The following is a 288,358-nucleotide window of genomic DNA, read 5'->3' as shown; positions in this document are numbered from 1 at the left end:
TACCATAAAGAGTAGAGACGCAAAAGATTAGCAGATATTAGTTGAAAAAGTTGATTATTGGTATCAGCACATCTGACATTTCTGCTAATACTTTGGCTCTCAATGTCAGAAATGTAAGCCGTATGAACAAATTTGGAGGAGTTTTAGACCGACTGGCCTTTCAGCTGAAGTCTTCTCTTTGATCATCCTGATTCCTTACACTCTAAAGTCGACTGCTGCCACTACTACTGCTACGTACCTCACACAGCCCAACTTCAAAAATACTGAAATAGCAGAAATGGATACCAGAAAAAAGTCTAAAGGCCCTTTCTACATTAAAGGCATTAGGGGTGTTAGAAAATATCAATACTCTAAAATATCGCAATATTTTGTGACACTATACAGCAGGGGCCGGATTCTGGATTCAGAACTAACATAAGGGCCTAACAGCATCACCTTTTTAACCATAAACTGTCAACCTTGTTTCACCAGTAATAAAATATGAAAACAAAAACCTTAGCACTGATGATAAACAATTTTGACATTTTAAAAGATACGTTTTTAGGCTCACAATCTGAGAAAAGTACATTTATTAGTTCAAAATGGTCAAAACATGAAATTGAAATTACATGTTTTTTAATGGCAAATATATTAGAAAGAAAGTAAAAATCGTGAGTTTAAAAGGTAAAAATATGAAATAAAATTTCTAATCATGAAATTAAAAGTCAAAATATGATTCAAAATTTTAAGTTTTTAGTCTAAAAGGCCAAACTATGGGATTATTAAATAAAAGTTTGGAGTTGAAAATATGAGGTAAAATACAAAATAATTGGTTGAAAACGCCAAAATATCACTTAAAAATTTAAATTATGAATCTTAAAAGCTCAAAATATTCTATAAGAAGTCAAAATTATGAGTTCAAATGCTCAAAGTATGACATTAAAAGTCAAAATCTCAAGTTTGAGTCCTAATTGTGAGATGCTAAATTGAAAATGTGAGATTAAAACACAAATTAATCTCTTTTCCCACTTTCCTGACTTCTTATCTAAATATTTTTACTCCTAACTTTTTCAGATTTTGTAACTTAACAAGAATATCTCAAACCATCAAGGATAAGTTTACATTTTTAAAATTGAGAGAATCTGCAGACCTCAGACTGATGGGCCAGTTATAACAGAAATATGAGATCATCTTGCAGGCCGGATTTAACTGTTCCACGGGCCGGATTTGGACCCCGGGCCTTGAGTTTGACACCTGTGCTATACACTATCGATATTTCATGAATCAATCATTTACTTTGTTGGTGTGGTAGTTTGTGATGTAATTTACCTCCCTGACGTTGGCGGCAGGAATTTGACTCTTTCCTCCAGAGATGCACACAAGTCATTTTTTCCAAGTCCAAGTCAAGTCTCAAGACTTTGGTCATGAGTCCAAGTCAAGGCTCAAGTCTCTAGTCACGAATCCAAGTCAAGTCTCAAGTCTTTGGCCACGAGTCCAAGTCAAGTCTCTGACGGTTGTAATGAGCGTTCTATGATCTGCCTCTGATGTCCAGTCTGCTTAGACCACTGCATTTTTCTATCTGAGGAATTTAAATCCTGGACTGTATTATCACCATCAGTAGGGTGGGGTATTGTCTGTGGCCGGCTCGCCATGGTGTGCGCATGTGTACACTTACTATGAACAGGGCTTGACATTAACTTTTTTTTCCACACCAGCCAATGTGACTATTGGTTAATAGCCACTCAGTGTTTCACTAGCCACAGTTCTGTTGTTGGGAATGTATGTGCTATATATCACATGTACCTCTGCTATAAGATCCCTCATCAACATGATCAATATCAGCTTTCCTCTTAATAAAGCTCCTCTCTGTGTACATATGAATCACTACAGACACATGAGTCAGACTTCACTGATACAGACAGACACTGGAGATTAAATGTTCTTGTTATTTGTCAGATATATTTCTTTAATGGTAGTAATCTTACACAAAAACACTAACTGGTAATGAACTGTTTATTCTGAAATAAAATAAAAACTCAATAATCATTTCTAATTCTCACTCGGACAGATCTTCAACAGAGTATGCTGAGTATTTTTCCATTCTCCTTAAGAAACTTCTGTCCTCATTTATGGTGTAAATTTCTTTATATGGGTAAAATCAAGCTAAATTTTACTTTATTCAGCTGAAATCTCCTGGACTCCTTAGTTACTCATTTATCTGTTACAGCCTCGTATTTATCTGTCTCTGTTTCTGCCTCCATGAACCGTATTTAAAGTTTTAATGTTCCTATCATCTTTTATGTCTGTCCATTATCAATAAGTGACAATGCAGAGATTCCAACATTAATTTGTTGCCCATAAACATATGATATTAAGGGAAAATTATCCAAATCATTAGGGATGCACGATATTATCTGTAGTATGTCGGTATCGGCCGATAATAGCTTAAAAAGTTAATTATCATTATCGGCCGATAGTAAAATTTACGCCGATGTGCACGGCCGATAATGTGACGTCATAATTAAGCGCACGCGATGACGCCAGACATGCGCCAACAACAATAAACAACATGTCAGCTGTGGGAGAAGTCTGAGGAGTGGGAACAAGACAGCAAAGCAGCTGTTTGCATTGCTTGTTAAAGTACTTCAGATGCGTGGAGGAGCTTGGCAACATGCCTTTAACACCACCAGTTTAATTTCGCATCTAAAAAACCGCCAACCTGATGACTGCAAGGACTATAACGAATGACAAAACTTTGTGCCAGGGAAAACTCGGCAGCAGCCTCTATTTCAGTCATTCAACAAAGCTAAAAATACAGCAGAGACCACCCAAAGTTAAGGAGCTGAACAGGAAAATCATTGAATTTATAGTTCTTGATAATCAGCCTTTCAGCGTGGTGGAATATACCGCTTATGGTGCATTTAAAGCCCCGCTACGTTATACCTAGCAGGCGCTTATAGCCTTACCTGAACTGCAAAAGTAAGTTTCCAGTCATGTAGAGAAGCTCCTCGTTAAAGCTAAACATATTAGCTTCACCACAGATATATGGACATCAAGTGTCCGTCCTATTAGCACATTTAGCCTCGCTGCCTCCGTGGATAAATGAGGATTTCACTCTGAAAAAGGCTGTCACTCAAACACTCACAGGAGTGCTCACTCAGCAGCCGCAGTTGCAGCCGCTTTTGGTAACATGTTTGGGACATTGAAAACAGAGATAAAAAGAACGTGCACGTTTTCCTAAGTGACATGCGTGAAACATGGCAAAAGCAATGACAGACTTCTGTGTGCCGTCTCCCATGCACACTCGAAGGTGGACGAAGGTGTGTCCAGCATTGGAGATGTTTGTGTCACTGTGTTGTTACAGAGCTGTTTACAGTGAAATGCCCATTAAACTTGGTTGCTTAATTAGTTTGTGCTGTTCAGGCAGAATCAGGAGAACTACTTTAGTTGAAGTTTTATTTCTGTTCATCTTGAGTCTCAGAAGTTTGGAATCATAATTAAGCTCTGAACTATAGCTAGATTTTTTTTTGCATTTAAGAATCTTTTGTTGTTGTTATTTGAAGCCCTTTGTCAGGAGTATCTCAGGGAGCCATCCTGCAAACTGACTGAGTAATAGGGATAATCAGTCTAAATTTATAAGCTATTTCTTTTTTGCACTGTGGAGCTCAGAGTAAGCAGGTTATTTTGCTGCTGCTTATTGCCCTCAAAAATGCAGATGACTTGGGCTGTACTGTTAAAAATACATGTAAGCATGTAATACACATGTAACCCAAAGACATTACTGTAAGTTTGTCATTAGTGTATGGCTGTATTTGGAAAAAAAAAAAAATACATATATACATATATATATATATATATATATATATATATATATATATATATATATATATATATATATATATATGTATATCCTTCAGTTCTGATAAAAATCAAATGTTTTGTCAGTTTGTACAAAAAAAGGCTACCAATATTTAAAAAAAATTGTAGTCTATGAAAGAACTGTTTTCAACAGTGGAAAAAATGTAATTAAACATCAGTATCGGTATCAGCGAAAATTTGTTTCAAAATATCGGCATATCAGATATCGGCAACAATCCAACATCGTGCATCCCTACAAATCATATTTCAATATTGCACACACCCATGGCTCACGCGGGCGACACAGAAACATACATAGCTGGGGGGCACACACAAACAGCGCTGACACTGATCCTCCAGTAAAAGAGGAGGTTAAATGCAAGAGAAAAGAGATTCGGTATTCTGAAACTTTTGCCCTCAACAGACTGAAGCTTGAAGTCTGCAGTCTACCAACATTTTAGTGTGCGTTTCAGAGTAGGTGTGTGCGTTTGCGTCGCGGTTGCAGCATGAATGAAGATGAGGAAGAGAGGAGAGCAGCTGTTGGTGATGTGTAAAAGGTGCACGAACCGTCAAACGTAAGGGGAGGAAAGGGGCAAAAATTAACTGGGGGACAAGAGATCATGATGGAAAAATTAAAAACCAAAGATTGTGCACGAGTCCCAAATCACAAGTCTGAGTCAAGTCGCTTGCGCGCGTCTCCAAGTCAAGTCTCAAGTCACTGATGTGTGCGACTTAAGTGCGACTCGAGTCCAAGTCGTGGACTCGAGGGCCCATCTCTGCTTTCCTCTTCTCCTCTTTCTGAGCGAGCTAGTCGCTTGTATGTACTGCAAGATAGGTCATACCAGAGTGAAATACTCAGACAACACAGCGAACCTGTGAGTTGGACATCATAGTGACAGCATTATAGCTATCAGCTAAAGCTAACAAACAAGCCTGTTGGAGCTACCGCTGGTCTGTACTCGCGCAACCATAATCACAGTCAATACTTCATTCTATTTGTAAGGAACTGCATGACGGCTCCCATAATACAATTAAAAAAAAACTCTGGGCCTTCATGTCATGCCCTCCCCACAACACAGTTCACCAGTCCTTAAAGCTGGACATGAGGATCAGCTTTTCTCTCATGGTCTCCCTTCACTAACACCTGGTTGTATTGTGATGAAATAATACTGATATAACATGAAATAGAATAGATTGGAGTACATTCACTCTATATCGATTCAGTTTTTCCCTTTTCTTTTAAAAATTCCTGAAAGCATTTTAATTCATTACAAAAAAATGGAAAAATTCCTCATCTCCAGGCTGCACAAAGAGAGTTAAAATGCTCGATGATGCAGGACTTACACCTTGTTTTCATAGCTCAATTCTGTTTTCTTATATTCCATATCAACTTAAAATAACAGTAGCTATATATTTATATATGTGGATATATAACATTTACAAAAAATAGTGCAATATATCGATATCAGCACCCCTGGATTGCAATAGGGGGTCATATCATCAGATTCTGGCCAAAAAAGGCTTCATAACCTGATTAATTGAAATGTGACTTTTATCATTTTCATATAGTGTAATGCAGAAATTCTTACATCTGTTACATAAAGACCTTGAATAAAAATAGGTTCAAAATTACATTTGGGTTTCATTTTTTCCTTTCACTGCTTTGATGATGAAATATTGTTTGTTGTTTTATTTCAGTGAACTTTGGCAGATAGATGGTTCCTTGCCCTCTCTCTTAAAATCACTGGGGATCTTTGTTTGGTTACCACTAATCTACAAGATTAAGAAGTAAAAGAGCTCTAAATAAACCTCATCTATGAAGCTGATTTATAAGACAGGTAAGCTGCACACGTCTCTCATCTATTTAGGGCCCAAACACAAAAGTTAAGACACATTTCTGATTTCAGATTCACTCATCACCTTAGATTCTCTTTATCCCTATTGTGTTTATTTCCTTATTTGAAAGTAGCCTCATAATAATCATTGTTCCTCCTGCCATTCATTCTTAGTCTATTTTCATTCTGAAGCTTTTCCTTAAACCATCGTCTCTTTCTTTGAGTTACAGTTCACCTTCTTAAAGCTACCATCTGAATTTAACAAGAAAATCCACAAACAAATGAGTGATAAAATCTTATAAAGATATCAAAGAAATGTAAACAAGACTTGTTAAGATCATTTAGGACCAATGGTTTTAAAAATCAGAAGTTAGAGATTTAAAGGCAGGAGAAATGAATCCAACAAAAAATGCAGGCAAACTCATGCATGAGGCTGCAGGACGTGTGTGGAAACATATTTCCAGAGTTGCTCCTATAGGCTGCGGCCTGCCTGCACTCACACAAACACTCAGACAGAGAGACAGAGAGAGAGAGAGAGCGGGAGAGAGAGAGAGAGAGCGGGCGAGCGAGAGGGCGGAGGAAACATATATAGGGCAAAGAGCACATTCCGCCATACAATCCCAGAAACCTTCATCTAATACCTACTATTCCTGTCCCTTTAGCCAAAGTGGCAATCTGAAACCCTCCTCATATAGGAAACTGAGCGGGCGGGGGCTACACCAGGGGAGGGGTCTTTGTTTTTTCCAACAGAAGTTTACAATCAGCTCAAACTGCTCATTTTCCTGCCTGATAAAACACACATGCAGCGCCATGTCACTTCCCACAGCAGCACGGGACCAGCACACGGCTGCAGGACGGCTGGACTTCAAGCTTCAGAAATAACCCTCCTCTTTATTCTCTTAGCTTTAAGAACACCCTCTTGGGAGAATGTCTCCTTTCTGACAGAATAACCAGGTCATACGTTTGTCTGAGACGCCGTGTTTTCCTTTTTTTCTCTCCATATGTCCCTGTTATAAAACAGTGTTAAATATTAAAAAACACTGCAGCCACCCTGAGCACACGCTGCTACAATCACAAACTCCTCCACACACAAAATTAACTCCTATTCGGCTTAAACTCAGACATTTTACAGGGAAGTTCCCACGGATCCCCTCATCTTTAGCTGCTGCTTTTCCTGATTTATTCATGCAAAATAAAAAAACGTACAGCTCACTAAAGCAGCATACATTTAGTTTAAAATATGAATTATTAATATGTCTTAAACATAACCTTTATGTCACATATAGGGCTGGGAAGTATCTCAAGTTAAAAAGAATAAACAGGATAAAGAGTAAGGCATTGTCTCTACAGCCCTATACTGTAGTTTGTGTCAGATTAAATAACATGATCATTTCTTCAATGAGAGAATCCTTGTATTAACCCACTAAAAAGAAAAGGAGTGAGGTCAAATGCTCAGTTTACAGCTGTTCACAGTAAGAACTAACTATAGGCTTACTGATCAGAAGAGAATCTGAAATATTTAGGCGGACATGGGAGGGGCTAATTTTTGATTTTATAAATGTAGGAACATTTACGTTCCACGTTAAATCAGTGATATACAACAGAAACTAAATTTAAGTCCTGCTGGATAATTTGATGTTTTAAAGATGAGAATTGCTCTAGTACACTTTCTTAATTGCCTGCATATATTTGTTGGCAACAGAGCACAAGCCTGCCAGTTCCATCAACTCTTCCAAGTGTTGCAACCAATTTATACAAGTTGGGCATTTCTCTCCGCCTCTTTTGGTTAAAAATTATCTCAGAGGACCATCACATTTCTGCAGTCTTACACAATTTCTTTTTGTATTTAAGGAGCATTTATGTTTATTTAAGAATGATATTGGAACTGCAGAAACAAAAATAAAAACCCAAGACACTGATTGGGAAATGTATTATTTCTAATTTCAAAAAATTACAGAGCCGGCTTCAGCACACCACCTACATCTGTGTGATTTGTGTGATTTATACTATGCCCTCTATTTTGGTTAACAATATCATAGAGGATTGTCGCTTTTCTAAATCATCATTTTATGTATTTTCATTTGAGGAGCATTTACAGTAGATATTAGTTAAAATCAAATGGAATACCGGTTTGGTACCAAGACTACAAAAATAGACGTTCCAGTCACCAAATGTTGGTAAATCTACAATTTGAATCCACAAAAAATTCAAGAGAAGTCCTGCATACAGTCTGAAGTAGTACTGGTGAGGTTTTTCAAAATTTGCCAACAGATTTGTGCAACTTAGCCACTACTCTCTCTCATTTTGGTTTAAAATATGACTGCTTATCATTAAGTTTCAGCCATCTTAATGGGAATTCATTGCTTTATATCTTTTTTTTTTATTTGAGGAGCAGTTATATCATTAACATTTATATTATTGTTTAAAAAAAAAATAAAACTGATACCTTTTTGATGCACACCCAAAAACTGGATTATTTTTAACAGACGTTATTTTTAAATGGCATTCATACTCCCACACACTTTCTCAATTGAGCAAATATGTTGGAAAGATATTTTTAAATTGTTACTAACAGATTTGTGCAATGTCTCTCTATGCTGGTTAAAATGTGAATGAGGATTCTTACCTTCCTGTCCTCTCACTGGGGAATCATCAGTCTAGAAACATTTTTAAATTGAGGAGCATTATATCAGTGAAAATCTAATGATATTAAAACCAGCTTTAACGATACAACAGAGGGGCAAACTCCTGCACACTGTCTAAGTTCACAAACCTGTTAGAACCTGAGAGGTTTTCCAGAGATTACCCACTTCTTCATGAAGATTCTGTACGTTTGTTCCCACTGATTATTAAAATACCAGAGATTTAATCATTTCAAAGACATGGTATTTGAGAGTACATAAAACTGTGACAACCTGGATATAAGAGCAATGTTGCTGCTGTTTTACACGGTTTAGGCCATGGGTTTGAGTTTATTGAAAGTTTAAAAATAAAAAATGTAAATATGATAGAGGTCCTGTTGGTATCTAGGTTTGCGAGTGTGTCCCACTCTCATTGGTGGCACATTGCTTCTGTTGAGCTAGGACCCTCTTTCAGCCCCTGGCGGACCTCTGTCTGCCCCTGGACCCCAGTTTGAACCTCATATGATAGCAGGCTAAGTTTTGATATCTCAGTTTAATCACTAGCACGGGATCGTAGCTGTCAATCACTCCCTTTATCACGCGTGAACTCACGTGTACACGCGCACGCTTCGTCTCCCCACTTCTCTCTTTTTTCTCACACAATCAGAAAAAAACACACATTCACAGTGAAAACACGCACACAATAGCTGCTGCACAGCTCTTTAAGCTACGAGAGCTCGAGGAAGCTCCAATCAGACCCAGCAACACCCACGGACACCCACCCGCGCCGTCTCCTCGTCTTTGCGCGCAGCAGCGGTTCTGTACCTGGCAGAGGAAGGGCCGGTCCGTGCAGCTCCCAGCACAGAAGAAGAACAAGAAGAAGAAGGAGAAGAAGCACAACGGGAGTTAAGTTGCTCACTCCAGCGGGGAAAACCCTCCCTCCGTTACCGTTAATTCCCTACAGCCGCGTGCCGTTCCTCCGCGGTGACGCTTCGCAACGCGTAACGGCTCCTCCGTCAGAACAAATCATGTTTCGTCTGTTGGCAACCTCACGGCCTCCCAGCTCCGGACTCCATCTTTGACTAGTTGACATTCAGCTCTTGCCGAGACAAATTCCTTATTTGCATACCAGTCTGCTATTGGTCTGTTCCAGCGCTCGTCTGCGCGCTCATTGGTGGAAAATTTATCTCATCCCCTTCCAGATTGGTCACATTCCGAGGGGACGTCAGTGTCGAGTTTAATTTTAACAATGAACACAAGTTCTCTCTTCCATTCACAAATTTCTCATTACGCGCCTCTGAGGGGCTCCGCGCGATTTTGAGCTCCAAATAAAAAGGAAATAAAAACAACAGAAGGATCGTCAGGCTGCTGGTTATGGTGGCCCTGAAGATCCAAAACGCAAAAACATTTTAAGGTCGGCATAAAACATTTCAGTGAACACAGAAAAAAAGAAAATTATTCAGAGACGAATCATCAGCAAAACATTGTAAAAGATAGCAAAATAAAACATTTCATCAAAATTTGATGGGAACATGTAAAACCATAAAAACAGATCAATTAATTAATTAATTAAATTTTGTGGAACACACAAAATTGTGTCAAAACTCAAACATTTTTATCATCATATTAAAACATTAAAAAAAGTTTAAAAAACCTTGAATGAAACACATGAAATATTTAATGAAAGATAAACAAAAACTAAGGCTGCTAAATGGTTAATTTTTTTAATTGACACTTACCTACTTAATTACATTTAATCTCCTTATTTTGAAATCAGATTCTTTGCATTTTAAAATATTTTTATTTCATTTTGGATTTTTGCTCGTTCTTTAACTAAACGTTACTGACTTCCTGTTTAGATACGGCGCTGCTTTTATTTTGAAAGAAAATAAGGAACTATTGGTTGACATGAATTTAACCACAGATAAAGGAATTTGTGATCAGGGCTGGAAAGTAACTAATTATATTTACATTACTGTAACTGAGTAGCTGTTTTGTGTACTTCTACTTTGTCGAGTATTTTTTAAAACCACTACTTTTACTTTTACTTAAGTATATTTTGAGTGAAGTATTTAACTTGGTTATGTTGGGAAAAGCATCGAGCATCAAGTAAAAAATGAAACACTAAAAGCCACAACCAGGAGGTCCAAGCTTTCTGCCAACATGAACACAACCTGTCGTTTCTCTTTCACATCATGACGGCCAGTAAATGCACACAGCAGAGAATATTTCCTCCCTAAACAGCTGCTGTATTCTACTTTAGGTTCAAACAAACCTGATTATAAAGAACCAGGTTGAAGGTCCACATTATCTTGTTGTTATTGCACATTCAGGACAGGTCAGATTTCTCTGGCTATTACAGTACTCAGTACTTTGAGGACACTTTAAATGACTGACTTTTGACTTTTACTTGAGTAACTTTAGAGACCAGTACTTTAACTGGAGTACGACAGTCTGGTGCTTCTTCCACCTTTGCTTATTTGACATCACTGGCTGTCATGAATTAACCAAAGTGTACTGAAAGGGACAATAAAGCATGAGATTAAAAAAAATAAATGTATTACTTACGGAGCTAAATGAATCACAGTTGATGTATTAAGTCCGAGAGGCCTAAAAAAAATGATTGTTAAAATATTTTGTGTTTTGTCAAAACAAAAGAACTTTTTTTCAGATGTCAAGATATGTAACGTTTGGTAGCAGATCATTTCTTGAAACAAAAAAGTCACAAAATTATTCCATCAAATGCGAGGCATTTGGAATCAAATATAAATGATAAAATGGAAAAAAAAGTGAAATAAAAAGAATTTTGAAAACATAAAACATTTAATGAAACCAAGACACAGTTACAGAAATGTAGAAACATTTCACAGAGAACGAAAAACATTTCATAGAACAAAAACATTTGAGAAATGTAAAATTAAAGAAAATTAATGAAATGTTTTGCAAAATGTTTTGAGAAGAGTTTGTAAAATGTAAGAGTTACAAACATTTCATGACATGCTAAAATATTTTTTTTAACGAAAAACATTTACTATATGCATTTGGAAGCATAAAACATGCTGTAAAAAAGAAAACATTTATAGAGTACAAAATCAGTTATTATTATGTAAATACATTTTTGTCACAATTCCTCAAATTTTATAAGAAAATTTGAAACTTGAATTTATTTCTTCAAGTAAAAAAAAAATCATGAAGAGCTCAAACATTCAAACATTTAATTCAGTCATAAAAAGCATTTTATCAAACACTGAATATTTCATAGAACATCAAAACCTTTAGCAAAAGATTAAAACAAAAAATACAATCAAAATGAAACATTACTAAACTAAGTAACTAAGACAGTGAAGCATTTTTCAGTTTGATTTTGAAAGGTTTCAAAAAATGATGTTAAATATTTCTTTTATATTTATATTATTTTAATGAATATTTTTGAAGTGACATGTTATTGCCAAAAGTGACAACTTTTCTGCATTTAGTCAAATGTTTTTGCAGATGACCCTCGGGGGCCACCATAGCTGATGGACCACCTGAGCTGTAAACAGGAAATACAGTCATTATATGTGAATAAAATCATGAAATATCAACTGATGAGGAGCAGGGAGTGGTGCTTTGACAGGAGCCTCCAGCTTGTCTGTAGAGACGTTTGAATTACAGCCAGCAGAGGAAGTTCCTCCTCCTCCTCCTCCTCCTCCTCCTCCTCCTCCTGCTGCTGCTGCTGCTCAGAGGAGGTGCTCAGAGGTCGTGTTGGCGTGAGGAAAAGGCGGCCGGGGTGGGGAAAGGTTAAAGGCAACGGGGCTATGTGGAGGTGCTGTGGCCGCTTGGAGGAGGGCAGCAGCCTGTGAAATCTAACATTCCTGACCAATGGAGCTGAAATAACAGCATTGTCCGATGAAAAGGACCTGCCTTGCCATCCAGCAGCCACCACGCTCTCCTCCGCTGCTGCAGAGGGAATCCACAGAGGATCCCTCAGGATCCAAGAGGGGATCAGTGACACAACTCTGGGTTACTGATATATTAAAGGGGAGATGTAACACGTTTTCACATTTCCCATCATAACAGTACAGGAGCATCACATTTCACAGCATTGATGCCCACTGTCCACAGAACATGGCTGTAAGAGTCTCCTCTCTGCTCTCTAAATTGCAGTTTCTCTTTGAACAGTGTGATTTATTTTGAAGTGTGATGCTTTATTGACCAGCAATCGATCCACTGCAAGTCAATAAACTCCTGACAGTGAGATCCAATCGAGAGTTATGGAGACCATTCGTGCACCACTATTCCTGCGTGGTTAAACAAGCTAAAGCAGCCTTAAGTTAGAAAACAGAAAGAGATTTCAGAAAACCTTCCTGTAGGACCCCATGTTGATCTCCTTCTCCACATTCCTCATCTAGCTCCCTGAGTGCATACAGGTCTAATAAAGACATACAATGGACCATGAATTTTCAAGAAAAAAAAAACTTTTTAAGTCGTGAGTTCACAAGAAACTAAACTCAGTCTTTTTCATTTTATATAAAGCTGATGAGAAATTAAACTCCCAACTGTTAATAGCCCCAGTTTACAGAAATGTCTCTTCTAAGTCCAGATGATAATGATAGTGTGATGATTGTCAGTAAAATCACAAAGACTTCCTTATTGATCATTTCCAGTAAAAGGTATCATCTGGTTAGGATCCCAGCTGCAGGGCTTGTGAAAGTCAAACCATTTCTTCATTTTCACTGGTGAATCCATCTTGCAAAGCTCCCGCTGAATGGGCCCAGTTAGAAAGTGACAGGACCAATCAGCGTCAAGAGGCAGTACTTTCAGGTGCAGCAGTGTCGTGATGTAAACAAGCAGCAGCAAGAGCCGGTGCAATTGATGGAAGAGATTAGCGTGGATGCTGCTAAGCAGTTTTATCAGAACTTGACGGCATTTCTTTGTTAAATAGAAGAACAAAGAACAGCAGTGTTCTTCACAATAAGCCTTCTATAACTAACCCTGCAAAGCAGATGGATTTTTCTTGTTTTCTTGTTTTTCACTGGTGAATCCATCTTGCAAAGCTCCCGTCTGAACCGTTTGGGCCCAGTTAGAAAGTGACAGGACCAATCAGCGTCAAGAGGCAGTACTTTCAGGTGCAGCAGAGTCGTGATGTAAACAAGCAGCAGCAAGAGCCGGTGCAATTATGGCGGAAGAGATTAGCGTGGATGCTGCTAAAGCACCAGTTTTATCAGAACTTGACGGCATTTCTTTGTTAAAAGAAGAACAAAGAACAGCAGTGAGTTGTTTTCTTTTCAAAAATGACAAAAGTGGAGTACTGACATGTCTGTAGTCACCATGTTTCGCATTATTCCTGAGTAGCTGTGCATGCGCAGCTCAATAGCTGCTACGTCATGTGCTTTGTTGCTCTGATTGGCCCGTAGAGATGTGACAGACAGAACGTTCATCCAATCACACTCCGAGTTTTTTTTTCAAAGCCTCTGCCTTTTCTCAAACGTTTCCTATTGAAGCTTTCCCAGATGTGTCAGGTGGCGTGTCTGTAAGATGGGGAACAGTTCTGAGATCTAACCAACTTTGATATTAACAGGCCCATCCAAAATTATTATCCTGGTGCCACATGTGCACTACAGAGAAGCTGAAGGTCTGAGTTTTATTTATTTCAGTAAAAAAGATGTTTGGCTGGATGCGCTAACTGATGGGATCACAAACCTGCATACCTCAACAGAATGTCATCAAAGAGAGAAAAACCCAGAGAGGAGAGGGTTAATGCTGTTAGACGCTCCGCTGTCTCTGCAGGTTGCAGCAGTGGTGAACAGACTTCATCAATACAGGGATCAATACATGACTGACTTTGACATTACAGCTCCAGAACACTAACTCACAGCTGACAGTGAAGTTAACATCAACTAGCTAATGTTAGCTAATTAGCACTCACCAGTGCTTCAGTGATGAGGAGTTTCGCATCCCAAACAGCACCTTTATTGATCCAAACACGCTAAATACATCACAGTGTCCTTTGAAGAGGACTGACGCTCATGAGGGTGGTGTAAGGAGAACGATTCTCCTCTACTGTAGCTGTAGCCGCAAGCAAACACTAAAGCTAAGTTCTAGCTGGGACATCTCTGCAGTTTTCTGATTTAGATAGTGGTCCTGTGCTGGGGTAGTGTCCAACAGGACTAAAAGTTCCTGTTAACACATTATCTCTGTTTTTCTGCAGTTTTCAGGAGATTTGCATATTTCCTTTTGCTCCAGCTCAGCATAGTGGTCAGTGATAGCGGTTCTAAGCTTGTTTGACTGAAAACTATGAATAATGGGAGCAACTTTTCAATCAGGCTATGTGCACTGGGTGATATGAGTGGGTGCACTTGGGGTCACATATATTGGTTTATTGATCAACTTTTTAGATACATTTTATTGAAGATTTTTTTTTTTTCAGAATGGAAAAACAGAAACAAAAACAAGGTTATCAGGGTTAGTAAAATACAGTTTATTTTTTTAGTTAGGTTAAGTCAGGATTGCTTTCTCCAGTGTCCAGATATTGTCATTATTAGTCTATCTTCTAAATGAGTGTGTATCCAGAGTAGGACCTTTACAAAACATGTACATGAAAACCAATCATCATGCTTGAGTAAGTCACTAAAGAACAAGAGGCACAAACCAAAATTACAATTGTTGTTATACAGATGAAAATACACACCAACTACCTGCTATCATATATTTAAGTTCAGAAATGCTTTCCATTTGGACCAGTATCTACTGAAAAGGTCAGCCTCTCCATGTCATACGATTCCTTTATGATCGTAATCCATTTTACTTTTGGGGGTGGTTCCTTGTCAAGTCACTTCTTGGTTATTGCTGTTTGCTGGCAACTGATAATATTCTAAGAAATTATTTGTCCTGGGCATTAAGCGTGTGTGGTACAGTATATGAAAGTGATCAGCAAGCAGGTTACTACACTGTCTCCAGCAGCGGCCAGATTCTGGTCCACCATTTAGAAGATATTTCATTTTGGCAGTAATAAAATCTTATATTCTTTCCATAAATGTGCACGAGCACACGCTGCTCCGCTTCTCTCTCCGCTTAGACTGGGTTTTAAAAATATTTGACCACTCGTCATCAGTCAGGGTTGTATTTGCTCCTCTCCCCTTTAGTTTTCACATATTCAGTAGACTGATTCTTCAACAACTCTAGGCATACGTATATTTTTGAAACAAATCTCTAGTGAATGCTACCCATGTATGCATCAGTGAAAATACTGATGAGGCCCATATCAGTGACTACATAAGCTTTAATGTTTCTGTTGAAGTGACTGCTAAGCTGTAAAAGCCTTTTTCTCAAAATCATAGATATCGGCAAGATTCTGGAACTTTTTCAGACCAGCACTGCTTGAAATAAAGCAGTATGATGTAATCCCTTTCCAGAGCCACTGCTAGAATCTGTCAGGATTGTGGTGAAAAAAAAGAAAAAACAGGACTTAAATGCAGATAAAGTAAAATTTAATTAAAAATCCAAGAAGAACTTGAACAAAACTTACTTCTAGATAAAAAAATAAAACAGGTAACAAAATGTCTCTGAAAACACGAGGAGGACTTAAGGAGTAACACCAACAGCAAACATCAAACAGCAAACAATGAACTGACAACAGACAGGAAGAAACACAGAACCATGAGAAAACAAAGAACAAACAGGAAAACACTGAAAAAACTGAGGAACGTAATAAATCAAAACCTGGAACATGACAAGAATTTAGCTGGGCAGGTCTAAAATCCCTTCCATCTTTACAATCCTGCTCCTCTATCTTTCTGTAGCTGTTTACATTCTTTATACCAGATATTTAGAGGAATCATGGTCCAGTTACTTTATTTATCTGAGTGTAATTTATTCAGATTTTTATCTGGTACTTTGTCAGTTTTAAGTCTTGATATAGCGCTATCAGTCTCTTCCTTTGTAATTTCCTGTGTTATCATGTTATTCTGTTCAACGCTGATGGACGGTAAATCAAGGGAATCTAGAAACTGTTTTATTACTGAGGCCTGAGAGTATAACTCTGTAGAATACTTTTCAAAGGACTGTTGTATTTCCTCTGGTTTATGACATATAGTGTTTGTATGGGATCTCTGATTTTAAAAAATGATCTTTCAGTTTGTTGTTTCTGCAGTTTCCATGCAAGGCTCTGGGTCCATTCTCACAATAATTTATATTTATTTTTTTAGCTTAATTTCCACTGGTTCATCAAGTATATTATTTAAAATTTGTTTGTGTTTATTTGTTCAAGTATTTGGGATTGTTGAACTCTCTGTGTTGTTGTTCAAAGTGTTTTAATCTTAGTACTTAATTTCTTTAACTGTTTCTGTTTTTCGTTCTTCCTCATTATTAATTTTCCTCTCAAAACAGCCTTTGCTGCATGCCATGAAACACTTGGGGATGTTTCTTCATTCTTATTAAATGCCATATGATCATTAAGTTCATTGATAACACAACCATTGAGTCTTTGGTCATTTGGAACAGGGGTTCTCAACCTTGGGGTCGGGACCCTAAAAAAACTAAGAACATTCTTGAATTACACTGTTGCTACTTTACACCAATTTTGCTTAATTTTAACTCCTTTCATCACTTTTTCCCCACCAATTTCATCAATTTTAACACATTTTTGAAGATTAAAACCCTTTTTTTTGTCAATTTTAAACCCTTTCCACCACTTTCTTTGCCTGTTTTTGCCACTTCTTAACCAAATCTTACCAGTCTCTGCCTATTGTTGGCTCTGTTGACACATTGTTGCCACTATTAACCCCTTTTACCACATTTTAAGCCCAATTCACAATTTGATATGCCCATTTTTGCCAGTTTATATCAACTTTCATCCCATTTCACCTAATTTCCACCACTTTAACCCATTTTTGCCTTTTTTTTTTGGTTCTTTTACCACTTTGATCTAATTTTTGGCATTTCTAACCCATTTCTGCTACTTTTAAAATCTAATTTCACCACCTTTCCCACCATCTTTTGCCATTATTAACCCATTTTAGCTATTTTTAACATATTATAATTCTTTTTAAACAAAGTGATTTACATTTTTAAGAGGGCTACTTACTACACAAATGAATTAAAATGTGTTTCTATGATAAGAGTGGTTATTATTCTGGTTAAATATAAAATACCACAGCTTAACTTTACAATGGACCAGGATTCTGTTGGCCCTCAGTTTGGCTGGGCCCCAGAAAGCTCTCCCATCCCCCCCATGGACGTCCTAGTCTCCACATGACCATTCTTGAATTTGCATGGCTGTGTCCAACCACCTTCAGGTACAGTGGGGGTCCCCGGTCACTGGCACCTTTATTTTGGGGGTTGGGGGCTGAAAAGGTTGAGAACTCCTGCCAGGAGGTTTTCATCAGCTTCTTTGGTGCTGCATCAGTGGAGCCGTCACCTCCGGTGTCATCCGTGGTCAGTCCTCCCCTCTTTAAATCCTTCATCGCCTCCACTGTGCTGCCGGATGTGACTGGGCCGCTGTCAAAGTTTTGCGAGTGGTGGCGTCTGGAAGCGGAGACCCTTTTCTTTTAGTAGTTTTCTGATCGGAGTGTAAGCCTTCCTTTTCCTCTGAATCTCTTAGGGCTAGTCGTGATTAAAATACACAAGCTGTATTTCTCTCTTTTTCCAAGTCAAGCAGAGTACCGATTCCTTAACACTGTACTCCAAAAAGCAGATCACCATTGACCTGGGGTTTGCGCTTGGAGGTCAGTCTTGATAAAGTTTTCAACAAACTCCAGCACATTTCCTCCTTTGGTGCCTTAGCCAAGGAGCTCCACTCTTCAAGATCTGCAACACCCTGTTCCGCCTCCTCTACTCTATCTTTCAAATCCGTGCCAATTTCATTAAACTTGGAACCAATTTCTTCAAGAAAATCTGCCAAATTTTCCTCATGTCTTTGTAAAAGCTTTTGTGAAAGTCATTCAGCTCGGTCTTCATGCTCAAATTATGGCTTTTAGCTCAGCATGGATGGCTCCGATGCTAGCTTGCAGGGTGTACATAGCTTCATGTTTATCTTTTTCTGCTGTCTATCTCTCAGATTTTTCAGTTCTTTGGGATATTTTGCTCTTCAGCTGTCGTGTTTCCCCTTCCATCTTTGCTTTTAGACTGAAGTAAACTAGATTTAATTTTGGGGAAATATTCCTGACCACTTTACGCTGCTGCTTGTATCTGCACCATACTGGAAGTCCATCTACATTCAACTTTTCGATGAAAAATAGCTCTCATCTAATATCAGGTTTAATGGTAAATGCAGGTCTTTACAAACTATCAAAATACACGTGGTATTAGCAGGAGCAGAGACAAATAAATGTATGCATGTTTGTCCTTTCAGGGCTTGTGCAATGATGTGCTTTTTATGGTCCTGACTCTTAAATCCTGTTTTGTTCAATCTCAGGTCCAAACTGAAGCATTCCTCTGTGACTGCTGGTCATTTCTGGATTTTTGGGTGGTAATTTCTAATCAAGGGTATGGTGCTTTAGATTATAGGAGTTCAAACCATGATGAAACTACCAGAGTTAAAGTGCTCCCTAATAGTTTTCTCTTCATTTAAGCCTGTGCATTTGCATTTTCATACATTTATTTCCAGAAAGAGACTCAGAAAAAGTTTTGCTTTCCTTCTTCGATGTCACACAGACTGCAGCATATTTGAGAGAGAAAAGAGAGAGAAAGCCTCCACCCCACCCTGCCCTGCCCCCTCCCCCACTCAATTCAGAGCTGCATTATCAAGTAGCTTACGGCCCCCCCATCCCGCGTGGGCCAAAGAAATCCCAACAGTAAGAACCAGGATCTTTACTTTACTGATAAACAATAAACAGGTCTGAGTTACTGGCTCCTCTCTCTCATCTTTCCTTTCTCCTCGTTGAGGCCGGAGCTCAAACCTGTCTGCCATGACGTCTTTTGGATGCTATGTAAGGAATGCGCATTCACGCGCCCCCTCCACTCGTGTGTGTGGTGTTGTGCACACACTCGTGCATAAAAGTGGCGGTGCTGAGTGAAGTATGTGGGGCCGCAGGAAGTTTCATGCCCATATTTGGCAGTGACGGCTGACTGATCAGGTTGACATGCTGCCCACAGTAAAGAGCTGTGCTCCACAGTGCATGCAGTGTGTTTTTAAACAGGAATTTTCTCTGACTTTTACACAAAAAAAATTGAAGGCAGAGAGCAGCCAAAACCATGTTTACCAGCGGCATGTGTGTTCATTTTCACCGGGAAGTTTTTTAAAAAATTGCTTCTTTAAAACATTTTAAAGGTTTAAGTTTTTCTGTGTAGACCAAAACACTGGAAACAAGCAGCTCTAAAGACCCTGTACTATTTCTGACTTTCACTCCTACCCTACAAAATGGGACTACCCTCTCAATTCGCCATCATAAGCCATGGCAAGCATTTACATGAGCACACGTGAGGGCTTTAACATGTCTACCACTGATTTTCTAAAATGCTTGTTCAAAATAAAAAGACTAAGTCAAGTCTATAGCCTGGACGCTTTAGATCTGTGATACTCAACATATGGCTCTAGAGCCACATGTGGAGATTAATCAGTTTGTTTCCCACACTTACACATTAGGCTTTAATTTTATTCTCTGTCTGTGTATGTCCATTGCCATTATTTGCACTTTTTGCCCCTTTATTCATTTTTTTGCTACTTTTTTCCCCATCTTTCCCATGTATATCCTGTTGTTTGCAATTTGCAATTCTATTTCCCCCTTTTTCTGGCACTATTTGCCCATTTAAGTTGCTTTTTGCTCATTTTTGCCACCTTTTTGCCAAGTTTTGTCACTTTTCATTCATTTTTTTCTATATATTTGCTGCTTTTTCACCATTTTGCCACCTGTAACTTATGTTTTTGTCACATCTCACCCATTTTTGCCACTTCTGCCTTTTTTCAACTTTTTGCCAACTTTCACCCAGATTTCGTCAATTTATGTCTATTTTCCCCTTTCTGGCTGTTTTGCCACTTTTTTGCCCATTTTTGCCACTTTGTTGCACCTTTTTCCCCATTTCTGCCACTTTTTCCCCCTTTTGCCCATTTTTGACGCTTTTTTGCACATTTTGCAATTTTTTTTTTGCATCTTTTATTATTCCCCCAGAAAACCTTAAAAAGGGGGAAACTTTGATGTCAGAAATTATCCATTGGAAGTCACAGTAATCAGTTTGTTTCTCACACTTGGTTTTAATTGTCAACCTTATTTTTTTGTCTGTGTATTTCCATTGCCCTTATTTGCAATTTTTTTTGTCACTTTTAATCCATTTTCACTGCTTTAAGGCTACTATTGTTGCTTCTGTCTTGCCAATTTTTGCCCCACTTTCCCCAGTTTTGACTTGTTTATCCTGCTTTTTGATACTTTTGCCACTTTTCACCCATTTAAGCTGCCTTTTGCCATTAAATGCTGCTTTTCCCCCCAACTTGTTTCCACTTTTTGCCCATTCTCCCACTTTTTGCTGCCTTTTGCCCATTTTAGTCCATTTTCACTCATGTATTGTCATGTTTTTGCCACCAGCAACCCATTTTTGTGGCACTTTCCACCCAAATTTTGCCACTTTCTGCCCTTTTTTGCCACCTTTTATTCCCACTTTTGTCACTTTTCACCCAGTTTTTGGGCATTTTATGCCTACTTTCCCCTTTTTCACCATTTTTGCCAGTTTTTGACCATTTTGCCCCCTTTAACTTGTTTTTATTGCCACTTTGATCCATTCTTGCCACTTTTCATCATTTAGATTGTGGCTCTTGCAAAGGTATTTTTCAACAATTTGGCTCTTTGGTTGTCCAGGGTTAAGTAACGCTGGGCTATACTATATCTGCTTCTCTCATACTTGTGTGATTTCATTTATGTGAAAGGTTTTGGGAGCTACAGTCTTCAGTCTGTGACGGTCTTCGCTCTCTCCTTTTAGACCTTCTGTGGCTTGCCTACTCACAGAACAGTCACTGTTTTATTTTGAAAGTTATTAGTGTAAAGATCCTTTTCTGGGTGAAAACAAAGCTGTGCATGAAAAAGTAGAATGTTTTAATGAACTTTGCGGTGCTGTGTAGTTTGGTGTGCAAAAGGTGAGGAGATAGATTGCTGATACCTTGTTCTTCTGTGCAACCTGTTGCACAACATTCAGTAAAAATTAACCTTCTGCAGCGCTGACAAACAAGTTTGGACCCTGGCCATACGAGGCACAGCCTGCTCGCACATCAAAGGTAACGTCACTGCTCCAACTTCATGTCTATCAGCACGAGCACATGCTGCTCCGCTTCTCTCTCAGCTTTTAAACCTTCCATTCAGAATGATTAGAAACAGTTTGAATTTTACACAAAGCTGCAACAAATCCTTTTCTGAGCTAGAGTTTTCATAATCTGACCTTGTTTGTTTGTTTTTTAATTCAGAAGTACAATTATATTAGAACTTCTTCTGCCTTTACTTGTAGAGGAGGAAGGTGACAGGGCTGGAAACAGAAATGAGAAACCAGAGATTGAATTGCGTAAAAGGAGCCATAGGCCAGACAGGAACCTGGGCCTCCAGCCCACATGACCAAACCATCTGCAGGCCAAATTCAGTTATTTCAAATTTGGCAGCAGCACAAGATCAAAAGGGTATTTTGCGATGGAACTATGGAGCAGAGCTACGCAGCAGTTAGCATCGACATAAACTGTAAACCAGGGGTGTCAGACTCAATCACAGTAGGGGCCAGATTCTGGATTCAGGACTAACCTGAGGGCCTCACAGGGTCCCCTTTTTAACCATAAACTGTCAACCTCATTTCACCAGTAATAAAATAGAAAACACAAAAAACGAAGCACTGTTGATAAATGATTTTGACATTTAGAAAGTTAAAAGATAAGTTTAAAGGCTCAAAATCTGAGAAAAGTACATTTATTAGTTCAAAGAGGTCAAAACATGAAATTGAAATTGAAAAATAATGGTTTTTTAAAGGCAAGTACTTTAGAAAGAAAGTCAAAATCATTAATTTAAAAGGGTCAAAATATGAAATAAAATTTTAAATTGTGAGTCTATAAGTTCTACTATGGGATTATGAAGTCAAAGTTTGGAGTTGAAAATATGAGATAAAATACAAAATAATTGGTTAAAAAGGTCAAAATATCACTTAAAAATTAGAATTATGAATCTTAAAGCTCAGAATATTATATGATAAGTCAAAATTATGAGTTGAAATGCTCAAAGTATGAAATCAAAACGTCAGAATCCTAAGTTCGAGTCCTAATTGTGAGACGTAAAATTGAAAATATGAAATTAAAATATAATTTAATTTCTTTTCCCACATTCCTGACTTTTTATCTAAATATTTTTACTCCTTAGATTTTGTGACTTAAAGAGGGGGTATTATACTTCTCCATCCATCCATCCATCTTCTTCCGCTTATCCAAGATCAGGTCACGGGGGCAGCAGCCTAAGCAGGGAGACCCAGACTAGCCCCCCGAGAGACTTGAACTCCTCCACTTGGGGCAGGGTCTCATTCCCAACCCAGAGAGGGCATTCCACCCTTTTCCAACTGAGGACCATGGCCTCAGATTTGGAGGTGCTGATTCTCATCCCAGCCGCTTCACACTCGGTTGCGAACCGTTCGAGGGAGAGCTGAAGGTCACGGCCTGATGAAGCCAACAGAACCACATCATCCGCAAAAAGCAGAGACCCAATCCTGAGGCCACCAAACCGGACGCCCTCAACGCCCTGGCTGCGCCTAGAAATTCTGTCCATGAAAGTTATGAACAGAACTGGCGATAAAAGGCAGCCCTGGCGGAGTCCAACCCACACCGGAAACGAGTCCGACTTACTTCCTGCAATGCGGACCAAGCCCTGACACCGGTCGTACAGGGACCGAACCGCCCTTATCAGTGGGTCCAGTACCCCATATTCCTGGAGCACTCTCCACAGGATTCCCTGCGGGACACGGTCGAATGCCTTCTCCAGGTCTATAAAACACATGTAGACTGGTTGGGCAAACTCCCATGCACCCTCTAGGACCCTGCCAAGAGTGTAGAGCTGGTCCATTGTTCCACGACCAGGATGAAAACCACATTGCTCCTCCTGGATCTGAGGGTTGACTATCCGATGGACCCTCCTCTCCAGGACCCCTGAATAGACCTTACCAGGGAGGCTGAGAAGTGTGATCCCCCTATAATTGGAACACACCCTCCGGTCCCCCTTCTTAAAGAAGGGAACCACCACCCCAGTCTGCTGGTCCAGGGGCACTGTCCCTGATGTCCACGCGATGTTGCAAAGGCGTGTAAACCAAGACAGCCCTACAACATCCAGAGCCTTGAGGAACTCAGGGTGGATCTCATCCACCCCCTGGGCCCTGCCACCGAGGAGCTTTTTGACCACCTCGGCGACCTCAGTCCCAGAGATAGAAGAGCCCACACCCAAGTCCCCAGCCTCTGCTTCCCCATTGGAAGGCGTGTCAATGGGATTGAGGAGGTCTTCAAAGTATTCCTTCCACCGACCCACAATGTCCCGAGTAGAGGTCAACAGCACGCCATCTCCACCATACAAGGTGTTGACAACATACTGCTTCCCCCTCCTGAGATGCCAGATGGTGGTCCAGAATCTTCTTGAAGCTGTACAGAAGTTGTTCTCCATGGCCTCCCCGAACTCCTCCCACATCTGGGTTTTTGCCTTGGCAACCTCTGAAGCTGCAAACCGCTTGGCCTGCCGGTACCTGTCAGCTGCCTCTGGAGTCCCACAGGCCAAAAAGGCCCGATAAGACTCCTTCTTCAGCTTGACGGCATCCCTCACCGCCGGTGTCCACCAGCAGGCTCGGGGGTTACCGCCACCACAGGCACCGACCACCTTACGGCCGCAGCTCCTATCAGCTGCCTCGACAATAGAGGTACGGAACACAGTCCACTTGGACTCAATGTCCCCCGCCTCCCCTGAAACATTATACTTCTCCAATTTTTAAAACATAAATATAAAGTCAAAATGTTGGGTGTCCATACTCCATGTATGCAAATTTTCAAACCGCAAGATAAATGTATGTGGCAGTTACCTTGGAATTAGCGTGTAAACTGATGAAAACGGTTCGTTGAAAATCTCTCCGAGATTCGGAGGAAAGCAGGTCCGTGGAGCGGGGGGTGTTAAAAAGACAGCAGCGAAAATGAAGCATTTCAGACAGAGGTTTTCAGGACACCAGTGTGAGACACATGAGGAGTTTTTGAGCTGTAAACCATGGAAAGCTACTACGTGGGTATCAGAAAGATGGTGTAAAGCCTTGAAAAAAGGCATAATACCCCCACTTTAACAAGGATATCTTAAATTACCAAGAATAAGTTCACATTTTTATACTGGAGGAACTCTGCAGACCTCAGACTGATGGGCCAGTTAGAACAGAAATGTGAGATCATCTTGCAGGCCGGATTTGGCCCACTGGCCTTGAGTTTGAAGCCTGTGCTGTAAACCTTTGTGGCTTGGGGTCTCTGGCTCCCAGGGGCATGAGTTTTGTCTGCTTTAAAATTATTTCAATTTTATTTATTTATTTAGTCATCTTTATTCAAACAGGAGAAAAAAACTCATTGAGATTAAAAATTGCACAGTCAGAGTTACAGACTAACAATGAGTAGTCATGTTAAGACCAGTACATTGAAAGAGAAACAGCAAGTATTTGTTCAAATCAACTACAACCAAAACACATTATTAAAAACATCTGCAGACAGATGTGACTGGCTCCAAGTCAACCATCCTCCTCTTAAAAGCTTCCAGTGAGACCAGCTCACTAAGTTTTAGGTCTTTCTGTAAGTCATTCCAGGGAAAGGGAGCAGCAAATTTAAAGACCTTTTTCCCAGTTCAGTTCTGACCCTGGGGACAGACAGGAAGAAAAGATACTGAGATTGGAGATTATAAGTTCCACAGTTCTTCAGACTGATATAGGTCAGAGGGTAGGACAGTAGAAGACCAAGAATAGCTTTGTAGATAAGAAAATACCAGTGTTTAAGTCTACCTGAAGACAAAGCACACCAACCCACACGTTCATACAACAAACAGTGATGAGTGAGGGATTTAAAGTTTGTGATGAACCTCAAAGCTCCATGACACACGTGTCTTCAGCATGTAAGCCCTGAGATGAAGCATGCATGCACAAAACATCCCCATAGTCCAACACTGACATAAAAGTGGCAGCAATCAGTCTTTTCTTAGACTCCAAAGATAGGTAGGATTTGATTGTGAAATTTAAAAAAAAAACAGTTTCAGCTTTAACCTCTTAACCAACTGCTGAATGTGAGGAGTAAAAGACAGGAAATCATCAATCAAAACACCTAGTTTTTATCTTTAACATGAAGCAAACTCGATCTGTGAACCCTGAGAATCATGAAACATGGGACGGGATGTTAAATTGTCTGTTGTGCCAGTAGGTAGTATGCACTTGCCTGAGGGTTTCCTTGATGTTAAGAGTGATTGGGAGTCCTCCTGGTGCTTCCTCCTGGTGGTTCCTTGATGTTAAGAGCATCACTGGAGTGGAGGTGCATCTCAGATATGGACGGATGTAAGTTTGGGACACATCATCGTTCTCAAGTGGGCAAGGGAGTGGTGGTGTTAGTGAGTGGGTCTGTTGTTGGAGCCCAGCAAGCGTCCTTCCGCTTGAACCATATCCACTGGCTACTCCTTTCGGCTGCTTTGGACACAGATCTAATGATCTGCCGCAGAGCCTGTCCATGGCTTCCCAGGTCCTTCAGCAGCCTGATGGTGGAAGTAGTGACAAATCCCCTACATCCCACTTCGACTGGACAGACTTTTGTCTTCCATCCTCGTTGTTCTGCATTGGCTGTCAGTTCTGTGTACCGCAGTTTTTTCTGCTCATAGGCCTCTTCAACCAAGTCCTCCCATGGTCCTGTGAGTTCTATGATGTACACAGACTTGAGTGAAGGGGACCAGAGGACCATGTCTGGCCCAAGGGTGGTGGATGCAATCTCAGGTGGAAAGACTAACTGTTGGCCAAAGTCCACAAGCATCTTCCAGTCACAGGCCATGGCTAGTTGTCCAGTCTCTGGCTTGGTGGCAGGATGTTTGGGCTTTTCCTGTCCCTCCCTGATGAATGCTGGTGCCTTGATGGTATTGTTTGCTCTCAGGGGCAGGGAGTTGGCTGTACTCCCCCTGATCTCAAGTGCTGCTGCAAGGCTCTTGAGGACCTGGTTGTGCCTCCAGGTGTAGCGGCCTTGTGTGAGGCTGGTCTTGCCACCGGTCATGATGTGCTTGAGAGATGCTGGACTGGGGCAGAGGGCTCAGGTCGGATCTTCACCACTGGCAGAGGTTCTTTGGTGATGGGAGCACATTGTAGGTGGCTCTGATGATAAAGCTGATGTTGCTTGCCTCCATTTCCCAAAGCTTCCTCCAGCTGAGGTTCCTCTTCTGCAGGCCTTCCCACTGCATCCACTAACCCTGCTTAGCAAGCGAGACAGCCTTTGCACTTCTTGCAGTTTCCTCTTGTCTGCGTACCTCCTCCACCACCAGCTTCCTCCTCTCTGATGCTGAGGCCTTATGCCAGGTTGGTTTACTTGCCGCCAGGCCAAAGCCTCCTCTTCCCAGCTGTACATGCCCCATGATGTCTTTGTACCTCAGGGCTGCTGTAGCTTGCTGCACTGCGTCAGATGGTGTCCATTTCCACCCTGTTACCAGGGGTGGTGCAGCATTACTGATGGTCTGATCTCTGGAGTCCCTCAGCGTCACCTGGAGTCTGACTTTGGAGCACTTGTACTCTTCAGTTAGGCTTGCGAGAGGTAATTCAAGGACCCCTTTGCCGTAGAGGCTGATGTTGCAAAGACATCATGGGACTCCGAGCCATTTCTTCACGTATGAAGTCATGGTTTGCTCCATCTTCTCCACAGTTGTTATTGGGACCTCATAGATGGTGAGTGGCCACATTATCCGGGGGAGGAATCCGAATTGCAGGCACCAGATCTTGAGTTTGCCAGACAGTAGGGTCTTGTTGATGTTCTTGAGACTGTTGGGGATGTCCTGCCTTAATTGCTGCACTTGATATTTGTTGCTGAGATTTGCGTTGTACCATCTCCCCAGGCTTTTGACAGGCTGTTCTGCCACTGTTGGTATGGGGTCGTCACCAATGTAGAACTTCACGTATTTAAGCTCTCCATTGACTATTGAGATGCTTCGTGATTTGTTCGGCTTTATTTGCATCCAGGCCCACTTGATGTTCACCTACAACTTTCCAAGTAGCCGCCTGGTGCATGCTGCAGTAGTGGTCAGCGTGGTCATGTCATCCATGTATGCTCGGATAAGAGAAGTGGAGATCGATGGCAGGCTCAGTGGCTTAGATTAAGCATTTGACAAGCGCATGACCTTTGTTTTGTCCGCATTTAAAACAAGCTCATAGAAATTTTGTTGAACAGTATTAAAAGCAAGTTTTAGCTGGGAAAGAGCTTGGTTTGGAGTAGGGGCTGAGCAGTAGATTACAGTGTGATCAGCATAAAGGGGAAAATTAGCTTTAGACACATTTTGATTAATACCATTAATCATTCATTAGATTTGTAACCCTGTAAAGCAGATGGATTTGTCCATTCTGTGTTTCTCACTGGTGAATTCATCTTGCAAAGCTCCCGTCTGAACCATTTGGGTGCAGTTAGAAAGCAGCAGGACCAATCAGCAACGAGGGGCAGTATTTTCGGGCGTGGCGGAGTTGTGACCAGAGCCAGAGAAACAACAAGAGGCCAGTGCAATTATGGCGGAAGAGATTAGTGTGGATGCTGCTCAAGCACCAGTTTTATCACAGCTTGACAGCATTTCTTCATTAAAAGAAGAACAAAGAACAGCAGTGAGTTGTTTTCTTTTCAAAAACAACAAAAGTCATGTACTGACATGTCTACAGTCACCATGGTTCGCATTATGCAGTTCTCTGTGGAGTTTACTCCTTCAGTAAGGGCGCAGCTTACTGGTGGTTATGTCACATGTTTTGTTGCTCTGATTGGCCCATAAAGATGTGAAAGACAGAACATTCATCCAGTCACCCTCTGAGTTTTTTTTTTCAAAGCCTCTGCCCTTTCCCAAATGCTGTCTATGCGAGGTTTACCAGATGGGCGTGTCGTGCCAGGTTATTAAATTTGTGGATATTACTTAAAATCAGAATAAAGCACCAACAGGACTGTTTGTACCCTTGGTTTTCAACTGGTGGATTGGAACCTAAAAATGGGTCACAAAGCCATTTTCAGTGGGTCACTGATGTGTGCCAGAAAAATATATGGCCAAAAAGTCTACGATGTGCTTTAATTTTGAAGGATATATCTCCATTTCTTTGTCCCATTGTGTCTTTTGTTCCATTAAGTCCAAACTGCCTGATTCTCATTAAAAATCTCAGCTTTAAATTGATGATTAGTCATTAAGGAAGTGGTGTTGGGGTGAGAGCCACTGATTTATACTACAGTGTTTGGGTAGAAATGTGTGTGGGATGGATCTGTTTTAATTTTATCAATGAAGTTGTTGCCATAAACACTTAACTTTGGACTGCACTGAATCTCTTTTTTTTTGTACGGTCCTTTGGAGACTCAGCTTTTCTTTAGCCGAGTTCAGACCAAAGTGTCACATCGATATGATTTGAAATTGGCTTACGACAAATTGCTACTTTCTTAAACTGTAACAGTTCACACAACCAACACTGGAAGAGAACATCCATCCTTCTATAGCAATCACTCTCACTTAACTTAAAGTGATTTATTTTTCAAGTTAATGTGCAATTTATCTGTCTCTGCAAGGACAGTAATGCACATTAAAGTTTTGGGATTTTTTTTGCTCTTTTCTGCAACTTTATTATCTTGATCATGAGGAACATCAGGCTGTATGATCGCTGCTCATCAATAACTCATGGTCATTATTATTGTAGTGTGGCATTCAAAATTTACACTCATATTAACACAGAAATTATTTACTAGTTCAGTCTTGTCATACTCAAATCTCCTAAGAGGACTTTTACAAACATATTTAGCTCCAGTAGTCTTGAATTTTTTATGTATTAGCTCTTATAGCTCCGCAAATACAGGAGACATAAGTGTTTATGGGCTGACTTGTCTCTGGGAGAAGTGAAAAAAAAAGACTGACCCAAATGAACAAAAGTATTTGGCCACAATTGTTAATTATTGAATTCTAGAGTTTCAGTCGGACTCACTGTCACAGGTGTGTAAAATCAAGTAGCTAGCCATGCAGTCTTCAACTGTTAACTTCTGTTTAGAAAGTGGAAGTGTTTAGGAAAAATAACAATGAAGAAGAAGACCACATAAGGCCACAGAGCTAAGGCTCATGGGTAAAAGTCTCCAAGTTTCTGCTGATTCCATCGCTGAAGAGTTCTGAACTTCTACTGGCATTAATGTAAACACTAAAACTGCAGCAGGAGCTGCATGAATTGGTTTCCATGGCAACAGCTGTATGCAAGAGTAAAGAACACCGACACTGGATTGTGGAGCAGTGGAAACGTGTTCTGTGGAGTGACCAATCATCTTCTCTGTCTACAGTCAGATGGGTGAGTCTGGGTTTGGAGGATGCTGGGAGAACATTACCTGTCTGACTGGTGGAGGAGGGATAATGGTATGGGGCTGTTTTTCAGGGTCTGGGCTAGACCCCTTATCTCCAGTGAAGGCCGATCTTAATGCTTCAGCAGAGCAAAACATTCTGGACAGTGCTATGCTTCCATCTGTGTGGCAACAGTTTGGGGAAGGCCCTTTTCTGTTCCAACATGACTGTGGCCCAGAGACCAAAGGAGGACTAGAAAGACATGGTTTGGGAGCGCAGATGGTTGAGTGGTTTAAGGCACTACCCATGTACGTGGGCAGCCCGGGGTTTGAATCCGGCCTGTGGCCCTTTACCGCATGTCTCTCCCCACTCTCTTCCCTGTTTCCGAGTCTATCCACTGTCCTTCCTCTATCAAATAAAGGCATGAAAAGGCCCAAAAATAAATCTAAAAAAAAAAAAAAAAAAAAAAAAAAGAAAGAAAGACATGGTTTGGTGGTCCACAAAGAGTCCTGACCTCAACCCCATCCAGCACCTTTGGGATGAACTGGAACAGAGATTGTGGTCCAGGTCTTCTGGTCCAACATCAGAGCCTGACCACATAAATGCTCTGCAAAATGAATGGACACACATTCCCACAGAAACACTCCAGAATCTTGTAGAAAGCCTTCCAAGCAGAGTGGAGGCTGTTAGAGCTGCAGAAGGGGGACAACTCTATATTACAACATCATCACAGTCTCTGTTGGTGCAATGGTCAGGCGGCCAAATACTTTTGTCCATATAGTGTCGTCATTTCCAAAATGTACACTTTGATTATCTAAAAAGATTCTCCTTTAAATAAATATATAATTACATATAAATGTGTTGTGGTTTATAGCCTTTCAAAACAAGACATTATTTCCTAACCCACATTTATCTGCCACTGATTCCAGCCATCTGATGGTGAAAGAGATGTTTTAATGAAGGTTAATGAATTATTTTAGCTGCAGGTGGAGTTGTTGATAGTGTTCCTTAAAGTTGTAATTATGGAAAGTCAGATATGGTGAGATGAGCCCTGGCTCAATCATCCTAAACATTCAAAGTTCAACTACAACAGTTCTTCAACATTCAAGTTATTCATTTAACCTCCTGAGACCTGAGCTTTTGTTTGGAATGCATTTTTATTTTCTCCCACTTATTTGGGATAAATATGGACTGATAAGTAAAAGGGCTACGTCAACATTTTGGCAAATTCGCCCATTGCCATAATTCCTATAGTCTTAGTAACAGGTTCGTTACCTTCAGTTATCGGTGCAAGCTGTTTGTAGATCGGCGCTGCCGAGTTTGGACCTGCTGTGCCAACTCAGTGTAAGCAGATGGTATTCCAGCTTTCCCTCATCAAACTCATCAAATACACAATCCAACAACTCCAGAACGCTCTCGTGGACAAGTTGTGACCTGTACATTCACCACGCTATGAAATAATCATGGAACATTACGAGACAGAAATGTTTTAAAGCTAAATGCAAAGCCGGAACTACACTCCAGACATGGCTGCTGCACTGTGTCACTCTGCCCAGTGGTTTACTCAAGAAATAGTTCTGAGTATTTGCTTCATGTGTCTTAATGTTACATAATTATACATTATTATTTTATAGCGTGGTGAATGTACAGGTCACAACTTGTCCATGAAAGCGTTTTGGAGTTGTTGGATTGTGTATTTAATGAGTTTATTGAGGGAAAGTCGGAATACCATCTGCTTACGTTGAGTTGGCACAGCAGGTCCAAACTCGGCAGCGCTGATCTAAAAGTAGCTTTCACCGACGACTAAAGGTAACAAACCTATTACTAAGACTATAGGAATTATGGCAGTGGGCGAATTTGCCAAAATGTTGACGTATCCCTTTAAAATATCAGTCTTGTCACTGAACAGGAATTCCTTGGCTATTTTCCTTTCCAAAATCCCAGAAAATTCAATTGTTTAAAAAAAAGTCTTTGAAAATTATTAGAGTATCTAATGAAAAGTACCCAAATATTTCTTTAGATAGTCCTCAAATCTTTCAGTGAAAATCTTTCATAAAGCCAATAAACATTTCCCCAAAAAAGTGCAAGCAAATTCTCCAAATATTGAAATATTTCTATTTTTAAGCAGAGATAATTATGTCCTCTCTGAGCATCCCAGCCCCCTCTCTCTTATGTCAGGACGATGAAAGAAACAAACCCATCACCCCTTTAACAACTTCTTTTTGATCTGTTCCTCACCCAAACCAGCCTGATCTCTCTCCATCATTCAGTTTCTTTTTGTAGTTTGGGATGTTTAAAAAATAACCTAATGTTTTTAGGGCTCTCTAAAGGTTACATAAACCACATGTAGTGCTTTATGACATATAACTCCTGAGAACTTCCTGATATCAGTGTGAACACAAACAGTTGAATTTGTCTGTCTGCACCTTGTCCTTAATGCCAGACCTGCTCACAGACATCACAGGACCCCCACTGGCCCAAATAAAGGGCCCTCCTCAGATCTGATTTAATATTATCAACACATTTATTAAACACATTAGCCTCCAAGGCCAGACTCAGATCAGCTCTAAAGCTGACTGAGAAAGTTAACAATTTATTGTTGGGCAGCCTCCTGGTGAGTTTATAAACTCAATTTTACTCAAAATGCAGATATCTAGTGAGTTTTTTAGTTCAATATACATTTGAGACATACAAATATCTATCCAACAAGATGAACTTGTTTGATCATGCAGGGTTCCTCTTAACTCTTTTTCCAGATCTCATTGAGTGTCTTTAAGAATGGTGGTTACTGTGATGAAAGTCTGCATTGTCTAAAGCACCACGTTATAAAATCTCTAACCCAGGAAGCAAATTTATCACACTTTTACACTTACAGGGCACCAGGAAGGGCATTTGCCTTATTTTGACCACTTTGAGGACCCCTCTAAGGTCCGGTCCCATTTCTACCCATTAGCCCTTCTCCTTCGTCTGCCCTTCTCCTTCCTCACCAGTGCATCGTGGGAAACTGATCAAACCCATTGGTTTCAAGTGTGGTCCTGGAAAATCTTTGTTTCAAGGGCTATGTAGCCCTCAATTCAAAAGAGGACTATATATATATATATATACACACACACACACACACACACACACACACATATTTATTTATTCATGTTTGTTGGAGCCTCTAAAATCATCCCAAGGCTGCAGTCATGCAGCCTTCCTCCATGCCAGCCCCCCAGCTGCAGATCTCTGCTCTTGAATTGTCTTCCTGCTGGAAGGGGCGGGGCGTTGTCTTGTGGCATTCCAGAGGGCGGGCCCTAAAGTTGGAGCTCTGTGCTGCATTCATGTGGTGAAATATCAGAAATCCATGAGAGTGGAAGCTTTGAGCTCATTGCTCTGATCATGGGGACAATCTTCACACAAAAAAGGTGTTTTTTGTTTTGTTTTGCTTTGCTTTTTAATTCTTTGATATTTAAAGGCTCAAAATGGTCAAATACAGCTGAACTGCTGAAAAATACACCATTTAAACAACCTGTAAAATCTACTCAATAGATTTCAGGTACTCAGTTTAAATGTGTACATTTTGACCAATATGTTGCCGGAATAAACTGCAATATGCTCAAAGAATGAGTAATTTCAACTCAAAATTTCCCATTAGATTCTGCAACTTTTTACTTGATGAAAATGAGTGATATTTACTCTTTGTTATGACTCACAGATTTAGTATATTTAAAAGCCTGAGTGTGTGAATGAAAGGATGAGAGAGACAGCACACTTATCAGTAGATGTCACAGCCACGTCCAAAGGCAGAAGCTGAGTGGGTAACATCACTCATGGTGCAAAAGTATCTCGCATGGTCAAAATAATCCTAACTCTGATTCCAGCAAAACAGGCAACATCAGAACACAGACAGCTTCCCCTGGCTCTGAGCCTAAAAGCACAACGCGTCAAAGTCTGCTGGAAAAACTCTGGCCAAGCAGAGCCTTAGGCAATGAGCAAACAATGATGTATGTGCATCTGGCAGTACATAGCCTGTGTTTTAATAGCTCATCATTTTATTGGTCTTGTAACCATTACTGTTTAAAAAAAATAGAGAAAATGTACACGCTATAATAAAATGAGTTTTCTTGAGAAATTTCTTTTAGTATAATTTAAACAGTTTGACTGGATATGATATTCCACCTACAAAAGCATGTTTATAGTGTAATAATGAAAACCTCCTTGAATACCTGGGTTTAAAAGTTGAGTTCCTTTAAGAAGCATGATCTCTCATAGTTTGTCTACAATAAGAGCCAGAGTCAGGAAGCAAAGGCAGGAATCAGCAGGGGGCCCCGGGCTCCTGGGGGCCTCCTGCTGGAGTCATTACCAGCAGAAATGGGTCATTTCTATCTTCTTTACTGGGTATACTCTTTATATAGAAGTAGCTTTTCTCTTGGACATGCGTAGGGATCATCCATAGACTGTAGAAAGAATTGGACAAACCCCATGTGACATCAGTCGTCTGCTTACAATAGGCGGACTCGAACGGCTCTTGAAGCCAATCCATGGAGGCTTCCATATTGAAATCGCGGTCTCAACCGAACTTTGGATCAACCTAACAGCCCGCCCACTAAGCACGACTTCCTGTCAGCCTGCTAGCTAGCATTCCAGTTGACAGAAACAGAGCCTCTGCCTGCCGAGCTATCTGTCAATCAAATGAGACAGGCCAATCAGCTTTCATCCTAAATAATCCAAACGATTGTGGTACAAAAAATTCATCCCCGTACAGTGGGAGCACAATAAGACACTAGCTAAGGAGACATGGTGTTTTGAACCAGGCTGTAAACCAGTTTATTTCTAGTGTCAAAACCAGCTGTTTAATGTGTGCAGACGGGACTTCCAGTGTTCCTGCAGCCAGCCTCAAGTGGACAGTCACGGTATAGCAATTTTTTTGCACATCCACATTGGCTTCATTTTTTAAGACCGGAGGTTGCTGCTTGGTATCATCACACTCCTGATCACAGGTGAGTATTTATGACTTTGAATGTTGAGGATGTGATTCCAGACTCAGGCTGCTCTGTGTCCTTCTAAAAGCTCGTCATTCACAGTTTTTTCTTAAGTTACTGCACAATAAATGTCTTTACAGTTAGGACAATGCTGTATGATCAGTGTTGACTTCCTGTGTCTTTGTAGCGTGTAGCATCAGGCTGTTTGATTCCACACTTACTCCACACTATCGTTGTGTGGCAGCAAAATTTCACCGTACATAAAACATTTTGCTAGTTCAGTCTAGCTCTCCATGATATCTGCTTTGAAAAATATTATTCCATGGACAATTTTAGCTCCAACAGCTGTGGATTTCTGATGTTTAGGCTGATGGAGGACACAGGCTGGAGTTTAGATAGATGGAATCATTTCCAAAATGGTCATCATGGTCTTATCTAGAGAAATGTTCTACTTTGATCAAACATTTACAGACATTTATTGCCTTTCTACATGAGATTTCCATTCCCCATTTCCCCTTTTATCTGTTTGCAACATGAACTGAATCCCAGGCTTCATCAGACTCAGTTCAGACTGACGTGACTGGTGGAGTCATTGTGTCTGAAGTGGGATAAATACGTTGCAAATATTTCCACTTTCAGACTCTGTGCCTTTCACAATTCACAAAATACTTTTGCACATTTTACTGAACGTTTTCATATTTTTGTGTCTCATGAAGTGTTTCTAAGTTTTATGAAATGTCTTATCATTTCATGAACATTTTTTATTTGCAGATATTTTTGCATTTCGTTGAGGGTTTTTGTTTCATGAAATATTTTCATAGTACACTATTTTCTTTTTAGTGTCTGACAAAATGTTTCTGCAGTGATTGCATAGTTTGTCTTTTTTCTCAATGTGTTCATGTGTTCCATGCTTTTATGTTTTCATATATTTTGGCTTTTTGTGACTGTAGCGGCTAAGGCTTTAACAAAAATAACATGTCAGGATCCTTTATTAGAAACAAGACTTTACAAAAAATGAAAACTAATTTAAACTGTAATGGGAGACTAAATAAAAATCAAATCAGAGAGAAACTCTCCTGCGTGGCTGACATGAACACCGGCGCCTGGACGTGTAAAATGCTCTGATGTGACTGAAGAAGACTACTGAGTTCAATTCACACATCAAATCTGAATAAATCAAAGGAAACCTGTTTGAATGCATTTTCAAATCTGATGAAGTTTACTGTTTCCAGCCCTTTTGTGTCTTACTGCTGACAAGTGTCTAGTATTAGTGAAAAAAAACTAAAAATAACACTAACAAATATTAATAAAAATAAAAAAACTAAACTGAACCTCCTGAGACCTGAGCCTTTGATTAGAGTGCATTTTTATTTTTTTTCCCACTGATCTGGGATACATACGGTCTGATAAGTTAAAATATCAGTCTTGTAGTTGAACAGGAATTTCTTGGAAATTTTCCTTTCCAAACCCCCAAAAATTCCATACTTGAAAAAAAAGTCTTGAAAATTCTTAAACATATTTTTGAAGTATATAATTAAAAGTACCCTAATATTTCTTTAGATAGTCCTCAAATCTTTCAGTGAAAATTCCTCATAAAGCCTGAAAACTCCAATAAAAAAATCCCAAAAAATTTCATGCAAATTCCTGAAAAATTTCAAGCAAATTCCCCAAATATTAAAGTAAATTCCCCTGCAAATTTGAAAAACATTCTCCAAAATTCCATGAAAATTATGCAAACAACCCAAACCCCTAAACATTTTCTAAGAAAAATCCTGAAAAATTCAAAGGACAATCCTGAACCCCAAATTCCCAATCCAATTCCCCAAAATTTGGTAATAATTTCCCCATGTTCCCATGAAAATGCATTAAAAAGTTGAAATAAATTCAAAGCCATGAAACCCTCCAAAATATACAAACATATTCTCTTAATTTCAAGAAAAATAACTTCCAAGCGATTTCCCTCACACAGCAAATTATCCTGGCATTTCAATACCTGAAACTTGAAAGGACATTTTTTTTACATCAATTCTAATACAAAGAATGATTATGTGGATGCAGGGTCTTAGGATATTAAAGAAATAATTTTTGCAAAATAAAAACTAAACCAACAAAACCATCAGTAAAAATAATCAAAAAGTAAAATGAAATTTAACTGAAATAAAAATGTACAAAGAATCCAAAACTATAACAATCTAGTTTCTAGGGCTGGGTGATAGGGTTAAAAAATTGAACCTCCATTTTTTTCACACCAAACTTGATTTACAATCTTAATATTTTTTTATTTTGTTTTAAAATAAAAAAAGAAATGACTCAAACAGGTTTCTATTGTTTTTTATTATGTAACAACAGTTAAACTGAATATTTTATGTGTGAGCTCTTAATCTGTCTTTGGGTTATTTAGTGTTGATCTTCTTCAGAAACAGACTAAGAGTACTGCTGATGTCTCTCCGTGATCCATGCAAAGAAACAAGACTATCAGAGGATTGCTGAGTATTTCTCTATTTGGATTTATAGCTTTCCATCTCTGCTACAGAATCAATGTCAAATCAAAATGTTGGTGGACTGACATTATATTTAATGTCATTTTCTCCTGAAAGGATTCAGAGTGAATAATTACTAAAACTGAGCAGGATGTTTTCCTGAAGTGGGAGATTACTGCTTACACATGAGCAATACAGAAAAAAACATGTCACCTTTTTTACGGGGTTTCACAGAGCAACATGAAATTAAAGCTTCTGATAGTGCATTGTTCTTTTGGCATCATTGCAGTAAAGTTTAACAGAAAACATCGATTTTCCAAATCTAGATTTGCAAAAATCCAGATTTTGTTTAATCGATTTATTGGCCAGCCCTACATGGTAGCAATGATTTGTTTTTGTGAATGAACAAACAAACAAACTCTAAATCAGACTGCCTGTTAAATAGATGTCATCTGGTGCTCAGTCTACCAACTCTATCAAAATAAAAGCACCAATCACAGTTAAGATACTGGAAGCAAAAACAAATACCAATATCAAACTCAGTTACATCAAAAAAATCATCAACAAATAAATAAAGAGATGTGGAATAATCAAACACATTATACCCCCCTTCAAAGAGAGATTTTTCTTTGCATTTCATCAGGTGTTTTTATGTTTGGGGTTTTATAAAATGTTTCTTTGCATCAGGTTAAATTGCTTTTGCATTGTATAAAATATTTTGTTTTCATTAATTGACTTCAGGTTGTTTTTGCTTCATCTGGTGTTTTTTTTAATGTTTCTGTTTGTGTTTTTTTGTTTGCTTGTTTTGTTTTTATGTTTCATGAAAGTGTCTCCCTTGTTAGTAAGTTAATTTTATTTGATAGGCAGTTTGATCAAATGTACGGGATCCTGACATGATACTTTTCTAGTTTTGTGAGTCTATGCAGAGGAAGGAACAGTTTTAAGCCACTTGGCCTGTGTGGATCCACGACCTTCATTCCCAGTCCATCAGTTCTCTGTCAGTACTCCTGAGCTTCCATACACACACTGAAAAAAGTAAAACATTGGTTGAACTTAAAAAAATGAAGTAATCAATCACACGAAACATTTTGAATTGAATCAATTATTTTTCTAAATAGGTAAATGTACATTTTTAAGTTCATAGAAACTATGTTTAAAGGTTTAGCAAACCTAATTATTTTAGATTGTCTTAAACTAAAACTAAAATTTTCCCTTAATCAACCGATATAAATATTCCGCTCATTTGAACTTAAAATGTTAAGTTCATACAACCATTTTATAAAGGCTGTCGAAATCTATTTTTTAGGGGGTTGTTTCAATTAAGAAATGATAGTTGTTTTTGGGGGGTTGCAGGTGGTGGGGGGGCTTTAGCCTATCCCAGCCAATTTAGAGTCACCAATTAACCTAATGAGCATTTTTTTGGAGGTCGGGGGGGCCGGAGTACCCGGAGAGAACCCACTCATTTTTCCTGAAAACTCCTGCTGCTTTGGCCCGATGGGAGAGCAGACATGTATTAAAGGGGACATATTTTGCCCTTCAAGACACGTTTATATTGGTCTCAGAGGTCCCGAAAACATGGCTGTGAAGTTTATTGCTGAAAAAAAACAGTAGTATAGGATTCTTGCAGGACATGGATGTCGCTCTCCTGATGTTTCAGGCACTTCTATCCAAAGTTTAGGACCTGACTGGGATTTGAACCATCAACCTCCCAATCTAAAGTCAGCAGGGTAACCCACTGAGCTTTCCAGCACCTCTGCTGGTAACTGATAGGAGTATCAAGAGAGTTCACATATTTTTTTTTTTTGGAAAAACCTGAGAAAGTGATTTTTGCACAAGTCCCCTTTAAAATACTGCAGTGAAATTGCAACCATATAAAAACAAGAACATATCAGGAAACAAGAAGCTCTGAACTCTGAAGAGTCTCTGAACTTGGGCTGTCATATTTGCAACCTCTGGAGATAAACCTCAGCAATAAGTGCAGTCTCTTAGAGGGAGCCATGAAGGCTAAGGATACATGAGATTTGGATTAATTCAACTGCACACAAATCTAATGTTTTTCTTTTCAGTTACCAACTTGGCACTTTCTTCTCAGCCGAAGTCGGTTCACTGGATGCCTGTGCTGTGAGTGTAGAGGGAGAGCCGCTCAGAAAGTGACGGCTGCTGTTGCATCAAGTGTTTTTTGAATCCACTCGGGACCTACAGGATGTTGTTACGAATGTGCATGCACACAGCAGGCTTAATGCAATAAAAATACATTGATCCAATGACAGGATTTAATTTGGTGTCCAGCTGCCAGTTTAAATAAAAAATATAGGTTCAACCATTAAGATGATTTAGAAGATTTAGATTTAATGAACAAATCAATAATTTTAGGCTGTTATTAAACAAAAAATTACATCAATCCAACAACAGCATTGTTGTTTTTTTTTAGTGCACACCAGCACACGTAAAGGAGAAAATTAAAAGTTTTTTTTTATGTGTCCGTGAGATGTTTTTGCATTTGACTCTCAGGGCCACTGTACCTATGAAATAGGCTAGCTAAAGAGATACAGTACAATTTTATGCACATACACAGAGGTGGAGCTAAAAATAACCATCAGAGGTTTATCCCAAGCAAACGAGGCTCCAGGGGTGATTAAATGTAAGTTTTATCACCACAACTTTCTAGCCATTGATGCCAAGAATTATGAACATCATCTTGGGGAAAAAAATAGCTCCAATTTACTGAAATATTCTTTCTTGTTAAAAATAATAATATTAACAATGTTAATACTGTAAATGTATTTTAACTGTTGTTAATAGTCTAAAACCATTATATAACATGTTAAATATCAATCATTTTCACTGCTGACTCTCAAAAATGGGTAAAAACTACAACTTTATTTTCTTTGGTTTCTTTTAAATCAGGCTCTTTCACACATGTAGGCTAAGGGCTGAACATTAGGGGCTTTGGTCCTGGAGCCTCCCCCTAGCTCTGCCCACGCACACATTTATAATTCTCATTTAGTCTCAAATCAGGAAAAATAAAAATGAAAAAATAAAACCTTTGTTTTTTTGTTTTTATTTATAAAAGACTCACTTTGCATTTCCAGGCAATAATTTAACATTAAAAGGAAAATTGATGGGTAAAATGAACACTGATAAAAATATTCAACTTTTTGCATACATTTTTTTGTAAATTATTATTATTTTTTGTAGATTAATCTTTGTAAAAACAACGATTCTGTTTTACTTCGAGAACAAAAAATTAATGTGAAATTTATTTACATCACCAAGTAGATTCAACAAGACTTATCTTTGTTTAACTTTTTGTTTTAATAATAATAATAATATCTTGAATTTATATAGCGCCTTTCAAGAAACCCAAGGACCTTTTACAGGAACATTACATGTAATTTCAGTTAAACTCAGCTTGTAAAATGACTCATGCTTGCTCTGCAATTTAACACAATCATTTTGAATATAAATGTATGATTTCCTCCTATTGGGGATGTTTGTTTAAAGCACCTCTTACAAAGCTCTCTGAAGAATTCCCCACATATAATGCATTGATTTTGCTTCTTTACTAACATTGTCAGAGAATATTAACCTTTATAACATCAAGAACACACACAGGCAGTCAAAGTCATTTTCAGGAAGTCCTGTACATTCAACATCTAAACACACCTGAACACATTTAAACACATCAAAACACATAGAAACACTCTGCCCCAGGGCATCATGGGAAATTCTGTCTACATATCCCCAGAATTGAATCCCACCAATCTGATCTATCATCACTGCCATGTCTTCAGTCAGCAGTTCATCTACTCCTGATTGTTAGGAAAGATATTTATCACTCATCTGAAATACCCACAATGCATCATTTATTCATGGATAATGTAGTATTTTGTAGATTTGAAACACAGAATGAAGCTGAGTAAAGGTAACAGTCAGCCTTAGTTATGTGAATAAACTTGGAAGATTGGCTAACATTACCTAAATTATTCTTGTTTAGGAAAAAATCACAATGTCTTTTATTTTTAACAAAAGAAACTGACTACAAAACTAGATTTAGTTATTTCAAGCTAGAAATTTGGATTTTTACTGTTGATGTCACGGATTAAATTCAGTGTACTTTTCCCTGATTCTTTTTTCTCAGCCTATTATTTCTTATATAATGTCATCTTTCTGAGCTTTGTAGTTCGGTTTCAAACGCTTATTAATGTTTTTATGCTTTATTTTAAAATAATCGTGGTGCGTTCATGGTCATTTCAAAGTTTCCGCCATTTGTTTGATGTCAGGTGAACGCAACATGAACTCCCGAGAACCCAACCACAGACGTATCACTCCGCATTGTGTACATTCATACCCAATCCCTGACGTATAGAACTCGTAACCATAGCGACAAACTAAAGGGGCCTATGGCTGCTCCTAGAAGGGACTATTTCTCTCGGCGGAGATAGCCCTGCTATCAGCTCGTCGCGGTATACTCCGCGGGGTTCCGGTGTTTACGCTTCTCGTAGTTTATTAGCGCGTTTGAAACGTTTCTGCTCCGTTATGGGCTCTTATGGATAAACGGACTACCCGCCCCCCTCGCCCCGGAGCCGCCGTGCAGCCCCCCCAGCGGAGGGGTTCACCCCGGAGGACCACACATGCTGGAGCTGACCGAAGCGCTTTCCATCACACAGAGCTTCATTTAACGGCGGACAGGCCAAACTAATGGATGTGACAGGATTAACGCCGGGAATCAAACCATAAAAGGTCCAAAATAATTCCTATTGAGCCTCAGCAGCGGGAGAGTTTACTGTCAATATGTCCAAACGAATTATTTCTAACGAATTTCAAAACGCCCTCCGCCGAGATCTCTCCATTCAGCATTTAAAATGATTAAAAACAGGGCCTATTTTTCTGTGGGGAGAAAGAAAACTCCATCAGAAGAGCTCTTTTCAGGATTTTAATATAATCGTTCGGATTTATCTGAATATGTAACACCAAAATAAACCTGCTCTGACATGTTCTGACCATTAATGACATAAATAATTATTTTAATAAAATGTTAGAATTTACAGGCCTCTACAAAATCTACTACAGGCCTACAGATGGACCATAGCCTACCATTCAAATGATGCATGTAATGAAACAGTAAGGTTGAGAAGAGCCTCATTAGGAATCTTTAGATTAATTTGTAAATGTGAAGCTGATTGATTTGATCAGTTTAGTTAAGCTACAGGTTGATTTAAATATAATCATGAAAAAGTGCAGCTATAACCTTCTTTAAACATTGGCAGTAATGATTTAGTCCTAAAGATTTTATTTATTTCAACATTATCAGCCCGGAATAATTTAATCCACCTGATCTTGGTTTATTTGCTTGTTTTGGGGAGCATATGGTGGTATGAATGATTGAAATATGAAATTACACAATTTATTACATTAAATGACAGCATGGGCTTGAAAATGTAATATTGTGTTTATTTGTGAGCTTTCACCTTGATTTTAACAGACTTAAAATAACGTAACAGTCTTGTGTTTGGATCCGTGGAGGAGCCTTATAATCTGACTGTGGGTTCAACTGTTTAAAGCCATGCAGAATGATGTTTTTATAAATGCTCACCTGCCTCTTGAATATTTTCATGCTTTGAAAACAAAGTCATAAGATTGTTTTGAATGATCAGAGATCAGTTTGGCCAATAACAATGCTGCGAAAACCAGGGGTGGAGCTAGACGGGCCTTAGTCTAACCATGGAGGGTCTGGGGGCATGCTAGTCCACATTTATCCCTGTCAGGGGGCTACACATGCTGGTGACTGCACAACTTAATCCTCTTATGGTTTATCACAATTGCTAGGACACATTTCTCTTCCTCCCCTTTTTTGTAAACATTGAACACAAGTCTCATTCTTCAAACTATTTTCACAAAACCTTTAAATCTGTGGTCAGAAGACCATCAGATGTGGAGGAGCTTCCAGGGTTGGCCAAAGAAGAATGGGCTGCAGACTGTTGTCCAGAAAAAATGGGACACAACTGACTATTTCCATCATTCACCATTTAGAAATTTTGTTTAAAATAATGTTAGCATCCAGAATAAAACTAGGATGTTTGGTAAACTGTTTAAATCCCGTGTTCTGTTTAACAAAATAATCTCATCCTCATCTGTGTGGCGTTTAAGTTTGGCATACTGTGATTATTGCGTCTCTTTATTAGAAAACAACTGAATAGATACCTGTCAGAATTTTAAAATCTGGGTGGGTATTTCCCTTGTTACTTTTTAGTGACGCTAAGGCAAAACTTAGTGGGGCTCACCTTAGATAATAATAATAATAAACTTTATTTGTATAGCACCTTTAAAAACAGAGGTTTACAAAGTGCTTTGACAATGAGCAGAATCACAGTTACGACAAAGCATCAAACCCAAACAGCAGAACACAAGAGAGACCAAACCCCAACAACAGAAGAAGCAATGAAAACTCAGCCAGCACTGTAAGTCCAACATCATTAAAACACAGTAGAACATCATAAACACCAAATCATGTCGAGTTAGAAAGACACCATAACTGTAACATTCAAGAATAAAAGTGGAAACCAAGAATAAAAACCCAGAATAACTTAGACCAGTCTAGGCAACACAGGAACCAAGTACAAAAAAGACCTAAGGACCAGAAATGTGAGATCATCTGAAACAATAGGAAGAAACAGAAAGGAATATAAACTAAAACAGTAAGAAGGAGAATAAAAACAGTTAAAATGTGCAGAGCTTTATAAGTCAAAATGCAAAAATTAAAATTCTAGACAGTGAATTAATCATCATAATAATCATAGTCATATTAATTTTAATAATCTTTTAAATGAGTTTTAAGAAGTCATTTAAAAGATGTCACTTACTCTGCACGCCTTCTCTCCTCAGGCAGGTCAATCCAAAGTCATGGCACCCTGACAAAGAAGGCCCCGTCACCTTTGGTCTCAACTTTGGAGCGACCAGGAGGCCCCTGCCCGAGGATCTAAGGCTGCAGCCTAGCAAATTGGGGGTTAAAAGTTCCATGGACAACTTGGAGACCCTTCAGTGCTTTAGAAGTGATGAGTAAAATCTTAAAATCAATTCTCAAACTTAGAGGGAGCCAGTATAAGGATGCTAGAATAGGGGAGATGTGATGCCGTCTGTTAAAACCAGTTAGAAGCCTAGCTGCTGCGTTCTGGACTAACTGTAGGTGAGAGAGGCATTTTTGAGTGATACCAGGGAGCAGAGGGTTACAGTAATCGAGTCTGGAGAAGATGAAGGCATGGATGATTCTGTCAAGGTCTGACAGGGTGAGTATGGTTTTATTTTTGCGATGGTTCGAGTATAGAAAAAAACATGACTGGACAACTTTATTGATATGAGATGTGAAGGTGAGGTCTGAATCAAATATTACTCAGAGATTTCTGGCTTAAAGGATCTAAAATCACTAAAGCTATCAAACAAAAGGGTCAACAGCCCGTGATTTTGACTGCTCTTACAGTTTTAGTTTTCCTGAAAATCTGCCTCTTATTTTCAACTTCTGACTTTCAGTAGTAATGATCACTTTAAAGTCATGACGAGGGAATATTAATTAATATTAATCCTCAAATTTCTAACTTTGTAGAACAATGACTTTGATCTTGGATCTAAAGTTGTGCCGCCAGCTTCCTGTGCCGCCCACTGGTGGCAACACAAGACCAATCACAGCTTTGCAGAAGACACACTGACCATCTAGATACAGGCTGTAGTGAGGATGACCACCTAACTTTGGCCATTTGAGCCAATCACAATAGCTCATCATTCTACTGATTGAAGAGAGAATTAGATTTATAAATGTGCTAAATTCATAGAGGGTATTGAGGCCATTTTGTGGCTTTTTGGTCATTTTTGTGTTCTTTTTCCTTAATTGTTAGCACTGTGTTAATGCTAGCAACATACATGTATGTTTATTTTTTGATGGAATTTTCACATTTTTGTATTAGGACCTGTAAAAGACTTTTGTATCCACTCAGCTGTTGGTGAACAAAAATGTCCCATTAGAAGCATTAAAATCACATTTTTTGATCCTCCAGCCTTCTCAGTAATGAAAAAAAACCCCAGCCTTTTATGATCGTAGGCGTTCATTCTGGAGTCATTGCTGCTAATCAGCAGTTTTCCTCGTCATCATGAAATGTCAGCCATTTTACCATATTTGGAAATGGGGGACATTGCATGCGTTTTTCCTGGTTTCCCATAGGCGCGCTATTATAACAATTTATTAAAACCCTTTTTTTTTTAGTGCAGAAAAAGTTGTTGCTCATTATTATTTAAATTTGACATCATATGGGGATTAACTTTAAAATGATATGTTTTTACATTCAGAAACCGATAAAGAGACAAAACTGGAGGGAAAAGCCCCCAACATCCCCAGCTTCATCATCATTACATCCTCTGCCTCTGAAGATGATGTTGGCTTTGAAAATGAAATGATCATTGCAGAGGTAAGAAGGAATAGCTCTCATGTCAAGGAAATAGCTGCTTTACCTGAACTCTGAGGAATGGACCACTGCAGACATGGTGTAATGGTGCGTTTTTGTGTGCTCATTTGGACAAAGAGGTTCTTTTTAAATGTAGCATGTGATTCTCCTATCTGGATTTACTTGAGAACAACCTACAGCAGATCCAGGGTCTGAAAGTCTTGCAGCAAAAAGCTACATGCTGACTTAGATATATCAGCCACACCCCTAATCAGGCATCACTGGAATCCTTCCTCACACCAGAACAGTCCAGAAATAAATAAATAAATACATACATAAATAAATAATAAATAAATGTGTCTCCATGAGGACATGAACTACTCTGAAAAAAATGTTTTTTGAACCAGGCTTTAAACAGTGTTAATTTTGTCAGCTATTTTTAATTTTAGTCTGTAAATTAAATGTTTTAGTTTTAGTCTAGTTTTAGTCGACAAAAACTCAAAAACATTTTAGTCTAGTTTCATTCCATAAATGGTCCTCCCTCACATTTCAGTCCTTACTTTTAGTCCAAGCATTTCTTTTCTTTTCTAAATCTGGTACCAAATCATGGTAGTGCGTTCTCTGCCAAACCTGGGGTCTCTGCTTTCTACAGCTGAGAGGCAGAATAGATACAGATGTATTGTTTTTGTCAGATTTACCCACAGTGGAGAAATGTCATGGATTTTGAACGTCTGACAAAAACTACATTTATATTTTAGTCTAGTTTTAGTCATCTTGAAGAAAACTAAACTGACTTTTTGTCAGTTTTAGTCATCACAGATCTATTTTTGTTAGTCTTAGTCTAGTTTTTGTCTGTTGACAAACATTCATAGTCATATTTTTAGTCAACGAAACTAACTCTGGCTTTTAACAAGTTTATTTCTGCTGTAAAAATTGACCTTTTAACATGGGGTGAATGGGACAGCTGGTGCTTCAAGCTTAGCCTCTAATGGACATGGGGAGAACTGCAGCTTTTTTCACTTTGCTTCTTTTTCAGCCACTGAGGTTGCTGCTTGGTTAGGCCTTTTACATCACCAGCCTCTGGTGAAGTCAGTGGAAAAAGTCAGCAGAGGACGGTCCACATGCCTATTTCCAACAGTATGTAGAATTTAGATACTGTGTACTCAAATGTCTGGATTAAGAGCATTACAAATGTTTCCTCTGAAAGTGGTCTGGTCTGGGGTCTTTCTGCTCAGTTTGTAGTTGTGTTTTTGACAGTGTGAAGTGTTGACTTGCTCCCTCTGGGGAGATTTTACAGCTCTGAGGCGCACAAATTCCAGAGTTCAGCTGTGATGCCTGCATACCTCGCACACTGAGGGCCAAAAGGTCAGAGGTCCTTCTGTGGTGATATAAGGAGAGCTCTGCTCAAACAACCCACCAATAACAGGACGGGGGGATGAGGAGGAGTGTCAGGATGGAGAACTAAATCAAGCAGAGGTGAGATGAGAGATTGGGTACCACACAAATGTTTTATTACACTGCAGTCAGATTCAGAGGTAGATCTTGGATGTTTGAGGGGGAGGGGCCAAATTAATAAAAAGGCAATTTTCTGTATGCAGTGGGGCACCAGAACACAAAAAAGCAGTGATATATTTGAAGTGAACTCAATGTAGTGTAGTGTAGTATTATTACAAAGATACATAAAACAGGATGTCAGTGAAAATTAACTCCATACCGAGGAACTTATTTCATTTTCTCTATAACTGATCATGTGCCTTTTCCAAATGTGTCCCTTTTAAAGGTAAGTTATCTGTCAGTAAGAGCACCAAAGAAGAAAATGTGTCAAATGTTGTCCTCTTTGAAGGAACCAACATGGGCACTTTGTCTGATTTTGCCTATTTAGAGGCCACAAAAGGGGGCCATTTTGTCTAATTCATCCACTTTGAGGTCACAAAGAAGGATAGGTCAGGTAGGGGAGCATATGCTGGTTCGGCACTTTGCCACATCACCCTTGGTTCTGTAATACTCCGGCCTCCTGATGGCCATCAGGGCAAGCATTAGGCCCCTGCCCCATGTCTGCTGGATCAAACAGCTGACCCAGCATGTCTGCAATAGACACACAGTCCTGCCAACAATACCCAAAAAATGCTCCGAAAAAGAAGTTCTGTTGCACATATCCATCAGGGTTGCAAGAAACGTGTGGAGAAAAAAAAGACAGAAATTAACTGCTAAAGACCTGAGACAAAATAAACATGAGGCTATTAGAAACCTTTTACCATTCAGGGCTGCCGTACTTCAGCACTGAGAGCTCTTCAGTGCTCAGAGACTTGGCCAAGGTAAGGAAGGCTGAAATAAGACCAGCACTGAACAAAACTTACAAGTTGAAACGCCACGACTGGGCCAAGGAATACCTGAAGATAGATTTTCCAAAGGTTTTATGGAAAGATAAGATGAAAGTGACTCTTGATGGGCCAGCTGGATGGGCCCGTGGCTGGATCACTAAAGGGAGCAGAGCTCCACTTCAAGTCAGACAGCAGCGAGGTGGAGGTGTGGGGCTGGTGTGGGCTGCCATTATTAAGGATGAATTAGTTGGACATTTACGAGTTCAGGATGGACTTAAAATCAACTCCCAAAACCACGGCCAGTTCTTGGCAGATACTTTATTCAAGCAGTGGTACAAGAAAAAGTCTTCATCATTAAAGAAGGCCATGATTTCCATGCAGGACAATGCTCCATCACATGCTTTAAAGTACTCCACTGTGTGGCTAGCCAGCAAAAGCCTTAAAGATGGCAGATTAATGACATGGCCCCCTTCCTCACCCAACCTAAACCTGACTGAGAACTTGTGGGCTGTTATGAAACATGAAGTTTACTGTGGAGGAAGAAAATACAACACTTTGAACAGCATTTGGGAGGCTGTGATTGCTGCTGCACATACAGTTGATCGTCAGCAGATCAGTGAACGAACAGATTCATGGATGGAAGGCTCATGTAGGTTATCGAAAAGAGAGGTGGCTATATTTATCACTGAATATTTTTTTAAATGTCTGAAGTGTTTATTTGTTCATTTTCAGGCGTTTATCTGTTATTCTTGCGAGAATGAATACAAATTAAACAATGAGATGAGAAAAATTGAGTTTTTCATTAAGTTGCCTAAAAACATAGGGTGGTGATCACTTTAGGCCACTCCCTCCTTCATTACACCAATAAACATCACCTGATAATGCTTCATTCCTAAAAGCATTCCACTTTTTAAAGCTTTGAGTTGGAAAATATGCATAAAAATTGTGACAACGTCAAAATACTCACTTGCCTAATAATTCTGCACTCAGTGTAATCTAGGCATTTAGAGGGCAACTTTTCAATTCCTACTATTTAAGAGGTCAACCTAGAGCAGGGGTGTCAAACTCAAGGCCCAGGGGGCCAAATCCAGCCTGTGGAACAGTTAAATCTGGCCTGCAAGATGATCTCATATTTCTGTTAAACTGGCCCATCAGTCTGAGGTCTGCAGATATCCTCTAGTATAAGAATGTGAATGTGAAGTCAGGAATGTGGGAAAAGAAATTAATTTGTGTTTTAATTTCACATTTTCAATTTTGCATCTCACAATTGGGACTCAAACTTAGGATTCTAACTTTTTATTTTGCACTTTGAGCATTTCAACTCATAATTTTGACTTCTTATACAATATTTTGTGCTTTAAGATTTATAATATTACATTTTTTAAAGATTTATTTTTGGGCCTTTTCATGCCTTTATTTGATAGAGGAAGGACAGTGGATGGACTTGGAAATGGGGAATAGAATGGGTGGAGACATGTGGTGAAGGGCCACAGGCCGGCTTCGAGCCCGGGCCGCCCGCATACATGGGTGGCGCCTTAAACCACTCGACCATCTGCGCTTCCCATAATATTACATTTTAAGTCATATTTTGACCTCTTTATCTAATTGTTTTTTATTTTATCTCATATTTCCAGTATATTATCTCATATTTAATCTCATGGTTTGACTTTTAAGACTCACAATTTAAAAATTTAAATTATTTTTTTACTTTTGATTTCATGATTACAAATTTTATTTCATATTTTGACCTTTTAAACTCTTGATTTTGACTTTCTTTCTGATGTATTTGTCTTTAAAAAACATTATTTTTTCATTTCAATTTCATGTTTTGACCTTTTTGAACCAATAAATTTACTTTTCTCAGAATGTGAGCCTTTAAGTTGATCTTTTTAACTTTTTTAATTTCAAAATCATTTATCAGGTTTTTTTTATACTTTATTTCTGGTGAAATGGTTGACAGTTTCTGGTTAAAAAGGTGACCCTGTTAGGCCCTCAGCTTAGACCTGAATCCAGAATCCGGCCCCTACTGTGATTGAGTTTGACACTGAGAGGGGAAATTTGTCAAATTTTCCCCACATACACCTGAGGATACTTCATGATGTTCATCTAATCTACAGGCTAACAGGCTATGGGCTAACCTAGGCCCTGGAAAAGGGCTCCAAAGTGAAAGTTTTTCAAGACGCCCCCTTCTCTGTGTAAACAGGGAAAATGACACTTTCTGAAAACACACCTGTGTGCTACAGCTGCAGTCAGCTGTCAAGCACGAGTGTCACAGCTCTCTAAACCAAGCCGTTTGGTGTAGTTACCTCTGATTCAGGTTGTCTCAGACAGCTGGATTCAGTAAAGGGGACACATTATTCTCGTTTGGAGGGCTATCAGTGCCAGCTTCTTTAGATAAACTCGTGCTATCAATTGATTAAATCTATGTTTTTTATAGATCATAATGATAATCACCATCATGGTGTGGCAGAGAAATTTCACAGCTCATATTAACAAAAAAAAAAGATTTGCGAGATCAGTCTTCTTATAACGTAGATATAAGCTGAGAATCATTCATTTTACACAAACAAATTCAGCTCCAACAGCAGCGCTGCTCATGAGCGCAGCTGGAGCCTTTTCAGGATATTTTTATTTCCCCTTTTTTTCAAATATACACTATATTGCCAAAAGTATTTGCTCACCTGCCTTGACTGGCATATGAACTTAAGTGGCATCCCATTCTTAATCCATAGGGTTTAATATGACATGGGTCTACCCTTTGCAGCTTTAACAGCTTCAACTCTTCTGGGAAGGCTTTCCACAAGGTTTAGGAGTGTGTTTATGGGAATTTTTGACCATTCTTCCCAAAGTGCATTTGTGAGGTCACACACTACGGTGGCCCTGAGAGCTCACAGCACTGCAACTTAAGAAAACACATGCAAAAAGACAAAACACAAGCAAATTAGAAAAAAAACATCTTCATCAATTTGACAACATATGTGCAGCATTTAGAAAACGCGCTGCAAAGACCACAACACATTAGAAAAACGCGCTGCAAATAGACCACAACACATTAGGAAAACGCGCTGCAAATAGACCACAACACAACACATTAGAAAAACGCGCTGCAAATAGACCACAACACAACACATTAGAAAAACGCGCTGCAAATAGACCACAACACAACACATTAGAAAAACGCGCTGCAAATAGACCACAACACAACACATTAGAAAAACGCGCTGCAAATAGACCACAACACATTAGAAAAACACGCTGCAAATAGACCACAACACATTAGAAAAACGTGCTGCAAATAGACCACAACACATTAGAAAAACACGCTGCAAATAGACCACAACACATTAGAAAAACGCGCTGCAAATAGACCACAACACATTAGAAAAACACGCTGCAAATAGACCACAACACATTAGAAAAACACGCTGCAAATAGACCACAACACATTAGAAAAACACGCTGCAAATAGACCACAACACATTAGAAAAACGTGCTGCAAATAGACCACAACACATTAGAAAAACACGCTGCAAATAGACCACAACACATTAGAAAAACGCGCTGCAAATAGACAACAATACATTAGAAAACACGCTGCAAATAGACCGCAACACAACACATTAGAAAAACGCGCTGCAAATAGACCACAACACAACACATTAGAAAAACGCGCTGCAAATAGACCACAACACATTAGGAAAACGGGCTGCAAATAGACCACAACACATTAGAAGAACGCGCTGCAAATAGACCACAACACAACACATTAGAAAAACGCGCTGCAAATAGACCACAACACATTAGAAAAACACGCTGCAAATAGACCACAACACATTAGAAAAACGTGCTGCAAATAGACCACAACACATTAGAAAAACACGCTGCAAATAGACCACAACACATTAGAAAAACGCGCTGCAAATAGACCACAACACATTAGAAAAACACGCTGCAAATAGACCACAACACATTAGAAAAACACGCTGCAAATAGACCACAACACATTAGGAAAACGCGCTGCAAATAGACCACAACACATTAGGAAAACGCGCTGCAAATAGACCACAACACATTAGAAAAACACGCTGCAAATAGACCACAACACATTAGAAAAACACGCTGCAAATAGACCACAACACATTAGGAAAACGCGCTGCAAATAGACCACAACACATTAGAAAAACGTGCTGCAAATAGACCACAACACATTAGAAAAACACGCTGCAAATAGACCACAACACATTAGAAAAACGTGCTGCAAATAGACCACAACACATTAGAAAAACGCGCTGCAAATAGACCACAACACATTAGAAAAACACGCTGCAAATAGACAACAATACATTAGAAAACACGCTGCAAATAGACCACAACACATTAGAAAAACACGCTGCAAATAGACAACAATACATTAGAAAACACGCTGCAAATAGACCACAACACATTAGGAAAACGCGCTGCAAATAGACCACAACACATTAGAAAAACGTGCTGCAAATAGACCACAACACATTAGAAAAACGCGCTGCAAATAGACCACAACACATTAGAAAAACACGCTGCAAATAGACAACAATACATTAGAAAACACGCTGCAAATAGACCACAACACATTAGAAAAACGTGCTGCAAATAGACCACAACACATTAGAAAAACACGCTGCAAATAGACCACAACACATTAGAAAAACGTGCTGCAAATAGACCACAACACATTAGAAAAACGCGCTGCAAATAGACCACAACACATTAGAAAAACACGCTGCAAATAGACCACAACACATTAGAAAAACGCGCTGCAAATAGACAACAATACATTAGAAAACACGCTGCAAATAGACCGCAACACAACACATTAGAAAAACGCGCTGCAAATAGACCACAACACAACACATTAGAAAAACGCGCTGCAAATAGACCACAACACATTAGGAAAACGCGCTGCAAATAGACAACAATACATTAGAAAAACACGCTGCAAATAGACAACAATACATTAGAAAAACACGCTGCAAATAGACAACAACACGAAACATTAGAAAAATGCACTGCAAATGGACCGCAACACAACGGAAGTGTTTCCAGAGGACACTTAAAAGTGATGCACACAAACATTTTCATCAATTTGCCAACACATGCACAGCATTTAGAAAACGTGCTGCAAAGACCAACACAACACATTAGAAAAACGCGCTGCAAATAGACCGCAACACAACGGAAGTGTTTCCAGAGGACACTTAAAAGTGATGCACACGTTCAGACACGCTTATTGATGTTGTTGACCATAGAAATGAATACGTAGATGATGCGTCCACAACTATTAAACGTAGCCGCTCTGCATCTGCCGGTCTGCCATCTTGGAACTGGCGGGATTAGTGAAGGTTCAATAAAAACAAGCCCACATCGCCTGTAAAATCCGCCCTACCTTGCTTAATCCTGAACCAATCTACATGAAATTTAGATTTAGATTACTTACTAGAGTTAAATCGAGGTACTTATTGTGGGTCTGATCAACTTTAAATTAAAAATCCTATTATGTCTATGATGTGTACAGGGAACATCGTGTAATTGAATATTTAGAATCTATAATTAGATAGTTTTTGTTTCTCCAAATAGATTTATATAGATAATTTCTCTCCCTCTCATCTTGCAACTGGTCTTTAATCTAAGCTACATGCAGGCATACACTGGGAGTCGTCACGCCCTTTCTCACCTGATGATTTTCGAGTTTGCAGTGCATATTAGCCATGTGAGGACACAACGGCCGATCTCGGCTTAATTACTCATGCAGGGGATGGATTTCTGACTTAAACACCCACAGAGCTAGCAGATTCAAGTAAGATTTTCTGAGCGGATCATCAGATGGGAGGCAGAGAGAGAGAGAGAGCTACATGAGGAAAACTAAAGTCTCAACAGGTAAAAGTCCCGACGAGTCACGTGATTTCTAATTTCTCATGATTTTCTTCTTTATGGTACAACAAAAAGTTGCAAAACAAAGAAGGAAAGAGCAAAGTTAAAGCTGAATGTTCCTGGCTTCTTTGATCATCTTTATGTTGTCTAAAAAGCCTAAATCAAACTGATACTCACACTGTCTGTACAGCGCGGTGCACACTGACTCTCTCTCTCTGCGGTGCATATAATAATGCTTATCGTCAAAACGAGAGAATTTTCCTGCATTTAAGTCAAATACCAGTCTTCTGATGACTGATTTATTGGTTTGTGGGACAGCAGAAAATGAAGGCAAATATATTTTTGGAGTGGGCGATAAGAACTGCGTGCTTTACTAACGCCAAAAAATTTTATATCACCTAGTTGTATATTTTAAGTATTGTATTTAATGACATTAAAATAACACTGAGTAAAAAAATAAATACTTAAAGCCAGGAGGTGCTTTCTGCCAGCAACATTAAAATGACCAGTCTGGCTTTTAACATTCAGATGACGGTCAGTATTACACCTAGTGAAAGATTCCACATTTCCTTCCAAAACAGCGGGTGCATTGTATTTTAAATAAGGTAACAACTTTTAATAAACAACCCGGTCGGAAGTCCTGTACATATTTAAAGCCAGACCACTACCATCAGAGGGAGAAACCCATCGTATCTGTGGGGGTCAGCACAGGAAGTTGGTTTTTTCAATGCTGTCTGCCCATATAACTGTTGCACTCTCACTCTTTTGCCCGTGCCAAGATGGCGGCCCCACAGACGTACCGTCAGATAGCGAACGCGTCATCTACGTCTTGACATCTATGTTGTTGACGTGGATTTTGAGTTACAGTGGTGTTGGAAAATTAGATAAAAAGTGTTTTTGATTAATTTTAACATTGTGATTGCATGATTCAGATATTAGCCTATTGCAGTGATCTGCTGGTAAACTATCGTTAGCCCTTTGCTTGTAATTAGCCTGCCAATTCTCATAACCTGATGAAATAATACACACGGTTAATTCACTGTAAAACCATAGACTGTATATAGTGTGAAACCATGTCAGCAAAACCCACCGGTAGTTTAACTTACTTGCCCCCTATTAAGGGTTCTGATAGTAACTATAGCCAGCTAACAGCGTATTTCACACGATATACAGTCTATGGTTTTGGATTTATTCTGCAGTAAATCACTTTACTTCAGTGTTTTTGTGTTTCCTGTGGTCTCGTGTGGACTGAGATTGTTTTCAAAACGCTGCCATCTAATTGTAGAACTATTTGGAAATGAAAAAAAAAATGAAGCAGAAAGTTTTGGTGTACACAAGGCCTTAAAGAGCGATCAGGCAGCATTTTCTGAACAGTGAGATCACTGCTGACGCAGTTAGAACCAAAGATTTATGGTGAAGGGGGCCGTCTGAGATCATTGCTACTGTGTGAACTGATCCGTCGCAGATCATACCAAGCTGGTGGATAGTGTTACTTGCAATCTCTGTCAAGTCTCCAGCAACTGTTTTTTTAAAATAAGGCACCTGCATTTCAGTAGCCAATCAACACCACAGAGCCCACAGAAGAAGGCTAACTTGTTTTCCTGGATTTTAAAAGTCCAGTTTTAGTGAAGCTGATGAAATATTTTGACTTTTCCTTACTACGTTGCATGTGCTGATTGCTGACGTCAGTTTGAACCCTGCAGATAGGAGGAGAGAGAGAAAGAGAAAAGGGTGGGAGCGTGGGGTGCAGGAAGTGAGAATGAAAGAGGAGGAGATGGTCAGGAAATGCAGGAAGAGGTGTGGTTAAGGTGCCATCCTGCTCCTGAAACTACTATGAGCATCATAAAGCGTCTGTTTCTACAGGAACATGTGCTGGGAACACTGGTGTTCAGGTGTCTCTTTGATTTTATATTTCTGCAGCATTACCCAGAATTCTGTGTATGCATGCTTACATTCACGCAGACTTCATGTTAAAGATGTGATTACTCTGACCTTATTCCTGCATGGTTCCTGTCATCGGCTGCGTCTGATTGTATATGAGTCACCCACCGACCACCCACCTACTCTGCTGTCTGTGTGCTGACTGCCAATAAGACCCTGAGGAAACCAGCCAATCACAGCATTATATGTTGATATCCAGCTGCTCATAGTGGTGAGCAGAAGGGAACAAAGAATGGATTTAAATGGCACTAAGAAGACCAATCAGATGTCAGAATACACAAGCACCTATCTGTAGTCTTGTTTCAGATGTAGTTTAATACAAAGGCAGTGTAATGGTCCATTCAGTCCGGTGTAACATTGGAGGAAGAACTCAGCACAAGTACGGTAAATTTAAGGTGAAAATCAGCAGGAAGTACAGTGTTTGTTGCAGCAGAAAAGTTACTCAAACCAAAATTATGACAGTATATTCATCTATATATGATCAGAGACCAAAACCAAGCCATCTTAGGGAAAGGTGTTCTACCTGCCTCCAAATCTCTGAACATGAAGAGGCTGAGAGAGGCCCCCTGTGTAGAAGAAGGCTGGGGCAGTGGTCCTCAACCTTTTCAGCCCGCAACCCCCAAAATAAAGGTGTCAGAGACAGGGGACCCCCACTGTACCTGAAGGTGGCTGAACACAGCCATGCACATTCAACAATAGTCATGTACAGACATGGCCACCCATAAGGGGGGATAAATGGAAGCGCCTTTTGGCGCCCAGCGAAACTGGGGGCCCATGGAGGTCAGCAAAATCATGGTCTATTGTAAAGTTAAGCTGTGATATCTATATCTATATTTCATATATAACCTTAAAAAAACCACTCTTATCAAAGAAAAAATATCTTTGTTATAGTCATTCATGTAGTAAATAGCCTTCGTAAAAATTTTAATCCCCTTTGTTTAAAAAAAAGAATTAGAATGGGTTAGAAGTGGCAAAAATTTGACAATCATAGCAAAAAAGGGCAAAAAATGGGCATAAATAGTGGTAAAAGGGATTAAAAAGTGGCTGAAATGGCTTTAAATTGGCAATCATGGGTGGAAATTTGGTGAAATGGGAAGAAAAATTGTTTTAAAAAATTGGCAACAAAGGAATAACTGAGAAAGAAAAAAATAGGCAGATATTGGCAGAAACTGGTTAAACTAGCAAAAATGGGCAGATCAAATGGTGAAATAGGGTTAAAATGGGAAAGATGGGCATAAAAAACGGTAAAAAGGGGTTTGTAGTAGCAATAATGGATAATAATGGATTTTTAGTCTCCGAATTCTGACTTTAGTCTCAGAACTGGAAAAGAAGTTCTTGTATTTTTTTAATTTCTTACTTGAAAAACATGTTATTTTCAGCGGCCTTAAATCTCTTCTGTAAATATGTGTTTGTGCAGTATGAATTGGCTCTTGTCGTTGCTCTGTGTTGTTCATGTACAGCATGTGTAGATTTAGTGTATACTTGTGGTTTATTGTGTTTATATCAGGGCTGTTAACATTAACACTCTAACGCACATGATTGACTTTGAAACCTCATATCTAATCATATGACTATGTTTGACCACATCTTGCTCCTGTAGTCCTCCAGCGTGGATGTTTACATGCCTGGGGGTGAAAAGGTGAGAGGGTCAGACACCGCGAGCAGTGATGAGAGAGGAGACAGACCCAGGTCAGCTTAACGGCACTTTTATTTTTAAAAAGCTGGAGAATGTTAGTTAAGATAAAACCACAACTGTGGGTACATGCTGCAGTAATAAACTGTCTTTACACCGACGCACAACCAGTCTGAAGTACCACCTTCAGGCGAAGCACATCTTTGCTAATGTTAGCAAAGATTCTAACAACAACACTGGATCAAACCATGAAAGCTAATGTTGCTAATGTTAGCAAAGACGCTTACAACATGGGATAAAGACATAATGTTAAGCTACACCTGTGCAGCCAGCATTAGCAACCTTAGCTATCATGTCTTTAACCCTTGTTGTTGTAAGCGTCTTTGCTAACATTACCAACATTAGCTATCATGGCTTGATCCCTTGTTGTTGTTAGCATCTTTGCTAACATTACCAACATTAGCTATCATGGCTTGATCCCTTGTTTTTATCAGTGTTTTTGCTAACATTACCAACATTAGCTATCATGGCTTGATCCCTTGTTTTTATCAGTGTTTTTGCTAACATTACCAACATTAGCTATCATGGCTTGATCCTGTGTTGTTGTTAGCGTCTTTGCTAACATTACCAACATTAGCTATCATGGCTTGATCCCTTGTTGTTGTTAGCGTCTTTGCTAACATTAGCAACATTAGCTATCATGGCTTGATCCTGTGTTGTTGTAGGCATCTCTGCTAACATTAGCAACATTAGCTATCATGGCTTGATCCCTTGTTTTTGTTAGCGTCTTTGCTAACATTAGCAACATTAGCTATCATGGCTTGATCCAGTGTTGTTGTTAGCGTCTTTGCTAACATTAGCAACATTAGCTATCATGGCTTGATCCCTTGTTTTTATCAGTGTTTTTGCTAACATTAGCAACATTAGCTATCATGGCTTGATCCTGTGTTGTTGTAGGCATCTCTGCTAACATTAGCAACATTAGCTATCATGGCTTGATCCTGTGTTGTTGTAGGCATCTCTGCTAACATTAGCAACATTAGCTATCATGGCTTGATCCCTTGTTGTTGTTAGCGTCTTTGCTAACATTAGCAACATTAGCTATCATGGCTTGATCCCTTGTTTTTGTTAGCGTCTTTGCTAACATTACCAACATTAGCTATCATGACTTGATCCAGTGTTGTTGTTAGCGTCTTTGCTAACATTAGCAACATTAGCTTTCATGGCTTGATCCTGTGTTGTTGTAGGCGTCTTTGCTAACATTAGCAACATACGCTATCATGGCTTGATCCAGTGTTGTTGTTAGCGTCTTTGCTAACATTAGCAACATTAGCTTTCATGGCTTGATCCTGTGTTGTTGTAGGCGTCTTTGCTAACATTAGCAACATTAGCTATCATGGCTTGATCCCTTGTTTTTGTTAGCGTCTTTGCTAACATTAGCAACATTAGCTATCATGGCTTTATCCTGTATTGTTGTTAGCGTCTTTGCTAACATTAGCAGCATTAGCTATCATGGCTTGATCCTGTGTTGTTGTAAGCATCTTTGCTAACATTAGCAACATTAGCTATCATGGTTTTATCCTGTGTTGTTGTAGGTGTCTTTGCTAACATTAGCAACATTAGCTATCATGGCTTGATCCTGTGTTGTTGTAGGCGTCTTTGCTAACATTAGCAACATTAGCTATCATGGCTTTATCCCTTGTTTTTATAAGCATCTTTGCTAACATTAGCAACATGAGCTATCATGGCTTGATCCTGTGCTATTGTAGGTGTGTCTGCTAACATTAGCAACATTAGCTATCATGGCTTGATCTTCTGTTTTTGTAAGCATCCCTGCTAACATTAGCAAAGATGCGTTTTGCCTGGCTGTTGTTGTGCTTGGATGTAAAGACAGTTTATCTCCAGACTCTATTAGGCAGCTTTTTAAATCTAAATTAGCCATGAAGCAGACCTGTGTCTGTCTCCTCACTCATCACTGCTGGCTGTGTTCGACCCGCCTTCAACCTTTTCACCCCAGGGACGTAAACATCCATGCAGGAGGACTACTGGAGCAAGCTGTGGTCAAACTTAGTCATATAATTAAATTGCGTTATTATGATTTCCACATTAATCACGAGCGTTAACACGTTTATATTAACAGGCCTGTTTTGTGAGATTATACAGTGTACAGCAACTTTGAATGCCCTACTGCATAGAACTTATTTTTTTTCTCTTAGGGTCTTTGATAAACATTTAATCAGCTTTAAATCAGAGTTTTGTCATCAGATATATATTTTTAGTTGTTTTTAGCCTCAAACTCCATTAATTTTTGTCAACAAATTTTACACTGTTGAGTCAGAGAGCCTAATGACCTTGACCTTTGAACCCATAAATCTTATTAAGTAATACTTGGGTTAGGTAGATAGATATCATGGTGAGGAGGTGTATGGACCAAAAACACAGAGGGACAGACAACCAGAATACATAAGGCAGGGAGAGAAGCAGCAGAATGACTTTGATAAAGTTTACAGCAGATAAAGGTGGAGCTGGGGTGGAGGAGGGTTACAAGAGCAGCTTGCAGAGAGAGCAGCAGAGCATAGCCAGAAAAGAGCAGTTTAAATAAGACAGCCAATAGGCTGCTTAGAGCAAAACAGCTGACCGTCAGCTGATGAGGGCCTGCTTGAGATCAGTTGATCCCAATTATGGCAGCGTTTGTCTCTGTGGCCTGCCTGGACTAACACTGTATGCTTGATTTAGGTTTGTGAGTCATAAAAGAAAGCAACATCCAGCTGATGATGCTTACCAGTCTGCTCACTTTTATTGATTGGTGCAGGTATTCTGACAGAGGCAGTCTCACCTAAAATCCTGAATATCAAAGATGTTTGATCAATATGATGCTGTACAGTGTCTGATGGTAACTGACCTGCACAGACATCTGGTACAACAGCTACAGCAGTAACACGAGTAAAATTTGTCTCCTTGATCACATGTGTCCAGAAAGCTCCCAGCGCATCAGCAGCATTAGTATTTATCATAAAATCAAACCTGCACATGCAAATCTGTTGTCTTTAGAAGCTTGGATAGCTAACATTGAGTCCATCCTTTCAGTGAGCTGCTGCTGAGACACCAGACCGATCTTCATCCTGCAGACCGAAGGAGCTGCTCACAGCAGAGTGTACATTCAAGCCTGCACCGCTCCTCTCTCCTCTCCTATACCATCCCAACGGCTGTGGTAGGCACTGTTACTATGGCGACACGCTCCCATTTTGCCTCCCAGATTCCGGATCCATCCGGAATGGTGCTCAGATAACAGGCTCAGATCCGGAGCTGCAGGAGGAGGGGAGGGGGGTCTTATGGTATGGATCCCATGCAGACAGAGTGCAGAGGAAGCACTGATTTAATTGCAACACAGAAACACTCACAGCAGCCATGTGCATTAAAGAACTCACTCAGCAGACATGCAGATATTTGGACAGGGTTAGACGTTAAGGCTTTCTTTGAATATGTTTGTGTTTTTGTCCCTCATATTTGTCAGAAATAACATCACAGATGTGTCAGTGTTGGAGATAAAACCTGCAGGTTAGTCAGACTGACAAGAAAATCAAAAACAGCAAAATGAACTGAAATGCATTCTTTACATTAACAGTATTGATTAGGGGTGGGAGAAAAAATCAGTACAATATAGTATCGCAATATTTTGTCTGGTGATATAAATCCTATCATCTCATCCACCAAGTATCGATTTTTTAAAATTAATTGCTAATATGAACTGAAGTCTATGATAATGGAAAAATAAAATCAATTGTTTGGACAATTGTTTGTTCAGTGAGGTCGGCAGAGGTGATGGTCATAGAGCAGGAGAAAGTACAACAAATATGGCAGCACAGGGGAAGGACGTTAGGAATGCAAAGCAGGGCACGAATGAGATGGACATGACATGAGGTTTGCAAGAAGTGCTACATGAAAATAAAATACTGTGGAAATACAAAAAACATGAGGGCAAGACTAATGCTGAATCAGCTAAACAGTTGAAAAAATGGTATAGATCACAATATATGGTATCACAATACTCACTGTATTGCACAATGTTTAAAATCACAATAGTATTGAATTGTAACCCAAGTATCGTGATGATGTCATATCCTGGGGCCACTAGCGATTCCAACCCCTAGTGTTGATATGTTTTGTGCATTAATAAGTGGCACCGCTTTAATCAATACTCTGCATCCGTCTTCAGTGACAACCTGGTATCAGAACTCTCTGATCCTCCTCTGATTCAAACCACAGTCCTGGTCTCCCTACATGCTGCTGAGAAGAATGAATAGGGGCCAATAAGCCACCAGCTAAGAGGCTAACAGTGCCTCTTTAACAGCTTTTCTCCCTTATGTTGTCCTAAATATGCTTTTAAAAGGACATGCTGATCCACCATTTAAAGCGGTGATACTCAACGCGTGGCTCTTTTGTGATAATTTTTGGCTCCTTTTTGTCTTAATTTTAAATATTATTCACCCAGAAAACCTTAAATAGGTAAATTTTTGGCCCTTTTTCACAATTTTTTTGCCACTTTTCACCCATTTAAGCTACCTTTTGCCATTGAATACCAGTTGTTTCCTATTTTTGCCCATTTTTACCACTTTCATCCCATTTTTGCCCCTTTTCACATTTTCTTGCTGCTTTTAACTGCTTTTTGCCCATTTTAGTCACTTTTCACATTTTTTTTGCCACCTTTCTCCCCTTTTGTACCTTTTTTTTTTTTTTGCCACCTGTGACTTATATTTGGTCATTTTGCTACTTCCTGACCCTTTATTCATTTTTTTCTCCCTAGTTTCACCCATTTTTGCTGCTTTTTGACCATGTTTGCCAACATTAACTTATTTTTATTGCTATTTCAAACCGTTTTTGCTACTTTTCACCTCTTAGATTGTGGCTCTTGCAAAGGTATTTTTCAACTATTTGGCTCTTTGGTAGAGTAACACTGATTTAGACAGAAAACCTTGTAGGTGCTGGCCTGCGTGCAAAAGGCAAGAATGGAATGTTTTATTGACATTAAAGGGTGACACGATCTGTCAAAGGAATGGAATGTTTTATGTGCTTTAAATGATGCCTTCTTTTTTTCAAAGCCGGACTGTTGGTGAAGCTGAGGATTTCGGGGTTTTCCCTCCATTTTTTTCCAAATAGTAGTTGACAACTTCTGGAAAAGTGGTGGAACTGCAGAGGAGCAAGTGTTTCCCTTGGTTTTCCTCCAAGAGCCCCTGAAAAATCCCCCAGATGTCTTCATATCAGTCTGATGATAGTTCTGTAGATACCTGTTGGTGGATTACTGTGTGATAAAATGGCATCATAAATCTGAATGTCTGTTTAGCGTCAGAAGAATGGATATGTCACCAGTAGTTCCACCTGGACTAGAGATGTTCCGAGTTTGAGTCCTGATGAAGGACTGTCTGATATTTGGCTATTTACCATTTTGGTTTGTCCTGTAGTTCCCTGGTATTGGGATCTGGAAAGAGACACTTCAGAACATTTGGTTCACTCGCTTTGTTCTCAGAATAAACTTTGAGTCTCTAGGCCCCATGACCCTGATGACACCATCAGCGGTTATTTTTGCTCAGACCAGATGAACAGGTCGAGTGGCAGCGAACATGAGCTGTAAACTGGGATGTGAGAGTGACTGAATATTACAGGAGATAATAACGACGGTGGAATTATGATTTATGTGAAGAAGCTTTGTCTGTTGAAGAGACTGTGGCCTGGCCCACATCAGCACGTGAAAACAATGTTTCACTTTAGGCCTCTTGTACACAAGTTTTAGGTCACTAAAAACACCTCTTAGTTAACTTCCTCTACAGCAGGGGTGTCAAACTCAAGGCCCGGGGGCCAAATCCGGCCCGTGGTACAGTTACACCTGGCCCACCAGGTGTGGCAAAAATGTGTTAGAATTTGTGGAAAAAATGATAAAAACTGGTTAAGATTTGGCCAAATGGGTGTAAAGTGGCAACAGTGTAATTTTAAAAATATTCTTGGTTTTTTTTCGGGAATCTGGAGACCCCCTTTTCTCTTGCGAACCCCTAAGGGGGTCCAAGGTTGAGAACCACTGGTATAGAAAGATCTAGAAATATAATTGCGAGCTGTGTTTATAGGAAACCAGGATCCAACACTGATGATTTCATTGTTAATATGTTAATAAGACTGCTCACTGTATAAGATGAACTCTATGTGTGGGGATTATAACATTTATATGCTGAAACATAATAAGCATAAAAAGACCCATGAAATTATTGAAGTGACGTATAGTTCGAGTCATTTTCCAGTATTTACAAAACCTAGCAGAATATCTGACAGTTCCTCTAACATTGATAATATAATTACAAATAAAATGGAAAGTTATACCATGAGTGGTTTATTTTTAACTGATATATGTGTTCATCTCACGATTTTTGCTATTTTTTCAATGTAAATATAGGAAAAAGAGTCAGATAAAGGAAACTAAGTTTAAGAGGAAAAGAACAGAGGAATCGTTATTTTTACTCCAGATGTAACGGGCCGCACACCTTCCAGAAAGTTCTACCTTTGTCTGGTCAGTCCACAGAATATTTCTCCAAAAGTCTTGGGGATCATCAGGATGTTTTTAGTCAAATGTGAGATGAGCCTTTGTGTTCTTTTTGTCAGCAGTTGTTTTGGCCTTGGAACTCTCCCATGATGCCATTGTTGCCCAGTGTCTTTCTGATGGTTGAGTCATGAACTCTGACCTTAACTGAGGCCAGTGAGGCCTGCAGGTCTTTGGATGTGGTTCTGGGTTCTTCTGTGACCTCCTGGATGAGTCGTTGTTGCCCTCCTGGAGTCATTTTGGTTGGCTGACCACTCCTGGAAAGGTTCACCACTGTTCCCAGTTTTCTCCATTTGTGGAAAATGGCTCTAACCATGGTTCTCTGGAATCCCAAAGCCTTGAAAATGTCTTTGTAACCTTTTCCAGACTGATAGATTTCAGTCACTTTGTTTCTCATTGTTCTTGAATTTCTTTGGATGGTGGCATGATGCGTTTCTTTCTGAGATGTTGTAGTCTACTTCACTTTGTCTGACAGCTTCTATTTAAGGGATTTCTTTATTCAGCTAATCTGGCGGTGATCAGGCCTGGGTGTGGCCAGTGAAACTGAGCTCAGCTTTCCAAGAACTGTGGTTAATCACAGTTAACTCATAATTTAACAAGGGGTCAATGACTTTTTCACACAGGGCCAGATAGGTTTGGATTTTTTTCTCCTTTGGTAAATAAAATTATTTAAAAACTGCATTTTCTATGTACTTGGGTTGTCTTTGTGAGATATTAAAATTTGTTTGATGATCCGAAACACTTAAGTGTGATAAATATGCAAAAACATCAGGAATCTGAAAAATGGCAAATAGTCCTTTTTTTAGGTTGTTGTACATCCAGAAATAAGTGAAGCCTTTGGTTTGCTACATGGATGTTAAGGTGGTGAATTCACAAAGTGAAATAATTTTGTAGAAAGGGGCAGGACTTTCAGCTTCTTTCTGCCCCTTCTCCAACGTTGAAATTGTCATTACCAAAGGTTGAATGTATGATTCTATTTTATTTTATTTATTTTATGTTTGAGATGAATAAAATTCAAAGCAAATGTTAGAGATAAATGTTGAGTAAAATGATTAACAAACCTGTATCAGATGCAATGTGGCAAAGTGATAGACTGGACACATTTTGTGGAGTAAACCCATGTTGCTGTTATTTAATAAATGATATTCATGGTAAATATCACCTGTTCTGTGACATCACTATTTCGGCAGATGTACTGAACACTTCCATGTCACAAAGTCTTTGGCTGCTGAGCATCCCTGAAGTTTTTATTCTAAAATTGGCCTTCATAGACAGGATTAATCTTGAAAATAGAGGCACTGAGTAACCTGATGTCACATAGACTGTTTCATGCTTTCATGTCATGGATATATTTCACATCCATCTGCTTATACAGTATTCAGGGAGGGCAGAACCTTTCAAAATAATTCTCAGAGGGTGACTGGACAAAGGTTGTTACATTAACATGTGCAAATCAGAGCAACAACACATACTAAAAACGTAGTGGGCATGTGCAGCAGCTAAGTGATGTAAGCGCAGTAGCTAGGTGAAGCCAGTCAGAAGTAGAAGAAAAACATCTTTTCTTCTAAGAAAAGCTTTCAGTTAGTTTTTCATTATCCTGCTAATAAAGAAATGTGGTCCATTCATGATATTTAAAAATCTGCTGCGTTAGCTTTGTTTGAGCTAGTCCCTTCACTGGCAGCCATCATCATTTACACTAACCATGTCCTTTTATACCGCCTCGTTCTCCTCCAATGATGCTGACGGGTCCGCTCCATTTTCAGACCTGGCACAAACGTTTCTGATTGGAGCCTTGCCTGATGGTAAACATGGGATCTGGACAAATCATTCGCTTTGCGATAGTGTTTGGAATTCCTGCTCCTGGTAGTGATCAGGATTGTTTGTTCCAGCTCAGCAAGAAGAGTCTGCTTTTTCAGCTTTTAAACATCTCTTCATTGGGTACTAGTTTGGCTTCATTTGGCCTGCCAGATTAATTTGTGTCCAATCAGCATGACCAGTATTTGTGCTGCACCTTTACTTGAATTATGCTTAACCCTTACCTGGGCACATTTTTGCATTCTGTTTTGGAATTCTGGACCTATTTATGTTCTGTTGATACGACTGGCATGAAACTGCACAAAGATGTGCATTTTTGCTAATTTTTAATTTTTTAAGCCAAATCATTACATTGACCTGTTCGGTATTGGGCATAGGAATAATACTCACGTATATATCCCTTGGGGACAAAACTCGCCTGTTTAAACCCATTTTAACTGCTTATTTTGATTTTGATTGCAAATTTGCTGTACCGTGTATCACTGTTACTGCCATTATCTGTAGAGGAGAGTTAGATGATGTGATGTGTACAAGTTTGTTTCATTATTTTCTCCAATGCTTTGATACCTCCTCTCAGTTTGTTATTTTCTCTTATTTTCATGCATAAATAGAAAGATACAAACTTTGTAATGTGTTGTTTGCTGTTTGGACCCTGTCCTGAATAGTGTTGCAGTATTTTGTATTATCACAAGATGGCAGCATAGCCTTCATTTTTGTTCCATTAAGAGAAGAGAGACTATAAAAGCTTTCAACATACAAAATAAAAAAAAAGAGACTTGCTTTTGTTTTACAATATAGATCCAAGAGGCTTAATTGTAGGTCCTGAGATGATACATATGCTTTAGCATTTTCAAAGGCCTTGGTAATATGTGCTCCGGGGCTGATTTTTTGAAATATTGTAGGGGGCATCGCTGAACCAATAAGCAAAGCCTACCCAAAACACCAAGGGAGTCATCTCAGATTCTCACTGTGAATTTTTGTGCTAGGTTTCAAGACTCTACAAGTTTTCTAAGCCCAGGATAATTCTACCTCCTGTTCATGGCAAAGAAAAATTCACCATGGCAAAGCCCCTTTGAGTAATGAAAAAGTTCCAATTAAATTTTTAACTTTGACATGTCTTCTTACAATATACCTAACCTGAAGGTGTTTGGATGAATTCCCCAAGAGGAATTTTGAGAACTGTGACACCTGTAATATGGTTTTTGGCCACAAAAATCAAAATGTCAGACTTCCTCTTTGTTTGGCAGCATAGGTCCAGGAGGATTTTTTGTAGATCTTTAAATGATTTATAAGACCTCAAATTTTCAAAATCCTAGGTTAAACCTGCTTCAGGGGCTGAATTTTTTAGATATTGTAGGGGGCGCCAGGGAGCCAAAAAGCCACGCTTACCCACAACATCAATTTCGATCATCTCACTTTTCCACTGAGCATTTTTGTGCCAAGTTTCAGGGCTCTAATAGAGGTTTAAGCTCTTCAAATAAGTACTGCCTGTTTCATGGCAAAGGATCCTTCATTGTGGCAACAAAGTTAAAAGCAGACTTGTGAGCTTTAAAAATCTGATTACCCAAATGAAACATCATAAATTTAACAAAACATGACTGCAATATCTTCAATTATGAAGGAATAAGAGGCAATTATACGAATACAGTACTTCATGCTGCCAGCGGGAGGCACTATGATTTAGAGAAAAATGTTGCTTACGGAAATTGTTCAGGCATGTAATTCCAGTAAGCACACAAATCCAAGTTAAGATATGATGATGTACAGCTGAGATATAACAGATTGCGTTTGTATGGTGAGACCTCATCGTCAAATTCAAAATTTGCCAGGATGCCACGCCCCCACTCTTTGATGAAAATCCGCAGATCTATAGTACTGGCATGCAGATAAGATAAGATGTGGAAAACACTAATGTTTGACAAAATGTGGTTTGTTGTTGCTCTGCATGTTTCCATGACAGCAAAATCTGATTTTTTTGGCAAGATAGCTAACTTTGAGGGGTTGCCATGGCCACGCCTTTTGACTAATGAGAAATCTCCAAATAACTTTTGACCTAAGACATCTCTTCTTGCTCTACACTAAAGATCAAGTAGTTTGGATGAACGCCCTAGGACGAGTACGTTCAAATATTACTCCTAAAATATGTCTCATTTTACCAAAAAATTCAAAATGGCCAACTTCCTGTTTGACTTACGATATGGGTCCAAGAGGATTTTCTTTTTTTTGCGTCCTGACATGACACATCTGCTTACGCATGTTCAAAATCCTACATTAAACCTGATGGGGGGGCTGAATTTTTGAAATGTTGTAGGGGGTGCCATTGAGCCAATAGGTCACGCTCACCTACAAAATGAACATCAATCATCTCGGAATGCCAAAGAGAATTTTTTTGTCAAGTTTCATTGCTCTAGATGTATTATAACCAGTTGAAAAATCTACTTCCTGTTTCATGGCAAACAAAAAATCACCATGGCCACGCTTTTTAACATAGACATTTGACCATTGTATATGTGTACGGCCAACGCCTTGGGAACTGCCTGAGTAATTTTCAGAATGATTTGTCTAACCATGTAGGTACCGAAACGTGAAATTCAGGAGTAGTGACTTTCTGTTGCCAGAGGGTGGTGCTGTACAATTTTTCAAAATTTCCGGCAAGAATGTGTTCTGGCTTGGGCTGTTATCAAGCATATGAAATTTGTCTCAGATATGACCATGTATACTGGAGTTATGACTGTTTAAACATTTGAAAACCTCATGTCATTACCTTCAAAAGTATCCTGTCTCCCAAAGCCTTGTGGTTCAGATGAAAACAGCTATGAACTGGGATGGGGACATTAAAGACTAACTCAGGGGTCAGCAAGTAAGTTTGGCCTTGGGCCAAATTTTTTTCTGACCAACTCAATGGCAGGCCAAAATTACATCTTCATCAGGCAAAACCTGTCTTTCATACTAAAAAAATATTTTTTCCCTCTCATCTATACTATTATATCTTGTATAAAAATGTGATTCAATAAAGTTATTTGAGTAAAATCAATGAATTTGTTATAGGCTGTTATTATTTATTCATTTGATCTTTGAGCCAAGCTTGTTATTTGTTTTAATTCAATGAAACAGATTTTGCACTTTGTCTGTTACAGTGGCACACAGAGAGCGATTTTTCTTTTGTTTCACCTTTATCTCAGAGCGCACACGTGACAATTAAGTTCCCACCTCAAGCCAGTGTGCGTCTGAAGTCAAGCAGATGCTGCTTATTTTATTTTATCATATTTTGTCGCAACTTTTGAATAAATTTTCTGAAATCTGTGTGGAATTGTCGTTTTTGTGATAGCAAATATATATATATATATATATATTTTTTTTTTTTTTTTGAATAAATTTTTTAATCAAACTAACTCATGAACACCATATCACTACCTCTAAGGTTAGGCCCTGACTGAACCCTCTTATTCTACAGCCATAGCTGAAAACAGCAGAAATGTAGCCGTCTGCACACAGACATTCAGATCACTCAGACAAGGCTCAACAACAGTGATTGGGCCAAAGGGGATTTCATGACACTTTTGTTGGTTGCTTCCTAAAAGAGTATAAAGTAGCTCAGTGTACACAGGCATGTAAATATCCCCGTGCAAAGAGAGCCTGGAGCTAATCTATACCTACCTCCCCCCTAAACCACAGCACAACCCCCCAACCACCCTCCAAGTTATGCAAAACATCCCCATGGAGTCAAGCATCTGGTCAGGGGATCTGCTGACTCAATGGACCATAGTGGGGGAGGGGAGGGGGCTAGGATACATCTAATTGATTACCCCCCCCCCCCTCCCACACACACACACACACCCCCCCACAAACACACATGCACACACAGCAACCATCTGCCCTGGAGGTCACCATCCCAAAGACGAGCATCCCCCACCCCCAACCCTCAGCCTGTCACACTTTCTCCATCGTTTCCTGCTCTCATGGTCCTAGAGATGAATCCAGAATCATTGGCTGGATGGCCCCAAATATGAGGCCGACCCTTGACCGTAAACAGCGAATCAGGAGATTAAAAACAAAGACATATCAGCCGTAATCATGTTAATACCCTGATTATTGGGGCTACATGTCTGATAGACCCTCTCAGCTGGTCTGATAACTGGTGATGGGGTGGAGGAAGGAAATCACTGCAGCTGAACTATTTCATGTCGTCTACTGCCATCTTGTGGCTGAAGTGAAGAGCCTTGTCACTCACCAATTCTTCAGTTTAGGAGCTGGGCAACAAGTGAATATATTTTCATTTAACGGTGCAGTACGCAGAATTTTTGCACTGAAAACTTACAAAAGGAATAAAGTTTTGTTACATATTTTCAAGTTGAGTTTGTACATTTTCTGAAATATTTCATTCAATTTTCAGAGCCAGAGAAGTCCTACATTTCTAAAGCCGTGCTGGCCTGTTGCTGTGGCTGCCATTATAACAACTGATCAGAGGTGGCAAAGTAAAAGAACACTCAGGTACAAGTACAGTTACTTTTGTGGAAATGTACTCTAGTAGAAGTACCAGATTTTACATCTACAAAAGTAAAAAGCAGATCATTAAATGTTTATCCAAAGTACAGAGTAGCTACTTTTGATGCTCGAGGAGGTTGTACAGGGAAATGGGGTCTTCAGTAAGAGAATATGGATTTCCATCCAGGTTGTTGGTTGGGTAAAGGCACACCTTTGAAGCCTTGCATAGCTGATGGATTGTCCAAATTCCACATCTGTCATCAGGTGGATCCATCTTGCAAAGCTTTAAGCCGACACACCTGTTCTCAGTCTGAGAACAGACGAACCAATCAGTGTCATTTAGGAAGAAAGACGTGCATCTTTGAGCATTGTTCAATGGTAGGGTAGACTGAGTATAGTTGAGACATGTGTACAGTTTGAAACACCCTAAATATTTTGCCTGTGCTGCCAGCCTGAGCCATAATTTTTACTCAGCACATGCATATTAGCATCCTCTTTGGTAGTGGGAAATTTGAAGAGTGTTAGCATCTCCAGTCAGAAGATATCAGCAAAAGTATTTTTACTAAGGTAGAATTTCACTTTACCATGTCCCTTCCACAATGAGTAGCTCATTGTCCTTTTGTGACCATCAAACATAACTTACATAATTGCAAATGTCATTCTGTGCCCTAAAAACTCACATATTTCATGCTATCCTAGCATGTTAGGTCACTGAGTAATTCTAGAGAAATGCACAAGATGGTTAGCGGGTACAGTTGAGACACAATGTCTTAACTGTACCCGTGATAGTGCACTATTACTAGTACATCACATGCTGTTAGGTTGTGCATTGTAAAGACAACAGGTTACAAGTCATAATAAGACCAAAAACAAAGAAAATTTAAATAAAATTTAATACTGTATTTGTGATACTTGAACTGTGTTATATTAACAGATGGGTAGACTAGTCTAGTTTAATATAGTATATATAATATATATAGTCTATTTAGGCTACAGTTGGTGTTTTATTATTGCTTGTTTACAATAATATTCCATTTTTTAAAACGCCAATAAAGAGGAATGAATTTACGTAGAAATATCTTGAAAAATTGTCATTTTTAAAAAGTTTATTGCATTTATCATCAATGGGTTTCAATAGGTGTCTCAACAGTACCAGGGTACTGTCTCAACTGTACATGTATGGGGTATAGTTGAGACGGTACCATGGTAAAAATGCACCTCATGTTTATGACCTGATTGTGGAAAAAATTAACAACTTATAAAGGATATTCATCAATAATTACTTAGTATACAAACAAATTAAACTGCAGACGAAAAATCACTTATTTTCAGTGTATAGTTTTTGTGCAATATCTGTTCAAAAATGGAGAAGCAAAAGGTGTCTCAACTGTACTCAGTCTACCCTTCTGCCAGTAAACAATGGCAGCCTGTGAAGAGATTGGCCGAGATGCAGCTACCGCAGCAGTCTGATCAGAACTGGTCAACATTTCTGTATTAGAGAAGAGCAAAGAACCACACTGGAAGATCGGACTGGTGGGAAAGATGTTTTTGCTCTTCTGCTCTACTTGTCGCTCTGATTAGCCTGCAATTTATGTGACAAAAAGAACGTTGGTCCAGTCTTCTGAGATCTTTTTAAAGGCTTTCGCCCTTCCCTTCTGAGCTGTTGCCTAGATTGAGGTTAAAGTCGTTTGGATTTTTCATTTGTTTTTACTTTTATTAAGTTTTGAATGCTGGTATAGTAAGTTTAGTTTTTTATTTTGGAGAAGACAAGTTTATTTTAGTCTCAGAGGTCCCCAAAACATGCCTGTGAAGTTGCTAAAAAACACTCCAGTATTGGATTTTTGCATGTCTACAAACCCCTCTGTTTCACCCTGCTCAGAATGAGCTGTTTCTGTGGTTTTAAATGTTAATGAGCTGTTTGACTCCGCCCCTCTCAGGAAATGGATGTGGCATTCCTGACGTTACAATGTTACAGATGCCTTTATCCAAAGTTAAGGAGCTGACTGGGACTGGGAGAGTCAGCAGGATAACCCACTGGGCTATCCAGCATCTCAGCTGGTAGCTGAGAGGAAGATCAGGAGACAAGGGCGGAACTTTCTTCAAGGTGTGGAGGTCCAACCAAACCTGGGGGCAGGGCTAACTCCCCACATGAGGTCTTGAGAGTAAAATCTGAGAATGGTTTGTTTCAGCACACATTTTCTGAAAAGGGGGGGGGGGGGATTTTTCTGGTATTCGAGGGGATTGTTGACAGGCCAGGGACACATATTTTTGTTAAAAAAGCCTGAAAAAGTGATTTTTGCATATGTCCCCTTTGAAAGGTCAGAAAGATAGGAAGGAGCTAGCCTGTTTGAAGAATGAGACTAATGAAAATAAGACAACAGATAAAACTTCAACCCTATGTGTGGGACAGAAACGTCACTAACACTGTCACAGCCCATCCCAGCTTTATTCTGATAGTGAGAGCGCTCAGGCTGTGGCCAATCATAAGACTTGTATGGTGTGAGGACAGAAAATTGTGTGATGGTCGTGTGTTGTAAACAATTCGGTCTCACAGTGTGAGCTGACATTACACCATGACTCTTACAGAGTTAGCTCCAAATAGTCTCAGTTTAGTCATGAAAAAGCACATCAGTGAATTCTTCTCGTCAAAATATTTGTTTACAAAATCTCCAGAGCACCTGCTTGGAACAAAACTTAGAACAACGCTAATGTAATGTTGTCACGTAGGCTATATTTCTTCCTATTCTAATCCTTTGCTGCGGGCCGATTAAAACCGAACACCAGGCCAGAGTCTGGAGAATCGTCTTAGATTAAACAAAAATGTTCATTTATTCAAACATAAACTTATAAATAGTCCAAACAGAGGAAAACTCTTCTGCAGAGGTCTTCAACCTTTCTGCAGCTGCACATCATTTTAAAGTAGAAACAGATAGGACAGAGCTAGTCTTAGAAAATCAACGCTCCACATTTAAAATCAAGCTAACAGAGAAAATTTTCACGTCTTATTGTTTATTTGTTTGAGCAAAAATGCAGAAAATAATGAAGTATGCTTATCTACCAAAAACAAACAGGAGGTTTGAGTACTGACTGAAGTAGTTTGGAGTAAAAAAAAAGATCATGTTTGTGTCGACTTTCAAAATAAAACACTGGTGGCTAGCTGAAAGCTGAGGTCAGACTATACACTCAGTTATTTAATATCCTAGTTTCCCATAGTAAAATTCCTTCAGGAATTCCCAAATTTCCATGCTGTTTGTGGAAAATGGATCAAGAATATGTGGATGTCTGCCCATCTGTAACGATGTGCTTTGTAAACATGTTTGTTGGATCTTTTTGTATTGTTCAGGCATGTTTTCCCATTTAGGGCCCAAACTGCAACAGTTTCATTAAATGAATGTAAGGTGGTTTAATATTTTCATAAATTTCATTCGTCATAAGGAGGCGGCGGTGGGTCCCGATGCCCGACTGGTTGAAGACCAATAGTCTAGCCCTCTTCCTTCCATCATGCCACTGTCTAGTCTGTCATGTCTGTGGGCCAAGTCCTGGATTCATGGCTCTGATCACCTGAAGTGATGCAGAAGCCATCATAACAAACAAAAAATACTGTGTAGTCTGACCTCGACTTTTATAAACCGCCATCTTTGACTCATCCAATCATTTCCGCCTTTCCATGAGCACTTTTATTACTCCTTATACAAAGTGACCTGATTTTAACGGCACAAAGACATAAAACTAGAGAGGGAACCTACAAAGTCATACAGCAGTTTGGAGCGTGGTAATTCAGGAGAAGCAGCCATATTGGATGTGGAGTGACAATGTTCTGACGTATTGTTTCAGTGAATTGTCTTAGATCGCCACGAGTTCCTCAGCAACCAATCATCAGTCTAATATTTTACATCATTTGGTCCAGGCCAGCTGTAAAGTCCCCAGAGAGTCACATGTCTCCTAGATATGACATCAGAGCTCGTCATGGCGCATCGGCTCCTGACTGGGCATGATAAACACGCCCTCCATGGAACGCCACCAATTGTGCTGGTTGGGCGAGTTCATGCCGTGCACCTCACGTTGGCCTCGAATCGGGTGTCCATACTGCTCCCCCGTCACGCTGAGGTACACGTCAGTGCCCATGTGTTTGAAACGCACAGCTTCGTCCCGCTCCCAGTGAACGCCATCACACTGTACTGTCCAAACATCCAGGTCATCCCCCTCGCCATTCTCTCCAAAGGCGCTGACCTCCTGAAGACAACAGGGAGGAAGAGAGGAGGCGAAAAGGGTTAAGATAAAGTTAGAAGAGGCCAACGAACTGTCTGAAGAGTCAAGAGCAAGCAAAAAAAATGCCTCTTTATTTAAACAACAGTTACTTTCATAAATATTAGATATTAGAACATAAACTGGCTCCCTCCCTCTACAGCCAAGTAGGCGATTCTTGTCTATTTCCTCCCGAATGGATTGACGTGTTACACTCGGGTTCCATTAAAAGCCACTAATCAAATCATACCTATTTCCAAAATCTATCCCCAAATTCTGCTGTTAAATCATTTTCCCTCAATTTCAGATCACACTCACCCTTCATCAAATCAGATAATTATAATATCTTATTGTTACATTTAGCCATTTCCTGTTTTCTTTTCTACATTATAATTAATATTAGTTACATGATTTATACACTGTCATCCTGTTATTCATGATAAATCTTCAAAACCTAGGTCATTTGTCCAGAAAGCATTATTTCAGAAAAATCGTCCCTGAAACGAGAATTCACAACTTGAGGTATAAGATTGATATAAATTTGGAGGTTAAATGTGGTTATTAATTTAACCTTTACATGTATATTATTTCGTTTTATATATATCTTATTTAATTCCCACGTACGTGGGTGGTTTCCCCCTTTTTAATGAGTGCAATTAAAATTTCGTATCACTAGAATTGGCTAACATTTTGAAAGGCAGCAATAATAAAAATCCACATTAATAACTCAAGTTCAAAACTTTTAAAGGTTACAAGTAGACAAGACTCTTATCTCACGAGACGAGATTTTACACTTGGGTTGATAATATGTCCTTTATACAGCTCAAAGTCATCATTTTAAAGCATTCAGGTCTATTCAGAAATGTTTCAACTAACTCCTCTTGTAGTGAATAGGCTATCAATACTTACACACAGTTTATCTAACTCTGACTAAAACTGTACATTTTAATGCTCTTCAGATCAAACCTTTCATTTTAATAGTCTATCACATCTTTATTTTACTGCACTATGCACTCAGTGCTACAGTTACAATAATAATAAAAGCATTTAGATTATTTTAAAATTACTTTTAAAACAGTTTGTAACAGACCTAAATCTAAAGAGCTGCATCAGTAAATGTAAACTATTTCTCATCCTCTTTAAGGACATCCATATTTAAAAACACTCAAAAGAAATTTGTCTGTCAATAACACATTAGCTGTAAAATAGAGAAATAGATTATTTAATCGTTTCGTGGTCTTTTTTTTCTCATATGAGCTTTGACAGTGTTGGAGACGATGCACAGATGAGTGTGTTAATGTGTGTGTATTGGTGAGCATGTGTGTGTCTCTGCTGTCAGACTAACAGGGATGGTTTAACTGGAGCTAGAACATTTTTCCCGCTGCAGTATACAACGGCCTGTTGAGCTACTCATGTTAAGCTTCTGATTGATGATAGAACAGCTAACAGCTGATGGATGTGTGACTGACAGACGGTGAGACGAGAAGGAAACATGACGAAGCAGTGATTAAATCAAAGTTACAAAGTCACAGACACCGACAGTATGAGTGAGTCTGCGCATACACGACCTAAATCAATGCTGTATTCTCCTCATAGAGACTGCACAGGTTTCCAGTAGCAGCATTTCATTATTTAGCTTCGTTATGATGAACTTATTATTGGCAGATCAAGTACGGCCCCAGGTAGCGCATGCGGAGGAGGGGGTGGGGGTTGGAGCGGGGCTCTTGATGGGTTACAGATCAGCTCAGTTAACTCATTGGCTGTCAAAACAACAGTTTCAAAGTGACTATGGCATCTTTGTGATCTTTTTTAACTTTCAGTTTGGTATTGTTTAATTTCAGGAGAGCTGCTGCTCCCACTGTCTGCGCAATATTGATCTCGTGAGATTCAATAAATTGAAAATGTCATATTTACTTAACCTGACACTTGCTACTGACACTATTGAAAGCTTCAATAGGAAACATTTGAGAAAAGGTAGAGGATTTGAAAAAAAAAAGTGTGATTGGATGAACGTTCTGTCTGTCACATCTCTACAGGCCAATAAGAGCAACAAAACATGTGACGTAGCTGCTATCGAGCTGCGCGTGCACAGCTAGTGAGGAATAGCGCGAAACATGGCGACTATAGACATGTCAGTACTCCACTTTTGTCATTTTTGAAAAGAAAACAACTCACTGCTGTTCTCTGTTCTTCTTTTAACGAAGAAATGTCGTCAAGATCTGATAAAACTGGAGCTTTAGCAGCATCCACACTAATCTCTTCCTCCATAACTGCACCAGCTCTTGCTGCTGCTTGTTTACGTCAGGACTCTGCTGCACCTGAAAGTACTGCCCCTTGTCGCTGATTGGTCCTGTCACCTTTTAACCGGGCCCAAACGATTCAGATGGGAGCTTTGCAAGATGGATTCACCAGTGAAAAACAAGGAAACAGGCGTATCGATCTGCTTTGCAAGGTTAATATTTACTATGTCACAGCCAAAATGCCACGATCCATTTTGGTAATTCTCTTTTTTCCCTTGAGATTACTGATGTATCTATCCATCTACTTACATATCCACCTACCTACCTACCTACCTATCTATCTATCTTTTTCTGTAGCCTATAGAGCTCCAGATTTCTAAACCAGAAATCTTTGTACACTATGACCCACTCATCATCCTGTACATGAGGTGTTGTGATCCTCAACGTGTGGCTCTGGAGCCCCATGTGGCTCCTTTGTGATGATTTGTGGCTCTTTTATGTCTTAATTTAAAATACTATTCTGCAGAAAACCTTAAAAAGGAAACTTTGACCTCGAAAATTATCCATTGAAAGTCACATTAATCAGTTTGTTTCCCACACTTATACAGTAGGCTTGATTATCAAATTCAACTGTCAACCTTTTTTGTTGTCTGTACATTTCCATTGCCCTTATTTGCATTTTTTGCCCATTTTTGCCACTTTCAATCAATTTTTGCTTTTATAGTCCATTTTGCCACTCTACGCCAATTTTGCCACTTTTATCCAGTTTTTGCCTCTTTTGTTCTGCTTTTTGCAATTTTTCCCTTTATTTAATCATTTTTTGCTGCATTTCGCTCATTTAAGCGGCTGTTTGCTACTAAATGCCTCTTTTTACCAATTTTTGCTACTCTTTGCTGCTTTTACCTATTTTCCTACCTTTTTACCCACTTTAGTCCGTTCACCCATTTCTGCCACTTTTTCTCCCCATTTTCTGTCAGTTTTCCCCCAGTTTTTGCCTTTTTTGCTGCTTTTCACCACTTAGATTGTGGCTCTAGCAAAAGTAACAGCAACAATTTGGCTCTTTAGAAGATTTGAAATATTACTCCCAGAGTAAACCTTAAAAATAGAGAGACTTTGACCTCAGAATTTATCCACTGCAAGTCACATGAATATTTTTTTTCTCACACTTGTACAGTAGGCTTTAATTGTCAAGCTTATCTGTCAACTTTTATTTTTGTCCATATATTATCATTGCCATTATTTGCAATGTCTTCCCTTTTTACCACTTCTAATCAATTATTGCTGCTTTTAGCATGTTTCTGCCACTTATTTTTGCCATTTTCTGCCAATTTTGCCACCTGTAACTCATTTTTTGTCATCTCTGACCCATTTCTGCCAGTTTTTGCCATTTTATGCCTACCCCTTTTTAATTTTTGTTGGCACTTTAATCCATTTTTTTCTACCACTTTTTAACCACTTTTCACTACTTAGATTGTGGCTCTTGAAAAGGTGTATTTCAACAATTTGGCTCTTGGGTTGAGCAGGATTGAGTAACACTGGTGTAGAGGTATGGAAAAACACATAAAACAAACACAAGCTCTATTTTTCTATTGCAAAAGAAAGCCATGCACATCCTAAGTAAAAAATCCTATCATGAGCGAACTAGTCCTCTATTCCATCAACTAAATATACTAAAATTGACAGTAGATACAACACAATACAAATAAGGTATAAAGTAGGGCTGTCAAAGTTAACGCATTAATAATGCCCTAATTCATTTTAACACCACTATTTTTTTTGCCCCATGATTTATGCATGTGTGTTCTTATAACCCTCAACCCATCCCGTAGTTTGCGAGTTCAGGAAGTGGTTTCGTACTGATGTTGGTAGCAAGTGAGCAATTATTTGTTATTTATTTGGGAAGTTATTTGAACTTATAGTCGTTGTGAGTTACCCAGAGTTCTTGGAATCTTTAATACCCTGTACCACTCCCTGGCCATAGACACTCACAACACAGACCATAGCTGGAGTCATTATGCAACACAACAAACTGGACCGTGATTCAGACCAGAGCAATCAAGCTGCAGCAGTGAAAACACCCTCAAACTGTGGAGCTGCATCAGGTTACTTTGAACAGTTTGTGTAACTGTGTAAAAGTGATATCACACTTTATATAGTATCCTCTGCTTCCTTGAGCATCTATGTACCTACAACCTGATCACAGCCACACTGACATCCGGTCCAGCATCACTCTGAACTGTCTGATGATGTTAAAGTCTGACCTGGTTATTGGACAGTGGTGAGCTAAAGTGGTGTGAGTGCAGGTTACGGCCTGTCTTCATGTGCGTGATCCGAATGGCCTGACCGCACTTTATGGCGACTCCTCGCTGACATGGACGGTTCGGCTTCCCCCGGATCTGCCAGTAACTGTTGGAGTCATCTGCATTCTCCACACCAGTGACTGACTGCTGCCCACTGCCTACACACAAAATAACACAACAAAAAGACAAGCGTCAGATTTTCTGTTGATTTTCACCCTTCTCTTTCCCTCTCTCTGAGAAGTACTGAATGTAAAAAATACTTGTTCTTATTGCAATTGTCTGTGCTGTAGTAGAAGACAAGGCATGCAAGTTTATTTAGACAGTGCATATCATACATAAAAGCAACTTAGTGTGCTTAACACAGGTAAAAGAAACATCCATACAGGATAGACAACACAGACGTTAATATTACAATATAAATTAGAGTACTGAGTACAAAAAAATCCTACAAGCCAACAGAGAATAAAATCATCCTACAAGAAACATCAAAAGTTAGGTTAAAGTTAGGGATGAACAATATTATCAGCTGCATATCAGGATTGGTAGATATGAACATTTCTTCCAATATTTACAACCGTCTATAAAAATCTGCCTAAATCAGGTGAAAATATGGGCTGTATGAAAATAATAAGTTAGTGGCATTGGGCTGGACCAACCTTCAGCTGAGGTCTTTTCTTGGTTTATCATCATTCCTTACACCTTAAAGTGTGATTTAAGGACTGAAATCTGTTGATTTGTTCATCCTCAGGCTTAAAATTGTGTGTTTTATGGGCTGAAGTTTTAGATCTGGACTAAATCTAAATATAGGTATTAGGGATGGGAACGATTAATCGATGATCTATTAATTGGTCATTGAGAATTTGGTCGATCACGGGAAATTTAGTCAATCTGATGTTGGTCATTCAATAAAGAGACTAAACACTTCTTACTCTGCACTGCACAACAATATCTACTGTCATGGCATTTTGAGTGGGACCATGCCTTGTTTATGTTTAAGAGCCCTTGTCTTTTGAAGAGTGAAAATAAATAAATCGTTGAGAAACACACTCATTAGTTACCTGTTTTTGTTACATAGGGAAACGTTGAATCAAGCATAACATTCAACCACTAAAACTTATTTTTCTGTTCAGGAATGACAGTAAATAACTATAATTTGACATATTAATCAAGTTTGCAATTTGCAATCAAGTTCAGTTTTTTGTAAATCAGTAAATGTGAAAATTCATGGATAACAATCATAATTATGTTTTAGCATTAAAAATATCATTTGGGTTAAAGAGCTTCTACATATTGGTGTATTAACCATTGCAGAAACATAAATAATGATTTTGGTAATTACCAGTTTTTACCAATGCTGTTAATTTAGGGCAGCTGTGGCATAAACCTAAGTTTGGGTGGTGGTCTAATAAATTTGTTAAGCACTGTAAATATATATATGCCCATGTATGTATGTTTTTATACATACATAACGATTAATCAACAACAAACAACAACAAAACTCAACATCATAGATCCTTGAGTTGGCAGGTTTCTTCCAAATGCCCATCCCTAATAGGTATTTTTTTCGGTTAAAATTATTTTGTAAATATCAGCATATGGAATATCAGCAAAAATCCAAAATGCTTTTAATCAATTACAAAATGCTGCTGAGACTACAATAAAACTAAGGTGTGAGGTGTATGGTTAATTCAGAGGCATAATAAACTATCGGCTCGATAATCAGCCAGACCAATAATGAGTCGATCCCTAGTTTTCAGTGTAGTTTATTGGATTAAATGGGCTGAGATGAGACTAAAGACCTCTGAGAAACACCATACATGTCCTTATAAACAGCAGTCTAATTCTTTTTTTTTGGTGTTGTTAGGCTGACCTGTAACTGACACATAAAGCCTCTTTCAGTCCCATCACAGTCTCCTTGTTCTTTGTAACATGAGATGATGTATGATCCCTGAGGAGAGGAGCAGCAGAATAGTTTCTGTCAGAAAGCCCTGAAGCTAAAAAATCTTCAGTTACAGAGGTTAGTCTTCTGAGAATGGACAAGACAGAGCTGATTGTTACATTATTATTGAAATGACAGAGGCCATGAATACGTGCGATTTCTCCTAACCTGACCTTCACCAGTGTGTATAATGTAAGACCTGGGTGTTGCCACATCCTGCATGACAGTCTCTTGCATCTTCTCTCTTGGGAGCCACACCTTTTGGCCAGAGCGCAGTGGATGGGCTCTGTGCTGCCGGTTAAGTTGCATTGTTGGTTCTCCTTTGCTCCCTTTTCAGACCTCCTGAATCCTCCAATGTTTGGGCAGTGAGGGAGTTGAGCCGTCAGGAGCTGTGGTATGGTGGTACACAGCTGTCTTCCCATGAGAAGTTGTGCAGGGTAGTACCCGTTTTCCAGAGGTGTGGCTTGGTATGTCATCAATGCCTTGTCCTATTACTGTAGCCATTGCCCGATCAGCCTACCCATTTGTCTGTGGGTACCTTGGGCTACTGTGGCAAAGTCACAGCTGTATTGGGGCAGATACAACTGTGTCTGGTATTCCATGATGGCTGAATGCCTCCTTCAGAGCAGCTATGACAGTGTTAGTTGTGGCTACGTTAAGGTGAGCTACTTCTATGTAGCGAGAGAAGTAATCCACTACAAGAAGTCTGGTCAGGTCTTTTTCTCCCAGAAGAGCAAGTCTGTACCCACCCTTTGCCAGGGCTTCTCCTGGACTGGTGTGGTCATCAACTGCTCTCTTTGTTCAGCCTTGTGCTAAGAACAGGTGTTGCAGCTCTAAACCAGCTGTTTGATGTGTACTGACAGTCCTGGCCACCAGACAGACTGACAAGCTCATGCTCTGCACTTGACAATACTTTGGTGACCATTATGAAGGTTATGGAGCACCTCCTGTCTCATGCAGCTGGGTATCACAATTCTTTGACCTCTGAGAAGCACTTGTCCTGCAAATGTGAGGGTCTCTTTCTCAGTCCAGTATGGTCCTAGTTCTGGAAGGGCGTGCTTCTCTGGCCACTAAGTCTCACAATACTTGATCTGTTTTCCACAGACAGGATAAGCTTTTTGTTTCTCTTGAATGTCATTTATTCTTGCATCTGGAAGGCTTTGGATCTTTGGTGTCCACAAACACTTTGGTCTCTGCCTCATTGTCTCTTTCCTTCTGTGGCGAGGCATGTTTCACAGGAGCCTGTGATAATGCGACAGCTGTTATCAAACGTTTACCTGGCACATGCACAGTGTCATACATGAACTTCATCAGTTGCAGGCAGAACCTCAGTACTCTTGGAGGGAGCTCATTCAGAGCTTTAGTGCTCAGAAGAGGCTCCAGAGGCTTGTGATCCATCTCCATCTTAAATTTTAGTCCCACAAGGTAGGATGACAGGCGCTCACATGCCCATGTTGCCTCCTTCTCAATCTGTGCGTAATGTTTTTCTGCCTCAGATAGGCCTTTTGAGATGAACACAATCTGTCTCCATGTTCCATCCTTCTGTTGTTGTCTCAGGACGCCTCCAAGACCAAACGATGAGTCTGCAAACACACACGTCTCTGCTGTGGGCGAGTATGGGGCTAACACTCATGGTGAGCTCAGTTCTGATTTTAGTCTCTGGAATGCCTCCTTCTGTGGAGCACCCCAGCACCACTCGTTTCTCTCTCTGAGCAGGTCTTTAAGTGGGCAGGTGTATGATGAAAGGTGAGGTAAAAACTTTCTGTAATAATTGGCTATTCCCATAACTCTCTTTACCCCTTTAGCTCTGTCTGGTTCAGGCATGTCTTTTCATGACCTTGCCAAACACCACAATGTCATCTGCATGAACCACTACGCTGTCACATCCCTCCAACATCTGTGACATGCGTCGTTGGAAATGCTCTGGGGTAGATAAAATCCCAAATGGCAGGCGATTGAATGCATATGGCCCTAATGGGGTGCCACAACCATTCCAGCCCACCATGGTGTAGGCTGGGTCTTTAGAAATCACCCCCATCTCTTCCATATGCTGAAGCTCTACTTGGACTTTTTCTTGCATCGGCAGGGGCACTCGTCGTGGGGATGACAGGGCATACGGGACAGCACCTGGCTCCAACTCTATCCTGTAGGTCTCTCTGAGCTTCCCTAGACTGGAAAATACTGCAGGGTACTGAGCTTTGAAATCTGTCTGCTGGGCTTCATCTGTGTGCATCCGCTCTACCAATGTGGGGGGGGTGGGGGGTGGGGGGGGGGGCTTTGATTGCAGGGAGACCCAGCAGCTTTCGACAGTCCCGCAACAACAGAAACCTCTTGTTCTGTTGTTCTTTTCGCAAAACACAGTTTACCTTTAAACCATCCCCCTAACATCCAGTTTCTGGTTTCCTGGGTCATACAACACTTTGAGGGCCGGCTGCAGAGTCCAGGGATTTTTAGGCGAATAAGTGCTGCTTGGTAACACCATGACTGTTGTTCCTGTGTAACAGCTCATTCCACCACTCTGTTCCTTCAGAACACATCTCACCTAGGAAGGCAAAATCCTCCTCTTTATAGTCCACTGGTGTCTCTGTGGACACCAGTGGACTATAGACCGCCAAGTGACCTGCAGTTGTTTGCAAAATGTCCCTTTTGTGGCATTTTCTGCAGCTAGCATCACATGCAGGAAGTCTTTCCAGAGGTGTTTCCTTGTATGTCCCTATTTTCCACATTCAGATGAGTGGCCGTCAGTTTTGTCTTTGTTGGCTTGCTGTCCTCTAGTGCTCTTTTTGTAACCTTGCAAAGCAGATGGACATGCCCGTTTCCATGTTTCTCACAGGTGAATCCATCTTGCAAAGCTCCCATCTGAACCATTTGGGCTCGGTTAGAAAGTGACAGGACCAATCAGCAGCGAGGGGCAGTACTTTCTGGTGCCGCAGAGTTGTGATGTAAGCCAGACGACCTGATTCCAGGTGTGATGGCTGAAGACGTTGCCAGTGATGTTCTAAATTCTTAAGTCTTTGGTCATAACTGGGTTGAAGAAGCCAGTTATGCCATCAGCCAGATGGTATAACTACCCATAGTGCATTGCACAAAAACGGCCACCCATGTGTACGTGTCTTAAATTTTTTTTCAAAATGTACAATCTATACCACTATAAATCTGAAGGGTGTTAAAAATTACTTCAAAGTCTGTATCTTGATCCTTAAACGTCACTGAATTACTTGAATTATTTAGTGATTGATTGGTTGTACAGTTCAGAGTGTAATATTTGGCCTAGAAGCATTTAGCAGGACATAGGTGGTAAAATGAAAGATAATATAAATATGCCTACCTTTATTAGAGTTTAATCACCTTAATGTAAGAAATATTGGTTTTTTTATCAACCTAGAATAAGCCTTTAATTCATATATAGGGCCCCTCTTTGATTTTTGCATCTAGCATATTTCTACAGTACCACAGAGAGGACAAAATAACAGAAACCCATTATTTTCTAAACTCCATTGGATGCCAAAGTTACCACCAGGAGTGAGCGTCACAATCTCAAATCTGAATGTTAGATGTTGCTAATATTCCCCCAAGTTTGCACCTGCACCTTTAAGACAGTTTTGATTTCATTGTGTTGTTCTTGTTTTGTATAACATTCTAATGCTAGGCAGATAAATTTGATGAAATTTTACATTTTAATGTCTATAACGAAAGGCTGACAGCTTTAACAGATTGTACTTTTTATTTCAGATTTGATGCTGGACGTTCTGAAACGATATAAAGACCAACAAAAACAAAAGAAGAGACTGACCCATGTTAATCACAAGAAAGTATTCAACTTCTCTCTATTGGATAAATGCTTATTTCACTGACTTAGATCGTACAGAAGAAAGCTTCTGAATTTATTATTATTATTATTATTATAAATGTACTGGAATTAAATATTTAGGAATAGACTAGAAAAATTAACTAATTTCTTTTTTTTCCATTATCTTTTTATTAGGAAAATGTTGCATACAAAAATACAATCACTTTCAGCATTGTTTTACAGTTTGATCAGATATTGTTCCAATTTTTAGAATGCTATTTTCTCCATAATCTAAATGTTAACACATAATAATTTTTTATCTGTATTCTTTTGTGACTATTGAAGTCAGTATTGGTTTGAAATCAATTTATTAGTGCGGTGTTTTTCTGTACTTACAACTGAATAGCATGTTCCCGGACAGCTGTTGGTGTCATGTTGTTATTACATGCTTCAATCTAACGTAAACACTGTTGGAAATGAATCTATGTTCACGGGTAAATAAGGATGTAAATTCAGTTTATGACCATTAAGGTCTGATTAATGTTAAAGTGTATTACTACTACTAATTATTAAAATTTGTTTGGCTTGAATATTGACGGATTTTTAAGCTAACATCCCGTATTTGCTGCTAACGTGCACGAGGTCCTGAAAGTACCAAACTCCGCTTCCGGATATCAAAATTTAACATTTTTCTGCTTATCGGCTCAAAGGGAAAACAACCAAGAGGTTTTTATTCTTGTACTTGAATTATATGGAGCTCATCTTTAATTCGGCTTGAGAAAACCATGTTTTAAATCAGTAAAAAGTAAAATTTTGGCGTTTAATCACCAGTTCACCTGCTACCTCAGCGCTTCCCATCCATCAACCTCCATCACACGCAGCAGATAGAGACAAACAGCATTGCTCCTCTTGATCGTTGTTCTTTAGATTCTTACGTAAGTGTGTGAATGTGTCCAAGGATCCTTGGAGTGTTATTGGACTCACCTGAGCCGTACTTGACGTCGTGTGAATGCAGACGGACGTTGTGCCTGGTGTTGAGCAGTTTAACCAAAGAGCCGCAGGTCACGTAGCTGAGCTCCGACTCTCTGCCTTCACTGTGAGAACACAGCAGAACAAACAGCAAAGATTTCATTAAAACACGGACAGTGTGGATCATCTCCATCTTGGTGTCTCTGGCACTGACACGACGATTCTATCACTTTCAAACACTACCGACGCTTTAAGCCAATCACAGCCTGACAAGTCCTAAAACACGGAAATAAATGTCATCACCTGATTGGCCGAAGAGCAGGAGTGGAAGCAGGAAACGGAGATCGAATATTTATTACATATTCTTATCATAATGTAAAAGATATTTACCCTTTAAGGTCAGATGATTGAAACGCTTGTTTTTGAGAACTCTGCATTTTCAAAGGGTTATTTTTTTCTTTTCATTATTAAATTTTTCATTATTAAACAAAAACTATTCGAACTGCATTTCAGCATTAGGACCTGTGATATACAGTATTTGCATATGACCTAGTAAGAATATCAGACATTTTGCATGAGGTGGCACAATATTATCAGAATGGTATCATTATCAGTATCTGTATCAGCAGACATGACGATATGTAGAACCAGTGTATCTGTTGTGACATCAGTCATACGTGAAGTTAAGACCCACCAGCAGACAGGACCTCTGGTAGTCAATCAGAGTGGCCATCAGGTTCTTGGTCTCCTCTGTCATTAAGGCCCCTCTACCCCACATTTCTCAATTTGGATGGGTGGCGAGCTCTTGGAAGAGTCCTGGTTGTGCCAAACTTCTTCCACTGGAGAATTCTGGAGGCCACTGTGCCTTTGGGAGCAGCAGAATTGTTTTTGTAGCCTTCCCCAGGTCTGTGCTTGTCAACGTCCTGTCCCTGAGCTCTGCAGCTCCTATGACCTTTGACCTCATGGCTTGGTTTCTGCTCTGATATCATTGTTAGCTGTGAGGTCTTCTGTAGTGAGGTGTGTACCTTTCTAAACCATGTCCAGTCAGTTTAATTTACCACAAGTGGACTCCAGTCAAGGTGTAGAAACATCTCAGGAAAGGTCCTGAGTAATTGGAGGAGCCTGCGCTAAATTTGCAGTGTCATTGCAAAGGTTCTGAATACTTATGTCAGTGTGATATTTCAATTTTTTATTTTAAAAAATTTACCAAAAAAATGAAAAATTCTGTATTCACTTTGTCATGATAGGATACTGAGTGTAGATTAATACATGATTTTAAATGACTGTAGCATCAGGCTGCAACATAAAAATGAATAAAGGGAAGGGGGTCGAAAACTTTCTGAATGACCTGTAGAAATGTATGTTTAATTAACCGCCAGGTCCTCCTTTAACCCTTTCAGGGCTTTTTTGGCAGTTATTTTCCTGAGATGAGGATATCTGACAAAAATCTTAATTTTTAAATGAATTTTGGAATTTCAACATCCACATTAGTTTGATAAAAAATTCCTCCTGTGTAGACAAAAAGCTGTCGTCTTCCCCCCGAAGGCATTTTTGGCTGCAACGACTATCATTTAAACTTCGAATTTTTATTCTACTGCTGCTGCAATACAGAAATAGGAAATCCTGTTATTCCTCTGTAGCTCGCTCATTCAGAGACAGAAAAATCACCGCCAGATGTCGCCATTTTCTCTGTTTGCAGAGAGGCACTGTGGGAGATGATCACCTTGGTTGAACTGATGGGATATAACAATAACAGTGAGTGGATCAAATTATTTCAACTAAAGCTATTTTGGGTGATTTCTATGGATGTCAGGGTCTGGTGTGTATGTGTACTGAAAAATTTGTGTGTGTGTGTGTGGGTGTGGGTGTGGGTGTGGGTGTGTGTGTGTAGGTGTGTGGGTGTGTGGGTGTGTGTGTAGTTGTAGCCAAAACACAGACTAAAATCTGTGTTGAAAAATGTATAGATGAAAACAAAAAAACTCTATTTTTGCATCTTATAGCCAAGGTATAAAAAACCATGAATTTAAATTTGTTGGGAATGCATCCAGGACTTATGCCTCCAAAGTTATAGTTTTTAGTGCTAATCATTGTCATATCCTAGAATGATAATCCCTACACACACACACATACACAAAACATCAAAAGCATTCATTAAATAGAAACGTTTTGTGTGTGTGTGTGTGTAAAAAAAGTAGCATTATGTAATAAACTGGAATTTAGAGGGTCAGAATCAGGGTCAGAATGAAAATTATTTTTTTTTTTTTTTTTTTTTTTTTTTTTGCTATACAAGATGAGGACTGGAGTTAATGACCAAAAGAAAAAGTTATTTTTCTCATGTTTATTTTTTTTGAAATATGTCCAGTGAGTGTGAGTTTTTAAAGGTTGGGCCTGAGGGTTAAGCACAGGCAGCAAAGCACTGTACAATATTTTTAAGCTACATCTGTCATGTTGAGGGTTGTAAATGTGAATTTTGCTGTGTCATAAAGAATCGTTAATTAAAATCCTTTATTCAGCTCAATTCAACCTTTATTGCTAGGTCCAATTAAAAAAACAGCAATTCACACATGTTTACAATTACACTTTAAAAATTCATAAATTAAGTATTCACACCAGAAATCTCAAGAATATTGCTGAACTGAAACAGTTTTGTAAAGAGGAATGGTCCAAAATTCCTCCTGACTGTCGTACAGGTCTGATCTGCGACTACAGAAACGTTTGGTTGAGGTTATTGCTGCCAAAGGAGGGTAAACCAGTTATTAAATCCAAAGGTTCACATACTTTTTCCACCCTGCACTGTGAATGTTTACATTTGGTTTGTTCAATAAAAACATGAAAACATATCATTTTTGTGTGGTATTAGTTTAAGCAGACTGTGTTTGTCTACTGGTGTGACTTAGATGAAGATCAGAACACATTTTATGACCAGTTTTTGCAGAAATCCCAAAGGGTTCACATACTTTTTCTTGCAACTGTAAACAGGTTTAGACTTAAAAAAAAGACTCACATATTTTGAATACCAATCACCTGTGCCTTTCATAAATAATTTAACTACATGTTCTTATTTCTTCACATGCTTGAGGACTCAGATATTGTGTTGTGTTTCAATTGTGTTTAAAGGGATGAGAAAAAGAAAACTGCACTTATTTGTTAATTTTTGGTATTGTTCAACCGTTTTGACTGATGCTGATTTTATCTCCTGATTTTCCTTCTTTAGCAGTCAAAAGGGACTCAAGTCAAGTTAAGTTTTTATCAAGTAATCTATTTGTAATGTTATACTGTAACTTAAGACACTAATAGTAAAGACTCCCCATAAACACATGATCATTTTAGAAAATTGGTCTTTTAATAAAAAAACAAAAAACTGAAATTGGTCAAAACATTGGAGTAACATTTGTTAGGGAAGACAAAGACTGGATGATTTAAGGAACCCTGGTGACACAAATCACATTTGCTATTAGGCTGCTACTACGTGCAAAATGATAAAAACGTCGAGCAGGAGTCTGGCCTCATGCATCCACAAACAAATAAATGATTTTAAAAAAGAATAAAATAATTTAAATAAATCAAAATCAAACACTTTTTCGTTTTACGTTTTGACCCCTGAAGAGCAGAAATTGAACCCTGAACCTTCCAGACTACTGAAACTACCATAACCATCAAATCTGACATAGCCAACATATTTTTTTGGAAACTCACTTTTTAAAACATTTTCATTGATTTTGAGACATTTTCTCACCATTTGATATGGTGGTTCTAAAGGTAAACTGCAAATACATTTCATTGAACACAAAAATATTTCACTACATACAGAAAAAAAAAAAACTAAATGAAAAGAAAATCCTAATGACACTTGAACATCTCATGATATGTAAAAAAAAAAAAACAAGCTCAAAGAGCAAAAAAGCAAAAAAAAAAAAAAAAAAAAAAAAAAAAAAACCTTAAGAAAAATAAAACATTTATTGAAAAGAAAAAAAAAACTAAAACCTTTAAAAAATATCAATTGAAAATATCAGTAGTGTGGATGCTTGCTCAGCATCCCCACTAATAAACTCATCAGCAAGTTGAATCATGAAGTTGACTTCAATAACTGAGTAGTTTTATTGTCAATAACAAAACAAGGATTTAAATCTCCAGACAGGTTGTTCAGATAAAGTCACACCTTTATCATAAAGTTAAATGCAACAGCTGTTATGGAAAAGTAAGAAGCGTTCTCTCACTATAGCTAGACCAGCGTTTCTCAACCTTTCGTTGTCAAGTCACCTCACTAAATATATTAAATAAAAAAATCTTCATCCCTGACAGGGTATTCATGTGATATCAAGAATTACAGAGATAATAACTGCGCAGTTCTTACTGAAATACGCCCATTCATTGGTCGACTTCTTACATGATTTCAGGAAAGGGCAGATGAGAATATTTTAATTATTAAAGTAGGGTTAGCTAATAATCTGCACAATTATGGAAGTTCTTGGTTGATTTTTAGAATTCTGAAGGCACCTCTGATGATGCCAGAAGACATCCCCAGGGCAGCTGAGCAAGACTATCATGTAGTCAAAGATTTTCTGACCAGACAGAGAGCCTCCTTTTCACTTCTCTTTAAAAAAACATTCATTGATGCTTTTTACGGTGCTTCCCCCCAAATATTTTAGGGGTAAAATTAAAATAGCTGGATTCAAAATGTACTTAAAAGAATAAGTCTACAAAAAGCTACTTAATTACAATGATCTGAGTAAATGTTTTAGTCAGGCTACTTCTATCCCGCAACAAAATAAATGTTGGTCCTTGATGATGTGTGTGAAAAATATCAAGAGCCTCACAACAGGCCACACGGTGGCGCTACCAGTGAAATAGCTCTCTGTATTGAGCATGATGACAGCGGTTACCTGTAGATCAGGTGTATTTACCTCAGCATATTAGAGCTATCAGGCTGTAACCCATTAACCCACATTCAGAACAATATTAAAGCAAAAATAAGTCAAATTCAACTGATTAGTCGCGTTCCTGTATAACATTTTGAGTTTTAGAACTATTCTTGTCTCTGTTTGCGATCGTATGACAATAAATTAATAAATAGACGAATAAATGAAAATAAAATGAGAATGGAGAGAGCAGGAAGTTGGAGGATGATGGAGTCCTTGAACGCAACATGAGGCCGGTCAGACTGGACAGGTGAGTTTCACCTGTCGGGATCACTGCTCTGAGATCAGTGTGAGAGTGTGGACTAACAGGATGTAAGCTAAGCTAGCTGCTGTTACTGTCACAGAAACAGACGAAGAATCAACAGCAGGTAAGTCATTGCTAAACGCTGACTTTAAGCTAGCTGTGGTAATTTTCCTCTTAATGACATGAAAACCAATCATTTAAACCATTAAAAAAGACGAAGGAGACAGCTGGTCTTTGTTTAGTTTCTTTATTTTAGCTGTAGGGGGGGTATTTTTATTTAGTTAACCCACTTTTAACGGCGGCTTATTTGGGAGTGGCTACATCCTCAGACACCTGTTTTGTGTCAGAGCTAACATGCTAATCATAGATGGATGCTAACGTCTCCTCACTGTCGGCTATAAAAATAAACGAGGACACATGAAAGCTAATCTTGATTAAACTGATGAAAAAAATTCCGTTAACAACATGTATATACTTTCTCTGTTGACGTGGTGAGACTACTAAAGGATATAGTTTAAAATAAGAGGATATCTGTCTATTTTTGTTTAATTAAAACAAAGAGTTGGTATGAGAAACACCACAATACTTTAAAATGACGTGCTTTCATTAAAATATAGCTCATTGTTCTACATTTAAAGAGAATGTCTGAAAAAGTTTTTTTTTTTTTTTTGAAGGACTGTGGAGAGAATATCTAATTATTTCCTAATCTTTGTCAGATTACTTATAACCTAAAATAAATTTAAATGTATAGGAACCTTTAGTGGTTATCTGGTTTATGTTATTTTTTATGTTTCTCATCATTTGTTAATTGTCTGTAAATATTTTGAGTGTTTTTCTCATCATTTGATTAAGTTACCTTTTAAAAATCATTATTAACGTTTGTCATTATTCCTATTAGATGCTTAATCAAACATAATCAGACACTTAATTAAAACATAAGGAAACATTTGGGAACAACTCAACAGTGATATTAAAAACAGTGAGTAACAAAATATTGATTAAAAGTGCAGTAACATAAGTATTTGCCTGCTCTTCGCTACTGAGTTTTAAAAACAAGAATAAACAGAAATAAAATTTGCCAGTTTTACATTTTTTAATTGACTGTACGGTCAGGATGCAGAATATTTTTATATCAGTCAATATTTACCGCAGATGTATCAGTATATTAACCTTAAATATAAGAAAAAATGTACAACTGTACCATCAGGTATAGGTAGTCACCTAGGACCCCACTGACTCAAGAAGGCCCACGAGACCCAAACATTAAACAACTACCCGACTGTCCACTTCCCTGCTCCTCTATAATCTCTGACTGGCTCAGCCTCTCTTTAGCGGGAGAAACTTGGTGTTCTTTACTCTCTAAAAAGAAAGTGTGTATGTATCAGGATCAGCTAAAAGACTTTGGAAATATAATTTCCATGTAAAATATAGACAAAAATGTTGTGCATCAATAGTTACCAGTAAATATTTGACTGTTTAGGTCTGTTTATCTCTAACGGTGCTGTATTTTCCCTTTTCTTTGGGAAGTATTGAAATCACAATGAATTTTGTAACCTGACATACTAGGTAGACCGTTTCATATCTCCATGTCATGGATATATTTCACATTCATCTAGGAAACCTCCCATTCAAAGCCTTTTGGAAGGCAGGAGGAAGGGAGACAGGCGCTGTTCTGGTTTTCAAATGGTGGAACTTGTTGGTGTATAAAACCCATGCTGAGGCCGGTCAGGAAAAGTGCACAAATATCTTTTCCAACAAGACAAGCTTTAGGTGTTGCTCTTTGCTCTTGTCTTAAAAAAGACCAAAGATCTGCCAAATACTGAAGCTAACTGCTAAAGATACATCCAAGCTAATATGGCCACCAGAAGCCATCATATATATACTGGCTCTGGATTTACCTACACCAGGGGTCTAACCTGAGGGCACAACAGGATCAACATTTAACCATAAACTGTAAACCTTATTTTCACAGGTAGTTAATTAAGGGGGAGAAAAACTAATGATAAGTTATTTTGATATTTTAAAAAAAAAGTCAGAATTTTAAGTTTAAAGGCTCAAAATCTGAGATAAAAAGTCAAAATATTGGTTAAAAAGGTCAGAACACGAAATCAAAAGTCAATATGTTTTCAAAAGGCAAATATATGAGATAGAAAGTAAAAATCACAAGTTTAAAGGTCAAACTATGAGAGAGAAAGTAAAAATCACGAGTAAGGTCGATATATAGCTTAGAATTTAAGATTGTGAATCTAAAAGGTCAAAATATGACATGAAATTCTAAATTGTGAGTTTAAAAAGTCAAAATATGGGATTAAAAGTCAAAGTTAGGAGTTTAAAAGCGCAAAATATGAGATCACATTTGAAATCATAATCTTGAAATTTCAAAACTTGAATCTAAAAGTTCACAATAGGAGATAAAAAGTCAAAATGCTAAGTTTATGTCAGAATTTTGAGATGCAAATTGAAAAAATTAAATGAAAAGACAAATTTATTTCCCTCCCACATTCCATACTTTCTATTTTATTATTTATACTCTTTACTTTTCAAATTTTTATGACTTAACAAAGGATATTTTAAATCTTCAAGGTTAAATTCTAATATCTATACTGGAGGAAATCTGCAGACCTCAGACCTGCGGTCCAGTTTTAACTAAAATATGATACGGTCCTGTGGGTAAAAGTGCACTACAGGCCGGATTTGGACCCTTGGCCTTGAGTTTGACACCCCTGACCTAAACCCTGCCTGTAACTCTCGTAAACTCATGGTGAAGCAAGTCTGAAAACAACCTAAAGCATCCTGTCTTCTCTGTAAAGCAGTCAATGTGGTTCTTTCTCTTGTTTTCATAAATAAACGTGGTCCAGTTCTGATACAACCGACCCCATACCAGCCGATAGCTACATCAGCAGCAGCCATTGCTATCAGCCTCCACTACAACTAAACACCACCCACAGCCCCTGCCTCATTCTCTTCAATGACACTGATGGGTCTGATCCATCCTCAGACCTTACCAGATCATAAATGCTCTCATTTTAATAAAATAGTAAATTACCATTCTGTAAATCTACTGAAGTGGGCTAAAGTTAATCATTTAAGTTTTACTCAAGGACTAAGTAAGAACATTTTTATCGATATCTAAGAGAGTATTATGATCTTTTTTTCTTGTGCAATAGAAAAACGAGAAAATTAATTTATCACCAAGTTTTATTTAATTTAAATCACATTTAATAAATAGCAGATTGGAAAGGACTGGTCATCAATTAATCACAGGGCTGACATGAAGAAAAAATTACCAGTCATACTCACATTTACATCAAAAAACATTTCAGAGCCATGAATCAGCCCAATAATTCTAGAGGAGGAGGCTGTTTGTTTTTTTCTTTAATTTTTCCGTCTTTAAACGTTAAAATAGTTGACTCTAATTGTGTTTCTCGGTCTACTGTCTCAGGTCCAGATGTCTTCAGGAGGCGCAGCTTCCAGGTTTGACCGGGTGAGGGAGGTCCCTCACTATGACCAGGTCCCTGTGGGCTCGTTATGGCGGGAGCAGGATCTCCCTCTGCCCCCGGTGCCTTTACATGGACCAATCCCTGCCCTCAGCTTAGACCCCCTCCCCCCGCCCCCTTTACCTGAAGAGCCAGCAGTTGGTCCGGACTCCTTCTACCCACCCAGTGATGATGAAATGCCAGAGAGTGACATTGATGCCATAGACATCAAACCTGTCCATCGCTTCATCCCTGATTCTGTCAAGAACTTCTTCAGAGGAAACAGTGGCAACAGCTCCACCAAGGGGTGGACCATCCCCCCTCCACCTCCTCCAGAATCCCCTGCTCCATCCTCCAAGAAGAGCGCCGTCTGTCACACCACAGCTGGAGTCCCCTGCTCCCCTCCTCACTCAGCGCCCCCCTCTCCATCCCTCCCAGGCTCCTACAGGGACCCCTATGGTGGCTCTGGGGGCAGCTACAACTCCCAGAAGGAGCGAGATGGGCTGCTGCTGGGAGCCGAAGCAATCGACTCCGTCTCTGCTGTGCCAACCAACCTGTCAGCCCGCACCTACCAGGAGAGGGTGGAGGAGTACCACCAGCGCTATGCCTACATGAAGTCATGGGCAGGACTTCTGAGGATCCTTGGCATCGTGCAGCTGCTCCTGGGGGCCGCTGTGTTTGCCTGTGTCTGTGCTTACGTTCACAAAGACAACGAGTGGTTTAATATGTATGGTTACTCCCAGCCACAGGTGTTTGGAGGACTTGGTGGGGGAGCTTCTGCATATGGGTACGGGGGCGGGTACTACACAGGCCCTAAGACTCCATTTGTGCTGGTGGTGGCGGGTCTGGCATGGATTGTGACAGTTATCTTGGTGGTTCTGGGGATGAGTATGTACTACAGAGCCATCCTCCTGGACTCGTCGTGGTGGCCGTTCACTGAGTGCTCCATCAACCTTGTTCTGGCGGTGCTCTACATGTCAGCAGGGATTGTGTATGTGAGGGACACCACCCGAGGGGGGCTCTGTAACACGCCTGTCTTCAATAATCCAGTGAATGGGGCATTCTGTCGCACTGAGGCTGGGCAGACGGCAGCTATTGTCTTCATCTTCTTCAACATGGTGCTGTACTTCATCAGTGCAGGTGTGTGTCTGAAACTGTGGAGGCACGAGGCGGCAAGGATGAGGAAGGAGGCACTCGCACAGGAGGTCTGGATCACACATTTCTGTCTTTAGTCCTTATTCCCAATTTGATCATGCATTCCTCTACTCTAACCTATTGTTAAAGGGAAACATGGTCATTTTCAATCTGTGTCTCTAGTTTTACTTTTTTTTAGTCTAAGTGATGGATAAAAGTTGTGTCTAATAGATCACTCCAGGTGGGCTACACACTGAACAATGTCAGGCCCATTTTGCTCAGCCAGGTTTGAGGCATGTTTCAGTTATTTATCCTTTCCTCAAATATGTGTTGTCAAGATTATTTTACAGCTTCTCATCATGTCTCCCTGATTTCAAACTAGCAGCTGTTGGAAGCACATGCACATTTTTCCCAATTAGCATGGAGAAACTTAATGCCTATATAAGGGTGTGGGAGTGCGGGGCAGTGTGCAAACACAGAAAGCACACAGGGGAGAAGAAGCAAGATACCAGTAACGTCCAAATTAAAATTATTACTATGAATAGATCAGGATAGAGTTGAAGTGGATGTAGTGCTGCTCCTAAATGACACCAATAAAGGAAGACTAGTTCTATTTTTAGCACTATAGTGGATATCGATACATGCTACAAACACATTATTTGATGAAATTTCAGGTTCAGATAGAGCTTTCATCAGAAATTTAATAAGGACAGGATCAGTTAAAAATAGTTAAATATATGGGAGGTGTTCCTTTTTCAGAGCATGATTTAATTAAAACACACATTTGTTCTTAAACCTGACGCTTAAAATGATGGAGCATAACTTAAACATGATGAAATGGCCAAATCAGCAAACATTAAATCTCACATGTGCCAAATTTGTATTTATAATTTAACATTTTTCTGTTAAAATCAGACACTGACTTGGCATACTTAAGTCATGTGTCGTTGTTTATTATGTAATTATTTGGATGTGTTAAACTGATAAGAATGCACTAAAATATAATTTAAAATTCTGCATTGGTAGATCATGTAATGCTCATGGATAGCTGGTATGCATGGTGCCAGGAGGGCTAAGCCCCTCGACTTAAACACAAAGGATGAGAAAAATACCCCTCAAATACTTTCAAAACAGACTTTGAAATTTTAATGGAACTCGTGATTAACTCATCATCCCATACCAAAACCCACCTCTTCCAACCGTGGAGGGGCCAAGAAAGTGGCCCTGACACTCACACAAGTCACAAACCTCAGTCAGACAATGCATTAATAGGGTTTTGTATCAGTTCTGGGCTTTCAGATATCAAGTGGTAATCCTTAATGCTCTATATGGATGCACCTCAATGTGTACTGAGAATGCATTGAGGTGTGTAAAACTCAGACTGCATACAGAGGCGGTCTGGGATGCCTTCATTAGGATTTGATTGTTTGTGAAGACGCAACACAAACTGACATACCGTTAAGACGCCCCTGTCAACTGAGGTGATCTGCTTTACTCTGCAAGAAACAAAAGCATGGCGTTTTTCATGACTGTCCAGCCTCACTCAGAGTGATGGGAATTCCCTCTTTGGGAGACAATTCCCGTTGCTCTTAGAACTGTCTCATCCATGAATGGCACATCTTAACTCCCTTTTAACTGTGTCATCTTTAACTGAGTTGTCATTTCAATCTAACCAGTGCCCCGTGAGGTTTACTGGCTAAATATTATATCACCATGTCCTTTAAAAGCCTGTTTATGACGACATTAGGGAGAAAAGCTGTTAAAGAGGCCCTGCTAGCCTCTAAGCTAATGGCTAATTGGCCCTGATTCATTCTTATCAGCAGCTTCACTGCACACAGTATGTAGGGATACCAAGCCGTGGTAAGAGAACCACAGAAATGATGTATGGGCCGTTGTTACAATAAGAGAAGGGGAAGTGAGTTCTGCTGTCAGGTAGCCACTGAAGACTGACTGTTAATGCAGAGTATGAACAGTTCAGTTCAGTTTAAAGTGAAGAAAGAGTTCAGTTAAGATATTTTTTATTTTTTTAGTTTAGTTGAGTTTAGTTAAGATGAGTATTCAGATGTCTAGAAAAGCACTATACATGCTCAAGACCATTGACCATTTAGTTAGTTTAGCTTAAGTTAAGGGAAGTGTAGTTTAGTGTTTAGTTTAGCTTAAGTTTAGTGTAGTGTAGTTTAGTTCAGCTAAAGTTAAGTTTAGTGTAGTGTAGTTTAGTTTAGTTAAGTTTAGCTTAAGTTCAGTTTAGTTAAAGATTAGTTTAATGTAGTTTAGTTTAGCTACAGGCTAGTTTACTGAGTTAAGTTTAGTTTACCTAAGTTTAGTGTAGTGTAGTTTATTGTAGTTTAGTTTAACTAAAGATTAATATAGTTAAGTGTAATTAAGTTTAGTTTAGTTAGTTAGACTTTGATAAGGGCTTTTATACAGAGTTGAGCTTCTGATGATCCTTTCTTCATCTTTTCTTCTTTTAAACAGATGAAAACAATCGCTTCATCAGTCCCCCTGTCCATAGTAAGTATCCCTGTAAATGTTTCTGTTGATTCAGGCTGTCAGAATGTTTTGTGCTTCAATACTTTTTGATGACACATGTTGTAAAATAATACAAAATCTCCATAATAATAAATAATATCAAAGAACCAGAAAAACTTTGGCTCCTCAGTCATATTCTTCAACAGACAGCTACAGTGTGAGACAGAGCGCACAGCAGCAGTCTGTTCAGATTCAAACGTCAGAAAATTCCAATGTTTCTCATGTCTTTATGGGGCTTTTTTGACATGAACATGCACCATGAACATGAGTAGAAGAGGTAACACTGTCTAGATTGCACAAATACATTGTCAACCTAACTAATAAAATGTTGCAAGTGTAAATGTTAAAATCTTTATTTTCAGTAGAGATGCCCAATATTATTGGTATGATATCAGTATATCGGCAGATTTGAATGATTTTGCTGATATTTACCACCAATATTTTGGCTTTCAAAATCTGCCTGTATCAGCTTTCAATATCGGCCTCAGAAACAATTTTCAGGCTGGACCAACACACCTCGGCCAGCTGAAGGGTTAGGGGGTTTATTCCTCATTTGTTATCATTCGTTACACTGCAAAGTGTGTATTAAGGACTGAAATTTGTTTATGTGTTCATCCTCAAGCTTGGAATTGTCTGGTTTAAGTTTTAGGTCTGAACTACATTTAAATATCAGTATCAGCTAAAGTTATTTTGTAAATGTCAACATTGGATATTGACAGCATTCAATACTGTGCATCCCTGATTTTCATGATTTACAGCATCTAAAACTTTACTTAAACTTTAGAGAGAGACATTATTTTGATTAGAAGGGTGTGTAAGAAAAGCATGAATCCTGTCATTATAAGTTCTGCACACTGCCTGTATTGCACAAACACTGGCAGTGTTTCAGTTGTAAACTATTGCTCATTAAAAATGAACTGGTGCCATAGTATGTCTACAATTTTAAGAAACTAAAACAGGACATTTCCCAGTATTTGGTGCCAAAACCTGTTTTTGTTGTTGTTGTTGCTGTGATCAAGCTGAACAAAGAAAATATACAGCAGTAGAGTAGTCCATCTTCATCTGTGGACTAAAAGAGCTCAAGCCTCGTCACAGTGTCCCTTCCTGTGTTTTCATAAATCAGTCAGCAGTGTGTTTCTGGCCCACAGAGCAGTGATTTAGCACCAGTAATCTCTAAATCTGCTGCTCTTTAACAACTACATGACCACACATTTTATAAACCATAAATATGATCTGTTGATCAGGATGAACCTTTTTCACTTAGATTTTTTCTGTTGTATTTATTTTATCATTTAATACTAGTGCATCTCAAAAAATTAAAATATCATGAAAAAGTTCAATATTTTTTGTCACTCGTTTCTGAAAGTGAAACCCATATATTACATAGACTCATTACACATAGAGTGAAATATTTCAAGCCTTTATTACTTGAAATTTTGATGATTATGGCTTACACATAAGAAAACCCAAAATTCAATGTCTCAAAAAATTAGAATATTACATAAGATCAAATAAAAAAAAGGATATTTTAAACACAAATGTCAGGCTTCTGGAAAGTATGTTTATTTCTATGCCTTCAATACTCAGTCGGTCCTCCTATTGTATGAATTACTGCATCAGTGTGGCATGGCATGGAGGTGATCAGCCTATGGCACTGCTCAGGTGTAATGGAAGCCTGGTTGCTTTGATAGCGGCCTTCAGGTCGTCTGCATTGTTGGGTCTGGTATCTCCCATCTTCCTCTTGACAATACCCCATAGATTCTCTATGGGGTTCAGGTCAGAATGAAGCACAGTAACTCCATGGTCATTGAACCAGCTTTTGGTACCTTTGGCAGTGTGAGCAGTTGCCAAGTCCTGCTGGAAAATAAAATCAGCCTCTCCATAAAGCTTGTCAGCAGAAGGAAGCATGAAGTGCTCTAAAATGTCCTGGTAGATGGCTTCGTTGACTGTGGACTTCAGAAAACACAGTGGACCAACACCAGCAGATGCCATGGCAGCCCAAATCATCACTGACTGTGGAAACTTCACACTGAACTCCAAACAACATGGATTCTGTGCCTCTCCACTCTTCCTCTAGACTTTGGGACCTTGATTTCCAAATGACAGCAAAATGTACTTTCATCTGAAAAGAGGACTTTGGACCACTGAGCAGTAGTCCAGTTCTTTTTCTCCACAGCCCAGGTAAGATGCTTCTGACGTTGTCTCTGGTTCAGGAGTGGCTTGACACGAGGACTGCCACATTTGTAGTCCATGTCTAGGATTGGTCTGTGCCCCGGTCCAGCCTCAGTCCACTCCTTGTGAAGCTCCCCCAGATTCTTGAATGGATTTTGCTTGACAGTCCTCTCAAGGCTGCTGTTATCCCTTATGCTGATGCACCTTTTCCTACCACACTTTTTCCTTCCACTCAACTTTCTATGAATATGCTCGGATAAAGCACTCAACCTGTGAACAACCAGCTTCTTTAGCAATGACCTTTTGTGGCCTACCATCCTTGTGGAGGGTGTCAATGACTGTCTTCTGGACATCTGTCAAGTCTGCAGTCTTCTCCATGATTGTGTAGCCTACTGACCCAGACTGAGAGGCCATCTAAAGGTTCAGGAAACCTTTGCAGGTGTTTGGAGTTCATTAGCTGATTAGGGTGTGACACCGTGACTTTCCAATGTTGACCATTTTCACAATATTCTAATTTTTTTGAAATGCACTAGTAATCAGGAGATGTTCTGTATTTCTTAATTTTTTAATCACTTTGTTTTGCTCTTTTTTGGTTAAATGTTCAGTCCTCTACAGACTGTACCAACCATAGAGAGGGTTTAAACAACACAAGATGGAACAAACTGGAAGTGTGACTGCTGACGGATCAAATAACCAATATGGCAAACTTTGAAATATACATCCAACACTTGCAAGTTCCAAGTTGTTAAAACTCTGGTACCATAATTACCCTACAGCAGATGGTATAATTGAGTTTAATTCAGTATATATGAGCTGAAAACATGAATACCTTTTCTTCACCACAGCTGGGTCCAGGATCTTCCAGGGCTTCAGAGCAGACTCCTCTACCCACCATCCAGCCTGACATCATGGATGCCACTAACAGCTATGCAGCAGCTCCTCTGATGGCTCCAGAGATCCTCCGAGGTCACATCCCAGCGGGACACATCCCCAAACCCGTTGTCATCGCCGACTATGAGGAGTGAGTGTTTCCTTTCTGTTTTTAGATGCAATGAAGATGGAGTTCCAGGTTCAGATTTATGGAGATGAATATTTCATTTGAATACTTCTCACTGGAAGGTCCTAAAGAACTTTCTTAGAATAGAACCTTAAGTGAAACATTTCTGAGTTGATTTTAACTCTCAAAGTGTAATTTTAATTCTATTCTGAGTGAATGGTCTTCAGTGTTGGGTTTATTTGACAGTGTTGATCCACCAGTGTTAGTTTATCTGTGTAAAGAGTGAACTGATCTAAGCACCGCTCACTGCCATTTCAAACCTGGGGGGATGTGTGGGTAGAGTTTCCTATCATGCCCTTGGGTTAAGTGTTGGATATGTTTCTTGTGAGATCCAGGTTCAGATTTATGAAGATGCATATTTCATTAGAATACTTCTCACTGGATGGTCCTAAAGAACTTTCTTTGAATAGAATCTTAAAAAATGTACTGTTTTTCTTGTTTTTACTCTCATTTAAGGTGATTAGAGTTTGCTGAAATAACATCATGTTGCAGATTTGTGAAAGGTACAAAGTCAAGCTGTCTTAGGTCTGTCGACATGGAGCGACAACAGTTTTATTTATTTATTAATTTCTTTAATTTTCTCTTTTGCTTGTTGAATGGAGGTCAGAACAGTCCTTTCTGATGCAGTATCAGGCAGACTGTAGCTGATTGAGCTGATGGAATGATAAGCTGGTGAAGATGTGATGTTTCCCGTCTCCACAGTAAGTATCGTGCCATCCGCTCTGATGAGCAGAGGGACCAGTACAAAGCTGTGTTCAACGACCAGTACGCCGAATACAAGGAGCTGCATGCCGAGGTCCAGGCCATGAGTAAGAAGTTTGAGGAGATGGATGAGATGATACAGAACCTCAGTGCTCAGCCCGCCTCTGGGATGGTACGACTGACGGACACAAACATGCACATATTCAAGTGCTGATGGACCAGCACTCCTAAGGTCATTCCTCTAATGCTCTACCTTTGTTTCAGGATAAGGAACGGATTAACAGCATTTTGATGGAATATCAGAGAAAGAAAGCTGTAAGTATTTAAACATGTACGTACGTTGTAGACATATAGGGCACTAAGGATTTATCATGGGACCTGAAGTGCCACATTCTGGGGCCAGAGATGGCAGGACACATAGTCTGTGTCCTTTATCTATATGAGTGGCCTTGCTATGAGCTTGACTCTCTGCTTTGTTCTTGAAAGAGAAGACTCACCTTGCCACTGATTTTCAAGAGTTAGTGCAGCTCTTGTCATGTAGTAAAATATAGAACACTTTCAAAAGTGTAGTTTAACTAAATATGATATGGACCAATAAAGACACTTTACAAGAGGTAAATACAACTATGTGAGTTCAGTTAACACTTTCAGTCTCTCTGTGTATTTTCATTTATTTTACAGGTGCAACTTTACCTGAACAGTCTGGTTGGAGGTCTGTTCTCTTGTTGAACTTGCAAATAAAGAAAGATCAGATTTTACTACAACTCCACTGAAAATACGCATTACTTAAAGTAAACTTTAAATCAAATACTTTTTATTTTACTTGCATAAAATGGACTTAATTGACTTAACAGAGGCAACCGTCTGACACGCTGCGCCTCCACGTTGTCCATTAATAGATATGAAGTCACAGCGGAACAAAAAAACGAATCCGCTCACTTTCTGAATGGATTTTTCAATGAAAAGACATGAAGACGAGTGAGACTGAGAGTCATCTGTGGTCAGACTATAAACCTGTACGTTAACATGAACAGTCATCTTATAAAAATCTTAGTTTTTGCAGACCAGCTGTTCGAATAAACAAAATAATTCCTCCTTCTGCACTACGAGGTCACAGACGTGAAACGGAGCTGTCCACGCCCTGCAGGTGCTGATTGTCCTTCAGACACGTCAATATTTATCAGATATTATCATGCCAGTTTATCGGAAGCATTTCCTTTGGCTCTACAAAGAAATAATGACTTTTTTTTTTGTTTATGTTACTTGAATCTTCTGACAATAGTTTATAGCGGTTAGAACAGGAGGGAACGACACTCACCTCTCAGAGTTAAGGTGAGCCTGGAAACAAAACGTACATCAGATATAGAAGATAAGACCATCTTAAGTTACTGGTCTTAAACCTGGAGGTTGTCATTTTATTTATGTCAGCTAAGTGACAGTTGATGCTGGCCTGCAGGCTCCTTAGGCTGGTAGCACTGTACTCCCTGCTCAGACAATATAACTGTCTCAGGTTGCTATAGTTACTGAGTTGTATATATATATATATATATATATATATATATATATATATATATATATATATATATAGATATATAGATATATATATATATATATGTGTGTGTATTATATATATATATGTGTGTGTATATATATATGTGTATATATATAGTATATATATATATATGTATATATATATATGTATATATAGTATATATATGTGTGTATATATATATATATATATATAATGTATATACACATATATATATGTGTGTGTATATATATATATGTATATAGTATATACATATATATATGTATATATGTATATAGTATATATATATATATATATATACTATATATAGTATATATATATATATATATATATATATATATATATATATATATATAGTGTATATATATATATAGTCTCTGCACAGCTTTGAAGTATGCTTGGGGTCATTATCTTGTTGGTATATGAGCCCACTAAGTTATTGTGGTAGATGTTCTTGTTCATGATACCGTCCATTTTCACTAATTTGCCCACACTGTATCCACAATTGGATCCCCATACCATAATGGAATCTCCACGGTGTTTCACTGTGGGTGCATCTGGCTTCAAAACGCTCCCCAGCTTTTCTGCAGACATAAACATGCCGATGCTGGCCGAAGTGTTCAAACTTGGACTCGTTCGTCCAGAGTACCTTCTTCCAGTCATCAGCAGTCCAGTGTTTGTGCTCCCTGGCAATTCTGAGGCGTTTCTGGATGTTTGCAGGCCTCAATAATGGCTTCTTAGCAGCTATTCTTCCCTTTAAGCTTTGTTCCATCAGTCATCTACATATGGTCATTCTGGAGACTTTCTCAGACTCTGATCTAGAATTATTCATCTCTGCCTGAAGCTCAGCAGTGGTCTTCCTTCTGTCTCCAGTACTTAAAATCTTAAGATGTCTGACATCGGCTTCAGTTAACTTTTGTTTTCTGCCTCTTCCTTGGCGCATTTTGTAAGTACCAGTCTTGGCAATTGACTCCAAAGCATACTTGACCACACTGTGAGAACACTTTATGTCTTTTCCTATTTGTCTCAGAGACCATCCAGCATCATGAAGTGCTTTAATGCGGACTCTTTCATTTTCAGTCAGCTCTCCACGTTTTACCATTTTGAAAAGGAATGAGGAATTTCAAACTGAATTCACTTTTTTAGACCCAAATTTGAGCCAGCTCACAGGGCTTCTTTTGTAAATCAGTAAATGTGAAAATTCATGGATAACAATAATAATTCTATTTTAGCATTAAAAATATCATTTGGGTTAAAGAGCTTCTACATATTGGTGTATTAACCATTGCAAAACTTAAAAAAGGATTTTGGTAATTACCAATGCTGTTAATTTAGGGCAGCTGTGGCATAAACCTTACTTTGGATGGTGGTCTAATAAATTTCTTAAGCACTGTATATACATATATATGTATGTATGTATGTATGTATGTATGTATGTATGTATATGTATACATTATTTATCCGCTAGTTAAACCGCTGGTTAACTATGTTGATACTGCTGTTTCAGCCTTAAAAGGTTTTATGTTTGATTTTCAGAAGTGTTTAAGAACCCCAATAATAATAATTGACTGCCTGTTTGATGAACTTGTATAGTGACACTTCAGCACACACACACACACACACCCACACACACACACACACACACAAACAATGCTTCTCTCAGCTGAAAATACCAAAGTATCGACCAGGTGGTTGTGTTTTTTTATTCCCAGTATCATTTCCAGTATTTTGATCTTGTTTTTAACAAAACTCTACAAATAATGATCAGTTGACAGCCCATCAAGATATCCCTCACTGTTTTATCTTGTTTTATTTCCTCATGATAAGGACGTGAAAACAAAAAGATAGAACTTGTGTCTGTTTTTTTTTTGTCAGGATCCAACATATCTGGAGAAAAGGGACAGGTGTGAGTACCTGAAGAACAAACTTTCTCACATCAAACAGAGGATTCAGGAGTACAACAAGGTGGCCGACTGGAACGACAGCAACTAAATCACAACTACAAATGTTAAATATGAACACGACTTCATCTCTGAAGCAGCTACAGAGCGGGCTCAGTTTGGTAGAGGGCAGAAAAATGGGACTGACAGAGGACATCTCGACCAATCAAAGTGTGCCGTCAGAGGTGAACTGATTCAGGCTTATTGGACAACTCCGGAACCTTTTCACTGATACAAATCAATCAAAGGTAGAAGTTTCCTCCACAGAGAAGTGAAAGTAGAAGAGTCAGTGTGCTGGGATGGGTCGATGTGGAAACTATGAATGTATAATGTTTATAATGTGTCAGATGTAGATCACTTTTAAGATGAGAACATGCATTCTAAGCATTTTGACCTGAAAATAGATAAGTGCCTGTATTGCGGAGGTTTTAATGTCTATTTTTTTTTTTATTCAAAGCCAGAGTTGTTGTGCCGTAGGCATCCCAAGCATCCTCTCTGGGCTAAAAACCAACTCATGGCACACCACCACACTCATTTGTGTCACTTCTCCCACATACCTATCAAAATCAAGAAGGGGCGGGACTTCTGGTATCACTTTGACAAACAACAGTGGAGAAAAAGAAACTGATCTGACTCGTTTTTTAAAGGGGAATTCCAGGTTAAGAGCTGCCACCAAAGCCTCAATATGATTCCTTTTACCTCCAAAGTAGACAGTTTCACCAGAGACTGCACCCCCTGCTCGCCATTGGAGGAACTGAGGTTCAACGTATTTCTGCGTCCACTTTATTAACACAGGTTATGATTTAAAAAGAATAAAATGAGTGAGATGATGAATGTAGATGACAGTGAAGCCTAAAGGCAGGTGCTGTAGGAGACGGACATATCATTAGATTTGAGTTCAACTGTATTTTTACTATAAACTTTCTGTTGCACTGCCAAGGTTCAAATACCAAAATGTTTGCTGCTGGCTGTTATTTTCATGATTTTCTCTGTACAGTAGATTTGTTTGTGTGAAGCTGAAGGAATGATCGCGGTCATGGTCTTTCTGAACTCATGTTAGTTGTAACAAAATGTTTTTTTTAATGCTAGTTTTTCAGTGCTGCTTTTATTGTAAATGATTTCACTTCTGTTTTGTACCATATTGTACATTAGAATGATTTATGACAATGAAGCACATTTTATTCAAGCTACTGGGTCTTTGATTTTTATTGGTTCTTTAGAGCAGTGGTTTTCAATCTTGGGGTTGCGAGACACTCAGAGGGGGTCTCCAGATGCCCTAAAAAACTAAGAATATGAATTAAATTTCACTGTTTCCACTTTACACCAATTTTAGTCCATTTTCAACAATTTTTCCACCAATTCTAACACATTTTTACCATTTAACACCTATTTTGATCAGTTTTAAACTCTTTCCACCACTCTTTTCTCTCTTTTTGCCACTTCTGAACCAATTCTTGCAACTTAAGCTTAAAGTTGCCTCTGTTGACCCATTATTGCCACTATTAAACTCTTTTTACACCCATTTTTCCCATTTTAACCACATTTCATCATTTGATATGCCAAATTTTGGTAGTTTAACTGGTTTCTGCCAATATCTGCCTATTTTTTCTTTCTCAGTTAACCCTTTTTTGCCAGTTTATGTCAATTTTTGATAAAATGTCACCAAATTTCCACCTATTTTTGCCAATTTAAAGCCATTTTAACTCCCTTTTACCACTATTTATGCCCATTTTTACCACTATAACCCATTTTTGCAATTTTTATCTAATTTTTGCCACTTCTAAGCCATTTCTGCTACTCTTAAAATACAACTTCACCACCTTTACCACCATTTTTTTTGCCATTATTAACCCATTTGAGCAATTTTTTTTTTCAAGATTTATTTTTGGGTGTTTTTGTGCCTTTATTGGATAGAGGAGGACAGTGGATAGAGTTAGAAACAGGGTCAAGAGTGGGGGAGAGACATGTGGTAAAGGGCCTCAGGCCAGATTCGAACTCCGGGCCGCCCGCATACATGGGGAGCGCCTTTAACCACTAGACCACCTTGCTCCCCCATCTGAGCAATTTTTAAACCATTTTCATTATTTTTTTGACCAAAAGTATTAACATTTTTAAGAAGGCTATTTATTACACACATGAATAAATACAGATATTTTTCTTTGATAAGAGTGGTTATTTTTTCAGGTTAAATAGGAAATATGGATATCACAGCTTTACTTTACAATGGACCATGGTTTTGCTGACCTCCACTGACTCCCAGTTTGCCTGTACCATTTTTCCCCCCTTTATGGACAACCTTGTCTCCACATGACTATTCTTGAATGTTCATGGCTGTTCAACCACCTTCACGCACAGTGGGGGTCCCTGGTCTCTGGCGTCTTTATTTTGGGGGTCGTGGGCTGGAAAGTTGAGCACCACTGCTTAAGAGTCACATGCTTCTGAGGACGCTCAAATGTCTTGGGGGTCAGCCATTAGAATTATTCAAAATGGAGGCTCTAAATGAATCACTTAGTGTTTTTTTCTCTCCACAGTTTAACAGATTTGTCAGGCATGGAGGCAATCAACATCACAAATTACTGTCCTTCAGACCTCCTAGAGTCTAAAACAGGGTCTGGGTTGTCACTTTGTTCTCCAGCGTGACAATGACCAAAACTAGCGTGGCTCCTTGTGAAGAACAAGTGCCAGAATACCAAAGTGAACATTATGGACTGTTCTGACTTTAATGAAATCTGTGGGGGGACCTGAAGACCAAGGTCCACGCTAAAAGACCATCAAATCTGGAGAAGCTTCAGGGATTCACAGAAGAAGAATGTGTCGGGATTCCTCAGGAGATGAGTCTGAGACTGGTTAAAAACTACAACCAACGACTGCAGGCTGTTATCCAGCACAAATGAGACATGACTGACTGTTGGGGTCGGGGGGATTGTCATTGGACCCTGGGAGTTTTTGGCTTTTGTCAAATAATTTTGTTCCTGTAGACAAAGTAAAAGAATATTAGCATCCAAAATAAAATTAGGATGTTTGGAAAAGCTGTTTTAAAAATTCCACACTCTGTTCAACAGCACTTGTGAAACGTTAACCTGGCACGCCAGATGGATGTGTCACACATTCATCCGTGAAAGCTTCAATAGGAAACGTTTGAGAAAAGGCAGAGGCTTTGAAAAAAACTCGGGGTGTGATTGGATGTACGTACGTTCTGTCTGACACATCTCTACGGGCCAATCAGAGCAAAAAAAAAAACACGTGTCGTAGCCGCTACTGAGCTGCGTGTGCGCAGCTACTGAGGAATAATGTGAACCATGGCAACTGTAGACATGTACGTATTCGACTTTTGTCATTTTTGAAAAGAAAACAACTCACTGCTGTTCTTTGTTCTTCTTTTAGAAAAGAAATGTCGTCAAGTTCTGATAAAACTGGCGCTTTAGCAGCATCCAGTCTCTTCCACCATAATTGCACTGGCCTCTTGTTGCTGCTTGTTTACGTCACGATTCTGCCGTGCCTGAAAATACTGCCCCTCGTTGCTGATTGGTTCTGTCACTTTCTAACCAGGCCCAAACGGTTCAGATGGGAGCTTTGCAAGATGGATTCACCTGTGAAAAACAAGGAAACAGATGTATCCATCTGCTTTGCAAGGTTAGGGAAATGTTTGATATCAAAATCTTTGTTCTTTTTTATATAAAGAACTATTAAAGGAATATGACACTGAAAAAGACCAGATCAAACAGACAGAATGTTGGTACATAAATCATGAGTGAATCTAAGAGCAGAATAATCTAACTAGCCGTGATGTTGCAGTTCCATGTGGCTGCAGATCTGCACTAAGATGGCCGCTGTCGTACCTGTGCAGGTATTCAGCCTGGAGGACTGGTTTTACTGTTTGTTTCTATTGTTTCGGGTGTCGGGTTTTCAGCACTCGAGGCCTTCTCCTGTTGCTCTGACTCGCACAGGAAGCAGCACGATGACTTTTCAGGCCTCAGGTTACGTCAGAACATGACTAAAGTGATTGAAATGAACAGGGAGACTTTACCATACAGTGGCCTCTGAAGGACAATGCAAAAACATTTAATAAAGGCAAAACTATTTTAAAAACCACACAGTTTTGAGGATTCACAAACAGTAGAGTTGTTCTACTTTTTATATTCATTGAAATGTTTTTTGGTTGTAATTTTCTTTTTCATTTTAATCTTTTTAGGGCTGTGGTCATATTTTTTATACATTTGGAGTCAGGCTTTTTGCATTTTTATATTTATTTATTTTATTTTTGTGTTTTTTTTTCTTTTGGTTATTTAAATTTGTGTTCCACGAAGTGAAAGATTTTTGAGTTTAATGAAATACATTACATTACATTAAGAGAATGGCTTTTTGAGATTTTGTTATTTTTTTGTCTTCTGTAAATTTTTTGGTAACCCAAGTTTAGTGTTCTGTGAAATATTTTGTGTTTTATGAAAAAAGGTTTTTTTAAGAATTTCTAAAGGGTTATATGAAATATTGGGCATGAAGAGAATGGCTTTCTGAATTTCTTTTTATGTTTTTTTAATTTTGGGAAGGTTTTTTTCTGCAATTTGTGATTATTTGATATTCTTAAATGTTTTTTAAGATTTTTTTGCAGGCTGTTTGTCTTCAGCCACTCTGGATTGGTTAGACTAACTCTTATACTCTTAAGGTGAAGGATATGAAAGAGGCCTGATATTTTTCTGTGTGTGGCCTTCAGTGACAAAAGTTTGGGTGCCCTACTTTAACATGTCTCTAGGTGGAAGGTAAAGAAAACTCACTATTGGTGATATATCTGTTTTTCTGACACTGGATTTGTTGATCCTTTTTACCACACAGTAATCCCCTGATTCATGGTTTCAGTCTGTCTATAGGGATCAACCGTACCATCATTAGACTGATATGAAGACATTTGGGGGCTTTTTGAGGGGATTGAACCTTGGTGTTGGGGTCAGGGGTCGTCCCCGGGGACTTTTATTGATGATCAAAATCAAAGGTGGCGCCAGTGGCTCACAGGGCCCTGAATCTTTTACCTGGGTAAATAATAATAATAATAATAATAATAAAAATAGAAAAAGGAAAAAGTTAACTCCCAGGAGTCGTGATAGTTTAATCCATTTTTTAACCCTGCTCAACCAAAGAGCCAAATTGTTGAAACATACAGAGCTTAACAAATGTATTAGACCACCTGTCATATCTGTCTCAGAGACCATCCAGCATCATGAAGTGCTTTAATGCGGACTCTTTCATTTTCAGTCAGCTCTCCACGTTTTACCATTTTGAACAGGAATGAGGAATTTCAAACTGAATTCACCCAAATTTGAACCGCCTCACTGGGCTTCTCTGAGAAGTCAGAAATGAATCAAGCATAACATTCAACCACTAAAACTCATTTTCTGTTCAGGAATGCCAGTAAATAACTATAATTTGACATATTAATCAAGAAATATTAACGTGCTTTACTATTTTTCAGTTTTTTTGTAAATCAGTAAATGTGAAAATTCATGGATAACAATAATAATTCTATTTTAGCATTAAAAATATCATTTGGGTTAAAGAGCTTCTACATATTGGTGTATTAACCATTGCAGAAACATAAAAAAGGATTTTAGTAACCACCGATGCTGTTAATTTAGGGCAGCTGTGGCATAAACCTTACTTTGGGTGGTGGTCTAATGAATTTGTTAAGCACTGTACCTTTGCAAGAGCCACAATCTAAGGGGTGAACAGTGGTCAAAATGGGTTAAAGTGGCTAAAAATAAGTTAACAGTGGCAAATATGGTCAAAAAGTGGCAAAAAATGGGTGAGCAGGGGCAATTTATGCATAAAATGGCAAAAACGGAAGAAAATGTGGCAAAAAAGGGCAGAAAGTGACAAAAATGGATGAGAAGTGACAAAAAAGGAGTCACAGGGGGCAAAAATGTTCAAAAACGTGGCAAAAAGTGGCTACAATAGGCAAACATCAGCAAAAAGGTGGAAAAATGGGCGCAAAATAGCCAAGTGTGGCAGAATCAGGGGAAAGTTGCATTCAGTGGCAAAAGGCAACTTAAATGGGTAAAAAGCCGGAGAAAAAACAAATAGCAAAAAGCAGGATAAAAGTGGCAAAAATGGGCAAAATGTGGCAAAAAGAAGTGGAAAAATGGGCTAAAAGCAGTAAAAATGCATTAAAAGTGGCAAAAAAGGTGTAAAAAATATAAGGGCAAAGGACATATACAGGCAAAAATAAAGTTAACAAGTTTGACGGAGCCTACTGTATAAGTGAAACAAACTGATTAATGTGACTTACAATGGATAAATTCTGACGTCAAAGTTTCCCTTTTCTAAAGTTTTCTGGGGAAAAATATTTCAAATGAAGACACAAAAGCGCCACAAATAATCACAAAAGCGCCACACATTGAGCGATAAATCACACGACAAAAACATTTTGATTCTTGCAGCCAAACTGACCAAACAAACCATAACTTCCAACACCATAATTACATTCTACACAGTGAAAAATATTCCAGATCATTGAAATACTCCAATTTCTACTCATTCTCATATATATTCTGATATTTATTGTTTTTCCCTAAAAGAAATAATTCCAAGTATCAACTTTTACATTTGATTCTATTTTCACATGTTGGTTTCACAACAATGAGGAACAATTAGATATCAAACATGATGTTGGCTCCTCTAAACGATGAAATACAAGAGTTTTTAAATGATGATTTCATTTATGAAAGGAAAAAAGCCATCCAAGCACACCTAAAACAGTTATTACGCCCACCCACCCACACACACACACACACACACCAGACCAGCAGCAGACATGGTGGTGTTGGTTCTGAAGGATGAGTTTAAAGACTCCTGCTGAGTAAACGGTAAAGCAGTCTCTGAAAGCTGCAGGAGAAGAAGAAGAGACAGGTTTGTCCTGTATTACCTGAGGAGGAGACCACGTGACCTCACACACCTGTAGGCGCGTGTCTTTGTTCGACCTGCTGGTCGCGCTCAGAGTGTTGTTTGCGTTCATCAGGGAAGATTCACGGTCTCCGTTTATCCGGATAACACGGTTCATCACAGGAGGTGAGTCCACTTTAAAAACGGTTAAAGATTTATACCGTGAAATATTACTGTGATGTCACATAGATTCATTCACCTCACGTGCACGAGCTTATTTACCTTCAAAACGGAGGAGAACACCCGGGTTACATTTAATAGTACGGATTAATTGCGCTATTTCAAAGAAACGCTTTGCCATTTATTATCTTGACTTATAGATCATTTTTTGTCTCGTTATTTAGTTTTCTCATCCTCTTCTTATTCTGACAGATTTGCTGTCAAACATCCGGTCAGTTAATCTGTTTTATTCCGTTTTGTGTCCCTTTGGCCTTTCTAGAATGGTCTAAAAGCAGCTAGCCCGGTGTTAGCAGCTAATATGAGGAATACTGGAGTAAAACTCCCTCCTCTAGGTGGATTAATTGTGTAGTTTCAGTGTAAACCAGCTAGCCCAGCTCCTCATCTGATCCTGTTTAAAGAGGCTGTCGGTCTCGGTGTGTGTGCCAGTATCTCTCCACCCTCTGTACCTGCTGCTTTGTTTCACCACAAACACACCTGAAGGCCAAACAGCAGCAGGGGCCCAGGAGGACCAGGACTCCGGCCCAGGAGGACCAGGACTCTCGGGTTTAATCAAACCTGCTGGTCATCATGGGCCAGTTTACTGTTAGATTATCAGATTATTAGCACACTGTTCCCGTTAGCAGTTAGAGCACTGTTACTCAACCAAAGAGCCAAATTGTTGGAAAATATCTTTGCAAGAGCCACAATCTAAGTGGTGAAAAGTGGGCAAACACAAGCGGCAAACACGGGCAAAAATGGGTGGGAAGTGACCAAAAATAAGTTAAAGGTGTCAATAACATGTCATCTAGTGGCAAAAATCAGAAAAAAGGAGGAAAAATGGGAATTAAGTGGAATTTAACTGCAAAATGCAGCTTAAATGGGTGAAAAGTAGCAAAAGTAGGCATAAAGGGGCAAAAAAATTGCAAAAAGCAGGATGAAAGTGTCAAAAATGGGTGAGATGTGGTAAAAAAAAAACAGGTGGCAAAACCGTGGAAAAAATTGAGTGAAACGCTACTAAAATGGGCAAAAATAAGCAAAAAGATGGGAAATGGGCAAAACACACCAAAGAGTGGCAAAATGGGAAATTAGTGGCATTTAATTGCAAATGGCAGCTTAAGTGGACAAAAAGTGGAAAAAAGGGGCAAAAATACAAAAAGCTGGATAACGTGTCGAAAGAAGTGGCAAAAATGGGAATAATGTTTCAAATGGAGACATAAAAGAGCCACAAATCATCACAAAAGAGCCCCATGTTGAATATCACTGAGTTAGAATACATTTCTACGTCCTCCATGCAGCCAGGTTTACCCTCACAGCAGAACGCCAGCGGAGTGGGCGATGAAACCTTCATCATGTTTGAAACTAACCTGCGTTCATGTAGGGATGTCCTGTCCGGTGAGACTGATTGGACTGAAACCACAGCAGTATCATGGGATGTGTCTGAGAGCTGCTCCCTTCTTCATTTCATTGTTTTTTTTTTTTTGAATAAAGAAGAGTTGTCTCTAGTGATGCCGTTAAATTATTTTTGGGTGGATACCATAACCATAATTTCCTTCTCTTGGTGGTCGATACCTGTTAGGTAATCAATGACTTATTTAATCCTTAGGGCGGTACTTGCCTACATGTGGGCCCCAGATGTACTGTAGGTGGACCACAAGAGGTCTTCTACAATAACTAAAACCACAGAAATAAAAAACCCAATTAAATCACATTTAAATGATCATAAAATACTTGAGTATATGTTATAATTCTAACTCTCAGAAGTTTTAAAATGAAGTCAGAAGTTTGAACTCATGTCACCTTTTTATCATTTATTTTGTGTGATGTATAGAACCGGTGTCATGGTGTAACTGGTGTTGAATTCATTGGTGTCACTCTGTTTAAAACATTCTTAGATGCAGCCTGCTTCCCAATTTTAGGAATTTATCAGTGTTGTCAGCACATCAATGTAACTTGGGAAGTGTTTGTTGGGCCACACTGTGCATTAACAGAGATACAGATTAGAAAATGAGATGCTTAAATCAAACAGGATATTACTCATTAATGGTTCTGTATGACCCCACAAACACACCAAGTTATACTGATGTATCTGAAACAAAACTATGATAAATTAAAGGTAAATGTCTGAGTCTTGTGTTATGGCTGTAAAAGGGTTTCAGTGGGCCCAAGAAGATTTCGCAGTCTCAGATTTGGTCGTAGCGTCCTGAAGTTAGGGAGAGGCTGCCTTAGAGGGTGTTGAGGCCATTTTATGGCTTTTCTGATCTTTTATTTTTTGTTTTCTAGTTTGATTATTTTGACTGTCAATGCTGAAAACATATATTCAGGAGGATAAGCTTTTTCATCAGAATTTTCAGATTTTTGTTATCAGAACCTGTAACGGGTCAATAATCAGGTCTGTGGACTATAATAATAATAATCTAATCTAATAATCAGCCCACTCAGGCTGTTTGAGACCAAGAGGGCCCGTTAAAAACATTAAATAAGTGTTTAGGATGATTATCACTCAAACTGGTCATATTATTATGTGATTTTTATTGAAACTGTGTTAGCGTTTACAAATCTATTCTTATGAATGTAGAATAATTTTTCTGTTTAGCCTGAAATCAGCTGTGTGTGTTTTATTTTGCAGGTAAAGCTCCAGTTTTAACCCCATCATGCCGAGTAATCCTCCACCGTACAACTCGAGTGGCAGCAAACAGTATGTTAATTTTTCTTATTTATTCTCCCCTTCTGTGTGAGGGTTGACAGACAATAATCAAACATTTGATGAAAGCTTTTCATCCTCTTATATCTTATATTCAGACTGAAAATAAGTAGAACATTCCAGAAAAGGCTTGATTCTACTAGTTAGCCTACATGTTTGTGTTTGAATAATTTAACCATTCGTTCTGAACTAACCCTGTGAAGCCGGTATACACTGTGCGATTTTTGTCCGATTCAGTACGAATTTTGATTGACGTGACTTTCAGTCGTCAGGGCGTCGAAAGCAGAAGAGACTGAGAGAAAATCTTAAAGTCTGCAGATTTCTATCACAGTGTGTTCATGTGAGGCGCATCACGTGACACGGGGTCTACACACACATTTGTTTTCATCATCTAACATCTGCATCTAAGATCAAATGCTGCATTAATTCTTGACCATGTTAACGTCATGTGCATTTTATTTGATTATATAAAAGTTAAATAGAATCAAAAATAGTTTTCAGCCATTCTTAAGCAAATTTGAGTGCTAAATCAAACATTTTATATCAGCACTTAAATGCTGGTCAGTGTTCTGGAGAGTTCTTAGATTTTTAGCTAAAAAGAAGAAAACTTTGGTGAATCTCCTCACTTAAAAACTTTTTTGTTTAAAGAACAAACATAGACTCAAGAACTGTTGGAGAAAGAGGCCCAATGATCACTTTCTTTCCTTTTCCTCTTCTTTATCTCCTCTAATATCATCCTCTTCTTGTCTCCCAATATCTCCTCTCTTCCTGTCCCCTCTTTCTTTCTTTTTGTCCCCATGTCTCCTCCTTTTCTTGTTTTAATCCTCTTTCTCTTCTTCTCATGCAGTCTAAATTGTCAAGCTTTATTGGTTTGAGTGTCACAAAAACATTTAGCTGAACCAGTGAAACTTAACATGTCTAAATTTGAAATCTTATTCCTCCGAAAAACCAATAAAAAGGGAAACTTTGACCTCAGAATTATCCATTGCAGTTTGTTTCCCACACTTATACTGTGGACTTTAATTGTCGTCAACCAAGATTTTTTGTCTGTATATTTCCATTGCCCTTAATTGCAATTTTGCCCCCCCCCGTTTATTTTTTCCCTTTTTTACGTCTTTTCTCCAGTTTTTGCCTCTTTTATCCTGTTTTTTGGAAAATGCATTTTTTCCTTTTTTTGCCACTTTTTTTCCCATTTATAAGTTTCCCATTTTCCCCACCTTTTTGCTGTGTTTTACCAATTTTAGTCATTTTTCACTCATTTTCCCCCACCTTATTGCTGCTTTTTGCTAATTTTAGTCATTTTCACTCATTTCACCCCAACTTATTGTTGCTTTTTGCTAATTTTAGTCATTTTTCACCAATTTTTCACTAATTTTTTGCTACTTTTTTAAATCATTATTGCCACCTGTAAGTCATTTTTTTGGCACTTTTCACCCAGTTTTTGTCATTTTCTGCCTATTTTACCCCTATTCACTCATTTTTGGCCACTTTTTTTGCAGCTTTTTGACCTTTATTGCCAGTTTTAACTTATTTTTATTGCCACTTTTCACCACTTAGATTGTGGCTCTTACAAAGGTATTTTTCAACAGTGTGGCTCTTTGGTTGAGCAGGGTTGAGGAACACTGAGCTAAACCATCATAAAACTGAGCAGAAAATTCACAAGTAATAAATATTTCTATATGATAACCAACACAGTATTGGGTAGATGGAACATAAACTGTTCATTCCTATAGGCCAGGCCAACTGCATTTATTAGGCTGAAATGAGAATGCATTTTTCACTCGTCTACTTCAATCATGATAGTAAATGGACTGATTCGTTGAAGTTACAGTTTTGTGTTGTAAACATCAATATGATCAAATCACACAAACTAGAGCAGAACCAATCAAAACACATCTGTGGCTTCATTCAGACTGAGACATAGAAAACATGGTATGTTAATGCTTAAAAACACTGTTAACTGTACTAGACAGTCTTTATGAATTTAAATATATAAGAATAAAGCTTACTGATCTCCGGTCAGTACCCTGACACTGTCTCTTTAAAAATATTCTGGTCAATCAAAGTCTCAATCAGGGCTGAACAACTATGAAAAAATGTCTTATATTTAGTAAGAAAAACTTTCAAAAATAAGAAAAATTATATACTTGAATGTTAACATGATGTGTAGAGCGTATCATAGGAATTCAGACATTGCCGTAGGACCTACTATGATGTCATCTAAGTTTGGATTGATTGCTCAGCCTCACTAAGAATCAAACGTAATGAAAATAAACTAAATGAATGATGTTACTGATGGTCTGTTCTCTCCGCCTCCTCAGCCACAGCAGCAGACACCGCCACAGCGAGCTCATGTCTAACCCTGCCTTCTCCTACTACCCCGGGGAGAAACTGCTCCATTTTTACCGCTGGACATCTCCACCCGGCGTGATGAAGATCCTCTGCATCATCATCATCATCATGTGTGTCGCTGTGTTTGCGTGCGTCGCCTCTACGCTGGCCTGGGACTACGACATGAGCCTGATGGGTCTGGGAGGCGGAACCGGCCTGCTTCCTGGTTACGGAGGATTCGGCGGCTCTTACGGCTCTGGATCATTTGGTGGCTCGTACTCCGGCGCTTACGGTGGCGGTCTCGGTGGCTCATATGGCGGGGCTGGAGGTTACGGAGGCACACAGATGGATCCTAAAGCAGGAAAAGGTTTCATCATTGCCATCTCCGGCATCACCTTCATCGCTGTGCTCATCATCTTCGTGATGGTCATTTCCAGGCAGAGTGCTGCCCAGAAACCAACCTTCTACTTGGCCACCATCATAATTTGTGCCATCCTGGCATTTCTCATGATCATTGCCACCATCGTGTACCTGGTGGCCGTGAACCCGACGGCTCAGTCCACTGGATCGATCTACTACAGCCAGATCCGTCAGCTGTGTGCCCAGTACCAGACCCAGACACAGGCCCAGGGCATCTTCCTCAACCAGTACCTGTATCACTACTGCGTGGTCGAGCCGCAGGAGGTAAGACGTGATCCCTCTTTTATCCTGCTTTTCACAAATTGCATTTTTTCCCTTTTTGCCACTTTTTGCCCATTTAAGGTGCCTCTTGCCATTACGTGTCTTTTTTTCCCCATTTTCCCCAACCTTTTGCTGCTTTTTGCCAATTTTAGTCATTTTTCCATAATTGTTTGCCAAGTTTTTGCTTCTTTTTTTTTTTTTTTTTACCCTTATTGCCACCTGTAAGTCATGTTTTTTGTCACGTCTCACCCATTTCTGCCACATTATCTTACATGGGTGGTAAGATGTGATGTTCCTTTACGATGCTGGAGTGATTTCTCTGTTTTTAGGTTTTATGAAGCTCCTTTATAACCAGTGGTGTAGTAGTGACCACAGAAGCGTGTATACTCTTAATTTATGACTTTTTTACTAACAGAGGATAAATGAGGGTTCTTGACTGTTCTTGAATATTTGAACTCCATAAAATCATCCTTTTGTGTTTGAACATCAATCAACTCTTTCTGTTGCACAACTTCAGGAAGTAAAGTGTTGTTATGAAATTCTGATAAGAGATGCAAAAGCTGACGTATATTTCAGAGATCTCCAGAGTATTACCTCCCACTCTGGCTGATTCTTACCCAAGACATCTGACATCTGTGTCTAAACAGACACAATCTTGAGCTTCTTTCAAGTACAGAAAGCACTGACACATTCAGGCAGCGAAAACTGGTGCAGAAATCACTGCAGACATGGATTGAAGCCTCCATCAGAAGTCAGGAGGGACATAGTCATACAATGCTCACATATGGTCCATTAACACCATGTGATCCAGTCTGCCTTGTGTTTCCACAGCTGATGTTGGTCCAGCCTTGCTGTCTGTGATGGAAAACCGGTCACTTCCTAGAGATCTGGTCTTTTGGCTCCTGGTTTTTAAAGTATAGTTTAAATAATAACGAAAATAGAAGAAAAGAAACCGGCTCTGAAATGGGAGTCAGCTCCTGTTGTTCATATTACAAACAGCTCTTTCATGAACAACACACTATTACCCAGTCTCTGACCCCACAAGGTTAATTTTCTCAGCCGTTCATCCGTGTTTCCATGAAAAGCATGTTAACGACAAAACAGGGTAGAAAAACTGTTAAAGAGGCTCAGCTAGTCTTTTAGCTCAGACCTAGACTCCTCTAGACTCTGGTCTCCCTTCATTTGTCTAGACCTGTAGTAGGAGGTCTGCAGGACTGAGGCATTGGTAATATGGATCACCTGTAGTGAGACTTGAAATGAATTTGCTGACCGGTGAATTAAACAGTTAGCAGTAGTGGTGTAAAGATAATCCGATATGGATTGGTTGACCGATCTTGACGTCAGCGGTCAGAGTGCATCGGTCCACGGAGCCCTGGATCGGTAAAAATGTGACACGAACTGGTCTTTAGACCAGTTTTAACGTTATAGACCGGTTGATTGAGGCTCTGATGCTTTTCATAGCCCATTCCGCCATGCTCTGGCTCAGCGTCTGTAATCTCGCGTGAACTGCAGTGACCTTTTACCTTTAAACGAGAATTCTGTTCACTGTAGGTGTCCGCTAGGTAGCTGGGGTGCATTCGAAAAGTTCACAATTTGGTGTGAGTTAGAGGATAGGAAAGGAGAACTGTGGTGAGTAAGGAATCCGACTGCACTTTCTCTAGGCGGATGTTACGGAGGTGACGTGTGTAAACTACAATTTAACATTGATGGACTACAAAATTTGCAACTTCCACTCGGTGCGTTCTCTGTGTTGTTATGTGCTGTGAACGCTAAAACGTCAGAGCTATGAGCTCATTAAGATTTTTATATCCTAAAGTCTCTTCAGGAAGAGGAATTGTAAACATCTGGAACAGCAGAAACCTTTCTCTTAATCTGAACTTTCTACTAAGTCAATACAACGAGATGAATAATGTTCAAGTCCTTTTGTTCCATAACGATATTAAATACTTTTGCTTTATTCCCTTCCTAATCATTTTTTTCTTTGATTCTCTCGTCTCTGTTAAATTTATTACAGTCTACTCTGGTTTCATCTTCCTTTCAGCTCGTTCTGTGAAAAGCTCTATAAATTGCGTCTTCCCTGCGTAATTATGATGATAAATATAATATTCAGGATATAGCAACATGCCGGCTTTATCGCTTTAATTGTTTGTGATTTACAAACTTAAAACGTTTACTTTAATATTTCAAAATAAGAAGACAAATACAGTTTAAAATACTGACTGATCGGATTACTATTTAAATAAAATGGAAATGAGAAGAAATGAAATTGTGATCTTAAGTTGAATGTCAAAGTTTTCATGTCTGTAATATTTCTCTGTTCATCCCTACTGCCTTCTGTTTATCACGTGTGGTTAGTAAAGTTATTCTAGTTATTCAAGTTATTCACTTGTTCTGATGAGTGGTCAACAGGTGCGTCACTTTATATGAAGTTTATGCAAAGCATTGTGGGTCATCTTTTCATCTCTCCTTTGGTAAAGGATGGTCCAGTGTTTCCTAGGCTAAAGGAGATAATAAAGGAAATAATGAAGCTCCTTTCCATACCATTTGGAGAATTCGAACAGCCCTTATCATGGCCGACACTTAAATACTTCGGGGTAGTTTCACCCAGTTAGGAACCTTCCTAAGCAAAATGGACTTTTCGAACGCACCCCTGGATTTGTTCACCAGTTGTCAGGGTTGCCAGGTTTGCGGTTTTACCGCGGAATTGGGCTACTTTTAACGTGCTGCCGCGGGTAGATTTTGTTGTCCGCGGGTTGAGCAGACCCATTTTTTATGTCTTGTCAGTGGCGCAAAAAGTGGGTATGCACTATATGCGGCGCATAGGAGCCCCAAAGCAATGGGGGTAAAATTATTTTGAGTCGGCATTTTCTGTATGTAACAGCTGTTTGTGCATGTGTAAACGATATGATCAATAACAGGCATGTCTCTGATTAGGCACCCCTCCGCTCCTTCACCTCCCCTCCTCTCGTCCCCCACACGCACACTATAGGCTCTCCAGTGCATGTTCCCTCAAGCACACGGGTGCTTTCATTTGAATCGTGTCTCTTATAAGGCTTACTTTACAAAAAAAAATTCTCCTGAAATCCTCTACAAAAGTGAAAACTGTCAGCAGTAGCCTAAAGACTGCAACAAGTCATATCAATAAATCTGAGTCTACACAAAGAAGACAGAATTTAACTGCCAAATTCAAATGAAAACTTGGTTATTATCACTGTTGGGTGCGCCCAGGACGGAGGAACGTGAGTAAAAGAGTGCAGAGGACGTCCGCTGATGGAGAGTCTCTTCAGTAAGTCCTTCATAAAGGTGTGCTGTGTTGTGTTGAAGCTTCTAATGCTCTTGTTTTAACACATTTCTTCAGTCATTTCCTGCCGATGCTCTCCCGTACTCGTATTTGATGATGACTTTAGTGATGCGCATTATCATCAACGAGCCAAACACACACGGATCACATCTTTAAATAATGTAAAGTTGAGTAAAACTTGTCCAAACGTGGGTGTTTTATTTGATCTTAAACGTGCCAATGATAAATACTGTCAAAGGGGCAGAAACAGAAAAATGAAAGCAACAAACTGGCAGAACGATTTGTGAGAGAGAGCTGCAGGTGTGAGGCAGGGTGGGTTTAAGCCATTTGGAGGCCCAGGGCAAAGAAAAAACATGGGGACCCTCCCCCTTTAGCTAAAATTATCAAAAATTAGAGAAAAAAATAGAAAGCATCCCTTTAAGGTAACAGAGTCACATAACTACAGTAAATGTCCAAATATGAAATATAAATACCCAGACACCCATAAATCATCAGCTCTTTGAAAAGCTTCTCATAGCTCTAAGCCGGGGGGTGGGGGGGCTGTGATGTCTCCGCATACCCCACAGAAAGTAGGTAGTTGCGCCCCTGTGTCTTGTGTATGAGTATTTAATATCTGTAGCAGAAAAACTATTCTATTTACACTCAAGTACAACTAAAACAACCTGCAGAGAGGCAGGAAAACATGAAACATGGCACAGACATACACGCCACTCACAGAAAAGCGGAATGCCTGCGGGCACTCAAGCAATATATGCAGTATGGCAGGAGTTTTAACTGTATTATTTTGAATTTCAGCATCGGGCTTGTTTTTGGGCTAGTTTTATCAGTCACTGGGCTGGTTTTGGGCTATTTTTTATTGGCCATTGGGCTGGTTTTGTCACACAGACCTGGCAACCCTGCAGGTCGTCGCCTAAACGTCTTTCAGTTCTGCACCTCAGGAAAAACTCATGGACTTTATATGAAGGAAGGATAACTTTATCTGTCTGCCCGTCTGTACGCTTTGGAGAAAAGTGATTAAGAACTTCGGCAGCTCATAAATCTCACCTGTTGAGAGGGCGGAGCTAAGATGCTAATGCTAAACGCAACACAAACAGACCTGAACACAAACACTTTTCTGAGTTAAAACTCTTCAGTTATCACCGTAACAACAGCCCTTTTATTCACGGGCTTTACAACCGTAATGTGTTGTTGGGGAGTGATTGATCTGGTGACATAATCAATACATCTGAGCCCACTGATGTGATGTTAAACAGAGAGGACTTGACTAAGCTGGAGATCAGCTGTTCTCCAGTGAATTAATTCAAGAATGAAAACAATCAAGAACGCTCAGATACACAGAGAAAGGAAATAACCATGTTTTAGAGACATGTAGACTGAATACTTACATTAAGAGGAATTATGAAAGGAAAAAAAATGTATAGAAAGCTGTTTTAATTTGACTGTTTTTAGTATTATTTTAACCCCTTGTTCTCCTGTACTAGCAGACACACAGAGTTCTGTCTATCCAAATCTCATCCTGACTTTAAATTCGTTTTAATTTGTGCTTCTTGGGAAAATGTGATATTTAGTTTGTACTGTTATTGGGATTAATAATGCTAAGGAAGTTCCAAGTACAAAAGGACCAATATGTACCAGTATAAACTCATTTTGATATTTATCTCCCAGTTTAATGTCAAAGTAAGACACCTGGGCACCTGGGTGTGACGAAAACTTTCTTAGACATCATTTCAGAATGTTAGCACAGGAGGCCTGGCATTTAGTCTGTTTTATAAATGAGATCAAATCAACTAAGATTATTATCAGATTAGCTTGTTTTCCCCCTTTTTTGGTAATTTTTGTTAAAGCAAAAAGTTATTTTGATTCAATAATCAGATTGTACCGGATCGAATCGAATCGGACTGAATCATTCTGTATTTTAATGAATTGTCAGTGAATCGAATCGTAGGCTGTGAATCGAGATTCAAATCAAATCATCTTGAAAAGGAGAGATTCACACCCCTGGTTAGCAGGGATAGCAGAGTGTCCCATCTTAGTCAAACTAAATCCTGGCTCTTCCTTCATGTCTGTGCAGAGGTGTTGGTGTGTGTTGGTGCCCTAACTTCTTTAACCACCGTGAAACAATCAGGAAATAACATCTTCTCTCTCCATATCACCAATCTGTGTTGATAGGACACTCGCTCTCATTTGATCGCCCATCAATGGGTTGAAAAATGAATGCTTAGAGTTTTTTTCTACAGAACATTAGTACTTTTACTTTTGGGCACTGGTAAGGTGCTGTTGGTGGAGCAGGCACTCATTTACCAAGGCTGCAATCCCTGACGATCTAGTCACAGCAGATAAGATATATTGTGATTGGCACATACACATTTACTCCCAATTCTCTCTTTATAAATCCTGATCCACCTGGAAGTGTGCGCACATAGATCTGCCTCTTTCCACTCTTACATTCAGCCTTTAACGATCTACGCAAAGCTCCTTATCAATGAAAATACATATTTATGAGGCGGAAGGTCAAAGGCTTTCACCGATGAATCACAACAGACACTGGAAGGAAATAAACAAAACTTTCTGACACTGAAATAGAGGTACTGCTGACTTAATAAAGGGCCGTTAGACCAGTGGTTCTCAAATGGAGTGATAAGGCACACTAGTGTGCCCTGAGGACAGTCTAGGTGTGACGTGGGAGTTTGTACAACCATACATTATTACTACAACTTTATCCCCAGTAATGAAAAGAACCTAAGAATGGGCCCTCCACAACTGTGGTTTATTGATGATGTCAGTGCATAAGTGTTGGATTGGTAGCATTGGCGTTAGCATGCTGGCTAACACTTACCTCATTTAGAGCTGAAAAGAATGGCAAGCTATTACCGGGGTGAAATTAGTGTTAAAATTATTAATTCATGCAACTTTTAACCGAGTTGACAATTTTTTTCTAGCCATTTTTGCCACTTGTTTGACAACGTAAACCCGTCTGCTCCTTTTTAGCATTTTTGCCACTTCTTGTTACTATGTTTGACCCATTTTTACCCCTTTTTCATCACTTTTAACCCAATTTAACCACCTTTTTGGAACTTTGACCCTTTTGCCACTTTTCTGACACTTGTTACCTATTTTGCCACTTTTTTGTCATGTTCAACCCATTTTTGCCACCATTATGCTGCCAACTTTCACCACTTTTGCCTTTGTTCGGCCACTTTCTTTGCCCAATTTTGCACATTTTTAATCACTTTTAACCCATTTTTACCACTTTTTTACAACATGTAACCCTTTTTGTCCACTTTTAACCCATTTTTGGCCCCTTATGCCAATTGTTACACATTTTTGACTTTGTCTTGCCACTTTTTGCTCAATTTTGCCATGTTTTTTTTGATCACTTTTAACCCATTTTGACACATTTCAGCCACTTTTTGCCCACTTTTGCCACCCCCAGCTGGCTGGGCCCCAGAAACCTCTCCCCTTTAACCCCCCCTATGGGCCACCTTGACTGTTATATTATTTTAAAATTCTTTTTTGTGTCGATTTAAATATGGTGTGCTTTGAGATTTTGGCTTTAACCTTAGGCAAAGGCTTAAGCCTTTGGCGAAAAAAAGTTTGAAAACCACTGAGGTAAACAACACTCAGTATTACGGGAACGGTCGTTAAAAAACAAAAAAAAACAAAAACGACTGCCGCTCCTCTGACAGTGAAAAATCCACCTTTCATCATTATGCATGAGTATCGCATCAGCCTTTATTTATTTACCGATCCACACTGCTGTCTTCATTAATGTCAAATCTCTCCTCCACTATAGGAAATTGTGAGAGAGTTTCAATCTATCACTATGGGATATAATAATAATAATAATAATAATAATAATATCTTGAATTTATATAGCGCCTTTCAAGAAACCCAAGGACGCTTTACAGGAACACATAGACATGGACAAACTATGTGAGGGGTAGGATGAGAGTAAGGGGTGGTTTTGTGAAGACTGTAGGCTGTGGTGAACAGGTGGTGCTTGAGACGTTTTTTGAAAATGTCTAGAGATGGAGCGCTACGAATGTCTATTGTATATTAATAAAAAAAGTTGGATCAATCAAGACTTTCATTTATTGTGAGCTCAGCATAAACTATGACAGATTAGTAGAATAAATTGTGATTGTGTGAGAGCTATCCAGGTTTCATTCACACGCTTGGCTTAGTCTTATTTTTAAATACATGCAGATGATAAAAGATGAGCTCAGGGATGAGAGGGCGAAGATGAGTCTGTATGATAACAAAGAAAATAAAGGCGCTTCTAGATTTGATTTCTACATCAAATGACATTAAGGGTTAAACACCTGTGCTCAGGATGAATGAAGGTGAGACTATGATGATGAAATGTATGGCAGGTTTTTAACAGATGACTAATAACAGATTTTCATATGAGGAAGTAAAATATAGCTAAAAGGCATCCGTAAAAACCAGTTTCCCTCTAGCTCTAAAGCAGGGGTGTCAGACTCAATCACAGCAGCGGCCAGATTCTGGATTTAGGTTTAACCTGAGGGCCTACTAGAGTCAACACAACCTTAAACTGTCAACCTCATTTTCACAAAAAAAAAGCACTGATGATAAAGCTTTGGAAATTCAAAAAAGTAAAAACAAGTTTGAAGGCTCAAATCTGAGATAAATGTCCAACTTATTAGTTCAAAAGGTCAGAACACGATATTAAAAATAGAAAAATAATGTTTTTAAAGAGCAAATATATGAGGAGAAAGTCAAAATCATTCGTTTGAAAGGTCAAAATATGAGTTTATATTTGAAATCATGAGTTTAAAAGTCAAAATATGACTTAAGATTTAAAATTGTGAGTCTGTAGATTAAAATATGGGATTCAAAAGCCAAAGTTAGGAGTTGAAAATGTCAAAATGTGAGCTTAAATTCAAAATAATGACTTACAAATTTTAAAATATGACTTGAATTTAAAATTGTGAATCTAAAAGATCGAAATATGATATTAAGTGAAAATTATGAATTTAAAAGTCAAAATATGAGAAACAATTTGAAATCATGAATTTAAAAGTCAAAATATGAGGAACAATTTGAAATCATGAATTTAAAAGGTAAAATATGGGATTAAAAAGCCAGAGTAAGGTGTTTAAAGGTCAAAATATGAGACAAAACTTAAAAAAAATTGTTGGAAAGGTAAAATTTTGACTTATATTTTTAAATTGTGAATCTAGAAGATAAAAATGGCATATTAAGTCCAAATTATGAGTTCAAAAGGTCAAAGTATGATATAAAAAGTCAAAATCATAAGCTAGAGTCATGATATTAAGATCCATAAATTTCTTTCCCCACATTTTTGATTTTTTTTTTAAATTTATTATTTCTTACTCTTTACTTTTTCAGATTTTTTAACATGGGTATTTTAAATCATTATGGTTAAGTTTACATTTTTATACTTGAGGAAATCTGCAGACCTCATACTGGTAGGTCGGTTAGAATAGAAATATGACATGATCTTGCGGGCCGGATTTGGCCCCCGGGCCTTGAGTTTGACACCCCTGCTCTGAAGCGTTCGGATGGGTCATGGTTTGCTTACAGGGCTGTTTTTTATAGATCACAGACTTTTGTGGAAAGTGACGCATGCCTACTTCAGGGTCCGTTCTGTGCATAAGCATCGGTTATAAATGAGATCACAGGTTAAAAACGGTTCATCTGCATTCATACAACAAGCCTACCATGAAAGTTTTCAAGAGTTTAGCTCATGTGTAAGAAGAAAGGTTTAGACTGGCCACTCTGTGTTGGTGACCGGAGATTCTGTCCAATTAAATGTTGTGATCTTCATCTTTAAAGGTCCAGTGTTTAGCTCCTGTGTCACTTCATTTTAGAAAGCCTGACTCCTCTGATCACCCCCACCCTCACGCTTCCTGTATGTTTAGTTTTAGTGGATGTAATTTCACCTGGCTGTGCTCCCTTTAGGCCATCGCCATCGTCCTGGGATTCCTGGTGTTTGTGGGTCTCATCATCCTGCTGGTGTTTGCTGTGAAGACCCGCAACCAGATCAGACGCTGGGGCCGGGAACGCATCCTGTGGGAGGAGGTGAAGGTTGTCAATGATGGCATGCACAACAGCGTCGGAGAGTGGGTGAGTTTTTATTTATTTATTTAATCATTTACAGAGGAGGCAAAAAAAGGAACACCCTCCAAACAATAAACTTCTCAAGGTGCGTGTCAAAAAAGACATGGAAAAGGAGGTGTCAGCACTCAAAAATGTTCTTATAGGTGGTTTTTTTTGGTGTACCATCGCTGTCAAAAGTCTGTATGCATACCTTTGACACTTTGTATCCGTGTTTGAAAACTTTGTGTGTAAATAAATGCTTTGTACCCCCCCCAAAAAAATGGTTTTGAATATATGAGTCAGCAAATTATGAGTGTTTTTATGTGAGTATGAATCTAAAAGCTACGACTTCAAGCAGTCACGAATACGAATCTGATTTCTACGCATACGAACTCCCGCTTTCACACCGAGGGCTTGACCGCTCGTTTTACATATGAGAAAACTTTAGCCTGCGGCCTAGTGGGCTGATGCTACAACTTGTATGTGTTTTAAAAATCTATATTATTATGAAGTGTTATCAAACAATACTGGAAATGTTGATAAAATATCACGTTATTTACTTTATCTGTGATGCCGAGTCAGAGCTAGCAGCAGCAGCTTCCCTGTTGTCAGCCATCATTGTGCATGTGCGATCGGCAAAATCAGGGCTCGATTAGTCTCCCTACGACCTGCCTGTGACCCAGGTGACATCATTTGAACACTATTTGCCTCGTACCCAAGGACTTGAGTTCGTATGCGTAGAAATCAGATTCGTATTTGTGACTTCTTGAAGTCGTAGCTTTTAGATTCATACTCACATAAAAACACTCGTAATTTGCTGACTCATATATTCAAAACCATTTTTTGGGGGGGGTACAAAGCATTTCATTTACGCACAAAGTTTTCAAACACGGATACAAAGTGTCAAAGTTATGCATACAGACTTTTGACAGCAATGGTACACCATCGTTTTTACGAACACATTTCAACTCGTGGTCTTCTTCAGCGGTGTGAACACTATGTGGAAGAGTACCTTGTATTTCAATTGTCTACACACCTGCATTCATTCAGCCACAATACATATTTCATAGCAAAGGAGATCAAAACACATACATTAAAATCTAAATATGATATTTTTCATAGTTATAAAACTGTAATTTAGATTTAATGCTGACAAGACTCCTTAAAATCTACTTTTTCACTTCTCCAGAGAAAATGCGGAAGTCTGTGCAACAATTCAGACTGGTTGGAAGATTATTCCATACTCTGATAGTTTTAAAAGAAAAATCAGACTGTGTAAAGGCAGAGCTGGGCTTAGGGAAACTACAGTCTCCACTGAAGATCTGCTTATGTACTCAGAGCATTTAGATCAGCATCCATAAAAAACAGGGCCCTCATTCAGTGGCAGAAGGCACCAGAAGTCACTTGCAGAATGCACTCAATGTATGGTGGGAGCCAGAAGGGGTGATGAGAGCAAGATATATGAGATTCAAAAGTTTACATGTATCTGTTTTGAACTAATAGAAAAGTCCAGGCAGCTAAAAGGGAAAACAAAGATGGGTAAAAGGATGATAAAACATTAGATTCTCTCTCCTCTCTCCTTTTCAGCCGTTTATCTCTTTAATATGTGGTGGAAATATACGCAGACACCTGGATCTCTATGTGACTTTGTTTAATACTGCTTTAGTAAATATGTTTCTGTGAACAAACCTTCAAAAAGCCTTGGCCTCCAGTAAGAGATAAATATCCTGTAGCCATGATGATGTATAAACAGTTTTTTTTCTGAGAAAACACAGAAAAGCGGACACACCCGTATGAGGCTGCAGAAACAACATGACCGATTAGTCTAAATGGAGGAGGAGGTGTGAGTGTCGGGGGCAGGGGAGGATGGTTTCATTTCTAGTTTCTGGGTGTGGTTTTTTGACTCGCTCTGTCAGGATGATGTGTTGTTAAAAGGAAAACAATCAGCTGCTTGTTGAATGATCTTAACTGCTCTCTGAGGAGTGAATTTACTCCAGAAGATAAAATAAATGCTTCAGCCTTGTCGTGTTCTTGAGGACACGCTAAAGGAAGTTTCATATTCTTCATTACAGTTGGGTGACGTTTCCCAGCTCTATGTTGTGACTGAAACGTTGGCCCAGCTTCCTCTCCATGGAGCGATGGTATCACTGGTATTCAGGCATGCAGGCAGAGGCAGACGAACCGGTCGGTCTGGGAGAAAGAAAACACGTACAGCTGAATGTTTATCGTATGCAGAGGACGGGTTTATGAAGCATAAAGTAGGACAGCTGCCTTAGGTAAACCTCTCAAACTGCAGGCTGGACATTTTTTAAGGATGAGAATGCAACAAAGAGCCTTTCAGACTTTATCTCTATATGTTTATCTCTATATGTTTAAATTTATAACTAAAGAAGGGCAGAAGGTGTTAACAGCGTTACTCAACCCTGCTCAACCAAAGAGCCAAGTTGTTGAAAAATACCTTTGCAAGAGCCACAATCTAGATCAGCTGTGTCAAACTCAATCACAGGAGGGGCTGGATTCTGAATTCAAGCCTTACCTGAGGGCCCAACAAGGTCAACATTAAACCGTAAACCTCATTTTCACCACGAATGAATGATGGGAAAAAACACTAAGCACTGATGATACATGATGTGATTAAAAACAGTCAAATGATCAAAATCTGGGATTAAAAGTCAAAATTATGCTTTTAAAAGGCAAATGTACGAGATAGAAAGTAAAAAAATAGGTCAGAATATGAAATCTTACATTTCATAGGTCAAAATATGAGATAAAATCTGAAACCACAAGTTAAAGGCATAAATATGAGATAAAATGTTAAATTATGATTCAAAAAATTCAAAATAGGGCAATTCAGGGTTAGGAGTTTAAAATGTCAAAATATAAATATTTAAAATTTTGACTCTAAAGGGTCAAAATTTATATAAAAAAATTAAAATCAAGTTTAAAGGTTATAATTAGTTTTGAAAGTCAAAATTATGAATTTAAAGGACAAAATATGGGAGACATTTTTCAATTATGAGTGTAAAAAGTTTAAAAATAAGAAATTGAAAGTCAGTAAGTTGGAGTTCAAAGATCGAAATATAAATCAGAATTTCAAATTTATACCTGAAATCTGAAATAAAAAGTCAAAATCAAGAAATTAAAACCTAAAATTATGAAATACTCAGTCAAATGTCAAAGGTCAAAATGTGAGATGAAATTTGAAATCATGAATTAAGATGGTCAATGTGTATGATCAAATTTCAAATCATGAGTATTTAAGGCCAAAATTTATGATAAAAATCAAAATCATGAGTTTTAAAGTTAAAAATGTGAGATGAAAGTTAAAATCACGAATTAAGATGGTTGAAATAGGTGATCAAATTTTAAATTATGAGTCTAAAAGGTCAAAATTGTTGATAAAAGTCAAAATCACGAGTTTTAAATGTCAAAATATACAATACAATCAATACAATACAATACAATACAATACCTTTATATATCCCCGCAGGGAAATTCAACTGTCTGGAGTCTCATCTGTTTATGGTAGAATTATAAAGTCTAATTGCTGAAGGAATGAAAGACTTAATTCAATTCAATATGAATTAATTAAAAAACTGTGAATCTTAAATTTCAAAATATGAAACAAAAAGTCAAAATTATGAGTTTAAGATGTAATTGAGAGATGCAAAATTGATTATATGAAGTAAAAACACAAATGAATTTCTTTGTCACATTGCTGACTAATATCTGAATATTTTTACCCTTTATGTTTTCAGATTTTCTGACTTAACAAGGATATGTTACATTTTCAAGGATAAATTTTCATATTTATACAGGAGGATATCTGTAGAGCTCAGGGGCAAAATCAGCATAAAATGCGAAATACTGGGTGAAAAGTGACAAAAATGAGCTACAGAAGGCAAAAATGGTCAAAAAGAAGTAAAAACATGACAATAAATGAGTGGAACGTGACTAAAACGGGCAAAAGCCGGCAAAGAGTGGCAAGAATTTTAGCATTTAATGGCTAAAGGCAGGTTAAATGGTTAAAAGTGGCAAAAATAGGAAAAAAAATGCAAATAGTAAAAAGCAGGATAAAATAGTCAAAGCAATGGGCTAAAGGTGGCAAAAACAAGTGGCAAAACTGGGCTTAAAGCCGTAAAAATGGATTTAAAATGGAAAAAAAATACAAATAAGGGCAACTGAAATATTCAGACAAATTTAAAAGTTGACAATTAAAGCCAGCTATATAAGAAACTGACTTGAAATGGATAATTTCTGAGATTAAAGTTTCCCTTTTTTAAGGTTTTCTGTGGGACCAATGTTTCAAATTAAGACATAAAAGAGCCACAAGTCATCACAAAAGAGCCACATGTTGAGTATTACTGTGTTAGAAAGATCCCTTATAGCATTTAAGGATCAAACAGAACTAAACTAAGTGGCAAATTTAAATAAGGCAAAATAAAGAAATCCTCTTTTTTAGGGTTCTTTCACACCTAAGGCTTGTTTCTCTGCTCTGGTCTTGATGATAACATTTTTCCCTTTGGTTGTTTTGTGTTCATACTGAAAAGGGCCAAAGGGCTAAATACACCATCGAGGGGCTGACCTCACGCCGTTACATCACAGACTGCTTCTCTCTCCAAGTGGTGTACCTTTCGCAATTTGCATTCAAGATGCTACTTAGCTCCTAACCTGTCTACAAGATGAGTAGGGATACACAATATTGGATCTTTGCCAATATCCAAAATGCTGATATTTACAAAATAATTTCAGCAGATACCTTTATTTAAACATAGTTTAGACCTAAAACTTTAGTCCTTAAAACAGACTTTAAAGCAGTGGTTCCCAAACGTTTTTCTGCCAGGCCCCCTTTTGCAGATGATATTTTCAGACCCTCCCTACCCCTGACCCTATACCAGGGGTGTCAAACGCAATCACAGCAGGGGCCGGATTCTGGATTCAGGTCTAGCCTGAGGGCCTAACAGGGTCACCTTTTTAACCATAAACTGTCAACCTCATTTCACCAGTAATAAAATATATATATAAAAAAAACTTAGCATCAATGATAAATGATGTTGCGGTTAAAAATGTAAAAAAGATAAGTTTAAAGGCTCAAAACCTGAGAGAAGTGAATTTATTAGTTCAAAAAGGTCAAAACTTGAAATTGAAAAATTGTGTTTTTTAAAGGAAAATATAATAGAAAGAAAGTCAAAATCATGCTTTTAAAAGGTCAAAATATGAAATAAAATTTGTAATCATGAAATTAAAAGTCAAAATATTTAAATTTTTTTTAATTGTGAGTCTACAAGGTCAAACTTGGGGATTAAGATGTCAAAGTAAGGAGTTGAAAATATGAGGTAAAATGCAAAATAATTGGTTAGAAATGTCAAAAAATGACTTAAAATTTTAAATTATCAATCTTAAAGCTCAAAATATTATATAAGAAGTCTAAATTATGAGTTGAAATGCTTAAAATATGAAATAAAAAGCCAAAATCCTAAATTTGAGTCTTAATTGTGAGATGCTTAATTATGAATATGAAATTAAAACATAAATCAATTTATGTTCCCACATTCCTGACTTTTTATCTAAATACTTCTACTCCTTACTTCTTTAGTTTTTGTGACTTAACAAGGATATCTTAAATCATCAGGATAAGGTCACATTTTTATACTTGAGGAAATCTGCAGACCTCAGACTGATGGGCCAGTTAGAACAGAAATATGAGATCATTCTGCAGGCCGGATTTAACTGTTCAACAGGCCGGATTTGGCCCCCTGGGCCTTGAGTTTGACACCCCTGCCCTATACATGTAAATATATATGTACATATGTCAAACTTCCTGCCAGCCAGTATTTTTAATAACAAACTCCTATTTCATTTTAGAATCCTCTGCAACTTAAAACCTTAAGCAGAATAACTTAAAACCTCAAAACTGTTTTGTATTAACAACAACCATCGACTTAAACAGTTTTCTCTGAATCTCTGAAGATGAACAATTCCCTTGTTTTGTGCTACAGATCTTCTCTGCAGCTGTGAGACAGCTAGTCTCAGTTCATTTTCACTGTCCAGCTTCCACCTGTGTTCTGGCTCTGGGTTTCTGTTTGAACTCAAATCCAAAATGCAGACCATGTCTTGGACGTGGTCTGCATTGGCGCTGATGAACCTGAGGTGACATGAATGAACCTGCAGTCTGCAGTGCTACCAATGCTTAGCCTCTCCTTGCCTTGTTGCGCCCCCTTGTGGACACACAGCCATTTAGGAACCACTGCTTTAAAGTTTAAGGAATGATGGTGAATAAAGAAGAAGACTTCGGCTGTTTGTCCAGCCTAAATCCACTAACCTTGTTCATACAGCTATTATTTACAGCTAATATAGGCAGATGTTTAAAGCACCAGTATCTCACTAATAATATCATGCATCCCTATAAATGAGTCATGGTTTGACTTCGATCTGCGAGGAGGTCAAATATCTCAGGTATGGGAGGATATGTCCATTTGGCACTTGGCCACATCAGCCTTGGCCCTAACTGCCCCAGCCTCCTGCTGGTCATTGTCCAGGCCTGCACCAGACCCATGTCCAACCACGACTCAAAAGTCAACCAAAACTGGACTCAAAATGTAAAGGTTAAAAACTGGCTAAAATGTGACTAAAGCTAAACACGAAGACTACATTTAAAATAGCTGTCAAAGTTCAAACTGGTGTATACCATCTTGGAACAGCATCATGTTTATTTTGAGGATGTGCACAGACGGCCTGCCAAACTGATCCTGGGGTACGTGGCAGCCATGATGCTTGCTCACAGTTAGCAGCAACCATCTCCACGTTAAAAGAATGAGCACTGACACTCTGATGGGTTTGACTCATGTTACTCTACACCCATGTGTACCAAAGCCAATTTGTCCATCCTCTTTGTGCTCCACGCCTGGGTTTGCTCTGAGGTTGTGCGCCTCTAAGTTAGACAGACCCCCCCCCCCCGAATCACTGTGTGCCATGTGCTTTTGACAGGACGCCATACGCCATCAGAATAGGGCCTTGTTTGTATCAGGGTTACAGCCTGGCATGCTGATGCTCTGCAGCTTTTCTTAAAATGGCCAAGCTTTAAGTTTAAAGAAATAACAGAAATAAGGAGGAAATTGGAGTAATAGACTTTCAGCTTACTCATATACATTATATGTGTTTGAGACTAATCAGGGATGCTATCAAAGTCATATTTTCAATATTGACAAGGACCCTGAGTGGAACAGAAGAGATCAATTTATCTGTAGATCACGATTAACTGTAATAAAACTATCTGACATGTCTCTGTCTCCAGGTGAAAAATGTGTCAGGTGACCCAGAGGTTCCTCTGAATGATGCTAATCCTCATGTGGGGGGATCCAGAGATTATCTAGACCAGCTGGATAACAACAAGCCACTCTACCTGCCTGGGTGAGTTTAAAAACCTTCTCATAAACAGGCATCTGTTTCACACAACCTCCTTGTAAAATGTCTGCACAGAGCCAGGAGGAGTTAAAGTGGGATTGCAGCAGGAAACATTCAGAAAAATTCACAATAGAAGGGTGTGAGTGATTGTGTTTATATTCTGCCACCAGTCTCTCTTTAGAGATCCAGATCATTTTGCTCAGTAGAGCCGGTCTACAGCTCCCAAACAGCTCTTCACTTGGAACCAGTTTGGCTTTTAGTGCATTAAAGGAATTGAAAAAAATTATCATGTTTGAGGGAGAAGGGTTTTCCAGGTTAATTGAGGGGGGAGGGCACTAGCATGTGCAGCGTCATGTTAATGTGAAGCATCCTCTGTGGAGGTGTTGGCTTAAAGACTGCAGTAAAAAGCTGTGAATGTTTGATTTTGCAGAGACTCGGACATCAGCAGCTCCGTGGGCGTGCTGAAGCCCAGACTGAGGGACTATGACCCCGGTGTAGAGTCTGGAGACGACCTGGATGAGGAGGATTTCAGTGTGTGAGTAAACTTAGACCATTCAATAGTCAGAGATATTGATAGTGAGGAGAGCTGTCTTTTAGGCCAGGGATGCACGATATTAGATTTTTCCTGATATTTCCAAACTCATTTTCACATTTTTGCCTTTTTGATTGTGAAGAACTCCTAGTGTTTCCTGTGCATTTGCTGATATTTAAGGCTGATATATGACATGCGATTACTTTTAGGTTTGATATACCAGTTGTAAATATCAGCAGAAATGTTCATATCTGCTGATGCTGGTGTTTGTTATTTAAAGTTTTTCTCCATTGGTTTGGCTCATTTCCTGAAACAAAATTACATTCTCAAAATAATATGGAAAAACCTCCAAACCACTTGGCAATTGTTCACAACAGAATAGAATTTCTCCTTCATTTCATCAAATTGCAAATGTCTTAGTACATGTCTCAATGTCTTTGTACATCTTTGCAAATGATTAGCTACAGATAGCCTGCATTTAGCACAATTTCCAAGTGAATAGATCTTGTTGATCCAAACTGATTGTTGACTTCTCAGTCTAATGGTTGTTCTCTCCAAAACATATCAGCATCATTTCATTGTATAAGTCATTACATGCACAATAGTCTGTTCAATTGTCAAAATTAGGCAAGAACATGCTGTAAAACCATGAATACCATACACGAATATCTACAGTTGTTTTCCAATTGCTAAAACACAATTTTGCAAACTAGGCTGGTTTTATCAAAATACTTAACACAGTTCACAAAACCACACACCCAAACTACAAAATACCTCTTATATCATGCAAAATGAAGCACTGCAACCAAAACTACACATAGCATTATCAAAATCAAACTTTTGTACCAAATAGCACACACTTCATTCATGTTACCAGATTTTTGTTTAACCAACTACACACTGTTGGTCATAATGAAAAACACTCTCATCTTTAGTGTGCTTTGCCATAATACTAAAATAGTTCAAATTGCAGAAATTTCCTCAGATTGTTCACATGCACAGAAATATTTGCAGATACACACACGCTGTTGAAACATTCATTTTTCTATTTTTCACCAAACAAGTAAGTGCAACATATGCACAGCAGATATATTTACAGTGGAGTGAGCAAAAATATGCTCAGAAAAAAACAGTAACTTCAAAAATATATTGCAGTAAAAATGTGCAGAAAAAATATATAGAAAAGAAAAGAGGCAAGAAAAATGATTAGTTGATTGGTTGATGACATGATCAACTAAGGTTGCTCTGATTTCGTTTGAAAGTTGGTGTCTTCTTTGGCCATGAACTCCTCTACCAGCTCTACCCCTACCTCTCACTCTTCCTCCCCCTCTCATTCTCACCCTCCCTCTTCCTCTTCCTCTCACTGCAATGTCTTCTATTGTTGTAAAAAAAAACAGGTGCTCATCTGTGGTCTTTTTATAGTGCTTACTTCCTGATTGAAGTGGTAACAATTAGCCATTGAGGTGTTTGGCCAGGTGGCACATACACACGTGGACAAAATTGTTGGTACCCCTCTGTTAATGAAAGAAAAACCCAAAATGGTCACAGAAATAACTTAAATCTGACAAAAGTAATAATAAATAAAAATCAATGAAAATTAACCATTGAAAATCAGACATTGCTTTTGAACTGTGGTTCAACAGAATAATTTTAAAAACAAACTGATGAAACAGGCCTGGACAAAAATGATGGTACCCTTAGAAAAGATAGAAAATAATGTGACCATTGGGACATGTTCAACCAAGGTGTGTCCTCTAATTAGCCTCACAGGTGTCTACAAACTTGTAATCAGTCAGTCGGCCTGTTTAAGGGGTGACAAGTAGTCACTCTGGTGTTTGGTGACATGGTGTTGTTAGATTCCCAGTTTATACCCCTGTACAGGTGGTACTGGACCAGCTCTCCGTCCTTCAGGTAAGACTGTCAGCTATCATCCCTACCGGTATTACCGACAGAGGGAACTGACAGTGTTTAAGCTGGTGGCGAGGAGACTCGCCTAACCTCCTAACTGCCTTCTTCCTGACGTCTACCCTGCTTCCTCTAACACCGCACCCAGTCGAGTAGTCGTGGACTGAATACCAGCTTTAGACGCGCCAGTTGACGGCAGCTCTCCTCTTATGAATCTTGGCTCTTGGTACATGTGTTAGGAAAATGGTTTAGAGATTTATACAAAAAATCCCAAGGGTCTGTTAATTTCGTTGGCTAGAACAACCTATAGGAACCTTAGATGTAAGTTACACTAAACTTGTAGGATCAGTGGTCTCAGAGAACTATAAAAGACAAAGTCAATGTCCAAGCTTCATCTTTAAATGCAGAATAAGTAATTTATTGCAATTTAGCAGGTCAAAGCATAAAACTTAAAATCATAGAGTAGTTGGATAAGGTAGAACCTTATGATTAATCGAGAAATCAATAATAATATAAAAATTTGTAATTAAAAACCTTGTCCAGTGATCCAACTATTCATACCACCGCGCAAGGGTTGATGCTGAGTTGTAGTCCTTTAATATAGAAGACCGAGAGAAGGGCCTCCGGGCCGAGGCAGCCCCTCTTTTAGTCCACACCGAACTGCTGGCTTTAGATTGTTCCAAGATCTTATACAAAATCCTCAGAAATAATCCAAACTCCTTAAAGTCCTTTGTGGCTGGAGAGAAGAAAGAACTCTGTCCGAATTATAATCCACAGTTAGAGAGGATGGTTGATCACCCCGATTTGACACTCCTCAGGAAAATAATCCAACAGTGGAAATAGAGTCCTTGTCTATCAGTCTCTCCGTAACTCGGTCCCAAAATGTAGCAAATAGAATAACTGCAGAGAAGTGATCCTGTACTTCCTCTTACAGCCTCGATCTTGCTCCCAAGGTGTCCAGGGTAGAAGAATGGGGTCCTGTTCCGTTTTCTTATTTTTGTACCCAAATTCTCACTTCACATAATCATTTACATATTAGCTCACTTCTAGCCAATCTGCTGCCTATGGTCCGAGTTTTCGTTAATAAATTATTCATTTCTAACAGATTGTCTTATGACTTTAACTTCCCTTTTTACACTCAAGCATCACCCCTGGCCTACAGTTGAGCATGAATTATGGCTGGTCAGTACTTTCAAACAGGACGTGTTGAAACATGTCCCTAGTCTGTTAGGTGCTTTCCACACAGTGATAGAATCCCTTGGTACTTCCCATACAATGATTAATACCTCTAATACAGTGGTTATCTATCCTTTCAGATTACATTACACTTCACAACATGTATTACTTTCAAATACAGCATGCAGCGATTCAGCTTTTGATTCTCTGTGATACAGGCTCTATGTTACTTCTTACTAGGGGTAAGAAGGTGTCCTTACTATGGTGTCCTCAAACAGGGAATGATTCAACTTTACTTGACAGTGTGTACCACACTAAACATGGACCAGAGGAAGCGAAGGAGAGAGTTGTCTCAGGAGATTAGAGAGAAAATTCTAGACAAGCATGTTAAAGGTAAAGGCTATAAGACCATCTCCAAGCAGCTTGATGTTCCTGTGACTACAGTTGCACACATTATTCAGAAATTTAAGATCCACGGGACTGTAGCCAACCTCCCTGGACGTGGCCGCAGGAGGAAAATTGATGACAAATCGAAGAGACAGATAATACGAATGGTAACAAAAGAGCCCAGAACAACCTCCAAAGACATTAAAGGTCAACTCCAAGGTCAAGGTATATCAGTGTCAGATCGCACCATCCGTCGTTGTTTGAGCCAAAGTGGACTTCATGGGAGACGACCAAGGAGGACACCACTGTTGAAAACAAATCATAAAAAAGCCAGACTGGAATTTGCCAAACTGCATGGTGACAAGCCACAAAGCTTCTGAAAGAATGTCCTATGGACAGACAAGACAAAACTGGAACTTTTTGGCAAGGCACATCAGCTCTATGTTGACAGACGCCAAAATGAAGCACACCAAGAAAAGAACACTGTCCCTACTGTGAAACATGGAGGAGGCTCTGTTATGTTCTGGGGCTGCTTTGCTGCAACTGGCACAGGGTGTCTTGAATCTGTGCTGGGTACAATGAAATCTCAAGACTATCAAGGTATTCTAGAGAGAAATGTGCTGCCCAGTGTCAGAAAGCTTGGTCTCAGTCGCAGGTCATGGGTCTTGCAACAGGATAATGACTCAAAACACAGCTAAAAACACCCAAGAATGGCTAAGAGCAAAACATTGGACTATTCTGAAGTGGCCTTCTATGAGCCCTAATCTAAATCCTATTGAGCATCTGTGGAAGGAGCTGAAACATGCCGTCTGGAGAGGGCACCCTTCAAACCTGAGACAACTGGAGCAGTTTGCTCATGAGGAGTGGGCCAAAATATCTGCTGAGAGGTGCAGAAGTCTCACTGAAAGTTACAAAATAGTTTGATTGCAGTGATTGCCTCAAAAGGTTGTGCAACAAAATATTAAGTTAAGGGTACCATCATTTTTGTCCAGGCCCATTTCATCAGTTTGTTTTTTAAAATAATTCTGTTGAACCACAATTCAAAAGTAATGTCTGATATTCATTGGTTAATTTTCATTGTTTTTTTATTTATTATCACTTGGCAGTATGTGTGATGTCAAACCTTGGAGGCTACTCTTACCGTGAAATCCTATTTTTTTTTTTTGTTGTTGTTTTTTCAGTTTTATACACAGTTGCACTCTGTTGGCTAGACAAAAAATAACTAGAAAAGCACTTGGAGAGCACAGACCTCCACCATTAGCCCTATCTCCCAATAGTGAAGAACCCTTCAAAAAACTCCTGGATCCGCTCCCATGTGCCCCCCACCAGAAATGAGCCAAAGCAATTGAGAAGGATCTTTGCACTTTTGGTGGCACTGACTATTTATATAGGAAAGGAATTTAGTTTTGAAGCATGAGTCAACAGTTTTGGGAGAGATATAAGAGTGAGCTATGGTGTTGTGCTGAACTTTAAGACTGTTTTGCCAAATGATCTTAGAGTTTTGAGAATGTAATTTCTGTTTCAAGAAATGAGCCAAACCAATGGAGAAAACTGTAAGGTATAATCTGCAGGTACCAGAATTGTGCCAATAAATTGGGCATTCCTGTTTGAGATGTGAGAGGAGGATCTCTGCTTGATGTAAATTTCGCTCTGAAAGTTCTTTAATTTTAGGGTTTTTACTTTTATTGTCTGATTACTGGAGGATTTCTAGAAGTGAACTAAACTGCTTTATCCCTCACAGTTTGTTTCCCTCCATCGTGGATGAACAAGAGCGCCTGAACTACAAACGAGAGTTTGATCGGGATCATCAGGAATACAAGACCCTGCAGGCCGAGCTGGACGCCATAAACCAGGACCTGGCCGATCTGGACCGAGAGCTGGACCGACACGCAGAGGGCAGCCCTCGGTTCCTGGTGAGTCTGACCTTCAGATAACAAGTCTGTCTGCTCATTGTTACAGGATTTTAAAGTAAAACTAAGAATAGATGACTAGGTGATGATCATCGTAGCCCCACTGATGATGATGTTTTAAATTCTGCCCAGTGACAGACTGGACATCTGGAAAAATATCAAGGAAAATACATGAAAATGCTTATAATGTTCATTTTCAAGTTAAAGTTTTAGTAAAGTTTACTTAAGCAGAAGCTTCTAGAGCACAGAGAGCTGCTCCTAATTAAGAAATTCTTTGAAAATCTGGTGAATAAGAACATTTTCTAAATCGTGGATCAGGATCCGTGTTAAGACACTGGTCGCAGGATCAGTTCTCAATCCACCATGGTTTGGTGTATGCCCCCCCATATTTCCTCTCCCTCATCAGCTGATCAGCTGTCGTATCAAAATAAAGGTCAGAAGACTTCAGTTATTCACATAATTTCTCAGCCCCTAAGGCTGACAGTTGTGGGGGCGTATCCTGAGTCGAGGCTCATCACAAATGATTATTTTCTACTTCACCAGTAATACAGACTGTCCCTGGTGAAAGTGCTGAAAGAGTTGCAACAAGTTAAGCCGTGTTTCCATCAGGGGGTCCGGTTTGATTCAGTTCAGTTTGGTATGGTTTGGTACGCTAAACCCCAAAATAGTTTGCGTTTCCACAGACACCCCTGCTCTCACTTGGGTGGGCGGGGCTGTAAAAGCATGTATGTAAAGTCACAGACATCACGAGTCAGCTGTTCCAGCTGCAGAGTTATAGAAAAGATGAGTGACAGAAATCAGTCGGGAATAAGCATTAAACAGCTTTATTTCAGCTGAAAGTGCTTTTAAAAAAATAACGACATCTTAATGATGTTAACCGCTGTCAGTACAGATCCTCAGCTGATGGAATACGTGTACAGAGACAGTTTAAGTCGTAACACTACGTTAATATGTGAATATATCTAGTCTAGAACAGTTTATACGACAAAATATGAAAGTTTAGAGCTGTACTGTGAGAATTCGCCGCATTCAAAATAAAGTTAAAGTTCAGCTGGTGTTAAAAATCAAGCTAGATTAAGTCAGAAATCCGGGGTGCGCTGATCTCGTTTTAAAATAGTCTGCAGCCTCAAGTTTTACAAGCCCGTTCAACAACCACAGAGCGATGTTTTCACAGGTTACCTAACGTAAGACGTAGATTAATAACTAGTTACTGATGAGAATGAACTGTTCAAAGGCTTCGTATTCACAAACTTCAGCATTAATTTAGTTTTTTATCCATCGCAGATGGATCAGTCTGATGTGAGCCTTCAGGCTCTGCTTTGGGTTCTTAAAATCATGCAGCTAAACGTCAAGAAACTTGATTTGTGGCCAGATACCAATATCCATAGACTAGGAAACAGTTTGGATCTCCTTCAAGTCCAAATATTTCCCATTTAGGCAGATATTAGTCCATTTTTCTCCCGTTTTCGCCCGCTTCTCACAGTAGACTTCCGTCTTTGAAGCCCGGAGGCGAGCAGCTGAGTCGCGCGCTGACGTGACGTCAGTGCAGCCATAGATATCTATAGAACACTAGATACGCCAGCGCGCTGTAGCAGCTCGCTAAGTGACGTGCCTACGTGGCGGCCATCTTGGTGGGGGCGACGTTCTCATTAAAGACAATGCATGTACATTGAAAATAAATCATAGCCTGCTCATTTCTCAACCGATTTTCATGCGGTTTGCTTTATGGTCAACGTCAAAACATGTGCTATTAATACAGAACATTTGATTAAAAACAAAAAAAAAAAACGGAAAGGGCTTTCTAGCCTACAATTTTAGTTATTTTACTCTTTAAGTCCAGAGGTCTGGGAATCTTTTATGTTAAGCCATTAAATATTTATAAATGTATATACATAGACATATAGTTGTATGTATAAAAATAGAAAGATAAAGATATATATATATATATATATATATATATATATATATATATATATATAAATTAAGTTTTTAGATCGAAAGATGTAATTGTAAAGGTAATCAAATAATCATTTATATTAATTTATTTGTCTCTCTCCCCTTCCTTATCCTTCTCTCTCTCTCTCTCTCTCTCTCTCTCTCTCTCTCTCTCTCTCTATATATATATATATATATATATATATATATATGTTTATAGAAAAAAACACACACTATGGAGATAGAATAGAATAGTTTATTGCCATTTGTACAAGTTAGAAACAGGTACACTGAAATTGTTGTGCACGTCACTGAGTAGATAGTAACACTTCACTTCACCTTGGACTTAAATATATAACTATACATATAACTATAACATATATAACTACTACTAGTAGCAGTAGTAGTACACCAACTACTACTGCTTATACTGGCACTGCTACTACAACTGGTAATACTATTACAAATGCTGGTACTACTTCTACGACTCTAAAGGCTTTTTATACTACTACTGCTGATGTACAACTATACTACAGCTACTATTAATCGTCTGGTATTTGGCTGTCAAGCTGCTAGCCTGCGTTAGTGTTTTGCTAGTAGCCATTTACTGAAGCTCTCAACAAGATTTAATAATGAAAAAAGAGCCAAAAACTATTTTTACCCATGAAAGGTTATTTCCATTTGCCTTGTTTCAAATGTACGCCGTAGTGTGCAACCGTATGCAGCACAATGTGCAGGCATCCTTGTTGTTTTAGTTTTTGTGCCATCTACAACCATGGAATGCCGCGACACTTTTGCCCCCACTAGCTTAGCCTCGCCATAGGCACGCAGCTCAAAGGGGCATGTCATATCTAGTCTCCTATATATATCTATGAGTGCAGCCCCTATTGTTGTGTGTGTAGCTCCACCTTTTTGGTACGGTTAGGTAAGATTGGCACCCCTACGGAAGGGTGCCGAAAAGTGGGACGGTACGGTTCGCTTTTTTGGGACCCTTTCTCTATGGAAACGACAAAAAAAGCGTGCCATCCCACACCGAACTGAACCCAACTGCTCGGTGGAAACAACCTAATAGAATGAAGTGTTGGATGTTTTAAATGGAACTACAGCACACCAAAGTGCGATTAAAGGGTATACGTTATGGAGGTTTTTTTTTTTTTTTTTAAGATTAATTTTTGGGCTTTTTATGCCTTTATTCCATAGAGGAGGACAGTGGATAGAGTCAGAAACGGGAGAGAGAGTGGAGAGAGACATGTGGCAAAGGGCCACAGGCCGGATTCTAACCCAGGCCGCCCGTGTATGTGGGTAGCGCCTTAGACCGCTAGGCTATCTGGGTGCCCCATGTTATGGAGTTTTGATACTCACAAGGGAATATTTAAACCAGTAAAAAGTCACTTTTGGGGAAGCACATAGCCTTATCGTCAGATAGAGTCCCGTGTTGGTTAAGTCCAGACTGTGGTTCCTAACTCACACCTCCTTCCCCCCCTCTTTCTCCCGTCTCTGTCCACTCTCCTTCTCTGTAAGTCTGAGTGATGTGGCCTAAATATCAAGGTGTTTTCTCTTGCCCTTTACGGTAATACTGTTATATCACAGTATGACAAAATTATAAAGGGATAATGCATTTAAATACATATTCACATGTTCCAACCCTCCTCCTCCCCCTAAAATAAACCTGTGAAGACAGACTGACCTCATGTCTGTTCACATTTTTCTAACTCCATTCAGAGTCTCTGCTGATGTGTGTAAGCTGCTATGGACTTGAGCATGTTTCCTTCACAATAAAAGCACTACTATAGACTTTTATTGTGAAGACTTTGACAGAAATGCCATAGCAGCAAGTTTACACTGCCAGAGTTCACAGCAACCTCTCTGACCTCCTTTAATGACACAGTCAGGATCTGTGACTCATCATGGACTTAAAATGAGAGTCATGAGTGAGAATACACCTTTGAACCATTGTTTTAGCCGTTACAACACGAATCTGAGCTCAAGACAACCAGAAACAAATACGGCTTGTACCAAAGCCCCAGACTGACAGAGAAGCTCTGAAAAGCAAACATACTTGCTGTTTATTACAGCCGCCATAATTTACTGTGCTTAATAACAAGCGTACAAGCTGCTTGTTATACTAGAGCAGGGTCATCAGACTCAATCAGTAAACTTGGGTCTAACCTGAGGGCCTAACTGGGTCAAAATTTCCTGTAGACTGTCAACCTCATCTTCACCAGTAACCACTTATAGGGAAAAAATTTAACATTTATGATAAATGATCTTGTGATTAGAAAAAATCAAAAGTTAAATTGCTGATTTTAACAGTTAAAGTACTAAATGAAATTCTAAATCATGAGTTTAAAAGGTGAAAATGTTGGATAAAATTCAAAAATATATTTTTTTAAATGTAAAAATAGGTGATACAATTGAAAACCATGAGTTTAAAAGGTCAAAAGTTGCAATAAAAAAAATTATAATTTTGAATGGAAAAGATCAATATTTGGGATTAAAAATTATATTTAAGGGTTGAAAAGGTCAGAAAAAATTCTCAATCAAGACTTTAGAAGGTGAAAATATGAGATAATATTAAAAATCAAGAGTTTTAAAGGTCAAAATATAGGATAAAATTCTAAATAATGAGTTTTTGTCAAAATATGAAGAAAAAAATTAAAATACTGAGTTATAAACACCCAAAGATGAGACAAAAATGTAAGATTTTTAATCAAAAAGGTTCATATTTTAAAATTCAAAATGAGGAGTTGAAAATGTCAAATGTACAGTTGAAACCAGAAGTTTACATACACTATATAAAAGGGCACATCAACTTATTTTTCTCACCGTCTAATATTAAATCAGATTAAACTTTTCCTGTTTTTGGTCAATTAGGATTATCAAAATTATTTCTATTTACTAAATGCCAGAATAATAAGAGAGATCATTTTTTAGACAATTTTTTATTATTTTCTTGAGAGTCAGAAGTTTACATACATTTCATTAGTATTTGGTAGCATTGCCTTTAAACTGTATGACTTGGGTCAAACATTTTGGATATGCTTCCACAAGCTTCTCACAATAGTTTGCAGGAATTTTGGCCCATTCCTCCTGGCAGAACTGGTGTAACTGAGCCAAGTTTGTAGGCCGCCTTGCTCGCACATGCCTTTTCAGCTCTGCCCATAAACTTTCAATGGGATTGAGATCAGGGCTTTGTGATGGCCACTCCAAAACATTGACTTTGTTATCCTTAAGCCACTTTGTAACCAGTTTGGCAGTATGCTTAGGGTCATTGTCCATTTGGAAAACTCATTTGCGCCCAAGCTTTAACTTCCTGGCTGATGTCTTGAGATGTTGCTTCAGTATTTCCACATAATGTTTTTTCCTCATGATGCCATCTATTTTGTGAAGTGCACCAGTCCCTCCTGCAGCAAAACAACCCCACAACATGATGCTGCCACCCCCATGTTTCACAGTTGGGATGGTGTTCTCAGGCTTGCAAGCTTCCCCCTTTTTTCTCCAAATATAACGATGGTCATTATGGCCAAAAAGTTAAATTTTAGTTTCGTCAGACCACAGAACATGTCTCCAAAAATTAAGGTCTTTGTCCCAGTGTGCATTTGCAAACTGTAATCTGGCTTTTTTATGTTTCTTTTGGAGTAATGGCTTCTTCCTGGGAGAGTGGCCTTTCAGCCCATTTCGGTACAGGACTCATTTGACTGTTGATAATGACACACTCTTACCAGCTTCAGCCAGCATCTTCACAAGGTCTTTAGCTTTTGTTCTTGGGTTGAGATGCACTTTTTGGACCGAAGCACGTTCATCTCTGGGACACAGAACCCGTCTCCTTCCTGAGCGGTATGATGGCTGGACATTCCCATAGTGTTTAAACTTGCGTATAATTGTTTGAACAGATGAACGTGGCTCCTTCAGGCATCTGGAAATTGCACCCAAGAATGAACCAGACTTGTGCCAGTCCACAATTTTCTTCCTGATATCTTGGCTGATTTCTTTTGATTTTCCCATGATGTTACACAAAGAAGCAGTGTGTTTCAGGTGTACCTTAAAATACATCCACAGGTGTGCCTCTAATTAACTCAAATGTTGTCAATAAACCTATCAGAGGCTTCTAAAGACATGACATCATCATCTGGGCTTTCCCAAATTGTTTAAAGGCATAGTAATCTTAGTGTATGTAAACTTCTGACTCTCAAGAAAATAATAAAAAATTGTCTAAAAAAATCATTTTCTCATTATTCTGGCATTTAGCAAATAGAAATAATTTTGGTAATCCTAATTGACCAAAAACAGGAAAAGTTTAATCTGATTTAATGTTAGACGGTGAGAAAAAAAAAGTTTTTGTGCTTTTTTATATAGTGTATGTAAACTTCTGGTTTCAACTGTAAGAAAAAATTCAAATTCACAAGTTTAAAACATCAAAATATGACTTAAAAATTAAAACTGTGAATCTAAATTGTCAAAATATGAGATAAAAGTCAAAATCATGATTTCAAAAGGTCAAAATGTGATTTAAAAAGTCAAAAACAAAACTTTAAGTCAAAATTGTGAGATGCAAATTAGAAAATATGAAATGAAAATACAAATTTCTTTTCCCATATTCCTGACTTTTTATCAAATTATTTTAAATCTTCTCTTTCTAATTCTTATGACTTAAAAATGATATTTTCAATCATCAGGGTTAAGTTTACATTGTTATACTGGAGGAAATGTGCAGACCCTCATACTGGTGGGCCAGTTATAATAAAAATATGAAATGATCTGATGGGTCAGGTATAACTGCACCACTGGCCAGATTTGGCCCCCATGCCTTGAGTTTGACACCCCTGTACTAGAACTAAACATGCAAACTGACTCTGACTGGGCTGTTGTCCGTCACGTATCCCTCCATGCCAGTGGTAGCAGTGGTTTTAACTCAGAGGCACTACAACACATGCATATAAAGCAGAGATGAGGGTGCTGCAGAAATCTGACCAGTTTACCACCCACCACTACTTCTCTGCAATGAAGACAAGAGCCCCAAAATCAATCTTTAGTAAATGAGCAGTTCGGTTTTGGGATGAGTGATGAAATATTCCACCTCTGTCTCTCTGATCTGTCATCAGGATGCCATGGATGAGTACACCAGACTGAAGAGTCTCAAAAAGGTAAGCCTTCAACTTTTTTCCTGCAAGGATTTTGCCTGAAAAATTGGTTGTGCAACAACCTGTATTTTATGCCATTTTGCTATGTATTATTTTGTTTTTTAAAGCTTCTTGCTTTAAAACTCCTGAACACCTCAGACCGTTTTTCATACGAAAGGATTTTTTTCTCTCTGGCCTCATGAAAACATCGAGGTGTTTTGTGCTCAAGATGTGATGATTCCACTGTTTTTTCTGTCCCTTACAGTCTCCACATTACGAAATGAAGAAGAAGAGGTGTAAATACCTGCGGTCTAAGCTTTCACACATTAAGAAGAAGATCAGCGAGTACGACCGCCGACCATAAAGCCTCGCCGCTGCCCCCCTCAGGCAGGGAAATCTGCAGCCTCTCACCCCGCTGAGGTTGATATCCTAACAAACCGACATGTGAAACAGAAACAGAGAATCAGTTTTTTATCTGAGTCAAGCTGATTTCATGAGAAGTTTCCTCAAAGAGAGGCCATGAAGGAAATCTGGACTTTAAAAAAAATATATATATATAAATCATCTCTGATTAATTCTCCAGCCTCTGTGAGTTTGAGGAAGAAGCATTGAGCTGTAAAAATGATTTATTTTGTTTCTCTCATGAATTACTAAAGCGAGAAGGGTGATGTGTGATGTTTTTATCTCAGTACTTCGCTGAAGCACTTTTTGTGCTTCTTTTATTGCCTTTTGAAAAATTATATGTTCGTATTCTTTCAGTTTCATGTATAAGAAAGAACAGTAAGGCTGGCAACACACCGTTTTCAGATCTAAACCGTTTCAGAAACATGAGACACATGGACATGCAGCAGACAGCAGACAGCAGATTTTTGACAATATAATCCTCCTCTCTAACCTCCTTTATTTTTTGCCGTCCCACAGCAGAGTCTAAAGATAAATGAAGTTTGGCACTCATTGAAGCATGAAGATTGTCATTTACAGTACTGTTCCAGTTCAGCACTAGCTGCTGTTATGTTAATCCTTTAAACAAGAAATTTTTCTTTTTTCATGATAAAATTGACTCTGAAACATAAATGGTAAACAATGACAACCCAAGTAGCATCTCAGTTCATAATACTCTAAAAAATGATTTAGAAGACAAAAGGATTATGGTGACAAATATCAATACGGATGGCAGATATTTTCTTCTCTGTTAACTGGTAGACTCTGAGGTGGGACATTTGTCCCTCTTCGTCCCCTGATATTTGATATCTGATGCCTCTTTTGGTTGATAAGCATGATAATGTGCCCTCTGAAGTACCTTCTGAGTGTACAAAATCTGAAAAAGTGCCTTCTAAATAGTCAAAATTTGGCTAAATACTTCATATGTCCCCTCTAAACTCTCTAATTAGACTAAAGCTGATCAAGTGCCCTCTAAGGAGACAAATTTACATGATGAATTGCCCTCCATGCTGACAATAAGTGATAAATTGCCTTCCCGGTTCGTGTTGCAGTGGGCAGGATGCCATCTTAGAGCAGTGGTTCTCAACCTTTTCAGCCTGTGAGCCCCAAAATAAAGATGCCAGAGACCGGGGACCCCCACTGTACCTGAAGGTGGTTGACAGTCATGCACATTCAAGAATAGTCATGTGGAGACAAGGCCGTCCATAAAGGGGGATAAATGGGAGACATTTCTGGTGTCCAGCCAAACTGGGGGCCCATGGAGGTCAGCAAAATCATGGTCCATTTTAAAGTTAAGTTGTGATACCCAAATTTTATATTTAACCTGAAAAATAACCTCCCTTGTGAAAAAAACATTTATCTGTATTTATTTGTGTGTGCAGTAAAAAAACCTTCATAAAAAGGTTAATACTTTTGGTCAAAAAATAATGAAAATTGTTTAAAAATGGCTAAAATGGGTTGATAATGGCAAAAATGGTGGAAAAGGTGGTGAAGTTGGATTTTAAAAGTAGCAGAAATGGGTTAAAGTGGAAAAAAATAGATAAAATTGGCAAAAAATTAAAATGAATAGTGGTAAAAGGGAGTTAAAATGTGGCTGAAATGGCTCTAAATTGGCATAAATGGGTGGAAATTTGGTGAAATGGGATGGAAAATTGATATACTGGCAAAAAGGGTTAACTGAGAAAGAAAAATAGGCAGATATTGGCAGAAACAGGTTAAACTACCAAAATTGGGCATATCAAATGGTGAAATGTGGTTAAAATGGAAAAATTGGGTGTAAAAAAGGTTTATTAGTGGCAATAATGGGTCAACAGAGGCAAGCTTAAGCTTAAGGAGCAAGAATTGTTTTAGAAGTGGTAAAAACAGGCAGAAAAAAGTGGTGGAAAGAGTTTAAAACTGACAAAAATAGGTGTTTAATTGGAAAAATGTGTTAGAATTGGTGAGAAAAATTGATAAAAAGGTGTAAAAAATCTGACATAATTGGAGTAAAGTGGCAACAGTGTAATTTTAAAAATATTCTTAGTTTTTTAGGGCATCTGGAGACCCCTTCTCAGAGTGTCATGACCCCAAAGGGGGTCCTGACACCAAGGTTGAGAACCCCTGTCTTAGAGGGCACATCTCCAACAGTGTAGGAAATGTTAGTGCTCTAATTCCCTTGGTATAAAGTCAATTTTCACTAACATCCTCCCCTGTGCATCTTTTTTTAAACCAATGGTAAACAGTTCATAGTTCCTCATTTGTTTTTACAGATATCTAGCAGACATAATCATGATTAAAAAACGTTGACTCTGCCCCACCAAAGGTGCCCTTTTACCACTTTTGGCCCTGCCCTTCAAACATCCTGAGTCCATCACTGCGTCTTAAGGTCTGATTTCTAAGCCATATCACTGTAATCGTCTTCAGGCATCAACACTCCTGTAAAGTTTGGCAGCTTCCTGCTGTTTGCTCTTGTTTTGTGTCTGAATGTGGAGATGAGCCATCAGCATCTCTTCTCATTCTCATCCTGTCCAGTAGTAGCTGGAGCCCTGAAATCTAATGAGCCACCCCGAAATCCTGAAAAATGATTGGCTGTTTGCCTCGTCAGCCACTGATGTAAAGCTGTGATGCTGCCTATTTTATTCCTTACTCTCTAGCATATCGTCACCTTCATTTAGTATAATAAAAGGGAGGGATATTAAAGTGGCCCTGTCAGCCTGGTATTTTCTGTATGTGGCCCTTGGTGGAAAAATTTTGGCCCCCCAGCTAGCACTAAATGATTCATCCAGACCCTGAGAACAGACGTGTGCTGTAGCAGTTTCACAGATGAGATTTCAGGGACATGAAATCTCACAGAAAATCACTGGGATCAAACGTGACTTCAGGGGAAAAATAAACATGGACCGTGAACATGGCTGTGTTTTTATGTTTGCCGTCATGTCTGTGAGCTGTAAAACACGTAACCTCTGGTTGGTCTCTGCGCTCTCATGGTTGTTCTGTCAGAGGCAGCATGATCCATCCATCCATCCATCCATCCATCCATCCATCCATCTTCTGCTTATCCGAGATCGGGTTGCGGGGGCAGCAGCCTAAGCAGGGAAGCCCAGTCTTCCCTCTCTCCGGCCACTTCGTCCAGCTCTTTCTGGGGGGATCCAGAGGGGTTCCCAGGCCAGCTGAGCGACATAGTCTCCAGTGTGTCTAGGGTCTTCCCCGGGGCCTCCTCCCAGTGGGACTTACCCGGTACACCTCACCTGGGAGGCATCCAGGACCAGGTACCCTAGCCACCTCATCTGGCTCCAGCATGATCTCGGATCGAAAATATCAAAAATGTCTGAAACTTAATTCTTTTCCTGAGAAGGTTCTGACTTGATCGAGAGCTGTAAAATAATCCTATCATCGCCACACACTAGAGTATTATTTTGCCAAATAATCCGTTGTAACAAACCTTGAATGAGGCCAACATGAGGCAAACTGGGCCCAAAACCCTCAAAGAAGAGCCAGCCTTAGATGAGACATGAATCTGTATTTCAGAGATACCGACCAGCTTGTAAATATTTTTTATTTTAAGCCTTTAAAAATGGTTTCAAATTCTCTTTTTGCACCATATTCTATGAATGTAAAACCTCTCTGAACTTTTTAAATATTAGTTATGAATGTCAGTTTTTCCATGATGGATTTTAAATGTTTCTCTCAAAGCAAATGAACAACTCCTCCAACCTTGTGAAGATATTTTATTGTCAAGATTTTACACACAAGAAATTCAGTGCTGTTTTGGTCTAAATTGATGCTGTATATTTTGGTGTACAATTATAAGTTTGTATTGTTTGTATAGGCTACATTATGGAGAAAGCAGGTATAAGCTTTAAATAAAAAAAAAACTAAAAATGAGTTGCTTGTCTTGTCTTACAGCATTTCTGTGGCTAAAGGCTAAATATGCGTAAATTAGCTGGACAATATACCATTCAGTCATTTTATAAGTTAATTTCTCTCTGAAAACCTAGATTACAAATCTAGCGTATAAAATAGTGCTGGGCAATTAACTGAGTGAAACAGAAATAATAGAGATGAAATAACTGTGCTGCGGGCCATGATCCTCTTTGTCCTGCGTTCTAAATGTTTTAATGTTTGTTTTATTTTGGCTACAAAAGTGCAACACCATTACCCCAACCAATGTATTTTTATTTATGTGTTAAAATTATATATCATTCATTTATTTTTAAAATAATTTCACTGATTTATTTTTATTTCAAAATGTTAATTTTAAAATAGTTTAAATTTGACATAAAAATTGGCAAGTGATAAATATAGTAATTAAGATGTTTTTTATATAATAAAATAATAGAGCAACACTAATATGAACTTATTCTAGACTCCTATGTTTTCCATGGAGGTGAGTATAAATGATGGCCATCCCATAATAACAGGCCCTCCCATAGAAATGCCCCTCAAACCCCAGTAAATAGGTCCTACTTGGATGTTGTTAGATAAAGGTATAAGGCACTCTCTTAAGTGGGTGAAATGAAATCTCCACAGTTTGATCTCTAATAAACAAAACTGAAACCAGAACTGAACAGCCACTATGTCTTTAAAGACGTCCTTTAAAATACGAGTCCAGTCTTTCTAATTTACACCCCCAGTTTCGTAAATTTACAAAATCAATGACGTAATTGTGAGACATCCTTGCCTTTTAATTTTATTCTCGTAATTTTACGACTTTCTTTAAATTTCTGATTTTGGAGGGTTTATGTGCCCGTTACCCTCCAGTGACTGAGTGGAAAAGACTTTACCGAACATGTTTCTCTCCGGAAACAAATGCCGATGCACCACCCGGCGTGTCAGCAACCAATCACAGCACAGAAGGGCTGCAGTGGCCAATCGCAGCACAACGAGGGTGTGATCAGACAGGAATCGCCGTTGCACCACATCAGGTACCTTTATTTGCTTCAACCAGTGCTGTGAAGTCTTTACCTTCAGTTTTTTTCCTCACAGATTAAACTTTTATTCACACAAAAGATGTTTAAGGAAGAAAACCCTACTAGATTGTGTCTAATTTGTTCAGAAATCCTCCGTAAATGGGACACGTTTGACTAGCAGTTAGCTGCCTAGCTGTAGCGAAGTTACAGGTGTAACGGCTGAAAGGGTGACCGTGTCAACTGGCGACATTCGGTGTTGTGGCAGTTGTATTTCCAACAGATACGCAAAGCGTTGTTGTAATTTGACTTATAATGTCTACATACTTATCGGAAATGTTTTTAATGATGAATCACAGAATAAATAAGTGTAAACACTTCGCGTCCTCGACATGTGTTTCTGACTATAACCACTGTCACATTGGGATGAAGTCACCGGTTTACACGATAACTCGTTTAACCGTTACACCGGCCCCGATGGACTACATTGAGCTAAGGGTTTGATTGAAATGAAGACATGCTTACAGCCGCAGGATAGTTTGCAAATGTGAATTGTTAGTTATGGTTTTGTCTGAAAAACTGACTTTAATGGATGTGCCAAAAACAATCCGGCAGAAATATCTTCAAATGCTGCTGTTTAGCAAATACTTGTTCCAATTTGATTTTGACCTAATATTGCGTTGATCTTTGGAAAGATAATGACATTTTCATCATGTTTCCAAATAACAATGAAGTCAGCTCTTAAACTGGTTTGGATTGTTTACAATTTGTTTTTACATTTCGCAAAAAATCCTCCGACACTTTCACGCTAATCTTGATCAAATGTTAATATTTATGGCAGTACATTTTTGCGTGTTGAAGAACAATTAGGACATATTCTCTATTTCAGCCAGTGATCAGCCTTTATATTCCTTTATTTCATTGTATTAATTGTTACTTCAACCGCCTTTCAAAATACTTAGAATCCTGTTTGTTTCTTACTTTTAAAGCAGCTGTCTTTCAGGCGTTGTTTGGTCCGTCCTTCTTACTGTGCTGCAGTAAGCTTGTGTATTAATGTTAATTTTGATTTTCAGTACTTCGGTTTGGTGTTTTTCTTGGCCAGCAGATAGGATGGATGAAGAACCAGAGAGAGCCAAGCGCTGGGAGGGAGGCTACGAGAGGACATGGTAGAGCAGTGAAACCACAGACTTGTTTTTGTGTGACCAACACTAGATACAAACAGATAACATGTTTTCTGTTTAACAGGGAGGTCCTGAAGGAAGACGAGTCTGGCTCACTCAAAGCCACAGTTGAAGAGATCCTGTTCCAGTCCAAAAGGAAAAGGTGAGCGTGTGTCACAAACCAGTCACTGTGATGTAAAGTTATGCCCTAGTCATAAGGAAGAAGTATTACCCGGGGCGGTGGTTCTCAAATGGTGTGGTGAGGCACGCTGGTGAGGCAAGTCTAGGTGTGCCTTGGGAATTTGTGCAAACATGAGTGATTACAATGACTTTACAACAACTAAGGATACTTTTTCATGTGTTAGCATTGGCTTTCTTTGATACTATCATTGAGAAAACCACTGGAACCATATCGTTTCAAAACTCACAATAGTATCCCAAAAAAAGACAAACTGAACTGACTTTAGTGGTATTTTTGGATATTTGGTACAAAAACTTGATGGATTTGCTACAGCAGATTGCTGTTAATCAACAACTGTGAACAAGGCTGATGTGGCTTAAACATGTGCTGCAGAAACATTAATTTTAGCATGTATTTGTGAAATAAGGTTGTTCCCAAATGGTGTAGCAAGCAGGGTTTGGTGTGCATTGAGAATTTAAACAACCATGCATTATTACTACAACTAAAAATCAGTTAAAGATACTGTAGTACATGTTAAAAAGGGGATTTTGCACGTATATGCAGATGATGTGCCTTTTGCAAAAAATGTTTGAAAATCAAAGACCTAGGGACCTCTGGTAGTTTGTGAGTTACCCCCTAATTTGCACAGGTAAGCAAAGTCTGTAATGCACTCAAATGTACAGACATTTCTGAAGGAAAACATAATAGTGGAGGAGATAACCACAACAGTTGATGACTTTGTGATACAGGCATGAAATCTGGTACAGTTACAGCCAAAGGCGTTCTTAAGAAATCTGAATCCTGAATTTTCAACATGGTGCCCATGGCAGCCACTGTTCAAAATGGCCACCAGTGAAAACCGTTTTCTCATCAGTTTTCTTATCAGGGATGATAATAAAAGATGATGAATAAAAAAAATGAATACTTATTAAGACAGTAGTCATGTGTTACAGAAAATGTAATAGAGTGGATGTCGAAGCACAGCCAGGGCACACTGGTGACACCACTGCTGTGAAACTCAGCATGGGGTTCAGTGTCAGCTTAATACATTAGCCATTAACCTCATTATTTCTGTAGTCAGTATCAATCTACTCCTTTTAGTGATAGTTTAGTGGTAGTGTAGTTTAGTTTCCTAAATGTTATCTAATGTTAGTCCCTCATCTAGTTGATATTGTGCATATTTACATGTAGTTAGATAGCTGCACCTGAATTGACAGGATGTGCCAGCTTGGGAGAGCAGAGCCATGACTTCATGTACTGTAAAATACCAAATAATCGCCGGATCCCAATTGACCGCCGGGTGTGGCAGTACATTTTGACAAATAAACGCCTGTTCCAAATAAATGCCGGGTGTAATTTATTCAAAGCTCTGATATGTGACTGAGATGAGAACCGTATAGAATCAAATCCAAACTCCCCCTCCCTTCCTGTTCTTCTCCCTGTTTTAGCTCCGTAGCTCCGCCCCTCTCGTTACGTGCCTCCTCGCACATGAGAATGTCCGCTGAATTGAATACTGACGGTGGCAAAGCGCTCGTGGAGTGATTCTGCTCTGCTTTTGCACTGAAATCAACGGCCGGATCACAGGCAAGAAAACACTTCATCTCATCATGAACAAATTCTACACAGGACCGAACACCGCCGTAATTCCGCCATTGAATCAACTTCTCACAGAGCTGAGATACGAAAGCTACAGCGGCCAATAGGAACGCTCCCTCTGACCTGAGCCTGATTGGCTGCGAGCACTAGCCTCCTCGTTGGCTGGAGCACCTCCGTCCCTTGCTGGTTTTCTCAAGTGAGATAGCAGGGCCATGCCCCGGTGCAGCGAAGAAATAAAAAGTACGACATTAACTTTAAACTGTCTGTCATCTTTTGTTTAGTCCCTTACCAGTATTTAAAGTGTTTAGAGAGTGTTGAGTTGACAGAAGAAGACAAAAGTATAACTACGGTACTGTAATCTTATCTTAAAAATGTAAAGGTGATATTCATACTGGTGTAAATAAATACTTTGATTAAATTTACCATATTTTTCAAATTTTTGCTAAGCAAGATTTTTATGAGAAAGGAATTAAACGCCTGTCCCAAATAGCCATCTGGTCCCAGATAAATGCCCGGTCTGCTCAGGGATTGAGACAAATAAACGCCCCGGCTATTATTTGGTATTTTAGGGTAATTACTTGGATGTTGTACAGATCGCACAGGAATTAAATGGCACTGGATGAACCATCGGGCTAGGTGTAGTTCAATTTTTGTAAGAAGAGTTGTGCTGTACATCCCTTTGTTTCTGTGAAGGAGAATGTTGAATAGACTGCTGTGACAGACAGAAGTGCTTTCCCTCTCTTTTCATTTTTTATCCCCATTTTATACATCGCTTAAAAAAAACACCTCACTCTCCTTTTCCCTCCCTCTCCCAGAAGAATACACAAAAATATATATATTTTTTCATTGATTCATTGAAGGTTATTTCAAGTTCAAGCTTATGTAAAACTTAGTGTTAACTGTAAATAGTTCTTTTACTCTTGTGATCAAAAATATTGATCTTAAACTCAGTCCAAGTTGAAGTTGATATACAACTTAGTGTAAGTTGTAAATAGTTATTTTACCCTTGTGATCAAAAATATTGATAGGAAACTCAATTCAAGTCTCAAGTTTATATAAAACTTAGTGTTAAAATGTAAATAGTTCTTGTAGTCTTGTAATAAAAAATACTGATCTGAAACTTAATTCAAGTTTCAAGTTCATATAAAACATAGTGTAAATTTGAAATGGTTCTCTCACTCTTGAGATCAAAAGAATTGATCTGAAGCTCGATTCTGAGGTGTCTCTAATTTTCTAATAAACAAAATATAGCAGGTAGCAACTTTTGTTCAAACTGTATCAATTTCAGGCTTAAAAAAGAACCTCAAGCTCAATTTCCATTCCATCTTTTTAATTTCTGTGTCAAATGAATTTGCAAAAATAAAACAACCCCTTTTTAAGCCACATCCATTTCTGATCTAAGCCCCACCAATTTATCACCTAACCTCCACCCTCTCCAATGGTATGGTAGACAAATTAAACTAATTAGGTCCGTCATATCAGTAAATATCCTTTCCTGATAAGATTATTGATAAGAAAACGGTTATCATCGGTGGCCATTTTGAAAAATGGCTGCCATGGGCGCCACGTTGAAAATTCGTGATTCCTTCATATCCACATCTTTTGGGAATGCCTTTGGCTATAACTGTACCAAATTTCATGTTTGTATCCCAAAATGAAGAATTGTTATGGAATTTTTAGTTAAGCTGCCCCACTATAAGGGAGCTTCATGGCTGCAGTAATGAAAATGCTCAATTAATTTTTATTTCTTAAATTCATACAAAAATGTAATGTGCACGTCCTGCTGGTGATGTTGTCTTCAAATGTCCTATACAGACTGTCAACCTCATGTTAAATATGAACCTCTCCTGTTACTTTTAATGGTTTTTGTGCAGTTGATGCTGTGAATATGGGGTTTGGGGTAGTGCTTGTAAAACATTTATTCACTCAATTTTTATTTGACAAAAAAGAGCTGTAAGAATTATTAGTGGAACTCAATATAGGGATCCATCAAGTCCATTATTTATTCAGTTAAAACTGTTGAAATTTCATGAATTAGTTGATTACAGTATTCTGCAAATGATGTATAAAGCTCATGAGAAATGATTTCCAGCCAACATCCCGCAAAGATTTGAAAAAAGAGAAAGTTGCTATAATTTAAAAGGAGCAGAGATCTATAAAAACCAAGGTTTAGAGCCAAATTGCTGTAATGTTGTGTTTCTGTGAGAGGAATCGGTTTATGAAACAATCTCAACAGAGAAACCAAAGAGTCTGAGTCAAACATTCTGTGTAAAAAAAACACTAAAGCTGGTATGATGAGAAAGTAAATTAGGTAACTTTTAGATAGGTAAAGGTAAATTTTGTTTGGGGTGGTGGTGACATGATATTGACTTTGTAGTTGGTATTCTTACTTATGAACTGGCACCAGGATACGAGCCGCTGTGTTGACCTGCAGCTTGTTTGTTTTATTTAGATTTCTTACTATGCATGTTCGTGGTTTGCTGATCAATGTGTTGTGAAAATGGGGCAGATATACAATAATTCTTCGTTCTGCTCCTTTTCATTCAAAGTGAATGATTCTATGTTGGATATGATTATTTTTTATTTCATTATTATTTTTTTATTGAATGAAATAAAAAATAAAAATAAAAACAATATTATTCAGCGCTCAATTCATTTTGAACCGTTACACATCCACAACCAACCCTCCTCACAGAGGTCAGCTGTTGCAGCCTAACCACTGAATGCTGAGCGACACATTTGAAACTGTAGATTGTGTTATGCATGAAATGTACAGTTCAATAATACTGATATTAGATCAGAAGATCAGAAGAGCTGTGCGTATGAAGCGCAGCGATATACACACACACCTGTGGACAGTAGAGTTTGAATAAATAAGTTAAAAAAAGCCATTTTTACACATACACTGAAATTAACCAAAAGAGAAGCACTATTTATAACCTGTATGTGTCAAAACTTTGTTAACGATGTCGTGCGAGGCGTCTATTATTTTTCTGATCAGTAAAATGAGCAGAAAAATGCAGAAAAAACACAATTACTGCCCTAGATTATAGAGATGCCAAACCATAGGGGATTGGAATTACCAGTGGATCTCAGTGTGCTGAAACATGGTTGGTAATATGCCCTGTAATTTTTTACACCTCAAATTACAGACATGGTCTTTTCACACAGGATTTAAAACACAGTCATCCCTTGAGATTATTAGAAATTACTAGAAGTCCCTAGTGAATAGGGCATTATTTGCATTTCTGAGCCCATTATATGAATCATCTTTGAATGCTCTTTTCTCTGTAAGGGATGATTAGATATTAGATATTAGATTCTCGGCCTGGGAAGGAGACTAGCAGAGAACCAGATCGAGCCAGGATCCCTGCCCCTAATCTGAAGCCTAGGCTGGGTTAAATCCGGGGAATATCAGAGGTTTTGTGTATTTGTCTTAAACTGAATTGCAGTAGGTGCAGACATACTGCACAAATTATGATGACACACTCCGGCCACTCATCAAGTAGCCTTTTCAATAAAAACAACCCACTACATGGGTTTATTTACCAGACATTATTTAAAAGTTTTCTTAAATGTATGTTTTGTTTTGACAAGATGAGGGAGAAAAGTTGTTAAAAAGTGGCGTTATCAGCCTGCTCCCCTCCATGAGCACACAGTGAAACAGAGCAGTGAGGGGTAATAGCAGCTGTGCCCCAGCAGGAAACTTGTCTCAGCATTCCCAGGACGGATGAGTGATTTATTTCCTTCACTGAGTTCTAAGGATGTACTCGCACTAGGCCATCCGTACCATGCCTGGGCCCGTTTCAGCCTAATGTCCGGTACGTTTGGCCAGTGTAAGTGCAATCGTTTGTGCTTTGGCGCGGCACACTTTGCAGCGCCAGCACGGATGGACGAGGTGGGCCTAAGCATGGCACGGATGCAAATGAAGGAGCACAAGTGCGGGAATGTGACGTAGCGTGAAGTAACAACAAGAGGACCCGCCTCAGAGAGCCCACCAGGCAGCAGCTGCATGCTAGAGACAGCAGGATCCCAGTCCAGTCCACATTTCTAACCAGTTTCTGGCAAAGTCAGGCTTTAATGACTGTAAGAGGATTTTTGGTTTGTAAAATAAAGCTTCTTCCCTTGTTTTAGTCACAAACAGCAGCTCACAGGATAACAAACACCTTTCATCCTCCTTGGTAAAGGAGAGTGCCAAATACGCGGAGTGCCGGGGTTAATCACATGGCTGATTTAACCTCTCTTATACGGAGCATCTTTTATTAATCCTGAGGCGTTTTCGCCTCCAGTTATCATCAGATGGTTAAAATTGTTCTCATCACGGCAAAAAAAAAACTTTTAACTGAACATTTAATCCTGCTCTGGACACATGAGAGCTTGTTTGGTGTGGCGCATAAAGGTAAACTCTCTGCTATGAACCGCTTTTTCTCTCTCTCCTCACTTGGCTCTGTAATAATAATAATGATAATTATAAATAATAATAAATAATTCTGGTGTCCGATCAGATATCGTATAAATCTGTAACTATTTTTACAGCCTAAAAACAACACTTATGCATACTGAGTCATCAACTGTAGATGCTTCGTGTAATGACGTCGGCGCGTGACGTATCCGCACCCAGGCCTGGATGCGTTGAGCAGTGTGAGTGTGGGTCAAAGGGGGGACAGGGGAGGGGGACAAATGGGCTTCGGCACGGTATGGATGGCCTTGTGTGAGTACACCCTAAGTCTACCACAAGGTCTCCTCTTAGTTGGACGCCTGGAAGTCCTTCACATAAAAGCAACCAGGAGAACACATGATCAGATGCCCAAACTACCTCAGCTGGATCTTTTCAGTGTAAAGGATCAGCCACTCTCCCCAGATGTTCAAGATCCCCCCTATTTCTAAGGCTGACCCTTGGCACCCTCCTGAGGTATCTCAGTTCAGCTCCTTGTGTTTGGAGTCTCCTTGTTTTGGTGACCATAGGTGAGGGCTGTAGTGAAGCTTTGTCTTCTGGATCAGCTCCTTCCTCACCACAATGGTTTGGTTAAGCGGCTGTAATACTGCTGATGCTGCTCCAATCTACCTGTCAATGTCGTGTTCCACTTTACTCCTACTAGTGAGGAAGACCTAATAAAAGTACTCTCCCTGATCGAGGCTAGGTTACTACAAACTCACCTGCTGCCTTGCTTACTCCACAGGGTGATAGAGAGCCATGGACAGGTCAGGCTGGGGATGGTGAGTGACTTCTTCCTTCTGTCAGAGCTTTGCTTTTTCACTGAATATCTGTAGAATTCAGAACACTGGTCCAACAAGCTAAACCCTGAGGGCTGAGTGTGCTTGGGCATGATGCAGGTTATTTAGTGAGAGTGCACCCTCACTCCGGCTTGTTCCTGCCAGACTTTTTCATACTTCTGCCTTTTTTATCTTTAGTTTGATTTCTTTCTTGACTCATTTTTGAACCGGTCAGTCAAGTCCAATATGAAAAGCATCTCATGACTGAAAACTTGCTGATGTTTAACGATGTCCTCTGCTGCAGATGCGTCACCTCTTTGTGGTGATTGACTGCTCGAGAAGTATGGAGGACCAGGACCTAAAACCAAACCGCCTCACGTCCACATTAAAGGTAAAAGAAGACACATCTCAGTGAACAGCAGCTGTACACCAAGTAGATTTGTCTCAGTATTTCCTCCTTTTTCTCTGTAGCTGATGGAAGCTTTCATTGATGAGTACTTCGACCAAAACCCCATCAGCCAGGTGCGTTTATGCATAATGCTGTTTAATCTTTGCATTCTAATCCAGTCAGTGTTTAAACACTGTGGAGTTTATTAGTACATATTTAAGGAGGGAGTCTGCTGTAGTTCTGTGGTTCACAGAGCCTCTAAAGCTCCTGTCTTTTATTCATCCTCATATATCCATCTAGAAACACAGGCTTAAATCATAGACTGTGTGACAGTGTTACTCAACCCTGCTTCACCAAAGAGCCAAATTGTTGAAAATACCTCTGCAAGAGTCACAATCTAAGTCACAGGTGTCAAACTCAAGGCTCGGCGGCCAAATCCGGCCTGTAGAAAAGTTAAATCTGGCCCGCAGGATGATCTCATATTTCTGTTAAATTGGCCCATCAGTCTGAGGTCTGCAGATTTCCTCCAGTATAAAAATGTGAACTTATCCTTGATGATTTAAGATATCCTTGTTAAGTCACAAAATCTAAAAAGTAAGGAGAGGAAATATGTAGATATTTATATATGTAGATATGTCAGGAATGTGGGAAAAGAAATTAATTTGTGTTTTGATTTCACATTTTCAATTTAGCATCTCACAATTAGGACTCAAATTTAGGATTTTGACTTTTAATTTCATACTTTGAGCATATTTTGAGCTCTAATATTCATATTTTCTAATTTTAAGTGATATTATGACCTTTTTAACCACTAATTTTGTATTTTACCTCATACTTTCAACTCCAAACTTTGACTTCATAATCCCATAGTTTGACATTTTAGACTCACAGTTTAAAATTTTGAATCATATTTTGACTTTTAATGTCATGATTACAAATTTTATTTCATAATTTGACCTTTCAAACTCATGATTTGACATTCTTTCTAATATATTGCTTTTAAAAACATTATTTTGCAACTTCAGTTTCATGGTTTGACCTTTTTTGAACAAATGAATTTACTTTTCTCAGATTGTGAGCCTTTAAACTTATCTTTTTAACTTTTTAAATGTCAAAATCATTTATCAGTGCTAAGTTTTTCGTATTTTATTACTGGTGAGATGAGGCTGAAAGTTTCTGGTTAAAAAGGTGACACTGTTAGGCCCTCAGGTTAGACCTGAATCCAGAATCCGGCCCCTGCTGTGATTGACACCCCTGATCTAAGTAGTGAAAAGTGGCAAAAACGGCTTGAAGTAGCAAAAAAATAAGTTAATGGTGGCAAAAATGATGAAAAAGCAGCAAAAATGGGTGAAAAGGGGGGGAAAATGAATAAAGAGTCAGAAAGTAGCAAAGTGGGTGAAGAGTGACAAAAGATAAGTTACAGGTGGCAAAATATGGTCCAAAAGGGGAAAAATGTGGCGAAAAAAAATGTGAAAAGTGACTAAAATGGGCAAAAAGCAGTCAAAAGTGGCAAAAAAATGTGAAAAGGGCAAAAATGGGATAAAAATGGCAAAAATAGGAAGCAAATGGTATTCAATGGCAAAAGGCAGCTTAAATGGACAAAAACTGGGAAAAATGGTGAAAAGGGCAAAAATGGGATAAAAGTGGCAAAAAATGGGATAACAGTGGTATTTAATGGCAAAAGGTAGCTTAAATGGGCGAAAGTGGCAACAAAGGTACAAAAAGGGCATAAATAATTAACATATTCTAATGATGTTTGCTGAAAGACTATACAATGAAGACTTAGTATTAAAACAGGACTGATTCTTCATAATGTGACATCAGCATCTATTTTATGTTCTCAGGTCGGTATTATAACCACGAAGAATAAACGAGCCGACAAGCTGACAGACCTAGCAGGTGAGAAGCCAGTGAGCCGCTACCGTCAGACTCCATCTGTCTGATCACTGCAGACTTTAAATCTTACTAAGATGAAATACCAGAATGTGCATGTCTTTGCTCTGACAAAATAACAAGGCAGCAGCAGATTTCCAACGTGGTGGTTAACGTTTTCTTTTTACCGTCAGGAAATCCAAAGAAGCACATCGCTGCTCTGAAGAAGGCTGTAGACACGGTGTGTGGAGGAGAGCCGTCACTTTATAACTCGCTGAACCTCGCCACACAGGCACTCAAGTAGGTTCTTCATTTTCATGGTGTACTTTCATAGGCCTGGGATGATAATCAATAAATCAATTAATCACACGATAACTGAAAATGAACTCAATAATTTTGCCGGCCTCGATATATTGCCACGTGCATGTGTGTTTGTTTTTCTCATCTCTCGCCTCCAAGGAGGCTGGATGACAAGAGGGTTCACTCTGTGCATTTGTCTCAGCACCTGGGTGCGTTTGTTCTCTTTGTCTCTGTGGGGGTGGGGGGGGGCTAGCATACACACACAGAGTGCAGCAAGTGAGCCTCATGAGGAGCAACAAGGTAACGTTTTAGAAATTAGGAGGAAAAAAGTGGATTGCAGAGCCAAATGCCCGGTGTGGGAATATTTCGGCTTCAAACTGAATGAGCAAGGTGAGCTCATCAACACGGATGAGCCAGTATGCCGAATCTGTTTGAAAGTGGTGGCAACAAAAAAAGGTAACACAACAAACTTGCATGCCCACCTTAAACATAACTACCTGACCCAATTTTCCCAGCTGGGGAAAAAAACTGCACCTCGAGATGCAGAGCCTTCGTCCTGACAGTCAGCACTCACTGACGCGTTTGTTCGACGAAGTAAATACAAACAGAAAAACGCAAAATGGTGTGCACTCACAGAAAGTGTCATATATCGCAAAAGAAATGCTGCCCTTTAATACAGTTGAAAAGCCAGCATTTCGAGAAATGCTGCAAACGTTGGACAGACCGTACGAACTGCCTGTGAGAAAATACACACATGGACAAAATTGTTGGTACCCTTCTGTTATTGAAAGAAAAACCCAAAATGGTCACAGAAATAACTTGAATCTGACAAAAGTAATAATAAATAAAAATTCAATGAAAATTAACCAGTTGAAATCAGACATTGCTTTTGAACTGTGGTTCAACAGAATTATTTTAAAAAACAAACTCATGAAACAGGCCTGTACAAAAATGATGGTACCCTTAACTTAATATTTTGTTGCACAACCTTTTGAGGAAATCGCTGCAATCAAACGATTTCTGGGGGGGTAACCCCAGTGCTCGCTGTATGAATTATATTTCTCATTTGGTCTGGGACTGGGAGTGCCTCAGATTTTCTCAGAAAGAACGATAAGCAGGAGAAGATGGATGGAGAGATGGGTGGGATCAGGAATCTACATACTACTACTACATACTGTCTACATACTAGACAGAAAACTGAAATCATCCATCCATCCATTCATCCATCCATCCATCCATCCATCCAACTGTCCATCCATCCATCCAACTGTCCATCCATCCATCCATCCATCCATCCATCCATCCATCCGTCCGTCCATCCATCCATCTGTCCATCCATCCATCCATCCATCCATCCATCCATCCATCCGTCCGTCCGTCCATCCATCCATCCATCCATCCATCCAACTGTCCATCCATCCATCCATCCATCCATCTGTCCATCCATCCATCCATCCATCCATCCATCCATCCGTCCGTCCGTCCATCCATCCATCCATCCATCCATCCATCCATCCATCCATCCAACTGTCCATCCATCCATCCATCCATCCATCCTTCCATCCATCCATCCATCCATCCAACCATTCATCTAACCTTTCATCCATCCATCCATCCATCCATCCATCCATCCAACTGTCCATCCATCCATCCATCCATCCATCCAACCATTCATCTAACCTTTCATCCATCCATCCATAATTTTGTCCTTGTGTACTTTTTTTAAAATCAGCTAAAATATGAAAGTCGTCCAGTGTTCAGCCATCTTTGCTTGAATTCAGTGAGCCATCTCTGTTTCTGTATGAAGGCACATGCCCGGACACACGAGCAGAGAGATCCTGATTGTCCTCAGCAGCCTCACAACATGCGACCCATCAAACATCTACGAGCTCATCAAGGTGACCTTTAACCCGTAGAAGATCACAGCCACTCCACTGTTCCTGTAGACATGTCGTAGTGAAGAACATTTATCTTCTCTGTCAGACTCTGAAGTCCCTAAAGGTTCGAGTGTCTGTGATTGGGCTGTCAGCGGAGGTACGGGTGTGCACGGTGCTGACCAGAGAGACGGGAGGGTCGTACCACGTCATCCTGGATGAGAGTCACTTCAGAGAGCTGCTGATGCTGCATGTCAAACCTCCTCCTGCCAGCTCCTCGTCTGAGTGCTCTTTGATACGAATGGGTCAGTACAGGGCTGTTCAGCCTTCACAACATGCTTAGAAGAAATCTGTGCAACATTAGGGAGCGATTGATGTTGTCTTTGTGACTGATAGCAGTTAGTTTCCCACTAAAACTAATAACCAATATTTGAAACCGATATTCATTTACAGCAAAAAATAGATTTTAAAATGAAATTTCTAAATTTGAATTGGTATAGAGGAATATGTACAACAGCAATAAAGATGAGACTGTACACCCATAACAGTTCATGTATGTATTAACAATAAGCTTAAGTGCTACCAACTTAAGTAAAAGCAGCAAAAAAACAGTGTAGAAATGCTCTAATAAAAGGATAAGTCTCGTAATTAATTCAGTTTTTTCAAACAAATTATACTTAGTCTGCCACAAGTAATACAGCATTTCACAAAAATAAATGGTAAAACTTATTTCTAACCCCTGATGCATTGTTTCAATCCCTTAAATGTCAGAGATTGTTGAGCTTAGAAATATGAATTACATAATCATGATGACACAAACAAGTTTAAGTAGACTTTTATTTAGGCCTAGTAATTTAACTTATGATTAAACCATCTAAATCAGCGGTGTCAAACTCAGTCACAGCAGAGGCCAGATTCTGAGTTTAGGCCTTACCTGAGAGCCTAACAAGGTCTACATTAAACCATAAACATCATTTTCACCACAAATGAATTGTGGGGAAAAACACTAAGCACTAATGATAAATGATGTTGTGATTAAAAACAGACAAATGATCAGTTTAAAGGCTCAAAATCTGAGATTAAAAGTCAAAATTATTCTTTTAAAGGGCAAATATATGAGATAGAAAGTAAAAAACTAGGTCAAAATATGAGATAAAATCTAAAACGAGTTAAAGGTATACATATGAGATAAAATGTTAAATTATGATTCTGAAATTTCAAAATAAGGGATTAAAAGTCAAGGTTAGGGGTTCAAAATGTCAGAATATATATTAATATTTAAAATATTGACTAAAAGGTCAAAATATATAAAAACAAATTTGAAATCACAAGTTTAAAGGTTTAAATTAGTTTTGAAAGTAAAAATTATGAATTTGAAGGACAAAATATGAGAAACATTTCTCAATTATGGGCGTAAAAATTTTTTTAAAATAAGGGATTAAAAGTCAAAGGTTGGAATTCAAAGGTCAAAATGTAAATTCAAATTTAAGCTTGATAATCTGAAAGGTCAAAATATGAAATAAAAGTAAAAATCATGAATTTAAAAGGTAAAACGATGAAATACTGAGTTTTTAAAGGTCAAAATGTGAGATAAGATTCAAAATCTTGAATTAAGATGGTTGAAATATATGATCAAATTTTAAATTTTGAGTCAAAAAGGTCAAATTGGTGATGAAATTCAAAATCATGAGTTTTAAAGGTCAAAATATGGGATAAAATTCATGACTAAGGTAAAAAAAAGAGATAAAATTTGAAATCATGAGTTTTAGAGGTCAAAATATGAATTAGTATTTAAAACTGTGAATCTAAAAGGTCAAAATATGAAATAAAAAGTCAAAATTATGAGTTTAAGTTGTAATTGTGAGATGCAAAATTGAATGTATGAAATAAAAACACAACTTGATTTCTTTCCCTTATTGTTGACTTATATCTAAATATTCTTACCCTATAATGTTTTCAGATTTTGTGGCTTAACAAGGTTGTTTTAAATTATTAAGGATAAAATTTCATATTTATACAGGAGGAAATCTACAGAGCTTGTACTAGTGGGACAGTTATAATTAAAGTATGATTTGTTTTTACAAGCCAGTTATAACTGCACCACGAGCGGGATTTGGCCCCCGGGCCTTGAATTTGACACCCCTGAACTAAACTATCTAAACATAGGTTTAATAAAATCAGTATTTTACACTCTTAAATCTGGTGGAATAAAGTTCTATAGAAGTATTTATGAAGTACCAGTCATGTACCTCAAATTTACAGTGATTGAGTGTCCTAAATATACGTTATTTTTCCACCAGTTGGGTTAACAGGTCTAACTTGCAGCATTAGCCTCAGCTCCATTCCGTAATTTCCCTCATCTCTGAAACATCAGGACATTTCTGTACGGTTTCTGTTAGCAGGGAACTATAGTTCCATAGTTTTTCTCTAGTTATTCTCTAGTTTAATGCAAGAAATAACAGCACAGTCTAGCATTGTTTAGTTGTCTGGTTAAATGATGAACCCGTTAAAGATGCTTTATAACGCTTCCAACACATTACTCTGACTTGACGTTTAACGTTATTGTCTGTTACATCATATAGCATGAAAAAAGTCCAATCTCAAACTTGGGAGTTATTACATCTGCAGTGGGGAAGCATAAATAAATCCCTTTGCATTGTTGTAACTTTGAGAAACAACATTTGATGTGGATTGATATATCACTTTAAACCCCATCCATGAACACAGCAGGCTAACTTTAGCAGAGAAACAAAGTTCTGTTTTTGGGCGTTTTCTGCGGTTTAACTGTGGACAGGACAGGCTTGTCACTGTAGACACTGCGTTTAGGAGTCTGGTGTTTTAGGAACTTCAGTATGGTGGATCATAATGTTTTTATCCAGAGATAACCGCTGTATTTTCAGGAAGCAGATTAGGGACAAAATAATTCCAGCCACTTCAAGATTAAAGTGGAAATGTCAAGATTAATGATTCTGATTCTTGTCAAGTGAAGTGCTAGGACTACATGGACCTTCAAACTTAGTTCCAGGGGAACACTTCAAACCAGGTTTTAAATCTCCCAGAATGCCTTGTGGATTATAGGCAAGATGGCAGCTTGAGAAGTGTAGCCTCAGTAGTTTCTTTATGATAAGATTTGAAACTTAGGACAACCTTCTGGTACCACAATATGATGTTGTTTCCATGCATTATGGTCCATTTGCTTCAAACAAGCATTAAAAAAATCAGTTGTGGTAGAAATGTCTGCTATTGTCATCACATTTGTTTATGTAAAGCCCAAATACACAGAGCAGCAAGGGGCACTAGAAATGTAAAGATTTCAGTTAGATAGGAAAATAATTTCAATGATCCAGGATGATCCAGTAGAGTAGTACAGAATAAACAAACAGAAGTAATCCACCTTATTCCTCACCCCACTGATACTTTTCATGAATCCTTGGTGTGATTTCCTGTCCCTTCCATCAAACCAGGTCTTTGCATAGTAATGCAATGCTTAAACCTGATTATAAAAGAGATTTGGTGATTAAAACATGTAGGCGTCATTAGTTACACTCTAACTGAAATCACTGAAATGAGACAAGAAAGTCCATGTAATTAATCCATCTGTAGTATTTTCTCCTGGTTTATTCTGGAAACATGATCCAGAATAACAGACGTGTTCTTTTTGTTCAGGTTTTCCTCAGCACACCATTGCCTCCCTCTCTGACCAGGATGCAAAGCCTTCCTTCAGCATGTCGTAAGTGGAAGATTGTTTCACTACAGTTGATGTAGAAAGGATTTAGAGCAGCAGCTTTGGACTACAGTGATTTGTTTCTCCTGCTGTGTCTCTCAGTCATCTGGACAGCAGCAGCGGCCCTGGTCTGTCGTTGGGAGGATACTTCTGTCCGCAGTGTCATGCCAAGTACACCGAGCTCCCCGTTGAGTGTAAAGTCTGTGGTACGTCTCAGCTCTCGCTTAGTGATAGTCAGAATAGTGACATAGTCTGTTTACACAGCTTTAGAATCAGCTCAGATTAATAAAAGTTCAGCATCTTTGTCTGGTGTCAGTGTCATTTTGGTTGTTTTCAGGTTTGACACTGGTATCGGCTCCACATCTCGCCAGATCCTTCCACCATCTGTTCCCCCTCCCAGCATTTTCAGAGAGTCCAGTGGACGAGCATCAAGGAGAGAGGTGGTACACTGACTCGGATAACAGCTGGGCAGTTAAAATAATCTGAGTTTTAGTTCAGATTTGACCTTTGAATGATATTGACAATAGTCATTGAGATCCTGATGCTGCTGTCTTTGGTTTCAGGTTCTGTCAGGCGTGTCAAGGACAGCTGAAAGAGAAGAGTGTGAGTACGGCGGAATCACACCCATCCTGTCCTAATGGCCGTATGTTGGCCTTCAGGATTTTCTGGTAGACAGCAGAATTCATGGTTCCATCAATCATAGCAAATGGTCCAGGTCCTGAAGCAGCAAAGCAGCCCAAGACCATCACACTGCCACCACCATGTTTGACTGTTGGCATGATGTTCTTTTTATCAAATGCTGCGTTATTTTTACTCCACACACCTTCCAGAAAGTTCTACTTTTGTCTGGTTAGTCCACAGAATATTTCTCCAAAAGTCTTGGGGATCATCAGGATGTTTTTAGTCAAATGTGAGACGAGCCTTTGTGTTCTTTATTGTCAGCAGTTGTTTTGGCCTTGGAACTTTTCCATGATGTTGTTGTTGCCCAGTGTCTTTCTGATGGTTGAGTCATGAACTCTGACCTTAACTGAGGCCAGTGAGGCCTGCAGGTCTTTGGATGTGGTTCTGGGTTCTTCTGTGACCTCCTAGATGAGTTGCCATTGCACTCTTGGAGTCATTCTGGTTGGCCGACCACTCCTGGGAAGGTTCACCACTGTTCCCAGTTTTCTCCATTTGTGGATAATGGCTCTGACTGTGGTTCTCTGGAGTCTCAAAGCCTTGGAAATGTCTTTGTAACCATTTCCAGACTGATAGATTTCAATCACTTTGTTTCTCATTTGTTCTTGAATTTCTTTGGATGGTGGCATGATGCGTTTCTTTCTGAGATGTTGTAGCCTACTTCACTTTGTCTGACAGCTTCTATTTAAGGGATTTCTTTATTCAACAAATCTGGCGGTAATCAGGCCTGGGTGGGAAATTAAACTCAGCTTTCCGAGAACTGTGGTTAATCACAGTTAACTCATAGTTTTACAAGGGGGGCAATTACTTTTTCACACAGGGCCAGATAGGTTTGGATTTTTCCTCCTTAGAAATTAAATAATCATTGAGACAATGCATTTTGTATTTACTTGGGCTGTCTTTGTGAAATATAAAAATTGGTTTGATGATTCAAAACATTTTAGTCTGATAAATATGCAAAAACTCAGGAATCAGAAAGGGGGCAAATTGTTTTTCACTTTGCTGTATATACCCAGATGGCATGTTCCTATTGGTCAGCACCACTTTAAAAGACCCTGCAGCCTCCAGGCTTCTGTTTGTTTGACTTCCTGATGGACTCAAACAAACACTTTGAGTCCAGGAAGTTTTCCTTCCTCTGGTCTTTTGAATTCCACCAGAAACAGGGATTGGCTTTCAAGGAGTAGCTCCACGGTTTTTGTCCTGTCTTTAAACTATATTAATCTTTTGATTTTATTGATTGTCAGACTTTATTGATCTTTTGACTTTATTTATCTTTAGATTTGATCAATCTTCAGACTTTATTTAGCTAAAGGGAACAGTATTGTTATGTAAGGTTTTTTTTTTCCTTTGCTGCCAATGTTTCTGAGTATTTTGTTTCTGTTTGTGTTTTTAGGTGTTCATGTGTCCGTCTTGTCAGAGTGTCTTCTGTATGGAGTGTGATCTCTTCATCCATGATTCGTTGCACTGCTGTCCCTGCTGTATTCACAGCCAGAGCGCCCCCTGAGGTAGGGAGGGGAACTGTCAGACAGTGACTGAAATAAGCTTAGTGGGTGTACAGTACGTCAGCTAACGTACCCCGAGGTAACCCTGGACATCCGGGACCGGACACAGAGGATGAACCCTGCATTCAGGTTTATAATCTGCAGAAGACAAACCTCAAATATGGAGAAAGACTGTATCAGAGCTGTTAAATAACACTTTTACGTATGTGAGAAATGCCCCGCATGCTTTGTTTGAATGTAATTTTTACTGCTGCTCTGCTTTTGATAGAATGGCAGTTTAAGCTACAATAAAAACATCTTTGTACATATCCAAATGTCTTTTTGCTGTATGAAATCTAGCATCAGACCTTGAATAACAGCATAACGCCGTGAATCTGTGAGGAATTTTTGTTGGGAATTTGAGAGTTAAAAACCCCCAAATAGTTTAAGAACAAAAAATATAAATATAGGTTATTTAAAAGATATTTTCCCTTAGAATGTTTTTACTTGAAGGAAGAATCTTAAAAATGATGAGAAGAGGACTGGTTTTAATATTTCTATTTTGAGTTTTATAAGCATGATTTTCAGGTATAATAAACTTTGTGCATGGTTATGTTTATTGAATAACCTCATAAATTGAAAAGTTTCTCTGAAATGTTTAAAATTGAGTCTGTGACTGTTGTTGCATGATAATGAGTCAGTGTTTTTCTCTAGATCAGTGTTACTCAACCCTGCTCAACCAAAGAGCCAAATTGTTGAAAAATACATTTGCAACAGCCACAATCTAAGTGGTGGAAAATGGCAATTAAAATAAGTTAAAGGTGGCAAAAATGGTCATAAAGGGGCAAAAAAGGGCAGAAAGTGGCAAAATTGGGATTGGAAGTGACCAAAAAATAAGTTGAAGGTGGCAAAAACGGTCCAAAAGTGGCAAAAATCAGAAAACAAGGCAGCTAAAATGGGCAAGAAGCGACAAAAATAGGCAAAAAGGGGCAAACACTAGGAGAGAAATGGCCAAAAATAGGCAGAAAGTGGCAAAAATGGGTGAAAAGTGGCAATTAAAATAAGTTAAAGGTAGCAAAAACGGTCAAAAAGCGGCAAACACTGGGAGAAAAAGTGGCTAAAATTATTGGAAAGTAACTAAATTGGGTAAAAAACAGAAAAAATGTGGGAAAATGGGGATTATGTAGCATTTAACTGCAAAAGGCAGCTTAAATGGACAAGGAGTGGCAAAAAGGGGCAAAAATTTACAAAAATAAGGATAAAAGTGTCAAAAAAGGAGATGCAAAAATGGCCTTAAAGTGGTAAACACTGGGAGAAAGTGCAAAAATGGGCAAAAAGGCAAAAAAAGGTGGGAAAATTGGCATAAAGCATTAAAGAGTGGCAAAGTAGGAAATAAGTGGCATTTAATTGCAAAAGTCAGCTTGAATGGGCAAAAAATGGAAAAAAGGGGCAAAAAATTGCAAAAAGCAGGATGAAAGTGTCAAAAAGAAGTGGCAAAATGGGCTAAAAGCAGTAAAAATTAAAAGTAGCAAAAATTGCAAGTAAGGGCAATGGAAATATACAGACAAAAAGTAGAGGTTGATGAATAAATTTGACAATGAAAGCCTACTGTGTAAGAGTGGGAAACAAACTGATTAATGTGACTTGCAATGGATAATTTCTGGGGTCAAAGTTTCCTTTTTAAGGTTTTCTGGGGGAATAATGAGCCACACGTTGAGTATCACTGCTCTAGATCCTGACTTATGCACATTATTATATCACAGTAACAATGCAAAGTTAATTTCACATGATTTTACCAAATTTACTCCTCACAATAAAACAGTGTTATTAGCTATAGGAAACTAGAGGCATAGGCTGAGATCTCAAGAACTGGAATTTATTAATGAAGGAAATGGAGTAAAGGGATGGATGCTTACTGCACAGGAGGATTAGAGCTACTGACAAAAATGAACGTACCGTACAACTTTTTACAATTCATAAAGTCAGGATAGTAAGAGAAAAAAGTCAATAACCTGCCTTTAATCTCAGAATTCTGATTTATGACATGATTATGATTTATGTCTCACTGTATTCTTAGAATTGGAAAAACAAATGTCATAAAATGTTTTCTTTTTTAATTTAACGCCACACGGTGGCGGTGTTGTACTGAGCTCGTTCCAGCTGCCCTAAATCAAAACGTAGAAGAAGGAGTCGTCATTTCCGTGTTTTCCGTAACGTCTCCTGGCGGGAATCTCTGCTGAAACTCCGGAGCCAAAGAAGCGGACCGTGTTTGTTCGGTGTGAAAATGCCCCGGGTGTTGAACGGTATCGTGGCGGTGTGTCCTGACATGGGGATCGGGATGAACGGAAACCTGCCGTGGCATCCCGTCAGACTCAAGTAAGCACTGGTGTTACGGTTTAGAAAGCGACCGTGTTAACTGATGGCTTTCAGCCTTATCCGCATGTGGTTGTCGTGGTGACAAGATTCCAAAGCGTCCCAATAAACGCCTTTTACTGAGGTTTGAATGCCATGCCAAAAAGGTCTCATCGTGATTAATTTAATCAAGAACACGCTGAGTCGGTCTCGAGAAGAAGTTAACACGGTCACCGTTTAAACCGAAACACCAGTCAGAGAACGACAATGCTAAAGGAGCTTTGTTTGTGTCTTGAAGGTGTTGGTAACTGCTGTCTAATATTCTAAACGATAATTTTGTTTGATTTTCTATACAGTAATGAATTCAAACATTTCCGAAAGATGACATCGACTCCATCCGTAGAAGGTGAGCCACATTAACTCTGCTCTCTAGGGTCAATAAAGTTAAATATTCACCATATGATCCGAGGGTAAAGGTTTTTAAGTCGGAATCATGACGTGAACAACCAGCGCCTGTTATAAACCTTTGGAAGCAAAGCCAGCGTTTCTATTTTCTGCCAGAGAACTGTTAATAGAGTCATTTTTAAAACGGACAATCCAGATACTTGCTGGGTTCAGCTTCTGAAATATGATTCCTGCTTTTCTTTGTGAGTTATTACATGAGAAGAGTGGAGGGAGTTAGACTGTTACCTATGAAATGAAAGAGGTCTGAAGTTGTTAACCTGTGCTTTTTGCAGTTGTAATTGGCGTGTCCACACGTTTCAGTCCTTTTTTCTGTCATGAATAAAATCATAGAAACAGGTTCTTTGAAACTGTGATTCTGATGAGGCGCTGGGGGTCAGGAAGTAGGGTACCGCCAACGGGTATGAATGGGAACAGAGGAAAGTTTGTTCTTTACAGCTCTAAATGGACATGTACGCTGCAGTTATTATCAGAAAAACTCAATAGACACTGAGCATGATCCCCACACTTTACAAAGCAATGATTTTTTTCAACAGTTTAACCGATTTACCAGGCTAAGGGGGGCATTTTACTCAGTCCTGCAGGATCCCTACCGTCGTCTACCCAGATGAAGGGAGACAAGAGTCTAGGGTAGGGCTGGGCGATTGGCAAAAATAAAAATCAGGATTAATTTAACTTTTTTACCTGGATTAAGATAAATGAACGAGTATTCCACCCCCACCTCCAGCTCTGTTTGTTTTGTAAATATTTAACAGGCTCAGATGAACAATTTCTGGTTATTCATCGAAACATCGGAAATCAAAACTCACATCAGCTGAAATGAAAATGTTTTTCATAAAAAGTCACGTTTTTCCAAGCAAAGAGGAAAAGATTGACATAATTAACACGGCAGGTTTACGTCGGTTAGAGGCTCTAAATGTCAGTTGTGATTTTTTTTTGATTAATTGCCCAGCTCTAGTCTAGGGGAGTCTTGTTTTGTGCTATGAGGCTAGCTGAGCCCCTTTAACATATAAAACATCCTCATTTGTCACAAACATGCTTTGAATTACAACAAGGATGTACTATCAATAGAATAAACCCTGTGGGATGAGAGACCGGATGGTGATGTTCCATTCACAAACAAGTCTGCTCTATGATAGCCATGGTAGCTAGCTCTCGTTTGAGAGCCAGTTTCCTTTCCTCCATCCTTTGTTGTTATTTAACCACATTTAAAAAGCCAAACTGGTACCAAATGAAGAGCGGTTGGAGCCAAACAATCAACTCTGCTGAGCTGAGCTAAATGGTCTGGATCTCTAAAAAGAGACAGAATTCCCATCACAAAGGGAGAGACTGGATAGACATCAGCTGTGGAAACGAGGGTAAGATCAGAGTTTAATGAGCTATACCACAAAACTGGACTGAACCGAGCTGGAATTGGACTACACACAAGTGTGATAACGCGTGTTTTTCCTCCATGGAAAAAGCACCAAAATCTCATAAACTTTACAATGTTTCCAGCTCAGCAGCCCACAGTTACTGTGGTGACTGAGTGTTTGGAGCTAACCTAATAAGGAAAAAGTTTTCTTTAATATACTCAGAGTTTGCCTGTCTCCTCCCTCTGACAGCCAGAAACCTGGTTTCATTTCTGCATTCATTGATCAGTTCTTATCAGGCTGATTACTCTGAATTAAAGGTACTGTGAGATATAAAGACACTGGGCTTCATTAAACATACATTTTTGGAATTTCCCCTTGTGGGACTAATAAAAGAATATATCTTTTTTTATGAACGTGATGAGCTTTTTAAGGGGCTGCAGTTCTCCACTAGGTTGGTGCTCAGAGTACTGAGAGCTAAAAATGCTGGACTTCTTTGGTTTGTACTGAAAATGAACACTGCCCCTGCTAAATGTGCTGCCTGTGGACACCGGCCGTTTTACAGGATTCTTCACATATATTTCATAATTCAGCCTTTAGGCACTACAGAGCAGGAAGTAGAATCCAAAATATTAAAACTGCATAGATCTTCTCATCTGTTTGTCCATCTTCATAGTGTAAGTCAGGACTGTAACTGTTGCATGCTGGGATTTTTATGAGTTGCACATCAGTGTAATAACAAAAAGTAATGTATTACTACACCGAAATAGCCCAAATTGGATAGTATGTGCCAAAGCAGTCATGCTGGAGAAAATCAACGTTTTTCTCTCCTGCAGGTAAACAGAATGTGGTGATCATGGGCAGGAAGACGTGGTTCTCCATCCCAGAGAAGAACAGACCTTTAAATAACAGGATCAACATCATCCTTAGCAGGCAGTGCAAGTACGAGTCTCTCTCACAGTTCCTGCTTCTACACTTGCAATATTTTCTCTCTAATGTGAAACTAGTGCTGCTAGCCACTTTTTATGGTCCAACCAAAAATGTCTATTGTGGAGTTTAATGGCTCATTTCTGTTGCCTTTTTGTATGATCCTAGATCCGTGTGTATAAAATGATAGAGCCGTCATGTGCTTCTGTTGCATGTGGATATAAAAAATGAATCCACTAGAGGTCGCTCTCACACACCCCACCTTCTGCTCTGTCCGCCCTGTAGTTTTCTGTCTCTGTGCCACGGTTAGTGAACATCTCATAATTGTTTCGAGTTTCTAGCAACTCACAAAATATTCAGCAAGATTTCCTTAGAAAGTTCCTATAAAGTGCTGCCACTTTTCAAAAACATCTATAAATGTGTTTTTCTGCTGTGACTTGAACTGTTGCTTTTTAAGACCGTAAGTTCAGGCGAGACAACACGGTTAAAAATAATCACTACAGTTTGGTGTCCCAAATGATAACGATTAAAATCACACCAGACTCCATAGAGAGAGATACAACCTTAACTGAAAGAGGACCTACTAAAGCCATCAGGACTGGCTCTGGTTCTGATTTCAATGGATCTACAATGGCAGATTCTCGCCCTGGTTTTGTACCATGTCTGATTCAGCTCCTCTTTTCCTCAGAGAGCCTCCTGCAGGTGCTCATCACCTGGCTGCAGACTTCAGCTCCGCCCTCAGGCTCGTCGATACTGAGCTTTCAGACAAGGCCGACCAGGTCTGGGTCATAGGAGGAACCTCTCTCTACAAGGTACGGAGCATCCAGACTGCCCACGTTTATGTTGTTTGACACTTGAGTCTCATTCATGGTCACGTGCTGCAGACTGGATCAACTTACCTATGTGAGATCAGCACCAGTAATCTGTTATCTGTAAGAGGTCAAAATCCTTGTTGTGATAGAGCAGTGTTACTCAACCCTGCTCAACCAAAGAGCCAAACTGTTGAAAAGTGCCTTTGCAAGAGCCACAATCTCAATGGCAAAAAGGTGGCAAAAAATGGGGGAATAGGGGCAAAATAGACATACAATGGAGATTTTTTTGTAAGGACCTGCGCCATTGTAGTGTCGTTAAGAATGACAGCTTCCATAATACAATAAAAAAACACTGGCCTGTCACGTCATGTCCTCCTCACAACACAGTCCATCAGTCCTTAAAGCTGGACATGAGGATCAGTCTTCCTCCACAAGCACCTTGTCATTACGTTAAGACATAGAAGCTGATGTACCATGAAATATAAAAGATTTAGTACATTTACTCTATACTTTTTCCACTTTTAAAAATCCTGAAAGCATTTAATTCATGACAGCAAAGGGAAAGAATCCTCATCTTCAAATTGCACAAAAGAGTTCAAACCCTAGATGATGCAGGATGATGTGTCAAATACTAATACCAAAAACATTCATTTTTGCAGCAGCAGAGATTTTATGCACATTATGCAGTATCATTTTTTTAGAAGATCCTCCTTTTTGTGTTTTATGTGTTTTCCTTAATCAAAACAATCGACTTAAAATGATAATCCCCTTCAATAAAGCAATTGATATCAAATTTGCAATATGAGTCACAGAAGTCAAACACCCAGCTGCGATCGGCTGATGGCCAGCTGATCCTAATTATTACCTCCCAGCTCCCACAACCAATCAAAACTCTTTCTCCCAACACAGCTGCATATTATGAAGTTCTTCTCACTAATCCCTTCTTTATTACTGCTGATGCATGCTGCTGCTGGCAAAGCTTCACCTCCTCCACCCCAGCCTCCTCCTTTATACCTTAAAGCTTGTTGCACCCTCATATTCAGATTCATGCTGCTGTGGATTTATTGCTTCTGAAATTTAATTTTTGAAATGCACATTGTCATAAATCTATCTGTCCACATGGGCTTTCTAGCTATGCACTCTGTGGAAAGTCAAAGCAGTGTAACTCACCCACAGAGCTTCTTTAGAGCGGAGCTTTCTCCACCAACTACAACTGTAAATCTATTTTTCGATAAAATGGTTAAATGTATGATGAGTGTTCCAGACTGAATGTGGGGGATAATATAGATATATATTTTGTCTTCTTTGTTCCCCAGGAGCTGATGGAGAGCTCGGGGAGCAGGAGGCTGTTTGTCACACGGATCATGAAGCAGTTTGAGTGCGACACCTTTCTTCCTGAAATCAGTCTGGAAAAATATCGTCTGCTGCCAGAGTAAGAACAGCACACAGGTTCAACATGTGAGACACTGGAGTCCACAAACATCAGATCAACCCTGTAAACTGATGAATCAGCCAGATTCCCGGTCTGTTATCCGTAGGATCGTGGTACAAAGCCTCAAGTCAAGTCAGAGAATGAGCGGACCAATCAGAGACAGCAGCTAATCCTAATATGTTAGCATCGTCTCTGGTGGAGCCTGCCTTTTCTTTTTTCTCATATGGTTTTAATTTAATGGTAATCTTCTAACCAAAAAACAAACAGGGAAATGATGCAATCTCAAGCAACAGCACTACATTACCCATAATCCTAGAGTAACACAGTCACATGGAGTTGTGGGTTTTGGCTGTGGGCTGTGGTTGATGTTGTTTTGATATATTTTAGAGTGTTTTGATTTTGAGAAATAAAACTCCAAATTTCAGAAGTTTAACAAACATTTTTATAAATAACAATTGTTATTACATACACAAAAGTACTAAAAATGGGTACTGTTGAGTACCAGTGCTGATTTGCTGGTATCGGTACCGTACCAGTTCAAATGTCAATAGAGACTTCTTTACAAAATTAATATTCTTTTTATATAATTTAACTAAATGATGTCAAGTCATATGAAAAATATTTTTAATTTATCTTACTTTTAGTTAAAGGTTTGCATGAAAAATATTAACTGCTTTTAAAGTTGGAGAATTGAAATAGGCTGAATATTTGAAAATGTAAATAACTGTTCAGTTGTTTCCGCCTTTTTCATTGATGCTTATGTTAAAAAATTTCCATAAACCATGTTACCTGTTGAAATCAAACATCTTTATCAGCTCCTCTGCTCTCTCGTCTCTTGTTCAGTGAGAGAAAAAAAACCTGACATTTCCCCATGAGGATTTCAGACTCGGCTGAAAATCTGACGGGTCCTGTCAAGTTATTTTATTCCTTAAATAAAAGGATTTTCACATCCACTCAAACTGACGTGACTTTAGAGAAACGTCAGCAGGTTGTAAGTAGAGCTGTGAAAAAATATCGATACGGCAATATATTGCGATACTTTGACATCCAATACAACATCGATACTTCAACTCTTACTATCGATTTTTTGGTAAAAAATAAAAATTCATATTTTAGCTGAGTTGTTAGTAAAATACGACTTGCTCACATGTTTGTGTGAGCACAAACAGCGAGTTAAAGAAAGGAAATGCAGTTTGCATGCTCTGTCTTGCTGCTGTGAAATATAGCGGGAACACCACCAACGTATTGTGTGATTTACATATACATCATCTCTATATTTTTCTTAGTTAACTGTGTAGAATATCGCAATATATCACAATATCGTGATATCCTGATATATCGTGATACTATCGTATCGTGACCCATGTATCGTGATGCGTATCGTATCGTGAGGTTCTTGCCAATACTCACCTCTAGTTGTTTTTTCTTAAACAATAGATTTTCTCTTCCCTATTGGCACGGGCATATTCCAAGATGACAATGCCAGGATTCATCGGGCTCAAATTGTGAAAGAGTGGTTCAGGGAGCATGACACATCATTTTCACACATGGATTGGCCACCACAGAGTCCAGACCTTAACCTTGAGAATCTTTGGGATGTGCTGGAGAAGGCTTTGCGCAGTGGTCAGACTCTCCCATCATCAATATTAAAATTAATGCAACACTGGATGGAAATAAATCTTGTGACATTGCAGAAGCTTATCGAAACAATGCCATAGCGAATGCGTGCTGTAATCAAAGCTAAAGGCGGTCCAAGGAAATATTAGAGTGTGTGACCTTTTTTTGTGGTGACTTTTTTTTTTGCCAGGCAGTGTATTTTCTGTGTGTTTTTTCTCATAGTTGAATTTACTGCATTAAGCAATACAAGACATGCTGGTTTTAACAGTTTGTGGGGAAACAAACAAATAAGAGGAATGCATTGAAAGTTTGAAGGGAAACGGGTTCAAGTGTTTGCAGCTGCAGGGGAAATATACAAGCAGTGTCCGTCTGTATGAATCATGAGCTGCTTCTGCATCAATGCACAATGCATCGAGGAAATGATTATTTTCAACACCACTAGTCCATATCTGATGTTTTATTTTGAAATTGACCAGTTGCTCTGCACGTTCCCTTGTGTCTCTTGGTGTAGATTGCTGCTGAAGCTGTCTGCTGAAAGTAGACTAAGTCTGTAGAGCTGAACAGAGCTGGTTGTATTTGAGAGACAAAGCACAGCACATACTGTGGAAAACAAGACCAAATCAAAACAGGGAGGGAGACATTTGCTGTAGTGTGGAAATTAGGTGCCTTTATAACTGGCTATTGAGCTATTTCATTTGTTTGAAGCGGCAGCTTTTTTTCTTCTATTAACCAAGAGTTAGAAGTTTTCCTGTAAAAGATTTTGGAAATTACATCTTGAGAGTGTTGTAATTTATATAAAAATGTTATGCTGCAAGAGAAAATCTGTAGAAACTCTGATGTATGTGTCCATTATTTGTATACCAGAGTAAAAAATGAACATTGTTTCTCCGGCAGGTTTCCAGGAGTGCCAAAAGAGCAGCAGGAGGAGAACGACATCCAGTACAAGTTTGAAGTCTATGAGAGTATCGAGCAGTAGAAAGGAATCATGGGAGGAGGATAAGTGATAAAAACTCTGATTTCTGTGCTGCTGTGTAGATTTCTACAGGTCTATTAACCTGCCGACAGTATATGATTTTATGAACATGAATGCTGAGGTGTCTGCAAACACCTTTCTAGAACAAATGTCACAAGTTACAGAATGAAAAGCCAGAGTTTTAGCTCAAATGTTTGTACCCGAACCACTGTGAATGAATAAAGATCCTTTCGTGTTTTTTGACCATTTTTGCCACTTTAACTTATTTTTATTGCCACTTCAAACCATTTTTGCCACTTTCACCTCTTAGTTTGTGGCTCTTTAAAAGATATTTTTTCAACTATTTGGCTCTTTGGTTGAGCAGGGTCGAGTAACACTGGTCTATATTGTCTGTAATTATTTGCCTGTAACAGCTGTCATGTTCAGCCTATATGGGCTGTTATTATTGTTCTATATCATCTGCTCTAAATGTTGGAGCCTATATCCGCTCTAAAGCACTGCCTAAATGTGCTGTAAATATATTGAACCGTTGTAAAGTTTTAGACAGGACCAAGAGACCTTCACCAACTTAAGTCTTTTTTGTTCATCCTCATCCTCATCCTAAAGATTTAGTGTCAGATCTGAACTACACTTTTATGTTGGTACTGGAATCTAAATTGAATTTGGAAGCATCAGCAAAAAGTCAATATCATGCATGTATACCTGTTGTTCTTTGCATCTTCGTGCATGTAAAAGCAGGTGTTACTCAAGTTTTGCTTCCTGGAGAGTGAGGAGACCAGATGATGGATTTTTGGAGAGGAATGTTGTCCCATTCTTGTCTGATGTAGGATTCTAGCAGCTCAACAGTCCTGGGTCTACTTCCTTTTCTGATGCTCCAAATGCTTTCTGTTGGTGAAAGGTCTGGACTGCAGGCAGACCAGTTCAGGACCCGGACTCTTCTCCAGTGAAGCCATGCTGTTGTGATGGATGTGGTATGTTGTTTATCATGGTCTCGCTGAAATAGTCACAGCCTTCCCTGACAGAGACGTTGTCTGGATGGGAACATATGTTGCTCTAAAAGCTCTCTCTACTTTTCAGCATTGATAGTTCCTTTCCAGATGTTAGAGCTGCCCACGCCATAGGCACTAATGGAACCCCATACTATCAGAGATGCAGGCTTTAGACCTGAGCCAGGAGAACAAGCTGGATGCTCCCTCTCCTCTTTAGTCCACAGGACACGGCGTCTGTGCTTTCCTCTGACCACAGAACAGTTTTCCATGTTTCCTCAGTCCATGTTAAATGAGCTTTGGTTCAGAGAAGATGGTGGTGTTTCTGGATCCTGTTCACATATGGCTTCTTATCTCCAAGATCCAGCTTTAACTGTCATTGGTGGATGGCACGGCCAACTGTGTTGACAGACATTGATTTCTGGAATGTTCCTGAGCCCATGTAGTGATTTCAGTACAGAATCATGCCTGTTTTTAATGCAGTGGCCCCTGAGGGCCCCTTCAGCCTTGTCCTTTGCTCACAGAGATTTCTACAGATTTTCTCAATCTTTTCAGGATCCTGCGACTTGGAACTGAGTTGCACTCAAGCCGCACATATAAGTGACCTGAGACTGTGACTTGAGACACACCTAGACTGAAACGCATGCTAACATGTCAGTGGTGAAGACTTCGGGCTTCCATTTGTTGAGGGTAAAAGTTTCAGAACGGAGGATAAACACAGACCTTGACTCTCTTCTCCTGCCTTAAAGCTCCTCTCTGACCTCTGTAGTGTTTCATATGTACACAGAAGAGCTTTTTAAGAGGTGAGCTTATATTGACCATGTTGATGAGGGAATATGGAGCATGTGTTTTATCTCATGCCAGGAGTACCTAATTTGGTATAACGCATAGTTTCCCAACAACAGTATTGTGGCTAGTGGAAACACTAGAAGTACCATTAGCCACAGTGGCTGGTATGCAAAAAAGTCAAGCCCTGGTCATGCGTAAGCATATGCACATGAACGCCACTGCCAACCAGCAACAGTAACATCAACCCATTATTGAGGAGAAAAATCGATACAGCGTGCGCAGCGATATATATCGCATCGTATTTTCTGCCACATATCAATTTTCATCTCCGCCAAGGAGGTTATGTGATTGACAGGGTTTGTTAGTTTATTTGTTAGCAACATAACTCAAAAAGTTATGGTTTTAATGAAATGAAATTTTCAGAAAATGTCAGAAATGGAAGAACTGATTAGATTTTGGGAGTGATCCGGATCACCATCTGGATCCAGAAATTTTTTGAAGGAGTCTGTACTATTGGGAGATAGGGCTAATGGCAGAGGGCTGCGCTCTCTGAGTACTTTTCTAATTGTAGAATAAATTGCTAATATGAACTTAAGTCTATGATACTGAATATATAGGATCAGTTGCTATTCTGTCTGCTTGATGATGCTGTTGCACTTTTGTCCAGTGAGGTCGGCAGAGGTGACGGTAATACAGCAGGAGAAAGTTCAACCATCATGGCAGCACCAGAGAAAGCAGAAGAGGAATGCAAGCAGGGCACAAACAACATGGACATGACACGAGGTTTGCAAGGAGTGCCGCATTAAAATAAAATACTGCAATAATATGATAGAAATGAAGGCAAGGCTAATGCTGAATCAGCTAAACAGTTGAAAAAACCGGTGTAGATAGCAATACATCGCAAAATGTGGTACCACAATACTCAGTGTTTTACAAAATCACAATAATATCAAATCGTAGCATAAGTATATTGATAATATCGTATCCTCCTAGCAATAATACAGTAAAGGTATTTAATTCCTTAGATATAATAATGCAATGGTCTAAGCAGACAGGCTGTCAAAATGCTCATTATAACCAGAGGAGACTTGGCTTGGACTTGCAAAAACTGACTTGAGTTCATCTCTGATGGTGGGTTACTCAGAAACTTCACTATTTTACATTGAGGACACAGTTTTTCACAGACTGGTGGACCTCTGCCCATCCTAACTCCTGAGAGACTCTGCCTCTCTAAAATGCTCCTTTTATATCCAGTCATGTCACTGACCTGTTGACAATTACCCTCATTAGTTGCAAAATGCTCCTCCAGCTGTTTTTCATCGGTGCCACTTCGACGTCCAGCCTGTTTTTGTCCTGCCCCTACTTTTTTGAGACGCGTTGCTGCCATCAAATTCTTAATACCATAATATATAATATTTTTCATGAAATGGTAAAATGTCTCAGTTTCAACATCTGATATGTTGTTTATGTTCTATTCTGAGTAAAATCTGGGTTTATGAGGTTTTACAATCATTGCATTCTGTTTTATTTTATACACAGTGCCCCAATGTTTTTAGAATGGGTGTTTTATGGGGTTTTCAGGCAATAAGATAATTAATAATAATAGATGCATTTCTGAAGCTATGCTTCTGACTACTTTTTAGTTTATCTCACTGTGTTGTATTTCCATCACTGTTATCTGGCTGTTCAAATATTTACATTTTTAGTGCAGCAGCAGCTGATGAATTGTTCTCCATTGTTAATTATTAAAAAGCTCTACAGACCTGTATTTGAGACCAAGTCATCAATTATGATCTAGAAAGCTTAATATGAAAAAAGGGCCGTTTCAGCATTTTGGTAAGAATAGAGAGAGATCTGGATTTAGTACTGGTTTTATTTTCTCGGCGACCACCAGGGGGCGCTGGAGGACAAATAGTTAGTCAGGACGACCCGAGGCTGAAAGTGAAACTACAAACAGACACAACGAGCAGCAGAAGGGTGAGGGGAAAACTCTTAAATATGGCGGTAAGTTTCACATTTTAACTCTAGCTCGGATAAAATAAAGGAGAGAGGGAGCAGGCGAGGGTTTATTTAAGCAGCAGAAGGCTAATCGATCATTAATCATCGATTATCGTCGTGTTTTCCAGGCAGACGCTGCTGAGAGTTCGTCTCACTTCAAAGTCACTTAAATGTCAAATCTAGGTTTGATTTTCAGCGATCAGGAGATGAAGTCGAACTGCAAAGTCACGAATGCGCCTTTCTTTCTGATTTTGTATGTATGATGAAGGTTTAAAGGACTCTACTGTCTGTCTGAATCTCAATTCTCCAAACTTAGCTCCAGGTTCGTCAGAAACACGGATGCAGACGGTTCTCTCAACGGTCAATGAGCCATCGCAACAGTACGACATGAGTGTGTAACATTTGTGAGTGATTCTGCACAGAAATAAAAGACCAGTATTAGGCTAAAAAATAATATTAATGCATATTGATATACATGCAGCCGTACTGTATGAATTACGTTAATGTTGAATTCCCGAGCATGTAAACTTAGCACACTACGGTGGACTTAAATCCTCTCTGCTGCATACGTACTGAAATTACTCAAAACTTGAACGCAAATGAAGGTACCTAATAAACAGATAAAGCCAGAATTGGCGATCATTACGAGTGTATCTAGCAAGCAACTGACATATTGAGCAAACCTTAAAGGGGACATATCATGCTGATGCATACTTTCTAACCTACACATGATATAGTGAAGCTGAATTCCCAACACTACTCCTCCTCAAAGTTTCACAACATGAGACGTCCTCCTCTTCCCATTTTCCGGGAACGAGATTTCCTGCCCCCTGAAACGGCTCGTTGCGAGATCTTCCCGAGATTTTGCACAACCTGACGTCAGGTTGTTGCAGTCTCTCCTTACTGCACACGTCTGAGAAAACGGAGTAAAACATCTCCTCCCCCGCGCTCTGCCTGAGAGCCCACAGGCAGGAAGGACACGCTCACCCAGGCACAGTCGGGAGCCTCTGCTGTGCTGTTTTGCCTCCTGCTCTTGTCTTCACGCTAAGCATTTTGAGAACCAACAGCAAGGAAAGTCAAAAGTGGTTTTGGTTGTGATTCAGAATCACAACTGTTTCCATTTCCAAAGGAGGAAGGAAGGCACCAGAAAGCAGCGGGCAGCACTTATCCTCTAACCGTTCGGTCTCAGCTGCTTCTATGTGCTCGTCACTACACAGAGGACTCTGGACGATGCTGGATTTTCCTCTAAACTGCTGCTCAAACCAGGAGCGGTTCCCTCCAGAAAAGGTGTTCATGGAGACTCGTAACCACAAGCTGTAAGTAATTTAATCCAAACGAGTAATTTAAATAAAACTACGCTGTAATGGAAGCTAATGCTAAGCTAGTTAGTGTTAGCGTCACCGTTGTTGTGTAAATGCAGACCCTCCGGGCCTGTTTACAACCATAAAGCTGCTCTAAAAGCTTTACTCACAAACTGTGCTTCCTTATTTGTAATGTTATAATCTTTTAATAATCAAGAAGAAAATGTGTGAATTGGCCTACACTCCCCCCTCAGGCAGTGGGTAGCTTGCTGGAAAGTGAGCTAAGATCAGCTGTTAGACCCGCTGTTGTACGTAAACACATCATTTATGGAGCGTCTTTCTTTATTAAAAGGCAGAGAAAAAGTTACACTCGATGTGTATGATTTTGCCTGGGATTAACGTCAGTGCTGGACAATGAAATCAATGCTGTGGGGAGCTAAAAGTGCTAGCCTGAGGCGATGTATGTGACTCCGGGCCTACTATGATGATCAACACAACCAGTGAATGATAACACTTATTAACGGTGTATCAGTGTAAATAGATTTACTCTTATCTGTTACTTATCAAAGGAAGATCGTATGTATATTTAATTTTACACCCAGACAATGAAATACTAGCTGTACTGTAAGGGGAACTGTAAATATCCAACTTCAGGGTGTGTTTCATGACTAAAGGCCTTCTGATGCACACGAGCTGTGTCTGATTTCATTTTACTGAAAAATCTTGCCTTTTGTGGATTAAATGAAATAAAATGTGTTTGAATATAAGTAATAATATTCTGTAAATCCCTGCTGGCCATGGACTTTAGTTGGCAAGGTTTTATGTTTAATTTGTTGAAATGGTCTATAATACTAAAGACTCAGGTTATTTTTTTCTTTGTCTTTTTCTTTATTAGAGTACATCCCAACATCCCCTGCAGCCAGTGCAGAGTCAGTGTTGAAACACAAACTGTCAGTGAGACATTATCTTTGGGAACACCGTTTTCAGTTTAATCCTCTGCAATATCCCTGGGACCCAGTTGTCATATGGAACTCTGAAAGAGCAGGTAAGAAGCAAAGTTGTGTATGTATTTATCACACAGAAAAAAATGTTTCTACAGTGCGTGACTAAATAGATATTACTAATATATGAAACTGTAAAAAAGTAGGCTACTGTATTTGATTATATGACTACAAGATGACATTTGTTCTTTCTCTGTCTATAATCAGGTACCCAGGCTACAGCTCCATGTCAGTTTGAGCACTGAGAGGTTTTCCCCTTTCATCAACACCAATGCAGGTAATAAATCTTTATATTGCAAAGTTAGATTTTTTTCTTTCTGACCCTGTCAAGTCATGCAGTTTATCATTTAATCTTTAATGCTGGAGTGTATGTCACCACTTATGTTATTTGGTTTGAGAAGAATATCCCTGATAAATTTACAGGCTCTGTATCATGCCCTACAAGGACCCCACAGGATCATTTAATTCTAAACATGGCTCTCCAGTCCTTTAAATATTTATAAAAACAGTTCTTTTATTTTTTTTAGGGTGCAGATTTTTTAAGCATGAAACTCCACATTGAACAGCAATCATCCCGCCCCTTACACCATGAAATAAGTCCCAGAGTTCTCTGTGCATATGGTGATGCCACATCCTGATTTGAATTATAAACTCAGGACCATGTAAACAAACTTAAAGGTGCTCAGTTTCAGTTTATCATCATGACCTAAAGTATGGTATTGTTTTAATGCAAGTTTCACCTGCAAACAACAAAAGTAAAATTTCATTTTTTTGTTGCCCCACTTGTTCCCCTATTTAACAGAAAATGAGTTATGTGACATCTACACAAAGACTGATACTTTTTTTCATGCTTCCTGCAGTCCTGTAACATTCCATATCATGTTTAGCATGTTTTCTGTGTGTCATACTTTATAATAAAGCCAATGAAAGAATAGTTTGTTGTGAGCTTCTGGTGTATCAGAATGATTGTTGTTATCAAATCAGTTTGATTAGTCTGAGCAAACTATTTTACAACAGTCAGTTTTGAAATCTTTGGTATTTAACTGACAGCCATTAAGTTTTGTTCCAGTGAATGATAAATGCAAAGTAGAGTTTATTAAACTGAAGACTGTCCTGACTTTTTTGTAGGCTGTACCTGGCTGCAGTGAATTTCAGTGAAAATACAGAGTGTGAACAGGCTACGATGCAGATGGAGATCCAATGTAGTGGATCACATTTGCCAAGTCAAGAAAAGGCACATCAAAGCCTGTCAAGACAAAAACAACATTCCAGTAAGTATAAAGATGATTTATTATAAATAAGACCAAACAGAATAAAAAGTTTAAGAAATGAGAAAAAAAACCTAAATGAATTTAAAATACACGTTTATCAATACTCATGAAAATATTTACTAATCAGCTATTTTAATTTACAGCCTATGTGAGGGACCTCATGACTTCAGTCTCTGAAAAGGTGTTTGAGGACCCTGCCACCTATGAGGAAGAGTTAAAAGAGTCTCCATCCCTGAGCATCTGTGTTCCAAGTAGGAATGGGCGATATCCCATCGTTTGCGATATACCGCGAAAAAAACTTTCCATGATGAGAAAACGGCCTTTAACGATAATAACAGTAAACTATGGTTGATGATGTATGTGTCTGCGATCGTCGCGCACACATACATCATCAACTGCGCCGCACTCGTAACTCACGTGCAGAAACATAACAAACATGGCCGAAGGCAGAGATGAAACGGAGGATGAGTTTATGAAACGAGGAGCTACCTCTGTTATCTGTAAATGGTTTGGTTAGAGGTAATCAGACGTGGAGCAGACAACGGTAATTTGCACAGTGTGCTTTATTTTACAATCCCCTATTCCTCTGTTTTACAGCCGCGGAAATTACGCATGGTCCCACGGTTTATATGAGGAAATAACGGAGCGCTTAGTCTAATATTTAGAAAGATGTGAGTAATAAACTCGCATCTCATGTAGATTTCCTGTAAGGTTAGCAATCTATAATATTTACAACAACATAGAATATACATGATATGATAGATAACATGATACATGTTTATTTTGTTAGGTACATAGGTGTCTTTAGTACACACCTCACAGACAGACAGACCGACAGAAGTGTATGATGGAGGGACAGATACACATTAAAGCACCAAACTGTATTATATCTGAAAATGTGATTATAACTACTACTACCACATTATAAGCTTCAGTGTTGTTATACATCATGGACTTAATCAAACTTAGTTAAAAATAATTTATCAAATTTACTTATTCTTATTAATTTAACATCAGAAGTTTTAACTTGGACTTGCATTAAGTGACTTATCTCTGTAAAAGCAAACATGGTGGAGCCTGGCAGCTCTGCTCCACTGAAGGAACCTCCAGACTTAAAAGAGGATATCAGACTGAATTTTACATTTAAACACTAAAGATAGAGGCAAACTGGACAAAAAAGACCATATCCTGGAATGGCCATATGGAGGTAAAATAGTGCTGTAAATACTTCTAGTTTAGGGTCAATTTTTAATGCGGACACTCGACTTTTTAATAATCTGCCAAGTTGGAACATTCTTTGTACTATTTCCAAATAAATTTCTCTTTTAATCTCTTAAATGTAGAAGCAACATAGTTTTTTTTACTGAAATATCCCTACATTAATAGATATCTATTTATATAAATATAGATATGTTTATATATCTATATTTATATGTAGCTGGTGTAGTTAAGGTTGTGTTGAATGGTGCTATTTTTTATCGTGATTTATATTGTTATCGCAATAAATACAGCAAAATATCGTGATAATTTTTTTAGTCCATATCGCCCATCCCTAGTTCCAAGTATGAGAGGAAGACAACAGAGGAGATCATCGCAGGGCACATGTCACGCTTCAGTCAAGGGGCGGATAGAAGCCAACATACTGTCCAGCAGGATCCAGAAACTCCGGGCATATCCAGCTTACAACACACGACGTGTCTGCCCAGGTATCCCCAGCACAGCTGACAAATCTTCGGTATGAAAGGCACTGACAGCGCCTGGACAAGAGACATTTGACAGCAGAAGAGAAAATAATCACTGAGGGTAACCTGTAGACTGCTTTTATCCTTGTCTTCTAAGTTTACTAATTCAGTTACATCCAGTGACAATTGTTTTCCAAAACATATCTTTGTAAAAAAGACATATTTGTAAATGTTCTTCCTCTTTTAGTAAATAAAATAATAAAAACATCTGATTGAGTGTTCATATTTTTATTTTGTTTTAAAAGGAGATCATAATTTTTACATGTATTAAAATGTTTTAATAAAATACTAATAAACATTTGCAGCATGATTGCAAAACTTACTCTTCCTCTCTCCTCCTCCTCAGTGGTCCATAGTCTGCCTTGTATATGTTGTGCATGTTTTGTAGTGTGTCAGCATAAAGGTAGTTAGGTTCCAGGATGGTCTGTGATGCAGGTCAGGGGATGTTGGTGCCTGGATTATTCTCCTCAGCACCTTACTGGGACAAAGAGACACACAGAATCAATATTTGTGTAGAAGGCAAGCTGTATCATAAATACATAGAACAGAACACAGTGAATTAAATACAGGTAAGTAAAATATGTCACCTTAAACACATGGGTGAATTACATCTTTATGAAACTGTTCACTCAAGCAGAAATGACAATCAGAATAAGGGTTCACCTGATTTTAAGTGTCTAGATTCAGGCTAAATAACGCTTTAATTGCTATTTCACATTTTCACTGTACTTCAAAATAAAAAGATGAGGGTGGTTAATCAGAGTAGAACAAAACATAAAGGTTTTCTCCTAGAACATACCTTGTATATTTCCTGACAGCACACGTTTTCAGGTTCAGTCGGCATTGTCACACATTTTCCACAGTCCTAGGCAATAATTGAAAAAAAAAAAAAAAAAAAAAAGAGGGGAGAACTTGTGATGCAAATATTCTTCTCAACATTGTATTCACTTAGAAAGCAAAGCCACACAGTAAAGATCGGTTCAGACCAAAGAATCGCGGCACTATGAGGTAGTTTAGCCCTCTGAACTCACAGAGTTTCCTGTGATGTAGTTTGTCATCAAATGATTCTTGGATATTGCAGGTAAAAGATAAATAACATGCAAATTAGCAGGCCATTATAAGAAAAAACGCAATTAGAGGAAAAAAGCATTTTAGATCAAACCATGCAGAGAATTTCAAAATGTTAATATCTGCCTTTTAAATGAAGTTTTTAGGGAATCCACAGCTGATAAACACCCCTGCCCCCTCCCCAATCAGCTGTACAAGCTAAACTAAACTGTTTCACTTGATATTCAAGGCTGTACAGGGTAAATTAATCTGTGAAACACCTTTGTTTTTCACGGGTATCTATATTATAGCGAGACTGAGTTAGCAAAGCATTTTTGTGCTGATATGTGCCGTCAAACTGCGATACTAAACTACTAATCTGCAATGGAAACAACAGACTGTAGTCACATTTCAGTGCCATGAATGTGGTGATTCGTTGGCCTTAGTGTCATGCTGTACATATAACAAGCTACTCAGAGTTACACTTACCACACTGAGACGTCTTGTGTCGTTCTTCTTTGCCGGTTTTCTTCCTGTTCAGTCACCAAAGTCTCCGGGTCTGACTCGGGGTACAATGCGTACGGACGTATTTCAAAATTTGCCATTGTAATCAAATGCCAGGGCTAACAAAATTAAGTTTAAGTTAGCCATCAAAGTCTGGCACACGGTCGCAAATGGGGAGGCAGAGCCCGAAAACTGTGCACTGCACACAGGTCCTGCCCATGGTCCTGCCCACAGCAGCTTTCACAGAACTGGCCAATCAGAGGACAGTGGGCATGTGGGTACTCTTAAAGAGACAGCACTGAAACAGAGCGTTTCAGGCAGAAGCTGTAAAGCAGAGAAAATAAGGATTTTGTAAATGCCACTCTGAGGCACAGAAGGCGCTTTATGACCTGCAAATCATGCAGTGTTGCTCCATAGGCATCCAAGATTGACATGATGAAAAGGAAAAATGAGCAAAATATGTCTCCTTTAAGAAAGTGCTCAAAAAGTTTTTTTCCCACAAATATACAGAAACAAGAACTAGAACTTGAACTTCACAACTTACAGGTCATAACCACACACACACACACACCCACACACACACACACACACACACACTCACACACTTGTCTGGCAGCCGAAGTTAGTGAATAGTGTGTTTAAAGAAGTAGTGAACACTTTAACATTTTTCCAGCTGTACACTGAAGTATTTGACTGAATCTGATAAAACACATCACTGCTGGTGTCATTTATGAACATTGCATCAAACTGATAAAAAAAAAAAAATCTGCATTTTATGGCATTTAATGAGCTCAGAGGGCAGAGAGCTTTGAATTTTTTTCTGAAAAGGTGTGGTTTATGTGACAGAACTTTATAGTATAGATAGAATTTAATGCCTCTTACCAACTTTACCATTCAGAGACCACTCCCAACCATTCTGAGACCACTCCCAACCATTCTGAGACCACTCCCATCCATTCTGAGACCACTCCCATCCATTCTGAGACCACTCCCACCCATTCAGAGACCACTCCCATCCATTCTGAGATCACTCCCACCCATTCTAAGACCACTCCCATCCATTCAGAGACCGCTCCCATACATTCAAAGACCACTCCCATCCATTTAGAGACCACTCCCATCCATCCTCTCCTGCACAGCTCCAGCTTCAGAAGCACTGGAGCTGAAGCCAACGGCCCACACAGGTGTTGCTCAGGACCACCACGGTCCACCACCACACTACAGCCTGCTTCAGAGGACTCTGAAGACCGCTCTGAGGCAGCAGTGCAGCGGGACTCTGTGTCATTATCTGGAAAATCCCTGAATGTAAAAGAACTGGGCCCATATTCACAAAGCACCCTAAGGCTAAAAGTAGTTCTTAGTGACGTCATTCTGAGAAAAATCTTAGAATTCCGCAAATTCTAAGATTTTTCTCAGAATTATCCTTTGGTAAGATAAAAGTTATTCACAAAGCGTCTTAGGCCTTAAGAGACCTCCTAAGGTGAAAAACTGTTAAGAGGAGGGAGGAGGACTTTTAAGAAGCCTAAGAGTGTCTTAAACAGACAAGATGGTGGAAAGACAGAGAGGAAGGAGAGATATCCTCCATATGTTGAATGACAGTGATTTAATAACACGCTACCAGCTTGATTGTGCAGGGATAATGCTTGTGGTTGACTTTCCCAACACGCTAAACACAGTGTCTGCCACCTGCGACAGCTGTTTAGCTGATGATCCACCCCCTAAACGGTCCAGTAAATAAGCATATGAATTTCTATAATATTTATTAATATTAATATCAAAGTAAGCGATGTCAGCAGCCATAGCCTAAATGGTAGCCTACAATACTTACCTGTTTGAGAACAACTTCGCTTGTGTGCTGCAATCTCCGCTCTCATTTGGGATTGCAGCACGTGCCAGCGCTTCTGACTCCTCGCTTGTGCGCGCAAGGAGAGGGAACGACACATTGATTTGTTGGGCAATGGGCTCCCAAGTCTGCCTCTTCCCTTGTGCTGTGATCCAATTTCCCTCTTAATACTCCTTTATTCTCCTCCATGAGCTGTGCCAACAGCAGGCACTGCTCCTGTGTCCAGTTGGACTTACTAGTTCTTTTTATATCCATTTCATTCATTGTTTTGGTCATTCTGCCAAATCAAACCGCTTTTTATAAGGACACCAGCAATCACAGGAATTGCTGACAGCTGAGTCTGCGTCCACCGTTAACATTAAATACATTAAGTATTAAAATTACCAGCATGGACAGTAAACATAACAATAAGAAAATCAATGTACTCCCCATGTGAATGAGGTACGTTCAAACATTTTGAAGCTGTGTCACAATTAGTTTAATTTTTCTGAGTTTCATCATCATGACGTAAAATTAATATTACAATTACACATTTCTTAATACAGTCCAAGTTATATGATCGTTTGATTTTACTGTCCATTCATTACTAAGAGCGCAGAGCGCATTTTTTTTTTGTCTTTTTCCCTTTTTGTATCAACCAATCGCAGCTTTTAGAAGACTACGTCATACCTAGCAACGGGGTCAACCACACCTCCTCACTAAGATGAAAGTTTCCATCCCCTCCTTGCTCAGAGTTGCTCTCAGAAACTTCCTGAATCACTCATAAGCTAAGATTCCTTGCCAGGAATTTTTAGGCTAAGTTAGGAGCTCTCTGAGAGGACTCTCAGAAGCTTTGTGAATACAGGCCCTGGTCTCTAAAGTTCCCCATTCATCGCCTTCTCTTTTTAACTGTACTCATATGGCCTTTTCTTAGAAACGTGTGTCGGGTCAGGCAGACTTACATCAGTACACACTGCACTGAATCATCCAGCGATTTTTTGTTCCATAGTTAAGCAGGTTTACTGAATTATAGAGATCGTTCACAGATAAAAACACTCCAGCTGTTATGGCTGAGGAAGCGAGTGCTGTCTGCAGCAGACCGCAGATACACAGAGAGGGAAAAGTCCACTGCTGCATATCTCCTTTGATACACTGATTTTACATCGCCATCTCACGTTAGATTTATAATGAAAATATAAGCTGTCCAAACTTAACGTGGTTCAAGCAGAACAGCTGTTGTCTGTATACCCCCCACCCCCTCGCTCTTGTTATAAAGCTGCACATCACAGGAATGTCTTTTATAATAAAACTTTGCTCTAGTATTCTGTCTAACCTTTCCATTTATTAAGATCAAGGTTGTAATAAATAAAACATGACAAAGAATCATTATATAACATCATATGCCACGTATTTTACCTCATTTAACTCTCATAAGGTGAATAAACTAAAGTAAGTATCTGCCACATTAACCCCTGTGACCTATGACCCCTGTGTAAAGTATGGAGGGCTGATATAGAGCAGAAATATCTGTTGAAGTCCACATGTGTGTAAATAAGTTTAAGAAAAAAATCTAAAATGGGAACACAGGCCAAACATTTTGATCATTATCAAAAAGGGTTGTAGAAAAAGTCCATAGCTATTGGTGCTTTAGAGGGATCTGGGGATGTGAGGAAATAAAAATGTTTGGTACTGAAAATGTTTGCTGTTTTAAATCAACATGTTTTAACACAAATGTGCATAGTTATGTTTCTAATTTAAAGGTAATCAGGGGTAATCAGGTCTTTGTTGTTTTTGTTAAAGACATATTTTTATTAAATACAGAGACCTGTCAATAATTTAATTGCAGAAACTTCAGGAATTTTTTTTTTGTAACTGTGTGAAATTTTTGCACAAAATCGTCTGATATCAATCCTGGGCCCCATATCAAATTGAATCGAAATCGTATTGTGGCAGATTTTGTGATATCGAAAAAAATCGTATCGTTGTCCAAAATATCGAAATCGTATCATATCAGGATGAAACGGGTGATTTACACCCCTACATTTGAGAGATTCAAAGAGAAATGTAGTTGGAAATAGTACAAAGAATGTTCCAACTTGGCACATTATTAAAAATTTCAGTGTTAGCATTAAAAATTGACCCTAAACTAGAAGTATTTACATCACTATTTTACCGTCATGTGGCCCATCCTGGATATGGTCTTTCTTGTCCAGTTTACCTCTGTCTCTAGTGTTTAAATCCAAAATTCAGTCTGATATCCTCTTTTAAGTCTGGAGGTTCCTTCAGTGGAGCAGAGCTGCCAGGTTCCACCATGTTTGTTTTTACAGAGATAAGTTACTTACTGCAAGTCCAAGTTGAAACTCTTGTCATGAAATTAATAAAAATAAGTAAATTTGATACATTATTTTTAACTAGCCTAAGTTTGAAGTCCATGATGTATAATTACACTGGAGCTTATAATGTGGTAGTAGTAGTAATAGTCACATTTTCAGATATAGTGCATACAGTGTGGTGTTTTAATGTTTATCTGTCCCTCCATCATACACTTCTGCTGTCTGTGAGGTGTGTACTAAAGACACCTGTGCACCTAAAAGACAGAACCCACAGCGCTGATAAAAATAATCGTGCATCCTGTTATCTATCAGATTATGTACATTCTGTCTTGTTGTAAATGTTAAATTATGCTAACCTTGTAGAAAATCTACACGAGATGTGAGTTTATTACTCATATCTGTCTAAATATTAGACTAAGCGCTCTGTTATTTCCTATAAACGGTGGGGCCATGCGTAATGTCCGCGGCTGTAAAATGGAGGAATAGGGCATCTTAAAATAAAGAACACAATGCAAATTACCGTTGTCTGCTCCCCGTCAGATTTTCTCTAACCAAACCATTTCCAGATTGCGTCTTGTTCAGCAACAAACTTATCCTCTGTTTCAACTCTGCCTTCGGCCATGTTTGTTATGTTTCTGTATAGAGTTATGAGTGCATTGCAGTTGATTACGTATGTGTGCGCAACGGTCGCAGACACATACGCCATCAACTATAGTTTATCGTTATTATCGTTGAATGCCGTTTTCTCATCGTGGTAAGTTTTTTACATGCCCATTCCTACTTATCCCATTGGAGGTAGCGGGGGGCTGGAGTCTATCCCAGCTGTCATTGGGCAAGAGGCGAGGTAGCCTACACCCCGGACTGGTTGCCAGTCAGTCGCAGGGCTGACATATAGAGACAGACAACCAGATACGCTCACACTCACACCTACGGCCAATTTAGAGTCACCAGTTAACCTGATGAGCATGTCTTTGGTGGTGGGAGGAAGTCACAGTACCCAGAGAGAACCCACGTGTGCACAGGGAGAACATGTAAAACTCTGCACAGAAAGGCCCTAACCTGGAAGCGAACCAGGGACCTTCTTGCTGTGAGGCAATAGCGCTAACCCCTGTGCTGCTGAGCAGCCCTACTGGGGCATCCTGCAGATGCTATTTTTAGAAGAGATACAGTGGAAAGTATCCTAAATGTCAAAATGCTGGGTAACTTTTGAAAGTAGGGACATTCAGAAAGACATTTTTATGTAGCAGTGCAAGTAGGCATAAGGTTAGCATGAAGTAGCTGAATGCTACCTGAGAAATTATCATCTGATGAGGTGATGATTGAAATCGTTTGTTGCAGTTCTGGGTGGTCAAGTACTGGAAAGGGGCACTGAAATCCGAGTTTTCATTCGGCCTTTATTTGGTAGGCTTCAACGGTTGGCACTGGACTTCTGTGCTCATCTCTAAAAATGAATGAATGATCCTGTTGTGTAGTTCAGTCGTCCTTACTGTAGGGTTCTTGTGGCATTGCTCCAAGGAGTTTGTTGTTCTGCGCTGTTGAAAAAAGGAAGCAAGAGCATGTTGTCATCTGAAAAAGGGATGACTCTTTTGTTTGCTCCTTTTGGCAGGTGATGCTGCCACCTGGAGCATCACCTGCAGCTGGTAGGTCACGGAACTCTACAAACCAAATAGACTGAGCAATGAGGAAGCCAGCTGATTGATAAAAACAAACATGATCGGTATTGGCACCAGCTGATCTCACTCACAGGTGACCTGTATCAATACTTGTAGCTAAAAGCCTGATCTGGGTTTCACTATTGCCAGTTTATTTGATCTTCCTCTCTTTTGGTAAACATCCGACTGAAGATCTGGAAGTTCTTGTACTTCTTGGTTCCACTGATCAGTAAAATAATTGAGAATTGATCATTTTCAAACACATAGTGCTTAAGTGGATGATCTGTATTTTTAAAACCTTATACTGAAATGCTGCCAGTTTTTTTTTTTTTTGTTAAATTAGTAATAATTAGACAATGGAATGGGAATTTCCTATGATTAAAACAAATATTGGGCATCTAGGATTTCTATTTTTGTTGGCATGGTATCAAACTGGTTTTGATATAGATTTTTTACTCTAACCACATCAATGTTCATCATTCTGGTATTGTTAAGACCAGTTTTAAAATTTTCATTTCAGTTAAGAGTATCCTAAAAAAAATCACCCATCAGTATTAAGCTAGATTTCTCAAGTCCTTGTTTCGCCCGCTCTAGTGCTCACAGTTTCCCGAAGACAGATGTTTTCACTTCATGTCTGTCGTTTCAGTTCATCACAGACGTCTCTCTCCTTATCGATGGCAGCACTTTCAAAGATCCTAACTGCTTAAAGAAGTTTCTCCAGCCATACACACCAGAGAGGAAAGATTGCTGCTTCAAAGTGACAGGAACCTTTGAAGAGATTGAGAACCTCGTAGTCAGACTGTCAGCAGTGAGCGATCTTCAGAGTCCTGTTCCACACAGACTGACCAATAAGCAGGATGAGAACCCATCAGCTCCGCTCAGATCTGTAGATGTGTCCCAATCAGTCATGGACTACATAGAGAATCAGTGTGCAAAACATTTGAAGAGAATCACAGGGAATCGTTTCATTCTGGAGATGCAGCCTGGTGAGTCCCGTGGCTCTGTGAGAGTCACGTTCAGGCCCCGTCACGCCTCTGTCCTTCCGGTTCACGCCGACTTCATCAGACAGAGATTCATCAGCTTCTACCAGAGGATGGCGTCCGACCTGCACACCATCTCAGTGAGAGCTCATTACGTCAGAGAGCTACAGGTGAGATTCCCAGAGCTTCTGTTCTCACTTCGCCATGGCACAAAGGAGGTGATGGTGACTGGGCATTTTGTACGCATCGCTCTTCTTGAAGAGCTCCTTTTCAAAAATACCACCAGATCAGGACGGAGTCCAGAGGGCAAACTTCCATCCAAAAACCAACGCCCATCAGAGTCCCGACCTTCACTAGAGTACCAACATTCATCAGAGTACCAACATCCATCACAGACACAACGTCTAATGAAGAACCAACATCCAATGGACAAGAGTCATCTACTAGGAATGGCGAGCAGCAGAACCTCGGCTCCCTTTCCTGGGCTCAGCAGGGAACCTGCAGAAGGCGACGTTTGTCCGATCTGTATGGAGTCAATAAAAAGTCGAGAGAAAGAGACTCTGAAGTGCAAACACTCATTCTGCAGAGAATGTCTGAAAACAGCCTTCGTCTATAAGCCTGTGTGTCCCACATGTGGAGCGGTGTATGGCCTTCTCACAGGAACTCAACCAGATGGAGGCACCATGGACGTCACCACAGAGCCGTCATCTCTGCCTGGGTATGAGAGGGATGGAACTATTATCATCAGCTACTACATCCCCAGTGGAATACAAGCGGTATGATCATTCAAAGTTCCTCTGTTTTAATATTGACGTTTTCACTAAGCAGTCATAACTCAAATCTTGCTTGTTAGCTTTTAAAGAGCTACAGTCCACATAGATCTAGGGATGCAGCATGATTTTAGAATAATCCAAATAGTCATTGATGTAAAGTGTCAGAGATTATCATCTGCAGTCTCTCTCAGATTGTTTCCTCTCTCCCTTTTTTATTGTTCGTTTGTAGGAGGAGCACCCAAACCCTGGGCAGCCGTATGAAGGGGCGTCTCGTACCGCGTACCTCCCGGACAACACTGAGGGCCGACAAATCCTGAAGCTCCTGCAGAGAGCTTTTGATCAGAGACTGGTCTTCACTGTGGGTCGATCCACGACCAGCGGCAGGAGCAACATGGTCACGTGGAACGACATTCATCACAAAACGTCCAGACACGGAGGACCAACGCAGTAAGACTCTTAAACCATAGAGCAGAGCTAGTTTGGCTGGTTTTGGTGTCATTTCCTAACCTTGCAAAGCAGATGGTTTCAGCCGTTTCCGTGTTTCTCACTGGTGAATCCATCTGGCAAAGCTCCCGTCTGAACATTTGCACCCATTTGGGCGCAGCGGAGTCGTGACATAAGCAAGCAGCAACAAGAGGCCGGTGCCATTATGGCAGAACACATTAGCGGGGATGCTGCTAAAGCGCCAGTTTTATCAGTCTTGACGATATTTCTTCATTAAAAGAAGAACAAAGAACAACAGTGAGTTGTTTTCTTTCCAAAATGACAAAAGTCATGTACTGACATGTCTACAGTCGCCATCGTTTGTGTTATGTAGTTCTCTATGGAGTTTACTCCTTGGTAGTGGCTTACGTCATGTGTTTTGTTGCTCTGATTGTCCCGTAAAGATGTGACAGACAGAACATTCATCCAGTCACCCTCTGAATTTTTTTTTTTCAATCGCTCTGCCCTTCTCCAAATGCTGTCTATGGAAGGTTTTCCAGATAGAGGAGTGAAACAAATCCATCTGGTGTGTCAGGTTAGTCATTTCCCAAATCACTGTTGGATATTTGAAGTCCTAGAATCCATTAAGCTTAAACAAGTGGGGCTGTAAAACCTACGACTCGTTGGTTTTGTTCTGATCCTGATGTTGAAAGTAGTCATGGTTGTATTTGTCCCCTGGCTCACACCAGCATTGGGCTGTCTCTTAAATCACAGTCTGCTTTGGTAAACATTGGCATGCATGGCAATTTGCATTATGGGAAGCCTGCAAGACGCTGGTTAGCAATTTTACCAACAAAATGTTGACTCGGAGCAGCAGGGAGGTCACATGTTCTATTAACATTTGGACAGAGACATATTTATCAGGAGTTTGACACCACTCATGAAAATGTCAAAGTTGGAGCATGATGATGAGAGAGGCTTTCTCAAAGCTCTGCTGGTGTTACAGTCTAAGTCATTGATTGCATTTACATGGACTTGAGTAATCCTGGTTATGAGTCATATCCCGTTTTTTATCATATTCGGGATACTGTGTTTACATGTGCACAGAGAAACCCGGTTATTCATATCCCTGTATACATGAGAGAAACTAGTATCCCGGTTTCTGATCACTGAATCATATCTGCACAGATAGTTGATGTTAAAAATTAGATCTCTGTCATTTTTGGTTTAAAACAGTTAAATGCTAGCATACGCTGCAGAAATGGTACCCACCTTGTTCCACCAACAGGAGAAAACAAAATTAATCTTGTTTATATTAAGAACGCTTGCTTATAAAGAATCTGCAGAAAAAAGAGACTGAGAGGATGGTAAGGAGTGAAAGGGAGATCTCAAATGAGTAAGCTTAATATAACTTGATATTTCAAATTTTTATCACTATCAGGACATTATTATTATTATTAATATTATTATTATTATTGTTAAACACTTGAAAGTTTGGCAGAGATGCCAAGAAATAGCGAAGCAACTTGCAGTTGACTGACTTCACTAAATAACTTTCCCGGAAACGATTTCAACATAAAAGTCTGTGAAAACGGGGGCAGCTCAAAGTTGGTCTTAAAAGGATACGCTTTTATTTTGAAAAACACACCAGAAAAGTCTTTGTTTCTAAATGTCAAGACTGGGTGAAGTTGATGGGCTGTGCAGGTCGCTTACCGAGTGCCGTCTTTCCATCTTCAGCTCACAGGGTTCTAACTCACGGCATGAGCGGTCATTCTCTGTCTCTACAGTAAACTATGCTCACGTCACATTCATGGCTGAAAATTTTAACTGTTCAGTTCATGTTTTATCTAAATATGCACGGGTATACTGCGTATACATGGCACAGTATCCAGTTTTCTTTTGGAGTTCTCCAGGTAGCAAAACTGGGTTTCTCAAAACCGGGATACTGTTATATCCTGGTTTCTGCAGGTGTATACATGTACAAAGAGAAACCGGGATACTCAAAAAAACTGAAAATGGGATACTCAAGTCCATGTAAATGCAGTCATTGTTACTCAACCCTGTTCAACCAAAGAGCCAAATTGTTGAAAAATACCTTTGCAAAATACCTTTTTTGGCTAAAACTGGTTAAAGAGGTAATAGAAATAAGTTAAAGGTGGCAAAAATAGGTGAAAAGTGGCAAAAAATGAGTTTTTGGGCAGCAAAACTGTGGCAAAAAAATGAGTTGAAAAGTGACCAAAATGAGCAAAAAGCACCAAAGGTAGGCAAAAAAGTGATTTAAAAAGTTGCATTCAATGGCAAAAGGCGAAATGGGTGAAAGTGGCAAAAGAAAAAAAAGACAAAAAAGGGGCAGAGAAATTGCAAATAACAAAAAGCAGGATAAAAGTGGCAAAAATGGGCTTGTATCTGTAATAACTGATTAAAGTGGCAAAAGGTACAAAAAAATTGTAAATAATAGCAATGGAAATATACAGACAAAAATTGAAAGTTGACATATAAAGCCAACTGTATAAGTGTAGGAAACAAACTCATTAATTTGACTTGCAACAGATATTTTCTGGGTTTTTTTTAAGGTTTTCTGGGAGAATAATATTTCAAATTAAGACATAAAAGAGACACAAATCATCACTAAGCGGCAACCGGCGATCCTGAAAAATGAAGCCAATGCGGAAGTGCAAAAAATTGCAATACCGTGAGTGTTCACTTGAGGCTGGCTGCAGGAACACCGGAAGTCCCATCTGGACACATTTTAAACAGCCGGTTTTGACACTGGAAATAAACTGGTCTACAGCCTGGTTCAGAACACCAAACGTGTCTCATTAGCTAGTGTCTTCATGTGCTCTCACTGTACGGGGGTGAATTTTTTTGTACCATGATCGTTTGGGTTATATTTAGGATGAAAGCTGATTGACGCGTCTCATTTGATTGACAGATAGCTTGGCAGGCAGAGGCTCCTTTCTGTCAACCAGAATGCTAGCCAGCAGGCTGACAGGAAGTCGCGCTTAGTGGGCGGGCCATTAGGTTGATCCAAAGTTTGGTTGAGACCACGATTTCAATATGGAAGCCTCCACAGATTGGTTTCAAGAGCCGTTTGAGTCTGCCTATTGTAAGCAGACGACTGACGTCACACAGGGTTTATCCAATTCTTTCTACAGTCTATGATCATCACAAAAGAGCCACACGCTGAGTATCACTGGTCTAAGTGCTGGGCTAAAGACAAACCATTCTGAGCATATTAAAGACCCAGGTCGCCTGAGACGTTGTGCTTGGCAAACGCTCACTTCATGTTGCTGTTATTACAGCCATTAAACTTCGGGAGGAGAGAACAGATCTGATTACTGTGCTTCGCATGAATCACACTGACACAAACAGGTGATGTTTGGGTTGTTTTCTATTTGCTTCTCTAGTGTCAGAGTGAACTGTGCTGATGACTGGACTCAGACTGAGCTGCTGTCCTTCACCAATCACTTTGTTACACCGATTGCAGCATACTTTATTTCTCATGTGCACCACAACACAGAACGGACATTTAGACCAGTATTTCTACTCTTCTACTTCTCTCTTATTGAGCTATTTATCTTATCTTATCTTATCTTATGACATGATTAGGGCTTCCATTATCGATTCTTCTGCCAATTAATCGAGTGCTCTAATAGGAAATATTGCATTTTTTAAAATCAGTGTCTTTCTGTAATAAAACTAGACGAATGAGAAAAGAAGATGGATATCATGATATGTATTATATCACCAGATTCTTGCCAATACACAGCCCTGCTTACCATTATAACACCAAAAAAATTAAAGACCCTATTACAGGTCTTAAACCTGGAGTTTGTCATTTTATTTATGTCAGTTAAGTGACGGTTGATTCAGATTCAGATTCAGACAACTTCATTTATCCCAAAGGGCAATTCAGTTTTTGCAGTCTACCCAGACCATACATCAAACCACAGACAGCAAACAGAGACAATAATAAATAAAAGTCAGTACATGACAGAGACGCTCATTGACACATCGACCCTCATGTGACCCTTTTAGTAACAACACACTCAGGGTCAGGCAGATTATAATGCACATTTAAGAATAGCAGCAGAGAAAAGAGAACATAAATAAAATACCCAAGGTGCATTATGGATTACATCATAAGTTTACATTTATAGAATGTATGAACGAGCCACCAGCATAAGCACACAGTTTTAACCACCATGTGGTTCAGCACCAAACAAGGAAAAACACAATTATACAAAGCTATCAGTCCATGAGACTATATCAAGGTTTAACAGCCTGATGGCAGAAGGAATGAAAGACTTAGAATAACGGTTTGTTCTCCTACAGGGCGCGATAAAGCGGCGGCCTGAGGGCATTAAAGTAAACTCAGAGCACAGGATGTGGTCATGTTGGGAAACGATTCCTTTAGCTTTTCTGACTACCTGTGTCTCCCCCAAAGAGCGCAGATCTCTCTGCTGGACTCCAGTTATTTTGGAGCAGATGTTAACAATATTGTACAGACTGTTTTTGTCTTTAACAGACAGACCATCAAACCAACAAACAAAGGACAATGTCAAAAGACTTTCAATAAAGGACTGATAGAAGAAGATAGTCAGCATTTTGTCACAGACATTAAAGGACTTCAACTTCCTCAGTAAGTGGATTCTTTGTTGACCTCGCTTAACAATACTCTCAGTGTTCACATCGAACTTAAGCTGAGAATCGAACACAGTTCCTAAATACTTGTATGAGTCAACAGTCTCAACATCCTTACGATGAATAGAGCTGGCTTTAGGTTTAACACAGTTTCTCTTAAAATCAACTATAAGCTCTTTAGTTTTTGACACATTGAGGTCAAGGAAATTTTCATCACACCAGTCGATAAAAGCAGTAAGGGCACTACCATGGTCTGACTCTGAACCTTGAAGAAGGGATAAAAATGCTGTATCATCAGAGAATTTGACCAGGTAGCTACCCTCTTTATCAGACCTGCAGCTGTCTGTGTACAGAATAAAAAGAAGAGGAGACAGAACACAGCCCTGAGGAGAGCCTGTGTTAGACACCAGGACATCAGACATGACACCATTAGCAAAGACCTGCTGTTTCCTATCAGTTAAGAAGTTCACAATCAACAATAAAAACTGATCAGGCAGCTTAAAAAAGTGGAAAGGCGGTCAGTTAGAATGTGCGGTTGCATCTTGTTAAAAAGCTGAAGAAAAGTCAGCAAACAAGAGTCTAGCATGTGACTTTGGCTTCTCTAAATGCTTTAAAATTTTGTCTAGAATGAAGAGTTTTGCATCCTCTACTCCTTTACCAGCTTGATAAGCAAAATGTAAAGGGTCAAGATTTTCAAACACTTAGGACACAAGTTCATCTTTTAGAATTCTCTCAAAGGTTTTCATTACCAACGACGTTAAAGCAACAGGTCTAAAGTCATTCAATTCTTTTAGATTTTGGATTTAGGAACAGGGATTATAGTTGAAGTTTTCCATATCACAGGAAGCTGGCAATGATCAGCACACGTCTGAAAAAATGTAGAGAAAACTCCACTGAGCTGGTCAGCACAGTAACGAAGAGTGTGACCACAGAAAGAATCAGGACCAGCTGCCCTCCTAATATTAGTTTTCTTCAATAATGCTGTCACCTGATCCTGACATATTACAAAATCACATTGAGGTACAAGAGAATCTTTCAGCATGTTAACATTACAAGTGAAGGCAGACCTTTCAAACCGAGAGAAAAAGAGATTAAAAGTGTTTGACAACTCAGCATCAGTGACTCCATTAATGCTTATGTGCTGCTTGGTGAGCTGAACTGCATTTCTGTTTTATTTTTATAATTAATTTTGGCTCTAGCTATTTCGCTCCTCACCTCTCTGGAGACAGCCTTTTTCTCAAGGGGATCTCCTGTATAAAAAGTCCTTTTCTTTTTGTTGATAACCATTTTAAGTTCTTTGATTACCCAAGGTTTGTTATTTGGATAAATAACAACCTTTTTTGTTGGTAAAACAAAGTTTACACAAAAAGAAACATAAGAGGACACAGTGTCACAAAGTTCATCAACATCTTCACAAGAATCATAGAAGCAATGCCAGTCCGTGCTCTCAAAGCATGCCTGAAGAGACGAGATACTGTCCTCAGACCAGATTTTAACCTCCTTCTCTCCACACTGAAGGCGTCTGAAGGACGGTTTATACACAGGCAATAAAAGCACACTATTATGGTAAGATGCACCGAGGGGAGGCATTGAGCCTCGAATCTAGTCTGTGTGTTACATCAGCGATCAGCTGTGCCGCTGCAGATGCGTTTGCTTGCGGGTGAATGTAAACAAGCGTGAAAAAAAGTTATTGAAATTCACGCGGCAAGTAATAAGGGCGCAGCGAGACAGACAACAGTTCAGTATCAGGGGCACATAACTTTTCCCGGACCACAACAGTGTTACAGTACCTCCGGTTAATGTAGAAGCACACTCCTCCTCTTTGGCTCTTCCCCGTAATCTCCGGGGACTGGTCCAGCCGAAATGGGCTACCGAACCCACTTATGGACAGGTCCTTGTCCCGGTCCGTTTCACTGAGCCAAGTTTCAGTGAACGCTAACTGGCAGGTTTCCTTGATTTTGTGCTTGAATTTGGCCCATGTCTCCAGCTTGTCCACCTTGTTCCTGATGGACTGGACGTTGGAGAGCAGGACCACAGGCAGCGGAGGAAGCCGGCGGTGGTTGTCCAGGCTCAGGCGCTTCAACCTCCGACGTATAACTCCCCTCCGTTCTCTTCTGCATCGGGTGGTCCAAAGAGATGGCGCTTTTTCCGGGCTGTACGGACTGAACAGTTCGGCTGGTATTCCCACCGGGACGTCTCCTTTAGCCGAGGTCCGCAGAGAAAGTAATAACTCTCAGCTGAGAGTGATGAGGCTCCCAGGGCTGCTATGGTGTCCAGCCGCTCCATGATGAAGAAGCGCCCATGACAGCGTCATGAGGCATAAAAGTGCATATAACTGTACAAATGAGCCCAAAGTCCACATACTGAGACATACACAAGCTCCACACACACAGGACGGCTTAAAAACATTTTAAAACCAGCTAAAACCGGTTAAAAGAATGTTAAAAACAGGTAAAAGACAAGCCAGGTAGAGCTGCTTTGGGTCGCACACTGTGAAACGCCTCGGAAGTGGAAAGGCAGGAACTTGCTGGAGAAATTCGGTCTCCAGCAAATTCTCCATTGGTTGATGCCGGTCTGCAGGCTCCTTAGGCTGGCAACGCTGTACTCCCTGTTCAGAAAATATGACTGTCTCAGGTTGCTATGGTTACTCCTAACGGAGTAACGGCTAACGGCTGCTGCGCATCAATTTAGAACAGTGTAATGATTTTTTGACCGTAACTACTTGTGAAGTTCAAAAGGTGTTGATATATCAGAAGTTAATGGACACCAATGGAATTTCCAGAGCCAATCAGAATCGAGTATTCACCAAGACCATGGTATAAATAGTAATAATGTACATGTAGTAATGTTTGCAGAGAAATGTCCAGGCAGACTTCACAGCTGCAATCTGGAGTCTTCAAATACACACCTGGTTCTGAATGGCATTATAGGTCTTTGATATTACTTATATTTTTATGTTTGGTTTAGTATTACAACAAATTACTAACAGAAGAAAAGAACACTTTGTTCCATGTGGATTTTTCATCCTGAGAATAGCATCCAGCTAGCTCAGTAACACCAAAACGGTTTTATTTTTTAATTGTTCTAATAAACTTTGTCTTTGTGTTTGCAGGTACGGCTATCCTGATCCACAGTATCTGAGCCGAGTCCGAGATGAGCTGAAGGTCAAAGGGATCGAGTGAGCGGTGGCGAGCTCTGGAGACATGAGTGGATGGATCTCCGATGTACAACAACAATGAGATGGATTTAAACCAGGAGGGACAACAGATCCTGGTTTGATGTTATTCTAAGAGAAAGACTGAGCTCTCTACAGCTAAAAATCTTCTGTTTTTGTTCTAAATCTGTTAGTTTTGAAATTCAATTGTGGCCGAAGAGAATCGTTTTCTCCTTATTGGTCTGGCAAATGTTTAACTTGGGACATAATGGGGACTATTTCACCAACATTTCAGTATGTCTGTCCATCATTAAATGCTTTTGTTTTACCTTTAAATATCATCACTAAGACATGCTGAACATGCTGGTTTGTGTTGTTTTGACATTTATACTCTAATACGCCCTTTTGTGATAAACTGATTTGACATAAAGAACAGGTTTGTGAGTCCATTTTTGTGCCGTGATCTAGCGTCAGACATGGCGTTGCATCGCTGTCGGCCCTGAGCATGTCACAAATCGCTATGATGATCAGGATTTCAATCAGGAAAGACTTAATACAAGTTTGGCAATGTTTGAAATTGTGAAATACCTTAGACACTCCATTGTGATGTCTTCGTGAACCTGAAGGGGTAGTGAGGCTAGTGAGGCTGACAGCAGGACAGGAAGTGAAGTCTGGTCACTGGGGATAGAAGGAGTAGGATAAAAAGAGTGAGAGACTTCTGAGGAGCTTGACCCAGGCACTGATGAGATAAGTGGAGGTGGCTGGGGAGGAGGAGAGTTGTAGCGGTCACACTGAAACAACAGACTGGAGGAAAGAGACCAGATTTTAAAATATGACAGCTGCAGAACGATTGGATAGAAAGAGGTCATGGCAGAAAGGGATTGGCCTAGAGCTTAAGTTAGTAGACGCCCATACCAGCCGGGAGACAGGTGAGTGATGATTAATGATTGAAAGGATGAATGGAAATGAAACAGTCGTCCTGCTTGAACTTACGCTAAGCTTTGTTAGTCTCACCCACAAGGCATCATGGGGGTAGAAACAAGGTGGATTGGAAGTATTTATTTAATTCAATTTTCTCAAAACAATATCCAAGACATTCTCTAAAAGCTCAGACAGATATCTGTCTGCTATCATATTTAGTTTCTATCAGCGTGGCAGAAGTCACTTCAAACATTGTTGAAGCACATCACGCCAGAAATGTCCAGTATCTAGTAATCCTGGACTGAGCATGTGAGGTCAGAAAGGTCCAGCTCCCTAAAATCATGGTTATGTATGCGCGCAGTACTTGGTCCTACTACGTCGAAGATTCTTCTTTAAAATGTTTAGTAACTCCTTAAAGACAGTCATTTCATGTACATGTCTTGCCCGATTAACCTTGCAAACTTGATGGATTGTCCAAATTCCATTCAAGTCATCTAGCACAGTTGTTCTCAGCCCGCAACCCCCAAATAAAGGTGCCAGAGGCCACCTGAAGGTGGTTTACCAGCCATGCACATTCAAGAATAGTCACCTGCAGACAAGGCCGTCCACATGGGGATGGGGGGGCGTTCTGGGATCCAGCCACACTGGGGGCCCATGGAGGTCAGCAAAACCACCACTCTAATCAAAGCAACAAATATCTCTAGCTTTTCATTTGTGTAGAAAATAGCCTTCTTCAAATGAATTTCTTAATTGCTTAAATTAGTTAATAATGGCAAAAAATGATGGAAAGGATGATGAAATTGGATTTTTAAAGAACAGAAAATGGGTTAAAAGTGGCAAAAATTACTTTTTAAAGATGGTGTATTCATTTCTGCTGCTCAGCTTGAGAGGTAGTATGGAATCCCTGCAAAGACTAATGACTTCAGATACTTCAGGTTCAAGATTTTGTAAAAAAGACTCTCCTCATCCCTCGAGTTACCACAAAGTGGGTGGATAGATGGATTATTGAACATGAATCCAACTCTTAAAGGAATGGTTTCCATGATCTATGAGAGTATCCAGAGGGTGGCATCTCCATCTCTTGATAACATAAAAAGGAAATGGGAGGAAGGGTTAGAGTTGGACATACTGGATGTTGACTGGAGATGGGCAGTTCTTCTTCTATATGTGTTAGACACGGATTGATACAGTTTAAAGTGTTGCACAGATTTGACTTATCAAGGGACAAACTGGCAGGAATTTATCAGCGGGTTGATCCGACTTGCCCTAGATGTAGACAGGTATGTCACATGTTCTGGTCTTGTCCCAGGTTGAAAGAGTTCTGGGCCAAAATATTTAGAACTTTTTCCTCCATTTATAACAAAGCTATAGAGCCCAGCCCTCAGCCATTTTTTGTGTGGCACCAGGGGAAGCACAACTAACAGTCACTCAAAGGAAAGCCATAGCATTCTCCTCATTGTTGGCCAGGAGATTGATCTTACTGAACTGAATAAAGGCAACACCGCCATCTCATAAACGATGGCTAGAGGAGGTGATGGCACTCCTTAAATTAGAGCATCTTAGATTTACTTTGCAGTGCAACACTAAGAGATATTCTAAGGTCTGGCAGCCTTTTAGTTCTAATTTTGAACATGAGTTTTCATCTACTCCAACATAATTGGCAGCTTCGGCCCCCTTTTGTATTTTTAGTGTCATTTTTATTTATCTATTTATTTTTCACCCCGGTGTGTCTGAACCAGGTAGGTGGTGGGTATGTCTGATGTCTGGCATTAGTATGATCTGTTTTGTTACTGTTTGGTCCGTAGTTTAGACTTGTATTTGGAATGTATGTTCTGAGTTTTATTGTCTTTATTTGAATGGGATGTTTGTTGTTCAATAAAAATCTATTTAAAAAAAACTTTGATTAAAAGTGGCAAAAATTAGATAAAAGGAGAAAAAAATAACCAAAAATGGATTCAATTGCCAAAAACGGGCACAAAAAAGTGGTATAAGGGTATTAAAAAGTGTCTGAAATGGCTTTAAAGTGCAAAAAATTTGGGGCGCACAGGTGGTTGAGTGGTTAAGGCACGCACCATGTACACAGGCGACCCGGGTTCGAGTCTGGCCCGTGGCACTATTTCCTGCATGTCTCTCCCTGCTCTCTTCCCTGTTTCCGACTCTATCCACTGTCTCTCTCTCTAATAAGGGCACGAAAAAGCCCAAAAATAAATCTTTAAAGTGCAAAAAATTTGGGGTGATTAGGTGGACTGGGATGAAAAATTGATATAAGCTGGCAAAACAGGGTAACTGTGGTTAAAATGGAAAAAAAAGGGATGTGAAAAGGCGCTCTGTCATGTTATGTAGTTTTCTCTTCCGTCGTATGTTCTGTTCCTCTGAATGAATGTGACAGAACATTTGTTCAATCTGAGATTTTAAAAGTTTCTGTCCTCCCTGAATGGTGGTCTGTGGGGTGTTGCCCAGATGAATGTGAAATATATCGATAAGAAACAGTCGATCTGGCGTGTTACTTTCTGATAACAGGTAGCTGGTAGAAATGCTCATCCCAGCCTAGCCACCATAGCAGATCTCAGTGATCAATCAGAAACCACATTGGATTTCCTCAGGGCTCCCTTTTCTGTGATACTGTTGAAGTCTGAGCAGCATATGTCGCTTCAGTTAGTTCTTGATTTGTGATCATTTTGTTTAGATATTTTTTCGCATTGTTTTGTTTTTCTGACATGGCCTGGCTCATCTTAACTATTTGGTTACTTAATTTTGGATTCCATACAGCCATGCCAGGTACAGAAGTTTGGGTTCTGGAAAAGAGAGGCACATAAGGAGGTATGGCCCCAACGCTGAAATGTTAAACAGCTCCAATGATGGAGGCAGTTTCCAACCCACCTCCTGTTTTCTTATTTCCCCATGACAAATGAGTGCATAGACACAACAGCATACAGGAAGTAAAATGTTGGGACTCCAAAATGTTTCTACCTGAGCCCTGGTTTATCTTTCCTTTCCTATCTGACTGAAGGCAAAAGAGCCCAAAAAATATACAGAAACACACGTCTTCATTTTGTGGAAGACTACATGGGAGAATTCAGTTACAGAAAACATTCCTCAATTAGCAAGAAATGTAGAGATTTGGCCATCCACAGTCCATAACATCACCCAAAGATTCAGGAAATCTGTAGAAATCTTCACATGTCAGGGGCAAGACTGAAAACCATTATCATGACCTTTGACCCCAGGGGCTGCACTTCATGTGGTGTTGTCAGTGTCACAAGAACTGCACCAATGGCACCTTTTACTAGTGTGACCTCAGCATGCTTGTTCAGTCATCTCGCTACCATGGCCTGAAGACTGACGGCGCAGCGTGCAGGAAGCTTTCATCAAGTAGACGATGACTTAAAGACCTGGTAGGGTGAAAATAAGTCTGTGTTTAGGTTTGTTGTATAACAGGTCACTGTGTTATGAACCCCTAAATCAAATTTCAGCCAATAAAACATCTCTAAGTTTACAAAATTAAGCTTCAAAACCATGAAAAATCAGGCCGTAAAATCCGCCCCATGGTGGTGTGGGCATGTCTGTTGAATAAGCTGAAGCCACGCCCACTCCGGAGAAATATTATCCTCAGGTCAGAGGTGACCAGATCAGAGTACAGCTACCTGGCTCTGTGCCAGAGAAGAGACAAAGTCCGTTTTCTGGCTCAAGTCTCTGTTATGATGCTTTAAATCAGGGGTGTCGAACTCAATCACAGCAGGGGCCGGATTCTGAATTTAGGTCTAACCTGAGAGCCCAGCAGGGTCAACATTTAACCATGAACTGTCAACCTCATTTTCACCAGGGGTGAATTATGGGAAAAAAAACATCTGGAACTGATGTGTATGATTTAGAGATTTTAAAAAGTCAAAAACAACTTTAAAGGCTCAAAATCTAAGATAAGAAGTTGGAAAAAGTATTGGTTCAAAAGGTCAAAACATAAAATCAACAGACAAAAAAAATATTTTTTTCAAAAGCAAATATATGAGGAAAAACTTTGAAATTGAGAGTTTTACAGGTCAAATTACGAGATTATATTAAAAATAATGAGTTTAAAAGGTCAAAAATAAGCCAAAAATTCAAAATTATGTGTTTAATTATGAGTTAAAATGTAAAAATATAAGATGAAATTTGAAATCATGAGATAACAAGTCAAAATAATGTGATACATTCAAAATCATTTGTTTTAAAGGTCAAGATATGAGAATAAGTTTAAAATCATGAGTTAGGAGGTCAAAATATAAGCTATAGTCTGTTTAAGTCGTAATGTGCGATAAGTTTACATTTTTAGACTGGAGGAAACCTGCAGACCTCATACTGGTGGGCCAGTTATAATAAAAAATATGAAATGATCTTGTGGGCCAATTTTAACTGTGCTACAGGCTGGATTTGGCCCCCGGCCTTGAGGCTCTGCTTTAAATGATCCATAGACCACTGTGGCTAGATTTGGTAAATTTACCTCAGTGAACATAAAAACAACATTTGACTGACTGTTAACACTCAATAAAGGCAGTGACATCAGCTAACAACAGACTGGACTGAGATGAACTGCTCTGTGATTTTAGATTGGAGTGTTAGAGGGGTGGGGTCATTCCCTACTGTGGGCTGGTGACATCACATTAGCCACGCCCACATTAAACCCAGCCAGGAAGGGGGTGAAAAACTTTCTAACAGTCTAAATCCAGAATTCAGTCCCATGTAGATCTCAGTGTTTTCACACGTTTACAGCAACCAGATTCCAACAGATCTAGAGTGTTAAGACACAAACTTTGGATTTCACATTACAGGGTCTTTAAATCACGTCTGTGCTGCTTCCCATTCCTTGTTGTAGCTGTAAAGCTGTTTCTTTTTAGTGAGTTTCTTCGTATTTTTACACACATTATGGAGAACTGTTGGAAACCAAACTTTTCTCAGTGAGATTTGTGGCTTTTAATTCTGCAGGGCTGGGATTTGTTGACAGGTGTACCGTGATGGGTCGCTGTCTGATGATCTGATCCAGGATCAGTAAAGTGCTGTCTGGTGATTATAGAGGATTAATGACAATATATGGGACAGAGGTGTTTATATTTTCCTTAAACATTGTCCCAGCTAAGGTATTTTTCATTATCATTCTGTCACGATATCACAACATCAGCTCAGGAACACTGGAAAACATCAGCTCAGGAACTCTGGAAAACATCAGCTCAGGAACTCTGGAAAACATCAGCTCAGGAACACTGGAAAACATCAGCTCAGGAACTCTGGAAAACATCAGCTCAGGAACACTGGAAAACATCAGCTCAGGAACTCTGGAAAACATCAGCTCAGGAACTCTGGAAAACATCAGCTCAGGAACTCTGGAAAACATCAGCTCAGGAACACTGGAAAACATCAGCTCAGGAACTCTGGAAAACATCAGCTCAGGAACTCTGGAAAACATCAGCTCAGGAACACTGGAAAACATCAGCTCAGGAACTCTGGAAAACATCAGCTCAGGAACACTGGAAAACATCAGCTCAGGAACACTGGAAAACATCAGCTCAGGAACACTGGAAAACATCAGCTCAGGAACACTGGAAAACATCAGCTCAGGAACTCTGGAAAACATCAGCTCAGGAACTCTGGAAAACATCAGCTCAGGAACTCTGGAAAACATCAGCTCAGGAACACTGGAAAACATCAGCTCAGGAACACTGGAAAACATCAGCTCAGGAACACTGGAAAACGTCAGCTCAGGAACACTGGAAAACGTCAGCTCAGGAACTCTGGAAAACGTCAGCTCAGGAACACTGGAAAACATCAGCTCAGGAACACTGGAAAACTGTTGCCAGTTAAAACGCATATTCTATAAATGTAAGACTCTACCATATAAACTCTACCATCTGGGCTGAAGAGTAAAAGAGCCATGCAGGTTATTATCCAGGTTCAAAACCAGCATCAGTGATGGTGTGGGGGTGTACTAGTGCCATAGCATTGGTCACTTACACATCTGTGAGGTACATTAATACTCAGTGGCGTGCACAGACATTTTGGGGGGCAGGTGCTCAGTGAAAAATAAGGCACTGTGGGCGGCATGTGGAACTGCCGGCTGCCTTATTATAGCAGTGTGAGATTTTAAAGAAAAAAAAAACAAAACATTACAGGCACGTTACATAGTAGCTATCTTTGCAATTGTGTCGTCTCTTTCACATACAGCTGTTCTTGCTCATGCCTTTCTTGTTCTCCCTCATTTGGATCATCCATGCTGGTAGATGCAGGACAGCACAGAGCTGCTTCCCTGCTGTAGCTGCCTAGACAATAATAATAGTTTTAATGATAGCCTATTTTTTAAGTTTTAATAATAACCTATTAAGGTAAATACAAGATTACTGCAAGTCCTGTAACATAGAAATAACTCATGGTTGGTACAAAATAATATAGTTAGCTAATATACCTTCATGCCTGATTTAGTTCTGACAAACCACTTTGTGTAGTTAAAATAAAATGTGGACAGCTTTTAAGATATTTCAATAAAATTAGAGGAAGAGATCAACTTTAAAACCTGAGCTTTAAAAGGCCCGAAACAGTTAACATGACTCTGATCTTGACTCTGACCTGTCATGTTCATCTTCCTCTTCCTCCTTGCTGCTGGTGGAGAGCAGAGAGCTGCTTCCCTGGGCTGCCTGCTGTAGCTTCCTTTCTTTCTCCTTTTTAACCCTCTCCTTTCCAGGCATTATGCTAATGCTGCAATTAGTAAATAAAAGAGACCAAAGTATGAATAAGACTGCTTGGTGGCATTACAACAAGGCAGAAGGCTACTTTTTCTGTTTGTCATTTAGCAGTAAATATTCAGCTAAAGTATACTAATAGATTCACATGCTGTACCAATGAGAAACACTAATGACATTAGTTGTGTGGTGGTCACGTCATATCTATTATTAATTTGGGCTAGTGTCGCTTGTTAAGCAGGTGAGCAGTCGGCTAATTTATGCTCAGCTGTGTTTGGTGCTGTATGAGACAGGCTACTTCACAACAGAGACAAATAAATGCAGGTCACAGCTTGGCAACTGAGGCTTGGGGGGCAAACAATACACTCGATTCATTGATGTGTTACTTGGCTGGCTGGTGGGGCAAGGGAGGAGGTGTGTGTGGGCCCCAACTTTGCAATGCTGCTGCAACAACACGACTCCATTTGTGTCTGCTCTGCTCTTTCGTCGAGTATTTATAGATGATCATGTCAACATGGGCCAAATACATTACACTGTAAAACAACAACAACAACAAACGAATTTTTAAAAGGGCACTTGCTTGGTCCAGAGGGCAACGGGCAGGTTCTATAGCACCACCTAGAGTCTATCTGTGCACGCCACTGTTAATACTGGGAGCTACATACAGGCTTTGGAGCAACACATGCTTCCATAAAGATGATATCTGCCCATTTCTGTGAGCCAAAGCCAGTACACATTCTGAAGGAGTTACAACAGCATGGCTTCACAACGGAAGAGGGCGGGGCCTAGACTGGCCAGCCCAGTCTGTCACTGAAAATTTATGGAGCATCATAAAGCACAAAATCCAACAGCAGAAACCCACACCGCTGAGCAACTAGAGATGCACATGATGCCAAAATATGAAAGAATTCCACTTTCAATACTTCATCAGTGTCGTCAGACCTCAGAGGCTTACAGAGTGTTAGAAGAAAAGAGGATGGAATACTGGGGTAAACAGGCTCCTGTTCCAACTTTTTTGGACCATGCTCCAGGCATCAAATTCAGTAAGTATTTATTTTTAGAAGACAAAAAAGTGTATCAGTTTGAACCTGAAGTATCTATCTTTCTTTTTGTTGTTCTCAGTTGAATATATAAGTTTTACAAATCTGTCCCAACTTTTTAAAATTTGGGGTTCTACATAAAACCCCAAACTACAATGGATGAATGAGTATGTGGGAGGAAATTATGCAGAGGAAGAGAGAATTTTGAAACGTTAAGCTGGTTATGAAAGCTTCCTCAGGTTAATCAGTCCAGTATCCAGGTGACTTCTTTTCTCCATGTTTGACTTCAGTCGATGAAATCCATGCAGCGACTGAAGCTCTGTTGTGTAATCTTCACCAAAATAAATTCATGTGTCGCCTTGAACTCTCCGCTGACGTCAGCCGCTCTATTGTGTCTCCACACATCCACCGACTGAATACCTGAAGGAGAAAAGAAATGAGTCTTACCTGCGCAAACACTTCACCAAAGAACCTCCGCCTGCTGCTCTGAGGCTGCAGCACAATGAGACCAGCTGTGATTGGCTGCCTGCTTCCTGCTTCCCAGCTGCTATAGGCCATCCTTTCTCTCTGATCTGACGTTTAATAGTCTTCATCCCTCCTTCATCAGTCACTTCTCGCTCGGATCCCTGCTCACTGACAGACGGATCTCTCTTCAGGCTGGACTCAGATTGGTCCGAGGGAGGGGCCTCAAACCGCAGCTTTAACATCTTTTCATACTGAAGAATGAGACGCATTCAGGTCAGTCTGTGCAGCTAGAACTTTTCTGCAGAAATGAAAACAAAGAATGAGGTACTGCTAGTTTATTCTCTGCAGATGATCTTTGATGCTGAGAGTTTAATAGTGTTGTAGACATATTTAAAAAACATTAAAATATCTAATTGCCCTCATTTTCTGGGCCAGTTGTCAATAGTAAGTCAAAATATCTGCACACAAGGCAATGTTTTTTATGATGCAGGGATTTCTGCCAACCAAAGTTTGCAGCCACACCTGCCTCGTTCTGGAAAATAAAAATAGGAAATATCTGCCGGTGAGGTAATATCTTGTTGGGAAAAATGATCTAAAATTCAAGGTATATCTTGTTTAAAGACTCCAAAGAATACGTTTTTCTTGCTGCATTGGTGATATTTTTGCTCAAAACAAATGTTTCAGGTCTCATTTTTTGTCTTTTATACCCCGAAACCAGAAGTTTATTAAGACTTTTAAGGTGAATGTGGCTCATTACAGGCCATGAACATGATAACCTTGTCTTTATGATTGACTTAAACATCTTTAAAAACCAAGAACAACCTCCTGAACATGAAAGCCTGGAAATATGAATACTAACAAGAATAAAGGATTCAAGGAGAAATTCAAACCTTCAATCCAGTGATCCTCAATGTGTGGCTCTTTTGTCATTATTTATGGGTTTAATTTAAAATATTATTCTCCCAGAAAACCTTAAAAAAAAGGGAAAATATAACCTCATAAATTATCAACTGCAAGTCGCAATCAGTTTGTTTCCCACACTTAAACAGTCACCTTCAGCTGTCAAACTTCATCATTAACCTTTATTATTGTCTTTATATTTCCTTTGCCCTTATTTGCAATTTTTTTGCCCCTTTTTCTTTTTTGGCACTTTTAATCCATTTTACTGCTCTAACCCATTTTTGCCACCATTTTTTTTTACAACTTTTTGCCCATTTTTGTCATTTTTATCCCATTTTTACCCTTATTAAAATATTGTCACTTTTATCCTGTTTTTTTGCTGTTTTTTTCCCCATTTTGCCATTAAATTCCAATTTTCCCCAATTTTTCCACTCTTTTCTGCTGCTTTTTGCCTATTTTACTCACTTTTCACTCACTTGTAGCCATGTCTTCAACACTTTTTGATCATTTTTGCCACTTTTAATCCATTTTACTGATTTATTCATTTTTGCCACAGGTTTTTTTTTTTTACATTTTGTCTTTTTTTGTCATTTTTATCTCATTTTTGCCCTTATTACAATTTTGCCACTTTGATCCTGTTTTTTTTTTTGCTGTTTTTTTTCCCCTATTTTGCCATTAAATTCCAATTTTCCCCCATTTTTCCACTCTTTTTTGCTGCTTTTTGCCCATTTTACTCACTTTTCACTTACTTGTAGCCATGTCTTTAACACCTTTTGATCATTTTTGCCACTAGTCACCATTTTTTTTGGTCACTTCTCACCCTTTATGCCACTTTTTACCAGTGACGTAGCCAGACAATTTTGTTTTCAGGTGCTACAGGGGTGCTAACCACATCATTGGTGGTGCTCTCAAATTCTTGATTTAATGCGCTACCAAGACCCATGACGCACAAACACCTATGCACACACGCACATGTTTTAGGTCTATGTTAAAATGTAATATTCACCTGAAAGTCCATCAACAATCTTACCTCAAAACAACACTCATATTCAAAAATAAGCGACAACTGAGCCTTTGACAGCGCAGTGAAAGAGCTGCATTTTCCACACGCACACTAAACCTCAGTTACAAAAACAACCAGAATCTGCTGCCAATCAACAACACTGAAACTTTAAGATCAACCAAAGGCTCATTTTATATTATATCCATAATATAAATGAGCATAAAGAGACAAAAACAAGAATTCAAAATAGGTGCCTTAATCCTCAAAAATATTAAATGAACATGCTGCAGCCGGAAAACACGCTCTTACCTTTGGACATCTTCATGATAAAACAATCCTCCAGTTGTTGTGGTTGAGGGCGAAGGCATCAGTTATTTTTTCTTGTTGCAGGGCTCGGGTTCTGTCTGAGTTTATTGCCAGCAGTACCAGGTTGCTGCTCTGAAAGTCTCTGCTGCTGTTCCTCAAATAGTTTTTAAAATGAAGCAGACATGAGAAACTGCGCTCGCAGCTCACTGATGTGGCAGGAAGGGTCAGAGATATGGATAGAAGTTTGAATAAGTCTATAAAGGCATCCCTGTTCGATCTCATGAGGGATAAAAACTCCTGCGTGGTGCTGATCCTGTTCTTCTTTCCTTTGAAGTAGCCGGTGAGCTTGATAGAGTTCTGCACACAGGTTTTCCTCCTCGACTCTAGAGTGACGGGCCATGGGCAGGATGTGCTCCTTGTCAAGGAATGACGAGTGTTTGGGGCTCAAAGCTGGTACCCCTCTCAAAACATTATTTGTCTCTATTGAAAAGCGGCATTTCATCTCCATCAACAGCCTGTCTGGGACAGGAAAGAAAGAGTGTATCTTTAGGTCTTCCAAACTGTATATGCGCTCTTTCTAATGGGGCCTCCACTACAAACCCCTCAGGGTGTCGAGCTGTTTGAACCAACCTTCTCTCGTGGAATCTAAGGAGAAAGTCCCATTTTTGAGCACAGATCCTCAGTTTGCTTGTGTATTTCTTTCCATTTTTCCTCTGTGCACTTTTCTGATAAGGCGGTGATGACAGACTCCATGAGGTCATCTGCTGCTGCAAGGTCAAAATTAGGGGACTGTAGCTGATCTGACATGAACTTAGTCATTTGAAATACATCTTCAAAAAGAATGAGATACAGGACAAACTTCTCATCTCTCACTGCTCTCGCCTCCATCCTAAGATGCGCGTTAGACTGTCCGATGATGTCATGCAGGGTAGCTTGGATTGCTGGGAGTTTTTGACAGCCCAGATGGCATTATACTGGCATGCCCACCTAGTGTCAAACAACTTCTTTTAAATTCAATGCACTTTGCTGGTGGCTTGATCTCTTTTTGTTTTTTCATAAAGAGATCGTGTACCACTGACCCAGAAAAAACTTGTACAGCACCCGTAGTATTTCAAAAAAACTCCGTTGTTACATCCCGACATAACCGATGCTCCATCGTAGCGCTGGCCAACGCAAAACTGCAGATTAATATTACACTGACTGAGAGTGTGCCTGATGCTGGCAAGTAAGGAGTCAGCGTCCAATCCATCTGCAGCGGTAAAATGCAAAAACTCCTCCTGCACTTTCTCCATCCTGGCTTCAAACGCCGAGCGATCACTGATATCTGTTCTTTTGTGCTCACATCCTTGCTTTCATCCACCAAAATGGCAAAATACTCAGCATCCCTCACCTCATCACTTATGCCTCATCACAGAAAAAAATCAGTCTCGATGTCGTTGTGAATGTATTTGGCATTTGATGGGTCGTTGTCTAACTTTTTCTTTACCACTGGATCATGATGGTGACTAAAATGGTGGCGCAGATGGACGCAGCGGCTCAGAGCTCCTTCATTCAGTGTTCTTTTTGTCTGTTTTTGTTCGTTTATTCTTTTGTTTCAACCACAGTCTGTCGGGCAAACATCTCCTACAGCCAACAAGACCTCATTCTGGGAACACAGAGAACAGGGACTGTTACAACAGTTTCTCCACTCCCACAACATTCCAGCGGACATAGCTAGGACACCAGGCTCTCCACGGTTCGTAATACCGGTGAAGAAGAGGAAATGGTGTCGTCGGGACAGAAAGCAGAGAAGGGGCTGCAGAGCCGGCGCGTGGGAGAGGCTAAGGAAAACCCCCGCTCCCCAGCCTTTTCCTCACCAACGCCAGGTCCATTGTGAACAAAATGAGGCTACAGCTGGAAGACAACAGACTCATCAGGGACTGCTCCGCTCTGATCATCTCAGAGTCATGGCTTCAGCCAGCAATCCCCAACACCGCTGTGGAGCTAACATCCTGTACCGCCATGACAGAAACCAGGACTCACAGAAACAACGAGGTGGGGGTCTCTGCATTTATATTAGCGACAGATGGGCTAATAACACTAAGACTGTGTACAGTCACTGTTCTCCAGACTTAGAACATCTGACAGTCCAATATGCAGACCTTAATTTCTACATCGTGAGTTCTCATCAGCTGTTCTGATCACAGCAGTGTATATAGCTCCCGATGCTAAGGCTAACTCAGCTCTTAGCCTTCTACATAGCGTTGTTAGCACCCAGCTAAATAAATATCCAGAGGCAACACATGTAATAGTGGGGGATTTCAATCACGTAGACTTAAAAGTAGCGTTTCTTAAGTTCCATCAGCATGTGAACTGTGCCACATGTGGAAAAAACCTACTAGATAAAGTCTACTCCAAAATCAAACAGGGATACAGGGCCAGTCAGACCACATATCTCTGTTTATGTTACCAGCCTACACCCCCCTCAGGAAAAGAGACCCCCCCACCTCAAAAATCATCAAGACATTGGCCTGATGGCGCCTCCTCACAGCTGCAGGACTGTTTTGAAAACACAGACTAAAGCATCTTTGAGTACCAAGACCTGGAGGAGTACACAACATCTGTACTCTCGTACATCCAGTACTGCACAGACACAGTCACCAAGGACAAACGCATCCGGGTGTATTCCAACCAAAAACCCTGGATGGCAGGACAGGTCAGGATCCTGCTGAAGAACAGGAACATTGCCTTCTGGCCCCGTGACATGGAACTGTACAGTGTAGCCAGGGCAGACCTGAAAAGGGGCATCCGACAGGCCAAACAGGACTACAAAAACAAAACTGAGGACCACCTCCAGAGCAACAACTCGAGGCAGGTATGGCAAGGGGTCCAGAATATCATGAACTACAAATCCAGACCCAATGTTGTGGATGGCGATGCTGCACTGGCAGAAGAGCTGAACAGACAACATCAGAAGCAGCTCCATCTCATCCAACAGCCAACACCAGCCACTCCTTCATGGTGGAGGAACATGACGTGAGGCATGTACTAAGAAAATTAAATCCCAGGAAAGCAGCAGGACCTGATGGCATCCCTGGCAGGGTGCTAAAAGACTGTGCAGACCAGCTCAGTGGGGTCTTTATAAAGATATTCAACCTGTCCTTAGCTCAGGTCACCATCCCACCTTAAGTCCGCAACTATCATCCCTGTCCCAAAAAAGACCCCCATCAGCAGCCTAAATGACTTCCAGCCAATTGCTCTCACTCCAGTTATAATGGAATGCTTCAAGAAACTGATCAGAAGCCACATCATCCAAGGACTTCCACCCACATTTGACCCTCACCAGTTTGCATATAAGGAAAACAGATCAACAGAGGACGCCATCGCCATAGCCCTCCACACCACCCTGACCCATATAGAAAAAAAAAAACAGTTATGCCAGGCTTTTTTTCATTGACCTCAGCTCGGCATTTAACACAATCATCCCTAGCAGACTGGTATCGAAACTAAACAACCTCTGCCTCCCACACTTAGACTTCCTCAGTGACCGACCACAGAGAGTCAGAGTAGGGCCCCACCTCTCTACAGCACTCAGCCTCAACACCAGCTCCTCACAAGGATGTGTACTGAGCCCCCTGCTTTACACTCTCTACACACATGACTGCACCCCCACCCACCCCGGCAACTCCACTGTGAAGTACTCAGACACGATGGTGGCCAGGCTCATCTCAGGGGGAGATGAATCTGCATACAGGGATGAGGTAAAAAAAAAACTGTCATCGTGGTGCAGCATCAGCAACCTGGTCCTCAACACAACTAAGACTAAAGAAATAATAGAGGACTTCAGGAGAAACAGATCTGATCCTCAGCCCATACACATCAAGGGGGACTGTGTGGAGAGGGTCTCTGACTTCAAGTTCCTGGGCCTGACCTGGAAAACCAACACCACAGCGCTGATCAAAAAGGCACAGCAGCGACTCCACTTCCTGAGGGTCATGAAGAACAATGCCCTGCCAAGGAGCTGCTGGTGTCCTTTTACAGATGCTCCATTGTAAGTGTACTGGCATACTGCATCCCAGTGTGGTTCTCCATCTCCTTAGAGGAGCTGTTCAGGAAGGCCCTGGGCATCCTGAAGGACTCATCCCACCTCATCACCTATTCCAACTGCTACCCTCAGGAGGACGGTTCAGGACAATAAGAAGCAAAACTAACAGACTGACAAACAGCACCTATCCCAGAGCAGTTTCAATATTAAATGATAATTGCACTAAATGGAACTGCTCGTGCACTGAATGGAAATGCGCACAATTTCATTGTACTTGTGTACAATGACAATAAAGACCCTGATTCTGATTCTGTTAATATAAAAAATAATCCAGTTACATACAGAAGCTCACGAAAATTTCCTCTGTTTGCTGACTTCTCACCCTCACTGTGGCCTCTCTGTACAATCCCCTGGCAAGCTGTGTAGCGTAAACTTTCCACCACCCCATTCATGTAACGTTGGTTCTCCATAACCAAAGCTGAATGCCCCTTGTCTAGCATGTTTGCTATCTTCGAGCCACTTGTCTGAGTTTGCTTAAACTCACTCCATGTCTCCATGTCTCCATGGCAAATTTATGTCTCATACTTTCATGATGGCTCTTCAGAGATGCAGAAGCCTTTCACCAGTTATGAAATCCATTGCTAGTAAAAGCTGGCTCCATGTGAAATCCGTGGCTCTGTTTCAAGAGATGCCGACAGGCAAAGCAGAACGCTGCATCACTGTATTCCAGCCATATGAACTGATCCATCCAGCTTCTGTTAAAACTCCTCTGTTGGTTGCCGAACGGCCTTGGAGGGTATTTTTGTTGTCCAGGCCGCCTTGGACCCTCGCATGGCTGAGAGCTAATGTCATCTGCACGGCCAGACTTGTCAGTGGAGAGCGTTGGCAGTTGCCCTTCTTCATTCTCATCCTCATCCTCTTCTTGGTCCTACTCGGTTCCTGGCACCTTAAAATTTCCATCAGCCACCAAAACAAAGCAAGCCTGACTTGCTTCCCCACCGTCTGAAGCCATTTTATCCAAGCGTGCACGTTTGTGATAAACAAAACAATCCATCTTGGCACTGTACACACCTCAGTCAAGCTAGCAAAAACTTTGTGCACTAGCTTAAGAGAAGCGTAGGGTCAAAGGTTACACGAGTGCTGCACCATTGGCTGATTTTAATCATGAGCATATTTCGGCTGTGTTAAAGTGTTCATTTTTTTGTCTGGATCTGAATGTGTGTACCTAATGTAAATAAATGGGGGTGCTATGGGAGTGCTTTGACAATCCAAGGGGTAGCTGGAGCACCCCCAAGCTCCTCCCTGGCACCGCCTATGCTTTTCATCCAATTTTGTCCATTTTACATCAACCTGTATTATTGTCTTTGGATTTCCTTTGCCCTTATTTGCAATTTTTGCCCCTTTTTTCTTTCTTGCCACTTTCAATCCATTTTTACTGCTTTATCCCATTTTTGCCACTTGTTTTTGCCCTTTTCACAATTTTGCCACTTTTATCCTGTTTTTTTTTTTTTTTTGCTGTTTGCATTTTTTCACCTTTTTTTTGCCTTTAAATGCCTCTTTTCCCCCATTTTTGCCACTCTATGCTGCTTTTTTCCCATTTGAGTCACTTTCCACTTATTTTTTGCCATGTTTCTGTCATTTTTTGACCTTTTTTGCCACTTTAAAATTATTTTTATTGCTTCTTTAACCCATTTTTGCCACTTTTCACCACTTAGATTGTGGCTCATGCAAAGACATTTTTTCAACAATTTGGCTCTTTGGTTGAGCAGGGTTGAGTAACGTTGCTTTAATCACTCGCTAGTGTGTGCAACCTACTCTCTGCAATCTGCAAACAAATGGCACAATATGATGTGCTGTGTGCACGTTAAATTTAAATTTTGCATGTAACTGTTGAGTCTTTTCTTCCTGTAAACTTCAATGGAGAGCAGAAGAGTCCAAAATAACCCTGCCTCTGTGGGAGTTTTCACATTAGGCACCTTTAACAACCCTCATGGTGCAGTTTAAACAAAAGCCTACAGATGGCAGCAGTCCTGAAACTGCAAGATGCAGCACATGCCTTCCACACCAAAAAATGTTGGTACTCACACTGGTACCATGGATCATAGTCTCTGCCAGCAGGCTAAAAGCAATGCAAGCGGTGTAAAACACAAGATAAATACAGCATCAGTCTTCATCATCACGTAGCACCAGGCTGATTAGCAGTTAGCAACAGCTAGGCTCACTGGGCTAATCTGACCAACACTGAATGAGGCCGTTGAGTCAAAATTGACCTCAACTTTAAATGGAACCAGGAGATCATAATCAGCGCTCTGTGATTTATATGAGCCAAGCAGCGGCGCCAATAACGAAGACTTCAGACAGCAGCTTCAGACAGTCCAAACATCCTTTAATCCATCCATCACAGAAACTGCTGTGTTTATTCAAAAGTAAGTCATTCCTACAAACGCAGATGGGCTTATAGCAAATGAAACCAGTAGTAATGTCAAAAAGGGGAGAGAAGTGACAAAAAGAAGTGGCTAAAATGGGCTTAAAGCGGCAAACACTGGGAGAAAGGTGGCAGATGGTAAAAGTGGTCCAAAAGTGGCAAAAATGTGGAGAAAAATGAGTGAAAAATGACTTAAATTGGCAAAAATCTGAAAAAAGGTGGGAAAAATGGGCGTAAAGCATCAAAAAGTTCCAAATGTGAAATTAGTGGCCTTTAATTGCAAAAGGCAGGGCGAAAGGCGAAAAGTGGCAAAAAAGGTGAGAAAAGGGGCAAAAAAATTGCAAAAAGCTGGATAAAAGTGTCAAAAATGGGCTAAAAGCAGTAAAAATGGAATTAAATTAGCATAAAATTACAAATAAGGGCCATGGAAACATGCAGACAAAAATAGAAATTGACAATTAAAGCCTACTGTATAAGTGTGGGAAACATACTGATTAATGTTACCTGCAATGGATAATTTCTGAGGTAAAGTTTTCCTTTTTTTTAAGGTTTTCTTTGGGAATAATGTTTCAAATGAAGACATAAAAGAGTCACAAATCAAAACAGAGCCTCCAGTGGTCCGCCTCTAACACCAAGCCTGACCTCCTGGACTTTGGGGGCATTGGGCAAAAAACCAGACCTTGAATTCTCAAACAATGAACTCCAGCCCCCCTCCTTAGTCCAGGAGATAAAGGCAGCTTTTTGTAAAGTATCTCTACTGAACCCTTTTGTCCTGGCAGAGTTATTTTTGAGCAAAGAGACTCTTTTCAAGTCTTTACTGTTAAACTGAGCTGTGTGATTTTAGCCAGTGTATCCTAAAGATTTCCATCTTAGTAATATTAATAATAATATTGCTGTGTTTTTTAAATGAAGGAGCATCTCTGGCCTCTGTGAGAAGAATGATTAAATGTTAAGGAATGACATTTCCTCCACGGCCTTGCTCATTTATTATTCTGTCTGTGTTGGTGCTGGTTGAAGGCCAGGCCTGACCCTCAAACAAGCTCTCTGCTGGGGGGTGGAGGGAACGTTTGAATGTCACCCTGCAGAAAAGGCTGTACGCTGAGCTCCAAACCTGCAGCTCTTCACACATTAGGTACAGTACAGCTCACACAGGATCTATTATGGCAGTGGTTCTCAAATGTGTGGCAAGGAACACCGGCGTAAACACCATGCCTTATTACTAAAGCAAAGCATGTACGAGAGGCAGTTTTGGATGGGTTTAAGCCGGGTGTGCCTTAAGGATTTGGCTTAGTTCAGGTGTGCCTTGATCAAAAACGTCTGAAAATTGCTGTATTATAGCAACGTACAGCGAATGATCAGAGGATTTAAGCTCTGGTCACGCACAAACTCCTAGAACATCTCAGGATTGTTCTGGATGAGCTGCATTTATGAGTTCAGAAAGCTTTTTTTCATGTGTTAACCCTGGAAAAAATTAGCAAAAATTGCAATAAGGCCAATGGAAACATATAGAGAAAAAATAAAGGTTGCCAACTGAAGCCAACTGAAACAAAGTGATTAATGTGACTTGCACTGGATAATTTCTGAGGTCCAAGTTTCCCTTTTTAAGGTTTTCTGGGGGAATAATATTTTAAATGAAGACATAAAAGAGCCACGTGTGTACTCGTTGAGTATCACTGATCTAGAAGTTGATTTATTTCAGTAATTCCATTCAAAAAGACAAACATATATCAGAAAGATTCATTCCACTCAGACTGATGTATTTCAAATGTCTATTGCTTTTGATTTTGATGATTATGGCTGACAGCGGATGAAAACCCCAAATTCAGAAAATTAGAAGAGAACATAAAACCAATAAAAAATATTTTTAACTCAGAAATGTTGGACTACTGACAAGTATGAACATGTACATCCCTCAGGGCTCCTTTCACATAAATTACTGCAGCAATGCCTGCATGGCATGGAGGCGATCAGCCTGTGGCACTGCCCAGGCTGCTCTGGCCTTCAGCTCCTCTGTGTTGTTGGCTCTGGTGTCTCTCATCTTCCTCTTCACAATACCCAGTAAATCCCTTTATGGGGTTCAGGTCAGGTCAATATGCTGGCCAATCGCCACAGGACCATGGTCCTTGGACCAGGTACTGGTACTTTTGCCAGGTGCCAAGTCCTGATGGAAAATGAAATCAGCATCTCCATAAAGCTTGTCAGCAGAAGTGCTCTAAACTTCCTGGTACACAGCTGCACTGACCTTTGACCTGATAAAACACACAATGCTAAATGTTCTTTCATCTGAAAAGAGGACTTTGGACCAGTCCAGTCCTGCTTGTCCTTAGTTCCCTGGTTCAGAGTGGTTTGACACAAAGTCTTTGACAGCTGTAGTCCATGTCCTGGATCAGTCTGTGCGTAGTGGCTCTTGAAGCACTGACTCCAGCCTCAGTCCACAAATGGGCTTCGTTTCACAACGAGGCTGCGGTCACTCCTGCTGCCGGTGCTCCTTTTTTAACTCTTTTTTTTCCCTCCATTCAACTTTCCATGAACATGTTTGGAAACAGCACTCTGTGAACAGCCAGCTCCTTCAGCGATAACCCTCTGTGTCTTACCCTCCATGTGCAGGGTGATCGTCTTCTGGACTTGGTCTGCTCAGCAGTCTTCCCCATGATTGTCTAACTACTGATCCAGACTGAGGGACTATGTAGACCAGTGATACTCACCATGTAGCTCTAGAGCTTAATTTGAAATATTATCCCCCAGAAAATCTTCAGAAGGGAAACTTTGACCTCAGAATTATCCATTGCAGGTCACATTGATCAGTTTGTTTCACTTGGCTTGAATTGGCAACCTTTATTTTTTCTTCAGTATATTTCCATTGGCCTTACTGCAATTTTTTCCTTTTCCCCCCCTTTTTTTTTGCCAATTTTTAATCCATTTTCACTGCTTTAAGCCTGCTTCTGACTCTTGTTTTGCTACTTTTTGCCCATTGTTGTCACTTTTATCCCATGTTTGCCACTTTTTCCCCATTTTTTTGCTTCTTTTGCCCTGCTTAATGCAATTTACATTTTTTTTCTACTTATTTGCCACTTTCTGCCCAGTGGCAAAAAAATGGGATTAAAGTGTCAAAAAGGGGGAAAAAGTGTCAAAAAGAAGTTGCAAAAATAGGAAAAAAAAGGCATGTAATGGCAATGGTAGCTTAAATGGGCAAGAAGTGTAAAAGATGTTGTGGAAAAGGGCAAAATGGGAAAAAGGTGACAAAAAGAAGAGGCCAAAATTTGGGAAAAAAGAAACAAGTTAATAAATTAAGTTACAAGTGGCAAAAATGGTCAAAAAGCAGCAAAGATGGGTGAGAAGTGACATAAAAATTAACCACAGATGGCAAAAAATGGTCCAAAAGTTGCAAAAACATGGCAAAAAAATGGGTGAAAAGTGACTAAAATGGACAAAGTGCAAAAATGGGTAAAAGAATAGGAAACAAGCTATGCTTTGTAATGGCAAAACGTAGCTTAAATGGACAAAAAGTGGTGAAAAAATTGTGAACAAAAGCAAAAATGGGGGAAAAAAAGTGGCAAAAAGAAGAAAAATTTGTTGGCAAAAATTTGTGAAGAAATGAACTAGTGGTGTTTAATGGCAAAAGGTAGCTTATATGGATGAAAAGTGGCAAAAGAGCTAAAAAAAGGACACAAATGGAAAAAAGTGGAAAATATGGGGGGAAAGTGTCAAAGAAGTGGCAAATTGGGCAAAAAAAAATAGGAAAAAGGGTATTTAATGGCAAAAATAGGTGAAAAGTGGTAAAACTTGTGAAAATGGCAAAAAAAAAGTTTCTCTTTTTTAAGGTTTTCTGAGGGAATGATTTTTAAAATTAGGACATAAAAGAGCCACTGTTGAGTAGGGGAGAATGGGGTGATTTGTGCCAATGGGGAAGTAGTGCCACCCCTTGTTTCTAGAAAACTATAGAAGAAATTGGTCATGTGACCACATATTTTTGAAGAGCTATCTATTTTACTCATTCTGCATAAAAGGGAGACACATGGCATGAGAGATAAGCACATTTTAGCTCAAAAAACTGTTTTTTGCCTTCCAAAGTAAAATTTCAATGATCAAGGTTTTTTGATTGTTGTGTCTGAACAATTACAGACAAGTTTGAAAACATTTCACACATGTTTTAGTGCTTTAGTAGGCTACACAATGAGTCTATACTGTTAGCATGACGTTAGCTCTAAACCGCTGGATCATGCTAGTTTTTCAAAATGGTGGGGCTGGGGTGATTTGTGCCAAAGGGCCTGGGTTAAGTTGTGCCAGTGGCACACCCACAAACCCAGACCCACAGACACACCCAAACCCTGAAACCCACACAACCAGACCCAAATACCCACAAATCCAGACCCACACATGCAGACGCACACACCCAGAGACACAAATCCAAGACCAACAGACCTAGACCCTGAGCCACACACCTTCTCACCCAGTCCCACACACCCAGACACACACTGACACACCCACCCTAACAAATCCACACACCAAGACCTACACACCTAGAACCCAACAAAGAAGGGCCAAGAACAGTTGGAGAAGTGAGGAGACGGGCCTCATCAGTGTTTGATTTACCTGCCATTTGTTTAATTCAGCTAACACTGATTTCAGTTTTGAGTTTGCTCTGTTATTAAAGAGCAGTTTTATTCAGTTTTTAAGCGGCCTAAGTCACAATGAGATGTTCAGAAATTGGTCTAAATCATTTTATTCGTATATGTTACATAATTGACAGACAGCATTCTACGTATGCCAACAGACATCTATTGCCAAAGCCTTTTGGCCTGAAATGATTCACAAATATCATATAATGTGTATTTAGGTTTTCTGTGTTTTCCCAAAAACTAGAAAATATGACTTATGCCAATAGTTTAATAGGGTGATGGTATCTAAATAAAACTTAAAGGAGTAATTTTGTATTGAATTTGTCTTGCTTTTATATAGTGTTACAGTTTATGAGATTAAAATGTTCTGTTTTACTTCAATAATCTTCAATAATGACTGGCACAATTTACCCCAATGTATTCTTCCCAAAGGCATAACTCATCCCCCACCGGGGGCAAGTTGTGCCACGAGACCACTTTTTTTCTGAAAGCTATATTTCTTAACCAGTTTATTTCAGATCCAAAGTTATTGTTCCCAGGGATGCACCACATCCTGAAATATATGTACATACTTAAGTTGGAGGCATTACTGTCATGGCCTCACTTTAAAGTCACTTTGAGTAAAAACTGGCACAACTCCCCCCACTCTCCCCTATCACTGATGTTGAGGTTTTGTGGATACGAGGCTTTAGATCTTCTAGTTGATTCCACTTAAATTGCACCAAAGACCATCTCCCCAAGTAGGCCCCAGGCCCGGTATGTTTGCATGTACTCCGACCAAACTGAACCAGACTTTGGGCTCAAGTGTACTTGGATCCAGGACTAGACCCCTTAGAGGGAAAGCACCTTAAATTAAGCAGTTCACATCCATTTCTCCACTTTCAAAATGAAAGTGCTAGAAATTCACTTCATTGACACCAAGCATGTGAAGAAAAGTTTCTGATACTCTGTTAGCTGTTAGGACCTGTGCCACCAGCAGGAGGACGTTTCTAGTTCCTTTCTGTGTGGATGTTAAACCTCAGTGATCCTCCGTGATGTGAAACTGGAGCATAAACATGTCTCTGTAATCAAGACCTCAGCTGATATGTGGATAAGAAACACAAGGACGCTCACACAAAAGGCTTCAGGAGTGAAAACAAGCAGGATGTCCTGATGGCTGGAGACAGAAGACAAAGGTCTGCTGCTTCACATCCTCTCAGCAGCTGCTCTGATTATTGGGTTTATGTGCAGTTTATGAATGCATCATCATCATCCTCTCAGGATGTCATCACTGTGAGCGCAAAGAGCTGCAGAATAACGCTGCAAAATACAAGACAGTATAGCAACATATGTCAGAAACAGAACCCTGAGTCTGAAGATGCAGCCCTCTGTTTGATGGTGCGGCGTGTGTGGTATGGGTCGGGACGTCATACTACATCTTACCCACAGAACAGTATTTCTTTTGGTCTGGTAGGGTCCAAGTGAGCTGACCCAGTTCTACAATGTGGCATGAAGACTCTATCGGCCACTGACTGGTCTGACACGATCGTCAGTGTGGTGAGTGGGATTTCTGATGTGGGAATCTAACTCTCCTGTATTTTTCAGTAGAGGTTTGTCTCACTGCTTGAGTCAGTCCCATGTTCTCACCTGTTCCAGACACTTTTCCAGATGTTGCTTACTGTATGTATACTGGTAGAGACCAGGCCTGGATCTGAGTAGACCTGACCTGACTCAGGTAAACACGTAGTTGGGTTGAAAATCTGAGACAACCATGGCAACCACTCAGGTCAACATTTGTTTATGCTCCTTGTGGACTAAAGATATGTTTTTTTTCTCATTATTTTGAAATGCCATCAACGACCCTCTACCTACGTCCACATCTACAGCTGAAAGGATGAAACCGGCCCGTGCCGCATCGATATGACGGTTTTATTGAGACCAGTGGGCAAGGTTCAGTTCACATCTTCTATGTCAGTGATACTCAACATGTGGCTCTTTTGTGTCTTTATTTGAAATATTTTTCCCCCAGAAAACCTTAAAAAGGGGAAACTTTAACCTCAGAAAGTAAACATTTCAGGTCCCATTCTTGTACAGTTGGCTTAAATTGTCAACCTTTATTTTTTGTCTGTATATTTCTATTATTTGCAATTTTTCCCCTTTTTTGCCACTTTTAATTAATTTTTTTCAGCTTTTTAAGCCCAAGTTTGCCACTTTTTTTGCCCCTTTTCACCATTTTTCTTTTTGTCCTGCTTAATACTATTTTCATTTTTTCCCCTTTTGGCCATGTTTTGCCCCTTCTCACCCAGTTAAGCTGCCTTTTTCCATTGAATGCCACTTATTCCCCATTTTTGCCACTTTTGTCCATTTTTGTCTCTTTTCACTCATTTTTGCCACATTTTCACTGTTTTTGACCCATTTCGACACCTGTAACTTGTTTTTTAAAACAAATTTCTGCCATTTTTCACTAGTTTTTTCCTTGTTTATCCTGCTTTTTGCTATTTTCAATTTTTCCTTCTTTTTCCATTTTTCCTTCACATTTTAGTAACTCATTTTTTGCCACGTTGTACTGTTTTTTTTTACCATTTTTGTCACCTGTAAGTTATTTTTTAATCAATTTTTGCCATTTTTTCTCCCCATTTTTTGCCACTTCTTTGCTGCTTTTTGACCATTTCGCCCCTTAACGTATTTTTATTGCCACTTTAACCCATTTTCACCACTTAGATTTTGGCTCTTGCAAAGGTTTTTTTTTTTTTTTTAACAATTTGGCTCTTTGATTGAGCAGGGTTGAGTGACACTGTTCTATGTATTTTGCCCAAGACTACACCTTCATTTCCATCAAACTTTGCACAGTGCACTGGTACGATCAGCTGTGTTCTCACTGACCGTATAAACCAGACTTTGGACTCAAGTGTACCTGGATCGCTGATGTGAATCGTGACATATGTGCCCACCTGACAATCTACTCTTGAGAATTCAGTGTTTCTCTTTCTCTGTTTCCAGGAAGTAGACGGCGTTTGGATGATCCAGTGAATCAAAGAGACTGAAGCTGGATTAACTGGAAGTTGAGATCCTCATGATGGACGAGTCAACAGAAGTCCGAACTGACGGCAACTCTCTGCTGAAGGCTGTCTATTTGTCTCGTCTACGTCTGACCCGCCTTCTTTTGGAGGGCGGGGCCTACATAAATGAGAGCAATGAACAGGGTGAGACACCGCTAATGGTGGCCTGCAAGACCCACCATACAGATTCTCAGAGTGTACCGAAGCAGAAGATGGTCCGGTATGTTCTATCAGGATACTCCTTTGGTTCTTTAAGGCTGTTTACACCTTTCATTAACACATCAGGCCATTTATTAGCCACTTTCACATTTTATTTTACTTGATTTCTTTTTTTTTTGTTTTCTTTACCGGTCATGTTATTTTAACCAACTGCTCTCATGACATTTAAACTCAAGGTCATTTTAGCTACTAGCTAGTTTGGAAAGGTAAAAAGCTTTTCAGGCAGGGTCGTCAAACTCAGTCACAGCAGGGGCCGAAATCTGAATTTAGGTCTGACCTGAGGGCCTAACAGGGTCAAGATTTAACCAAAAACTGTCAACCATGTTTTCACAGGTAATTCAATTTTGGGGAAATTAAACAGTGATGATAAATGATTAAGATTTTTAATTTAAAAAAAATCAAAATGATTTGATATCATAGTATCAATGTTACTGTGTGTCCATGTTAAATGCATGCTAAATAAATAAATAAATGGGTTTAAAAGCTCAAAATCTAAGATAAAAAGCCAACTTGATCAGTCCTAAAGGTCAAAATACAAAATTAAAAGTCAAAGTAAGGTTTTTAAAAGGTAAATATATGAGATAAATTGCAAAATCAAGAGTTTAAAAAGTCAAAATAGAAGACGAAATTCAAAACTGTGACTCTAAAAGGTCAAATATGAGATAAAATTCTTGATCAGGTGTTTAAAAAGTGAAAATATGGGATTAAAAGTCAAAGTTGGGATTTTAAAAGGTCAAGATTTGATTTAAAATGAAATCCTGTGAATCTCAAAGGTCACAATATGAAGAAAAGGCCAGACTTATGAATTTTAAGGGTCAAAATATGAAATAAAACTTTGAAATCTTAAGTTTCAGTCACAATCTTGGGATGCAAAATGAAAATACGAAATGAAAACACAAATTAATTTCTTTCCCTCATTCCTGACTTTTTATCTTATTATTTCTACTCTCTACTTTTTCAGATTTTTGTGACAAGGATTTTTTTTTATCTTCAAGGTTACATTTACATTTTTACACTGCAGGAAATCTGCAGACCTCATAGCAGCAGGCCAGTTCTTATTAAGATGTGATCTTGCGGGCTGGGTAAAACTGCAATGCAAGCCTCATTTGGCGCCCGGGCCTTGAGTTTGACACCCATGTTTTTAAGAAAATATTAACATGTTCCGTTTTGCTCAGCAGAAAAAGGTTTATTTTACTTATTAAGCTTAGGTTTACTTTTTGTGCTCTTGCAGCCATGCCCTCCAAGGCTGTCTGACAGGAAAGATTAGATTAGATTTATTGAAAACATACATACGTGTGAAATCATGAAGGTGCAAAAAGCCTCTCAGAAGCATGTTTTGTTGTTTAGAATGGCTTGTTTTTCTCCAGATGTTTCACTCTAACCTTTATTCCCAACAGGTATCTTCTAGAAAATGGTGCTGATCCAAACATCCAGGATAAGACGGGGAAAACGGCCCTGATGCACGCATGTCTGGAACAAGCTGGAGCTGAGATTCTGTCCCTTCTTCTGAGCAGTGGAGCTGATCCGACTCTTGAGGATCACACAGGTTTGTCAGCTTTGGTTTACGCTGTCAATTCAGGAAACAGAGACATCCTGAGGGTCCTCCTGGATGCCTGTAAAGCAAAGGGTAAAGAGGTCATCATCATCACCACCAACAAACTGCCGACTGGCCATCAGATGACAAAGCAGTACCTCAATGTCCCTCCACCTCCTGATCTTGAGGACCGAATGCATTACACCTCAGCATCTTCTTGCATGTGGCCCTATGAGTTCCAGCTACGAACTCCTCCACAAGGCTCTTCTGCAAGTGCTTCCCCCCAGCCTGGAAGCCCCCTTCTTGGCCTCAGGGACCCCCAGTGTTTAGGCTCAAGTCCTAGCTTAATTACATCCCGCCCAAGCTCCCCGATCCAACACCCAAGTCCTTTACGTATTCCTGGGGTGGATAAACGCCTTAACCTGCAGAGGTTACAGTCTGAGCAGTGGTCCAAAAGTCCGTCCTTGTTACTCCAGCAGAGCCAGGCCTCATCTTTAACCGAAGAGCCGGCAGAAATAACACCTGAGGAAGAGTTGTCCTTCAGAGTCAATGGACTTGCCTGCCATGGGCGATCTCCAGCTGTCTCACGCCACCACAGCATAGATGTCAAAGACCCATCGGGACTTCTGAGGACATTGGAAAACATGTCAGGAAATGAGATTAGAGGAGGAGGTGGAAGAAGGGTTTTTTGTCGGAAGATGTCCTACGACAGCGCGGCAAGTTCACCTCATTCTGCTTCCCACCCCAACTTGCTCCAAGACTCTCTGCAGAACGTGGTCAGTCGGAGGAACATCGGTATTGACCACTACAGCTCTGATTCTCAGTTACAGCAGTTTGGCAGCCGAGATAATTCCTCTAAGAGTGTTGGTGGGACAGGAGCAGGACCAGAGAAGAACAAGTTGGTCAACAGTGGATCTTCAACTCTGTCAGCGTCCAGGGAGTCGTTGGAGAGCTTTGTCCCAAGACGGGGTGCGACAGGGCTGGAGCGAAGAGGTTCAGGAGCTCTCCTTCTGGATCACATTGCCCATACTCGCCCTGGATACCTCCCTCCTCTCAACCCCCACGCTCCGATACCTGATATCGGGGTCACTTCTTGTGCTTCTTACCCTTTGAGCGGTAGCAGTAAGACATTGAACGGTGTTCTTACCGGGTCAAAGCCTTTTCTACCCTGTGCACCAGTATTCCCCAGGGATCCCAAAACCAAAAAAATGCTGTGGAGGCGCCACTCAATGCAGAGTGAGCAGATCCAACAGCTGGCTGACTTTAAGGAAACGTTTGGCCACTAGAGTTGAATATTGCATGCATCAGGTACGTTTCCTACTGTAACCAGCTCATGTGCACTTTAAGACTAAACAGAGTTGATGTACGGTTTTGTTTTTCTCTTGACTTTAATTTTCTCTCTAATACGATGTTAGAGGTCTATGTCATGAAACTTACAAAATAAATATCAAGAAAATAAACTGTTTTGATTTCAGTGTAAAACTTTTTGCAGTCCCTTGAGAAAACTGAAAAAAATCTCAGCTGACGTTTACCTGTGCATTTGAACAGAGGCTTCAGAGCAGGCTTTTAGGTGTTGACCAGATTACTAGTGGAGCAAACTGCAGAGGCCAGTGGATAGAAGTATAAAACATCTTCTCCACCAAGGTTTCAGTGTGGCTCTGCTCTTGTTTTAATAAATAAATGTGGTCCAGTTCTGATAAAACTAGATTACCTGGCGGCGGCCATTATACCTGCTTACAGTTCAACTTTTCCTTTGATCGCAGATGCTGGAGCAGGGAATGACGTCATAACCAAGTTAAATGTGTTCCATTTACTATGAGCTCGTAACTGGGGCTGTGGGGGTTGCTTTCGACTTTCAAAACTGGAATTCTGTGTTCAGGGCACATTTTTTAAAGAAATATACTTGGAATTTCTGAGCTTCGAGATTAGATAGAACGCACCATAAACGCTTACAATCCCAAACTCATGCCGAGGCAGGAGAAGAGAAGTTTTGAAAAGCTTTCACTGGGGTTCCTTGCTCTTTCTGATAAACAAATATGTGACCAAAGTTGGTAAAAACTCCTGCAGGTCGTCCGAGGTCGTTTTTGAGATTTTTACACATTATGAAAGCATGGATTCCAAGCTTTCAAATGATGTATCATACACCTTAATTTGAGCATATTTTACAAAGATATGCTCATATGAATGTTAACTTCTAGTTCCTGTTTGTTCTGAGAAAAACAGGCTCAAAGTTTCAGGACGTCTCTTACCTTCAGGCAGGCCAGGTAATGGGCGTGAACAATAGAGCCACATTTACATAAAGTCCACCCAAACCAAGCTTCTGAATCGGACTAGTGACGCTCATCAAAATATTCCCACAGGAAATCTGCCTTCATCAAACTTGCCCTGTTGAGTGATCCTGAAGTCATCCCAAGTCTGTTGATAATTCTTGCTGCTTCTTCATCGTCTCTTCTTTTCTTGGCTGCAGGGTGCATCTTGAGGCTTGTTGATAAAGGTGATAACTAGAAACAGCTGTAGTTACGTGCCGAGAGGGGTGGCATTTGAGCCATGCGGTGTTTGTTATTGTCCATCTCAATGGGCGAAACTGGGAACAATCGCAGACTGAGAGGCCAATTATCACCCCGCAGTTTCGCTTTCCCCTCCCCTCAATCTCCCCGCTGAAACTACGAAAAGAGGGCATTTTAAAACACAAAATTAACGCTTTTAAATATCACATTTGTGTTACTTTTTTCATCGAATGAGTAGTTTAAATGTTGGACTTGCATGAAATGAGAAAAAATGAAAAATGATCTTTGTGAAGAAAACAACTTTGTATCAATTTTTCTCAACCACCGGAATGCCGACTTGCAGGAACTTTATCTGGCCTCGGTCACTAATGGTTCATGTGGTCCAGTTCTGCTACTCTATAGCTACGTCCAAGCTAATCACTACATCCTTGTTAGTAAGTTAGTAAGTAAGGGTATCAATAATTAGTATCGATAAGGGTATCAAAAAGGATCAATAAGGTTATTGATAAGAAGTATCAATAAGGGTATCGATAAGGGTATCGATAAAAAGTATCGATAAGGCTATCTAAAAGAGGTATCAATAATGGTATTAACAAGATGTATTAATAAGGGTATCAATAAGAAGTATAAGTAAAAATTGGTATTGATTAAGTTGAGCTGTAATACCGGTATTGATTAGGCTGAGCTGTAATAACAGTATTGATTAAGCTGAGCTGTAATAACAGTATTGATTAGGCTGAGCTGTAATAACAGTATTGACTAGGCTGAACTGTAATAAGAGTATTGATTAGGCTGAGCTGTAATAACAGTATTGACTAGGCTGAACTGTAATAACAGTATTGATTAGGCTGAGCTGTAATAACAGTATTGATTAGGCTGAGCTGTAATAACAGTATTGACTAGGCTGAACTGTAATAAGAGTATTGATTAGACTGAGCTGTAATACCAGTATTGATTAGGCTGAACTGTAATAAGAGTATTGCTTAGGCTGAACTGTAATAAGAGTATTGATTAGACTGAGCTGTAATACCAGTATTGATTAGGCTGAGCTCTAATAACAGTATTGATTAGGCTGAACTGTAATAAGAGAATTGATAAGGCTGAGCTGTAATAACAGTATTGATTAGGCTGAGCTGTAATAACAGTATTGATTAAGCTGAGCTTTAATAACAGTATTGATTAGGCTGAGCTGTAATAACAGTATTGATTAAGCTGAGCTGTAATAAGAGTATTGATTAGGCTGAACTGTAATAAGAGTATTGATTAGACTGAGCTGTAATACCAGTATTGATCAGGCTGAGCTCTAATAACAGTATTGATTAGGCTGAACTGTAATAAGAGTATTGATAAGGCTGAGCTGTAATAACAGTATTGATTAGGCTGAGCTGTAATAACAGTATTGATTAAGCTGAGCTGTAATAAGAGTATTGATTAGGCTGAGCTGTAATAACAGTATTGATTAGGCTGAGCTGTAATAACAGTATTGATTAAGCTGAGCTTTAATAACAGTATTGATTAGGCTGAGCTGTAATGACAGTATTGATTAGGCTGAGCTGTAATAAGAGTATTGATAAGGCTGAGCTGTAATAACAGTATTGATTAGGCTGAGCTGTAATGACAGTATTGATTAGGCTGAGCTGTAATGACAGTATTGATTAAGCTGAGCTGTAATAATAGTATTGATAAGGCTGAGCTGTAATAACAGTATTGATTAAGCTGAGCTTTAATAACAGTTTTGATTAAGCTGAGCTGTAATAAGAGTATTGATTAGGCTGAGCTGTAATAACAGTATTGATTAGGCTGAGCTGTAATAACAGTATTGATTAAGCTGAGCTTTAATAACAGTATTGATTAGGCTGAGCTGTAATACCAGTATTGATTAAGCTGAGCTGTAATAAGAGTATTGATAAGGCTGAGCTGTAATAACAGTATTGATTAAGCTGAGCTTTAATAACAGTTTTGATTAGGCTGAGCTGTAATAACAGTATTGATTAGGCTGAGCTGTAATAACAGTATTGATTAGGCTGAGCTGTAATAACAGTATTGATTAGGCTGAGCTGAGCTGTTATAACAGTATTGATTAGGCTGAGCTGTAATTACAGTATTGATTAGGCTGAGCTGTAATAACAGTTTTGATTAGGCTGAGCTGTAATAACAGTATTGATTAGGCTGAGCTGTAATAACAGTATTGATTAGGCTGAGCTGTAATGACAGTATTGATTAGGCTGAGCTGTAATAACAGTTTTGATTAGGCTGAGCTGTAATAACAGTATTGATTAGGCTGAGCTGTAATAACAGTATTGATTAGGCTGAGCTGTAATGACAGTATTGATTAGGCTGAGCTGTAATACCGGTATTGATTAGGCTGAGCTGTAATAACAGTATTGATTAAGCTGAGCTGTAATAACAGTATTGATTAGGCTGAGCTGTAATAACAGTATTGATTAGGCTGAGCTGTAATAACAGTATTGACTAGGCTGAACTGTAATAAGAGTATTGGTTAGATTGAGCTGTAATACCAGTATTGATTAGGCTGAACTGTAATAAGAGTATTGCTTAGGCTGAACTGTAATAAGAGTATTGATTAGACTGAGCTGTAATACCAGTATTGATTAGGCTGAGCTCTAATAACAGTATTGATTAGGCTGAACTGTAATAAGAGAATTGATAAGGCTGAGCTGTAATAACAGTATTGATTAGGCTGAGCTGTAATAACAGTATTGATTAAGCTGAGCTTTAATAACAGTATTGATTAGGCTGAGCTGTAATAACAGTATTGATTAAGCTGAGCTGTAATAAGAGTATTGATTAGGCTGAACTGTAATAAGAGTATTGATTAGACTGAGCTGTAATACCAGTATTGATTAGGCTGAGCTCTAATAACAGTATTGATTAGGCTGAACTGTAATAAGAGTATTGATAAGGCTGAGCTGTAATAACAGTATTGATTAGGCTGAGCTGTAATAACAGTATTGATTAAGCTGAGCTTTAATAACAGTATTGATTAGGCTGAGCTGTAATAACAGTATTGATTAGGCTGAGCTGTAATAACAGTATTGATTAAGCTGAGCTTTAATAACAGTATTGATTAGGCTGAGCTGTAATGACAGTATTGATTAGGCTGAGCTGTAATAAGAGTATTGATAAGGCTGAGCTGTAATAACAGTATTGATTAAGCTGAGCTTTAATAACAGTTTTGATTAGGCTGAGCTGTAATAACAGTATTGATTAGGCTGAGCTGTAATAACAGTATTGATTAGGCTGAGCTGTAATGACAGTATTGATTAAGCTGAGCTGTAATAATAGTATTGATAAGGCTGAGCTGTAATAACAGTATTGATTAAGCTGAGCTTTAATAACAGTTTTGATTAAGCTGAGCTGTAATAAGAGTATTGATTAGGCTGAGCTGTAATAACAGTATTGATTAGGCTGAGCTGTAATAACAGTATTGATTAAGCTGAGCTTTAATAACAGTATTGATTAGGCTGAGCTGTAATACCAGTATTGATTAAGCTGAGCTGTAATAAGAGTATTGATAAGGCTGAGCTGTAATAACAGTATTGATTAAGCTGAGCTGTAATAACAGTTTTGATTAGGCTGAGCTGTAATAACAGTATTGATTAGGCTGAGCTGTAATAACAGTATTGATTAGGCTGAGCTGTAATAACAGTATTGATTAGGCTGAGCTGTAATAACAGTATTGATTAGGCTGAGCTGTAATAACAGTATTGATTAGGCTGAGCTGTAATAACAGTATTGATTAGGCTGAGCTGTAATAACAGTATTGATTAGGCTGAGCTGAGCTGTAATAACAGTTTTGATTAGGCTGAGCTGTAATAACAGTATTGATTAGGCTGAGCTGTAATAACAGTATTGATTAGGCTGAGCTGTAATGACAGTATTGATTAGGCTGAGCTGTAATAACAGTTTTGATTAGGCTGAGCTGTAATAACAGTATTGATTAGGCTGAGCTGTAATAACAGTATTGATTAGGCTGAGCTGTAATGACAGTATTGATTAGGCTGAGCTGTAATAACAGTTTTGATTAGGCTGAGCTGTAATAACAGTATTGATTAGGCTTAGCTGTAATAACAGTATTGATTAGGCTGAGCTGTAATGACAGTATTGATTAGGCTGAGCTGTAATAACAGTATTGATAAGGCTGAGCTGTAATAACAGTATTGATTAAGCTGAGCTTTAATAACAGTATTGATTAGGCTGAGCTGTAATGACAGTATTGATTAGGCTGAGCTGTAATAAGAGTATTGATAAGGCTGAGCTGTAATAACAGTATTGATTAAGCTGAGCTTTAATAACAGTTTTGATTAGGCTGAGCTGTAATAACAGTATTGATTAGGCTGAGCTGTAATAACAGTATTGATTAGGCTGAGCTGTAATGACAGTATTGATTAAGCTGAGCTGTAATAATAGTATTGATAAGGCTGAGCTGTAATAACAGTATTGATTAAGCTGAGCTTTAATAACAGTTTTGATTAAGCTGAGCTGTAATAAGAGTATTGATTAGGCTGAGCTGTAATAACAGTATTGATTAGGCTGAGCTGTAATAACAGTATTGATTAAGCTGAGCTTTAATAACAGTATTGATTAGGCTGAGCTGTAATAACAGTATTGATTAAGCTGAGCTGTAATAAGAGTATTGATTAGGCTGAGCTGTAATAACAGTATTGATTAAGCTGAGCTGTAATAACAGTTTTGATTAGGCTGAGCTGTAATAACAGTATTGATTAGGCTGAGCTGTAATAACAGTATTGATTAGGCTGAGCTGTAATAACAGTATTGATTAGGCTGAGCTGTAATAACAGTATTGATTAGGCTGAGCTGAGCTGTTATAACAGTATTGATTAGGCTGAGCTGTAATAACAGTATTGATTAGGCTGAGCTGTAATAACAGTATTGATTAGGCTGAGCTGTAATAACAGTATTGATTAGGCTGAGCTGTAATAACAGTATTGATTAGGCTGAGCTGTAATGACAGTATTGATTAGGCTGAGCTGTAATAACAGTATTGATTAGGCTGAGCTGTAATAACAGTATTGATTAGGCTGAGCTGTAATAACAGTATTGATTAGGCTGAGCTGTAATAACAGTATTGACAAGGCTGAGCTGTAATAAAAGTATTGATTAGGCTCAGCTGTAATAACAGTATTGATTAAGCTGAGCTTTAATAACAGTATTGATTAGGCTGAGCTGTAATAACAGTATTGATTAAGCTGAGCTGTAATAACAGTATTGATAAGGCTGAGCTGTAATAACAATGTTGATTAGGCTGAGCTGTAATAAAAGTATTGATTAGGCTGAGCTGTTATAACAGTATTGATTAGACTGAGCTGTAATAACAGTTTTGATTAGGCTGAGCTGTAATAACAGTATTGATCAGGCTGAGCTGTAATAACAGTTTTGATTAGGCTGAGCTGTAATAACAATATTGATTAGGCTGAGCTGTAATAACAGTTTTGATTAGGCTGAGCTGTAATAACAGTATTGATAAGGCTGAGCTGTAATAACAATGTTGATTAAGCTGAACTGTAATAGGAGTATTGATAAGGCTGAGCTGTAATAACAGTATTGATTAGGCTGAGCTGTAATAACAGTATTGATTAGGCTGAGCTGTAATAACAGTATTGATTAGGCTGAGCTGTAATAACAGTTTTGATTAGGCTCAGCTGTAATAACAGTATTGATTAGGCTGAGCTGTAATAACAGTATTGATAAGGCTGAGCTGTAATAACAATGTTGATTAAGCTGAACTGTAATAGGAGTATTGATTAGGCTGAGCTGTAATAACAGTATTGATTAGGCTGAGCTGTAATAACAATATTGATAAGGCTGAGCTGTAATAACAGTATTGATTAGGCTGAGCTGTAATAAAAGTATTGATTAGGCTGAGCTGTAATAACAGTATTGATTAGGCTGAGCTGAGCTGTTATAACAGTATTGATTAGGCTGAGCTGTAATAACAGTATTGATTAGGCTGAGCTGTAATAACAGTATTGATTAGGCTGAGCTGTAATAACAGTATTGATTAGGCTGAGCTGTAATAACAGTATTGATTAGGCTGAGCTGTAATAACAGTATTGATTAGGCTGAGCTGTAATAACAGTATTGATTAGGCTGAGCTGTAATAACAGTATTGATTAGGCTGAGCTGTAATAACAGTATTGATTAAGCTGAGCTGTAATAACAGTATTGATTAGGCTGAGCTGTAATAACAGTATTGATTAGGCTGAGCTGTAATAACAGTATTGATTAGGCTGAGCTGTAATAACAGTATTAATTAGGCTGAGCTGAGCTGTAATAGTAGTATTGATTAGGCTGAGCTGTAATAACAGTATTGATTAGGCTGAGCTGTAATAACAGTATTGATAATGCTGAGCTGTAATAACAGTATTGATTAAGCTGAGCTGTAATAACAGTATTGATTAGGCTGAGCTGTAATAACAGTATTGATAAGGCTGAGCTGTAATAACAGTATTAATTAGGCTGAGCTGAGCTGTAATAGTAGTATTGATTAGGCTGAGCTGTAATAACAGTATTGATTAGGCTGAGCTGTAATAACAGTATTGATTAAGCTGAGCTGTAATAACAGTATTGATAAGGCTGAGCTGTAATAACAGTATTGATTAGGCTTAGCTGTGATAAAAGTATTGATAAGGCTGAGCTGTAATAATAGTATTGATTAGGCTGAGCTGTAATAACAGTATTGATTAGGCTGAGCTGTAATAACAGTATTGATTAGGCTGAGCTGTAATAACAGTTTTGATTAGGCTCAGCTGTAATAACAGTATTGATTAGGCTGAGCTTTATTAACAGTTTTGATCAGGCTGAGCTGTAATAACAGTATTGATTAGGCTGAGCTGTAATAACAATATTGATTAGGCTGAGCTGTAATAACAGTATTGATAAGGCTGAGCTGTAATAACAGTATTGATTAGGCTGAGCTGAGCTGTTATAACAGTATTGATTAGGCTGAGCTGTAATAACAGTATTGATTAGGCTGAGCTGTAATAACAGTATTGACAAGGCTGAGCTGTAATAACAGTATTGATTAAGCTGAGCTTTAATAACAGTATTGATTAGGCTGAGCTGTAATGACAGTATTGATTAGGCTGAGCTGTAATAAGAGTATTGATAAGGCTGAGCTGTAATAACAGTATTGATTAAGCTGAGCTTTAATAACAGTTTTGATTAGGCTGAGCTGTAATAACAGTATTGATTAGGCTGAGCTGTAATGACAGTATTGATTAGGCTGAGCTGTAATAATAGTATTGATAAGGCTGAGCTGTAATAACAGTATTGATTAAGCTGAGCTGTAATAACAGTTTTGATTAGGCTGAGCTGTAATAACAGTATTGATTAGGCTGAGCTGTAATAACAGTATTGATTAGGCTGAGCTGTAATAACAGTATTGATTAAGCTGAGCTTTAATAACAGTATTGATTAGGCTGAGCTGTAATACCAGTATTGATTAAGCTGAGCTGTAATAAGAGTATTGATAAGGCTGAGCTGTAATAACAGTATTGATTAAGCTGAGCTGTAATAACAGTTTTGATTAGGCTGAGCTGTAATAACAGTATTGATTAGGCTGAGCTGTAATAACAGTATTGATTAGGCTGAGCTGTAATAACAGTATTGATTAGGCTGAGCTGTAATAACAGTATTGATTAGGCTGAGCTGAGCTGTTATAACAGTATTGATTAGGCTGAGCTGTAATTACAGTATTGATTAGGCTGAGCTGTAATAACAGTTTTGATTAGGCTGAGCTGTAATAACAGTATTGATTAGGCTGAGCTGTAATAACAGTATTGATTAGGCTGAGCTGTAATGACAGTATTGATTAGGCTGAGCTGTAATAACAGTTTTGATTAGGCTGAGCTGTAATAACAGTATTGATTAGGCTGAGCTGTAATAACAGTATTGATTAGGCTGAGCTGTAATGACAGTATTGATTAGGCTGAGCTGTAATAACAGTTTTGATTAGGCTGAGCTGTAATAACAGTATTGATTAGGCTTAGCTGTAATAACAGTATTGATTAGGCTGAGCTGTAATGACAGTATTGATTAGGCTGAGCTGTAATAACAGTATTGATAAGGCTGAGCTGTAATAACAGTATTGATTAGGCTTAGCTGTAATAACAGTATTGATTAGGCTGAGCTGAGCTGTTATAACAGTATTGATTAGACTGAGCTGTAATAACAGTTTTGATTAGGCTGAGCTGTAATAACAGTATTGATCAGGCTGAGCTGTAATAACAGTTTTGATTAGGCTGAGCTGTAATAACAATATTGATTAGGCTGAGCTGTAATAACAGTTTTGATTAGGCTGAGCTGTAATAACAGTATTGATAAGGCTGAGCTGTAATAACAGTATTGATTAGGCTTAGCTGTGATAAAAGTATTGATAAGGCTGAGCTGTAATAATAGTATTGATTAGGCTGAGCTGTAATAACAGTATTGATTAGGCTGAGCTGTAATAACAGTATTGATTAGGCTGAGCTGTAATAACAGTTTTGATTAGGCTCAGCTGTAATAACAGTATTGATTAGGCTGAGCTGTAATAACAGTATTGATAATGCTGAGCTGTAATAACAGTATTGATTAAGCTGAGCTGTAATAACAGTATTGATTAGGCTGAGCTGTAATAACAGTATTGATAAGGCTGAGCTGTAATAACAGTATTAATTAGGCTGAGCTGAGCTGTAATAGTAGTATTGATTAGGCTGAGCTGTAATAACAGTATTGATTAGGCTGAGCTGTAATAACAGTATTGATTAAGCTGAGCTTTAATAACAGTATTGATTAGGCTGAGCTGTAATAACAGTATTGATTAAGCTGAGCTGTAATAACAGTATTGATAAGGCTGAGCTGTAATAACAGTATTGATTAGGCTTAGCTGTGATAAAAGTATTGATAAGGCTGAGCTGTAATAATAGTATTGATTAGGCTGAGCTGTAATAACAGTATTGATTAGGCTGAGCTGTAATAACAGTATTGATTAGGCTGAGCTGTAATAACAGTTTTGATTAGGCTCAGCTGTAATAACAGTATTGATTAGGCTGAGCTTTATTAACAGTTTTGATCAGGCTGAGCTGTAATAACAGTATTGATTAGGCTGAGCTGTAATAACAATATTGATTAGGCTGAGCTGTAATAACAGTATTGATAAGGCTGAGCTGTAATAACAGTATTGATTAGGCTGAGCTGAGCTGTTATAACAGTATTGATTAGGCTGAGCTGTAATAACAGTATTGATTAGGCTGAGCTGTAATAACAGTTTTGATTAGGCTCAGCTGTAATAACAGTATTGATTAGGCTGAGCTGTAATAACAGTATTGATTACGCTGAGCTGTAATAACAGTATTGATTAGGCTGAGCTGAGCTGTAATAACAATATTGATTAGGCTGAGCTGTAATGACAGTATTGATTAGGCTGAGCTGTAATAACAGTATTGATTAGGCTGAGCTGAGCTGTTATAACAGTATTGATTAGGCTGAGCTGTAATGACAGTATTGATTAGGCTGAGCTGTAATAACAGTTTTGATTAGGCTGAGCTGTAATAACAGTATTGATTAGGCTGAGCTGTAATCACAGTATTGATTAGGCTGAGCTGAGCTGTTATAACAGTATTGATTAGACTGAGCTGTAATAACAGTTTTGGTTAGGCTGAGCTGTAATAACAGTATTGATTAGGCTGAGCTGTAATAACAGTATTGATTAGGCTGAGCTGTAATAACAGTATTGATTAGGCTGAGCTGTAATAACAGTATTGATTAGGCTGAGCTGTAATGACAGTATTGATTAGGCTGAGCTGTAATAACAGTATTGATTAGGCTGAGCTGAGCTGAGCTTCACAGTCAGTTGAAAGCAGCTTCCTCTTCCAGAATATTCTCTCATCTAAACTGTCAGTCAATAAATCTGCATCCTTGAAAATGTGAAACATTCTGACTCTTTTCATCCATGGTTTCCCGTAGCAACCTGTCAGTGATTCACTCAACCTTCAGTGTTTTTACCTCATCGTCTGTCCTCTGTGAACCTAGATCTGGATCTGGATCTGTATGTGGTAAAGAGGCACTGTGAGCAGTGTCATTTAAAAACTGTCAGTTCAAATATTCTGAAAGTGACTTTTTTTTTCTATAGCAGCCGCATTTTTCAATGGTGGCAGGAGGCCTACTCCAAAAAAAGGAAAAAAAATCTGAGAGCAACAAAAACATTTCTCTATCCTTAAAATTAAGTCATGAAAAAATAAAAATTCCATGAAATGTGAACACATTGGGCCTACATGAAGCACTGATCTCAGCTCACTTGCATTCAAATGATGGCTAAACTGCCCTTTTTTTCCTTTAATACTAATTTTTAATGGTGAAATACAAAGAATATTTAGTGATTATCGTTGAAATTTGACAGCTACAGTATTTCCATCCATTCATATAACATTAGAGTGAACCTGTTTGTTATCAAAGAGAATGAACTCATAATGGCTGAAAGCAGCATGATGTGATGACTTCACAGCCTCTGGCTGTTTCTCAAAGTCCAGGATCCTTCCTCTGAAACAATGATCCTCCCGAGGCGAGGCCAAAGTCCTCCCTGCAACTCATTACCCATGTTTGGGCTTGTGAGTGTGCGTAATTATGTCTCATACGCCATGGCAGCAGAATTCAAAATGAGAACTTTAGCTCAGCAAAGCATCACATCATCATGTACAGAAGCCCTAAAGGGCCATGTTTTCACATAGAGCTTTTTATTTACTGAGTTTTCTCATGATAACGAATAATTTCTGTCTTCTCATGATCTCGACTTATTTTGTCACTATCTCGAGATTACAACGTAATTTTCATGTTATCATGGGAAAATATATGTGAATACATGGCTCTTTAGGGTGATTATATAATTATATTCTATGGTGCATCCAGCTTTACTTTGATGCCATAGAATTGTGATAACATTCACAGTTGAAACAGGACTTATAAAGGTGTACTGGACACTCGAGGGCCTGGCTTCCTCCTGATATTGTGCTGTTTATATTTTTTAAAAGAAGGAAAACAGTGCACATTGCTAATCTGCAAGCAGAAGATACATATGTGCATCCTTGTAAATTTTCTGTTTGAAGGACCCAGTCCTTGGAAAGATTTTGAGGATCCTCGACATGACAACGGTCCTCTGAAGGCAGTCGATGACGTAGTACCCTCCAAAAACGGGGTTGGACGATCGTTCCTTGGCTTGTCTGTATGGCCTCCTAATTGAACTGTATGAAGCCACTGGTCAAGCATCAGGACCCACCACCTCCATAGTGAGACATAAGTGTTCTAAAAATTTTCAATTGCACAAGTTTAGTAAATGAAAAATGCTGCAGTCTGGACCCTTGATGGAACTTAAGATGATGAAGCAAACATTTTACATCCTCAATGCAAGCATGCATTTTGTTCTCCAAGCTAGCATGGAAATTACTGCAAAATTACTTTATCAAAGGAAAAAGGAGACGATTAAGACATGTTTATATCAATTTCAGAGGTCCCCAAAACATGCCTGTGAAGTTTGTTGCTGGAAAAACACTTCAGTATTGGATTCTTGTCTCTGTTTCAGGTCTGCTCAGGAAGAGGCATTCCTGTGTCTGTGGCTTTAAATGTTTGTAGCTGTCTGACTCCGCCCCTGACTCCGCCCCTCTGAGGAATTGGATGTGGCTTAATGGATCAGCTGCCAGCTGAGAGGAAGATAAAGAGAAGAGGGCGGAACTTTCTTCCAACCAAACCTGGGGGTGGGGCTAACTCCCCACATGATGTCATGAGGGGAAAATTTGAGAACGTCTTTTCTGAAAGGTGGAGAAGGGGGTGGGGGGATTTTTCTGATTCTTGGGGGGATTGTGGACAGGGGCACATATTTATGTTAGAAAAGCCTGAAAAGGTTTTCTTTTTTGCATAATATGTAGACAAAATCTTGTAAACATCCAGCATTATCTTGTTTTCACTGAATAACATACAAAAGTAAATGTATAGATATGTGTCCATGATGAGCTTTTTTCTCAAGCAATCCACATTCACGACCCACTGGAAACAGCTCTGTGGTCCACTTTTGGGTCCCGATCCACCAGTTGAAACCCTCTAGTAAAGTTTGTCACTGCTGCTGAGCGGTTTATGGCGCGGCTCTGCTGTCACCATCGTTCCAATTTTTGAATGATGGATGCAAAGACAAGTGTGTGGCTGGCTGGCAGCGCTTGGTGTCTGTTCCCCCACGCTGAGGGAAAAACAGGCTGAACACAAAACAAGCTGAGGAGAAAACAAAAGCATGAATAATTTTATCATTCAAGCAGAACAAGAGGCTCGATGTTGTCCTTAGTGAATCTCTCTGAAGGAAACAGGAATCAGGTCTGGACTCAGGTTATTGCTGAGTTAACCAACCGATGCACACAGGGATCTGTTTACTCCATTTATTTATTTATGTCCTGTGAGATTATACCAGTAATCCACCCAAATGATAAATACAACATAAAATGGATAAACAGATTAACACAGAGGTGTCCAGACTACGGCCTGTACTTCATCTCTACTTGACCTACAGCAGATTCTGAAAATAGAACCAAGTGTAGACTGCTTTACAGCCTGACGTTTGTGATAGGACTCCATGGTTCCCAACATTTTCCCTGAGGTGCACACAAACCCAGAATCCCAGAATGCCTTGTGAATCATCAATAAGATTTGAAATGAGGCTCAATCAATGAGTCAGTCTTTGTTTGATTAACTGAACAAAGATTTGGTGGATAATCTGGTTTTTAGTGGTCATCAATAATTTTACTGATCTGCTAAAAGAGCGCGCCTTCCTCTCTGGATCTGTTTTAACTCGCCCAGGTCTCGCCTGATATCCTGACAGTCAGTGTACTTTCTGGAATGTCAGGTTGAAACCAGACTGAAAATATGGGAGAAACTGTTGTAATTCCTTTTTTTTTGTTTTTGACCAAAAATGGAAAAACAATCTGTTTTTCTGGTTTTTTTTTTTGTTTTTTTGTTTTGGTCACAAAAACGGGAAAAAAGAATAAGAATATTTTAAAAAACAGGGTCCGATTTTTGTTGGTTTCAATTCCTTTATTTTGTTTTCTTCATTTCATGGAATTTTTGAGCATTGGGAAAAGTGAGCATTTCAAAGTAAAGCTTCCATGTCTCAACAAGAGCCATCCACTGTGTTTAACAGTATGATAATATTACAGTTGAAACCAGAAATTTACATACACTATATAAAAAGGCACAAAAACTTTTTTTTTCTCACCGTCTAACATTAAATCAGATTAAACTTTTCCTGTTTTTGGTCAATTAGGATTACCAAAATTATTTCTATTTGCTAAATGCCAGAATAATGAGAGAGATAATTTTTTTAGACATTTTTTTTATTATTTTCTTGAGAGTCAGAAGTTTACATACACTAAGATTACTATGCCTTTAAACAATTTGGGAAAGCCCAGATGATGATGTCATGTCTTTAGAAGCCTCTGATAGGTTTATTGACAACATTTGAGTTAATTAGAAGCACACCTGTGGATGTATTTTAAGGCACACCTGAAACACACTGCTTCTTTGTGTAACATCATGGGAAAATCAAAAGAAATCAGCCAAGATATCAGGAAGAGAATTGTGGACTTGCACAAGTCTGGTTCATCCTTGGGTGCAATTTCCAGATGCCTGAAGGAGCCACGTTCATCTGTTCAAACAATTATACGCAAATATAAACACCATGGGAATGTCCAGCCATCATACCGCTCAGGAAGGAGACGGGTTCTGTGTCCCAGAGATGAATGTGCTTTGGTCCGAAAAGTGCATCTCAACCCAAGAACAAAAGCTAAAGACCTTGTGAAGATGCTGGCTGAAGCTGGTAAGAGTGTGTCATTATCAACAGTCAAACAAGTCCTGTACCGACATGGGCTGAAAGGCCACTCTCCCAGGAAGAAGCAATTACTCCACAAGAAACATAAAAAAGCCAGATTACAGTTTGCAAATGCACACAGGGACAAAGACCTTAATTTTTGGAGACATGTTCTGTGGTCTGACGAAACTAAAATTTAACTTTTTGGCCATAATGACCATCGTTATATTTGGAGAAAAAAGGGGGAAGCTTGCAAGCCTGAGAACACCATCCCAACTGTGAAACATGGGAGTGGCAGCATCATGTTGTGGGGTTGTTTTGCTGCATGAGGGACTGGTGCACTTCACAAAATAGATGGCATCATGAGGAAAGAACATTGTGTGGAAATACTGAAGCAACATCTCAAGACATCAGCCAGGAAGTTCAAGCTTGGGCACAAATGGGTTTTCCAAATGGACAATGACCCTAAGCATACTGCCAAACTGGTTACAAAGTGGCTTAAGGATAACAAAGTCAATGTTTTGGAGTGGCCATCACAAAGCCCTGATCTCAATCCCACTGAAAATTTATGGGCAGAGCTGAAAAGGCATGTGCGAGCAAGGCGGCCTACAAACTTGGCTCAGTTACACCAGTTCTGCCAGGAGGAATGGGCCAAAATTCCTGCAAACTATTGTGAGAAGCTTGTGGAAGCATATCCAAAACGTTTGACCCAAGTCATACAGTTTAAAGGAAATGCTACCAAATACTAATGAAATGTATGTAAACTTCTGACTCTCAAGAAAATAATAAAAAAATGTCTAAAAAATAATCTCTCTCATTATTCTGGCATTTTGCAAATAGAAATAATTTTGGTAATCCTAATTGACCAAAAACAGGGAAAAAGTTTAATCTGATTTAATATTAGACGGTGAGAAAAAAAAAGTTTATGTGCCTTTTTATATAGTGTATGTAAACTTCTGGTTTCAACTGTGTATATATATATATATATATATATATATATATATATATATATATATGCATGTATGGGGGGGAAATGACTATGTATGCATGTATAAATTAGAGTTGGTGTAAATCTGACACCACACACACAATCAGCAAATGCATGCTATAAAAGGCCTGCTATGTGAATTGAGAATAAAAGATTATAAAAGGTAATTAAATTAGAATCCATTAAATAGCCCATATTTTTACAATTTAAATAATTTATCATACTTTGTATATGGGGCACTTTAACCTATTACAATACTGTAAAACATAACAGATGGCTCTTGTTAAGACATGGAGGCTTTTATTTTGAAATGCTCATGTTTCCCAATGCTCACATGACTTCCTTTTCCTCAAGAATTCCATTAAATGAAACAAAAAAAAACAAAATAATGGAATTGAAAAAAGTAAAAATTGGACCCCATTTTTTAAAAATGTTATTTGTTTTTCCGTTTTTGTTACCAAAATAAAAAAATGGAAAAAAAGACTCGTTTTTCCATTTTGTCCATTTTTGACCAAAAACAAAAAATGAAATAACCAGTTTTGCCCGTTTTTCCCAGAAAATACACTGACCCATGATATTATCTGATTGGCTTGACATTACACAGTACCAGCCAGCCAATCAGCAGTGAGGACAGGGTGCCACTGACACAGTGAGCTTATGGCATCGCTTCCATCATTAGAGCGAGTGCTAAATTATTCATTTTACTTTACTTTTCTGATAAAGAATTTTACTTGTCATCATAAATGCATATGGATTCCAAGTAGGAGTTATCATTCTCAGGATGAATGAGATAATCACGCTAAGCCCGACTTCCTGACGTCAGGTGATGATCTGCAGGAAACTTCCTGAGAAATCTTCCTCTCTCCACCAGGTGGCATCACAGTGCTGTCAGAGTCTGAACAGTGTTTAACTTGATGCAACGTTCAGTTCTTGTCTTATTCCGTGATTATGAGCTCAGCCCTCTGAGGTTCAGGAAGGTCGAAATAAATCCTGCTGATGTCAAACTGTTTCCTGAAGAGCTGCAAGTCCTCCAGGACAAACTTGTCATCCTGACCCGTCCACACGGTGAGGGAGTAGCTGAAAATGTAGTAAACACAATAAACAGCTTCAAGTAGGTCTTCATGTCAGAAACTAAAACCAACGTTTAATCAAAGATCTGTTTCCCCGTTATGTTTAGTTTTTACTCACCTGTCCGACTGCTGCAGCAGCCAGGTGAGCTGAGGGACAGACTGGGCCATCAGAGCGGCTCGCACTGGGAACGTGACGGGATGTTCAAGAGTCTTACAGATGTCCTCCATCTCATGCACCATCTCCCAGCTGTACCCTGAACAAAACAGTGACCATGAAGAAAACGTAGACAGACCAGCAGCTGAATTAGACTTTAACTGAGCATGTGCAGCCTCAGCGGACTCTGGTCCTGTGAATTTCTCATAACAAGTGAGAAAAACTGCTCAAAGTGCACTTCCTGGTTTGTCAGTCCCAGAAAGCTTTGTAGGATGGACTCTTTCACCGGTTTTCTGAGTGGTACACACCTGCCCGGTCACGCCAGCTGTGTGTAAGGTCAAATGTAGTCCAGTTTGAATGTAAGCCATGTTGTTCTTATAACAGAGTTTATGCTCTACTAAGGTGTTTCAGCTGAGAACGGTCCAGCGTAAGCTTAAATAATTGAATGCCTCATACTATAAGGTCCTAGCTGTCATGGTGGCCATTTTGAAAGCAGAAATAGCTGGGAGGATGATGAAGAGCTGGGGATTTAAGTGACAGCAGTGTTCTCTGTGATCAGTTATACTGCTACTTATCATGAGCCTCCGCTCAGTCCTGCTGTCCATTGTTAAATTATCTCATGTTATTCACCACTAGGTGTCAGTAATGTTTATACTCCAGGCTCTGGATGTAGTCTTGGTAAACAAAATGCTTTGTTATATTTTGTACACACTTAGTGCTGTTTGAGGATTAACAGAGGGAAACAGAAGTTATGATTTTAGCTGTTATTCTGATTAAAGACAATAAGACACAGGAGGCAGCACTGGGTTAAAAAATGCTTTTCACCGATTGGTCGGCTTAAGTGAAAATGTCAAATCTGCAACAGTATTTTAGTTAGTTTGGCTGTTAAGCTCTACTAGTTCAAATAAACCTTACATATCAGCAGAGAAAACTCACAAATTCATTTTAACAGGGTTTAGTGTTTCGAGTCTTTAGGTACTCCTGTGAGGATTGATGGCTAGAGGTACCAGCTGGACTCCTTTGTGAGAACTTCTCTTCCCTGCATCTTTGGGTATCAGCATCATGCTCATGATAGCCAGGATGGGAAGAATCAGCTGATGGGTAGGAGCGCCAGCCACGCTTCTAAAGGCACCTGGCACACTTTCCTAGGCCTGATCCAGTTTGCTGCTTACAGGGTACCCAGGACCTGGTGGGTTGGACCAGATGTCAGGGGGTGGCTATCCACTTCATACACTACATTGCCAAAAGTATTCACTCACTCGTGCAAATAATTGAAATCAGGTGTTCAAATCACTTCCATGTCCACAGGTGTCTAAAATCATCACCTAGGCATGCAGACTGTTTCTAAAAACATTTGTGAAAGAATGGGTTGCTCTCAGGAGCTCAGTGAATTCCAGCGTGGTACTGTGGTGACCTGTGCAACAAGTCCAGTGGTGAAACTTCCTGGCTCCTAAATATTCCACAGTCAACTGTCAGTGGTATTATAACAAAGTGGAATGCCACTGGGAATGACAGCAACTCAGCCACCAAGTGGTAGGCCACGTAAAATGAGGGAGCGGGGTCAGAGGATGCCGAGGTCATAGTGTGCTGAGGTGGCCAACTTTCTGCAGAGTCAATGGCTACAGACCTCCGAACTTCATGTGGCCTTCAGATTAGCTCAAGAACAGTGGTAGAAAGCTTCATGGAATGGATTTCCATGGCCGAGTAGCTGCATCCAAGCCAGACATCACCAAGTGCAATGCAAAGCGTCGGATGCAGTGGTGTAAAGCATGCTGCCACTGGACTCTAGACGTGGAGACGCGTTCTCTGGAGTGACGAATCACACTTCTCCATCTAGCAATCTAATGGATGAGTCTGGGTTTGGCGGTTGCCAGGATAACGGTTCTTGTCTAACTGCATTGAGCCAAGTGTAAAGTTTGGTGGAGGGGGGCTTATGGTGTGGGTTTGTTTTTCGGGAGCTGGGCTTGGCCCCTTAGTTCCAGTCAAAGGAACTCTGAATGCCTCAGCATACCAAGAGATTTTGGACAATTGACCTATGGCTAAGCCACACCCCCTCCACTCAGTCGGACAAACAATGAACATTCAGTGACAGACGCTATTGAAGGTGTCACAGTAGGAGAGATTTTACTGGAGGCCATTGATGGTTTTTGGAGACAGAAAGATCACATATCATCTAGAAATCACCAAAAGGGTCTACTACGCATTGGAGAGATAAATTGATCATTTTATTGTTGAGAAGGTCGATAAGAAGCTTCAGTTACAAGCCAAAATTTACAGGTCCCAGTGCAAACGTGATAAACCGCATCTCATTGCCATCACAATCTCAGACCACAAGATAGAGGATCAGCATCAAAGAGCCACTGAAGTTAAGGTTTTTGGCTCAGAATATGAGAAAAATACAACGGCCTTTTTACCATCCTTACCAAGAGTGTCTCTCTGTTAGTTTGGTGCTACAGTATTTACACTGAATCATTCAGCATACTGTTTGCCAACCTTTGTTATCTTGGCTATTACAGATAAGCTAACAAAGCTAAGCTCCAGAAGTTAATGTTAGTTTAACTAGAGCCCTTTGGACAACAGCTAACAATGATGTACGATCACCAAAGAATAAAAACTACTACAAACAATGCCAATGAACTCCCAACAAACAACATGACACAACAAACAACGCAGCTAGGAGCTAATGTTAGGCTAACTTTAGCTAATGTTAGAGATGTTAAAGATAACTTTATATTTCTTTCCAGCAAAGTGACAACATGCTGCCTAAATACGATGTTGGCTTACCTTAGAACAGATGTTGTTAATTTTATCCACGTTTAGTTGATGTTGTGGTCTACTGCAAAACTTTTATCCAAAGAAGACACTTTTCTCGGTTTAGATGTGGCTTAGGAAAGGGTAAAAAATACACTCCGTCACCCAGCCTCTCAGGATACCTTGTGTTGGAGTCGCATGTACCCCATGAACACCGTTTAACCGTTTTTAAACATAAAATCTAAAAAAAAAAAAAAAAAAAAAAAAACCCACATAAAACTGGACGAAAACTGACTTTCTCCTATTCATTTCAATGGTCGTCCAGGCAGCAGATGTCCGAGTGTATTGGAGTGGCACTGTGATTGGCTCATCGCGTCCGAGGGCGGGACTTAGCCATAGGTCAATTCCATGCTCCCAACTTTGTGGGAACAGTTTGGGGATGGCCCCTTCCTGTTCCAACATGACTGTGCACCAGTGCACAAAGCAAGGTCCATAAAGACATGGAGGAGAGAGTTTGGTGTGGATCAACTTGACTGGCCTGCACAGAGTCCTGACCTCAACCCCATAGAACACCTTTGGGATGAATTAGAGCGGAGACTGAGAGCCAGGCCTTCTGGTCCAACATTAGTGTGTGACCTCACAAATGTGCTTCTGCAAGAATGGTCAAAAATTCCCATAAACCTTGTGGAAAGCCTTCCCAGAAGAGTTGAAGCCGTTATAGCTGCAAAGGGTGGACAGACATCATGTTAAACCCTATGGGATGTCACTGAAGTTCATATGCCAGTCAAGGCCGGTGAGCGAATACTTTTGGTAATATAGTGTAGCACATTTCAAAAAACATTATGTTTGCCAAAGTGCTGCAGAGTGACTAAAACGCAAATAAAAACATAAAACCACAGTGGACATAAAAACATCATAAAAATACATAAAAATTAAAAGTAATTAAAAAATTAAAAAACACGCATAAAAGGGTAAAAAAAAAAAAAATAAAAGCAAGTAAAAGAAGATAAAAGACTCTAAGGAAATCACACAACTCTCATGCAGAGTTCAAGAGCCAAGGAATAAAGTGGGTAAAGGTGGGGGACATCCTGATTTCAAGAGGTAGCTCATTCCAGAATTTAGGCGCCACAACAGAAAACGCTTAATCTTGTTTCTAAAGTATTCAAAAGGTTGGTACTGGAGCTATTAAAAGGCAAAAATGTCAACATTATAGCCAAAATGTGTCTTGGGAGATAGAGACTCTAAGTAATAGTTTAAATGTTACAATGTTACAATGTCATTTAGCAGACGCTTTTCTCCAAAGCGACGTACATTTGAGAGCAAGAGCAACACAAGCAACGATCTAGACAAGAAGAAACAACATCAGTAAGTGCCATCAAGTGCTTCAGGTCCAATTGGACGCAAGTGCTGCCAATGTAGAGTTTAAGGCAGAGTACCTAAAATATACGTTGTTGTTTTTGTGGAGTTTTTGTGTTGTTGTTTTTTTTGTTATTAGACAGCAACAATGAATCAAGGAAAATGTGGGATCACTAATCGCCATCCATTAGACTTCACAACAACTATTTACCAAGTACCAAGTGCTGGATCATTCCCAAAGAGCTGGGCAAAGAAATCCCAGAAGTAGAGCAGGACAGTGCGAGCTAACTATAGTTGGGAAACTCATTCAACCACTGGGGACAGCAGCGGAGAATAGTCTGGCTGAGACTCAATCTACTACTGGGGACAACAGTAGAGAATTGCCTAGCTAAGTGCAAAGTGTTCTCTAAAGAGCTGGGTCTTTAGCTTTCTCTTGAAAGTAGAGAGGGAGTCTGTAGATCCAATGGAGTTGGGTAATTCATTCCACCATTTAGGGACAACAGAGGAGAAGAGTCGAGCTAGTGACTTAGGAGCATGATGTGCTGGAAGTACCAGGCGCCTTTCGCTGGCTGAGCGGAGGGGGCGAGAAGGATGGAGACCTGGATGAGGGACTCCAGGTAAACAGGAGCAGTTTTAGTTACTGCTTTGTAAGCAATGATTAGAGTTTTGAATTTAATGCGAGCTGCAACTGGAAGCCAGTGTAGAGAGATTAAAAGAGGCGTGACATGAGCTCTCTTGGGTTGGTTGAAGACCAGACGTGCTGCTGCGTTCTGGATCAACTGCAGAGGTATAACTGTGCATGCAGGTAGGCCTGCCAGTAATGAGTTACAGTAGTCAATACGTGATATTATAAGAGCCTGTACCAGGAGTTGTGTAGCATGCTCTGTCAAGTAGGGTCTGATCCTCTTGATGTTGTAGAGGGCAAAACGGCAGGACCGAGCAATCGAGGCCACATGGACCTTGAAGGTTAGCTGGTCATCAATCATGACACCCAGATTCCGGGCTGACTTAGTGGGCAAGAGATTATTTGATCCAAGCTGGATACTGATCTGCGGTTCCACAGTGGGACTGGCTGGGATGATAATGAGCTCCGTTTTGGGCAGGTTGAGCTGAAGGTGACGTTCCCTCATCCATTTAGAAATATCAGCAAGGCAGGATGAGATCCGAGCTGAGACAGTTGTGTCATCTGGTGGAAAGGACAGGAATAGCTGTGTATCATCTGCATAGCAGTGATACGAAAAGCCATGGGAGCGGATGATTGCACCAAGTGAGGTGGTGTATATTGAGAAAAGTAGGGGACCGAGCACAGACCCTTGAGGCACCCCTGTTGATAAGCCATGCAGTTTAGACACTACTCCCTTCCATGATACTCTAAAAGATCTCCCTGTGAAGTAGGACTTAAACCACTGTAGGGCAGATCCTGAGATACCAAGTGAATAGAGTGTGGAGAGGAGGATTTGGTGGTTTACTGTGTCAAAGGCAGCGGACAGATCAAGCAGTAAGAGAACTGAGGACTGGCCAGCTGCTCTGGCCAAGCGAAGTGATTCCGTTACCGACAAAAGTGCAGTTTCAGTAGAGTGGCCCCGCCTAAAGCCAGACTGATTCTGATCAAGTAGATCATTGTTCTGCAAGTGTTCTGAGAGCTGGTTGAAGACTGTGCACTCCAGTATTTTTGATAGGAATGGGAGAAGTGAGACTGGCCTGTAATTTTCAACCAGGGCTGGGTTGAGAGTGGGTTTTTTGAGCAGTGGTGTAACCCGCGCTTGCTTGAAAGCAGCTGGGAAAACACCTGTGGACAGAGAGGAGTTAATGATACAACTCACAGCAGGGTTGATTGTGGGCTCAATCGCCTGCAGGAGATGTGATGGTATCAGATCGAGGGGACAGGTTGTGGGCTTAGAGTCAAGCAGAAGCCTGGTGACTTCGCTCTCACTTAGTGGAGGGAATGAGCTAAGTGAGGCATCACTAGCTGGTGGAAGAAAACTGAGTTGGACAGGCTCAGAGAATTGGTTGCTGATGGTAGAAACCTTGTCAGTGAAGTAGGAGGCGAACATGTCTGGAGTCAACATACTGGAGGGTTGTGGGTTTGAAGGAGAGAGGAGCGAGTTAAAAGCAGAGAAGAGTTTGCGTGCATCAGTGGCAGCACAGATCTTTGATTGATAGAACGCCTTCTTAGCAGATTTTAGAGCAGAGGTAAAACAGGACAGTTTTTGCTGATAAGCACTCAAGTCAGTGGTTTGTTTGGATTTACGCCATTTTCTCTCTGCCGCCCTGAGCCCTGCCCTTTGGGTTCTGATGACCTCAGTGAGCCAGGGATAAGGTGGAGTATTTCAAATAGGCTTAGACACCAGAGGGCAGAGTTTGTCCAGAGAGGAGGTCAGTGAGGAGCAGAATGTGTCTGTGGCCTCGTTAACAGTGAGTGTGAAGGACTCGTTACATGAGGCTAGTGCAGCTGAGACCTTGTCAGACAGGTGTGTTGGGTCAAGTGATCGAAGGTTTCTGCAGTATGATCTTAATTGTAGATTGTTGAAGTTCAGGTAAGCCAAGTGAGAACTGAATGAAATAGTGGTCAGAGAGGTGAAGTGGTGTTACACTCAAATTAGCTGTGGAGCAATTGCGAGTTAGAATCAAATCCAGTGTATTACCAGCCTTGTTTGTAGGAGGCGTTTGAACCAGTTTCAAGTCAAAGGAGGACAGTTTATTTGTTTATTTGTTTATTTATTTCAAGGATAGCCCCTTGATAGATTGATGGATAGACAGTAGTGAAATAAAATCAGTAGCCTGGGCTCTATCCAAGTGGATGTTTATGTCACCCATGACAACCAATGGTGTGCCATCATCAGGGATGTCTGAGAGTAACATGTCCAGTTCCACAATAAAGTTGTCTAGGTGACCCCCAGGTGGGCGGTATACCACAACCATGTAAGCCTTTATTGGTGCAGTGACCTGTACTGCATGATATTCAAATGAGGTGTTATTGTCCAAGGGTTTGAACTGGCTGAAGTTCCAGCTATGAGAAAGAATAATGCCTGTGCCACCTCCTCGGCCAGAAGAGCGAGGTGTATGAGAGAACACTGCATCAACTGATAGAGCAGTTGGTGTTACAGTGTTCTCAGGACGGACCCAAGTTTCTGTCAGGGCTAGGACCTGAATGTTAGACAGTTTAGTGAGGGAATTGATGAATTCTGCTTTGTTAACTGCAGACTGGCAGTTCCAGAGGCCAACTGTGATAAAAGGTTGTGGAAAAGAGGCATTCTGCAAAGTGGATAGATTATGCAGGTTTCGTTTTCTGTAACTATTGTACTTCTTTCTGTTCCCATATATGACTTGTATTTTTTGGTTGCACATGTTGCGTTAGACTGCTGAGGTGCGTTAGACTGTTGTGAGGCAGTGCTGCCTGTCGGTGGACTCGCACAGGTAGACTCGCTATAGACTCGCTGGTCTTTACCCAATGTGGTCTTCACACAATTGGGCTTCCACAAGGGCTGACGCTTCAGCGCAGTCTGTGTACTTATATAGACAGATATGCCACAGATGTGCACAATTGAGTTGATTGCGCACAGCCGCTAACCGCCCCAGCTGGCAAATTTAGATTCAAACTCTCTTAAAGCTTGGACTACAGTGAAACTCCGCCCCGGCTGTTTTCACTTTAGCAATCAATAGAGGGAGCCACACGCGTCAACTGCCTCACCTATTGTTGCAGAGAGAGTGAAACTAACACGTTCAGCCTAAGCAAAACTGCCACAACCTACTTCCAACTGAAACAACCCAAAGCAGATTCCTCTTACCAAGTAGCTTCTCCCTTCCTATCTCAAAGATCAGAGCTTGTTCTAAATCCCTGCACATTTCAAATTAAAATGCCAAAAAAAAAAATCCATGAAAGCATGTGTTTATGTGGTTAATGCACCAACAGAGAGTGATGTCTTCATCTGACAGAGTCCTCTTGCAGCAGTCATGTTTACACAAGGTTTTCTCTGCATTATTTCAAGAACAAAGGTTTTGATTTTAGACCAGTTAGCAGTTTAAAGGTATCTGTACCTGGGTTTTCCGTCCCGGCGGTCCATCCAGTGGTCCAGCCCAGAGACAGCACAGTGTGGGTGGGCAGATACCTCACGGCAGAGAGGAACACCTGTGGCTGCAGGGGTGTTGCCCGTCCTCCTGGACCAGAGAGGATGTCGGCGTTCATCCACACAGGGTGGCCTGTGCCAGACAGAGCCTCCTGCAGCAGGAGCATAGAGGGAGACAGCGGCTCCAGGCTGTAGGGAGGACACATGACAGCGTTAACATCACAACCCGCCCAGCAGGAGAGGCTATCAGCTGCGTCTCACCTCTTAAAGTCCAGTTTGATTCCTTTGTCATGCTTCTTCACTGCTTCCAGAAACTCCCTCAGCGTGATGTCACTGTCTGTGTCTGGAGGATGAGCCATGATTGGCTCTCGAGGGTCTCGACCTCTCATGATAACGTCTGCCTCCAGCATGTGTGTGGGACCTGAAGGGTTGGTCAAATAGAAACTAATGCTGCGTTCTATTTGTCATTGTAACTCATATTCTGACTTGTTTTTCCGACTTCTAACCGGAAGTGGCAAATGGAACGTCTCTCCAAGTCGTATTTACAACTTGTGAACTCGGTCTTTCACAGAGCACCCCAACCTGGACATCACAACATGGCGGCACAAAGTATTAAGTGTAGTAAAAACTTTGATTTTGACCTGTTTTCAGAACCTGTTGCTGTTTCTCAGTGCATCTTTATAAATTGTCGACACAGCACTACCCTGGGATTGCATGTCATGTGCAGCAACACTCTTTTATTACATGAAGTACTGCGCAACGTGCTGTTTTAAAGATGTATCAGCTAACAACTGATCAGTGATGCTAAAAACAAGGACAGGCTTTTTAAACTGATATATGTGAAGCACATACATGCATACTTACAAACATTATTTAAATGATTTACCCGTGAATATACAAATTAATATGGGGTACCTAGAAATTAAATAAACATATTTAGGGATTCACTAATGTCATTGCTTTTTGGTGTTTCATTCCATGCACACTATTCTATTTCCATTTTAAATGTTGTATCTCTGGTAACTTTTGAGTCCATTTACATTTATGGATGTAATATCAAACAATGTAAGTAAATTCAAAATATAAATCTTCTGACAGTTTCTATTATCATTATAAAAAATGACATCCTTTTCTTTTAACCGACTTTTGGAGCCGGTTTGTACATTATAGAGTTGCTCTTATCCAAGATGGGGACACTCCTTTTTCCCAACGTGGTAATGACAAATGGAACAAACAACTGGGAAATCCATTTCTGCAGACGAATGTGACGTCATTCCCAGTTCCGACTTCCGAGGTAAATGGAACGCAGCATAAATGTCGTCACCATCACCTCATGTGGCTGCAGAACTGTTTGTCGGATCGACTTCATTAAATAAAAACAGAAAGAATCTCAGGATAACTACATCTTTAATAATGATATGCTTTGAGTGTGTATAAAATTATGTAAAACTAATAGTGTTTAATCTTTAAAAAGGATGAATCCACCTTTAAGGGCCTCGGTCAGGCTGCTCCTGCTGTTCACAGCGTGAGACCATCTCACTTCCGCTGCGTCTCTCCTCTCTATATCCCTCCGCTTGAAGAAATAGTCCAAAGTCTTTAAAGTCATCTTCTCCGAGGGTTAACACTTGCTGTTAATATAGACACAGGCTACATATAATCTCAAGCAAACGTTATCACGTTAACACGTGTTAGCGTTTAATCTGTGACCGTGTTAACCAGCGCCTGTGGCGTGATTGAGATAACTGCTGAAAACGGAAACCGCCTTCGTGTTAACTCGTTCCTCACATGTGTATTCGACTTTTTTTAGTTGTTGAACTGTCGATATAATTACGAAAACCTAAGACTCACCAAGACTGTTTCCATCTTGCTGTAACCACGGCAACCAGAGACGCGATCGAATTACAAGCCGAAGATAACACAGTCACAAACTAAACCATGACACCGGTAAATAAACACGGGCAAATATGAGTAGACAACAAAGACTACGGCACGGAGCGTAATTAAGAATATCCAATCCGTTTTTACCTCTCAAATTCCAGACAATATACAGTGTAAGCCATCCGAATAAAGCTAAAAGAGTATATCGTAAATTCAACACAGTTCTCTTCATTGCTAATCTTCTTCCTTTGATTCCAGGCAGGCTGGATCCAACTTTAGTGCCCTGCTGCCCTCTACTGGTGCTCTCTGAGACCTACACAGACTAGAAAGAAGGAAGTGTTTAACGCCAATATTGGCTCCTTTGAGAGGTAACCCTCCATTCAAACGTCGGTCCAATATCTGACTGATGTTTTTAAGGCTTTAAGTTGTGCAATAGCGTCCCTGTGCTTCTGTATTGACTTTTATCTCTAGTTCAGATCGGAGCTTAACGGGTTTGTGAGCGTTTGTGTCTCCTGTCTGTTTCTGGTTTGTATAGTTGTGCGTATTTGTCTGTAAGTGGACTTTGTATTACCCCGTTTCCCCCCAAAATTGGCTCGCTGTGTACAAAGCTGATGAATGTTTACGGTGCCCCAACTTTTTTGGAATTGGAGTTGTATTTTAATTTAATTATTCCACAGTGAAGGGCAGAAAAATGCGCACAGCACTCGGAGCCAAGGAAACATACGATACAGTAATACAATACAATAACTTTATTTAACCCCGCAGGGAAATTCAGTGGTACTGGTTTAATTTAGTATTCATTTATTATTTATTATTTATGGTACTGTAAAAAACATGAACTATTTTGTGTTGTGTTGACAGTGGCTGCCTGTGTCTGCAGACGGTGACCAAGTAGAGTAGAATGTTTTTTCCTCTAAAAAGACGGTCATGCTCATAAATAAATATTTTATGTTTGATGAATGCTCTTTCATCTGACACAAGTTACGCTGGCCCTGAGGGTCAACTGTAGGTAGAAATAAAATAATAAAACACGAATTACTCAAAATATATTAAATGTGATGCAAAAAAATAAAACTTTTACTCAGATATTTCTGAGTGAATTCCATTCTTTATGCTGTACTTTGTATGTCAGTTAAAAAAGTAAGAAAACTGGATCTAAAAAGGTTGTTGACTAGCACTGCCTCCTGGTGGAGGCCCTGTGGAGCTACAGTGACAGCGCTGGGTTTAAACAGTGAAAATCCATTCAGCTCCTTCTCTAGCTGAGTGAAGATTATTTTATTTATCAGTGTGCAGTGACTTTGATCATTCATACATAGTAAATAAAAAAAAACAGCTTTGGTGGTAATAATTTCTATCTGTTTTCCCACAGAGAACTGATGCAGAAAAATACATAAAACTCCCACGTAGGACAAACTCCTGACAAGACAAGGTACATTAAATACACTGATGATCATTATCCACCTTATTCCGGAGGTCCTACTGCTGCTGTGAATGTGGGTGGACCTTTCTGTACGTGCAATCCTTCCAGTGACTTACCATAGTGATTTAGCGTCAAGGAATACATATTCGCTGTAGTAATACTGCTTCATTTTTCTACATCTTGCTAAAGGAATTTCAAGCTGAGAGTTACATCTTATTGTGAGGGCTGAAGCAAAAGGTAAAAACACCCCCCTCTGTAGGCAGGGTCAGGTGTGGCATAGTGCCCTTTTCTTTGTCTGAATCCTGGTAGCAGTGTGGCAGGACTGCTTGCAGATGTGGTGAAGCTGTCTCCTGATTGACCCTGACTGACGTGTGCCAGTTTGAGCCAGATTAGCCAGCCTGTTGACTCTCCTTAATCAGGGGATTGAGCAAGATTTAATTGCCAGGCTTTCCCTGTTTTGCCTCCGCTTTGTTGCGGTTTTGGCCGAACACTGCTCTTCCTCTCTGGTAGCTTGAACGTGAACTGAAGGCGTAGACAGACTCCAGCTCAGAGACGACGGCCTTGACCAGCTTGGCTTTGCTTAAAGGTGCAGTGTGTAAAACTGAATATCAACATCTAGAAGTGGGTTCTAGATCGCATTTCTCTGCTGGAAACTGTGGCAACCAGTTGAATTTAATGTGTATCTGTAATGTGAATACAATACAATAACTTTATTTATCCTTTTTTTTTCCTTTTTTCCTCTATGTTACCATGGAAACATGTAAAAATCCAAGATGGCAGCATCCATGGAGGGGACCCTCCATGAAGGTTTATTCTGAGTTGTTTTTTTTTTCAAAATAGCTATTTTTGAATTTAGATGACTAAACACTTATTTAGGTAGACTGTCTTAGAAATGTTTTGCTTGATTTTACCAAGTTTGTTCGGCTAAATGCTACTAGGCTAAATATTACACAAGGCACCTTAAAAGGGATACTACAACATTTTGGCAAATTCACCCATTGCCATAATCCCTATAGTCTTAGTAATAGGTTCATTTCCTTTAGTTGTCGGCGCAAGCCGTTTCTAGATCTGGGGGGACCGATATATCAGCTGCACAGCTAACGCTTATGGAAGCAGGCAGAATTTTTTGCTTTCCCTCATCAAACTCATCAAATTTACAATCCAACAACTCCAAAACGCTTTCGTGGACAAGTTGTGACCTGTACATTCACCACGCCATGAAATAATCATGGAACATTACGAGACAGAGATGTTTTAAAGTTAAATGCAAAGCCGGAACTACACTCCAGACATGGCTGCTGCACTGTGTCACTCCGCCCAGTGGTTTACTCAAGAAATAGTTCCAAGTATTTGCTTGATGTGTCGTAATGTTACATAATTATACATTATTATTTCATAGTGCGGTGAATGTGCAGGTCACAACTCGTCCATGAGAGCGTTTTGGAGTTGTTGGATTGTGTATTTGATGAGTTTGATGACGGAAAGCAAAAATTCCATCTGCTTCCATAGTGTTAGCTGTGCAGCTGGTTTAACGGTCCCCCCAGATCTAGAAACAGCTTGCACTGACAACTAAAGGAAACAAACCTATTACTAAGACTATAGGAATTATGGCAATGGGCGAATTTGCCAAAATATTGAAGTATCCCTTTAAGTCGGTCCTTTCAGACTGTTAAATTTTGCTTGCTTGAGATGCTAAAAGAGAATTAACTATTGGCTCATCTAGGATAATTGATATCAATGTTCCAGCTTGTTTAAGATGGAGGACACTTCACTGTGATCTTGTATATTAATGACCCGCAGCAGAGAAATGTTATTTGAAGATGTCCAAAGTCCTATAACAAAACGTGACTGCCTGTTACTATACGGATACGAAGCTAATAACGTTAGCTAAATATGCTCCTCTAGGTTATCTGAGGTCATTTCTTCACCTTATTCTCTGTAGTAGAGGGCGGAGAAATAATAATATTATCCCTTTTGAGGTATAACAGATGAAGTTAACATCTTTAAATCTCCAAACAGTCTAATAATTACATTTAGCATGTAGTTTCTTTGCCCATTCAGTCCCATTTAGACAGAAAGGACTGGAAGTTGCGCCCACATTTCTCGAAGTATCATGGGAGTAGGAATAAGGTGGACAGAAAACAGTCAAAAACTGTAGTACAAGCTGTATGACAATAAAAATGTCAAATATTCAGAAATATAGTTTGAATAGATGGTTCCAGATGCCGACCACAGCAGATGAATAACACTGTTCCATGGAGTCCATGAAGATGCAGTAGCAGCTTTAAAAAGACTCAGGAAGGCCATGGTTACAGTCAGGAGTCAGGGTCAATGTTTGTGCAAAGTTTGGAGAAAATTCCTCAAAGTCGTCTTGAGGTAAGGTGGCCTGGCCTTCACCAGCATGGACTACAGAATCAAAGAAAAACAACTGGATCTATTTCTTTGGTTGCATAACGCTGAGAGCGCAGCAGGCTGTGTTGATTTGAAGGTTGATTTTTTTTATCAGGTAGATACGAGCTCCACCAGCCTTTAAATCCACGGATCAGGCTCAGAGGTGACAAACACGCTATCAAGGCTAAAGGTAAGCCTTCATTTATGAGTCTTCCTTTTCTATGTCAGAAATATGATTCTTTTTAATGTCTATGGTTGATGGTGATGCACTTATATATGTAAGAAAATGGCTAAAATTAATCATTCAAGCTTGTTGAATTAGAGATTATCAAACATCTTTATCAATAAATTATCCATGTAAAGGTTCTCTCTATAGCTGCAGTAAAATACTAAATAGTAATAAAGTGAGTTTGACTAATAAAACATAGTCAAATAAATTTATCCAAAAATCAACAAACACACTGAGAGGCAAAGAAGCTGTTTGAGGCTCCGTTACTCATAAATTTTATTTTGAACATAAAAACTTCTTGTGCACATGAGAAACTTCCTCGAGCATATCAAACTTTCCTCTTACCTTAAACTCATTTCTACACCGCCTTCCAAATTATTACGCAAATGAGCAAATGATTTTTTTCTCTGATTTTCCTTAATAGTCAATGCAAATGACAGTCAGTGTAATTTTCAGGTCATCAACGTTCAGATTTTATTGAACAATGATAACTATTTTTATTCATGAATAAAAAAATCTAAATGCACTGTTCCTCATTATTATGCACAACAGAGTTTCAGAACATTTTATACGTTGTAGAGAACTGAAAATGGTCATGTGTTGAATCTGCAGCATTAGGAGGTCATATTTACTGAAATCAAAGCTATTTCAATCTAAAACATCTTAACAGGACAAGTTCCATGTTAACATAGGAGCCCTTCTTTGTTATCACCTTCACTATGCAATAAGCCTTTTTCTATAAACTTCACATGTCTAAAATTGTCCTGTAAGTGACTCAGCCTAAATACCACAAAATACTGTGATTTTTTTTTAAAGGTTGAATTCAAATCAGTTACTAAAAGCTTGTTCAGGTTCTGGTCCACTGTGAACTGTCAGGCCATGACTTCAGTTCCTCAGTCCAGCCATCATTTCCCTCAAACATTCCTTATAACCAGACCTCATGTCCACTTAGCAAGGGTTCATGCCTCATTTCTTTTTAGAACTGTTACTGTTGAGCATTATTATCATGCACTAGATCCTCATCCATTGAACTTGTGAGTTTTTGGAGAGTTTCTGCTTGAATTTCTTTGCAGGATGTCAGAATATCCTCCCAGAGCTGCTGTTTTGATGTGAACTGCCTCCCACCCTCATAGATCTTTAGCTTGAGGATGCTCCAAAGGTTCTCAGTAGGGTTAAAGGTCAGGGGAGGATGGGGGCCACACCATGAGATTCTCTCCTTTTATGCCCATAGCAGCCAATGACACAGAGGGAATCTTTGCAGCATGAGATGGAGCATTGTCATGCTTGAAGATCATTTTGCTACAGAAGGCACTGTTCTTCTTTTTGTACCATGGAAGAAAGTGGTCAGTCAGAAACTCTAGATACTTTGCTGAGGTCATTTTCACACCTTCAGGGACCATAAAAGGGATCTACCAGCTCTCTCCTCATGACTCCGCCCCCTCCTTGCTGACGTCACAGCCTTGTTGGGACATGGTGGCCATCCACCAACCATCCACTACTCCTCCATCTGGACCATTCAGGGTTGCACGGCACTCATCAGTAAACAAGACAGTTTGAAAATGAGTCTTCATGTATTTCTGGGCCCACTGCCACCGTTTCTGCTTGTGAGCATTGGTTAGAGGGGGGCTGAATAGTAGGTTTATACATGACTGCAAGCCTCAGGAGGATCCTACACCTTGAGGCTGGTGGGACTCCAGAGGCACCAGCAGCTTCAAATCCCTGTTTGCTGCTTTGTAATGGCATTTTAGCATCTGCTCTCTTAATCTCATGAATATGTCTGTCAGAAACCTTCCTCATTATGCCTTTATCTGCATGAACCCGTCTGTGCTCTGAATCAGACACACATTTCTTCACAGTACAATGATCATGCTGAAGTTTTCCTGAAATATCTCATGTTTTCATTCCTTGTCTAAGGCATTACACTATTTGAGGCTTTCAGCAGCAGAGATCCTTTTTCTTTCCCATATTGCTGAAACCTGTGGCCTGCTTAATAATGTGGAACGTCCTTCTTAAGTAGTTTTCCTTTAGTTGGGCTCACCTGGCAAACTAATGATCACAGGTGTCTGAGATTGATTTCAGTCAAAGAGCCCTGAGACACAACACCATCCATGAGATTAACTGAAAAATTAAAGAATGTTTATGACACTAAAATCCAATTTGCATAATTATTTGAGAGCAGTATAATGCTGAAGTACGACAGCGAATCTGTCTTGTAAGTTTGTAGATTTATGAGACGAAAACCCTAGTTTTTGAGTTTAAAAAGTCTTAAATCTACAGGAAAAAACTGTTGAGTTTGAAAAGTCAGGGTGTTCGGGTTGTAGCTCATGTATGTAGTAGGGATGTGTCAGTGTGAATGAGCCGGTACAACAGATTCAGATCCCGCCTGAGAGCTGTTTTATATTTGTCTTCTTCTTATTGATTCTCTCTGTGTCCGTGTGTTCATCGCTGCTCTACCACAGACGTGATGGTCTAACAGTGATTTATTTCAGGTGTGTCATACAGGTGAGCAGACTTCATCTGACCCACAACTCAGGAGACAGTAGACTCTGAAAAACAATGACAGCATGCTTTCATTCATTTGAAACTAATGGTGAGCTGAGCCCAAATGAGCCGGATCGCTAAAAAGAGCCAACGTTCCCGTCACTAGTAATAACAATAACTCTGATGTTCCTGGAACCATCAGATGCCAGAGGCACAGACACTAAACACAGGCATGGACCATAGGACTCCTGAAGTAACCAATGATACTTTCTACTGGGATGGATCCATTAAGAACTACTTCTGATTTTGGGCCAGAATCCTCACATTACCGTTAGCATCCAGACTTTGAAGAGACATCGCTGTAAGCGAGAGCCCAGGAGAAGAAAACATACTGAAACCATCAGGAGACTCCGATCCAACCAGAATTAAGAGTTTGGCTCCACATACTGACCACTTGTCTGAGTATTTAGAACAGGATGGAGAGTATGTGCTTCAGCTCATTCCAGACTACCCATTAGACATCTCAAACACAACAACACTGAGGTTAGTGAAAATGTTGAGTGGCTAGTAACTCTGATGAGCAAAAGAGCTATAGTGAAACCCTGCTGGAGAGCTTTAAAACTTCCCACTGAGCATGCTCTTTGTGAGCTCCATATTTTCTTTTTACTTCACAGGAACATAAACTCAAACCAGGAAGACACAAACCATCTCATATTCTCTTTTAGTCTCAAACATTCTTGTGAGGGTGTCAAATTTCCATGTGTATCAGACATTTCCTCTGCAGTGTTTTTTCACTACATTGGTGATTTAAACGTAACAAATCTCTGGAATTCTGCTCTAAACCTGTATTTATCTGGTTTTATTTAAATGAACTTGATGAGCTCTTTCCAACACGTGCTCCTTTATTCTAGAGTGATACTCAACATGTGGCTCTCTTATGTCTACATTATTATTCCCACACTTAAACAGTAGGCTTGAATTGTCAAACTTAATTTTTTTTCTGTATATTTCCATTATTGCTACTTTTTACCCCTTTAACCATTTTTGCCTCTTCTAATCCATTTTTGCTGCTTTTAGCTAATTTTTCCACTCAAATCCCATTTTTTCCCTTTTCACCAGTTTTTGCCTCTTTTATTCTGCTTTTCACAAATTGCATTTTTTCCTTTTGTTGCCACTTTTTGCCCATTGAAGGTGCCTCTTGCCGTAACATGTCACTTCTTCTCATTTTCCCCAACCTTTTTGCTACCTATTGCCAATTTTAGTCACTTTTCACTCATTTTCCCCACCTTTTGCTGCTTTTTACCAATTTTAGTAATTTTTTCATTCATTTCCCCCCATTTTTATTGTTTTTTTAAACCAATTTTAGTCATTTTTCTCTCATTTCCCCACCTTTTGCAGCTTATTGCCAATTTTAGTTATTATTAGTTAATTTTGCCACATTTTTACTACTTTGTTTTTTAACCATTATTGCCACCTGTAAGTCATTTCTTGTCAAGTCTCACCCATTCCTGCCCTCTTTTTCCACATTTTTTGTCACTTTTCACCTACTTTACCCCGTTCACCCATTTTTGGCCAATTTTTTTTTTTTTACAGCTTTTTGACCTTTATTGCCAGTTTTAACTCTTTTTTTGCCACTTTTCACCACTTAGATTGTGGCTCTTGCAAAGGTATTTTCAACAATGTGGCTCATTGGTTGAGCAGTGACCCCACAGTGGTCACTGTTCTAGATATTTTAAAGATCGACGTTTACGCCCATCCTTGGAGGGTTAAATGAACCAATCACAGGTTGAAGGCCTCGGATGGCGTGTTTTTCACCTGTAGACATGTGAAACAGTCCAAACCTCAGCAGGTGTTCTGGAGCTAAATTTTCCCACTCGCCTCCTCGAGGATGACGAAACATGAGTGGGGACAGAACAAACATGCTGGTCTTATCTCTGACCAGAGGAGCGGGGGGAAAATAAACCACACCTGTTCAACAAGAATCTAGTTTAAGGTCATTTTATAATGATTCTGTCTGTTGGCGGTTTAGGTTTTTCTGTCTGTCAGCAGAAATGTTTGAGACAAACAGAACTTGGTTCTCACTGCAGGCCTCTGAGTTTGGATGTTTAGTTTGTTCACATTTAGCTCTTAATCTGGTCTGGATGAGGACTGCTGAGTAAGCAGGTCCTGAGCAGGCCGGAGGGTTCATCCCTGAGAGCAAAGCCAGCTTGTTAAACAGACGCGTGATCTGACCGAGACCGCTACATTGACGGGACTCTAAGGTCCCATTAAGGTCCTAAGGTCCTCTCCCCTTGGTTCCCCTGTCAGGTCTTTTGAAATGAGGGCTACATAGCTTATGAAACAAAGATTTTTCAGGACCACGTCAAGGGGTGTGATGAATTTCCCACCATGCACTGTGTTCACTTCCAAAATGGCACAACGGACAGCGAAGGAGGCGTGTAAATGTAGATTTTCTGCATATACCCTGTTTTAAATAATCACCTCACTCATTTTTTAAGGGGCAGACATGGGCTTCCATACACAGACAGCTTCCTCCTTGGACAGAAATCTCCAGACATTTCAGTCTCGTATGATTGGTTAAGAGTTCAGAGGTTTTAGGACAGGGTGTTGCACCACAGTCACAAACGACCTTCAACAAAGATAGTGATGTGAGATGGGTCACTCCTCATCAACCTCCACTCAGAAAACGAGGTCATGTGACCATGAATCAACAACTACTGTGTTCCAAAAACTTGTTCAGATTTCTTATGAAACTCTGCCATTAAAACCTTGCAGTGTGCCTTAATGTTCATGTCGGGATGTTAACCCTCCTCTGAGCACACAGAGCCCTAATGACCAGTGAAATGTTCTTTGGCCAGGCTCCGCCCACAGATTTGAGCCCTGCCAAACTCAGAGGATGAGCCTCCTCATCCAGATTCCCTGATATCGCGGCCTGTGTGTTGTATCAGTAGCATGCTGGAAAGTCTGCAGATTTCCTTCAGTCTAGAAATGGAAATGTAACCATGATGATCTTGGGTCTGAGAGTGTGTCAGTGGCTTCTGATGTTTATTTGCTACTTTCATCATTTTTTTACCAATTTTTTTCTTTTCAATACTTTTTTCTGCCCATTTTTGCTACTTTAAACCTTTTTTTTGCCTTATTAATTTATTGTTGCTTCTTTTAAATCCCACTTCACCATCTTTTGGGCCCAATTTTGGTAAATGGACTTGACCACTCACAGTGCTGTTACACCGCAGGTCACACACACATTCACTCCCATACACTCCATCATTCATTCACTGATGCAGACTATGGAGAAGTGGCCATCCCGTTTGTACGCTTTCATAGCCATTTACACATCAGCATTTGACTGGAGGAGCTGGGGATCGAACCACAGCCTCTGAGACGACTGACACTGAGCCACAGTCAACCATCTTTTAAGCCAGGGATGTCAAACTCAGTCACAGCAGCGGCCGAATTCTGAATCTGGGTCCAACCTGAGGACTGAGCAGGGTCCACATTTAACCAGAAACTGTCAACCTCATTTTCACCAGCAATGAATTATGGGGGAAAAAACCTTAGCACTGATGATAAAGGATTTTGAGATTGAAAAGGTCAAAATGATAAGTTTAAAGTCTCAAAATCTGAGATAAAAATTCAAACTTATGAGCTCAAAATGTCAAAACCTGGCATTTAAAGTCAACATGTTTTTAAAAGGCAAATATAGGAGATAGAAAAATGAAATCATGATTCTTAAGAGTCAAAATATGAGATAAAATCAAAATCATCAGTTTGAAATGTCAAAGCATGAGAAAAAAATTGAAATTTTTAAATTTAAAGGTTATAGTTTAAAATTTTACAACTTAAAATTTAACGTTGAAATCTGAAAGGTCAGATTATGAGATAAAAGTCAAAGTAATGAGCTAAAAAGGTAAAAATGTGAGAAAAATTCATAATCATGAGTTTTAAAGGTCAAAATATTACTTAAAATTTTAAAACTGGCAGTCTAAAAGGTCAAAAAATAAAGTAAAAAGTCAAAATTGTGAATTGAAAAGGTCAACATGATATAAAAAGTCAAAACCATAACTGTGAGATGCAAAATGAAGAATATGAAATAAAAACAGAAATGTATTTGACCTCATTCTGGACTTTTTACTTGAACTTTTTCTAATTTTGAGACTTAACAAGGACATTTTAGATCGTCATGGTTACGTTTACATTTTTAAACTGGAGGATATCTGCAGACCAGTGGGCCAGTTATAATAAAAATATAATAGGATCTGATGGACCTGGTGGACCAGGTGTAACTGTACCACGATTTGGCCCCCTGGCCTTGGATTTGACACCCCTGTTTTAAGCTTTTTTGTTTGTTTGTTTAACTCATTTTTGCCACTCATCAAGCCTCTGTTGACCTACTTTCACCACTATTAAACCTTTTTTTTAATTAATTTTTGGCCCTTTTTTGCTGCTTTTTGCTTATTTTTTTGCCACATTAAACAGCCTTTTATTTCCGTTTTAAGAAAAGGAGTGTACATTTTGAATAACTTTACATGAACCACTTCTTTGTGTGCACTAAAAACTTTCCTGTGAGCATGCCAAACCTTACCTGAGTGTGCAAACTTCTTAAAACTTCATGAACATGTCAAACTTCCTCTGACTGCACAGAACTGCACTGTGCTGGTAAAACAGTCACATTCAAATGAATAAAGTTTCCTTCTGTGTTGTCAAGACCAGGTACAAATTTCTCCTGGTGTAAAAGTTTATTTTTTAAAAAGAAACCCTTCTAAAAACCTTGATTAAGTTTTTAAAATGCATCACAAACTTTACATTTCTAAGCCCATGTCTTTAGGGGTTTGTTAAAATGTGACTGGTGAAAAAGGTGGAAAATGAAACTCAGAGTGTCTCTGATGACATCGTGTTCTTGTCTCTCTTCAGCGTCCCGTGCAGTCATGGCCTCCTCTCTTCCTCTCCTCCTGCTCGTCGTGTGCACCCTGAATGTGGCCCAATCTCAGATCCGGGTCTTTGACCTGCGGGCCACCGGTCTGCCCTCAGACCTGCTCGGAATCTCAGACGGCTACGTGACCATTTACTGTGCTTCAACCAGTCTGGGGAAGACGTCCGTCCAACACGACACCATCAACCCGTGGTGGCCGGAGGAGTTCTCCTACTACAAGGCCAAGGAGAACGACCTGCTGAGACTCGAAGTTCACGACAGCGACTTGCTCTTCGACGACCTGCTGGGAGTCTGTGAGCGTCCGATCAAAGTGGGCACTCACAGCCATGACTGCTACCTGGCAGAAGGCGGCACCCTCCATTACTCCTACACCCTCCAGGGACAGTAGCAGGTGTAGTTCGGCTGCCACCCTGGCAGCGTTTGAAACTTTGACACGTCCTCAGCTGAAAGTCCTGTCAAAGAAATAAAAATCATGTACAAGCAGCCTGAACGTCTGGTGTTTTTATCACAGTGTCCAATATCAGTGAGTTCATCAGGGTCTAATTCAGAGGTGTCCAAACTTTCTCCTCTGAGGGCCGCACACAGAAGTATGGAAGCATGTTGGTTAAGACGTTAATTAAAGAAGCAGAATAAAGGAGGCGCTAGGGTGGAGGAGGGCACCAGGAGCAGCTTACAGAGAGAGTTACAGAGCGTGGCCAGGCGAGAGCATGAGAGCGAGCTTAGAGCAAATCAGCTGGCCATCAGCTGACTGGGGCAGACCTTGACTCCAGACCTGCCTGAACGCTTGATTTAATGGCTGATGAGGAAAACAGACAATCAGTTTCAGGTTTTTGGGATGTCAGTTGGACTCCAGGGGGCCTTGTTCGGCCTGAGCTACCACTGGCTCATCCTCCTGAACATTTGTGGTACTGCTAACTGCTGCTGAAACTCATCAGGGGGTTAGGAAACAACATATTATTATGATTTCCTATAGTTTTACCATGTACTGAATTGTTCCAGTTTAGTAGCTTAGTCCAGTATTAAATTGGCCCACGCCCACGCCTGCGACTGTGGGCCACATTTGGCCCCCAGGCCATAGTTTGGACACCCCTGGTCTAATTGATCATTTAGCCCGATTACAAGGTTATTAAATGACCCCTTGCCCTCTGTGGGTAAGATCAGACAAGCTCTCCTTCCTGTTTAGAACAATTCCTCGACGGACTTTTACTGATGTTTGATCAGGAACTTTTCTTCAGTGAAAGAGTGAAACCGTTCTTAAGTTGTTAGCTATCCAAAGGCCGTATCAACAAAGGAGATCCATGATGGTTGGAGCCGACACATTTCTGACAGTTCTGGTTAGAGAAGAAAATCTGACCATTCAAATCCTTTATTTATCATGTTTTTTATTCAGGAGACAAGCTAGCCAATTTCTGAATGTTGTTAAGAATATAAACAAATTCACATCGGTCCAGAATGGCCAGAGAAACATGGTAAAGACTGATTTTTGTTATGAGGGTGAAGGGACTACATATCCCAGAATCCATCACAGTCTGATTGTTTAGGACTCCTCCATTTTCAGGCCTGTGTAGAGGCTGGTGGAGTCACTGTTCTGTTTCAGGGACCACTCAGACCCAGCGCTGATGTTTGCTGCTGTTGTGTAACGCTGAGAGCGGAGCTTGTGGCGTGGGCGGTGAGAAAAACCTGATTGGAGCTCCGCTGGCCTTTAAAACATCTGGAGCAGCGGACCACCTGAGAGACAAGGCGTCTACACTGCAGGTAAGAGCACACCTGTTAGCTCACACTTCCTTCTTTATTAGTTCATACCTTTAGATTAATGAAGACTCTTCATGCTCTTTAGAAAGCTAAAGGGTTTAACACAGTCACAGTCTTTTATGTCTTCATCTCCCCAGAAAAGCCCATTTTTAGCCCATTTTGACCACTTCTTGTAGCAAGTTTTTGACCATTTTTGCCACTTTTCATCAGTTTTAGCCTTTTTTATCCTGCTTCTTTGCAATTTTGCAACCATATAAGCTACCTTTTCCATTGAATGCCAATTATTCTCACCTTTAAATGGCTTTTTGCCCATTTTAGTCACTTTTCACTCCTTTTTTTGCTGCTTTTTGACCACCTGTAACTCAATTCTTTGTGAGTTTGCACACATTGTTGCCATTTTTAACAAGTTTTCTCCATTGTATGCCTCCAAACCACTTTTTACAACCGTCCTCCTCCCCAGCTCCTCCTTTCCAGAGCAGCCACATGTGAATAACAACCATAAGTGCAAATTAAACAACTGCTAATTATCCAAGGATCGGCAGGGTTTGTTCGTTTGTTAGCAACGTAACTCAAAAAGTTATAGACAGGTTTAGATGAAATTTTCAGCATGACATCACTTTTAGCCACTTTGATCCTGCTTCTTTGCCATTTTTGACAATATAAGCTGCCTTTTCCATTAAATACCAATTATTCTCACCTTTAAACAGCTTTTTTGCCCATTTTAGTCATTTTTCACTCATTTTTTTGCCACTTATTGACCACCTGTAACTCAATTTTTTGTGACTTTGCACACATTTTTGCCACTTTTTACTCAGTTTTCTCCATTGATTGTCTAAGGGGCAACCCTTAGCCCCCATTTTTGGCCCCTTTAAACCATTGAGATTGTGGTATTTTCCAAGCATTTTGTCTCTCTGGTTGAGCCACTGGTTTAACATGTGCTCACCATGTCATTTCTGATGTCCTAATGCTGTAATACAAAAAGATCAGACAGATTTGAAAATGTATTGAGACTTCCTTCTGAGCTGTGTCCATAAAAAAGACAGAGAGCAGAAAATGAAATGAATATTTGATCCTGATATAATATTATTTTAATCCATGTATTACAGACATTAGATCTACAAACTGGTCTTTAAACAACATCATCTTGATTCCTTTTTATTTCTGTGATTATTTTTCTTTACATATTGCATAAACATACATTTAAAAATGATAAATCAGTGATTATTATTTTGTAATTAATCTCCAGTTTTGTCAGATTGGTTTAATTCCTCTATCTTGCATTCAGAACCTTTTTGTGTTGTGTTGATAGAATATTTGGTTAGCTCCACACTAGAACTAGCAGTTATATTTGAAGATTTTCAGAGAAAAAGAGAAAACATGTTTAGGCAAACACAAAGGTTTTTTTTTATTTTACTCTAACAGTCGGAGAACAAGTTTCTTTACAAAGAAAAGCCACAACAAGAAAATATCACAAATAAAAGTGACTTCATAGGTATTAATTAGATGACTATGTACGTAGTAACAAGCACTCTGATTGGCTGAGGCAATAAGGCACAATGAGTCAGAGTTAGGCAGACATCCCAGTTCGGCCTCATGCTACGAGGCTAACGCTATGTTTGAGCGGCGTTACTCAACCAAAGAGCCAAATCACTGAAAGAGCCACAATCTAAGTGGTGAAAAGCGGTTGAAAAGTGGTGGAAAGAAATGGATTAAAGTGGCAACAAAGTTAGTTAATGAGTTTGATGGCATTTTCAGCGGTGGAGTAGTGGAGAGAAAAGGTTTGGGGGGAATGTTGATACTGGGAATGTGAGACGCAGAGAGATTGAATATTAAGTCTTTTTTTGAGTGCCTGAGGGGCTAGAGCGCTACGCTGGAAAATGGAGAAGAATAAGGACCTATTAAATAGTTTTTAGTGAGCTCCTTTTTAAAAGTGACAAAAAATGGGTGAAAAATGACTGAAATGGACAAAAAGCATGAAAGAGTGGCAAAATGGGAAATTAGTAGCATTTAATAGCAAAAGGCAGCTTAAATGGGTGAAAAGGGGCCAAAAAATTGTGAAAAATGGCAAAAATTGGATAAAACCGGCAGAAAAAAGTGGCAAAAATAGGGAACAAGTGATATTTACTGGCAAAAGGCAGCCTAAATGGGCGAAAAAGGGGCAAAAAGGAGGATAAAAGTGTCAGAAAGGGGAGAAAAGTGACATAAAGAAGTGGCAAAAATGGGCTTAAAGCAGCAAACACTGGGAGAAAAGTGGCAAAAACGTGGAGAAAAATGAGTGAAAAGTGACTAAAATGGGCAAAAACCAGAAAAACGGTGGGATAAATGGGAAATTCGTAATATTAAATTGTAAAAGGGTGGGTGAAATGGGTGAAAAGTAGAAGAAAAAGGCGAGGAAAGGGGCAAAAAAATTGCAAAAGATAAAAGTGTCAAAAATGGGCTAAAAGCAGCAAAAATAGAGTTTGACAATCACAGCCTGCTGTAAGTGTAGGAAACAAACTGATAAAACTGAAAATGTTGGTGGTGTTCCATTCAGACATTAATCAAAGGTGTTGTTCCTCTTCAGCGTCTCTGAAGCCATGGCCTCCAACCTGTCGCTCCTCCTGCTGCTCCTCTGCGGTCTCACCGCCACTCACGCCCAGCTCAAGCTGTTCAACCTGCGGGCCAGCGAGCTCCCCTCCAACCTGCTGGGAACCACCGATGGGTTTGTCAAGGTGTTCTGTGGCTCCGCCTCTCTGGGTAAAACCTCCGTCCGCAACAACGACCAGAACCCGTGGTGGGGGGAGGAGTTCTCCTACTTCAAGGCCAAGGAGAACGATGTCCTGAAGCTCGAGGTGTTCGACAGCGACATCCTGTTTGACGACCGGCTGGGCGTCTGCGAGAGAGAGATCAAGGTAGGCACCCACGAGCACGACTGCTACCTGAAGAAAGGCGGGACCCTCCATTACTCCTACACCCTCCAGGGGCGGAACTAGGAGACCAAGAGCGATCACCAGACCAAAGTTTTACTCTATAATGCCACCACCACTCAGCACCAAGAGAAACAGAAGTCCAACATCTCAACACTGGAACAATTTTAGACTTCAATTACCCAAAAGCTTGCCAGCTAAACATCTGCACATGGTTGAAATCATCCAGATACGCCCAGCAGAGACATTGGCGGTGTATTTGTTCAACTCTGACCACATTATTACCCATAATCCACTTAAAACAAGCTTTGAATCACAATAAATTATCTGAACATTTATCCGTCTCCTTCTTGTGTTTTATTTCTTTATTTCTCAGGAACAAAATTATGACACCAAAAAGAAGAAAAAATCCTCCAAAAATATCCAGCAGTGGCAAAAAAAAAAACCCTTGCAAGAGCTCAGCATTCAGCTAGGAATGATCTAGAAGGATCTAGTGAGGGATAAAATCAGCCAAACCAATTTCTGTCAGTTTTAAACCCTTTCCAGCACTTTTTCTGCCTGTTTTTGCCACTTCTAAACCAAATCTTGCCGCTCTCTGCCTATTGTTGGCTCTGCTGACACATTATCACCACTATTAACCCCTTATGCCACTTTCTGAGTCTCATTTTACAATTTCATATGCACATTTTTGCCAGTTTATAACTTTTTATGCCTCAGCTTACACTTTATTGCCAGTTTATATCAATTTTTATCCCATTTCATCAAATTTCCACCTACTTTTGCCGACACTAACCCATTTTGCTATTGTTTTTGGTCATCTTTAGCCACTCATTCGGATTTTTTGCCTTTCTTACCCATTTCTGCTACTTTTAAAATCTAATTTCACCACCTTTCCCACCATTTTTTGCCATTATTAACCCATTTTAGCAATTTTTTACATTTTAGAGGGCTACTAACTACACAAATTAATTAAAATGTGTTTCTATGATTAGAGTAGTTATTATTCAGGTAAAATATAAAACACCACAGCTTAACTTTACAATGGACCAGGATTTTGCTGGCCCCAGTTTGGCTGCTCTCCCATTTCCCCCCTAATGGACAACCTTGTCTCCACATGACTATTCCTGACAGTGCATGGCTGTATTCAGCCACCTTCAGGTACAGTGGGGGTCCCCGGTCTCTGGCACTTTTATTTTGGGAGTTGCAGGCTGAAAAGTTTGAGAGCCCCTGATCCAAGTGGTAAAAAGTGGCAAAAATGGGTTAAAGTGACACTAAGAATGCATTTAAGGTGGCAAAAATGGCCAAAAAGGAGCAAAAAGTGTCAAAAACATGGCAAAAAAATGAGTCAAAAGTGACTTAAACTGGTAAAAAGCAGCAGAGTGGCATTTAATGGTAAAAGGCATCTTAAATGCGCAAAAAATGACAGGGGAAAGGGAAAAATGTCAAACATTAAATAAGCAGGATAAAAGAGCAGGATAAACGTGCAAAAATGGGAAAAAAGTTGCAAAGTGAAGTTGCAAAAACAAGTGGCAAAAGTGGCTTGAAGCAGTAAAAACTGATTACAAGTGGCACAAAATTAAAAAAAAGGGCTAAAAATTGCAAATAAAGGCAATGGAAATATACAGACAGCAAAATAAGGGTGACAATCAAAGCCAACGTATAAGTGTGAAACAAACTGAGGCTGTCATGATTCATGCATGAAAGGGTTAAGATGTTAACCTCATCACTGATGCACAGCTGTGGATTATATCTTTGGGCCCCGTGGAGAATGAGGCCCCGGGCTGGTACATATCCAAAAACAACCACAGGGACTGTTGATGTTTATGGCTGTGGATTCAATAACGATGCTACGGCGCCCTCTAGTGGCACAACTGCATAAGTCAACCCTGATCCAGTGGTCCTCAGCAGGTCCAGCCTCTGGACCAAGGGGATATAGAGGAGAGCCTTCTGGGGCCCAGAAAAACCGGGGGCCCATGGAGGTCAGCATAATGGTCAATTTAAGCTGTGATTAGCGTATTTGACTTTGAACCTGAATAATAATCACTCTTATGGGAGCTAAATAAATAAATGAAATGTAGAAAAGACATGTTTTTATGCTGTAGTCACCTTTTGAAGAATGTAAACCCCAGCCTGAAAAGAATGAGCTTTTTATTGGTAATGTTAATAATGTCAGACTTCATAGCTGGGCCACAGCGTGCACAAATGTCAGAAAATAAAGGGACTAAGACCACTACAATGGAAAAGAGCTGAATAGTTATAAAGAGAGTGGCAAAAAGAAGCAACAAAGTGGGGGGAAAGAGGAAAAAAGGGAAAAAGTTGCAACAATGTATTAACAGAGGCAAAAATGAAGAAAGAAATGGACAAAAGGGGCAAAAAGGGGGAATATGGGTATAAAATGGTTCAAAGTCAAAATAGGACTAACAGTGACAAAAATGTGATGAAACAGGGAAAAAAGCAGCAAAAATGGGTTCAAAGTGGCATAAAGGGCAAAAACTGTAAAACTGTATTAGGAGGCAAAAAGACGCATGAAAAGTGGTTAAAATCAGAATAATGTGACAAAAACTGGTTTCAAAAGTCAAAATAGGATAAACAGTATAAGAAAATGGGTGAACTTGGAAAGCAGCAAATAAATAAATAAATTAAAGAGGCAAAAACGGGCTTAACTGATGCTGAAAGGACAAAAAGCTGCAAAAATGGGTTCAAATGTGGCAAAAAAAGTCAGAATAAACAAGTTGCAAAATGAGATAAAATGGCAAAAAGAAGCAGATAGAGATGTTAAAAAAGGGTTAAATAGTAGCACTAATTCATGGCACACTTTTCCGCTCCAAAATGAGGAAACTGTTTGGAGAATTTACTTTAGTCAGGGACTTTCTGAAGCAAAAAGCAATATTCAGACACAGGGAGTGCGAAAGCCAAGTTCAGTTTGACTGTCCACACCCAGACCTGATTACTGCCAGACCTGTAGAATCCAGAAACCCCTTAAATAGAACGGTCTGACAAAGTGAAGTAGGCTCAAAGATCTCCAGCACATCATGGAAGCATCTAAAAGAACAGATGAGAAACAAAGTCACTGACATCTATCAGTCTGAAAGGGTTACAAAGACATTTCTGAGGCTTTGGGACTCCAGACAACCACACTGAGAGCCATTATCCACAAATGGAGAAAACTCTGAACAGCGGTGAACCTTCCCAGGAGTGACCAGCCTACCAACATGACTCAGAGAGAACATGGACGACTTATCCATGAGGTCCAAGAAGAACCCAGAACAACATCTAAAGACCTGCAGGTAGGAATGGGCGATATCCTATTGTTTGCGATATACCACAAAAAAAACTTACCACGATGAGAAAACGGCATTCACCAATAATAACGATAAACTATGGTTGATGACATGTGTGTTCGTGACCGTCGTGCACACATACGTCATCAACTACGATGCACTCTTAACTCGCGTGCAGAAACATAACAAACATGGTGGAAGGTGGAGTTGAAACAGAGGATGAGTTTGCTGCTAAACAAGGAGCTCTGGAGATGGTTTGGTTACAGGAAATCAGACGTGGCGCAGACAACGGTAATTTGCACAGTGTGCTTTATTTTATAATCCCCTATTCCTCCGTTTCACAGCCGCGGAATTTACGCACAGCCCCACCATTTACACGAGGAAATGATGGAGCGCTTGGTCTAATATTTAGAAAGATATGAGTAGTAAACTCGATTCTCATAAAGTTAGCATAATATAACATTAACAACAATATACAATGCACATTGTATTATAGATAACATGATGCATGTTTCTTTGTATCGGCGCTGTGAGTTGTCTGTTAGGTGCATCGGTGTGTGTCTATAGTAGACACCTCAGCAGCAGACAGCAGACAGACAGAAGTGTATGGTGGAGGGACACCACACTGTATGTACTATATCTGAAAATGTGACTCCCACATTTAAACCTTATAGGCTTCAGTGTAATTGTACATTATGGACTTTATCAAACTTGGTTAAAAATAATTTATCAAATTTACTTTTTTAAATTAATTTAACAACAAGAGTTTCAACTTGGACTTGCATTAAGTGACTTATCTCTAAAAACAAACATGGTGGAGCCTGGCAGCTCTGCTCCACTGAAGGAACCTCCAGACCTAAAAGAGGAGATCAGACTGAATTTTGGATTTAAACACCAGAGATAGAGGCAAACTGGACATATCCAGGATGGGCCACATGAATAGTGACGTAAATACTTCTAGTTTAGGGTCAATTTTTAATGCTGACACTGAAATTTTTAATAATGTCCCAAGTTGGAGTATTTTTTGTACTTTTTCCAACTAAATTTCTCTTTGAATCTCTTAAATGTAGGGGAAACATGTTTTTTTTTTTAAACTAAAATATCCCTACATGAATTGATATCTATTCGTATATTTATATAGATATATAGATTTATATATCTATATAAATATCTATATAAATATAGATATATTTATATACAGTGCTCAACAAATGTATTAGACCACCTGTCATATTTGTCTCATAGACCATCCAGCATCATGAAGTGCTTTAATGCGGACTCTTTCATTTTCAGTCAGCCTTCCACGTTTTACCATTTTGCACAGGAATGAGGAATTTCAAACTGAATTCACCCAAATTTGAGCCGGCTCACTGGGCTTCTCTGAGAAGTCAGGAATGAATCGAGCATAACATTCAACCACTAAAACTCATTTTTCTGTTCAGTAATGACAGTAAATAACTATAATTTGACATATTAATCAAGAAATATTAATGTGCTTTACTATTTTTGCAGTTTTTATGTAAATCAGTAAATGTAAAAATTCATGGATAACAATAATAATTCTATTATAGCATTAAAAATATTATTTGGGTTAAAGAGCTTCTACATATTGGTGTATTAACCATTGCAGAAACATCAAAAATGATTTTGGTAATTACCAATGCTGTTAATTTAGGGCAGTTGTGGCATAAACCTTACTTTGGTTAGGGTTAGGGTGGTCTAATACATTTGTTAAGCACTGTATCTAGATATATAAATATATTTATATAACTGTTTTATATGTAGCTGGTGTAGTTAAGCAGCCCACTTGATACATTTTACCTAGCCAATAAGGTTGTGTTGAATGGTGCTATTTTTTAACGTGATTTATATTGTTATTGCAATAAATACAACAAAATATCGTGATAATTTTTTTAGTCCACATTGTCCATCCCTACCTGCAGGCCTCACTGACTCAGTTAAGGTCAGAGTTCATGTTTCAACAGTCAGAAAGAGACTGGGCAACAATGGCATCATGGGAGAGTTTCGAGGCTAAAACCACTGCTGAGCAAAGAGAACACAAGGCTCGACTCACATTTGACTAAAAACATCCTGATGATCCCCAAGACTTCTGGGAAAATATTCTGAGAGCTGACCAGACAGAAGAGGAACTTTCTGGAAGGTGTGTGTCCCGTTCATCTGGAGTCAAACTAACACAGCATTTCACCAGAAGAACATCAGACCAACAGTCGGACATGGTAATGGGAGTATGATGGTCTGGACCAGGACCTGGACCACTAGAACCATAAATTTTGCTCTCTAGCAGAAAATCCTGAAGGAGAATGTCCGACCATCAGTTCATGACCTCAGGCTCAAGACCATTTGGGTTATGGAGCAGGACCATGATCCCAAACACACCAGTAAGTCTACCTCTGAATGGACTAAAGACTAAACAAAGGTTCTGGAGTGGTCTAGTCAAAGTCTGGACTTAGATCTGATCTGATCTGAACCCACACATGCATGGGGAGAACGTGGAAACTGCACAGAACCGCCCTGAGTGAGAAGACCAGGAACCTTCTCCTGCACTGCCATGCAGCCCAAAAACTACCTGCAGAATCTCAACAATTAATCGAGATGTATGTTTCCAGGACTACCTGGACTATCAGAGTAAGTGTACTGCAAGGATGTCAGACTGATGTTTCAAAGATTGTATGGCCAGAAAGACTGAGTAAATGCAAACAGATCAATAATGACTAAGCCTTCTGTATTTAGTTCCTACAGACCCTGTCTATGAGGAGTATTTCTCTGTCTTTCAATAGCCATCATCCAGACCTGTTCCACATCCATGCCCCCTTTCTCCAGGTATCCTCCCAGCTGACCCCTCCAGGATGCATATGGCCCCCCATCAGATGCTCCAGAATCCACCTCGCACTGGGCCAAACACCTTCCAGAATCAAGCAACCCTCTACTGAATTCCCAGAAGCACTCAGTGAGGACCTGAAGTGCCAGAATGAGGTCTACCAAAGACCTGTACCCCGAAATCCCACCAGATGTGTGTTCGGTACAGTTTCGCTTCATCATAGCAATGGTGATGGATTCAGTTTTAGCCAATGAGAGGACTCCGCTGAGTCTTTGTTTCTGGATGGCTTCTATTATGCCTGATGCCAAACCATCCATGTGGGGGGATAAAGGGGAGAGCTTTCTGGAGCCCAGCCAAACTGGGGGTCCATGGAGGTCTGCAAAATCCTGGTCTATTGTAAAGTTAAGCTGTGAAACCACATTTGTGACTAAAGCTGGTAAAAAGTCCTGCAAGTCGTCCGAGGTCGTTTTTGAGTTTTTTACACATTATGAAAGCATGGATTCCAAGCTTTCAAGTAATGTATCACACACCTTAATCTGATCATATTTTACAAAGATATGCTCATATGAATGTTAACTTCTAGTACCTGCTTGTTCTGAGAAAAACAGGCTCAAAGTTTCAGGACTTCTCCTTCCTTCAGGCAGGCCAGGTAATGGGCGTGAACAATAGAGCCACATTTACATAAAGTCCACCCAAACCAAGCTTCTGAATCGGACTGGTGACGCTCATCAAAATATTCCCACAGGAAATCCGCCGTCATCAAACTTGCCCTGTTGAGTGATCCTGAAGTCATCCCAAGTCTGTTGATAATTCTTGCTGCTTCTTCATCGTCTCTTCTTTTCTTCCCTGCAGGGTTCATCTTGAGGCTTGTTGTTAAAGGTGATAACTAGAAACAGCTGTAGTTACATGCCGAGGAGGGTGGCATTTGAGCCATGCGGTGTTTGTTATTGTCCATCTCAATGGGCGAAACTGGGAACAATCGCAGACTGAGTGGCCAATTATCACCCCGCAGTTTCGCTTTTCCCTCCCCTCAGTATCCTTGCAGCAACTGCGAGAATAGGGCATTTTAAAACACAAAATTAACGCTTTTAAATATCACATTTGTGTTACTTTTCTCATCGAATGAGTAGTTTAAATGTTGGACTTGCATAAAATGAGAAAAAATGAAAATGATAATTTTGAAGAAAATGACTTTGTATCTATTTTTCTCAACCACTGGAATGCCGACTTGCAGGAACTTTATCTGGCTCCGGTCACATTTTATATTTAACCTGAAAAAATAACCTCTCTTTTCAATGAAACAAATCTCTTTTCTAAATCATTTGTGTAGTATATAGCCTTCTTCAAAACATAATTTTTTAAAACATATATATAAAGTCATAATGTTGGGGGTCCATACTTCCCGTATGCAAATTTTCAAACAGCAAGATATGCAGCAGTTATCTTAGAAGTAGCGTGTAAACTGATGAAAATGGTTCATTGGGAATCTCTCCAAGATTCTCCCAAGACGAGATTTTGATGGAGCGAACTGATGAGGTCATCGCAATAGGATCTCCTGACTGGTTCATCCGTGCTGCCGGCAAAGAGGAACAGACCGTCCCCACAAGGCCATTTAGCAACACAGTAATTAAACAGTTGCCAAACAGATATGTCCTGCTCTATCCTTCACTGCTGCTGGTTTTCTTCCCCCTCTCTCCCCAAACTATCAGGGTCAGACTCCAGGTCTAACATGTACGGACGTATATCAAAATTCGCCATATTTCACTCAGTTGGACCGGTTCATTCAAAGTTAACAAGTTCTAGCATAGCAACATAGCCACATTGGAAGTCCTGCTGCTGGCCAGCCTCCGGAAAATTGGCCAATTGGAGGAAAGCGGGTCCATGGGGGGGGTTGTCTTAAAGAGACAGCAGCGAAAACAAAGCGTTTCAGACAGAGGTTAAAATTTTTCAGTGTGAGAGACATGAGGAGTTTTTTGAGCTGTAAACCATGTGAAGCTACTACGTGAGTATCCGAGATGTGTAAAGCTTTGAAAAAAGGCATAATACCTCCACTTTAATGATGGCAAAAAATGTTGGAAAAGGTGGTG

General features: G+C 39.5%; 9 protein-coding genes and 2 long non-coding RNA genes across 13 annotated transcripts in view; 8 read left to right on the top strand and 3 right to left on the bottom strand.

The window, feature by feature from the left end:
* LOC121510395 overlaps positions 1 to 9,384 on the bottom strand; it is a 16,358-nt gene extending 6,974 nt beyond the window's left edge. The window contains exon 1 of the long non-coding RNA XR_005991935.1: positions 9,119 to 9,384. This is a non-coding gene — a long non-coding RNA (uncharacterized LOC121510395). The remainder of the gene's footprint in view (positions 1 to 9,118) is intronic.
* A 63,346-nt stretch (positions 9,385 to 72,730) lies between these two features.
* Positions 72,731 to 86,040, bottom strand: sdf2l1 (stromal cell-derived factor 2-like 1). The gene is made up of 3 exons (XM_041788518.1): positions 85,802 to 86,040; positions 79,050 to 79,246; positions 72,731 to 74,536 (listed from the first exon to the last, which is right to left on the bottom strand). The coding sequence occupies exons 1-3, from the start codon at positions 85,977 to 85,979 to the stop codon at positions 74,258 to 74,260; spliced, it is 654 nt and encodes a 217-aa protein (XP_041644452.1). The 5' UTR covers positions 85,980 to 86,040; the 3' UTR covers positions 72,731 to 74,257.
* A 4,901-nt stretch (positions 86,041 to 90,941) lies between these two features.
* Positions 90,942 to 149,641, top strand: LOC121509493 (MARVEL domain-containing protein 2-like). The gene is made up of 15 exons (XM_041786917.1): positions 90,942 to 91,073; positions 94,392 to 95,630; positions 98,035 to 98,070; positions 101,106 to 101,281; positions 102,020 to 102,191; positions 102,284 to 102,334; positions 105,444 to 105,559; positions 115,230 to 115,292; positions 117,620 to 118,313; positions 127,558 to 127,722; positions 134,990 to 135,105; positions 135,530 to 135,634; positions 140,841 to 141,012; positions 148,047 to 148,088; positions 148,330 to 149,641. Exons 2-15 carry the CDS (start codon positions 94,398 to 94,400, stop codon positions 148,426 to 148,428), a joined length of 3,240 nt encoding a protein of 1,079 aa, XP_041642851.1. The 5' UTR covers positions 90,942 to 91,073; positions 94,392 to 94,397; the 3' UTR covers positions 148,429 to 149,641.
* Positions 149,642 to 153,308: 3,667 nt separating this feature from the next.
* Positions 153,309 to 172,182, top strand: gtf2h2 (general transcription factor IIH, polypeptide 2). Its single transcript, XM_041786496.1, has 15 exons — positions 153,309 to 153,409; positions 154,465 to 154,557; positions 154,637 to 154,714; positions 161,509 to 161,545; positions 161,847 to 161,933; positions 162,014 to 162,064; positions 163,775 to 163,829; positions 163,997 to 164,102; positions 165,910 to 166,000; positions 166,086 to 166,281; positions 169,643 to 169,706; positions 169,803 to 169,906; positions 170,038 to 170,140; positions 170,264 to 170,303; positions 171,772 to 172,182. The coding sequence occupies exons 2-15, from the start codon at positions 154,502 to 154,504 to the stop codon at positions 171,880 to 171,882; spliced, it is 1,179 nt and encodes a 392-aa protein (XP_041642430.1). The 5' UTR covers positions 153,309 to 153,409; positions 154,465 to 154,501; the 3' UTR covers positions 171,883 to 172,182.
* A 1,860-nt stretch (positions 172,183 to 174,042) lies between these two features.
* dhfr (dihydrofolate reductase) lies at positions 174,043 to 182,029 on the top strand. The gene is made up of 6 exons (XM_041787971.1): positions 174,043 to 174,235; positions 174,568 to 174,617; positions 176,862 to 176,967; positions 177,641 to 177,764; positions 179,081 to 179,196; positions 181,708 to 182,029. The coding sequence occupies exons 1-6, from the start codon at positions 174,144 to 174,146 to the stop codon at positions 181,787 to 181,789; spliced, it is 570 nt and encodes a 189-aa protein (XP_041643905.1). The 5' UTR covers positions 174,043 to 174,143; the 3' UTR covers positions 181,790 to 182,029.
* A 3,460-nt stretch (positions 182,030 to 185,489) lies between these two features.
* LOC121509923 (E3 ubiquitin-protein ligase DTX3L-like) lies at positions 185,490 to 210,796 on the top strand. The gene is made up of 4 exons (XM_041787724.1): positions 185,490 to 185,565; positions 198,879 to 199,988; positions 200,215 to 200,432; positions 208,165 to 210,796. The coding sequence occupies exons 1-4, from the start codon at positions 185,560 to 185,562 to the stop codon at positions 208,232 to 208,234; spliced, it is 1,404 nt and encodes a 467-aa protein (XP_041643658.1). The 5' UTR covers positions 185,490 to 185,559; the 3' UTR covers positions 208,235 to 210,796.
* LOC121509924 lies at positions 185,585 to 190,992 on the top strand. Its single transcript, XR_005991904.1, has 5 exons — positions 185,585 to 186,875; positions 187,756 to 187,905; positions 188,069 to 188,138; positions 188,990 to 189,132; positions 189,276 to 190,992. It is a non-coding gene; the product is annotated as an uncharacterized LOC121509924 (long non-coding RNA).
* A 22,872-nt stretch (positions 210,797 to 233,668) lies between the features above and the next one.
* ankrd34bb (ankyrin repeat domain 34Bb) lies at positions 233,669 to 236,690 on the top strand. Its single transcript, XM_041786910.1, has 2 exons — positions 233,669 to 233,871; positions 235,268 to 236,690. The coding sequence occupies exons 1-2, from the start codon at positions 233,669 to 233,671 to the stop codon at positions 236,688 to 236,690; spliced, it is 1,626 nt and encodes a 541-aa protein (XP_041642844.1).
* A 16,580-nt stretch (positions 236,691 to 253,270) lies between these two features.
* Positions 253,271 to 264,313, bottom strand: fam151b (family with sequence similarity 151 member B). 3 transcript variants are annotated; one of them, XM_041788045.1, is made up of 6 exons: positions 264,187 to 264,313; positions 263,647 to 263,789; positions 262,423 to 262,582; positions 262,133 to 262,350; positions 253,952 to 254,087; positions 253,271 to 253,840 (listed from the first exon to the last, which is right to left on the bottom strand). In XM_041788045.1, the coding sequence occupies exons 2-6, from the start codon at positions 263,765 to 263,767 to the stop codon at positions 253,699 to 253,701; spliced, it is 777 nt and encodes a 258-aa protein (XP_041643979.1). In that variant the 5' UTR covers positions 263,768 to 263,789; positions 264,187 to 264,313; the 3' UTR covers positions 253,271 to 253,698. The 3 variants fall into 3 exon arrangements, with proteins under 3 accessions (XP_041643979.1, XP_041643980.1, XP_041643981.1); XM_041788046.1 differs by lacking the exon at positions 264,187 to 264,313 and having other exon boundaries at positions 263,647 to 264,072; XM_041788047.1 differs by lacking the exon at positions 264,187 to 264,313 and having other exon boundaries at positions 262,423 to 263,524; positions 263,647 to 263,707.
* Positions 264,314 to 267,953: 3,640 nt separating this feature from the next.
* LOC121510300 (rabphilin-1-like) lies at positions 267,954 to 275,976 on the top strand. The gene is made up of 2 exons (XM_041788280.1): positions 267,954 to 268,040; positions 275,475 to 275,976. Exon 2 carries the CDS (start codon positions 275,489 to 275,491, stop codon positions 275,879 to 275,881), a length of 393 nt encoding a protein of 130 aa, XP_041644214.1. The 5' UTR covers positions 267,954 to 268,040; positions 275,475 to 275,488; the 3' UTR covers positions 275,882 to 275,976.
* A 1,104-nt stretch (positions 275,977 to 277,080) lies between these two features.
* LOC121510314 (perforin-1-like) lies at positions 277,081 to 280,470 on the top strand. The gene is made up of 2 exons (XM_041788302.1): positions 277,081 to 277,248; positions 279,809 to 280,470. The coding sequence occupies exon 2, from the start codon at positions 279,822 to 279,824 to the stop codon at positions 280,215 to 280,217; it is 396 nt and encodes a 131-aa protein (XP_041644236.1). The 5' UTR covers positions 277,081 to 277,248; positions 279,809 to 279,821; the 3' UTR covers positions 280,218 to 280,470.
* The last annotated feature ends 7,888 nt before the right edge of the window (positions 280,471 to 288,358 follow it).

This window comes from Cheilinus undulatus, linkage group 5 (genome assembly GCF_018320785.1).
Source record: "Cheilinus undulatus linkage group 5, ASM1832078v1, whole genome shotgun sequence".
NCBI lineage: Eukaryota > Metazoa > Chordata > Actinopteri > Labriformes > Labridae > Cheilinus > Cheilinus undulatus.
This window is presented reverse-complemented; position numbering and strand designations above follow the sequence as displayed.

What these genes read in the sequence shown, in the direction of transcription:
- LOC121510300 (XM_041788280.1), top strand. Translation starts at nt 275,489, where the DNA reads ATGGCCTCCTCTCTTCCTCTCCTCCTGCTCGTCGTGTGCACCCTGAAT.
- LOC121509493 (XM_041786917.1), top strand. Translation starts at nt 94,398, where the DNA reads ATGTCTTCAGGAGGCGCAGCTTCCAGGTTTGACCGGGTGAGGGAGGTC. An exon ending in CTCAGCCCGCCTCTGGGATG is followed by an intron (nt 102,192 to 102,283) that starts GTACGACTGACG and finishes CCTTTGTTTCAG; the next exon opens with GATAAGGAACGGATTAACAG. An exon ending in GACTGGAACGACAGCAACTA is followed by an intron (nt 105,560 to 115,229) that starts AATCACAACTAC and finishes TTGCAGGTAAAG; the next exon opens with CTCCAGTTTTAACCCCATCA.
- ankrd34bb (XM_041786910.1), top strand. Translation starts at nt 233,669, where the DNA reads ATGGACGAGTCAACAGAAGTCCGAACTGACGGCAACTCTCTGCTGAAG. An exon ending in CCGAAGCAGAAGATGGTCCG is followed by an intron (nt 233,872 to 235,267) that starts GTATGTTCTATC and finishes TATTCCCAACAG; the next exon opens with GTATCTTCTAGAAAATGGTG.
- gtf2h2 (XM_041786496.1), top strand. Translation starts at nt 154,502, where the DNA reads ATGGATGAAGAACCAGAGAGAGCCAAGCGCTGGGAGGGAGGCTACGAG. An exon ending in GTGCTCTTTGATACGAATGG is followed by an intron (nt 166,282 to 169,642) that starts GTCAGTACAGGG and finishes CTTTTTGTTCAG; the next exon opens with GTTTTCCTCAGCACACCATT. An exon ending in GACAGCTGAAAGAGAAGAGT is followed by an intron (nt 170,304 to 171,771) that starts GTGAGTACGGCG and finishes TTGTGTTTTTAG; the next exon opens with GTGTTCATGTGTCCGTCTTG.
- sdf2l1 (XM_041788518.1), bottom strand. Translation starts at nt 85,979, where the DNA reads ATGGAGATGATCCACACTGTCCGTGTTTTAATGAAATCTTTGCTGTTT. An exon ending in CGACGTCAAGTACGGCTCAG is followed by an intron (nt 79,247 to 85,801) that starts GTGAGTCCAATA and finishes TTTTGTGTGTAG; the next exon opens with GCAGTGGGCAGCAGTCAGTC. An exon ending in CACCACTGTCCAATAACCAG is followed by an intron (nt 74,537 to 79,049) that starts GTCAGACTTTAA and finishes TGTTGTCTTCAG; the next exon opens with GAGGTCAGCGCCTTTGGAGA.
- fam151b (XM_041788045.1), bottom strand. Translation starts at nt 263,767, where the DNA reads ATGACTTTAAAGACTTTGGACTATTTCTTCAAGCGGAGGGATATAGAG. An exon ending in CCTGACCGAGGCCCTTAAAG is followed by an intron (nt 262,583 to 263,646) that starts GTGGATTCATCC and finishes CCAACCCTTCAG; the next exon opens with GTCCCACACACATGCTGGAG. An exon ending in CTGCTGCAGCAGTCGGACAG is followed by an intron (nt 253,841 to 253,951) that starts GTGAGTAAAAAC and finishes CTACATTTTCAG; the next exon opens with CTACTCCCTCACCGTGTGGA.
- dhfr (XM_041787971.1), top strand. Translation starts at nt 174,144, where the DNA reads ATGCCCCGGGTGTTGAACGGTATCGTGGCGGTGTGTCCTGACATGGGG. An exon ending in ATCGACTCCATCCGTAGAAG is followed by an intron (nt 174,618 to 176,861) that starts GTGAGCCACATT and finishes TCTCTCCTGCAG; the next exon opens with GTAAACAGAATGTGGTGATC. An exon ending in GAGGAACCTCTCTCTACAAG is followed by an intron (nt 177,765 to 179,080) that starts GTACGGAGCATC and finishes TTTGTTCCCCAG; the next exon opens with GAGCTGATGGAGAGCTCGGG.
- LOC121510314 (XM_041788302.1), top strand. Translation starts at nt 279,822, where the DNA reads ATGGCCTCCAACCTGTCGCTCCTCCTGCTGCTCCTCTGCGGTCTCACC.
- LOC121509923 (XM_041787724.1), top strand. An exon ending in TCCCCAGTGGAATACAAGCG is followed by an intron (nt 199,989 to 200,214) that starts GTATGATCATTC and finishes GTTCGTTTGTAG; the next exon opens with GAGGAGCACCCAAACCCTGG. An exon ending in AGACACGGAGGACCAACGCA is followed by an intron (nt 200,433 to 208,164) that starts GTAAGACTCTTA and finishes TTGTGTTTGCAG; the next exon opens with GTACGGCTATCCTGATCCAC.